At 38.9% G+C, this 221,514-nt stretch overlaps 6 protein-coding genes and 1 long non-coding RNA gene across 13 annotated transcripts; 2 read left to right on the top strand and 5 right to left on the bottom strand.

Moving 5' to 3' along the window:
* Window positions 1-13,523: 13,523 nt before the first annotated feature.
* Window positions 13,524-49,840, bottom strand: LOC148392314 (zinc finger protein 516-like). Of its 3 annotated transcripts, XM_088386615.1 has the most exons (6): window positions 49,580-49,840; window positions 28,718-30,910; window positions 25,119-26,360; window positions 22,142-22,246; window positions 19,635-19,705; window positions 13,524-16,877 (listed from the first exon to the last, which is right to left on the bottom strand). In XM_088386615.1, the coding sequence occupies exons 2-6, from the start codon at window positions 30,432-30,434 to the stop codon at window positions 16,818-16,820; spliced, it is 3,195 nt and encodes a 1,064-aa protein (XP_088242741.1). In that variant the 5' UTR covers window positions 30,435-30,910; window positions 49,580-49,840; the 3' UTR covers window positions 13,524-16,817. The 3 variants fall into 3 exon arrangements, with proteins under 3 accessions (XP_088242741.1, XP_088242739.1, XP_088242740.1); XM_088386613.1 differs by lacking the exon at window positions 19,635-19,705; XM_088386614.1 differs by lacking the exons at window positions 19,635-19,705; window positions 49,580-49,840 and adding an exon at window positions 49,344-49,448.
* An 8,659-nt stretch (window positions 49,841-58,499) lies between these two features.
* LOC148392313 (uncharacterized) lies at window positions 58,500-64,442 on the bottom strand. Its single transcript, XR_015860730.1, has 3 exons — window positions 64,338-64,442; window positions 61,786-61,937; window positions 58,500-59,499 (listed from the first exon to the last, which is right to left on the bottom strand). It is a non-coding gene; the product is annotated as an uncharacterized LOC148392313 (long non-coding RNA).
* znf236 (zinc finger protein 236) lies at window positions 63,520-86,029 on the top strand. Of its 2 annotated transcripts, none has more exons than XM_088386612.1 (32): window positions 63,520-63,678; window positions 65,307-65,440; window positions 66,372-66,536; window positions 66,615-66,793; window positions 66,984-67,114; window positions 67,190-67,362; window positions 68,287-68,409; window positions 70,079-70,246; window positions 70,373-70,553; window positions 70,680-70,952; window positions 71,179-71,382; window positions 71,506-71,638; window positions 71,764-72,024; window positions 72,165-72,409; window positions 73,276-73,377; window positions 73,669-73,811; window positions 74,610-74,713; window positions 74,983-75,134; window positions 75,334-75,510; window positions 75,838-76,138; window positions 76,546-76,649; window positions 77,364-77,795; window positions 78,711-78,850; window positions 79,397-79,628; window positions 79,714-79,899; window positions 80,093-80,245; window positions 80,657-80,814; window positions 80,928-81,059; window positions 81,612-81,806; window positions 82,939-83,068; window positions 84,211-84,384; window positions 85,077-86,029. In XM_088386612.1, exons 1-32 carry the CDS (start codon window positions 63,627-63,629, stop codon window positions 85,196-85,198), a joined length of 5,559 nt encoding a protein of 1,852 aa, XP_088242738.1. In that variant the 5' UTR covers window positions 63,520-63,626; the 3' UTR covers window positions 85,199-86,029. The 2 variants fall into 2 exon arrangements, with proteins under 2 accessions (XP_088242738.1, XP_088242737.1); XM_088386611.1 differs by lacking the exon at window positions 63,520-63,678 and adding an exon at window positions 63,828-63,962.
* Window positions 86,030-91,747: 5,718 nt separating this feature from the next.
* On the bottom strand, window positions 91,748-103,721 carry mbpb (myelin basic protein b). Of its 4 annotated transcripts, XM_088387305.1 has the most exons (7): window positions 103,452-103,721; window positions 96,914-97,018; window positions 96,772-96,798; window positions 96,276-96,305; window positions 94,659-94,736; window positions 94,555-94,570; window positions 91,748-92,914 (listed from the first exon to the last, which is right to left on the bottom strand). In XM_088387305.1, exons 1-6 carry the CDS (start codon window positions 103,569-103,571, stop codon window positions 94,568-94,570), a joined length of 363 nt encoding a protein of 120 aa, XP_088243431.1. In that variant the 5' UTR covers window positions 103,572-103,721; the 3' UTR covers window positions 91,748-92,914; window positions 94,555-94,567. The 4 variants fall into 4 exon arrangements, with proteins under 4 accessions (XP_088243431.1, XP_088243430.1, XP_088243433.1 ...); XM_088387304.1 differs by lacking the exon at window positions 94,555-94,570; XM_088387307.1 differs by lacking the exon at window positions 96,276-96,305.
* LOC148392310 (myelin basic protein-like) lies at window positions 103,589-128,201 on the bottom strand. Its single transcript, XM_088387303.1, has 4 exons — window positions 127,962-128,201; window positions 118,954-119,012; window positions 113,906-114,005; window positions 103,589-103,991 (listed from the first exon to the last, which is right to left on the bottom strand). Exons 2-4 carry the CDS (start codon window positions 118,996-118,998, stop codon window positions 103,693-103,695), a joined length of 444 nt encoding a protein of 147 aa, XP_088243429.1. The 5' UTR covers window positions 118,999-119,012; window positions 127,962-128,201; the 3' UTR covers window positions 103,589-103,692.
* Window positions 128,202-134,324: 6,123 nt separating this feature from the next.
* galr1a (galanin receptor 1a) lies at window positions 134,325-140,646 on the top strand. The gene is made up of 3 exons (XM_088388156.1): window positions 134,325-136,157; window positions 136,225-136,290; window positions 140,069-140,646. Exons 1-3 carry the CDS (start codon window positions 135,501-135,503, stop codon window positions 140,387-140,389), a joined length of 1,044 nt encoding a protein of 347 aa, XP_088244282.1. The 5' UTR covers window positions 134,325-135,500; the 3' UTR covers window positions 140,390-140,646.
* A 3,936-nt stretch (window positions 140,647-144,582) lies between these two features.
* LOC148392308 (DEP domain-containing protein 1B-like) lies at window positions 144,583-152,308 on the bottom strand. Its single transcript, XM_088388149.1, has 11 exons — window positions 152,115-152,308; window positions 151,029-151,294; window positions 150,339-150,480; window positions 149,741-149,868; window positions 149,531-149,661; window positions 149,400-149,447; window positions 148,469-148,609; window positions 148,217-148,383; window positions 147,549-147,725; window positions 147,115-147,297; window positions 144,583-147,018 (listed from the first exon to the last, which is right to left on the bottom strand). The coding sequence occupies exons 1-11, from the start codon at window positions 152,160-152,162 to the stop codon at window positions 146,863-146,865; spliced, it is 1,587 nt and encodes a 528-aa protein (XP_088244275.1). The 5' UTR covers window positions 152,163-152,308; the 3' UTR covers window positions 144,583-146,862.
* Window positions 152,309-221,514: the final 69,206 nt, after the last annotated feature.

Raw genomic sequence — 221,514 nt, 5'->3', positions numbered from 1 at the left:
GGAGGTTTAAAGACAGTGCCTTTTCAATGCCAGGAGGAAGAGGAGAGGTTAATGAAGGGCCGGATGAAGGAGCTCATGGTGGAGTGAAGGGTCGGGAGAGGGGTAGAGAGGAGGGGTGCCTGGCTGACACAACCTCAGTGGAGGGAAGGCAAGCAGGCCGAGAGAGCTTCGAGTTGTAGCTGTGGCAAGGCGACAGTGAATGTGGCTTCGCTCACAAATAAGGTACAATCATATACAAACATGTCACCCTGTTATGAGCTGTAATTGTAGCTTGCTTTTTGGCCAGGAAGTATCATTTTGTTGAAATGGTGAGATGCATCATTTCTCTGCTTCTTGTCAAAACCAGAAGCAGCGGTGTCTCAAACGTCTTGTGATGGAAACACTAACAAAGTAGCTTTTTGTACCCGCTGTGCCATTTTGGAGACACCGTATTGCTGTCGATGTGGGATGATATGTTACAGTTGTTTTTTTGTTGTTTTGTTTTGTTTTGTTTTGTTTTCAGTTTTGATATGTCATCAATTCATCATTTGAAAAAGGTTCTGGTAAATACAAAGAGTTTGTGATGCTGACAAACCAGAGGACACAGGGAACAATTTAACTCTACAGTCCAATAGTATTCGGACATAGTGCTAATAATCGTATTATAAATGAGAGGGTACCCCAAAGGTGTTTGAAAGTCAGGGCTCTTAAGGTACCTCCCAAACAAGTTCATTTCAATACAATAATTTTATTGGTCTCGTTTGTGCACTGGAGCACTTTTTCACGTTTTTCTTTGGAGAAAAAAAAAAAATATATATATATATATATATATATATATATATATATATATATATATATATATGGTTACCCTAGGAAAGTCAAATGGAGAAACTATGTACCTCTGTCAAGGTCACAGGAAATCAGGATAAAAACAGTCACTAAGTGGTGATGTGCTGTGGCAGCAGCCTTGAGCAAAGGGGCACTAAGTATGGGACAGTCCGGGCTGGAGTCCCAGGATTATAAATCCCTTTTCTCACTGTCCAAAACTCATTAACGGCCACACAAAGTGGCTACTGAAACCAGATGGAAAGAGAAATGAGAAAGAAAAGTGTATGTGCGTGCATGTGTTGTATTCGAGGGGGGCGGGTTAGTGGTTATTATAAGGATACTGCGAGTCGAGGGATAACTGGTTCCACACCAGTGCAACGTGAAATTATAAAGCGCTACCTGCTTTAATTTTCCAAATACAAATTAAATCCTCAGTAAACTGACTTTAAATCAATAGTTTCATTTAGGGGGCCGCATGATTTAACAAAAATGAAAACTAGCTGCTCTGGTCAATGGAGCCAGGTCATAAATCACAGAGCTTTGGGAGGCAAAAAGCCGATTTGACTTGTATATGGAGAAGCCGGGGGGGTGCAGAGCGGGGAAATGAACTCATGCTTTATTAGGAGTCATATTGACCAACATCTCCTGCATCAACTCCACTCACTGACATCATGGTGTCACACTGCATTGCATTTCCACGGGAGGTTCACTTGTAAAGTTAGTTACACGCTACCCCACATATAGTTTTATCTTTATTGCCTTATGTGAGGTCAATAAGCATTGTTATGATCCCCCGTTTGCTAGTTTGTTTTTTAGCAGGATTAAATTTTTTCCTATAGAAAACCTTAAAAAAGGCTCATCAATTTACCAAAGAAGAACCCATTGACTTTTAATTAGGGTCCCAAGAGTGGCGTAAATACAGGAATTATACCCCGTTTCCATTTTACCAGTTGTATTCCAGAACAGCCTGGTTCTGCTGTGTGCGGTTGCTTTTCCAATACACTTTTTCCAGGTCGGGCAGTGACAATGGCATTGTTCGTCCATCCTGGTTCTAGAACGCGAGCCAAGAAAGGCTGCGACGACCAACTGTAAAGGATGGTAACTTGGAAAAAATCAACATTGCCAGATAGTAGAAACAAACATCCTGATCGTTATGGGATTATAGAGTGTCAGGAAGATGTTAGAAAGCTCTGATATTTATTGAGTGGAGAAATCTACACGAGGGAGAAAACTGCAGCCCTGCTTGGGCCATCGTCAAAAGAAAGGGGACAGCAGCATGTGGAACTGCACCTGCTCGCCCAAGTGCAACAGATTTGCATTGATTATTTTTTCGACCCATCCAGTAAACCAGACATGTTTCAGGATTGACATTGCACTTGATTGCAATGACTGGGTTCTTCACGGTATCAAGCACTATCCAGATATTTTGGGTGGACTATGTAACAACTACCAAAATCATTAATGGGGAACTGAAGAATTTCTTTTTTCCCATTTTAGACTGGATCTAGGAACTTTCACATTTGCCTTCATTTGCAATGGCAACATTCCAATATGTAAAAGTGAAGATCCCAATTAGGATAGTTTGACCTGAGTGGGTGCAAGTATACCGAGTAAGTCATCCGGCTCATCCCCCTACAACTCCATAGCGGGGACTTTCTAGTTCATAAACGTGGAAATCAACTCAAACTTTTTAAAAGAAGGGGGAAAAGGTAAAGTTGAATAGAATGAGAAAAGAATAAAAAAAACAACAATAGATTGTGAGATTACAGAAAAAAACAAACCCCCATGTCTCACTGGTAAGGTTTTTATTTGTACATCAGTTGTGCATGCCAACATCAAACATTTAATGTCAGCATTCTTCAGAGACTCAGACAAAAGGAAGCGAGATGTGAGCCTCACATTGTCATCAAACAATCAAGGAGTCATCCGCTCCTCCAAGCAGCTCGCAACTCAGCTCAGCTGGCACCACATTACAATAAACATCTCTTGTAACGTTGTGCTTACACCACGCCACGCGTACACAGCCACAATACACACGGAACATAAAAAAATAATACACTCTTTAATAGGTCGGGCTGACAGCTGGAAAAGGAAGTGGAAACAAGCCACATACATGAAGCACACAAGCCGTATGCGACAATTATACTGCCTGATGCTCAACATCAGCCCTGCTTATGAATTGATGCTTCAGTGGACCACATTAAATCCATTATCAAGTTGTTATGTTCTACTTTCATTCATACCTGAAGTGTTCCCATACATCTTGTCAGTGGTTCATTAGCCTTTTGGGCAGGTGAAGCTGCTTGAGTTGGGCACACAGCTGACCCCACATTCTGCCTCTGTGCTTCACTTGAAAACATTCCCTGCCCGGCATCCATCAATCCAACACATGGGATTGCCGGGTAAATAGTTTAAAAGGTTAGGAATCACACTTACAACAGCTTTCTGACTGGAAATAGATTAGCCAGGCATTAGCAGTGTTTCATTAACCTTGCGTTTAGTGACATCCTTGCATGATTAATGGGCTTTATTAACAAAAGGGAGATTGTATTTGGGAAATGGACCTTTAGTGAAATGTCTGCTGCATCCTTAATAGCTTTGTTTATTAATTATTCACGACGGGCCTTCATTTCTGAGGAAGATGGACAAGGACACAAACAGCAGTGATATCCAAGACTAAAATCTGTAGAGTCAAATATAATAGACCCCCGTATACTCATGGTTCATCACCCACGGATTTTATTCATGGATTTTATGGTGTTTTTTTTTAAGGGGGGGATTGACTTTTTGATTGTTTTTGGGAGCCAAACCCATTTTTTTCGTGGAAAATATTTCTTGGTATATGCGCATTCTGTTAATCTAGCAGTTTGCATATCCAAGTTTTCCACTGAATGCTATGTACGCTACACATTGTTATACTATTATGTACTTTCTCAAGACTCACATTTTTGCGACATTCTTGTGACGCGTCTGAGGAAGGCTACAGAAAATAGCCAAAACATGTCAAGTAGGTAAAAAATGTTCCCTGTCTGACTAAAAGAACTATTTAAAATAGTAAATTAAAGAAGACAGTATGAACCGTCACAAATGATCCAAATTGGTATTGTTCGGCCTTGGGTCATGAGTTGTCCCCTGAAAAGAGTTATACATTTCAAAATCAAATACAAGAACTGAGGGTTTGTATAGCCTAATCAACCAAGAAATTTGATTAGATTTCTTGAACAATATGCATTTAAAGGAACTACTAAGGAAAAGAAATTACAACATTGTACACAGACAACAAATAAGTAAAACACAAAACATTTTGAAGACTGCCACTTCAACGGTTTTTCCTCTTCCTCTGTATGTTTATGTCATTGGGAGGTGTCTGTCCATAAAGTTTGTGTGTCTCAAGCCTGAGAGGACGAGTTGCTTGTACCAAAGTCTGCCTTGTCCATCATCTCTCATTCTTCTGGCTCTTTCGGGGGTTGCTGTCCTCAAAGGTGTGAGGCAGTGAGTGAAGCTTGGAGGTGGGGATGAGGAGACGCTGGTGTTGCCCATGTCAGAGCGTCCCGTCCTGCTGTCTGGAAACTGTTTGTGCCACATGGGAGCTCACAGGGCTGACGGCTCTGTCGGATGTCCTGTGAAAAGCAGACCTCACATCTACATGTCATGGGCTGTATAAAATGTCCACTTTATTGGATTGCCCACCTGTGTTGTTTTTTTTTGTGTGTCCTTGACTGGAATCAATTCATTCATTATAACCACCCAAAGCATAAGAAAAAAATGCTGAAAATATAAATATATGAATGTTTATTCTGTTTCATGCTCCCTTTTTTCAATTATTGTTAATACTAGAGTGGGCCATTTTTTTTGCCTCAGCTTGTGTCTATTTCCTCCTCTGTGTCCTGTAGCATGCTGTTGGGGTAGAGGATGAGTGACGCTGTCATAACGTCTGGCAGTCAAACAGACCCACTCCTGACGGGTGGCGGCAAACGCAATGTGACACAGCCGGCAGTATCTGGTTTCTCCTGCACTACATTTCATATAGCTCAAAGGGGCTTAGAGCGGCCATGGGGAGCGTCTCTCTACGTGTGTGCGTGTGTGTGTGTGTGTGTGTGCGTGTGTGTGTGTGTGTGTGTGTGTGTGTGTGTGTGTGCGTGTGCGTGCGTGTGTGTGTGTGTGTGTGTGTGTGTCTGTGTGTGTGTGCAGGCGTCCGAGCGTGCGACTTAGGGGGTAATCGAGCAGATGTCAGCAGAGAGTCTGAAAGGGGATGTGGATACAGAGGAACGAGTGAAACCTGTCACACTGATTTTCAGTGGTCCTGTAGTGCGTATGCGCGCTGGTATGTGTGTTATCAAATGGGAGCATGTTCAAGAATGATGTTCAGTACCAAACCAAATATGATCACAGAGGGAACAGACTGTACAGACGGTTGTTCACACCTGAGAGTTTGTAGAAGTAAAATAAAATAGGTACAAATTATTTACAAATGCGCATTTGTGAAAATGTGGGAATTTGTAGACAGTTTGGTTACATTTAATTTTGTTTGCATGATCTAATTTGGAATTTGTCGCCATTTTATGCATGTAGTTTTATTGACCAGCATTTAAAGTGGCTTTTTTTTGTCAGTCAAAATGTGTAGTCCCCCTTTTTTTTTTTTAAAACCAGACAATGGTCTCTGAACATATGTGAGAATATGTGTGAATATCAACAGCTTCAAAAACATTTTTAGGGTTTATTCAGCATGCTTAAGCATATTTCTTTTAAGTGTAGTATACAAATGGATTTAAAAAATAGACAATATTTTATTCTTTAGAGCCCAAAGATGCCCTGATTAAGCCAGAATTTTTTGTATAACGTCACTAAGCAGAACATCAGACTCCGATTGCACTTAACTGAACTTGTCCTGCAGACAGTGCTCTCGGATGAAATGCTATACATCCTCAGGCTCATATTAGTGTAAAAGCAGCCACATTCTGCCTTGTAGAGCAGCATTAGCAGAAGCATGACATCCGTATGATCCATGCACCTAGCTTCTTCTTCTCCCTCCTCCTCTTTGAATCCTGCAAGCAGAAGATTCCCAGCAGAGCAAACACAGACGCTCTCTGGGTTCCAGGTTAAATACAGACGCCACTGAGTTGCTACAAGGCTCCCAAATATTCACAGCCCTCCTCCTGCCATACATAGTGTGCCATCTTTTGGATGCTGTGAGAACTACCTCACCTTATTTGCTTCTTTCTCTCCTGCAAGATCATAAAATAAGTGAAATGAAGTCAATTGATGGTCTGGGGATGGATATGTCCTTGGTAACGTGAAGTGGAACTTAATAGCAGTATACTCTTGCATCTTTGTCAAGGAATATTGCTCCATTGCTGCCCCCCCCCCAAACCTTTTGAATCAACACAGCCATAAAAACACACGTCTGACGAGAGAAGTGGCTGAATGCGAGAGTCAAGAGCTGCACGTAATTATGGCAGTTAAAACAAATTAGACATAAGTACAACTTTGCATAAAACCAGTTGTGCGCACACTCGAGAGGAAGGCTGGCATGCACATTTTGTTTGGGTACTGCAAAACAGAGCGATAGAGATATTCACCTTCCAAGGGTCACTCTCCTCTTCCTGCCTCATTAAAAACAGCCCCATTAGCAGTGTTCCTTCAGAGCCTGACTGCCGACAGACATGTGAGTGTGCGTGCGTGTGTGTGTCGGTGTGTGTGTGAGTGTGATGCTAAAGACATACAGCGTTTTGGAGGCCTCTGGGCTGCCGAAGAATACATTAAACAGCTAAGAGCCTCTCTCCTCTTCCTGACTGACTCCTGCTGGGACTACTTAGCATTTCTGGGGTGAAAACTTCTTCAGCAAGGTTGTCAAACACCATATACTAATTACACTGGAGCTAAATTGCTCCTTTGTATGGCTATTTAACTTCTTTTGGGTGGCTCTTGAATTTTTTGTCTGTTTGTCTTCGCCTGATGAAGAGCACTCCGAGGGGAAGTGCGGCAAGATTTGTAAAATAGCGAAAGGAACGTTATAAGCTACAAATCATTCCAGATGTGAAAATTCAATTTCTTTTAATGTGTTTGTAGGTCACAGGAGGTAAAGGAAATGGATACAAGCCTCATAAATTTAGAGCTGAAGAAGACTGGTTACTAAAATGAAATTTTAACAAAATATAATTTATCTGTCAGCGTGTTAAAAAAATATTTAGGTCATAGAAGATAGACAGTATTAAAGACTTAACGCTGTAAATAATGGCAAAAGTGCCAAAAGGTGATAATGGAAGGGAGGTGCCCTATAAAATGGCAGAAAGTTATGTTCACCCTAAACTGGTCACCAGCCAATCATTTAACTATGTATGGTTTTGGAATGGGGGAGGGAACCGGACCTGGAAAAACCCACACAGACATAGTGAGTAAATTCAAACGCCACCCTCAAAACAATGCATTTGGTCAAAATGTCAAATTCAGAACGATACACTATTTTCAGGATCATTGTTAAGTAAAGGGAGGAACAAATTTCACAAAAACATAAATTGCATATACTGTACTATTCCATTATTTTGGGGAGGAAATCCTAAAGACACTTGTGGGAATAAACTCTTGAACTAGTACATATGTAGCAGAAGGCACATTGTTTTCTTAAATCGGCCCTATCAATAGTTTATTCTTGGCTTACATCCAGTGCAAATATTTAATTACGTTCAGATTTGAGCATAAATTAATATTTTGAGTGAAAAGGGAAAAAAAAATCACAAATTGCTCTATAAGTGACTAAATAATTCATACAGCATAAAATCTTTAAATATAATGCAATTTTTTTACATCATACATTAGGCAAGCACACTACAATAAACAATGTTATTGTAAGTGATCCATAGTAATGGATAGACATTTGAAAATAAAAACTAAAATGCGAGAATCAATACGGTATAGATTTTCCACTAGAATTTGGACTTCCTTGTTGGAGATTTACATTGGTGAGCACTATGCACTGAGCAATGAATAGTCAGCAAAGGACAGCGTGTGCATGCAGACACGGTCTTGTACAAGTGATGAGATATCAGCCCACTGGTCATCTATTTAACCTGAACTAGGATTCAAATACTGCACTCATCACAGGTGCCAATAACAAGGAGTGCCACAGAAAATTACAAGGGGAATTCAGGTCTGCCGGCTAATAGCATTGGCACGACACTTTGCCAATACACATTTAGCACAGGGGTTGTGCAGCTGGCCCGAAGTACTGGTGGAGACAGACACGTCTCTCTTGAGTCTGTCTCGGCGCGAGATTGGCCTGTCCCTCAGAAGCGAGGGTCCTGCCATTATCCATGATCACCTTAGCGCTTCACAATACCACTAAAATACCGCTACTCCCTTTGCCTACAACATTTGTTGCAATGGCTAGATAAAGCTTGGATTGGGGGCTGTTGCCTGACTGTTTTCCCTGCCGTGTGTTAATTGGTACTACTCAACTGGTTTTTCAATTCTATTTTGGCTCCTTGCCATTTAGTTGCATGTAAGTATTTCCCCCTTGTGTTTTTTGCCAGTGCCTTTTGTTAGTAGTCATCCTTGAGTGTATTATTATTCCGTGTAGTTTTGGGGGAATATTTTTTTGCCTTTTTTGCGGGTGACTTGTTTTTCACTCCTTGCATATTGGCAAGCACATTTTGTTGTACCGGTGTTTTTTCTTTGCACTATTAATAAACCCGGGTACAGATTTTATCTGTGTCTACATTTTCCGCGATTTGCTTTTATGGTTTACCGTAACCAAACAAATTCATGTAAATGTAAGGTTGGTGGCCTCTTTCACATGCATGACAGGGACATGTGACCTCACAACAACTCTTAAAATAACACTAGGCCACGTGTCCTTGACCAAGGTTGGGGATTATTACTAATTATCACAAAGAGCTGGAGTGTCCTCTGGTTGCAACACAATGCTCATTTTGTCTTCCATGCTCTGACCCAAGCATGGAAAGGATAATAGAAATTTTTCAGGTCGTGTTATCCCCAATGATATGCCTCTTCTGAGGAAAGGTTCTGTAGTTACTGGGGGAGAAGATGAGATGAAGTGTTCTGGACAGCATTTTTTTCGAGCGAGAAATTTTGAAGGAAAAAAAAAAAGTAATGTGCTTCCTTCCCCCTTTTTTTTTTTTTTTGATCTTCAGTGACATGTATTTCAATTGATAAACAGGATATGACCGATAGATTAAATTCCCAATTTAAAAGCTTTATGACGCCCCTAAAGCAGTCCCATTTTTTTTTTATATATCTTCCTTGTTCTGTTCTTGAAAGGAGCAGAAAAAAAGTGTGGGGGCAAAGCCCAAGATTTAGGAAACAGCATTAACTTCTCGCTAGCAGCACTGAGAGCTAATGAATGGAAAAGGGGAGACATATGAAATGTCATTAATGTTAATTCTAATCACTTTTTGGCTATTAAGCACAAATTAGTGAAGGCGATGTTAAATGTCATGGTCTGTCCTGGGATTCATATAAAGAGAGGGCGGGGGCCAAGGAATAGGTTCTCATTTACATACTTAAGATCCAACTTAATTCTCACAAGGGCTGATGGGAAATGAAGCTGAGCCGTAACGCAATGACGATGACACGCAGGCTTGTGAAAACACAAACGTTTTCTGGCGGCTGATTCTTCATTGTTCTCGCTCAAGGTTATGTTCTTGAGCTTGTCGTCCAACGTCATTCCCTTGAATAATTCCACTGAGCCTTTTCCTCCCTCTGGCTTTGAGGTTTGTGCTATTTAAGACCAATCATGTCAATGTGAAGGAGAATTAATCCTGCTTAAAATATATTACATGACTAGAGTGTGCGCGAGCATCCTCTTGATTCTGTCTCCGGATATGAGCTTTTGTTTGGCAGATACTACTTGAAGTAAATAGATAGTAAGAGCAGTTCATTGTCAAGCTCACATATACTTGCAGGCACGAACATTTAACCATGGAACGATGTAGTGTTTAAAAAAAGAGACTCAAGCTATAAAAAAAATTAAAAAAAAGGCCTACAAACTATTGCATGTAATTCATTGCGATAGATACATTAACCTCAGTGCTCCAATGAGGCCTTTGCATTCTGGTACATATTGTTCTAATGGCAGCCCCACGGTCTTTGGGAATATCCTGCCTTTTGTGCCATCCTCGTTCTTTCCTCTGTGGCTACACTTGACTGTGGGAGAGTAAATAACATTTGATATGCATAAACAGCCCCTTCCTGTTCATTACTGTCAGAACGTTGGAGTGCAGGCGGCGGAGGTCAGCAAGTGAAGGTCCTCCTCAGGCAGGAGAAATGCCTGTGGTAGCTGTCACTCCTCTGCACCTCCCCACACAGCCCATCCTCCTCTTCCTCCTACCACCCACCACAACAACTCAACCCGCCAGCCCTCCCTCCACGTCTCATATCCTCTCCCCCTCCCTTGCTCCCCTATTAGCACAGGCTCCGGGTCATAACCTTTCTGTGGCATTTTGCGATACCACAACCCTTTGATTAGTGCAATATTTACATATTCCACTGCAGAGAGGGCGTTTTTGTGTCGCGCATACTTGAAGTGTTGTAAATGTGTTTGGCCTTTTGCCTGGGAAATGTAGAGGAGCCCGTACATCTCTCGGTGAGAGCTGCATTGTCAAGGCTGTTGCGCCGATACACACTGTAGTGTTTTCAAATGGATTTGCCCCTCCGGAAGCAATGGCGCTGTAGCAATTGTGCATGTACAAGTGCCATTTGGTCTCTGATGTTACCCTTGTCTGCCGAGGAAAGCTATTCGGTAGGCACCAGAGAGACATAGTGCTCCCTGGTGGCAGATACAGATCAATGTTTGCTCATTCCTCCACTTTATATTGGGAGAGATTTTACAGGAATATTTTAAACGGATAAGGAAACACAATAAACTTCTTGCTTCAAGAGATGTCTAGGTTAAATAGTTTGAATTAGAAATAGATTATGGTGGGAGGAGAAACACATTCCATTTTGGAAACTTCAATTTGTTTCATATTATTTTCCTATTGGAAATACAGTGATCCCTCGTTTATCGCGGGAAATGCGTTCCAGAACCACCCGCGAAAAGCGTAAATCTGAAAAGAATTTGAAATAATCGATTACAGGAGCAAACTGTTGCTATTACAAAAGTTTAATATTATGAACTACGAATACTACATACGTACGTATTATATTAAAAGGGCGACACAGTGATGCACAGTGCAAAGGTTGGATTCCGGGTGCAGCCTTCCTGTGTGGAGTTTGCATGTTCTCCCTTTGCCTGCGTGGGTTTTCTTTGGGTACTACGGTTTCCTTCCACATTCCAAAAACAAGCACGTTAGGCTGATTGAGCACTTCAAATTGCCCGTAGGTGTGAGTGTGGACGGTTGTCCGTCGATGAGATGATTGGCTGGCCACTCCCCTACTGCCTGTAGTCAGCAGGCATGGGCTCCAGCATGCCCACAGCCCTCGTGAGGAGAAGCAGTTCAGAAAATGGATGAATGGATATTATGTTAATATATATGGGCATGATTCACTAAGATCCCGAAAAATTCATTTGATCAGATTGTGTGCGCTTTGTCAGTGGGCATGCTGAGCGTGATCTACTGTTGAAAGATGATGAAACAAATGGTGTAAAAGTGGTGAAGTCATAATTTTGGCACTTTTGGCAGCTCTCAGGGGTTTTAACCGTGAAAACTCTGATCTGGGTGATGGCGCAAGATGAATGAGATGCAAGTGCCACCTATCACTGATTATTTCGGGAAAGCCGAAAACAGCATACAAGTCATGTGTTGTGCTTAATTTTTGTTTCTGGCATTTAAAGACTACTTTAGTGGCTGTCAATATTTGTTCGTATGTTGTAAGTTGCGGTCATTTAATGTGCCTTATTTGTTTGATGCCCGCAGAACTGTACTCTCATTTTTGTCTGACTGGTGTTGGTCGAATTTCAATTGTATACTCTAGGGGACTTTCGATTTTGCCTCTGCATATGTCAGTCCTAACGTCGAAAAATGAAATATAGCTTCAATAGATGTTTGTGGTGATAGCTTTATCAACATTTGAAGCATTGTTTTCTTCATCACATCTACCTGTCACATCCATATCTGACTGACATTTTGCATATTTTCCATGTCACTCACTCTATTTGACTGTGCTGTGACAAAGAAAAGAGATGTCAGCCAACAGGTTTCAGGGAGCTCAGGGCCGTCACAGTGACTGATGAGGTTGGAAAGAGTGACGGGCAGCTGCAGTCTTTTCTCAGCCCGCGGGCCTGCCTGGCATTAGCGTTATGTGCCATGTTCTCAGAGGGAACCCGTCACTCTGCCGTCACTCAAGCTGACAGACAAACGGTGCACATTGACACAGCACATGAAAGAGACTGGCAAAGTAGCAACAAATCCCAACGTGGTCCTTCAAAGTTGAAGGATATGGGTTTCTCATCACTGCTGCATGGCAGAGCCCCTTCAAGCGCATGGCCACACGTGGACATCAAGGTGCCAACAGCCCAGGCGGCCTCACCATCAAAGTCCACATCCATCAGATGTGTCATATGCTATGAAAGGGAACAGCTTGAAGTATAGCTTTGGTCTCATGTGTTTTCACCTCATCTACACTACTCAGGACCGCATTTACTCAATTTTGCACGTAGACTTGACTCGTCCATACATCATAATTTTATGGACTTCTATCAGACTGCTAACTTGTGAGATTTATTTTCTCATGAATATTGTCATACTATTGTCAACGCAAAACCTCTATAAACAAAGGTTTGCGGTGCCACATATTGTCATGGACCACAGAGACCCCCCCCCTTCAAAATAAAAACACAAGATCTGATTAGAGTCTGTAATGGGTTAAGGTGTGCATGAAACTAGTAACATTTTGCACTGATTAGCAGCAAACTAGTTCTCAGTTTCAAAAAGTTTGATGGCCCCTGCAAAGATAGGAATTAAAGTTGTTCTTATCCTGTGTAACTATTCCTAATATTGGGTCATTTTCCATGAACAAGAAAGTAGCGTAATATAACAAACACAGGACGAACAACAACAAAATTGACTCCAAATCTAAAATGAATGTATTAACGGGTGAACACTCACAGGACTGCCACAGTGCAAGCTGCTAATTGCAGAAACTGATGGAAATTGACACACCTCACAATGGGATCAGACAAACACAAATACGTGGCTAGCCATGTTTCACCACACTCCTCTGATTCATTGTCACTTACTCATCTGGGTAGAGGAGCTGGGTATTCATTGGATGGTGAGCTTTTATAAAACTTAGTGCCCTCCACTCCATGTTCTCCCGAGAGGCAATGTTTGATGTGGAGCATCTGTAAAACAGGAACTGTAAGGTGGCAAGACTGACTTTTTAAATGTCATAATAATGGGGTTGACTGCTCACTGGTTTAATCATTACGGTGGCAACAGATGAATCTAGCTGTCTATGAAATCTGTTGATATGCCAAGAAATGTTTGCTAATGTGTGCCCAGATCCTGACAGTGAGTTTTAATGGTACCAGTAGGTCCTGTGAACAGCAAAGCAGTGTACAATACATGCCAAGTCATTTGTGATTTTTAGAGGCGATGCACTGACGGGTTCATGGTAAAGTTCAAATGAGAAAAGGTGAGTATGAATAAAAAATTAATTATGAACCTTGTCTCATCTAAATATGGATGTGTTCCATCTCAAGTGGCTAAGGAACAATTAAATCAAGTGAGGACAACCAGATGAAAGGCTGGCAAAAGTTATCATTTTATGTGTCTTTATTTTGGACATGACATCATATGTTTTTGAAATTTACAAAAGTATAACAGAACTGAGAATGGCTCAGACGAGGTAGAGCTTTCACGTCGCTTTGCTGGCTTGAAAATGACAACACAAACAAACTAACTAAACACAAAATAATGACCTAGAAAATCAAAATTACCAAACACCTGTCCTGCTACTGCCCTCCTGTCCTTTTTGAAGTGATAATAAATACAGTTTTCAACCAAACCACTTGGAATAACAAGGTCTTGATAGGTAGATTAATCATGAGGTTCAATACAAATAAAAAGTTCAGACACAAAAACACAATTTAAAATATGTAATAAAGCCCCAACCAAAGGGGAAAAAAAAACAACCCCGTGGAAGGCCAGACAGGGCGAGCTAATGACAAAAGTCCTACGATTTAGCAGAGTGACTAAAAACAAGCTCTTACATCTTCATGAAAAATAAGCACTGCTGAACCTTGACTTGTCAAACTTTCCATCAGAAAAAAAATAAGTAAAATGGTGTGACACAGAGTCATTACAAAAAAAGATCTGTCATTAAAATCTATGCAAAAAGCCCCCTAAACCCCAATTTACAAGTGTATTAGCTATAATAACATTCTTAAAGTAACCTTGACTAGATTTGAACAGAATGAAAGGTTAAAGCTGTAAACTAGCCTAAGTGCACTAATAATGCCATTTGGTTTCTACTGCTGTATATATAAAGAGTTTGGTAAGAGTGGATTACAGATAAAACAGTTTATATTACAGTCACTCCAGCTTCACACTTTCACTAAGTCACACTTCGGAGTACAAATGTCTAACTGAGGAGTTAATCTTAAAGGGAATTCTGTACAATGTGGGTATTATTTGTACTATTCTACACTACAAGGCTAGAATATTTGTTTTCAAGTATTTTCACTACCCACAGCTTCAAAACACACTTTTTAGGTGTATAGACATATTAAGGTACACAACATAGTATGCATATCTCAGCTGGTATTACATCTATTTTGTTGTTGTTGTAAAAACTACTGAGGTTTTAAGATAGACTAATAGTTTCGTACTCGGTATGCGAACTCGTTTGAATAGTCTGCGTGCAAAAATGTACCTCACAATTACATTCCCTGACAAGTGACAATCTGCTTATATCCAATATGTCAAGGCATGGCTTACTCAATTTGGGGGTTGCTGAAGACAAGCCCAAGTAGAGAATATGAAGAAAAAAACTGTAAAGACCAGCCCCTCCTTCATATTAACATGCAATTTGAAAGGAGGTAGGCACAACACAAGGATGGATGTTAATCATCCTTTTCAGTAGATTGGAAAATAATGCACAAAGACATGCAACCTCATCTGTGCTAAGGCTGCTCTACAATCCAGTAGAGTTCAACATCACTATTTGGTAGCATATGATGGAATGGCCTTCTCGTCATGAGACAAGTTGGACGTATCCTCATGGAAGATACCAAAGCCCCTTTGTGACTAAGAAGGAATATTTTGTAACACTTCACTTTGGCCCACCAATCTACCAGTTGACAAATCATACAAAATAAAACACTGGGCTGAGAATTTCATGTAGTTCCTTTCAGTAATAAAACCCAAATTGATCAATGGTTTTGTCAGGTGCCAAAAAGCAGTGCAAATAACGATTAACACAAAGCAGATGACCAAATTACGATATTGTAACTCAAAACAGATCACGACAGGTATCTTGAAGTGGCCGTGTATTGCAGCGACTACATGCCATAAGATCAAACAAAACATGTTTTCAAGTAGAAACGTTTGGTGGAAAAATAAAGTCTGATGGTGTGATCCACAATTTGCACCTGCTGTCTCAACCATGAATCAGTTGAAGGGGATTTGAATACCGGCCTTCAGCTAAATGTAACTGAAATTAAAATAACACTAACTCCAATTACCATATGCAATTTTCACAGCGCAATCACACTGGCTAGCATTAGCAGATTCATATTTGCCTCCAAACGTGTACCAGCTGCCCTTTACTTTGTGTAATTTCAATCTGAGTCTTCAAGCTGCTCCCACTGCAGGTTTGCAGTGTAAATCAAAGTCAAAGTGTCAGTGTGAGAAAGGCTCAGTAATATAAAGGAGTTATATAGATGGAAAGTGCCAGCACTCAGCCCCTTCCTCTTCAATTGACAATAATTGTATGGCCATAAAAGTGGTACACTCATTTATAATGGCTATTAAAAAGCAACTCTTTTTAATGAGCATTAGAGCAGTCACTCTCTCTGTCTTTCTCCCTCTCTCTCGCTTTCCACCCCCCAGTCTCTCTAATCATCTCCCTCGGAGTGGTCACTCTTAAGAATTCACTAAGGAGTGGAGTGAAGTGACTTTAACCCATTTGCACATGCTGGTTCATACAAGACACTGTAATGGCTTTTAGCCCAGAAGATGTCTTTATGGCTGTGATGATTAGTCGATTAATCAGTTATACAATGCAGATAGCATTTATTGGCCACTATATTGCAAATCATGTAATTACTTCAGTCAATTTTAAGATGGTTTACCACTGTGAGTGCTCAAATATTTTTATTTTTTAGGCCCAAATATTTGAAGGGAGAGCTCATTCATTTGATAATCAGTTATTAAATTCTTTAAAATATAAAGTAATTAAAGAAGTGAATAAAAAAATATTACTTGCAGCAGATTATGGACAATAGCATGCTGCAATAAGTGATGCATCAAGTACGATAAGAAAAGGGAGAAACAAGTTGTCCACTAAAGTCGCGTGCCACGGCAGTTCGTTAAAATATATTTTCATAATCCAATGAGTTCAGTATTGTCCTCAGAAAGTATATATCATTCAACACACTGTGATCCTTATTTTCAACCTTCAATTGCAAGAAGCGGAACAAAATAGGTTTGTGCCTTACTCTGACTTTACCCATTGTATTATTTTTGGGTCATGAAACGCAACCATTCATTCATTACAAAACGTCACTGTTGAACTACAAGAAATATAGAAAGCCCTCGTTAAAGGGGGTTGGTTGAAGCACAAAAACATTTTCCCATTGTCAACCAAAAAATCCAACGCTGATCAAATCTTTCTATTATTCAATGTGATGATGGCATTTTTCAGTTGATGTGAGTCCCTGACTAGCCTGGACTGAAATTCAGAAGTCCATAAGAAGCGCTAAGGCTGATTTTGTGGGGTTGGTGTTTGTCCGAACTCTCTGTGCTCCTCGGGGCTCAGCAATAAGTTTCTGGAATCTGGATAGTTGCTGTTGTCAAAAGGCATGTGGTGGACACTCTGGACATGTGTCTTCAGGTTCCCTTTCTGAGAGGCTCTGTATGGGCAGAGCTGGCAGCAGAAAGGCCTCTCTCCTGAGCAACAAAACACAACATTTGCAAAGGTCATGTGGTGGCAACAAAAGATTGGTCACAAATATGACATCCACCATGTAAACAACAGATGAGAGTGTTAAAATAGAATGGGGAGGAAAACACATGCATAAGCCACATATTGCATACAGAATATGGATACAAATATTAGGACACCTGGCTAATACATCAACAGAAACTAAAAATGTAATACGCCATGGACCAAGCAACCCCAATACTATGAGATCCAGCCAGCCAAATTGTACATGCTGAAGCAAGATTCAAACCCCAACCCTCGGAAATGTAAGGCAGCTGTGCTAACCACTAGACTGCTCGTCCATTCCACTCATTTCTAAGCCCATTAAAAAGTGTCACAAAACTTTTTGTCCATTCAGTGTAGGTTTTATTTCAATACATTACAACATGCCAGCCCAACTCCTTCAGGAGGAGCCACACAAACCTGAACAAATATTTTATCTCCATGTACTTCACTCCATCAAGCCAGCAGCCTGACGAACCCCCTGCCCCCCCAACACATGCCCATCCCATCTTCTAATTAGACTGACCTACAATGGGACAGACATCAGACCTCAGCAAAAAATAGAAAGAATAATAAAAAATAAGCAACTCACACCTGAAGAAAACAAATGAGATTGCCATTTAATTGCACCTAATTATCATTTTGATAAATGGATGAATATCACAGCGGGAAAACAAATGACTCCCCGTGCCCCTCCCCCCTGTATTATCCCCGAAGAAGACACAGGAAAATATAGCAGTTATCATACATCATCAGAAGCACAACAGAGAGAAAGAAAGAGGGGTGTTTGAAGAAGAGAGCGATAACAACAAAATAGGTATAATTAATCATAAAGGAAAATAATAAAACAGCTGGAAAAAGAAGGTGAGGGTTAGACGTGAGAGGAAAGCAAGAACCTGGGCGACATCGTCCTGTGAGGAAACACGGCTGACGGGACCGCTGCACTACATTATACTAAAGGTTATCGTCACCGTAAAGCAGCGTCAACACTGCATCTAATTGGACCCCTCCGCCAGACGCCTGCTCCCATCACTCATATACTGTGCGGTAAATCTCAGTCATGTGGGGCAAGCTTGTGTGTGTGTGTGATGTGTGTGATTAATAAAGTTGAAGGTGCAGCCTGTACAAGGGAATGTCAAAGCCGAGCAGATTTACTTGTTTCTCACTCGGCCTCAATTCTTGTCTCCGTGACTGACTCGGAAAACGAAGAGAAGGCAGTAACGGATGGAAAGCTGCTATTTTTTTGTTTGCTCTGATAGTGACATTGTTTTTTACTTACTTATTGTCTCCACCTTTAACTTTTGGTCATCTCAGTTAGTAACTAAATATGGCAATATATTGTATTGGTATAGTATATTGGAACATGATTCACTGTAATTCTACATCACCAAATATGCGTAATTTGTAATTTGCGTAATTACATTTACGTCTAACATTAGTTATAGCTTTGTCACATTCTCAGGTGAAAGGGTACCGTATACATGCATAGCCATTTTCCTAAATGTATGTATGTATGTATGTATGTATGCATTTATTTATTTAGCAATATTGTTTAATCTATTTATTTATTAATTTATGTACAGTAGTTTACCAGAATGGTCTTGTTTTCAAATGTACGTCCCACAAACCAGAACCGGCCCGTCAAGGGGTCTTATCCACAATGTGGGGATTGATATGCCTGTCAGATAACTTCTAGTTCATTTTAACATTGACTTTTATTTTAACGCAAGTATCGAAAAGCTGTTTGGGTTTGTGTGACACATGAACAACCATTTTTCAAAGTTGAAAAAAGGAGATAAATTCCATTTCAATTGTGCAGAAAAAGGTCACAATGTATCGTTTTGTTTGTTAAGTGATTTTACATGCAAGTGTGAAGTTACAAACAAGATTGCGAAGTTACTTGGTCCACATTTATTAAAAACATTTAGTGGTATGCAAATTGCAAATAGTTGTAGATGCGCTGTTAATTGTCAATGGAGAGAATTGCTTATCACAAACACCGTAGATTCATTGCTGATGTTTTCTGATAAATATTGCCATGATTCCATATTTTGCGCGAGTATTTCAGATTGCTTAAATGATTTTAAACAAGATTCACAAGAAGCTAATAATAAATACTAAATGTAAATATATAATATATATTGGACCAGGCCACCTAAGATTAAATTTGTCTTAATGTATTTACGAAAATAAAATCAGTTTGACAGCCCTGATAATTTATGCTGAAGGTTAGGAGTAAAAATGTTCAAATGTAAAAAATGTTAAGAACGTAAAAGCAATAAATAAATTTATCCAATGGCAAATATTTTGCAATAATATCTCCTGTATAACTTATTGAGGCTTTTTTAACGACTTCCATCCATTTTTTTGATTCGCTTTTGCATGTAATTTCCATCTTAATACAGTAACGCTCATTCATCAAATAAAATGCTCACACTAAAAATTGGGCCAGGTTAGAAATACTTTGGTATAGCAAAACAATTGCTGCATTTGATTTTGACATAAATTGCACAAATGTACAATTTGCGCAAATATGATTCCTCATGACAAAAATCTTTTTTAAGGACACCAGGTAACATTAAATAAGAAAATAGACAATATAGAACAGGACTGGGGGAAGAGGTTGACAACATTACAACGCATGCAGACAGGTGCAACAAAAAGACGACACAATGCAAAGGTGATGGTGGAGCCGAGTGATTAGCCGTTGTGCCACATACTTGTTTGGGAGCTTCAGAAGCGGTGCTGTGAGCGTCAGTACCTCTGTGGAGTCCGTTAAAATCAAACCCAACTGTGGGGTGAGAAGGAAGAGGAGGGTGGGGGAAGGAGGTGGAAGAGGAGGAGGAGGAAGGGGGCATCCGGTTAAAAGCTCTATCAAGACCCACACAAGCATTTGCTTTTCTCCTTGTGCCACCAGTCGCACAATAAAGTGCGGCGTTCGCCACCAGTGCCCATGCTAATGGAGGGGAGCTAGCGGTAATGATGATGGCAGCGATGAAGGTGATGATGATGGCGATGGAACTTGGTTGATCCAAGTCAGTGATTTAATATGACGCATGTTAATAGAGGCCTCGGGGTGGATGGCCTTTTCTATGTGCGTACGTCCATGCTGAGGACAATCGTCGGTGACAACATTAATTACAGTCTTGGCTAGTGTTTGCACAGTCTGTGTACGGGCGTGAGTGTGTTAATTTGCTGTGTGTGTGTGCGTGCTTGTGTGTTTACAATAGGGCTTAGGGGAAGCAGAGCTTTGCATCACTTACCATTTGGCCTCTGTCACTTAGAATCACTGGCGATGCCACATATCATTCACACTCTCCATAAAGAAGCTACTTATCTCACTGTCTGCTGTGATCACTGCATGCTCACATGATGGACGTGACACGACAGGAGCCCGAGACAAGTGAGGTAGGAGGCAGAGGGAACAAAAGAACAAGTGTGGGAATCCAGAGGGAGTAAAAGAAAATATAGAAGTTCAGAGGAAAAGGGATGGGTGGGATGGTTGAAATTGAGACAGACAAAAAAAGATGAGATGGAGAGGATGTCAGCGGGATGAAGAGGAATGGGAAGGAAAAGAAGAGATGGCGAAGTATGGAAAATATAAAACAATATCCACACAAACACATATGAACAAGTGAAAAGAAAAGAAACTAACACTATACATAAAGAAAGTCCAAATAATATGGGAATTAAGTAGTAATATCACAAGTTATCAGGAACAAACTTTAAGGTCGACTTGAGAATTGAAAAATCAGCTCTTAAAATCTGTTCAACCATCTAACCACAAAGTATCCATCTATTTTCGATACTATTTCATTCTTATGGGTTGCATGTCAGGTCACCAGCAGGCCACAAAGAGAAAAACAAACATTCACATTCACATTTAAATCTATGGAAAATTTTGTGTCTTCTGTGAACCCACTATGAATGTTTTTGGAATGTGGATGGAAGAGTACCCAGAGTGTGTAAAGATTTTTTTTCTATTAATTTCTGATTAATATTTTATGGTTCTAACAAATCAACGTGGATTTTTTGTCAGATAGAAATACCTTTGGTTTTATTCTCATAATATGAGGACTTTCATGTAAAATGAACATTTTATCCTCATTACTTTTTTATCTGTATTGTTTGTTGACTATATATCCTGGTCTTAAATGAAAGCACAACTTCATGCATGAATACTTGATTGCGATTTATTGTCAGGCCTCTGACTGGAAAAAAAAATCATGCCACCTGTTGCTTTGGCATAGGTTTGACAGCCTACAAATTTGGCAAAGGTTGCTTGAGAGATTTTGTTGTTCTTAAACACCAGTGGAATGCACATGTTTTTTTTTAACTCTACAATGATATACGTATCATGAAAAAAATAACATGCACATGTGGCTATAGCTTCAGTCAAGTTGTTTAACAAATGGCACGAAAGCACATGCAAATGGACTCATGAGACTGGTGTGAATAAATGATGGTCTGCTTCATTGGAATGCAAAATTGCACTTCTCTAATTGACATGTGATTAATAATGTATACAATTTGTCACAGGTCAGTATCCAGAGAAAACATGTTTCAGTTTAAAAAATAGCGACAGCTGCCCAGCCCAGGGCAAGGAAGGACTCACAGACTGGCTGTCACACTCAACTGAACAAAAAGATCTGGTTTGATTTATATGGGTACATGTAGGAATGGCTGACAATGAAATATTGTTCTGTGTGAATCCTTCCATGCATATATTCTCTATAACTCATGTTGGAGTCTCTGAGTGGATAAATGGCTGAGAAGGCGATGATGTGTGTGCACAGGTGTCATAACTGGTGAATGACTGAAAATGTGCTATAAGATAAATACTTAGATGCTTGGGGAGGGGGGGCTATGTCACAAACTGAAGGACCAAAACTATTGGCTGTTTCTCACATGTTGAATCAACTTCCTTTGCTGTTCCTTTTGTTACTTTTGTTGCCTAACTTCACTATCAGCCTCAAGATGCGACTCTCGTGATTCCCAGATGTGTGTTACAGTGCTGCAGTGTATATTGAAGATTCATACTGAATATGTTGCCACTCTAACTCCTCTAACTAAATAAGGCAACCAAAAGTTGAAGTGTATTGTTCACCAATCTTTCTGTTAAATATGTTTCAACCACAGTGGATCACATTGGACAATGCAGGTAGAACTACACATTTGACTGGAGAGTATATAGTCTTTGTTGTGAATGGTGTGAAGTGTTATTTACCTGTATGGGACCTCATGTGAGTGCGAAGGTGGCTGGGCTGACCAAAACTCTTCCCACACTCATGGCAGAAATGCTGTCCCTGTCGCATGACAGACCTCAGCATCCCTGATGATAGACACATAAACATTTGTGGGACCAGCATGAATGGCTTATATTCAGGTGCGGCTTAGAGTCCAGAAATTCCAGTACACAAATTATTTCACCAATGGTCATTTCTGAGGACAAAAGGACATTGTCATCCTTATAGATTCGTGCGAGAGTTATAATAGGTTTGGATTTTTCATTAGTTAATTTTTATTTTGTTTTGACATTTTTTTTTGTATTCCCTTCTTTTTTTCTTAATTTGTAGTTCTTATTAGCTTTTTGAGCAGGTTTGTTAGATGTTTTTTTTAAATTCTTCATATTAGTTAATTTTTAGAATTAATATATGGAGTATTTGCCACATACAAAATAAAAAATAAATTCACTAAGTATTCTGTATTACAGTAAACTACAATTCTCAAACGACTGTTTCATTCACTTCTCTCAGAACATACTGCAAAACTGCAATAAACAAATAAAAGTTGTTGCAACGTTGCAAGTACCCTATTGTTTCTGTAAAAATTCGTATTTATCTTCTCCGTAAAGATATTTTTGAAGAACTAACAAAAACTCCCCAAATATTGTACAGACGTCAGGCCTGACAAAAAAATGCAATATTTTAGTCGCCAAACATCAGTAAAAAAAATTAGGTGTAGCGCCCCCAAGAGTGGTTTATGAGATTTATTGATTAATATATTTTTTAAATTTTATTTCATGAACAAAATGTCATTTTAATTTTACTTTTAGCTTTTTCATGAATCTCCGTTCGCTATAATAACCTTGGTTCATTCCAAAATCGTGCTGTGTTTGAGGCCAAATAAAGTCATAGAGGTCAGTACTGTGCACACACTGATCATGTGTACGTTCACACAGAAGCATGGCTGCGGCAATGGAGGTAGGCGGCATGAGTAGTGGACAAGTGCAGGCATCATTAGTATGTCTAATGTGTCATTATGAGCGGCTAGCTCCAGGGGCTGGACTGCTGCTGTCACACAGCATCATCTCACAGGCTGACAGCCAGACACACACACCGCATAAATTACAGGCAATTAAAACGCCCCGGCTGTGATGTGCCCGCTCCGCTGCCCGTGTGTCACATGTCAGGTGTGTGTGCCTGTATATGTTTTAACAGTTATATATACAGTATGTGTGCTCCAGCTCAGGACAGCACAAGCCTAAAGTTGATCAACTTTACCCATTTAATAAAAATTGAGGATAACAACTGTCACTTGTTGAATATCAATTGCTTCCAAAGCCATTCCTTATGTAACATGACTGAGATTAGTTATAGATAGAGTTTATGCGTATATTTTCCTGCATCATTCCTCATGTTTTGCTAACTGGATGGTGACCTATGTGCTGAATGACAATCATTATCACTTTTGTTATTCATATTATGAATGCATTGGAAGCTACATGGACACGGCACGGTGAAATAACTGCTAGTCAACACAGTACCCAAGACATGAAACTCACTCTACTTTTGGGGAGCATGCTGGTGAGTCTACAGTCACACAAAGCCTCAGCAGAGTTTTGTGTATTTCTTCATGTTTATATGAAGAAAGCGGGTGGAAACAGGACAAGAAAGTCAGGGCGGGGGAGAGAGGTGACAGAGAGCATCTCTGGCACCCCGACTGCTGGCTGGCCTCTGGTTACTTCACTTCTAGTCTGAGCTGCCAGCCCTTCTCATTGATGCACTAATGAAAGACAAGACAGAGCTGGATGGGAAACACAGGCACCCATACATGCATGCACACACACACAAATTGCAGAGGAAAAGGGAGAAAGACGTAGCTGCTCAAAAAAGGTCACTTTATAGCATGTGACTCAAAGGGCTAAGGCGGATGGTGACGATATGCGCCTGGACGGGTGACAGTGATGTCATGCGTCTGCTCTGGGGCTGTTGTCTTTGACCCCTAGCACCACACAGCCCCACTTGACCTTAGAGACACAACTAAAAATGGGAAAATAATGTTGATGTTCAGTAATGACCATTTCCGAAGCAGCTGGTGGGGTAATTATTCTGTCTCATCTCGCTCGCTTGCTCTCTCTCTTTGCCTCTTATGTTTCCGCATGCCCATGTTTTGCCTCCCCCATTTGCATCTGTGCGAGTCTCTCATCAGGCACAGTCGTGACCTAAACAGTTTGTGACAGCTTTCTGGGAGAAGTGGAGCTGGACACGAGGCATGCCTCACAGACCTGAGCGCACCAGAGGTTCTCTCACGTCTTTCACAGACCAATAGATTATTATTTTTTTAAAGCAAAACAACGGAATACAAATATCGAAAACAAACTTGCTGACCCAAATGCAGCCTGTTATCATCTCACAAACACACAATGAGGTAATTCTAAGAACTAATTTTGCAAAATGTTCAAAATCTTGGTTTTTTTGGGCGATAGTGATGGTGGACTTGGAATTCGTCATTTTTGGTTAAGGCTGTGTGTGGTAACAGTTTTATTGTGCTTACAGTTTAGTTCCTCTGAGGAAACTAAATACGAATATTTACATCTTGTAGAATGGCAGTACTGTCCCATAACAACAATAACGATATTAATTTTTATTCAAAAACTGAAAAAAAATATTATTTACTTTAGATGGAATCATTTTAGAAACAGCTCTTTGTTAGACACACAGTGTACCTATAGTATGTTTCGCCGGTGAGTGTATTTTTTGATACAGAAATACATTTGCACCTCATCAATACAACCACTGCCTAGTCTAAATCAAATCCAAACATATTACGACTCATAGAAAAAGATTATTTTATGGTGCTTAAATTTAATATTAAATATTGAATCTGATATGAGTGTAACATGTAAAATGTAATTTATATACCTCATAGCTTTGTGAGCCTGAATGATCAGAATAAAAAAGAAAACAAATGTAGCTCCTTACCAGTGGGATCCAAAAGTGAATTGGTGGCACCCCAGCGATGGTACAGTGCAGCCAGTTCATGGGGGTTGTAGTTTTTGAGGAAGCTGAGGATGTTGTTTGGCATTTCTGGAATTTCTGATGTTTGTTCCTGCTTCACATTCCCATAAGCCTCTGAGGGCAAGGAGGATGATGAAGTCTGAAGAATACCTCCATATGTCTGCGTCGCTCCATAGTGCCCCACTGTGGAGTTGTGGATGATGCTACTAGGCCTGGTAGCATTAGTCTGTCGCTGGCCATGGGAGTTGGTGAGTGATTGATAAGAAGAGCCTCTAGCTTGGTCGAACTCTGCTTGGGTACCGTACTTGTTAGAAAGCATGAAGCCGAGTCCCTCCTGAGGCATTTTATAACATTCTGCCCTTTTGGTAGCCGTAGCAGAGTTGAGGCTTGGGGCTGAAGAACGGGAAGGTGTGCTGAAGCTCTTCTCCTTAGAGGTGGAGGATGACAGCGAGCTCCTTCGAGAGGAAACATCACTTTTGGGTCTGGAGTGCAGAGGTTGACTCTGAGGGACTCTTGCAGCGTGAAATCCTGAGGTGGATGTGGATGGTCGTGACAATGACGATGAAGAGCGAGGGGATGATCTTGATGCTGCTGTGTCTGCATGAGAAATTGCTTTGCTTTTTTGAAGTACTTTGTTGGACTGGGTTGGGGGTCGTGTGCGATGGACACGCACAGCTGCTGGCAGGGGTGGACATTCTTTACCCTCCAAGACTGGTGGGGGGGCAGTTCGTCTCCTGGAGGACAAGTCTTTTGGCCCCTTGATGTTGTTTTTCAGGGCCCATTTAGGCACCAGATTGGAGCTACTACTGGTCATGCGGTGGGCAACAGTCTGATGCATCCACAGAACCTCGGGATAGAGGGTTGAATGGGAGCAGAAGGAGCATTTATGGTTCGGTAGGATTTTCCTGTCAAGGGTTATGGGGGCTTGGCCCCTTTGACCTTCGGGCCTCATACATAAATCCATAGGAGCCAAAACAGACTCATGGAGAGGAGAGCAAGTTGAAAGATCAGAAAGAGAGGATGGAATATTTTCCAGACCTTGCAGGAGTGCTTTCTTTAATTTGGGGTATCCATTGGGGGTGACTCTAGGTGTGGGGTTGGCTCTGTCTTCAGAGGAAGCTGAATGCTGAACACGGACATGAGCCAGGTATGCATGTGACTCAGTGGTGACAAAATCACACAGGCTGCAGATGTACGGCCTCTCATCTGCAACAAAGCAATGACAAATCAAAGGTTTATGGGGAAAAAAAGCATCAGACTTTATTTTTCCACCATATATTTTAAATATATCATAAAATCGGCAAATATGTCACTAATTAGTCATTACAACAATAACCCAGAATTATACTCACTAAAAACATTCCAATTATATAAATATCAATTGAAATACTATTATGAAACTCATACAGCACTGTAGTAAATGTAGCCTGTTTAAATCATGTAAATATAAATTGAAATACTATTATGAAACTAATAGTACACTGTAGTAAATTTAGCCAGTTTAGGTGTTCTACATTGAGGCAATAGAATGCAGTGATTTAGTTTTTTGTGCAGTTTTTAAGCCTATCCACTTGATGGCGGCAACACCTTATCTTTCTGAGAAATAAAACTCTACCATAGTCGTTGACGACCACCATTTTATCTTAGATTTATATGCAAAAAAAAAAAACTAGACCTAAAACACACACACCTGGTAATAAGGTAGAGTATTGTCTCTCAGCTACATACAGAATCACCTGACACAATACTCAGTGCCAAATTTCCTTAACCAACTCTTTCTTTTGTACACTCGGAACTTGGCATCTGTTTTTCATTTGACTTGTTAAAGGCAATGACCAATACACACTGTGCCAAGATTACGTGGAAAGAAACTATCAGGCCACTTTTTTCCCCCCATACACTTTTACATCAGTAAATGGGAAAAAAAGTACACCCATTAACTCTAATTAAATGTCAACAAGTTGGTCTACTGTGCAACACATGAATCATATATGTACATAACAGACAATAAGATCACCACAAATATCCATTAAATATAAAAGGTCGATTAAAACACAGCCTTGTATAATGACTTGATTTGCTATCACTATCATATTACACAGCATCCTGAAAGGAGCAGTTTTCTTTTTCAAGTCCCACTGTCATATGCATAAATAAGGTTACTAAATTATGTATACACCTTCAATTATGTAATTTCTACACCACTGTGCATGACATTTGTATGGGAATGTTACTTTTTTTGTTCTTGGGTCTACATATGATGATTTTGCAAAACACACTTAACAACTCTTTACACACTGTTGTTATTTTTGCAACCCTCGACAACAATATCTATTTCATCACCATCTCAGAGTGGACACTAAAGAACATTCTACAAAACCACAGCCAAAGTCATTTAAGTAAAAGCTGTTAAAATGGATGTTTCCTGGATGTTGCAAAATAAACTAAATCGGCGGTCACGATTGTAAAACAGTGCATAAAGACAGTTAAAAGAGAGAAAACCGGGCCCATAAAAAAATTATACTCACTCAGGGGGATAAGAGTGGGGGGGTTTCCTGAGACAGGAAGACCTGAAATAGCTCACAGCTCAATCATGCCTGAAGAAATGTTTCTGCTATTTTTGATCATCACTGAGAGCAGGGAAGATTAGGAACAGCCACTACTAACACCTCTTTCCGCTTTTGAGCATTTACAGCAAATGCATCCCAATTCTAATACTCACAATGTTTTGAAAAGTTTAGTGAGACAGCTCGCTCATATGTTGCACACGGACAATGTAACATTCCATCATGATTAGTGCCTGCCCTTGTAGGGACAGATAAACTGTATTTGTTTTGTTTTACAATAGAATTTATGTGCTGTGTTTTGTTTTTTTATGTGACAAAAAATGCATGACCTTTCTCTCACTGTTTAACCATAGAGATCATTTATGGAAACTGATTTTTGCAGGAAACTCTGAGGGCCTTTGTAGTTCTTATATTCGGCCACGTGGTGGCATCTGTCCCCACTTCACGCAAACTAAAGAGTTGAGGGGAAATTTACCTCAGTCCAGTTTATGAACAGACATAGTGGACTCATGAGACTGTAGTGGGTGGTTTAAAATGAGCCACTACGTTTTAATTTCAGTGCATGGTTATTATGCTATGCCAGAAAAATAACTCGGCATCTCAAGAAATGATAATGTCCTTAATGCAGGCATCAATAAATCTAAATGAATGAATAACTGTATTATAATGACATTGTAGATGATAATAGCTCCCAATTTGTGGGAATACATTGTAGATGATAATAGCTCCCAATTTGTGGGAATAGTTTGGGATTCTTTCTGCTATCGATTTGGTGTAAAAAGATACACTGCTCTCGAGCCTTGCTAAAGTTAAAGCCAGAAAAAGACACTGTGAAGTGTTACGAGTTCAGATAAAACACACACGCGCACACACATACACACACTTGAGCATACACACAAAACAAACTGAGGCTACAAAGATATGATAAGGATAAAAATCTTTTTCAGGACATTTTGTGAAGGCAACATTTACATTTTGTAAAGAGTTGTGACTAACCTGGAAACTCTCCTGAGTTAGCAGTGCCCATCTCAGATGCCTGGTCTCTGAAAGTGGAGGATGGTGGAGAATCTCCATACCCCGGGGTTAAAGGTCGGTTTGGGGAGCCTGATTCAGGGTCACTCATGGAGCTCCACTGGTCTTTCCTTCTACTTTTTTCCTTGTCGCTCACTGATGTCCTGCTGCCATCCTTTCTATGGAGTCGCTGGTGGACAATCATCTGGTGACGACTACGGAACATCTTCCCACATTCAAAGCACTCAAGGGATTTAGAGGGACCTTGAGACTGGGATGACCGTCTCCGTTCCTGGCGAGATGATGGCCGGTACTCCGAATCGCTGAGATTCTCTGGTGTCTGGTCTCCAGATGATGCTTGGTTTCCCAAACCAGAGCTGCTGCGGCGCTCTGTGTTGCGCTTTTCTTGAACTTGAAGGGCATAACCGTTGTTTTCTTTTTTGTAAACGACAGTGGCTGTAGCAATGTCTTCTTCTCCAATATTTCCTCCATCACTGGAAACCTTCATATTTTCAACTGGTTCTACAATTTTTCCTTTTGTAGCTAAATGCCATGCTTGGTAACTGCAAACTGGATCAAGCTCTGGGATTCTACGACCCAGTATGGCATCACTCTCAACCTCCGCAGCCTTTACTGCAACAGACTGTAGGCCTAAGCAGTCAAGTAAACGTATCTTTGAGGCTGGTGAATCTTCACCATCATTGGGTCCTGACTGGTTCTGAGGTTGATCTCCATAACTGAGACCATGGACTTTATCATGAGCCCTAAGGCTCTCTTTGCTATGAAACAGATTCCCACATTTAGAGCACATTTGGTAAACCGACTCAACAGAGCAAACAATTTCAGGATCTTGTACTACATTATTGATAGTGGCAGGATGCTCAGCAGAATCAGATTTTGCACGAGACCGTGATCTGGTGTTGTGTGTTTTCATGTGAGATTTAAGAAACCAAGCTTCGCGGAAGCCCCGTCCACATATTTGACAGCAATGGTCTAGGATCCCAGCATGTTTCTTCATGTGTGACTTTAAGAACCAGGCTTGGGTGAACACCTGGCCACAGGTTTCACAGGTAAAGGTCCCATCACACTTAGATTCATCTGGTTCAGCCACAGCTTCTTCCTTAACACTTGTCTGCTCTCCTATGTCTACAGTAATGTGGACCTTCTCAATATGGCTCAGGAGCTGGTCCTCCCGCTGGGCCTCGTAGCCACAAAGACGGCAGCAGTAAGGCAGCTGATCACTTATAGTTTTCTCTCTTTTCACGCTCCTCACTGGCACTTTCCTGCGGCTTTCTTCTGCACTATGACCACTGATCATCCGATTACAGGCTGAGCTGCTCTTGGTTGGACTTGTGCCTCCATCAAGACCCTCTGAAACAGTCATCTCCTCTTCCTCTGCGCCCCCTTCTTCCTCCTCATTGGAATGGTGGCGAGAGAGCGTACCCAGTTTGTGACTGCGTATATGAACTTTGAGGTTGCCCTTCTGAGAGGCCCTGTGGTCACAGTAGGGGCATTTATAAGGGCGTGCGCCAGTATGGCGTCTCATATGCTGTGACAAAGAGCTCAGGAAAGGGAAGCTGCGACCACAAACATTGCAGTCAAAAGTCTCTGGTATTTTGTCATCCTCACCCTCAGTCTCATGTTTGGAATTCACCTTGATGGGAGTCAACTTTTCCCTCTGATTTCTAGCCTGAGTATCCATCGTGCCTACAGTGGGATTTGATCTACCCTGTTTATTGTACCTCTTTTAGGCAAAAAAAAAAAAGGATAAATCTACTGCTATCTGCTGTTGCACATCTAGGGATGTCAAGTGTCAATTAAAATGTTATCACTCTGCAGTCATCCAGAGATGATGTATCAATGAGATCATATCAATTAATTTAACACTGTCTGGGGACAGGAAATAATGCCATCTTCATCTATTACTGTCACTTATTCAGTCAGTCTGAGTTATTCTGTATGTCCTAAATTGCAAAAATAATAATACATTTGAAATAGATATCTCAAAATGTTGTATCTGACGTTTCACTATCTGCGAATGAAAATTGAGTTTTCAACTCTCCAGGTACCAAAAAGTTTTGATATTACGATTATTACAACGCTTCTTTTCTTCATTCATTTCACTGGCATTTCTCCTCCATATTTGTAGACAGATCAGCAATTGTTTACATAATCCACCTGAGAATGAAAAAGAAAGTGGGATATTGAGGTGGAAAGAAGGGAGACAAGAGGGGAATGAGACAAAAAGAGAAATAAAGTTAGTATAATTGTTTTCAGACATTCACTAAGTAGTAGTTTACATCTGATCATTCATTTTCTATAAAACGGGTCTTCATAAGTCACGCATAAGGGGATTTTATCCGCTCCTGACTTTGGGCAAGAAGTGAATACACCCTCGATTGTTTTAATTAACTAAACTAACTCGCTTGTCAAAAAACATAAGAGGCTGGGGTTGTGACAGTAACAATTAATTAAAAACTGAAACAGGAAATATGTTTCAAATTTTTTCGTAATGAGTCAACGAGTCTTTTTTTCATTGAGATAGACATTCAAAATGGTGAAAATTGCTCACACTATCCTGAAAAAAATTTATACTTGACCCACGCATCATTAGAAATACAGTACACAACATTGCTCACTGTGCACTAGAAACTGCGCTGATTAATTATTCACTCATTTTCTACCGAGTATCGCTTTCAATCTAGCCAAGCTGACTGGACAAGAGGCAGAAAGATAACTTGTATTAGTTTCAAGTCAATCACAGGGCGCATACAATATTGACAAATAACAATTTTCCCTATACCCAACAAAATACCTACCAATAGAGGCTTAAATTAACCTAATATGAATGGGTTTTTTTTTTTTTTGAGAGGAAGCTAGAGTACGCAAACCTCACACAGGAAGGAAGAGATTCAAACCCAAAATCTCTTGACTGTGAGGGTGACCTGCTGACCTTGTTTAATGCTCAAACTTTGATACACGTTATGATAACATTAATTGCAAAGTTGTACTTATATATTTTGGTTACTGAGCGTAGACTGAATTCAGCGGTGTGCCCCCTCCCCTTTAAATGTATTTATGTACAACATCCATCTGAATGATTGTGCAATGATTTGTGGAGGGGTTGGGGGCTCTGACGCCACACCAGCTGAGTTGACACTTTACACAATCATGGTGGGGGAAGAGGAGGGTGGATGTTCTGTGTTCACATCAGCAAGATCAGCAATGCCACCATATTCCCTCCCCATAATGGCCTCACAAACCTGCCTCTGCTCACATGACAAGGTTCTTAAGTACACAAAAGGAAGTGGCTCTTAAGACAAATTGCCTTCCATTCTCAAACTGGAACTGAATGCTGTCGCAGTGAGGCTCAAAATGAAAGGGAAAGAATAATGATGATATTTTGAAACAGGGGACAGATTTGAGACCAGATACTGCATATTTACATTAGGCATGGACACTGAGCTTTTGCAGTTATTGTTCAGATTACTTTGTTTTTGAGATAAAAAGGACGTCTGTTTTACTTTATATGTCCATCATATTTACAATAAGAATAACCTTAACTTAGCTTGATAAAGTGTTGCTAGAGTACCCCAATTTAAAAAGACGTACTATACTTTTGAACAAGGTTTCACCAAGTGTCTCTGTCACAATTCAGAAACTTTTGAAAGATGAAAATTGCCTTTTATTAATTTGAGAGATCCTAGAAACTCAAATGGTGGACAATAAGAAATTAGACAAATGCAATTGTTAAAGACCATAATAGAACCAGCGATAGGCTCTAATTATAAGAGGATAACTGATCATTACCACATGAGGATTTTAGCACATGAACATGAATAACTGTACGTCTTTATAACTTGCACTAAAATTAATACCCAGTACCGAAGCCACCTATTTATGGAGACTCTTTCTTTTATTGAAATCATTAGAATGGCTCACGATGCTTCCTGCTTAAGTCCTCAAGGCTTCTACTTACAAACCTACAAAGAAGACTAAATGAGTCAGAGGTAGATTAAAAGTTTGATGTATATATTATACCCATTCATCCATATCCATCCATCCATTATCTGTACCGTGTATCTGTAATTAATGATGTAATACGTATATTATAATTATAATATAAAATATAATATATTAATTAATTAATATAATATAATATTTTATATATATATATATATATATATATATATATATATATATATATATATATATATATATATATATATATATATATATATATATATATATATATATATATAACATTATATATGACATATGTACATATATAATATATATATATATAATCTAAGAGATTCCTTAGCAGCCAAAGAGACTTCTGATTTGAATCTGGGGACAAATAGATACAGTAAAAAAAAAAATCAAGAGTGAACCTTCTGTTTGAATGCTGACAAACACACACCCGCACACAAGCAATTCAACTGTGCAAGGAGCAAAACAGAGGGCCTTTTAAATTTGCCCACACATCTTTTGGAAACCACAGTGTTCCATACAAGGCAGCATTGCAAGTTTAACCGTTTGTACAGAGGGTTACTCACAAACTCATACAGACACTACTTTGCAGAGGACAACATACAGTGAGGGCTTTGCAGAGAAAAAAAAATCTTGCCAGCCTCCGCACAGTTGATCATGAAGTGGAGACACTAGCTGCTCAGAGTGGGACAAAGAAAGTGGCACTATGCCTAAAATGCAGTGACACACATGCATAGTGTGTATTCTCAGACCAATCAATAATCCATTATGAACAAACTGCTCTTCATCCCCCGCCCCATCCCTGCTTTAAACTCCCAGACAAGGGGGTCTGCTGTAGCGAGTATGAGTGAGAGGAATGGAGCTCAGCTGGATGTATGCATACAGCACACACATGCACACACACACACGCAAACACACACACACTGCCCATTCAAAACACACACACACACACACACACAGAAGACTGATGGTTTCCAGGTCAGCTGTAATGAAAAAACGATTTTTTTAAGGGGAAAAAAAATGTTATACTATGCGCCTGAAAAGTTTTGTCTGCAGGTGAAAGCGGAATTTATCTTTACTTTAGAAATGTAATATAAATATAAAAGGAATGGTCTGTATTAATGTCACTGACTGCTATTAAATGTCTTGGAAAAAAAGGTATTTTAATAAAGTCTGTGGATGAGGCATAGAATACATTGTCATGTGAGCAGCTTAATGTTATTTCAAGGTTGGTAGTTCATTTGGTTTCTGCTTTTTATTCATTGTGAGTCAAATTTAGAGTACCAACTATTGGGTAGGTGATGTAAAATAAAGGGATTATTTAAAAAAAAATGATGAAGATATCAAAGTTTAGTTTACTTAACAGTGATGGTATATGTAAAGGAATGCCAATGTAGTTCCACTTGTTGCTTTGCAAGTATCGTGACTGATGTCATTTTTATTTAAATAAAAATTAAATATACCAAATCATAAATTGAATGAGTCTGTTATGTAGTAGTTTGTGCCTCAAAATTGTGATTACTTCTGATTTTCCATAATTTAGTTGTCTTATGCCCCGGACTGTCACAGCAGGTCATGCTCATAAGCAGGAAAAGCACTGGGAGGGGGTGGGGGGGCAGCATTGTTGGGCTCCTCAGTTCCCATACTATCCCTGGTTCTATCAGTAAACCCCCCAAGCATTAAACTAAACCAGGACAATGGGGGGGGGGCTGCCTCTGTCCGTCCCTTCTCAACGCCCACCCCAACCTATTTGCGTGAGAAGGGCCATTAGATAAAGATTCCACTGGGTCTGTGTGTATGCATCTGCAGGAAGTAGCAGGTGTTTAGGTCAATACTGTCATTTTACATTTTGGTGACCGCTCCATGCTAGAGGGATTACTGAATAGTCCACAAGGGAAAAGGATAGTCAGTCTCAGGTCATTTTGTCAGTCATACAAATGTGACATGTAGTTTTCTGTTGGCTAAATGTTATTCACATTTATTGATAATCACCTGCAAATCAAACTAGAGTATCAAAATAAGAGAATCAGAATGCAAAACGTAAATAATTATCTACGCTTATACAATGTCCGTGCACTCTAGTAATCACAACAAAATGCCGTATCTTTAAAGGACATCTTCCACTGTGTTGTTTGATAGTGTACGTGTTAGTGTACTTTATATGTACGTATGTGTGTGTATCAATGTTGAGTATGCATGCTTCCCTCCCCCTCTGTCTCAAACTCTGCCTGTTTTTCTCACACTACTCGTTAACCCCTGGGTTCTCCAGTCTGTAGAACCCCCACCATCATCATGTCCCCCTGCAGCACAGCAGCATTCTTCTTAACCCCCCGCCTCTCTCTCTTTCTCACACACACACACACACACACACACACGCACACACACACACACACACACACACACACACACACAGACACACATTTAAACTTCACTTTATTTCTATAACTAGGTCCACTTGATTGTTTAAGAAAATGACATGTTCTTTACTGTGTATTTCATCATCAACAATATTTACTTATCAGGATAGTATTAGGACAGGAAAGGAGTAAACATGAGCACTGCCTCAAGCTGTATATTCCAAACGTTGTGTGTCGTCCATTTTTCTATTTCAAGATACAGCATACCAAACCGTAGTACCTCGTATATGTAATTGCTGGTTTACACAGTAACTAACTGTACATGTTCTGTTACGTGAAAAAACACAAATTGTGTGTCCAAGAAAGTCTTATAAGGGCATAGTGTATATTGTAGAGTTTTCTAAAAGCAAACTATAAATTGAAACCTGATCAGAAATAAATCAATCACTGGGAAGCTACAAATGCACCTTGCAAAGCTGAACATCAGAACATAAGATTTGTTTTGTATTTTCTTTATCTGAGGACTGTTTTATATCTAATGCAGTTCTTTTTTAGTCTAGTATACCTCACTTGAAATTGTGTGTCTGATACAACAAAACCACAGGGTTGTTTGTGACATTCACCGGTAGAATATACCCACCCACAAATTGTCATTGTGTTTTTTTCAACGTCTTTTTTTATTCATTTGAGTATGTGTCATTTGGTATTGACATAAAACTATACTCTATTATTATATTTAATTACTTTCAATTATGTGTACCACTTTCAAATGTTTAGTCATTACAGGGGATTTAATTGTACACGTGGGTGTAGCCAGTGACAGCCTTCAGGCATGCTAAAGAATTCACTGTTCTCCTTGAATTGTTCAGTCTAACTCAGCATGTGACTAAACCCACCCACAGTGGAAAGCGTTCTCTTGATATGTTACTTACTCTGGGTGATAGTACTTCAAATGTAAGTGTATTGTTTTACCTGATCATGTTTTTTTGGACTAGTCTGTTTCACCAAAACAACCAGTGGGCGGTCTGCAGTTCTTTTGGCATTGCCAAATTTTGTTATTTTTCTGACAAACTCAGAAACAACTCATGTTGACATTACACAAATGCTCCAGTTTAACTGCAGGGACTTTTCAACTTATTTCCGGTGGCTCTGATGTTGAAATGATATTGGGCGCAACTTCCTGTGATGACTTAAACCAATGGGAGAATCTAGGCAGGCAGTAAAGTGCAAAACTGCACATAAGAGAACATTGCCCTAAATGATATTCACACTTTCCAAATGCAAAAGGACCTTGTTAATTTCATGATGAGGACATACTGTAAATTAAAGACTAAAATTTCATGTTCTGTACATTAGCACATACGGTGCAAAACATTCAGAAATGCACCACGACAAGTAAACATGATGATAACAGTATCACTAATGTCTGAAGTGTTTTCATCAAAACATTTGCAAAAGAAATACTGTGGTTAAACACATATGTTTAAAAAAAAAAATCTGCAAACGAATGCTAAAATATCTATGGAAATTGATAGAATACTTCAGTGCTTGATTTCAATCTAAATTGAAATTCCTCTTGATGTTTTTCCTCAATGTCAGAATGTACGCTCCTCTTAGAACTCTTAGCAGAGAAGACTCTGCTGTCCTCCATCCATCTGCAGCCCCAAACAACCTCTGCAAGACCTAAATCAGTCTCTGTGAAGTGTAATTAAACTGGTGACCTCAACACTACCCACCAGTCTTTCACACTGATGTAACCGTTTTATTTTACTCGTCATTGCGCCAAGAAAGCCCGGCCATCAGAGAAGCGAGGATTTTTCTCACGTGTACAATACATAGGCACATCCGTCCTTTACAACATCAGAAAACAGTTTCAATGCCGGGAGCTGCGCAAAGTGTCTTTTAGTGGTAGACTGTTCCCTCCGATATTCCTGTTTTCAAGATAATCAAAATGGAGTGGGGCTATTCTGACCATTCAGTTTGGAAGGAAAAGAAGATAATATCCGAAAACACACTCGGCAGATTCATACCACACAAACACGTCTACACTAACAATGATAGTTTTGCACAGAAATCTATAGAAAATGTGTGGCCTCAAACAGAAAACAACATTGTTTGGTATCTCACCCATTGCTGTCTCGTTCAATCATGTCAAAAATTGTGATGTTAATGTACAATGTATCTTCTGTTGGATAATCATAATCCATCCATCCATTTTCTGTACCACAACTGATGACCTTGAGGCAGAGGCGAGGGAAACCAAATGTTATTGTTTCTTTACTTGCCGGGAGTCATTCGCTCATGAAACTCACATCACTAAAATAATAAAATAAATGACATGGACTAAAAACCAAAAAAAGTAATGGGATGGACCAAGGAGAAAAGAGTAATTCGCAGTGATTGTTTCGATGATTTTGACTTCGAAGATCAAATGTAAGTGGACAGTGGTGAGGGATGCTGTCAAGCTGAAAGAGGAACTCTATTGGGCTTATTTGGAACGTAGGACTCCGGAGGCAGCTGAAGGGTAATGACTGGCCAAGCGGAATGCAACCTTGCCAGTCATTGAGGCAAAAACTCAAACTTAGGAGGAGTTTTAGGAGTCCAAGGTGAGCAACTTCCAAACAGTCTTAAATTCTAATTCTTAAAACTCTGATCCACCATCAATTGTCTCATGAGGGGGAAGCCTCAACAACAACAGTTGGCATGGGGCATTGCTGACCTTATGTTGTGAATTGATAGAAAGGAATGTCTCCACATGAGGAAGCAGACACTTCTCTAGGGTTGAGGTCACTGATAAGGTTAACAAGCTCCTCCATGGCAAGGTCCCAGGGGTGAATTATATGCCCTCAAAGATCCTAAAGGGCCTGGATGTTGTGGGTCTGTGCTGGTTGACACACTTCCACAACATGGACATCAGAGCTAGTGCCTCTGGATGAGCGGACTAGCGTGATGGTTGCCCGGAGGTTGTGTTCTAACGACTGGGGTATCACACTCCTCACCCACCTTCGTAAGGTCTTTTCAGACGTGTTGGGGAGGAGGGTCCATCGAGGAGTTGAATATCATTTTCAGAAGCAGCAGTGTGGTTTTCGATCTGGCAATGGAACAGTGGACCAGCTCTGCACACTCAACAGGGTACTGGAGGTTGCCTGGAGGCTCACTCTACTACTCTACAAGTGCTATGTGGACTTAGACGGCATTCGATCGTGTACCCTGTACTCTTCTGCAGAGTGGTCTGGGAGTAGAGGGTATTGGACTCAATAATTACGGGCCGTTCGATCCCCATGACCGGTTTCAGTTTAGTCTGCATATCGAGTAGTAACTTGGATTTGATTCCTGTGAGGGTAGGACTCTGCCAAGGCTCCCCTTTTTCACAAGGAGTTCAAGTATCTTGGGGTCTTGTTCTTGAGTGAGGGGGTAATGGGCCGTAAGTTCGACAGACGAATCGGTACAGCGTCTGCAGTGACAGGCTCTGTATCAGCCTGTCGTAGAAGGAGCTAAGCCGGAAGGCGACACTCTTGATTTACTGGTCACGCTACATTTTGACCCTCACCTATGATCATGAGCTGCAGGTGATGACTGAAAGAATAAATTGCCGCATACAAGCAACCGAAATGAATTTCGTCTGAGCTCTTCCTTAGAAATAAGGTGAGGCACTCGGTCACCCAGGAGGGAGATGATATGGCTTTGGCATCTTGTTAGGATTACACCGAGACGCCTCCAGAGGTGGTGGTTTGTAGGTGTTCAGGGCATCTCCCACTGGGGGGAGGCCCAGAGGACGATCCAGGACAGGCTCGATAGACTATGTCTCCAGAACAGATGAAAAGAGGAAAGGCAGGAAAGGTAAGATAAGTGTTAAGTTGTGATGTAAATTCACGGCAGGAGATAGAGATAGAGAGCTAGAGGAAGAGCTGATGGAGTGCGATCAAGGGGGACAGATAATGTAGCAACAAGGACAGAGAGGCTGTTCTATCTTGAATATGTAAACCTTTAGAGTAAAATGATTAAATAACTTTTGTCAAGCTGTTTATGTATTTAGCTATTTTAAAAAACAAAAAAAAGGTCACGACATAGTTTCCTCATCCAACACACCAGATTCAACTAATCAAGATTGTTATATGACTTCTTTAGAGCTTGGTGATGAGATGATCATTTGAATCAATTGAGTTGAAAGAGGGAAAGAAACAAACAGAACAGCTCCCTTCGAGGACCATAGGGTTCTCCCACTATACAGCACTTGTTCATTGGCTGCAAAAAAAACCTCTATTCACACTACACATTGCTTCTTCACTCACCACAGTCATGATGACATTGCGCACCATGAAGCACCAGCTTGGAGTTGCGACGTCAGCCATACATCGTTGAATGGGGGAATGCAGGGACCATTGTCTCTGCTGTTGGTCAGTTTAGTGCTGCTGAGTAAGTCTAAAAAAGCTTAACACCACTGAATGTCTGCAAACTATGACCAATGGTCACCAAAATCAATTCTTATCTTAAAATAGGCAATTTCACTTGGTCTTGTCTCGGTGTCGGAAAGGGCGGACTCTGAAATTTTTATTAAGGCTGGGTCGAAACCATGCCAGTACGTACAACTGTGATCAGCGAGAAACCTGAACAGTAAGAAACAGAGAAAGCAGCTGCTGCGCTAGCTTCCCAGTGTTGCCTGGAGTGCCACGCCCCCTTGCACACAGTTGCGGTCTAGGAAGAGTCTCTTGACACAGCGCCATGGAAAAATAATTTAAAAAATGTTGACAAACTTGTCAGTAATTAAGTTTCATTTCCAAAACCACATGGATATAATTTGCCAAGTGAAATGTAAGCAAAAACACTCTGCAGCATGCAAATTCTGTGGTTCACTGTTACTGAAACTGCTGGCTCATATAATGAGAGGAAGACAGATAAAGTAACCGTTAAATTACCCACACTGGCAGTTAAAATCGAAATACACCATTCTAAGACAATGAGCAAACATAAGGTCTTTGTACCAGCAATTTTTGCAACATTCAGAGCTAACAGCGACTTAATATTATAGCCAAGTTAATATGCATAGCATTGTCAGAAGCAAACAAACACAAAAGCAAACAATGAACACGTCAAGTATTAGTCAAGCCCCAAGGCGTTGCTTGGGAGGTTCCCATGCAATGGAAACGTTATCCATTATACCAGTAAATGTGATGAGCTTTAGACACAACCAACCAGACATGTTTCTTGTCTACAGAAAGTTGTTTTAATTTTCTTTCTTCTCTCTCCCTCTCTGTGTGGCTCGCTCAGTCTCTCTCTCCTACTACTACTACTACTTTAATTACTTTACTTTAATTGTTGGAAAATTTCATTTGTGAAAGAAAATTAACAAGACATTGCTACAATATTACCAAGACAAACAAACTCAGCATTGAACTTCAGATCGTTTTGTTGTTAGGAAAGGAAGAAGAAAAATAATATATTTGAATCATTTAGATGTGATTATAGACAAAAATTATGGGGAAATATAAGAAAATATTGATGTAAAAAAGTGATGGTCATAACAAACAGGCCTTGCCTATGGCATTCGCTCCCCAGCGATCATCCTCACATCTGGATACAATGTGGTAACAGCTAGGGCATTGAGGCCAAGGGGATAGCTGAAGGGAGGGTGTGCTGGGGAATTCTTTTTCTTTTTTTTTTCTTAAAGATTTAGGAGCCAGTGGAGAAGGTGGTGATGATGGTGGATGTGGGCTTGTGTGTATTGCAGTGGAGGCGAGGTGGGAGGGGGTTCTACTAAAAGGCTCCCTGTCTTTTGTCTCTTCTTTCCTGTGTAGTTGACTGCAAGGCCTCCAAGCTACAGACAGGCAGACAGCTGGGAGCTGAGGTGAGTAGCAAAAAGCAGCCCCCAAAACACAATCCGGGGGCTAAACTACAAACTACTATCTTGTAGTATGGTAGGAAACAACATCAGATACAACAGCCAGCTGATTATCGTTGTACATGCTTGATTTGATGGAAAAATTAACCTTCAAATATTCTTCATTTCTTCAACTAATTGTACTTTTTGACTACTCAGTTGGTTAAAAGAAAGGGATTTAAGAAATGGTGAGTCAGTGTGCTTTCGGCCAATCAAAACCTACATCTGGTTCATGAAAAAAAATTGAAGCCTCATTTTGTCATCACTACAAAATTGTACATCAAGGGCTGTTACTCTGTTCTTAGACATTAAAGTCTCAAGTGTAAAAAAAACAAATTTACTTATTCAGATTTGTTTAAACTATAAAACAATTCATACCTTGCAACACCAAAACACGAGTGGTCAAAAAACTGATTTAAGAGACCAATGACAAGACACAGGTTAAAAGTCTACCTTGAGTATAAACTATTTTTGGCACGTGTATTGTCTTATTCATACAATTAAACAGTCAATCATCTCTAAATTATTCAATAATTGGCAATATCTGGGTTTTTTTTTGTTTTCCCATACAATGGAATGGCTGGATAAGGTCCAGTTTTTGTTCACATGCTCTTCCATATACAGATGCAATCATGCATTCACACATTCACCAAAAAGCATGGCAAGGTTAGACTGACATCGAGGGCTAACGATTAGTTCTTCTGTGGACTGAATGATTAGCTGCAATAGCCTGGAGACATTTCCAGCTTGTTTCCCTAAGTTAGTCAGACAGGCAAAATCATTGGCCTTCAATCTGCACTGCAGCCACCTTCTTACTTGCCCAAAAAAAAAAGACAGTTAAACAGTTGAAGGATTTGGGGAAGGGAGAGAGTGTGTGTGTGTTTTGTTGATTCAAAGTGATTTTTGTATTTAAATAATGATTACATGTATAGTGGTAGTAGATGTAGTTGTTGTCGAAGTTTGTGAGCATGCAGCACACATATATATGAATAGGTACTGCCAAGACATTCTTTTACTATAATGCAATAATAATATCTCGTCTGGAAAACTTCCCAACAAGGTCTTGAACACATACTGTAAAGCACACTCTGGCTTGTGTCCTCAAATAATATAGTTGGGTTTTCATTTTGTAGTGACTACTTTTAGTCAGGTTGTAGCGAGAAGGGAAGCATGATGCATATTGTTCCCTGAAGTTGTCCAAACTATGGCCCGGGGGCCATTTGCGGCCCCCCCATCCATTTTTCAGTAAAAGGCTAGTTTAAAAAAAGTCTAGAGGTGGGCAGAGCAAGAAAGGAGGGTGTAAAAACATAGATGCCAATACTACTACTAATAAATTGATAGATATCGACTAATAGACTAATAGATAGATATATTGTAGTTTTACAAGATATACAAGGAAAAAAATATTTACAACTAAAATAATTATAAAAATTAAGTGAATAAAAATGATTCAATTTTAGAAACAAGAATGGTTGGAATGGAAGGTCTGATTTATGAACATTGATAATTATCAAGTAACGGTTTTAAAGATGATCCGCTTGCAACAATTTTCTGGTGTTGTGGTTCTGAATGTTGAGATAGGATTTAGTCGCACACAGGCCTGAGACCACACCATAATCTTGAAAATCTAAACTATTTGCCTTATCTGCTAAAACAGAAAATTGTTACGTAGGTGTTTAAAAAAAAATAGAAAATATAAACAACATAAAATAAATTTATTGACCTCAGTGTGTTTAATTAATGAATTGAAAAAAAAATTCTGTATGTGGCCCTCAAATAAAAAATGTTTGGAGACCATGGTTGTGCACCATATTGTCCACAATTGTTGGCCCAATAGTTATTAATTAACAAGCCTGAAAACCACATCGCTTTGAACAATTTTTCTTCTCATGCTATATGTATTCTTACGGTGCTCAACAGTTTCCACATTGAATAGTTGAAACGATTGCCAAATTGTCTTGTGAGTTATAAATTAGCTGGGATAGGCTTCAGCACACCTGCAACCATAGAGAAGATAACCTGCTCAGAAAATTGATACATGGATGGAAGGACAGATGGCTGGATGTTCAAAGACACAACATATTTAGCAGCTGGACGAGCGCATCAGTGTCTATGTGTGCATGTGTGTGTTATTCAAGAGCAATGTCATAATTGTCTCTTTAGACTTTTTCTAAGTTACAGTATTTCTACTTCCTCTGTTGGCCAACATTGTCATCATCTGAACTGTATGCATCTATGAAGTTTATAGTAAACAGTGAAGCATAAAAGCAATGCAAACTCTCTAAAACTGCTATGACAACTTCATAAATATTTAATGCATATTCATCTCATACAAAATGCTATTTATAGAATAAAAACAATATAGGGGAACCCTTGTTTGTTTATCTTCACTATAGACAATTATTGGCTGTTTAAAACATGTGGAGCGTGTTTATCAACTGCAACAAAGCAGCAGATGCTCACAAGAGGGAGGCTCTCTGCTTAAGAATCTGTTCCTCCAACCCCCACTCACCCTTAATGCCCTCCAGGCTGCTGTGTGTTTGGATTAAGTTTAGGTCCCATGTCACATCCCGAAGAAGACCCACTGTCACTTCTTCGAAATATATGGACTCATTTGCCCCCACTTATAAAATATATAATGGCAAAATATGTCATTTATCTGTCTGACCACAGATTCTAAAGATATAAAGTGATTATAACTTTAATGTTGATTCAGTGGCCATAATTTTGAATATAATAAATTTGATAAAGGAAGAATATACTTACTGATTTTACCGAAAACATTGTGTGAGCTAGTTTTAATGGAAATACATGCATACATACTTGCGAACATACTTGCGTTCGGATTTATTTTCTTAAGGTAACCCAATACAGGATTTAAATAATACAATTCTAATGAGTGAATCAGTCCATCTCTCCCTCCCTCCCTCTCTCTCTCTCTCTCTCTCTCTCTCTCTCTCTCTCTCTCTCTCTCATTCAATCCCTGATCACAGCCTCGTGGTTCTCGCCCAGCTAAGCTTATTTCTCTTCTTTAATCCTGCAGCAATCACCACCAACAATGACATGCGCTGGTCATAGATGCAGGCAGAACTATGATCTCTATATTAACTAAAACTAATTAGTACACTTAATTGATCCTTAACATTCAGATGGCTGCGCTGTGGTCACATTTGCTATTTTACTGGATGTTTACGAACGCGTATGCAGACTGGATAATACTCAAAGCTTGATGGCTTAATATGGCATGTAAGATTGATCTCTTTTTCAAATGTCATTTTATACGACCCAGCAAGAAAAGGTATTAGTCTTCACAGAGCTCTAAATCTGATTGCAACACAATGAAAGCTCCTCCTTTGTAGCAGTCCAAACACTGATAAATGGGGTTTATACTTGGCAATTATCAAAAGATTATTAGCCGCTCATTAAGATACAGCTTCTGTTTGATAAGGGTCTCTGCCACTGCAAGTTAAAGACATGGACAGTGCTATGTGACCTTAATCATAGCCATTATCATAGAAGTGGAAATAGTGCGCTGGCCGGGCAAGTTATTCCAGTGCGGTTATTTGTAGAGAGGAGAAGTATTCAAAGAGCAAATATGTCAAATTCACACCCACGCAAAGGTGCAGATGACTGTGGAAAACATCAGCATGTCAAATGAGCATGACTCACATTAAACACCTCGGTCATCAGACACACCGATAAAAGTATCACCATTAAGTAATCTAATAGCAAATTGCTGCTACATATGTTGCATAATTATTTTGCACGGGTTGAAACTAAAATTGGATCAATGGAGTTATCAACAGTAATAGGCCAGATTCATTGATTTTATTCTTGGTAATTAATGCTCTGCTCGCACTCAATAAAAATCAACAATGAGTGGTTTTGTCAAAATCATGCATACATATGCTATTTTTTTGCCCTCAACCATTTAACGGTCACACATTGACTAAAACCACACTTTGAGAATGTGGCCCTATATTGTGATGCTCTGGTTCATTGTTTTGCATGCAATTAATAAGGTTACACAACTGGAATGTAGATAAAGCTGATAGGATAATGGAGCCTTTTAAACAAAGGACAGAAATATAATTGCCAAAACACATTTGGTAATGAATAAAGAACACTGCTATTATTTTTTTTTCCTTGTTTTATTGAGTCATCGCTGTGAACCAATAGTAATTGCATCAAAAACTGGTTCCGTCCCTTTAAAATAAAACAAACAAAAAACAGTATGCAGTAGAAACCTCTCCAGTTGCATTATTATTGTGACTTCTACAACCCTGAACTACAATTAGGTTCGCCCAAATCCATTGATTACAACCTTAGATCTCTAATCTGTTTTGCAATTAGACACTTTCAAAAAAAGCAACATTGTTTTCCATATGCATTGTTCTATCTGTATAGGAAATGCTATTATTCTCTCACATGTAGCTGTTTTTTTTTTACCATCAACCCCTTTGGGAAGTCTCCTGTTATACCTTCTAAAGCCTACATTAATTTCCCCAGATAATTGTTATCATTCAAAGAAACAATGCTGGGAATATGAACAGGCAGTATGATGAAATTGAGCCAACTCATTGGTTCATAACAGTGGATTCCTTGCCCAACTATTTAAGATAATTCCAGACTTTTGGCTGCACTGACTAAACAATAGTAGTTTTATCAACAGTTGAGACCAACACAACACATTCCTCTCTCCCCTCCCTGCCAGCAAGGGCGAAGATTAAAATGTGCTTGTGCCTGAATCCCCACAGTGGCACCTCCCCTGCCACCCAACAACTCCAAACCCTCTGCTATAATAAGCCTCTGATCACTACATTAATGTCTTGGACTCTAATTTAGACATCAAACTGGCTTTACAGTGTACTACCTGAATAACTTTGACTGCATTGATCCTTATGAGAAGAGGGGGATACAGATGTGACCCAAATAAAGAGATTAGCTGTCCACCTGTTACTGCAGTATCCAAAATTTGCCAACTCGGAATGATGTCGTAAAACACTACAGTATACAGTACATATATCACAAGTTGAAAGATAGAAGATGCATAAAAATTTCATTCCATGAGATTAAGCAGTGTTTCCCACGGAGGGCTCTTTTATTATTTAATCCAGAGTCTTAGCGTTTCTAGGCTAACACAGTGAGATTGCCCTTTAAGAATGAAAAACCCCACCAAGCGGCAAAGGATCAATGCCATCACGGCAAAATAGACAGCAGACCTTGTATCAATACTGAGTTGAGAGAGTTGTGCAGTGTATTTTTTCCTAGCGTTGGTGATGATACTGAAGTGTCGCAAAGTGAATTTCAATTGAGAAAATGATCAATGGAGAAAATCAGAAGCAGGGCCACCCAGATAAAGGTTGTAGTTTTTTTGTTTTTTTGTTTTTTTTTATCAAATCCATTGATGTGTCAGTTCGAAACCACCCATCATTTACACATTGGTTTTGTAGATAAGTTAGATGGGAGATGCAAGAATTGTGTAAGATGATATTACACAATATTATTTGATTGTATTCTTCGAGTGCATTTATTCACTATTTTTCGCTTTTTTTCTGAACAACAAATCATGGCACTGTTGGCTGACAGGTTTATATTTCTGGCATCTTCTATTTCACTATATGGCCTAAATAAAAAATATACTATTATGTAAAGTATGTATACAAAATTATATGTTTTATTCCATCACATTTATCATAATCTTAGTTACTCGTCACTTTATAATAAAACATGAAGAAATTCTTTGTTGTTATAACTCCTAAAAAGAGGACTACAAAGCAGAAGAATAGTCCTGCCTTTACTGATGTGGTGGTCATACCTTAAAAAGGAGGTTGTGAAAATGAGACGCTGATAATCAGAGTCTTTAAAATTTGTACGACTACTCGCTTAAAAAAAAAGAGCATTTTAGTTATATTTAACGTACTAAAACGACTGATACTTAACTTACTTAAGACTTGATACTGATACTTTTGATACTTAAGCACATTACTCAGTTATATTCCACAAGATCAAAAAAATATTTTTCAGTTAAAATACCTGTAATTTATCAAGTATCACTTTTAGGTCCTTTATACAAGACTGCATACAAGTCGATGAAGTGGGTAGGGGGGTTGCATGTGATTGGGTATGTGTGAGGAGTAAAATGCAATGGTTACTAGGCACAGGTTGGATTTTTTTTTTAGGCGGGGGAGAGAATTATACTAATATTACGATATACAGCTATTTTGATGTCTTGATAGGGTGAAGATCTTCAAAGGTAAATTACTGTGTCCTTACTGATGAAGGCAGGGGGTAGTAATGAGTAATGAAAACAGCAGTTTGTGCTGCCATTCAGCAAAGAGGCTGCTGCTGTGGAATGTGAGGCTTCATTCATTCACATGGGTTAAACATGCATTTCTACCATCACAAAGCCCTGCCTTGTCCTCATTGTTTCTTGACACATGAGTAAAACGCTTTCTTGCACAATAATATATGTATATTAACTTCTGTATGTAAGAAACTTTCCACAAAATAAATACAGAGACAAAGTGTGTTTTTGTAAGTTTGTGAGTGGGTGGGGTGAGAGTATTAGGGGTAACTTTACAAAAATCAATTGGAAAACTTACAGTCATAACAGAGTTTAAAAGTTAATGATACGCATATGGGATGCGAAGCACATAAGCTACTAACAAAAGCCAAACAGTTACATGGACAAACCGGAATATGACACGAATAGGGCCATTTGACCAATTAATCCTTCTGCCGATTAAATCTGCTGATTATAGCGCTTTTAAAGAATAATCAACATTGTCTTAAATTTGTCCATATATTCTATTAGTCTCTCATAAAACAGTACATGCATACATTTGCCAAAGGTTTAATGCTTTTATTTGTATTTTTTTTGCAATTTTTTGTCGCTAGATTTCTCTGTTTAAAAAACTAACAAATACTGAAGGGCAATGTATTGTAAAATAGTGAAATGTCTTTAATTCATATATTTGTTGGAAATGACCAAAAATAAGTTAATATATTCTGTACATATTCTTACAATTAATAAGCCGATTAATCGGTAATTGGTTGTTTTTTCCATATATCAGACTCACCCCTACTTAAAACATCAAATCAAAAAGAATTCAATACAAAAAGCTACAGTGGTAGTATATATTCATTAGTCATTACTCAATTTGTAACTACACAAGGCTGAAAAAGAGCATGTGTGGTGCTCCTTTCTTTTATTATACAGCGTGATCTTTAACTGGCAGCCCTTGGGCCGGATCCGGACTGTCCAATCCTTCCCTGCCGGATATATATATAATAAATGTCAAATAATGTTTTTCCAAAATGTTATTTTTATTTCATTTTTACTTGCGGCTTAAGCCCCTAACATGACTGTCCATGAAGATAGTTGGTGAATCCCACTCTACTGTCTCTCATTCGCACAATGCTTCACAAGCACTGTTATGGAGACACCTAGGAAAACCTCAATGCAGGAAGACACTGTTGTTGTTTTGTTTTTTTGTTGGCATGTTTTCTCTTTTAACTGAATCGCATGTAAGGATCTAGAATATTTCAATCTAGACCTTCTTCACATTTTCCATAAAGCTTTGGTGACTAACCATGACCGCTGTCATGACTGTCATTGACTCAGTCACCTTGGCTACGATAAATCATAAATTACTGGTGTGTCGTGCGGCTGGTTTTTATGTGATTACACAGTGAGAGCAGCTGGCTGTCGATGGAAGAAAAAAATATCAAATAGCGTGTGAGATGATCCTATCTACAGTCTCCGTCCTCCTTTTCTCTCTTTCTCTTTCTCTTTCTCTTTCCAGTGAAGGAAATAAATAGGCCTACTTCTATCACATCAAGTGCAGATAAAGGAGATCACAAATAAACACAGACATGTAGGAGGTTGTTTGAATTGTTTGGCATACCAGAGCCGATTGTAAATAAATATGCTTAAACCTGAGATAAGTGACAGTATGCAGCTTTGGTTTTGAGTGCGTGAATATGTGTGCGTGCGTGCGTGCGTGGGTGCGTGCGCGCGCAAGTACGTGCGTGTGTCATAAAGACTACTATTCAACAAAAAGTCCAGCAACATGAAAATTGGACACGCCTTGATTCTTGATCATTTCTGCAAGATAAATTGTAAAACATCCAGTGAGCCTGCTTTGGCATGCATGCACGCGCACAAGCACATCCGTGCGCACGCTCTCTCGCGCACTCCCTTACTAACAATGTTTTACATAACTATTGTGATAAGTCTGCCCCCAGGGGAGGATGACTGGATAAAAATTATGTTTAATCGTTAAATATCAGTTATTAAGACATTTGGATTTATTTTTAACTTGACCTAATGTGTCTGCTCTCTGTTAGTCGGTCCCAAAATATAGTAACTTAATCTTACCAATCTTGTACAGACGTCAAACGGATTGTTTGCTCTAGTCCGGAGGGGTTCCAGTTTTCTGCCGTTCAAGCATTCCTCAGAATGACCCTTTATCTGTATTATAGTAAATGCACTTTTCTTTCTCACTCTTGAGGGAAATGACTTGTTAAAAGGAAGCTTGCTCATCCATGCTACTCTAACGGCAGCAAACACACCACATCACAATAACAAATAAATGTCTGCATTCACTTCCTTACCAGTTGAAACACCGTTGAAGCCCCAACACGCACACACAAAAAGACCGGTGCACCGCTCCAAAAAAGCATAGGCTGTCAAGAGTCCGGATCCAGCCAAGGTGAAACAAGGATCGGAGTATTATGTGTCTTCTCTTGAAGGCACTGACAGTCCACTTTGCAGAAATCGAGCAAAAATAATTAATATCTCTTGTGTATTCCCGTCTCCTTATGTTGTGGAAGAGTACAGGTTCCTCTCTCACTCTACTCAGTGTGTCTCTGGTCTCTGTCGTTCCACCGGTGCTGCCTTCACTGACACTGTGGAAAGTTTACTTTCTTTAAGAACAGTAGACTCATGTGCAGCGCAAGTGTTGATGATTATCACGGTTGTTTCTTAGCTGTCCGCAATGAATTGCAAACTTGGTAATTAGACCACAATTAGACCACAATTGGATCACAATATGCTCGACATTACTTTACGCAAGATTTGTGTTTCATCCGTTCTCTCTGTGCTCAGGATCACATCATGGGAGACTTGTACCATGAGTGATATCCATGTTCCTGGCCATCCATGATCTATCTCCGTATGCATACAGCTGTCTAGCCGGTTTTTAGACAGTAAATTTGCAACTACACTTGGCCTTGGGCTGAATCATTTGCCGTGCATGATCCGTTGTTAGTTAAATAGAAAATTTCGGAGTTTGGAGTTTGTCCATGAATGTATCACATGCGGCAGAAAGGAGTCCTGAGCGAGACTTGACGCTATAATGGGGAACACCACAAAGTTTGTCCCCCAAGTAAACAGTGGTGGACAATGACACAATAAAAGCTGTCAAGTAATTAGTTATGTTTATTTATAACATTAAACTTTCATATTAAGGAGAGGGCCACAAACTATTGTACCGCGGGCCGCAATTGGCTCGCGGGCTGTGAGTTTCAGATGGTTGTTCTATGTCTTACATTAGTGGGACGCTTCCTGTTTATTAAAATTTCTTCTATAAACTGCACAATCGATGTTCCAACATCGTTAAAGTCTGCAACTGTCATAGAATGTGGACCCGCACAGTTATGATGAATATGAACTTGAATTTAACAGCTCTATTCATTTCAATTACCGTAATTTCTGGACTATAAGCCGCTACTTTTTGCTCAAGTTTTGAATCCTGCGGCTGGTCGTCCGGTGCGGCGTATCTATGGATTTTTCGTGATTTTTGTGATGACTTAAAGAGTTTTATACACTCGTAAAAAGGCTGTGGACTGCTGTTGTGGAAAACAAAACTTATCTAATAACTAGTCTGTTTTTTACAGTAAGTTCTCCTCTTGTTGCAGGTCTGATATACTTGGTATAACATTTCCAAGGGATCACCTTGGAAATGTTTAGTAAGATAATCTACCAAAAATAACTAAAGTGAGGTGATTAATTAGGTCATGTTTCCCTCGAGCCTCATGAGAAACAGGCAGAAAAGGGGTTAACTTTCTTGGAAGACTGGAATTTCTGGAGAAACAAGGAAGATAACTGTGACAAATGTGGAAACAGATTCATCTCATTGAGAAAAAAAACAACAACATCGCATTCCCACGCATTCAAACAGGTATTGTGTTCTCCAGTGTGTCTGTGCTATGGTCATAGGTAATAACTGCCACTCCACAATGTTAGGGCCATTCTGCACAAAGCCCTATTGACTCAGCATTTATGCAACGAACGTTAGAAAGCAAGAGCTAGAAAAAGGAGAGAGAGAGAGAGAGAGAGAGAGAGAGAGAGAGAGAGAGAGAGAGAGAGAGAGAGAGAGAGAGAGATTTCTAACTGCTGTTAGTGACTTTGGAGACACACGACTTAAACTACCATTCAAAACACTTAAAAATGTCCTTATTTTTAAAATAAAATAGCGATTGTTTCAATGAGGATAACATTAAACCAATCAGGCATACTCTATACATTGTTAATGTAGTAAAGGACTATTCTAGCGGCAAATGTCTGGTTTTTAATGCAATATCTACAAAAGTGTATAAGAGCCCATTTCCAACAACCATCCCTCCAGTGTTCTAATATGGTCCATTGTGTTTGCTAACTATGTTAGAAGGCTAATGGATGATTAGAAAACCCTTGTGCAGTTATGTTACACTAAATTGTCTAGGTGACCCAAAAAAAAAAATATATATATATATATATGTATATACACACACACACACACACACACACACACACACACACACACAGTTATGATGTGCTAACACAAGTACACACCCACACACAAATGTATGGAATGTCCTTCCATTTACACGCATTTTACAATATTGGTCATCATTGTCCTATTGTTAATGATCAACAATGACTCACAGAAGGAAGCAACCACACATCACAGTCAATAGTCACCAGCTCTTTCTCTCTCCTTGCAGTGTGCTTCATGATTTAGATACTGTACTTCCTAACTCCTGAGCTCTCTCACTCTCTCTCTCATGCTTCCCAGTCTGTATGACTGTCAGGCACATTATACACCAAGGTGTCCTCTCTCTGGTTCCTTTGAAATCAATCAGCAAAAAAACTTCTCTGTTGTTAGCACATGCCCTTTTGTCTGCTGGTCACTTGTAGTGTTTTAGGAAACATACACCAGTGACCCCTCACCTTTATAGAAGGAGGATAGAAGTTTGAAAATCGTCCCCAAGCACGTCACTGCAATGGAAGCATATATTTAAAATGTATCCATGCATTTGCTCCTGATAGCGCACCAAGCTGCTTTTGCATGCATTGCAGACACAAGCACATGGTCAGGGCAAATCATTGGAAATCTCCCTGCGCAATCCAGCGTAATAATGTGCGCTGCCGCATTAACCCGCGGTAAAAGGTTTTTGAGTGTCCAGAAAAGTGCTGTGTAAATTATTATTATAATTATTATTATTATTATTATTATTATTATTATTACTATTATTACACATTTGAATCACAAGCTCAGCTCTTTATGCTAGGTGATACGGCGGAATCAGGCTCACATACAATACATCTTTATTAATGACACACACATTTTTAGTCAGTTTGAAAATTTCCAAATGGTTTCACCAAAATCATCCTTTATAAGCTAATGGTAAGATACGCCGCTGTGACAAGCATTTAACGGTGACTGACACCTTCAGCCCCTTGTGTTCAATTAGTTTGTAGTGCATTAGAAATTACAGGCTAATTGTCAGCTGGCATAGGAGTGCAAGACAAGCCCTCATGTTGATACCTCAGGGAGATGATAAGATTGTGGAAACTTGGGGGGGGGGGGGGGGGGGGGGGGTACGTGCACTTTGCTGCTAACGCAGACCATGAGCACATGCATGCAGTATGTTTGCTCTGTATAGTGTTTAGGACAGCCCACATCACGGCATACTGCATTCAATATTTATAGGATATCACATTACCTTTGAACACGAAAAATCATAATACCTCCTTTTGGACTCTGCTGCCTGTGTGTCATTTTAGTGTGGTTGATCTGGACAGAATCAATTTGAAAAAAATAAAATGAGACTTGCATAAAGTGTTAATTCAGTGAAATTCAGTTTTTTGTTGTACTTTTTTTTTAACCTTAAGAATTCCAATATGTCTTCAAATTGTTGCCCTCTTTCTTTATCATGTTGATATCATGATTTTCAAAGCTTCAGATATTTGTCCATTTCTTGGCCCTCATCTTTTTGAAATACTCAGATTCCTCTTATTTTTAGCCTCTTCCCATCTCCAGTCTTTGTCCACCTTTCCTTTTCCATCTTATCACATTCCATTGGGTGGGGAGGGGAAGTGAAGGCGTATCCACCCACACGAGCGATCATCAGTCTATTCATGCTATTTTAGCAGTGCCAAGCTCTCGGATGGGCCACAGCCTCCACCTGCAGAAAAACATCTGATCCGCCAGAAAAGTTATTGCAGCACTGAATCTTCACCAAGTCAGATGCATACATGTTGACAATGCATCACTGTGCAAACATAATCACACCATGTTTATAATAACTAATTCACCAGCAGCAGGGAGGACAAAGGTGAATTGTTTAATTCTGGTATTATTCCAGGGTGTGTACAATGTGTGAAGCAGGGAGGGGTTGATGAAAAGTCTTCGAGGTTTAAAGGGAAGGTGAATGATTGAAATGTCCCAGGTTGTGCTCTGTTGTTAATATAGTTAGGTGGCGTCATCGTGCAATAATAACATCATAATCCCATCTGGAATGAAAAACTGGGGCTGTGTTCTATAGTGATTGAGGCCATTTCCTGTCTGTCCGTGTGTGTGTGCGTGCGTGTCTGTCTGTGTACATGAGGGAGGGGGGGGAGAGAGAGAGTGAGAGAGAGAGAGAGAGTGTATCTATGGCAGTGCATTTTAAATAGCTGTGACTGCAGGAGGCAGATACAGGATCATACTGCAGCGCTGACACTGTCTTCAGTCCTCCTCTTCCTCCTTCACCCTCTCCAACCCCTCCCCTACTCTCTGTCTGCATCTCAGCAGAATTATCACCACAAACACACACAGACAGACAGTGTGACACGCGCATACACACGCATGCACGCACACACATACACTCTATCGAGAGATGTCGTATTAAGTGTGATAATATTCAGCCACAAATCATATTCAATACACAGGATGTGGAAACAACACAGACAATCCTCTTTCATCTTTGAAAAAAAATGCAAACGCAATATGGGTGTCAAGGAGGAGGCAACAACAGCCACTTGAAACACACACTATCACAAGTGGAATTTTCTCATCAAATGGCATTCCATGGGTGTATTATACATTTCCAGTTCAAATAACAATGTGATGTTTATTATTAGAAAAACAGGAAATTAGCTGTAGTTTAACCTTGACAGACGTGATTTGTTTTACTGGTGACAATGACCCTTTCATATACAGCTGTCATAAGGCAAGTAAAAAATACACCCTAGGTGAAGCCTGGTACATCACATACAGGAAAGACTCTGTGTGTCCTCACATTTCAAAGAGAGTGTGTGTATATGATGAAGGGAAAAAAAGCTAGAGTAATTGTTGTGTACATTCATGGGGCACAAATATAGGGTTACACTGAGAGGCCTTGGAAACCTTTGAAATTAAAATATTAAATGTAATTCCATATTGAATGTCATAACTGTATTTAATCTTCTTATGTGAGGCAAGGGCATGCAATGATTCTTTGCGTTGATGGTCCCATATTAGAGGAGCGTGTTTTCCGTCATGAATGATGGTGTCATAATTAACTCTGTGCCCTGTACATGTTGCTTGTCTGACATTGTGTCTGACATTGAATTTGCTGATAGACAACTGCTCAGAGGCATGTGATGAGAATGCTGGGGAAGCTACTGAGGCCATGCACCATATGATATTGATCATCTTTTGTTTGCCTATCTGTGCAGCTCCTTGCCCAAAAGGAAGTAGCTCGTATTATTGTTTAAAGTGAAGTGCTATTACTCAAATTGGTTGAACTGAAGCATAGCATTTCCTCACTGGGTTTGACCACATCATGTGGAGCAAACTGAATGAGATGATCTGTTTCTATCATGACCTTTTGAATGGAGTTTAAATTAAAATTATAATCTGATGCATTGTTTTTATGGCCACTTAAAATATTGCTCCGTAACACTTTTGGGCAGAACAAATTATTCTGACATGCAGAGTGACCAAATATACTGGAAATACAGTAGTAGTAGAAGAAGCCATAGCGACTTCTGTAGCAACAAAACATTGCTCCACCAATTTCTACTTTAAACGTTGCCGCTAACAAGTTCATCAAAATCTTCATCAATCACAACTTTCTGCCTGAGGAGCTCTGAACCGCTTAGTCTAGCTCCATCTTGAATTCTTCTTTCGCTTCTAATTCATATCCTGCCCGAGGGTCATAGCATCACCTCTAATTACATTAAAAATAAATACAAGGCCGATTTCAAGATTAACTCTCATTATTTTACTGTCATACTTAACTCGCTCTTCCTTTCAGAGAACTCCTACTTATTTCTCTCAGCATCAACACTATGGTAAAAAAATTTGAACCATCATATGACTGCTTGTCCACCTGTTCTACTGAACGCGCAGTATAGCTACTTTTGTCTAAATCATCATTTCCTGTTATAGTCCCAACATTAAAAATCCCTTCATTCAGTTTAAGGTTCTGTGTTCTTTTTTTTTTTAAACCTATCAACCCACTTTCTTTCTTTCCTTTGTCTTTGACACACAGTAGCTGAATTTCCACTGACACCTTGTAAGGAATTGGCGCTGTTCTTAACCTGAGGCGCAACTGATCTGGTACAAAATTCTTAGGATGAAATCTCAGAATTGTTTGTCAATACACACACACCTCAAGATAATATATTTCATTCTACTTTCAAATTCTACTACTAGAAATGCCCCCCCCCCCCAGTTCACAGTAAAACAAAAGACAACACATAAATCGTGTGAGTCAATCTTATAATCAGGGTGTGTTGTGTTCATTCTACCGTGTGTTTGACTTTCCTACTCATGCCATAGACAGCTGTTGTTTGCAATGTTCCAAGCGCTCAAACCCACTTTGTAATTAGACTGTCTTAACTGTTAAGAGGTGGGGGGGAACAGCACTACCAGCATAATCAGATTCTACCCACCCCCAACCATTTTTAAACACGCATGCACGCACGCATGCACGCACACACACACACGCACGCACACAATAGCCTCAATCGAGAAGGCATCAAAACAGCTGACATTAAAATGTGCTCTTTTGAAAGTAGACCTAAGCAGTGTGTCTGTGTGGACGTTCATAATTAGTCAGCTGTCAAACATACGTACATATCAGTTCATAAATGAAACCTGTTGCCTCAAGAAAAAAAAAAATGTCAACAACACACAATCAAACCACAATTCATAAAATCAATGTAACTAATTAAGATGGTTTTAGCTATTATGAGGAAATTCAATCTGTCATTTTAATTCAAAGGCAAGGTCTTTGAAGGAAGCAATAATAGATGGTAAGGCTGCATATTTCCCCACATAGAGAGGGGGATGGGTGTTTTTGAACTCCTCCTTCTTCCTCTGTCTTTTTGCACTGTCTTTCCCCACATCTTTGTTCAGTGGCTGCCCAACTAAAATAAGCCACCTCTCTCTGGATGAAAGTATAAAAGAATTTTTTTAAAGTGGCTGGAAAGTAGTCAATGTGCTTTTTTTCACCGGTTCTAATTTGCAGTAGGGCCTACAGCTTTATTTATTTATGTATTTATGTATTTATTTACTTATTTATTTATGGTAATGTGGGTGTGCTTCTGTCAGTAAATTGTTGTTTGTGAAAGGGTGAATAAGTGAACGAAGAAATAGCTTGTTCTTTTTATTTCAAATTAGAAAACCTCAGAATTTGTATTTGATATAGGCCCCTGTTATCCTCATGAGTTTCACACTTTCTATTTTAAATCTGTTTTATAATGCATCTGTTATTGCACCAAACAACTTTTTTACAAGAATTAAGATCATCATGGGCCTTACCTTTTGCACTCTCGTCTATCACTGGAATAATGCAAGTGGCTGTGGTACATCTCTTAATTTAAAACCAATGATGACACACAACAGTATATTTCTTTATCTATATGCAGTGGTCGGGCAGGGACATAGGCAGCCATTCAACACCCCACCTTTGTCCCAGCTCCCTCACAATGCATCCATTCCTCTCACTTTTAAATCACTTAAAAGCATGACAAATGTGCATTGGAAATTCCAGAGCGTCCCCATTGAAAGCATTTGGAAATCTCACACTCTTCTCTCGTTCAAAATTGCATTGTGCTAACTGGACACACATCTTGGTGAAAATTTGTTGTTTAATTTGCGGACACCCTCAATCTGTAGATAAAATATTTACTGTAACAAAGAACCAGTGACAAGGGTGTCTCTGTAGAATGGTGTTATCTGTTTCAGTTGGGGGAGTTGTTGCATTGTGATATGGCTGATGACATTCACTGTGTCTGTTTACTGGTAAGAAAGGAGTTCTGTGGTTGCAAAGTGATTCCAGAACACTGAAGCTGTTAGACTGAAACCCAAAACAAAGGACTCTTGTCCACAACACTAATCAGATAGAAACTTTTCTTCACAGACTGGGAATTACTGTGTATTTCAACCATGTGATAAGCCACCAGGCATGGTTGCACACTGTTTAGTTGTTTTGGAATTTGGTGACAAAGAAGATATTGGTATGTTTTATGCTTAGTATTTAGCTGGAAACATATTTCACTATGCACAGAGTTGACATTTACAGCCTTCAACTTTAAGGTATAGGTCATGACTCCTACAACAATTCTGAATGTTTTGCATTCCACAATAATTCATGATGTGAAGTAATTTATCATGTTTACCACCACATGAAAAGTAGATTTATTTTTTGCGTGGAACTTATTTGGGTCACTCACAGTTTGTTCTCCCCACTTCATTCCCTGTAACATTTACATAACATGTAACTCACATTTTTGTTATAATGTTAAAGTGCAAGTCAGTCATTGGCCAAATGTCGTGATGATGCTCCTTCAACTCAGGGTTCTCAACTTTGGGTTCAATAAGGAAAAGTGCTTTTTTGTACTTGCCACTTGATAACATATAGGTACAAGCAGATTACTCACATTCTTTTGAAATGCTTACCTTCCTTTATACTGTAACAACATTCTTGCGCATTACAGCTTCTTTTGTTCTTGCCCTAATTATAGTATTCTTTGGAGGCTTAACGGAGAGCAAAACATTCACTTTCTCTGCTGCCCTCCTCCAGAACTCACAACCATCTGACTGACGCAACACATTCTCCATAAATTTTAGAAAAATTTGTATTTGTCATGCACACACACACACACGCGCACACACACACACACACACACACGCACACACACACACACACACTGTATTTGCATTGCGTTTGCATCTGCATTTGATGAATAACAGTAGTGGACAGAAAAAACATTTTTATTTACATGTTAATGCTACATTTATTTTCCAAGCAGATGTTTTAAAATAATACATTGGCAGACAATAAATTCCTCTTTTTGTTTATTCAAACTTTCATTACTCACAGCCAGTAGCACTTTAATAGATTCTGACAGTTGGGGAGAAAAATTCAAAGTGTCATCTTTAAAAAGAGACTAAAATACGGATACTCCAAATGGTTCAGGAACAGCTTCAAATTTACTTTGGGTGTTCCGTTTTAGGCGTTTTAGGGTAAAAATGACAGGAATCATACTGCTGTTTCCTTTCACTCAACCTGCAGCCCAACTGAAAGCATACGTAGCTGCCCAACCAGTATAACTTATCTCAGTTGGCACAAATTCAACTTCTTGTGTGAGTAGAAGTGGCTACTGTCACTACATGCAACAAACTAGTAAATTGGCCAGCATAAGTTTGCGGTCCGTTAAACATTCCTGTTGGAAAATTGTAGCTGTTATTTTAATGTTATGTTATGTTATGTTATGTTATGTTATGTTATGTTATGTTATGTTATGTTATGTTATGTTATGTTATGTTATGTTATGTTATGTTATGTTATGTTATAAATAACCACCACCAAACTCTTGTGTTGACTTACCACTAAGTCTTTGCGTATCGCTTAAGGTTTGTTGTTTTTCACCAGCTACCTTGTGCTTTCACATGCCTTCCCTTCCACTAAACTCAAGTATAAGCTTTTTCCTCTTCATTTCATTGTCGCGAAAATGCATAACATCTACTAAAATGCTTTGAAATCAACTAAAAATTCCTCTTTCTAACTTTCCCATTGAGCAAACACCCCAATTTTTACAGCGTGGGAAGACGTGATGGTGTTTTCAATTGAGAGTTGGAATTTAGAGCTTGTGACACTGTACCACGAGAGTTGCGTGTACTCAGCATTTCTCAGCCTTTTAAATGTGGAGCAAAACATGTCGTGTTGACATGATTAGCAGATAGCATTAATTTTCTCTGGCTTGTAAGATCCGTCTGCCTTGCTGAGTTGGCAATCTGGTTTCAGGAAGAGAAATGATGAAAATTACAACTCAGAAGTACAATTTATTTTTTGTATAATGTAAATGCAACATTACTCCTCTGTTTTACCAGAGATTTTTGTCTTCTTACTTTTATGCATTTATGAAACTGAAGGAGACGTGTCCACTCTACCCCCAGTAAACCGTCTGCTTTATTCCTGTGATGAGTGACATGAATATAATGTTTTATTGATGCTAGAGGGTATTACATCTATTTGTGTCACAGTGTCTGTGCGTCACCGTTTACATTGAGGTATTCAAATCCAGGAGTAACTCCATCTGCTCACGCATGTAAACAGGTTATTCGGAATGTTTCAGGAGTAGTAATATTGACTGCATGTAAATGTAGTCTGTGAGGAAACCATGCCCATTTTCTCTTGAGTTTAATGACATCAGAAAGTGAGAGATAATTTAATGTCTGAGGTGGTGAATTTTAAGTTATCTACCTGTCATTTTAAACATAAACAGCTATAGAAATATGCGGCTATAAAAATGAAGTGGGTGTACATTTTCAGAACATTCATTATTTACCCCTGTGCGACATGTCGACACCCCTCTTAAGACTCTGGTCACCCCCTGCCAAAGTATGTAGACTTGAGCTCTTATTTTCTCCCTCGCGACATCTTTAAATTGAAAGCATTACACAGATATTTGATGTTGGCTTCCCTCAGCATTCCTTTCTTCTTATTTACTAATTACTTGCTTTTTATTTGCTTATTTACCGTATTTTTGTCACCCCCCCAGCAACGCACAGAGAAGACATCTGCACAACCTCCACTTCTGCAGACCAAACACACTTGTGTCTTTGTTTGGCCTTATCCCCATTGTCATGTTAATTGCCCGTTTGCTCTGTTTGTGAGTCCCTGCTCACCATCCATCAAAGAGTCTCCCAGTTTTTCATCTCAAACTGCACTTCTCTACCTGTAATTAGTTTTGCGTGGGAAAAATATGGATTTACAAAGGAGAAAAAAAATATTAGAAAGTCACTGTGGCAGTTCTGGGAGTAGCCTTCAACGGTATCTAATTGATCCGAGCAATCGTAGGGATGTGGGTTTATGTGGTAGGTGGAAGATGACTGCATCCTTGTGCATCATACTTGCAGAAGTTGTCGTGCTTTTACAGCCTGCACATACAGGTATGTACTAAAGATGCATATAGTACCAGCAATTGCACAAATATAAGAAAGTGTTGTTTTTCTTGCATCTGTGTCAAAAAAATGAGTGGATGAGGTATCTGGTGCTTGGTTTTGTAGTATGTGCATTAAGGAACTCATAGAAAAATATCGTTGGTGTTGGGCTAAAACCTTGTACCTGCAAAATAGTCACCTTTCAGGAGCCCCCTGAGTACTAATTATACTTCACTAAGTATGTCTTGTGTGTTCTTTCATGACTGCAAATGTGCACAGTCCTTCAAATGTATAAAATGTATTTTTTTTTCACAGTTGTGTGTGTAAACAGTACAGTATAGATGTGAATGCAATGACCTTCAGTAGCATAAAATGAAAAGAGTCCTCATGCCTTTGGTATTTGGATGGGCTTTTCCTTCGCTGAAGATGGACAGTCATGCATTATTGATTATAAAACACTGCTGCATTGCTATTTCATCTGTCAAGCCCACAGCTATTGTGCTTTATGTTATAGCAGCTCACCTTTGCATTAATGTGTGTGACTTGGCTGTAAAGTTTTGTTTGTGTAATGCCTATTATCTATTCTCTCTGCCCGCAGTAACACCTGATGGGGAGCTAATGGTACCTATTATCTATCCGAGTGATTCCCCACCTTTATTGATGAAAGGCATACATTCTAAGGTTGAAAACTCTCACAGCACACCACCAGATAAAAATGTCACAAAAAGTGGATACACGTCAATTATATACGTTCAGCCATCTATTAGAAGACCATTCATTTGTTCTGTCTCCCTCTAAGTGACTGGCATAGGTAGATTAACAAAAATACATACATTGTTATGAATTATTTCTGGGCCATTCAAGTGAAATTTTATAATTTGCCACGGAACACCTTAAGAACTCTTACGGGACACTAATGTGCCCCAGCACACTCGTTGACAATCACTGATCATCAACCCATTAATCCCCATTTCTATCTACCTATCAACTCACCTGAATACAGTTCAGTTCTGTGGTTTGTACATATATTACCGTAATCTAATCTATTTTATGTTATTGATTTTCTGTTGGAAATAGCTTACAGTCCTTTGTGTTCACACACCCCAGCAGCACAGAGAATGTTGCCATGCACGTTACCTTAGTGCTCCTCCCCTGTGGGGCTGGTCACAGGGGGAACTGCCCATGGTGACCGCGGCTGTCACATGCTGTTTTCATGATGCCAAGGAATGATTGGTTTTGTGGAGCTGGAGTGTGGACTCTTGACAACGCAGTGGTAAATCATGCCACACCTGGGAGAGGAAACATTGGCAGAATGTGAAATCTTGGTGAACAAGGTCACTCCAGAGGTCATGATGAGATGCCACCTGTCTCTTTGTCATTGCATTTCACAGAGCGGTTGAGTACTGATTAAAGTGAGAATGTTACGGCTGAATTAGTTCTTTGTTTGAGATGAGCACAACTGTCTGTTTGGCTCTATCATCAATATTGCAATAAACTATCCAAACAAAGAAAGAAAATATTGCAATTGAGTAGCATTGAGGAATTATTGAAATCTATCAGCCACTCATACAGCAGATAGCATCCTGTCAAACATTTTTTTACAGTTTGACCTATGTGTAGTCATGTGTGAAAAAAAGCTGGCAAGAATGAGTCTGCCTGACACTCCGCATGTTTCCAGTGCATGAATTTTGCATGTTGTTTGACAAAGCTTTAATGTAGGCAAACACATTTGTGACAGTTTCATTGATTGATTATTCTTATTCTGAATATGTCAAACGGGAAGAGGCAGGTTAACAGGGAAGGACAATAATTTACAGTTGAGGAAGAGGAAAGGACGACGTCATCAATCTTGTTATTCTACAAAATGTAATCAATTTTTTTTATTTTTTTATTTTCAGAGACGAGATTTGAGGCCTTTGCTGCGTAGCACTGAGGGGACAGGCAAGAACACATTATAAACTGCACATAGCAACTAACTTGTTCACAGAAAACCAAGCCACAAACTTCCCCTTGTTAGCTACAAAAAAGGAAACTGTGTAACTGTCCAAACAGTTGGTTAATATCTCATCAAAACCAAATTTGTATTTAATTTCCCAACAGGGCTGATAGAAAGGTCTTCAATAAGCAAACAAACATGGGAATTTGGCTAAAACACACTATGTCAATGAAATGGAATAACCCAGAGGCTATTATTGTTTTTGCTTGTTACAATTACTCTGAATGCATGTAATATTTGTGAATACCAGATTTTAATCAATTTATTCAAGTTATATTGTATATCTTCTATCTCAAGTCCCCACTCAACAAGCAAGGTAAACAACATCCGCTTTGTCAGTCAATTTGCTTTTGACAGTGGACTAAAGATTACTCAATGGCTCTCTCTGCTGGCGATTGTGGGAAATAAAACACAACGTCAAACGTGACAACAGGAACAATAATCTTCATCTGAGCACCAAATCCGACAAAACCAGTGTCCCTGTTTTGTTTTTATATGGAATATAATATATTTGGGGGTATTTAGTCAGAGGGGGCACAACATTTATTTGAGGAGGGCAAGCCCCCTCTTGCCCCTGCCTAGATCCGGCTCTGGTGATTATTATTTTAATTGATTTTTAGGTTCACTGTAATCTTTGCTTTTTAAAGTCTTTATTTTAATACACCCCCATCCTTCAGATCCATACACCGAAGTCTTGCACCCTGCACCTTGATTAAAACATTACTTTTCTGTAACCTAATCACATTCAGTTACTTTTGTTTGTGCAATTGTTTTGTCTCTTTGTAGTTTCCACGCTCGTTATGTTTGTAGCGTTAGCATTTAGAAGAGGAGCACCCGTAGAAGCATTACAGGAGGTCAAACAGTAGATGTCTCCCTCGTCGCGCAACTGCGCGTCTTCACTGCAACACCGCACTACAGATGACAGAAACGCCATTTTGAAAGGCAAATTGTTCATAGCACACCCGCTCAGAGAACTGGAACTATGCCGCGGGGCCGGCCTCGCAAACTGAGAGTTAAAAGCAACGACGGAACAGGTAACAAGTGCCAAAATGTAGCGAATAAAAAATATAGATGTTAGTCTGTCCAAAGAAGCCGGTGGTTTTTTAATAAACACTTCTAGATCGTATCTAATAACACTTAAATGTAGTGTATATAGTCCCCGGATATAGTATTGCGGGTGGGCTTTGCTTTGTGCAGCGAAGGAGTGATTGAGGCGGAATGATATTAATAGTATCTCGGTGGCTCTTCTCACTGGCTTCCAGACCGAATTGGTGGCCGAAAGGAGAAGTGCTCATCTCTAGACGATCGAATTCTACCTGTGTGTTTTGTATTGCACCAGTGTTTGTTAGCTATTTGCCATTAGCACGTTTGGGCTAACTCGTCGTTGCTGCCACAGCTAGCTTAGACGCTAACTTGCTCGAATGGTGGCTGTAGTTGTTTAGGTGTCGTGAAACAGTCCTACGAGCCCCGGCGAGCCGTAGGTTGTGTGGGAGAAGTTTCACCAAGCATGCATACGTTTCTTTATCCTTTTGTCTTTATTTGAATGATCACATCACAAAAAACGTCAAAGTCTTGCACTGGCGAAATAACTGAAATGGTGACTAATGGTGGCAATCTTCGACCTTTAGGATGTAAAATCTGTGACGAATCTAGATGTGTTTCGTTGCATGGAAATGCAATTTATTAACTATACCTGCTGGATGAACACATGATGCTGCTCTCAGGTGTCAGAAGTTACACCAGCCACATTTCAAAGGATATTTGTTGAGAATCTAAATGCACGTCACGAACGAAGTGCCCATGCTTGTTTTTGTCTGTTGAGCTGGGATTTGGTCTTCCTACAAAACAACCCAGTACAGTTTATTCCACTCCACTGTTTTTGAATGGGCTATACATTATCTGTATCATTAGAAAAGAGCAACAGAATAATAATTCCTACACAAATATAATACCAGTGCATAAACTGCTTTCAGTATTCACTTTCATGCCCATCATGATGCTTTGTAAATTGACAGAATTACAAAAGCATTTGGTGAGACAGAATTTGTTTTCCGTGCGTTTCATCACAAATTTGCTTGCTTTAATGGGTCATGGCACTAAAGTTCACTGACTTGGCTCAACCGATCAAGTACAAATGTCATTTGATCAAATCAACAGAATTTAAGTTTATCTACTTTAACTGATAAGTCATCATTGAGCTCTTTCCTGCGCTGCATACATTTTTTTGCATGTTACATTGAATCCTTCCATAAGAAACGCCTTGAACACAATGAAGTCAAGAAAGGGTCAAATGTTAAATATTCTGTTAGATTGTATACTTCTCACAAAACGTGCACAAATAACTACACAATAGTAATGTTTTAAAGGTTTAAATAAAACCGTTATAACGATGCTAAATATGACTTAATCATTGAAACATATTGTATTACTGGCAGGGACACCACCACTACTCATTTATTGTAGGACCTGGAACAATTTGGTCGTTTGGCCTATCCAGGGAAGTCGACATTTTACTACACAGAGTACTAATGAAAAAAAAAGTTACTCACACGTGAACACAACACAGAGCTATTGCATCGTCGCGTCCAGTTTCTTATAGGTTTAAGGTTGTAAGGATTGAACTGAGCAAAATGTTTTGTTTTGCCCTTTATTTTTGATGCAGATGCTAATGAAAATAAGGCAGAAGGTTTCAATGATGGTGAATTCAAGGATAAGAAGTGCACAATATGTTCACAAATATTTACCACAGAGAGCCAGCTGCAGAGGCATCTTCGTGAGCATGAGGTCAATGACAAGGTAAGAGGTCAAGATCTAACGTACTGTAACACACTATAGAGGTGATCAATACCTGTCGGAATATTAGCATAGTTTTGGGTATAGGTTTTTTAGTTCAGTAAAACGGACCACAATAAATACTCCAGTTTTTGGTTAATTGTAATTATGCACGGGGTAATTGGGCAGTTTTGACTGAACAACTATTTTCACATCATGCTGTATTAAAAGCCATGTATTTGATACTGTGGAAGTCGACCCCAAATCACTTGATCTGCGATATATCAGGTGTAATAATGTACTTCCTGATTATCATTATAAATAATGATTATAATTCATACTCAATTGTGTTAGTATGTCCGCTACTAAGGATGATATACTGAACAGAAATATAAATGCCACAGAAGTCACAAGTTATGAGGGAGCACGCTATTGGCATGCTGAGGTCTCCAAAGAAATTTCAGAGCAATTTGCAGTTCATCCAACTGGCCTCACAACTGCACTGTACCTCCTCCACATCCAGTATCTTTACCTCAAAGGTCATCTGAGACCAGTCCCCAAACCGCTATCCTGTACAAACAATTTAACATAACCAACAAATGTCTGCACCGACTTTTAGATCATCTGAGGGAAGTTCATCTGCATGCTTGCCGTCCCCATCAAGGTCTGAGCCTGACTGCAGTTTGTTGTGTGCAAATCCCCACATTCAGACAGCATGCAGTGTGTCGTGTGGGTGAGGGATTAACTGATATCAATGTGGGTTGAGCGGCCCATGATGGCGGTTGGGTTAAGTTATGGACAGGAATGATCAATATCATTATCAATATCAGATCAGGAATGTTCCTGTATTGAGCAGCTTTAACCTTAAAGCCGCAACAGCATGAGATGGGTGCATTGCCGGGACTAAACTTGTGAAATATTACGCAACATTATGTCTCTCTGCTCTTCTTCCTAGCCTCATCGATGTGACCAGTGTCCACAGACATTTAATGTGGAGTTCAACCTCACACTCCACAAGTCCACACACACAACCTCTGACTTCACCTGTCCTGTATGCAATAAAAAGTTCTCCCGCATTGCCAGTCTCAAATCCCATACTATGCTCCACGAGAGAGAAGAGGTAGGTCCAACAACGCAGCATATTGGTGAATATAAACCCAGTTATAACAAATCTTATCCCCACTTTCTTACGTTTCAGAACCTGATCTGTGCAGAATGTGGGGATGAGTTTGTTCTTCAGAGTCAACTCTCTCTTCACTCAGAAGACCATCGCAAGGAGTTGTCCGGCATTAATGTCTATACATGCAAGAACTGCGGGAAAGAGCTCAAGACATCTGCACACCTTAAGGAGCACATGAAGTGTCACATTAAAATGAGGTTAGGACGCTTCAATAAATAAATAAAAAGTAATGTTAAAAGTCAAAGGACTTTAGCCTTCTTCCAAAATAATAGAAACTGTCAACACTGCTGTTTTATCATAGTAATACATTGTTTGAACAATTGTTAAGTTCATGACAAAAAAATCCACAGGCTCTCCAAATTTTAACGCATTTTTTAATACCTTTAGGCCGCTGTCATCTAGCTCCAGAAATTACAAGAAAAACATTGATCGCAGTGGGTTCACCAACAGTTGCCATCACTGTGGAAAGGCATTCAAAAAGCCCAGCCAGCTTGTCAGACACATACGCATACACACAGGTAAGCGGTACATGCAGAAACATATTCTCCTGTTGCCTGCTACAGCTTAATGTGTCTCACCTCGTCTTTCCTCAGGTGAAAGGCCCTTCAAGTGCACACATTGCAGCAAGGCTTTCAACCAGAAGGTGGTACTGCAAACTCACATGGTGAGACATACTGGGGAAAAGCCTCATCTCTGTATGTTCTGCCCAGCATCTTTCTCCCAAAAGGGGAACCTACATTCCCATGTACAGAGGGTTCATTCAGAGGTAAGAGAGTAGCATCGTAAGTTTGGCATGTTTTCACTGATAAAAGTAATTGGTGAATGTTTAGCAGTTGCAAATGTCGCTTAATCAAGAAGTCTTTACCAACTTGTTCTATATTACAATTCAGAGGGCTATATATCTATTGCATGCATGAAATTTCAGAGAACCTGTATGCATCCGTCCGTCCGTCCGTCCGTCCGTCCGTCCGTCCGTCCGTCCGTCCGTCCGTCCGTCCGTCCGTCCATCCATCCATCCATCCATCCAACAGATAGCAGCTCTGATGAAGTCCAATTTTAAAGGGGAAATGTATAAGTCCAACAGTCTTAGAGCTGTGACGGTCACAAAATTCCAATCTGAGTTTAGTGAATAATGACACTCAGATACAGACTTTTTTGTTTCACATTTATTTTCAGTATAGTACTTATAGCGATTTCATTGTTCTTTTCCTACTCCACATTTTACTCAGGGTCTTTTCATCGCCTAATGATTTTCTGACCTTCCACTTTATACAGCTTCCATATTTGACATCTATTTCCTCACAGCTCTTATCGTTCGTTGATCCAACGTCACAATTGCCACTTCTTTGTCCTTCACAAAGATGATCTCATTGTCATCTGTCAAGGGGGTACTTGGCTGGCCCTCAGTCGTATAGGCTTCTTGCCAGTATATGTATCTTTCACCCAGTTGCCACATCCGCATGTTCTGACTTAAAAGCAGCCTCATACCTCACTGTTTGACATTGAAATTAAAATGGTGCAATCAGTGTGTGGCAATTTAGGAACAAATATCTTATGAATATGGAATTGGTGAGGTGTTTTGTAACTGCATAGCATGTACAATACGTATATAAATCAAATCACCCACAATATGTGACCCACTGTCATAGAGCTGTCATATAATGTATGTATGTAATGTATTCTTTTGTAGGTGAAAGGTGTGCCATTGTTTCCCTGTATGGACTGCAGCTGTGTTTTTAAGAAGCTGGGCAGTTTGAATGCGCACATCGGGAAGATGCACATCTCTGTCATGGATGTACCTTCCAGCACTTTGGTAATAAAGCACAGTTTATAGGCACAGTATCTTGGGCGGTTGTACTTTAAGCCTACTGGTTGTGATTACAAATTAACAAATAATTTCTTGAAAACAGACACCTTTTCTAACGTTTGGTCTGTCATTTTGTTAGATGCCTTTCGTGGCATAAAAACCAATAAAACCATTCCGATTCTTCTCCACTGTTTTGGAATTCAACCTGGTACACACATAGACAATATTGTTGGTCCCTCTCTGTTAATGAAAGAAAAACCCACAGTAGTCAAACAAATCTGACAAAGAAATCAATAAAAAATGTAGGAAAATAACTGAAAATCCGACACTGGTTATTAATTGTGGTTCAACAGAAGTAAAAAGTGTGAGTCCTGGACATAAATGATTGTACCCTTAACCTTATATTTTGTTGCACAAACTTTAGAAGCAATCACTGCACATACATATTTTGTAACTTTCCGTGAGATTCGGCACATTGCACTCGGTTTACCTACTACTTTGGCCCACTCTTCATAAGCAAAGTGCTCCAGCTGTCTCACCTGCAACGTTTCAGCTCCTTCTGCAAACATTCATTAAGATTTAGATTAAACCTAATTGCTAGCACTTAAAGCCCTGCAATATTTCTTCAGACATTTCTTATTGCTCCACTACATTGATCTGTCACTTTGACCTTGCTCAATACACTATGTTTTGTGAAGCCAGAAAAAGCTTTCTACAAAGTCAATAAAATAGCGTCATCTTACCCCATCTAGTACCAGACAAAAAAAAAAAACAACTAAAAATGACATATTATTGCACAGCTTTCTGTCAAATCTCTAATGTGTACTGCCTGCTGCACTGTGGCGCTATCTTCTGAGCAAAAAATCATTTGAAATGTTTTCTCACCAGAGAGCTTGCTGTGTGCTCTTAATTATCAGAGTTTTCTACACCACAAACCCTTGGGACAAATCTCTAATGTAGTTATTTTTCACTATGGTAAAAAAAAAGTCATCACTGTGCGCACTACTTCCCTACTTCCTTTTCCTGCACTTTTTGAAACAAAAGAATGCAAACACTTTATACATAAAATAATCTATACCAATGATATTGCTGTCTGTTGAAAAGCCTATTACCACAAATTGTATTGTGTTGTATCTGGCCAAAAAAGGGCTTGGAATGCCTCTGTTTTCCAAGAGTATTGTTACAAGTGGTATTTTTGTGCTTCTACCTCGAGTACCAAAGGTTTTAATGAAGTAATTTCTCTAGTTCGGCAGTGGGATGTTTTTATGTCAAAAATAGTCAGGTGTAATGGCTTCCATTTCTGCAACACTGACAATTGTGTGCCTGAATGAAATCAAATCCTTTCTTTAAAAAGTGAATGTTTCTCAGGATGCTGTCAGACATATTGATCTAAAAATGTAGTTATTATTGTGTAGATGTAGTCAGCAGTGGTTCCTGTTGTGCACGGAATTATACTAAGAGACATTTTCCCTTCTCCGGTAGCTCAATAAAGAACCAAAAATATAGAATTTGCTGCAATTCAGTTCTATCTCTACCGCTAGAACACTCCGCACCTACAATATTAATTAACAATGATTTTGACTTGCATTGCATATCATAGTGTACTGATTAATCACCTTGCCCTAATTGCCAATTGTCACATCTCTCATTCCCCTTAATCCTGCTTGTCCCTCAGGAGACAGACACTGCGGGTCCTTCAGGGTCGGATGGCGGAGAGGCAGTAACAGATGTCATCCAGCAGCTACTAGAACTCTCTGAGCAAGTCAATGGAGAGACAGCCCAGCCTCAACCCCCAGAGCCAGCTGTTGCCATGGAAAGCGCCATTAACCAAGACATCCTACAGGTGAATCAAGGACATTCACATAATGCACACCCCAGACTTAGTCACGCGCTGATATTAGTGGCATATAATGTATCTGACTATTTTCTAATGTTGTTCTTTGAGCTAATGGAGATTCTGTTTTTATAGCAAGCTCTAGAAAACAGCGGGCTCAGTGTAGCCCCAACTCAGAATGTTGATGCCAATGCCAGGGAGCCTCCGAGCCAGACATCGGAGGGGACTAATGTGGATTTGAAAAAAACATCGCTTCAAGACAAACCTGTGCGAGAAAGAAAAAGAAGCATTCTCAAGAAACCTATCCAAATGCCAGGTATGGAAGCATAATGGTTCAATTTTGGATAAGGGTATTATTTAGCTGAAAAAACACGCCTTTGTTCTTTATACTGCTGAAACAGCTGATTGAAATTCTGACTCAATTGTCCACTTCCATTCCTAGGCTCCATCAGGGAGGAAAATGGCATCCGCTGGCATGGATGCCCTTACTGCTCCAAGGAATTTAAGAAGCCCAGCGACCTTGTCCGCCACATCCGCATTCATACTCACGAGAAACCTTTCAAGTGCAAGCAGTGCTTCCGAGCATTTGCTGTCAAGAGTACACTCACAGCCCATATGAAAACTCACACAGGCATCAAAGCGTTTGAGTGTCAGTTCTGCCGGAAGTGCTTCTCCACTTCTGGCAGCATGAAGGTACACATGCGACTGCATACCGGTAAGTATGTCCACTTTATTGAAGGATTATTGTATAGAACACCATAGGAAACGCATAAGAAAATGATTTTTTTTAAAACGATATTTGTTACAGTTAACCCCCCCTTTTTGTGGGGAAACAACAAATAGCTCAAATCCGCCTGTAATCGGTGCCTATTGAAATGCTTTAAAAATGAAAAATATCAGAATTTTGGTCCAAGTTTTCCAAATTGAATTTTTCTCTTTAGGTGTTCGTCCTTTCTCCTGCCCTCACTGTGACAAGATCTTCCGTACATCAGGACACAGGAAAACACATATAGCATCTCATTTCAAAAGCTTACAGCAGAAGAAACACAGATTTCCACGAAAAACTAACAAAGCCAAGGTGTCTAAGAGTAATTTACCGTTACCTGACATCCCACTGCAGGAGCCCATTCTCATTACGGACTTTGGTAAGAGAATGTCCACAATGTCAAAATAAGACTACTTTACTCCTCCTCCTCATTTATTTCAGCAGGATGTCATTGTATATAATTAAAAATCACATTAAAAATCATGTGTTGGCCGCTCAACAGGCCTCATACCATCTCAGAATCCTCGCCTGGCATTCCAACAGTACCTGGAGGTGGAAGGCAGCGATCGTCCGTACAAGTGCCAGTTCTGCAATAAGGCCTATAAGAAATCAAGTCATCTGAAACAGCACGTTAGGTGAGACAAATCTTCTAATGATTGTTTTGATCATTTCAATAAATGATTGGTTTTGGCTGCTAGCTCAAAACTGTAAAAACAGAAAATAGATCTCCCGGAACTAATGGTCATTTTGTTTACTCAAGATCTCACACAGGTGAAAGGCCATACAAGTGTGTGCAGTGTAGTCGGGGTTTCGCCTCCTCGGGGGTTCTCAAGGCTCACATTAGGACCCACTTAGGACTGAAGGCATACAAATGTGTCATGTGTGATACAACCTTCACCACTAGTGGTAGCCTACGACGTCACATGACGACCCATAGTGACCTACGACCTTACATGTGCCCCTACTGCCAGAAGACCTTCAAGTCATCTCCAAACTGTCGGAAACACATGAAGACACACAGGTTTGAGTGTTTTTTCGCTCATGTATAAAAATGGGCGCTTCAATTGTATTTTTTTCTTTGCAGTGATTAGTTTGATGAAAAATATTTATCAGTCAAAGCTTTTAATGTACTGTTTCCCCTCACCTTTGCCCCCAAACCAGATATGAACTGGCTCAACAATTGCAGCCGAACTCAGCTGATGACCCGCTAGAAGCTGGCACGGTGCCCCACGACATGCAGGTGGAAATGGATGGAAATTCCCTTCAGCAACCACCCGCCACTTCAAGTGAGCAAGAAAACATGCTGGCACTTGGTCAAACAGAGGCTGTCAATGAGGCTGTCAATGGAGGTCAGCCAGTGACATTAGAAGCACAACTGAGAGACCAAGCACTGGTGCAAAGCGAAGGTAACACAAATGGTCACATTCTCACCAAGAGTATTTGCAGTTTGCATCGTCATTGACTTACTGCCAGATGTGTATAATGACTAGGGCTGTTGCGTAGCATTAGCTATGCTCTGCATGGTACCTGAGGAACCGCATGTTTTTGGTTTTACACAGACGAGTGGCTTTTATGTGGTTGCTGGTTTCCTTCAAAAATTTGGAAAAATCATGATTATTGTCTAGTAATGTTGGCTTGCCCATTCCACTAAGCGCAAAATCCTCTTTTTAAAACTCAATACAATGCATAAAGATTCCGATTTCTTTGATATAAGTGACAGTGAATGACTGTTTTTAGTATTTAAGATGAATTTTCTGCCCAAAACATATTGTAGTTAGTAATGTCTCATGTTGCAGCAAGAATCTCAAACTGTCACATTGACAAGTCAACTGTGAGACTACCTTCTTCTTTCAATATTAAGATGACTATACAAGACATATCGGTATATATTTTTTTAATGGTTAACATATACTGAATGGAACGTAACTGACTTGGAAAAAACAAAACCATGATGTGATCTGAACCGTGAATTTTCACCTCTAATATTGATCCATATTTTGTTACTTATTTGATGCCCATTTGAACAAGTGTCGATACAGTAGTACTTTTGTTCTGCAACCAGACACAACTCTTTGAGGCTATTATGTAAGTTTTGCAACATCTTCGTAATATTACAAAAAGGTTCATTTTAATTTTATATTAAATGCTTCCCACATTGTATATATTTTCAAGTCTCGAATATTCCCATTTAATGTTATTCACAGCCCCAGATTTTTACTGAAGACTAGATTCTGACCATCCTATTTATCTGTTTTCCTATATATCTTTACAGACTCCTATGTGACTACCCAACATACTTTACCACAGAACATCACCCAATTCGAGACGCGAACACTCCCTCAGACCACGTTTGACCAGCAAGCTTTAACACAAGGTGCATTCTGACAGATTTTTTTGTCTGTGAATTGAAAATGCTTTTTTGTTTCACTGGATTGAACATTGGCAATCTTTATTAGATTTGATCTTTCACATTTGAAGTATGTAATAGCATTTGAATAGTCATTGACAGTATGCAGAGTGATGACAGCAAAAAACTTTTGTAGAATATTTTACACTTTCTAGCATATATTAACTGTGAAGTCTGTGTTGTCTTAAATGTTGTCAAGCCTTTTGCTGCCATACATATATTTAACTCATAATATTTCGTTCTATGTGGGCTTCCCAGGCTTTACCATGACAGAATCAAGTTACAATCAAAGCCAGTTCTCTACTGTCCAGCAGCTACAGGACTCCAGTACTCTGGAGTCTCAGGCCCTGTCATCCAGCTTTCCTCCTCCGAGTTTACTTCATGTTCCAAATGCTGAAGTGGTGAGTCCCGGCCTCAAAACATGTACAACAGCTCTGGCCTCGATTGAACTTAGTTACTTACAGAGGTTCATGCATTGCATTTATTTTAACTAAGACATGTGGCTCATACGGAACAGTCTGAAGAGAAAATGAAATTTCTGATTACTATGAAAATTTGCTTGATTAATAGCCTCTTCCAATCAGGATTCAACATGAGCGTGTCCGTTAGTTTAGATGGCAGTGGGCATGTCACAACATACTTCATCAGAATGGAAAACACTTGTATATAGAAAAAGGAAAATTATGAAAGGCTGGAATTTTTTGAAAGCATGTCATCACTGTCTGGCAGAATCAGTCCAGTTCAACCTGTAAAAATAACATAAAAACAATTGGCACCATATTTTTTATTTTTGAGGTGATAGTGGGTTTTGCCCACATATGAGCTTAAATCCAGAATATTGTGTCGAACCATTTCATATTTTCACAGGTTGAAGAGAACAAGAGTAGCAATTTGCATATGAATTTTGGGGGCAATGAATCACCATTTTAGACACTAGTTGACAACAGAATGTGATAAACCAAGCAAAGGAACAATACACATTATAACACTTGCCTGCCTCCCTCCTGTGTTGTAGACTAGCTGAAGTGAGCTCCAAAATTAAGTGGGCCAGTTTGTCATAAACCTCATCCCTCATAAGCCATTAAATCACTACAGATTCTTTTAATGGCGCAAATCTTTGGGCTGACATCATTTTTACGACTAGACCTATCCTATAAGTGCCAATGTGAGTCTGAATGTAGTTGTTCTTTTCCATGTAGACAAATGGGCTTCTCCAGCAGAACAGCCAGGAAGACCTACAACTGGATACTGAGCCACACGACTACCAGGAGGACAGTGAAGACAACAGCAAAAGATCATACAGGTTAATTTCAGATTCCGACCAATATGGTATATTTGGGGCTGATGACAAGCTGAAGATTGGGAGCTAAAAAAAAAAAAAAAGCTGATGTCTGTTATATCTACCTGTTTTCAACTGTCTTGCAGACATTTGCCTCTGAAACATACTTAATGTATACAGCTTCTTTGGTAGATGTTTGGAATGTTTGAACAGTAAAGTACATGAAGAAGTTGGGTTTTGTGAACGTTTTCTAGCTGAAGGGACTAAATGGGTCCTCACCCCCAAATCTTTAGGTGCAGTTGGTGTAATAAAGGCTTCAAAAAGTCAAGTCATCTGAAACAGCATTTGCGCTCCCACACTGGAGAAAAGCCTTTCAGATGTCACCTCTGTGGAAGAGCTTTTGTATCCGGCGGGGTTCTTAAATCCCATCTGAACACACACACAGGTACAGAATGTTGAGAAATCTCAAACTCTCTCCCCAAATTACTGTGATTTTTTTAAAAATGAAAATTTATTTAAATTGGATTATTGTAATGTTTTATTTGCATGTAAGTTCAACCTTTTTGGGTCTTCATTACCATGCAAATTCGAAAGGTTCTGTAAGCATATTTTCATTTCGACATGTACTTCCTTCCCATTGACAGGAGTGAAGCCCTTCAAGTGTAATGTTTGTGATGCCTCCTTCACGACTAATGGCAGTCTGAACCGCCACATGATTATCCATGTTAAGTCATTCAAATGCAACACATGTGATGAGAGCTTCAGGACAAGCCTGCTTTGTAAAAAGCATATAAAAAAGGAGCATGCAATAGTGAGTCGAGGTAAGTAATCTGGGTCCACAACATGGTCACTTAACGTTGGACTGAAAAAGACAGACAATTATTAGTTATTGATAACTTGTAACATGATGATTGAATTGAAGTACTATGTATTGTCGTAATTGTTTGGTAAATGTTAATGCTGAGATGTTGGTTACATTACTTAGCTACACTATATGACAAAGACAAAGCTATTTTGCTGTCAATCAAAATTCAGCATACTATTTAAATTCCAATTTTTTCTTATTAGATTATGTCACTCAAAATATTGTACTCAGTATATGTATAAATTTGTGCTGGAACTCAAAGCTTTGCCTTCTGTTGCCTCAGTTATTGGTTTTGAAAGTCAAGATGTTGAAGAGGATGAAGATGAAGAAGAAGGGGATCAAAAAACATCTAAGAGACGGGGAATGGAAATCATCACTTTCACAGAGGAGCAAGCGGCAGAACTGGCCAAGGACCCTGGTGAGGAGGCATCTGTGTCAGAGAGAATCCTTTCCCAGTCTGCTGCCGAGAGGGATCGTATCAGTGAGATCAAGGACAAAGCGGTGGTGTCGGAGACAGAACCCAAGTTTGCAAATTGTTGCACGTTCTGCCCCAAAAGCTTCAAGAAACCCAGTGACCTCGTCAGGTATTGTGAGCCCCATTTTAATACCATGACACTAATACTGATACCAACATGTGACACTGTGCCCCACAACGCATCTCCAACGTATTGTTTTTTAGATTTTGTTTGTTTTGGCAAGTGCGACACACTTATTGCGACTTCATTTCACATTTTGTTTTACATGACTTGTCCAAAAGGGAAACGGGTTGAAGCAATTTTTCTTATCTAGTTCTTTCCCGATTTGCTAAAAAGAAAAGGCTATGCCAGCTTTTTTTTTTTTTTGCATATTCATTAACTTAACTTCTTTATTTTTTTCCCCATTATTAGTTTCCAACTGTTTACCAATGTCAAGCTTAAAGTACATTCCTCTTCACAACTGAAGGGAGAACCCAGAAGCACAATTCTCAATCTTCCACCTATATTGTATTTAGGCACATTCGAATCCACACAGGAGAAAGACCATATAAATGTGATGAATGTGGGAAGAGTTTTACGGTGAAATCTACTCTGGATTGCCATGTGAAGACACACACAGGTTAGTCTTGATGTTGTTGAGTAAATTCTTTGTATTTATTTTTGGGCGTGGAGTCACTGTGTAAGTTAACAACATGGCTGCATACATATTTTTATTCTAATAGCATAATTGTTTCAGTCATTTTTACCTGACAGTACTCTCACACTATCAATAAAAATACAATTGCACTTGCTAAATATTGTTTTCTCAGCCATACAGGTAAGGGCATGGTAATTTTCAAAAGTTGAATCAAGGCAACTGGATTTTTCTTGTTTGTTGAATACATGTATTTATTTATTTTCCAAAAAAACAGCTTAGGTAATTATGCTATGTTCTCGAAACAAGTCAGGTTGAGAACGGTTTCAATGTGAATTCCTCCACATAAAACAATTCTAGATGCGATTTTTGATACAATGTGATTCAAGCACGTAACAATTTTAAAATGAAATGATTTTATGCACTTTGATTTAGGGTTTTTTTAAGTTTATCACAATAAATTCTAAGAAACAACACATAACAACACATCAGCAACATCAAAACAATTTCTATTTGCTGTACATCTCTCATAAGAGGAAGATACGATTCAAGGATGCGACGATGTTATACAGTAATGGTTTCATTTTGTTCGTCAAATTATCAAACCGACCATTTTTTCGACTGGAATTGTTTTTAGTTGGTGCCCTAATACGTTCAGTACTTCTCATTCACTTCTTAGATTTGTTCTGATTTTTGCAGGTCAGAAACTGGTCAACTGCCACATGTGCAACACGTCCTTCTCTACAAAGGGGAGCTTAAAGGTGCACATGCGGCTCCACACTGGCTCCAAGCCTTTCAAATGCCCCTTTTGTGACCTTCGCTTTCGAACTTCTGGGCATCGCAAAACCCACATCCAGTGCCATTTCCGAACTAATGGAGAGAGCCGCAAGTCCAAACGGCCTTCCTCATCTTCTGCTCAGAACAGTCATAGTGAAGACGCAGGGAATACCGGGGCCTCAGTACAAGCCCAGCATACAACAGTATCAGAGGCACTTCAGACTGTTGGCCTGCTACAAACCCCCAACTCTGACATCTACCTCCCAGCAAACCAAGTGCTGACTGGGCAGTTTGACCAGAATCTTTTACAGTCGGGCCTGGTGGGACAGGCAATTCTGCCAGCCTCAATGTCAGGTATGGATCAGTTTTCACACCATATGAACTTTTGGTAGAACCTTTTGTGTTCGTGTAATATTATAGTCATGAATTGAACCGTTGAATTTGATACTCGTAGTTTTAAGAGACATATTTTACCGTTACTTTCTTGATTAATTTGAGTTTAATGTGACTACATCGAGGTTAAACATTATAATTGATAAGTTTGAATCAGGTTTAGACACAACTTAGGTAGGTACAACAGCTGAAGATCTTTTGTTCCATTTCCAAATAATGTGAGCGAGAGATGTACATTCTAATTTTATTTTAATACACCCTTCAAATGACAACTTGGGTAATTCAAGATATGTTAAATGAAGTCTTGTTTGTAAAACTGATATTCTATAAGTTTCATTGATTCTTGATACTTGATCATAACCTGGTACCATCTTTGCTGAACAGCGACAAGCCAAATGCCTGTGTCTTATCAGGATGTGAAAGGAGGTGGTTTATTGCCACAAATTCAACTCTATTCCCTTTCTTCTCCAGCAATCAGCATTTGATTGTTGGATGGATTAGCATTTTATTTTGGATACAATATCCTCTAAAGCAGGGATGGGCAAGTTAAGTGCAGGAGGGGGCAGTTTTTCCATCATTGCTTCTTAGAGGCCACACACTTCCTGACCAGATGACTAAAATTATTGCTATTTTAAATATGGACAAAATGTTTGCATACATGTCAAATATGTGCGCTTATATTTCATTTTTTAATGTTTTTTAATTTAAAAACAAAAAACGACTACCCAGATCTAAAAACAAAGGATTTGAACAAAATAACCACAGACTGTATTTTTTTCCACATTTTCATATTCATAATTCAGATTCCACCAATTTTTCTTGGGAAACATTTATTGACTATTTATCAACTGCATTTGTTTTTGTTTGCGGTGGCAGGAGATGTGAATGTGTCTCTATCAGATGGGCTGACCACATTTGAAGGGATTCACCTCCAGTTGACTCCCACCAACTTGGTGTGCCCTAATGTTCAGATCTCTGGCATTGACACGAGCAACTTAAACAACATCACTCTTCAGGTTAGGCATGTCGCCTAGTAAACCTTTTTTGTTTTGTTTGTTTCTTGCTGCTGCAGCCTTGCTCACAATCCATAACTACTCACCCATGAAACATGAAGGCCACCTTAGATTTATCCATCGATTTTCAACACCGTAGATCCTGTTCAGGGTCGTGAAGGTTGCTGGAGCCTCTCCAAGCTGGTTTATTTTTTAAAATCATCATAATCTGAGACATGAATATGAATCATTGTAAAAAAAATGTCTGTTTGTACGGGGGTATAACTAATTAAAGGCATACTAATTTCATACTAAATTGAGAATACCTATTTGGTTGTGGTGGCTTAATCAACATCGTCAATTATATATTTTAATTTAATCTATTTCCTCATACCATGCACACATGCACACAGTCTTTTACAGGATTTTACTTTAATCCTATATATTACAATTAGGCCACACTCATGTGGTCATGCATAGATTGTTAAAATGTAACAGATGTTAAGCAAACTATGTCTTCAAAAAAGATTTAATTCCTAATGTCATGAACGCCTTGTTTTTTCCGTGCAGATCGACCATGCCCTTCTCCAACAGACTCTACAGCAGGGCGGCCTTCTCTCACAGCCTCTGAGTGTGGACACTGGGCTTGTCCTCCACTCTGGCAGTCAGCTCATGTCTACTAATGACCCATCTGTGTCAGCCAATGTTGTCCTCCACCCCCTGACCAGCCTGGGCTTGCAGCCCTCCACCATCACACCTGCCCAAGTCACAATGGCTGGGCTCTCGGAGCAGGACACTGCGGGTATGTTCCTTACTTGTGGAAATTGTTAACAATACTCGTTGAGCTGAATAATGAGTGGTGAATTTAACTATCACGAATCATCCAGGCTCTCAGGACCTGAACCATGTTATGAGCAGCACTGGGTTGGTGAGTGCAGGCACGGGCAGTCAAGAGATTACACTCACTATCAACGATTCCAGCCTCACACATGCTCTAGCACAAGTACAGGCAACAGCTTCTGGTTCCAACACCTCATCGGGAAACCCTCAAGAGATCACTCTCACCATATCAGGTATTATATAGCATCAGAGCCTGTGTACACTCAATCATGGATATAGTACTATGTACTAGTATAGTACTAGTACTATACACACAGCTACTGCACAATGAAACAATGGTAATTAATGACATGTCTTCATCAAAACTAACAGTTTGTGTTGCATTTCCTTAACCTATAATTTACCATTAATTACATAAATTTGCAGGTCAAGATCTACTCCCCCAGCACAGCAACAATGCAGAGATGAACAGTGGCCTCAGACTGGCATCACCACTCACAGGCCAGCCCACCAATGCCACCCTGACCATCACCAACGACCATCTTCTACCTCAAAATCCCACCGACACTGGAATGGCTGGTAAGACTTTGGAAAGAAAGAATATGCCTATTTATGTTTGTAATTTATATCAACTATATATAGAATTTGCTGTCTGTAATGATGATCAAAATTATAGTACCTTGCCCTCCTCGATACTTTTACCAAACAGTTTCATAAAATATTTCTGGCTAAAATAGATTCATTTTGTTGTTTATTGTATAATTTTAGAAATAAATGTGAAATGCATGCATCTGTTGCAATTTTCTTAACTTGTACTATTAAGTAAACCATTGGACAGTGAATATCATCATTCTCACATTATGATATCAGAAGATGTTATATTTCATTACAAAACTACAATAAAATCCTGCCAGAAAGCCTTACTTGCACCTTATGGCTCATCAGGGACACAAAAATGAAAATCCTAAAATACCGAAATGTTTCCAACAGTCACCAGTCTTCCATCAAACACCTCTCTATCACACATCGCTTCATCTCAAAGCCTAGTATTGTCACCAGGAGGTGTGGCTAGTGATGGTAGCATTACACTAACCCTAGCAGATGACCAGGGTATGCTGGATGGCGTCACTGTAAACCTCAATACACAGGTAAAAAATGTTTTACATGCACCGTTTGTTAATTATTAATGTTCTGTTGTACTTGTCTTCAAGATTTCACATTCTTTATCATTCCAGTTGTTGTAATTTATTTTGATCCTTAGGGTCAGACATTCCCTGCAGTGTTGAATGACTCGAATCTACAACCTGGGCAACCATCCATTACAGGCCATCCAGTCATACTAGTCAGCCATCATTCCCAATCTGTGATGGGAACATCTGACAATGGATATAACGTAAGTATCTAAATCATCCAGGGAGACCAAAGTGGATGATAGATTAGATCAGTGGCTTTTAACCTTGTTGGAGGTACCGAACCCCACTAGTTTCATATGCGCCTTCACCAAACCCCTCGTTAGTGAAAAAATATTTTTTTTAAATTCAAGACATACATGTTTTTTACTAATGCACAAAATGAGCTGTGCATGAACATCACCTTGTTCAAAGAACAAAACCAACACAATGCATGAACTCGCAACAAATTACATACTGGCAAATCAGAAGCTACATGATAAAACTGGTTTGTTCGGACCTCCTCAGTGGGGGCTCTGTCGAACCCCTGAGACCGACTCACCGAACCCCTAGGGTTCGATCGAACCCAGGTTAAGAACCACTGGATTAGATTATGGGAGGCTGCGGCTCATTTAATCTAATACCGTCCACTTCAATACTTAAATACATTAAAAAAAATGCATGCATTACATTATGTTTACCTACAATGATGTATTTCTGTTTTCATGAGGCATAAATAATTCACTGACACTATTTGTTTTGGGTTTATATTCCAGATTGGAAATGATAGCCGTAAGGGTAGGAAGGGACTGCCCTCAGATGCTGATAATCAGTATAAATGTTTCTACTGTAATTTTCTATGCCCAAATGCCAACTCATTACGCCGACACTGTAGACAAGATCATGGTAAAGACCGATGCCATGTCTGCACTATCTGCAACAAAGCCTTTAAGCGAGCGATGCATCTTAAGGTAAGTGTGTAGCAGAGCAGAAGCTCTTACTCCACACCCACCATTACCGTTCCCACGGATCCTTAAAAGCAAAGCAAAGTGTTGTTTTAGGAGATTAGAAGGAAAATTACAGGCTAGCACAATTATGTTAACAGCAAGAATGCCATCTCCAAACTTCTTGCTGATGTTGCTGTGACTACAGTTGCACTTATTCAGAAGTGCAGGATCCACAGGATTGTAGCTAACCTGCCTGGATGTGGCTGCAGAAAAAATAATTATGACAAATTCAAGATACAAATAATAAGAAAAAAGGCGGGAACATCCGCCGAATTCATTAAAGCTTATGATCAAGGTCAAGCTAAATTAGTGTCATATCACTTCTAGAAGAATGTTCTATTCAGACAGGACAAAGCTGAATTTAAAAAAATAAAATAATACAAGGCACATAAACTTTGTTCACAGGCACAAAAATGAAGCATAGAGTGGTAATTTGTGCAGATAGTAGGGATTCTCGCAGACCGTGGCGATGGTGTGACATTGCCATGAAATGAGATTGAAAAGCCTCGCCTCATTTCCTCAAAATACAGTATTTATACCTCCTCTTGAATCGCTCCGCTGGGAAGATAGGATTATAAAAATATGAGCCCCTACACGTTTACTTCTGTAAACGCTACATTTTAAATGGTCGTCTCTTATCCTGTGGCTGCGGGGCACTTTGGAAGATGCATTTGGTTCACACACTAGACAGACTAAGGTCACATTTAACATGTAATGTGAATGCTTACAGCAAATTTCACCAAAAAGTATAAAATGAGCAATAAGACCTGCAATGCTGCTCAATCAATTAATTGATTTTAAAATAAAATAGGTGCAAATGTAAAGTGTGGTTTATTTGTATCAACAAATAGTACATTGGATATAAATAGTTCTTTTTTACACTTATGCCAATTTTTTGTCATTGTGGAGTGAAATAATCATTAAAAATGTTCATAGTAAATTTATCGTACATGTCCAGGCCTGTGTCATGTGTTTTCTTTTAATTTAAATACAATTCAAAAGCAATGTCTGATTTTCATTGGGAAAATGTCTTTACATTTTAATATCTACATACTCTGTCCTGTCATTAAATTTGGATACATTTATCTCCTAATAGGAGCATAAACGAGTGCACCAGCCAGGCCCATCACCCAGCTCCCTCAAACCTAGAGACTTTAGCTGCTCCTCGTGCGGAAAGGCCTTCCCTAAGCGCAGTCAGCTGGAGAGACACAACCGCACACACACAGGTAATTTGGAATAAATGTGTACCGTATACTATTTTCACGTTAACAAGATGGCTTCCACTTCCCTCTCTCTAAGCATAGAGACATTCAGTTCATTATCATTTGAATAGACTCATGAGTATATGTGGATGCCACCATAGTCATTCTTTAAATCCATATGGCCTCTTATCCTCTTATGGAGCGATTGTGCAATATTGTAGCAATAGCGCCAACATCAATCACGCTGCTTTTCCTGTCATCAAGGCTACTGAGACCGCCACCACAGCCTGTAACGTTTTGTAGAAAGCTGTCATTAGCACGGTGCCAACGACATTAGCATTTTGAATTTGCTGCTGTCCTATTTCCACATACTGTGCTCAACACAATTGAGTAAAACCCGTTTCATTCAAATGTTTTTCTTGGTGAACACAAGGATTTTAAGATGATTAAACTCAATAGTGGTACTCATTTTTGAAAAAGTGCAATTGTAAATGATTTTTTAAAGAAATACGGCTTTCTGTACAACGGTTTACCATACAAAACATTTAACATGAGGGCCTGCTCGTGTACAGTAAACGGGCATGACATTGTGTGAAGCTTTTCCATCGCTTTGTTGTCATGGGAAAGCAGCTTTGGCATAGATCTGACATAAATGTGTGAGCGTGTGCAGTTTTGGCTAACCAGCCATGGTGAAGGCTTTGAATCTCTTCAAACAGGTTCAGTAAAGGATATCGGTATTCGCAGGTCATTCACAGTCCAATTGAAATGCACAGCATATTTCAGTCAGGGTTTTGAGCAGATCCACATGCTTTCATGGAAAGCCCCTTTCAAGCCTTTTATTTTGTTATTCTTGATACCCAGCTTAAGGTCCATGTACCGGGGATACTTTTTGTTGTCGCAAGTAAAATAATTCAGGACACCATAGTAGGATATCAAATTATTAATTCTTTTTTTATTAGATATCATATCCTCTGTGTGTGTGCGTGTGTGTGTGTGTGTAGCTAAAGTATACATACTGTAAATATGTTTTTAGAACTCTTTTATTATTATAACATTTTTTTATAACAAGGTACAATACTGTAAATATGTGTGTATACAACTATGTATATAGCAGAGCCTGTGAAAAGCCAACCGCCAAGTCTCACTCTGGTCTCGTTGTCCTACAGGTGAGCGTCCCTTCAAGTGTCTTCAGTGTGATAAAGCCTTTAACCAGAAGAGTTCTTTACAAGTGCATATGGTCAAACACACGGGAAAAAAGCCCTTCAAGTGTGAGATATGCAGTATTCGATTCACTCAGAAGAGCAACATGAGACATCACATGAAGAGAGCCCACGGCTACGGTGAGCATCTCGATACATGTTGTCAAGACCTTTACGTTCCAATTTCAACAATGGTGGAAGTTCCTTACAGAATTGTAATACATGACATTCAATGGAGATCCCACCGAGTCACAAGATTGAAGCACCATAGTTACAGACCTTAGTTGAACATCTTAGTGCTTCACAATATAAAACTTGCTTCTCCTTGTAATCAGTGATTACCGTATTTTCCGCAACATAAGGCGCTGTGGGTTAAAAGCGACAGAGAATGGCGGCGGAGGGACGTACTCTACGTATTACGTACAGTGCTCTGATTGGTTTACCGCCCCGATCTACGTAAAACGTAATGTCCTCTGTTTGGTTCAATGGGTCTACATATTATGCCTACATATTACATCCAACATTTATAGATTTTTGGAATTCAGTCCACACAAAAGCCGCACCTTGATAAAGAAAATCAAAGGCTTTTAAGTGCGTTTTATGGCGCAGAAAATACGAGACATAGCATACCCATACAGGTCCTGCTTGGAACCAAATTTAAAAGTTTGAATTGGGTGCATCATTGGTGTTAAGTCATCAAGACCCCAAACAAACAAAATCTGAACCATGGTTAAATCTGCATTGTGGTTGATTTATCTCTCTCATGTTACATCATTTTTTACATTGTGTTTTCATTCATTCGCTTTTATTATTGCCCTTTTTCATCTTCACAGGTCAAATTCAGGACGTGACCCTGCGCCAAGATGAACCAACTACTCAAGTCACTGTAACTCCTGAACTTGATCTGGAAGTGGTTCCTGAGTCATCTGGAGATTGGCAAAATGATTTCCCATGACTCAACCCAAATCACACAAATCCTAAACAGGTTATAAATACACAGTTGAGAGTTTGACAACAGTTCAGCTAAAGTTTGCCAAACATCTTGCCTTTGAAATTATTTCTTTGAAAAAAAATTGCCTTCCTAACTCTAGACTCTCTATTTTCTGTCATTGTTTTTCATCATGTGAAGTTTTGAACAATGTAATTCCTCCACAACAATGATATCTCAGAGAATTACTTGATTATGGCATTAGAATAAACATAATAGTAAATGTTTTCTGTATTGTAAGTCTTAAATGTTAACTTTGCCAGTATTACAGTGGAAGGGTTAATTAATGGACATCTTTGAGTCTTGTTTTCATAAGCACGGACATCAATTAGGAGATAAGATTGCTCTTTCAAATGAGGAAAAAGGGGGAAGAAACGAGCCTTTTTTTTTTTTTTTTTTTTTATAACTATTTTTTAACCGTCCTGGTCGCTGGGACGAATGCAGCCAACGGTACTGCTGATATGGTTTCCAAAGTAGCATTGCAAGAGCTCATCCGCCACTCAACTGTTTTTTTTTTTATTAATTGCTTTACTTGTATATTTATGTTAACAATACATATGTATATTGTATTTTTTTTTTAATTTCTGTAGCTCCCTTTGTATATGATGAATTGTTTCTGTTTATATATTGTTCTTTTTTAATTTCTGTAACTCCTTTTGTATATAGCGATATTTGTTTATAGTTGATCTTCCGCAGAATGGTCATCCTGTTATATTACTGTGCTTATTATAAAGCAGATGTATTTTTTTTCTGTTGTTTTCTATTATATAAAGATGAACAAAAGTAATTTTTATACTATCTGAATCTGTCCTGTGTTTTCATTCATTTGAAAGACAGTTTGGTTGGTTTGGTAAAAACAAAAACAAAAAAAAAAAGGTGTTTCAGACAATCTTCTTGTATTCCACTGGGCAGCTTGATCTTTTCTCATGCCACATTAAGTTCCATTTGTGGAATTGAGACTTTTTTGGCATCTTCACATGTACCTCAGCGCTGGCATCGAAAAATAACAATGGACAAAAAAAAGTATTCACAGTGGTTGACCTTTTCTACGTTATCTAACCACATTCCTCAAAATTGTGCATAGAACACAATAATACACTGAAGAAAATATTTCTATTTAATTACAGCAAATTGAACAGAACATCATAACTAAATTAAAGACAATATTTAATTTCCACCTTAAGTCAATTTGGATATGATTCCACAAGCTTGACTCAACTATCTTTGGGCAGTTTCAGCAAGTCCTCTTTGCAGCACCTCTCAAATTTCATCAATTGGTTGGCTGAGTGCCCAGCCATTTTCAAAGTTCTTCAGAGAGAGTGGCTGGATGATTTAGGATTAATAGTTGACTTTAAGTCACTCCTCTGATATTTTGACTGTGTCACCTAAGTCAGTGTTTCCCAACCTTTTTTAATTTAACGCCACACCTTTTCATTGGAAAAAATCACGAGGCACACCATCAACAAAAATCTGTTAAGTGTTACACCAGCTTCTATATTAAAATCTGTTATATTAAAACAAAAGAGGTAAGGTTCTATTCCTATATATGTATGGAAGGTCAAATAATTGATTAAAACTAAATACTAAATATTCTTTAAATTGTATTTCTTTTGTAAATGAAAGTGACAATTTTTGAACTTAGGTTTTAGACAGTGTAAGGCAGTGTTTCCCAACCAGTGTGCATTATAAACAGGATCGCCAAACCACAGGTCAGTTAGCGCAAGGCCTGGTCAGCCGCTTGCTAATCGTGCATGAGTGGCAAATCGGAGAATCTTGAGATTTCATGTTGTGGCATCGGCACATACTCAGTTTATGTGTGTGTTGCTGTTAGTGTTGGCTCGTGACTGAACGCTTTGTTCAAAAGAACGATTTTGTTTTCAGTGAACGAGAGTGAACGAATCACTTCCTAAAGTGATTCGTTCTTTTTTCAGTTCATATGACTTCAACCAGTAGGTGCCGGTAATGCACATTGAAGCTGGTGCCACCTCGCCGTACAACAAAACAAAGAAGAAAATGACGTAACTTCCCGTTCACGAATGAGTCGTGAATTGCTTTTCCCGTTCACCAACTGAACGGATCTGTGAGTGAACGAGTCAGCGAGTGAGTGATTTGCATTTCCAGTTCATCGCGAGAACGGATCAGTGAGGGAACAAATCCTGACTTTCCCGTTCGCCAACGAGTCAATGGGTCAACTGCCTTCCTTCCCGTGCATCAACGGATCAGTCAGTGAACGTGTTGCGTCTCCCTCCTGGCGTGAACTATGTAAACCAGAATGTCGATTTACGATTTGCCACGGAAAGAAAGAACCACTCACTGAAACACCACTTCTTTTCTGCAGGTTTTCTCCAACAGCCAACTTTATTGCATGAAGGGATGCGCCGTTATGCAACAACGGGGAGATTATGCTTCTCTTTCGGTAAACTTGATTTTATAACACTTGTAGTAGTTTTTAAATAACGTGTATGCATATATACGCCTAAATGTTGTTATCCAATATATCTACTGCAATTTCACATTGGATTGCTGGTTTGAAATTTACTTTTATTATTATTATTATTTTAATAAATATTTATGTTAAAACTTGTCTGGTGTTTTATTCCTTGTTTTTATATTCGCCAATTAAAACATAAAAATCAGACATTTGTTTTTATATTCGCCCATTAAAACATAAAAATCAGACATTTGGTTAACTGCTTTATATGACAACATGTGTAGGTACACCTCTTGGACACTTCAATAGGTACACACTGCATGAGGTAAAAATGAATAAATAAATACAGTTAATTGCGCAATGAAAGCACACCTAAGCATTTTCTCGTATGTGGGATTGAACCAAGACCTTACCGAGCAAGAGCCCGTGTCACTAACCAGTCGGCTGTTCTGACACAACAGGTTATGATCGAAAGCACTGCTTTGTACTAGTGGTGTGCATCACAGGCCACAAGGGAAAAAGCTTAAGTGAAAGTGAAAAGTGCCACACCCGCCCTCACCCCCACTTTCTGATTGGCTGTTTGAGCTGTGACATCACTTGGACACTCCATTAGGTACACCGCCATTTTCAGGTGTACCTAATAACAGGCCACTTTATTAGAGAAATATGGTCAAAGGTCACAGGTGTCAAGCTCTAGTCCTCGGGGCCGCGTTCCAACATGTTCTCCAAGTGACCCTCGTTAAGCGCACCTGCGTGAAAAGTTTATGGTCACTTTCACGTTCCGCAGGAGCTAAAACTTTTCACGCAGGTGCACTTAACGAGGGAATCACACGGACACTCCATTAGGTACACCGCCATTTTCAAGTGTACCTTTATAACCATTTGCTTGTGAGCTGCTCTATAAAACTATATATATTCCATGCAGTGTAAGTGAGGCTTCCATAGTGTAATGGTTTGAGCTCTGGACTCTCACCCCAGTGACCTGGGTTCAAATCCCAGTGAGACCTTAATTATTTTATCATAGAATAAATTGCAGCACAGTTGCTCGTGTGCTACCCCATATAACCATATATATTCCGTATATATGGTTTTATGGAGCAGCTCACAAGCAAATATTTACAATGGTTATATGGGGCAGCACACGAGCAACTGTGTTGCAATTTTTCTATGATAAAATATTTCAGGCTCACTGGGATTTGATCCCGGGTCGCTGGGATTAGAGTCCAGAGCACTAACCACTACACTATGGAACCCTCACTCACATTGCGTTGAATATATATGGAGTTATGGGGCAGCTCACAAACAAATATATACATGGGGCATCACACGAGCAACTGTGTTGGAAATTTATCTATGATAAAATAATTTATGCCTCACTGGGATTTGAACCGGGGCAGCTGGGGTGAGAGTCCAGAACACTAAACACTACACTATGGAACCCTTCCTCACATGCTATGGAATATATATGGTTTTATGGACCCTAGCTCTAACCCTAAGCCTAAACCTAACCTTAACCCTAGCTCTAACCCTAACCCTAACCCTAGCTCTAACCTTAACACTAATCCTAGCTCTAACCCGAACCCTAACCCTAGCTCTAAACCTAACCCAAGGTCTAACCCTAACCCGAGCTCTAACCCTAACCCTAGCTCTAACCTTAACACTAATCCTAGCTCTAAACCTAATCCTAGCTCTAACCCTAACCCGAGCTCTAACCCTAACCCTGGCTCTAACCCTAACACTAACCCTAGCTCTAACCCTAACCCTATCTCTAACCCTAACCCTAGCTCTAATCCTAACCCTAGCTCTAACTCTAACCCTAACCCTAACCCTAGCTCTAATTCTAACCCTAGCCCTAACCCTAGCTCTAACCCTAACCCTAACCCTAGCTCTATCCCTAGCCCTAGCTCTAACCCTAACCCTAGCTCTAAACCTAACCCTAGCTCTAACTCTAACCCTAGCTCTAACTCTAACCCTAACCCTAGCTCTAACTCTAACCCTAACCCTAGCTCTAACTCTAACCCTAGCTCTAACTCTAACCCTAACCCTAGCTCTAACTCTAACCCTAACCCTAGCTCTAACTCTAACCCTAACCCTAGCTCTAACTCTAACCCTAACCCTAGCTCTAACTCTAACCCTAACCATAGCTCTATCCCTAGCCCTAGCTCTAACCCTAACCCTAGCTCTAAACCTAACCCTAGCTCTAACCCTAACCCTAGCTCTAATCCTAACCCTAGCTCTAATCCTAACCCTAGCTCTAACGCTAACCCTAACCCTAGCTCTAACCCAAACCCTAGCTCTAACTCTAAGCCTAGCTCTAACCCTAACCCTAACCTTAGCCCTAACCCTAACCCTAGGTCTAACCCTAAGCCTAACCCTATTTCTAACCCTAACCCTCGCTCTAACCCTAACACTAACCCTAGCTCTAACCCTAACCTTAGCTCTAACCCTAACCCTAGCTCTAAACCTAACACTAACCCTAGCTCTAACCCTAACCCTAACCCTAGTTCTAACCCTAACCCTAGCTCTAACCCTAACCCTGACCCTAAGGCTAACCCTAGCTCTACCCCTAACCCTAACCCTAACTCTAACCCTAGCTCTAACCCTAACCCTAACCTTAGCTCTGACCCTAACCCTAGGTCTAAACCTAACGCTAGCTCTAACCCTAACCCTCGCTCTAACCCTAACACTAACCCTAGCTCTAACCCTAGCTCTAATCCAACCCTAGCTCTAACTCTAACCTTAGCTCTAACCCTAACCCTAGCTCTAACTCTAACCTTAGCTCTAACCCTAACCCTAGGTCTACCCCTAAGCCTAGCCCTAGCTCTAACCCCAGCCCTAAGCTTTAGGGAGGTGTATGGTTATATGGGGCAGCACACGAGCAACTGTGTTGCATAATTTCTATGATAAAATATTTTAGGCCCCAATGGGATTTGAACTCGGGTCGCTGGGGTGAGAGTCCACTGACCACTACACTATGGAAGCCTCACTTAAATTACCTGGAATATATATGGTTTTATGGATCAGCTCACAAGCTCACATCCAGTACTACTTGTTTGAAAAATAATATTTCAACAAAAATACAGCATTCCTCATTGCCTCTAAAATAGTTTGCTCCGAATCTCTCCTACTACTTCCAGATTGGATTCTACGTGTTCTACCTGCACACTGTGCACAAAACAATACGCTGAATCTAGTTTAAACCAGGATATATGGCACATGTCTTAGATTCACCCACTTGGTACCATCACACTAATATCATTAGCAGTTCTCATTTTTGCTGCATTCAATCAAAGGTAATTCTTGATGTTATTTGGTGTGTTTTTGTGTTTCAGCTACAATTCAGGTGATCAGACAGTGTTTGAATTGGAATTATAGAAGGTTGTGTTAAAACTAATGTGCTGCTGACTATCCTACTGACTGGAAGCTGTTATTAACCTTGGCCATGGACTGAGAGAGAGGTGCCAAAGTAGTACTTTCACATGGTATTCACAATGTATTCACAGAACCGTTGCTGTGTTATATGGAGCAATTTGTCAACCATAAATCAACCTTCCCCTTTTTATACTTGGTTAGAAATGACTGAATACATAACAATGAGAGCCGAGACCGAGAGAGAGAGAGAGAGAGAGAGAGAGAGAGAGAGAGAGAGAGAGAGAGAGAGAGAGAGAGAGAGAGAGAGAGAGAGAGAACCATTGCAGGTTGTCATTAGATCTACTCCTGATTTCAAAAGCAGTGATTTTCTAATACGACCAATGTGGTGTATTGTTGCTGGGTGCTCTTTTATTAGGTGAAAATGGTTTGCTGATTCTTTTCAGAAGAATGAATATAGAAAATAAATGAGTAAGCATGGATGCTTTTTTTTTTCCCTTATTTCTTTCCAGTACTCCTTCAATTCAGTGTTTTTCTATGCTCTTCTCACCATAATACCAGAATACACCTATGAAAGAGCATGGTTTGCACAATGCCAGAAATGAGCCATGTTTTTTTTTTCATATGGTAGGAAAAACATAATCAAATGTTTGTATGCCCAGCTTTAAAACCACATCACTTTGCTTTCAATCAGGTTTACATAAAGCACCACACAGTTTTCAAGGTATATGGCTTCTTTATTTTTATTTTCAGGTAAGTGGCTACTCAATTTATTAAATTGGAGGGTCTTTACATTCATTTAAAAGATGCATTGGAAGTAGATTTACAGACACACATTGTAGATTGATGCCATATTTTATGCACACACACATACACGCACACACCTGCATTTTAATTCATCTGGAATAAAGGTGGTCTGCATTTATATGAGCCATTATTTGGTTTCGGACAGAAGCACCATGGAATCTTTCACTACCACTTAGTTAGTGAGGGAGCACCTTTTTGAAATTGTGGTTTTGTTTGTTTCAGTAATCCATATAAAGGAAACAGCAGTATGTTTGAGCAGGCAAGAAGAGAGGCTGAAGACAGAAATGGAGACGAAGAAGAAGCTGACTTTTAACTACATGTTTAAAAACTAGCAACGTGGATGGAGAGGAAAATTGCAACGTGCTGTTATATTGTATCTGTTATTGGAAAAGACAAATCTATGTGTTGTTTCAGTGCTCATTGCAGAAAATCTTTTAAGTGGTTGAGAATATCAATCAATAACCACAACCATTCAAATGACAAACAAGTAGGTCACATTGAAGACATCACACTTAGCAGACACAGGGAGGTGGAATTAAATTATCAGGACCAAAATGGTTTGACTATAATGTAAGTGTAGTTAATTGCATCACAAGTTCCTGGAGAGTGTAAGGACATGACAGATATGGTGACGAGACAAAGAGAGGGTGCGGCCTGGTCCTTAAACACACTTAAAGCAGCAACTACAGGCAAGTTAAGATTTTGAACGAGGCCTTTCCTCTCACAATGCAGGTCTGCATTTCTCAGCAACAATTTTTGTTTTAGTGGAATCGAACTCAAGCACATATACAGCTGTGGCAGGTGTCGGGGTCATGAGAGTGGCTTCAGGGTCACGTTCACAAAAAGACATAGGCAGGCAACAGATTGTGTCAGCCAGTGTGGGGGGGAGGGAACAGGGCAGACCATCAGGATTGATACATTATTATGTGTTATCAGTGGTTATCAAAGGTAAGTTTTGAAGGTTATGAAGTTTTGTTTTCCTCCTCTCCTTGCCCGCGTGACTCATTCCTTTTCTTGGCTTCTTCTAAGGGGATGTTGGAACTTCAGCGTCTGGCTGGAGAAGAGCTGCGGCTCCCCTGCACAACAGACAAGAGTGATGAGTGATATGAAAGGTTTGTGAAAAAGGTCCTGGACAAGCCAATCTAAAAACTAACAGTTTCCTCCTTTTAATTGGCCAAACAATCAAACAGCACGTCCACAGGAAGATCACTCACTATTTGATTTGTTCAGTGCATGAGAAGAGATGAGAGTTGTGACTTGACAAATTGTTCTGAGCATCTAACAGTTCCTCACCGAGAAGACAATTGCTGTGCTTGACCAGCTTTCCTACTGGCTTGATCTGGTTCTATGTGATCTCCCAAACCTCCCTGCCCAGGCTCAAGGAGGCCAGTTGGCTCCGAATAACAGTGTGTCAGACTCAGAGAGGAATGTTTTGAAAGGGAAAACTTGTAGTATATTTTGTGATGCCCATCTTTGAACTTTTCTGATAACCTCCTGACTAAAAAGAAAAACTGTAGTAGGCCACTGCTGTCAAGTGTAATCAGAATTTACTAGCATGTGTGTGCCCATGATTCTTTTCCATTAGTTTCAAATGACTTTTTTAACACAGTCGTACTGTTCCTCCTACTCCATACTACTACTACCATTCAAGATGGATGAATGGAAAAAAAAGGTTGAGTTCTTAAGAAATAAAGATAATCCATGATTTGAGTGGCAAGGAAGTCCTCATCAATTAAGGCCCTGTCGTACTTCATTATTAACTCATTCTTTCTTCAGAAAAGAAAACAAGTCTTCAGTCAAGCTGGAATATAAATAGAAAGGGGGAATACACTCAAACATATTTAAAAGGTAATTACTGTCATAGCCCTGCTATGATTTCTCCAACTCGTCTACGCAAAAGATATCGATAGTGTGACGTGAGTGAGTCAGTGCTAATTAGACATATTATATAAGTTTGTCATTGGTGTTTACACTGATGTATCTTAATTACAACAATTTAGCATCTGCAGATGAGGGTGCAACCCTCAGGTAAATTGAATTCCACTTTTAGCATGTGCTAAACCAACAAAGTTATAGTGAGAGCGGCCGGTTAATTCACACATAGACCCCCTCACACACGTACACACAAATTTATCCATTTAATAAAAAATGATAATATATATATATATTTTTATCTCATTCATCCTCATTAGGGTCGAGGTGATGTGCAGCACAACCCAGCCGACTTACATTGAGACAACCTGGAGTGGTCACAAGCCACTTGCTAGACCAATAACCAGCTGCATTCATATTCATACCTTGGAACGATTTAGTTTTTGATTAACCAAACAAGCATTTCTTGATAAGTAGTTTTGTGAAGTAACAACTTTCTAAACATATTGAGATTACAATGTGTACACAATGTTTTATTCTCGTTGTAATGGGATTAGCAGCTAAGAGTTGTTACACATAAAGCAAAGGTGTAAAATGCTTCTCCAAAACAACATGATGATAAAACATAATCATGTAATATTAATGCCCATACTTGTGGGCCCTGCCATGAGAAGTGAGTGGCATCTTCAGCGGGATTAGATAAGCACTTGCACAAAGCTCAGATAATACAGTATATTGTGCATGATGTTCAATCGTGGCTCTCAAAACTGCAGTGGATTTGATGAGATTAATATTTTTTTCCTGAGCTTTTCAGCCTTGAACGCAAGTAAATAAAATTACTCACACTTTTGTTGTTATCACTGAGGTAGAAACAAAAGATAGAAATACAATTTTGGACTTTGAGAAAGAGGAGATGTTTTTGGAAATTAAGATTTTCTTTTATCATACCATTTTGAAGATTCTAGTCAGGGAGCCTTTGCCATCTCCTCCACTGGACCTCTTGGCTTTAGCAGACTTCTGGTCACCCTAGAACAAGGATAATAAAAGGATTCTGTATGAGAGATCTGGATGAAGAAGTTTTGTTAGCTTTCATTCAACTGAATTTCTGCACAGCGGCTGATGGGAATATACTGTCAAATTCCGAACAGTAGAGCAGGTGAGAAAACAACATTCATGGGATATCAGTCAAGCTTGTTTCTGGTACTAAAGAGAGGTTAAAGTTAAAAGATGACATTGTGAACAATGTGATGTGTTAAACAATGAAACAGTCAGACATCCATCCATTTTACTGGGCGAGAGGCAAGTTACACCCTGTGCAGTCAAGGCCTTCAAGAAAACTCTGCTGGCTCAGCACTGTCCTACATTTACCACTTTGATGGATTTGTATTAACTTTTTTTCACGCAGTCTTTATTTCATAGCATATTTCTTGGCTGCGCAGTTTCAAGTACTTTGTTGGGTAATTATTTTCTATCCAATCAGATTGCTCAGGGCCTTCCTACTTCCGGTGCTGGCTCATCCCACACAGACATCGTATTTTATAACATGTGGTAGTATTAAAAGATGGTCTTTCTCCGAAATACACCACACGCCACATACAGCACATAAAACACATACAACTATTCTCACCCACATTCACAGCTATGGGCAATTTGGAGTCTTCGATTAATCAAGAAAAAGTGTATCAAATGGTATTTTCATTCTATTTCGTGGAATTACTGCTAAAATCTTTGACGTAGCTTCTTGTGGTAATAGATACGTTGACCGCTCTCTGACACTGACAGCATGACAGAAAAAGAAAGAAAAACAATACTAATCAGCTCACAAGGAGTCTGTTCAATGTTGTCTTGACACATGTTTTGTGTTCACCAAAGTGAACTAAGCACAATTGAATCAGTACAGTGCTGTATAAGAAGCAAAACAAACACCCTCCCTAATAAAATTCTTCATCTCATTAAAGGATTTCCAATTGTAATTGCACAAAGCCACATTATCAGCATCCACACCAATGTTATGGATGTAAATGCTGAGAATCAAGTTTATCCAAAAGACTGGACATGTTATAATGTCATGACTTTGCAAATGCCATAGGATGTAGTGATGTAGCATTATAAAGTCATTTTGATGTCAGTGACCATGACAGGGCAAAATTTAGCAGAGGTTGCTGTCATGACCTTTGATAGTGCATTATAGCCTCAGATTATTTGGCATGTTTATTAGGCACGACAGCTCACTCATCACTTCTCTCGTTAGCATCCCATTAACATTTAATTGCAATCCTTTAGTACCGCATCCATCGTAAGGAATATTCCTTCTCAACTATGTACGATTTACATGAAGCGCACACCATACACACACGCACATACATGCATTCGTTAAGGTGCAGATGGTCAAGATATTTTTCTTAATGGACAGGCAGTCAGTGAGGCAGAATGGCTGAAGTGGTAGATGTAGACTAAAGGAAAACAAATTTACATCAGGCGTGAAAACTTGATAGGGTAACCTTGGCTGACCCCAGTGGTGAAATGAGTCATGACTGTGATTTTTGGCATTGTCAAAGCACCTACCAGGCCTATCTTGGTTGCTAGTCCTCTCCACTGGACATGCCCAGAGACAAGAGACATTGACAGGATAGGAAGTAAAAGGGAGAAGGAACTGTTAGAAAATGCCAGTCTGTCTGAAGGGAAGGAAAATGTCACAGGGTCATGCGTGGTGACAAGGGTGGATGTGAAAAGACAACAGGAGAAGGCTTAGGGAAAAGGAGAGAAAAGTGGTGGCTGACATTAAAACAGACGCACAATAACGGACAAAAAAGGAAAGCCCCCTCCAACAGTACTATCTGGCTCACTCTATCTAAAATACTTTAAGATTTAATTGCTGCATCAAAAAAGTCTATTTTGCTTTTCCTGAAGCCTAATGTCCATTTTTGAAACTTTCAAATTTGACATAGGTACTATAAACCCGAATAAGTTCTGCCAATGCTGTTTTCGTTTTTACATCATAATCGATATTATCCACTTGGTGTAAATGCAGTCATCAGTGTGTCATATTGCGAAAACTCACCCTTGACTTTGGGGGGGCAGGAGAAACCTGAGAGAGATTTCATGGGAGAAAGCGAAGAGTTTGGTCAGTTAGAGCGCATTAAGGAGACAAAAGGCTCCTCAGATTAGTTCATGTGAGGCCATTAGAGCGGCACTTCACTCACAATGGTGCGGAAGAAGTGGACAACGGCGTTCTCTGGCCCCCGCTTACGAGGGGATGTGGCAGACGCTTTCTGGGGGCCGGGAGAGAGGGCACCACGGAAAGAACCCTGAGAAGAGACAAAAATATTGGACAAACAATGACAAAGTGCTCACATCTTTCTTATTAATCATTAGTCACAAAGGACTTGAGCTGCAGCCGTTTGATTCAATATATATATTGATACAATATATTCATTTCCCACTTTACCAGGTACAGGTGGTACAAAATAAATGCGTAACTATGTTCAGTTTTGACAAATGTGTTTGGATTTTACTTGATTTTTCATCTGATGCTACTCCAATTTTAAATTTGGAAACAACTTCACCTATGCAAAACCACTTGGCTTTGATTCCCCATCTTAGATATGAGAACAACACAGTGAATCCACTCCAATAAACGGACGCATTTTGTGAAACCTACTTTTGTTCTGCTGCTGATTATCAAAAATTGGTAACTGACAGAATCACTTTTTTTTCTGATGAAGGTAGAGAGTCTACTCTGTCAATTGGCAGATTCAGTGGCTACACAATCATTGAATACAATATCCTGTGGGTTTTGAAAATGTCTAAATGCTCTAAAATGGCTGGTATTTAAAGAATATTGAGATCAAAGTAAAAAAAAAGCACTATATTAGTAATCCTTTTACAAAACTGCATGTCACACTAATAATAAGCTATGTCGAGAAATGAGTTGTGGTCACACTTCTCTTGTTTTACTTATCTGGTCAATCAATCATAAATGAAACGACAACATCATGGAAATCCCTTAAGTACATAGAAATTCCTTAACCTTCATGTCCTGGGTCGCCATAGAAACAAACGTATGTTGGTTAACGTGATGCTTAATTCAAAAAATTCACTCTGTAACCACATGTAAACCACATATGTAAACATATGTGTCAAAATCAAGGTCTGGGGCCAGATCTGGCTTACAACATCATTTTATGTGGCCCATGAAAGCAAACGTTAATTTCAAATTGTCTTCATTTTAAACAATGTTGAGATAGAATACATTGCAAGCATTTCGGTTACCAATCCCTCCTTTAAAATAAATGTAAAAAAATGCAATTATTTACTGGCTTCTCATTTCAAAACTATTATGATACTAACCATAAGGCCATCATACATTTATATGGGTTGACAGTCACAATGGCCCTCCGAAGGACACTATAGCTACAATGTGGTCCACGACAAAATGAGTTGACCTCCTTGACCTAGAAAAATCACAATAGCCTATTTCAAAATCAGCCAAGATGTTTTTCCTTTTTTCCCCACACTGTTGTTGTCACTAAAGTACATAGTACAGTTTTAGACAGGCTCTATTAAAAATTTCAAGTCATGCAGGTATGTAACGGACTCAATTCAACAGGAATTCGGCTATTTTCTATTTCCTTTCAGAATTTGCCTCACTCTGGGCTCCTTATTGAGGTCAAATTGAATAGTCTTTAATTTGATGTACTTCATTAAAAAAAAAAAAAATCCAATTCCAATGTGCCAGTACACCAATGTCGCCTGGGGTGCAAGGGTGCTTGATCGCTACCTGCAGCTCTAGTTATTACGATTACTGTCAAAGTTCGATAATTACAACAACGTAATGAAGGATCTTTGTAAGAAATTAACAGTAGAAATGATCATTTTGTATAACATCATTATTGGAGCAGACACAGGAGGGAAAATAAACACATTTCCACCCAGGCATTATGTTTGTGAGCCATTTTTTTCTCTGACCTCATTAATGTAACGATAATGCTTGTAATCAGATGTGGTGTGTGGAACAAAGAGGAGGGAGGTCAGACCACAAATTTGGAGATTATGATGGTTTATAAAAGGCTTTTGATGTGCATTTTCATTGTCTATTTGTTTTGAATAGTGCATCTACCTTCTTGTTGAAGCCCTGACAGTGACCTCTTTATGATGTTCTCTTATTACTTGAACCTGATTTATCTCAAATCTATCAGTCTGAATGTTGCATGTGAGAGGAACTTGTTGAGATCAAAGGAGGAATAGAAACACACTAAGAATATCTCAGACTTTGATGTATGACTCTTTCCATTTCATGTAGCTTTCTTAAAAGAATAGCTTGTAGAATTCTGGAAATGTATAGAACTCATTCATTTTCAACTCAAATCATTTTGATAGCATGCCAACAATCTTGTGGGCCCATAATATGAAGTTGAAACTTCCTCCCACCTCAATGAGTAGATACTGAAGTTCTATATTAATCCATACCATAGCAAATGCAGCAAGAACCAGAGCCAGGTACATCAATGTTTCCTCTTCCCAAGAATGTCAGTAAAAGCCCAATTGACCTCTGTGTTGAGTGTTTTATCCATCTTGATCTACTCAACTGCAAATGGTCAACACGTTCAGCTTTTACAATCTCAAATCCTTACATTGTGTGGCTCTCACCAAGCCCGATTGTGTCGAAAAATAGAAAAAGAGCTTATACAGCATCAACCTTGAGATCAAAATCTTGCAGATGTGCAAATTGTTGTGTTAGTGTTTTAATGTTGCATAATGCAAAACCTGATTCAAATGATCCGGCTAGTTATCCAGCAGCCGTGGCTCCTTAGGTAGTTTGCCACCACCAGAGTGTGGATGTTTGAGTGCATGAATCTGTAAATCATCTCTGAGTGTCTAGCCCGATGACCGCTGGGATAGGCTCCAGCACGCCTGTGACCCCCGTGGGGACAACAGTATAGAAAATGGATGGATGGGGAAAAAGAATCATTATATGAATCTAATTCATTATTATTATTAGACAATTTACATAAACAATTTTTTTTATAGTCACAAGGATGGCCCTCTGAGGGAAACCACAACTAACATGTGGCTCATGATAACAATTAGCTTGACACTTCTGCCTTAATTAAAGGCTGGTTCATTTTATAAATTTGCTAAAATACAAGATCATCTCCCAAGTCCAAACTATGAAAATACCTTCTTCATTTGACTTTGTGGTCTGTCACACTGTGCAAACAGTGGCAGGACTTCAGCGGAACTAGAATGGCTGCTGCATTAAATACTCATAATTCAAGTTGAATTACATCAGTTTTTTTTTTTTTTTTAATGTAAGCCTGAATTATCTTACAATCAAAGAGAATTGCTGATGTGTTCTATTGTTAACTAAACTATCCAAAACGTGTTTGGATTGACAGCTGTGATACCCATATCACATAATATCCATATCCAAAATTAATATTTTCTACTTTGTATCTTTTTGAAATAAAGTTAGACTAATGATTAACTAGTCTGTGTGAGGTGCATCACGCAATGTATTCTAAAAAATTCTATAATCTATTTAGCATGCAGGTTAAAGATCAAATACTAGTATATTGTTGCATAGAAGAAAGGGCAGGCTAATGATCACAAGTTCTCCTCTGAGTTTGGAAGCCACCACAAGGTCACATATATCACTTCATAATACATGATACTGAATTCATCACCGAGAGGCAATGAATAACATTTCACAAAACTCATTCATGGGTAACACAATACCGTTCTTATCTATTCTATTCTTTCACTTCAGGCGCACCGTTTGAAGCATAACACATTTGAAAGAGACTGTCAATCATTCTTCTACTTGCTCAAATGATTTTATGCTCCAAGCAGCTTATCTGTCCAATCTAAGTTTGACCTATTTACATGTGATGGACATTTCAAATGACACGTAACTAGCTAACGAACTATACAGGTTATGCATCGTTTGAACTTTCAACTTCACAAAATGAGCGATTGCAAATTGTCAACACCAGAGCAATTTTTTGTTCAGTTGTTAGGACATGAAGTAAAAAGTTAGAATGTTCTTATAAAAACAGAAGAAGCACAACATTGAAGAAATTTGGGCAGCAAAGCAAAACAAAAACACAAAAGGTGTTAAAGATTTTTAATTAAGCAATAATACAAAAAGCTGAGAACGGGATCAGGCTAGGAACAGTTCACTGGTCACAGCAAAGAGTTCACAGCAAACAAATACAGTACAAGTATCCAATGTAAAGTTGACACTTGGAGGTCAAAGACATGAACCTGAGGCAAGCGACTGATGTGAAGGGAGAGTATGCTCCTGCTCCCTCCTCCATCCAAGACACATGGGTTAAAATACATTTTGTCGTTTTCATGTGAATGTCAGCTCTTTTGCTCGAACCACTAATATTCATGTGGAAAAATGGCTCTTCCACTGGACACATTTTGGCATTAAAATGAAACCTTTTCCTGCAGCTGACAAGAGGCCATATTTTCTTAGCTTAGGATGCGCGCAACGTGGCTATATAGAGCAAGCGGAAGTTGCAAACCCGTTGAAATAAAAGATAATTTGGACGTATTTTCATACCTGCAAAATTTGTCATTAAACACACGGATATTTAAAACTCAAGCAAACACCTAGACAGTCATATATTATGTATACAGGTGTTAAGTCTGATTTAATGTATTTGTGCAGTAGTTATACCTGTATAAAAATATCTTTATGCTGAATTGTTGTGAATGAAAAGCGTCTACAGCAGAAAGGGCTGGTTCCTTTTGGCTTGAGGCAACAAAGGTGGGCCAATTGCATCTTAGATACTTCAGACATGAACATTAAATATATGAAGGCAAACCCTTGGCGTGTACATAAACATAGTACTGTTTTATATTTCTATATACATATATATTTTAACGTAAATGCTTTAAATTATTACAAGCAACTTACACAGAAAAAAATGATCGAATATTGCTGCAGAAATAATTTTACCTAATAAAAAAGTCCACCATTTGTTTTGTTAACGTGTTCCTTGGCAAGCTTATGATTTTATCAATAGAGGAAAAAAAAAGTTTGATCAACAGAAATGAATAAAATAACTTAATGCAAAACAGTTTGTGGCACAATTTCTCCCTGATAAAGTGTTTAATCAAAAAGTGATAGCGAACAATGCCAAATTACAGGGAGCCAACATCTGCGTCCTCTTTCTGGCAAAACTACAAGAGGCTTGCTTTGGATTCAGCTTCAGTGTATCACAGTTGCGGTTTCATAACCACTAAGCCAAACATACTTTTGCTTTTTGCCCAATGATATGCCCCAAAACAATACAACTGAGCTTAGTTAATAGGATTCTGACAACACAAGACTGAAATTATGTCCAACAATACAGTTAGATACAGACGTATGTGGATAACGTTTTTTTTTTTCTCTCACTATTTATGCCTTTCCATTCTCTGTTTACCGTTTTCAGTACGTACAATATTTCATGGTTATGACCAGCAAAGAAATGAGAGGGCAAATCAACCACGCATGAAAAATAAGTGAGTGGCTGTTTTTCATTCAATTAGTTTGTAATTATGGAAAAAGAGACCCCTAATGGGACAGCCCGAATGGAAAATGATAGGATTTTACGAAATCAAACAACCACCTGAGGACAATTTACCAAATTTTTTTTTTTTTTTTTTTTTGACGTGGGAGGAGGGCGATCTCCTAACTGAGATTCAAATCCCAAACATCAGAACTGTTGGGCAAAAGTTAATGAGAATGATAAATGATAAACTAACCTGAACCCCCTTATCTGATGTGCTGCTGTGAAATGAATCACACAAGTCCCAAATTGGAGGTGAACTGCATAAAATGACTGTAATTCATAAATAGTAAATAGCAAATTTCTTGAATAAAGAAAAAAAAATATGAACATTTAAAATTCAATTATGTTTTGACTGGTTTAGTTTCATTGTGGTGGTGCACAAAGGCAAATCATTCAAACGCTGCCATTATCCATTTACTTCTGAATCTAACCGTTTTAGAATAGCACAATTACTGTTTGATTAAAAAAAAAAAACATTTCACCAAATTTTGTGTGTTTTTTTTTTAAATTCCATCCTGAACTCAAAGAAAAGTAAATTCTGTCGACTTAATTTGGTGATGCTGCTAGTAGAGGCTCCAGCACGCCTGCGACCCTTGTGAGGAAAAGCGGTGTGGTGGATGAATGAATGAATGAATAAATTTGGTGATTTGCTTGTACTGGACTGCAACATTACTATTAGTTCTCACTTCCGCTTTAAATGTTACCAAGGGTCAAAGATAAAATATACAATATTGCAGATTTCTAATAATATTGGCAAAAAGTTTAATCTTTCACGTCCTTTTTGGGGCATCCTAAATAATACGTTTGCGCTTGAATTTAAATCACAAAAAGTTTAAATAAACAAAAGTATTTCAATTATATTACCTGTACAACAGTAATACAAATGATAATTTTAGTACCATTCAAACAGAAGCACTAGAACATATAGATATCTTTAAATGATTCAAAATCACAACCTTTGAGATGATAAAAAAGCAAAAGCATTACAATCCCAGCCAAAGTTATTTTCACGAAAATTGACAACCCAAAGACAACAATTGACTGTGAAATTGAACGGAAACACTCAAGCCTGTCCGGAGGATTATCTTTGTACCGATTTGTTAAAGCGCCAGAAAAATTGTAGTTCTGGAAGAGAATCGATTGAATAAACTGAAACACATCCATCCCACCTCACCTTGCTCTTCTTCTTTTTGTCTGCTCCAAAGAATTTTCCAAGCTGATCCAGAACGGTGGGGTTCTTCTTCCTGCGGCCTAACCCAAAGGTGGCCTGTGCAGCGCTGCTTGCGGATGCCATACTTGGGAGAGTCGTAATTAGTGGTTAAGTTGTCAAAAGTGTGGGTTTACGTCTCTCTTTGGAACGAGAGCGCAACGAGAAGATGGAAGTGAGATGGAAGAGGGAGGGAGGAAATGCTAGCTTAGTCTAGGTCCTGCTCGGGGCTCTCCGACCCACACTCTGAAGCCGCTCCGCTGTGCTCCTGGATAGTCTGCAGCTCGTCCGATTCAGAGGGTCGCTCTTTGAAGGTGTTGTCCTCTCGGCCCGGGGCATCTCGGGAGAAGAGGCGGGCCAGATGGGGGCGCGGTGTCGCAGCGTCAGGGTCAGCTGTGCTGGCCGAGGTCCAGGCTGAGCGGGGGCCCTCAGCGCCTGTGGAGTCAGTCACCGCCGGCTTCTCCGAGATGCAGCCATTGTTCTTGTTTGTATCTGTCTCACCCGTTCCTACAAAGAAACAACAAGGGTCACTTATGGGCTGAGGCCTGCATGGCACACAGCACACTGCAAGAACACAATGGGCCCTTTTGACGACACTGCGCCCTTCCTGCTGCTGGGTTAAGAGGTCCAAAAACATCAGCATCTGAACCAGAATGAACCTTGACATCTGCTTGAATATTCATCCCGTTTTTCCAGCCTTCTCTTTATCATACAGTGCAGTGGAAATAGTACCGTATTTTCCGCACTATAAGTTGCACTTAAAAACTTACTCAAAAAAAAACACAGTTCGCCTTATAATGCAGAGTACCTTATATATGGATCAATTGATGAATTTGTTGTTCCATCCTGGTTGTACACAGCGCTCTGCCCAAATATTTCAGTACGTTTTAGTACGACTAGTCAATTACAAGGTCGCATCGCTTTCAGCATTACGGCAACCGTGGTCAGGGGCATCACCGAAGTAAGCTACTACTGGTCGATCGCATGACATTTAAAAACAACAACATATTTTCTATAGGCTAGAATGGCTTGAATGACATATATGTTAGCCTATCGGGAGGCAGTCACAGTGATTTTACTTTAATTTTACTCAATAATTCTAACGCAGAGCGCTGCGGGACATCTAGTGCATTGCTGCCGACAAAACAATATACACACTGTACTGTGGAGGAATGGTGTTGCACTACATGAGACAATATGCAATATGACTGAAACAATGGCCCATTGTCAGAGCTACGTAGTTATTACAAAGGGACAAAGGGTCTCGTGTCACTAAAATAACTCCTATAAGTATGGATTTCAACATGGTGACACCTACCAGATTTGAGACTTAAAGGCTACAGGGCTGCTGACACAAGCTGCTCCATTTTAGCTCGCTACTCACACTAGGATTATGTGATTAGGATTCATTAAATTCTTAACTTTAATCTTCCAGCATGTAGTTAGTTTATCAATGTTTTTCTTTTCATGTGTGTTCTCAGAGTTAATAGAAGTTCATGCAGATTATTTCAAATTATTTTTTATCCCATGCATTTTGGGAAAAATTGCAAGCGTGCCCAAAACACACAGTGATGTACCATATTTTCCAGACTATAAGTCGCTCCAGAGTACAACTTGCACCAGCCATAAATTGCATAAATAAGAAAAAAAAAGACATATATAAGTCATGCTGGAGTATAGAAATTTATTTTTATCAAATCTAACACCAAGAACAGACATGTCATCTTGAATGGCAATTTAAAATAAAAATAGAACAGGGGCAACAACAGGCTGAATTATTTTACGGGTATGAAACTATGAAAAAAACTGCGATTTATAGTCCCAAAAATACAGTAATTACACCGGGCGGGAACTGCATTGCAAGATTATGTTAACCTCATCGATGACAGATTGCAGACTGATAATATTACCAATATTGTAGTAATATTACAGAATATCCTCATCTGTCAGATGGCACACATCACCACACCCAAGATTGTAAGAAAGTGGTTTTATAATAAAGTATAGTAACCCCCTTTTTAATTGTTCCCTTGATCTCAGTGACAGTGTTTAATACAACATGAAAGATAATGACCTGGAAACATGGGTTGTATACATAAAAACGGCGCAAATTATTTGCTCGCAGTGACTGGTACAAGCCTGTAACCCAGCGACATCACCATTATTCATCTTTTGATGTAAAAACTCTGTCAAAAATGTTTACAGTCTCCAGCAAAAATGAAGGACTTGCTGCCATAGTTTTCATATTTTATGAGGAGCATGTCCATGCCAAACAATGGCATCAACAAAGTTTGATTACATTTTTGTGCTTCACAGTGTGTACACTGTACAAAGTTTCACAAGATACCGTATTGTCAACAAATGTACTCAACAGTACAAGACGAAGGAAAGGTAAGGACTAAGGACATCATTCTTTGAAGATTTGACTTCAATATAAACTGTATAATAAAGTGTATGTATATTATCCCCTCCCCATCTACAACAACTCTTGAGAAAGTGGTAGAAGAAAAAAACAACTGGTGAGACTTTTGCCAGAATAATGTGAAAAGATCTAATACATTTTACCTAAACTGCTATAGAATATAAAATATTTGGTCTAGGGCAATACAATTTTGCATAATATCCTAAATCTATTTGAATATTTCACAAAAAATCCATCAGGAAAATCCATCACTCAAACTGACCCTTGGTCCAGTTGGCACAGAATGACCTTTCATGAAAGTGGCCAAAATTATGAGCCAAATAATTCAAGACAAACTCAACAACTCTCCACCTGATGAATAGCTATCACTGTAAGGATACTACAACTGCAGAAGCAGCACTTCATGCAAAACAGGCCAAGGGCTAATTATCCACTCGTCTGGTGGGAGCAGGTGTATTTTGAAAGAGTGCTCCTTCCAGTAATATTGGAAAGATTCATGAGCTGAAATTTGCATGTAATGACAAAGTTATACACCTCTTGGACAGACCACAAATGTCCATAGAAAATACCCTTGTACAAAATATACCTTAAAAATTGTGTAAATTGAACTTAGATGTATGACATTTATTTTAATTTTACAGGGACATTAGTTAATTAGTTACTTACTGTAACTTTGCATGCCGATTTTTCAAATCATTATTGTTTAGTCTTTTGGTGCATGCTAAAAATGTGTTAATTACTATAACTTTGCATGCGGATTTTTCAAATCATTATTGTTTAGTCTTTAGGTGCATGCTAAAAATTATAAGCATAATATTGCTTTTAGTAAGACTCTGCAATTGTATTTACACTGAGAGTTAGGTCAAATTACAAAATGCTTTCATACATCTTATAATGAGACTGAACTTAACATCCTCTTAGTCTTGGTTAACACTTCTTGTATCAGTTCAACTGGAAGGTTTGGTGAACAAAAAGTGAAAAATCCAGATCTTAATGCTTTAATATGCAGAGAGTAGGCCCTAAATCTCACCAGTTTTCCTCCTCTTCTCGGTATGAAGAGGATGTGAAGCCGAGCATCGTGGGATGGTGGAACGGAAAACATTCCAGATAACAAAAAAAAAAGGAATTACAGTATGTGGCTTGAGGCCAAAACTCCTACCCAGCAGTGAAAACCCCTCTGTTGCTACATTCATGCTGGATGTGAAGCACCCACAATGCAAGAAAAGACACTTCACTGTTTCTAAAAGCCCAGGCAGCATTTAAGAGTTCAGATGTTCAGCGATAAGACAGATAATGTAACAACAAGAACATTCTGCTATCTCAGCAAAGCTCCTCTAACGATCTGACCTCCCATTTGGAAAATGATTTCAAATGACAGATGTGGCTCCCAAAAATGCACTTGCTATTCATACAGGCAACATGACTGGGCAATTCATAATATCCCCAAGTCTCGACGAGATGTTAATTTACTGTACTAATTTAAAACCTTCATAAATACCCAATCTTTGGTAATGTGCTGCTATAAAATTAAGGTGATGAATTCTTGTGGTTACACCAAAGCACTTCACTTGACAAAATATGACATTATCATAACTGCATTTTTTAACGATTCAGTCATGTACGTGTTTAATCAGTGCAATGGGGAAGTGTCAGTTTTGGTATTTTCGCTACCCACCATTCCCTCATCTTGGACTCAAGTCAAAAACATGCACTACACACACATACATACACACAGAATTTGGATGAGTGTCCTGCCAGCTGGTCAAGGCCAGATGACAAGTTCAAGAGGCCACAAGAACAAGGGTGCACTTAGCCTGATAACAACACAAAATGCATAGAAACATGGTGTGTTTCAATGTAATCTAGAAAGAGGAAAATGAATGCATCTGCATAATCAAGGATGCATCTGGGGCAAAAAAAAAAACTGCAGCCAATTTCCATGAACTAAAGCTCATCCTTTTGCAAGTGAAAGCGAAGAATCTGACAGAGAAGCAAAGAGATCAGAGGCGAGAGAGAGAGCTGAGAGCAATGTGTGAATGTGAACAATGGTGTGAAAGCAAAGACCACTGTTTCAGTGATGGATGTTTCCCTTTAACAATCAGAGCCTTTGAGAGGGAAGGCGGGGCTTCATGATGGCAGTGATGGGGCAAGTGTCAACCTGTGTCTGACACTGCCATAGAGACGAAATACTGAACCGCAACACTTAACAGGACACAAATGCACGCACACTTCGACACGTCAACACACCAATACATTTGAGATGTGATCATTTTATGCAGCTATTGCACAGCACTTGACCGCATATCACAGATGAGTCATTTCCTGTCTACCGCTACAAATAAAATCACATTTTATATCCTTAATATTCTGACTTCTCACTGGCTTGCCCTGTTCGTTTGCTGTCTCTTAAATTTTCTCCAGCCAATTTGGCAGCCCGAGTACATCAGGTACATTCACTAACGCTCCCACAGTCGCCACAGTTGTTAGATTGGACACCTTAGATTGGACGAAGGTACTAGGACACAGAGTGAACTGTCAACAATTTATTTCGAAACAAACGAATAGCCGTAATCTTGCCAAAACAAGATTAAACTAGTACTGTACTGCAACTGTCAGCCTACACTTTCTCTGCCAATTACACTTTGTTGCTTTTTAGGGTCTCCCATAAAATGATGGATTTCAGAACTTATGAACAATGCAACTGCAGTAATGCAAGCGTAACACTTTGACAATCATTACATTAAACCAATACGCAATGTTAAACCAAGAACCATTTTACGTCTATATAAGGGTAGCCATCGGATGTTGGCAAACAACTCAATGATCAGCCATGCAACACAATTAAAATAGCTCTTCTCCACAAAATCAGAACCTGATCACTTTTCATCACAGTTTGCGGTTTGAATCACAACTTCACTTCACATTATTACTAAGCCCAATCCCAATGAGGTGAGGCTGTCAATTTAAACAAATAAAAAGTGAACACAATGATTTGCAAAGCTTTCTCAACCTATATTAAATCAAATACAAAAACAAGAAATTGATGTTCAAACTGATAAACATTGTTTTATGTTCACCTGTTTGGAAGATTCGACTGGTGAGTGTCATAACTGGGTATAAAAAGAACATACCCGAAAGGCTCAATTGCAAAGAAGCGATGAGGTTCGCTGAATAACCATGTGAGCAATTAGGATGACAATTTGCACTTGCAAGGCATTTAGGGATTTCATCATCTCGAGTCCATAATTACGTACATCAAAACGTTTAGAGAATATGGAGAAATGTCTTCATGTATAAGTGGCAAGGCAGAAAACCAACATTAAATGCCTGTGACTTTCAATCCCTCGAGTGGTACTGCATTAAAAACCAGCAGCCGAGTGTAAAGGATATTACCACATGGGCTTAGGAAAACTTAAAAAAAAAAACATTTTACACTTCACTACATCTTCAGATGCAATTTAAAACTCGACCAAGCAAAGCCAAACGCCACCTGCTTCTCTGGGCTCAAAATTCAGTATGCTGTGGTTCTATGAGGTCTGACCATGGCATAGATAACTTGTGCAACTGTGAAGGCAACATGAATGCTAAAAGGTACATAAAGGTTTTGGAGCAAAATATTCTGCATCATCCAGCAACATCTTTTTCAGGGACATCCCTGTTTATTTCAGCAAGACAATGCCAAGCCAAATACAACATGTGTTTATAACAGCATGGCTTCAAAGTCTGAGTACTAAACTGGCCTGCCAGCAGTCCAGATCTGCATCTCATTAAAAATGTGTGGTGCATTATCAAGGGCAAAATACGCCAACAAAGACAGTGGACTATTGAGCAATTTAAGCGGTGTATGATGTGAAAACGGGACAGGACTCCACCTACTGTACCGTACAAAGCTTTAACAAGTGGTGTCCTAGTTCCCAAACACTTATTGAGTGTTACAATACAAATGCAGCCAGTATTGAATGCAAACTCAATGAGGCCTTTGGTTTTTGGTGAATGTAAGGGTGTGTGGAAAAAAGAAATCCTGATGATAATTTGACTTCTGTAGTTGTATGTCAAATGTTTCCACATACTCGTCGATAGTTCACAGCACTTAGATCTGAGGTGTCTAACATTTTCCATCTGTCGATAATCATCTTTTATAAAGTGCACTTTATAAACTGTACTTTGATGCATGCAATGAAACATTGCTCATAAAAACCTTGGGCTTCTTGAAAAATGTACAATTTCTCGTGCAACACTTCCTGAAGAAAGTGTCATCTAAAAACTAGCTGCAAAACAACCCCCTCCACCCCCACCCCACATGTTCTTGCAATAGAACAAAACATTTGATGGTTCAGTCATTATGCTTTCAAATACTTTAGCAATTTCAGAGTGCCATCCTTCAGAGTTAAACTCTACAGTCGTTTTACTTACCAGAGTCTTTTTGTTGCATTTTACCCGAGGAAAAGTAGCGGTCTCACAATTATGCACCCCAGGATATAGTGTGTTTATCCCGTAAATCACAGATTTTAGCGTTTCTGTATAAATTCTCGTCCATTCAACCAAAAGACCATTTGTGAGCTCAGAAGTCACTGTTGCTGGATGAGTGAGCCTTGCTCACAATCGTTGATCTACTTGATCTCTAAGATGTTGATAAGGTTAACGTCAGCAGCCACATGTACTTTTTGGACCTTGATCCGTACATAGGGTGAGAGTCATGGCAGAAAAGATTGATTTAAGGGATCTCTTCTAACAGAAAGCAGTATGTTCCCATTCTGCAGCTTTTCTTTTCCTAGCCATATTGACCTGCTAAAATTGGCAAGGCATATAACACATTTAAAATGGATTGCTTATCTAAAATGGATTTTCATACTGTAAACTTTTAAAACATTCAGTCTATTATAGGCCCATATCTATGTTTTGCAATGTTTTACTGATTATTCTTAAATACAAGAAAATTGTATCAGCTACTTGTTAAATAATAGCACATGCAACATATAGTCTTTGAGTAGAAGTCAAAGGTGAGAGATAAGGGAAATAGTACACCATTTCAGATAGTTTAGAGTGAATGGGGCCAAACAAGACATGCGCACTACTCTGCACATGAACAATAGGTCTACAGCTGATTGCTTTATTACTTTGTATCAGACCGTTCAAGAAAGACCATTGTACTTTTCTCCTCAATGCTGCTGGGTTTCTGTTTTCCAATGCATTAACCTCTATTCAGGTCACCTCAGCTCTCCATGCCATATTGGAGAAATGGTAACACGGCATGGGTCAGCAGTCGACAGACAGACAGAGGGGGGTCTCCTTTGCGTAGTGATGCCGCCTTTAGACTGGTCCAGGTAATGGAGCCATTATGGGCTTTTAACAGCCATGCAGCTGATGGTGGTGTTTGCCTTTTAGTGGTAAAGCAGCATAAACAGGAAGTACAGCAAAGAGGCACCCCCAACACTGAACATCATGGGGCAAGTCATGGCGCCTGCTGCTGTCTGCTGTGCTAAAATAGGAACCAATAAAGTTGAACTAACGTACCTGTCATAAAGTACTGTACTGCACAATGGCCAATTTGCAAAAAAATAGTCATCGTTTTGTTTCTAAATACATACCACGTTTGAAGATTATAGCTGAAAACATTTGAAAACACAGAACTACGTATGTAGAACAAATTTGTGAAACTGTTTTTCACCATTTCTGAGTTCCTGATTTTGAGTGCGTGATTAAAACAGCTGTCCAGATAGATGGATGACATGACATGAGTCAACCTTCCCTAACTATGTATATAAGACCTTCATTTATCTTACAATAATGAAAAAAATCTGATAAAATTATTTGATAAAGTGAGGATGATGTGTTTAGTTTGTTGATGATAGTTAAACTATTAGTGGCTTTAGGTTATCTACATATACACACTGCTAACTCATAAATGACTTGCATTCTGCTGCAGACTGAGAGGAGTAAGAGGATTTTTAGATAGGCTAGTGCAGTTAGTGTCAGAAGTCGAAATAGTAGTAGTATTTAATCGATAGTTGACAGTTGAGCTGTGAGTGGTTTTAGCACAGATACGGCCCACCACATCATTTTATGTGGGCCGCGATGACAAATCGTGCATCAAATTTGTGTGTCATTACTAGAATTGCAAATTGTCTGCACTTTTAATGATATCTTTTTTTTTTTTATATTTGACCAGTTTTTACTCGTCTGATTTGAAAACAAGTTATTTGTCAGTTTGTTTTGTAGCTTTTACTGTATTATGAGGTGCTCATACATTTATTTGGGTTGACAGTCATAATGGCCCTCCGAAAGAAGCTCTGACTACAATGCGGCCCGCGAAAAAAATTAGTTTGATACCCCTGTTTTAGCACATTTAGCAGACATGCCCACACAATATTTGCTGCAACATTAGAAGCAAATGGGGCATTTCTCAGCCAATATAAAAGAGGTTAGGCATCAAAGAGCAAGACAGTATTTCTCTGAAGCAGCAGTAAAACCACCATGTTATAGTTTCAAGACCAACACTACATACCAAAATTTACATTCCAACATCTGCTTTCCCCCTCGTCATAAACCTTTTCAACATTTGGCTCACAAGTTGACTGCGAAACTTTCTTTTTCATACATTTATCAACTTCCTGTACTGACCAAAAATGTACATTTTGATTTCTGATTCTTGTCTTCATTTTCCATTTGATGTGTATATAATCTTAACATTAGAAAAAATAGCAAACTAGAATTCTAGAATCACTGCAGTGAAGTCAGTATTCAAACATTACATCTGTAGAAGAAAGACACAGTAGTGTGAGTGACAATAGGAAAAAAAAATATTGGCCAAAGGTCAAAGATTGAGTCATTAAACCCCTGACACGTTAACACGTCTAGTTGCATCTGCAGAATGCGACCACACTGCAGATGACAAATAGCAAAATGCAGGGATGACTGAATCCAAGGTAATTGGGACTGATTTGCAGCATTATGGTACTGGACACGACTATGGATTAAGTCTGCCCCATCTCGGTCAATGCTCTAACTAAACTAACACAAGTGGACTCTTGAGAGTCGGATCAATCAGAGAAGGTCTAAGACGCTGCCTCTGCAATTAAAGGCTATAACAAGTAACATGCTGTCAAAATGTGAACACCAAATATCCACCAAAGTAAATCACAATATTGACCTGTCTTTAAAATTACAGTTTGCATCACCACTCTGAGCTGCACTCACTGAGTTTGTTTGCTTTATAATCAATCAATGCCTTATTAATATGACACACACACACCAAACCTACCTCAAATGTTCCCATATTCATTCTCTTTCAAAATGCATTGGAACATTGAAGCAAATATCTGTGTCCATCAAATTTGGGTTTGACATCCAAAGTTGAATATTAGGCAGTGACTCCGCTGTTTCATTTCAGCTTTTACTTCCAGGTACTACATCTGGATCTGAACCACAATTAGCAGAAATAGCACCTTTGAGTTGAAACCAATAATTTTTCATTTGAGCAAAAGTATGACAATATGTGACTGGCAGATTTTCCTTGGCCAGTACTGTTACATCAATCAGAACCATTGCCTAACTGGCTATTGAGTCCAACCATTTGGGATGACCTGAAGGGAAATAAAAATATAAAAACAATACTTGTGCTCGGTTATAGACATAAACAGGTAGACCATAGAAAACGGCAGCAGCTGTTGACCAAAACATTGTGAGAGTTGTAAAGATCCCTGCCCCCCAATAAAACTTTCTAGCGCTTCCCTTTACTTGTTTTGAATATACTATAGATAATATCAAGTCTGATGCAAGTAATAGAGTGAAAACAGTCGAAGAAGAATCATGTATGAAGTAACCCTGTGAAGTGGCTGTAACTTTACGCAACTTCCTCCCTTGCCCACACATACTAACCTTATCTGACGATGACACTGACAACTCCAACGTATGTTATAAAATGCAAATATTTTTTCATATGCTGGCCTGGTGCCAGTACATATCCAAATGCCAACTCAAACATTGATTAACCTCTTACCGAAAACTTCATCTTGTGTTTCTTCTTGTGGCTCTTCTGCTAATGTGGTTGCTGTTGCTGCTGGTGGTCTTCTCTCATCATTGGTCTCAGGTGATAAGGCCTTTGGCGTACAAAAACAGGTTTGCAAGGTGAGTTACCATGGAAACAGCAGTGCTGGATCAATGGTGAGAAACAAAGTCACACCCTAATTGACTTGGTATTTTTAAACAGCTATGCTTTGTATATATCATTGTACAGTAGTGCTCCATGTTATCCTATATATACATTTAGTGGAGATAGAAATGATTGAGAAATTGTTTGATTCATAATTATTCACACAGATTTATTAATTTCTGGGAAGATGGCTGATTGAAGCTGATTAAGCATTTACATATTTCTTTTGCATTTTGACGAATTTAAATGAGCATCCAAATACACATGATCAAATGGGGGGGGAGTCATACGGTATACTGTACATGAGGCCACTTTCTCTGAATATCTGTTAGGTTAATATCTGTTAGTTTTGCACGCAAGAGCAATTGCTTCATTTACGTCTGTCAATGCGGTGTATGACCAGTTGCAGGTCTTCATTATGGCCAATGTCATGCTTTCAATTGGAATCAACAGAGTAAGTGCAAAAGAATGCACTGAAATGTATAGGCACTGAGGGATGGTTGTCTTTGTCAAAAGCTTTTAGCATCATATCACACCAAAAATCGCATACAGCTAGGTGCTATCACATGACCCTGACTCTGGCACGTGTCAAGCAGAGCAGAAAGATTATTCTAGCCATTTTTTCTATTATATTCTAAGAGCCTTGCATTATGCTTGTGACCTCCAACCTTAGACATTATGCAAATTTGTACCTGGATCTGAAAAAAGACATAAGTGTACTAATTATGCTTGATCGTTGATAATTTGTATAAGTACCATATTCTTTATAATGGAGACCATAGGCAGTAACGAGTGCTCAAGGTTCATTTATGGTCTATGTCAAATACGCATACAGATACATATGTATAATGCTCCCAAGTCAGAATTGGGTAAATTCAACTTTTTTTCACAAATCTATATTATTATTGGTGGGTCTCCACCTGTCGTGTATGCTACGTTTAAGAATAACTGACCAATTTAAGTCTTGAAAATGACTCACCATTTTCTGTACAAGCACTGTCAGTGTGTTTAGTGAATGCGCTGAAACCACAACCCGGGATGGATGGCTGGATGGATGGCTAGATGGATGGCGTGATGGATGGATAGATGGATGGATGGATGGATGGATGGATGGATGGATGGATGGATGGATGGATGGATGGATGGATGGATGGATGGATGGATGGATGGATGGATGGATGGATGGATGGATGGATGGATGGATGGATGGATGGATGGATGGATGGATGGATGTTATGTAACATAATAATACATATATAAATATGCACACTGGAGCCAAGCTACAGTCATATTTGTACAATATGTGGGAAGTTTATTACTGACAACGCTAACACAATTAACCATTCATATTCAAACTAGGCGGCACACTGGTTAGCACGTCCGCATCTGGTTCGATTTCAGCTCCAGCCATCCTGTGTGGAGTTCTCCCCATGCCTGCGTGAGTTTCTTCCGGGTACTCCGGTTTCCTCCCATATTCCAAAACCATGCATGGCAATTGAGCACACCAAATTGCCCATGGGTGTGATTGTGAACAGTTGTTTGTCTATGTGTGCCCTGCAATTGGCTGGCAACCAGTTCAGGGTGTCTCCCGCCTACAGCCAGAAGTCAAATGGGATAGGCTCCAGCACGGCTGCGACCCTTGTGAGGATGAAGTGGTTCAGAGAATGGATGGATGGACACTCACTCATTAAAGTGCCTCTGATTAACCCCAAGTAAAGTTAGATTTTTTTAAATAGGCTTTTCTTGACATCTTTGTAGTCACGTAAACTGTGGTCCTCAAAGAGCTTTCACAGCGTCAAATTGGTCTCATATTCCCTGTTCACTTTCACTGCTGACTGTGCGTAAAATCTGCACATACAGTATGTTTTGCTTCATAAAAGCTGCAAGGACTGGTTAATGACTATGCATGGGCGGAACGTGATCCGTAGGACCTAATTTTCTCACATGTGCTTTAAATCATTATGTTCATCCATTAGATCTGCAAATCAGGGGAAAAAAAATACCAAACAATATCCGGTGCTCATTTGAGAAACAAAATGGTTAAATGCACTTTGCATTTTGTGATTTTCTGACTCAGACAAATTCATATATTCAAAAAGCATTTGCATGGGATATGACACACTACGGTCGGACCCGAATAAAGAAAGAGTACAATTGCGTGCATTAAAAACTACGATGGAGCATAATGTGATCTAATCTTGATTTGAACATCAGTGTAGTTAGAGCAGATTGATTCAGGGGAAACCCCAAGAACTCTGACCAAGAAAAAGCTACAGTGTTAACAGTACAGTTATTTTTGAGACACCAATCTGACAACACAGCCCACTGAGAGACAGGGACAAGCTAAGTGGGTTGGTCACGAAGCCCAAATTGGAAACAATAGCGGTGTGTCAAGCTGGGCCTGAGGCTCCCTCATCTGGAGAGTTCATTTGGCATTTTTAGTCAGTTTTCTCATTTTGTTTTAATTTTATGTTTCCAACTAATATTTAATATTTGGATTATATTTTACAATTAACATTTACAAGTTAAACAGTTTAAACAGCATATTATATATATATATATATATATATATATATATATATATATATATATATATATATATATATATATATATATATATATATATATAATATGCTGTTTAAACTGTTTAACTTGTAAATGTTAATTGTAAAATATAATCCAAATATTAAATATATATATATATATATATATATATATAAATGCTGTTTAACTTGTAAATGTATAATATTAGTTATTAAATATATACACGCACACTGAAATGCAGACTGCTTTATCACCATGCCAAAGAATTATTTTTGTAAAATGTGGCTGTCAATCTGACACTGTGGCCTTGTCTTCTTACAGAATGACCACCTGAGAAACTGGTAACGAGTGAAATACACTGCTTTTACCGCAGTACATATTTCTGCTTAGCATTACAAGCAGTCTGAATGCAGAGTGGCCCCCAAAGCACCACATCCTCAAGTACATGCTGATGCTGAGACCGCAGAAAACAAAATGCTTTTTACAGCAACTCAGCAGGAACTATCTTAAAGTGATGTGTCACAATAAGGCACGTGTGCAATGCACCATGCCACCTCTGGAGAAATAGAGTTTGGGAGCATCTATTCTTTAATACATTCCACTGGTGCCAATCATTCAGAGAGCTAGAAACTAACAACAGAACAAAGCCACGTTTAAGGTGTGATGAGAGTGATATCACACCCTTCCCAATTGAAAGGGGTTTACAGATAAGACCTGACTAGCACAAAAACACAACCTGTGCCATTCTGTCATGTTCTGGTTGTGTCTAATAGTTGCTATGACTACCAGCTGTTTTGCAAGACAGCTATAAACTTTGATGTTACTATAGTGAAATCAAAAGGCAACAAATGAGAAAATTAGATATACACTGACGACGTATAGCCACTTGCACAATATACTAAGTTCCAATTCAAGAACTATAGCAAACATTCCACTTTTACAAAGAAAATCAAGTTCAGTTTACAGTAATGCTGTAAGAGAGATGCTTAAAAATATAATCACTATATGCTGTAGTTTGCTCTATTTGACATAAAGCCTTCCCTTGAAGGTTTGCACTTGATAGAATCTGCATTTAACAGATTTTCATCCATCCATCCATCCATCCATCCATCCATCCATCCATCCATCCATCCATCCATCCATCCATCCATCCATCCATCCATCCATCCATCCATGCATCCATCCATGCATCCATCCATCCATCCATCCATCCATCCATCCATCCATCCATCCATCCATCCATCCATCCATCCATCCATCCATCCATCCATCCATCGGCTCTCAGGTAGGTCGAGTTTATCTTAGGCGACTTTGAGAAATTGCCGGGCTCTAATAATGACAGGCAATTTAAAGGTTTCAATTAACCTACCTTACATGTTTTTGGAATGTACATGGAGAAAACCCACACAGGCACGAGAATAACATGCAATGTTCAGACAGGGACCCACATTGTCTCTTGCCTGTCATTAATAAAACAGAAGGATTTTGCTAAGCCGTTTCTGTCAAACACCAGAGGCACACAAGAGCACCTTCACTGGTAAAGCAAAAATGTCTACTGTAAGGTGTTTAATGCAAAAAATATAGTATTTAATCAGGCTGGCGACAAATACTCTTCATACGTATATTCTTCATCAACTTGCCACAAAACATTAACAACTTTTGTATGCAAACCCTTTGTTTACACCCACAGTTCACAGCATCAACTGATCCATACTGGGCCCTTAATGTATAATTAGTATTCCAACAGTTCTTGCTGACCACCCACAGACACAAGTCTTGTGAAAGAATATAAACCATCACAAACTGTAACTGCTTACCGATACACAATTAACCCACACTTCTGATTTTGCAAAACACTAACTGAAATCAAGAAGGAAAAAAAAAAAAAAAAAAATCACCTTCCAAATTGAGAAATTCTATGGTAAATAGACGCTACACAGAAAAAATGCTTGAGAGAAACCTTGAAAAAAAATCAGGTTCGAAGCTAATGAATACTACAAAGAATGTAATATTTTCTGTTGTACTGTTATCTTACGTTTTTGTGCTTCGTTACGGTGAATAACATTGTGAAAGTGCTACATAAAGATGTATTGTATGGTATATTTAAAATACGATGGTCTAATAAATATGATTACCTTTATCAAAAATGACTCAAGTGCAAACATATCAAATGTCAAAAGTAAAGATACATTTTATACACTATGCTGTGTTATTTGAAGGGATTTGAACATCTGACTCCAGTAACTCAGTGAGAATAAAGGAGCGTGATTGCTTGTCCACAATCAGTCCAAACTCCAACTAATAAAAGCTAATGTTCACACTGACCTACAGGCAACTTGGGGGATTCATACCTTGGTGTCTGTTGGTGACTCTCGCTTTCCATGACGTTGCCCCATGATGCTGACAGAGGCTGCACAAAGGGGGAAAAAAAATGAAAGACCAGTAAAAAACAGGGATTTATAAAAGGTGTGTTGGACTAGTTTTATATAAGCAAGACGAGTAATTACTAAAGTATAAATAAAAATACATAAATAAAAATATGGATGAATGACACGATTATAATGCATTTCATTTATGGCAGAGAATAACCAGCAGAAATTATGTCTATTTCCATTCCAATTCATGTGATCATTTATTATAAGGCTGCACTGTCAATACATTTGTTGTTCAGGCCCGTGTGCTTTAAAGGCAACATGATTCACAAGAAATCATTTGCTTTGAATAAAGCAACAGTTTTTTTTTTTCTTGTGTCATGACGTTGATGTGTGTCACAAGTTCAACTGGGGAAATTTAAATGAGCGTGTAGCTCTGTCCGTCCAGACGTGAACGAGTTATTGGAAATGTATTAGAAACCGGAATTTTGACCTTAACCTAAATATTGAGGAATGTAAACGTGACCGGGACTGAGAGGCAAATAACAACAGAGCCAGCTTTCTTAACCGGCTAGGAGTATCTTGCGAAACCGTTTGACTTTTTTTCCCCCTATTTTTTTATTTTTATTTTAAATCAAGTCCTCCCTTCTCTGTCCAGATAATGGGTGTCCATCCTGGACGGACGGACCGTTCCGTCTCTGGACGGAATGCTCATGACTGATAAACAGTATTTATAATGCCACATCCACCTGCGTATGAAATAGATAGGTGCGTCAAAATGCATCAAGCGGGTTGCATTGCGCTTTCTTGAGTGAGGGAGCTTGAGGTACACACACAGACTGACAGTGGCACTTCCTCACAGTTTTTTTCCATCAATTACATTATTTTTTTAATGTCTCTGGACAATGCTTTTGAATACTATTTAAGGCCTCAATTTGCACAAAATCAATTGAATTACTTAATTTAACTCTGTAAGTAACTGCTAATTATGCAAGAGGAGAACATTACAATTGCCTAAGCCTGTGCTCAGTTTAGAACCATACTCAAACTTACTGCAAACCACAATATCTTGGCCAGGCATAGAAAGATGTCACATAGACAACAGTAAACACACGGCCAGTTTCACTATACAACGTTACACAATCAGAGCTGTGATCCTGCAAGGACTTGCAAGAAAAGACTGTTGCATAATATAGCGGAAAAAAGCAGAAAAGGATGTTGAGGGGGGAGGTAAAAGCCTACAATTACAATTCAGCAGCATTACTTCTCAAAAGACAAAACAGGCAAATGCAATCCGCTGGCAAACATGCAGCAAGGATTTAGTATATTAACAGTCTAACCTTTTATAGTATACTCTGCATTATTGCAGTTCAACTTTCACTAACATATCCACCTTATTCCTGCGCCCCATTATCCTTTGCGTGAACTATGGATGGTATGGTGAAAGCAGCGTTTTGTTTTTATCGAAACTGCTGGTGCAAGTTCACTTTCTATAACCGTTACAGACTTAATGTGAGAACGCCAGCTTATGAGAGAAAACATTTCAATGTCGCTTCCTGCCAACAGGGTGGGGTCAGACGATAACATAAAAGAGACCAGCAACAAGGTACAACTGTGGAAAAGCTCTGCAGTGTACCAGTATCTGCACATTAATAAAGTTGGTTACATTTTGCTAAAGCTTTCCACTATAGGCATGTATATGATTGTATATTAACTTTGGCACAATTATCTCCTATGAAATATGAATATGAAATATGAGTTGTTCTGGTGGCTATTTTTCTAACCTGGGGAGTAAGACGCTTGGTTCACGAAAACAGGCTGCAAGGTGCTACGTGGAAACATCTTATAATGTATTTGATGCACCAATCAGAATGGCCATATGTCAACGCAGCGACAATTGCTCTGATAAACTGGGCATGTGTTTAGTCTGCAGGGGCGATGTGACGTTACAAAGTGAGGACCCGGTTATTTTCTTCGATCAGGCGGGGCTGGTGCATAGAAAGGACGAATGATCAGTAATGGCCCAAGATGAGTGAATGGAGGAAAAGACCACTTAGGGGTTTTTGGTAATGAATTAGCATTTCATTATAGCCAAAATCTCAAAAGAGATGATTTAGAATTAACAGGAAATGTACTATCATGAAATACTTACATGCCTAGTACATGTACTCATCTTCTGTCCCTGTCATTGACTTGGCAGCACTTGTGCACAACAGTCATCGCTTAAGTGGTATATTGTGACTCTCGAACATGTCCAAGATGTAGTTGTAGGCTGATATTTTCTGGGAAAAGTAAATTGGGTTTTCTCAAATGAAGACCTTGACAACTGTAATCTCTCTATTTGATAAACATTTCCCATTAAGAACAGCAACTAAGAAGAGTCATGGCATAAAGAAACCATGCATGAACACTGGGGATCGAGAAGGACAAATTTATCCAATCTGAACCAAGTCAAATTTATTTCACTCTTAACAGTATGTGACGGTGCAATGCATGATATCACTAGTGCTAGAAGTGCAGCTATGGTTGAAGATGAAGACAATCTGCATGTGGCTACATACACACTGTAAATTGACTTTATATATACGTAGTACGTATAGCCCATAATGTCATGAGAAGCTCATAAACTCATTGGTAGTCCCCAAGACAACACTGACAGGAGAGACAGAAGGAGATTTATGAAAATCATGGTCCGTCCCCTCCCTGTAAAGTGACAAAAATCTCAAACAAAAGAGAAGACAGCTGATCATCACAACTGATTATGGTGTCATTGTTGCATGCCAGAAAGCAATGTGAGTTAATAAATGAGGATGACTATAAATGCAACCAAGAGAAGAGAACAACAAGTACATGTCAGAACAGTGATCAGTCAGCTGTAAATATCTGGTGAGGAGTACAGCTCCTCCACTAAGAAAAGCCTGAGGGTTCCCACTGTTGCTTTGAAACATCAGGGCCACTGCCTGCTGTCCTCCTCTCTTTGTTAACAAGGGCAAAACACATTGCAATGTCAACTACGAACCTGTTCTATTATTAACAATAACTGTTATTCCTCTTATTTTTATGTCCGTTTAGTATTCAGCTGGTACCATGCCACACTAAGGCCTCTATGCATGAAAGAGGAATAAGGGCAGAATAAATTATATTGGTCAATGGCTTTACCACTGTTGGTAAGCATGAACGTGATATAAGGGTAAACTGTGGTATTACTTTAATCTTTAAATAGCCGCAAGCACAAAGATTGAGTAGCTTATTGTGTGGTGTGAATGTGGCAGACTTCCTGGTGTATTTTAGGCTACATTCTCACCCCTGGTTATAATGCTTCATTCAGGTTTTCGGTGAAATCCGATTGTTTTTGTGTAAGCATTCACATTCCACATTAAATCAGTATTTGTGGAGGTAAATGTATTCTAGCGAGTAGGCGCCACGGGCTTATGGTTTTCTTATATCCACAGAGAAGCAATTTGGGAAGAGGTTGGTTGAATCCAGGAAATGTCTTAGAACCGTAGCTTCCGTTTGGGGGATAAGAGTATAAAATGATAAAGTTGAAAATCAAGCAAAATTATGTTGAAAAGTTTTTTTGTCCATTACACTGGAGTTCCTCGTCAAACATCAATAGCACCCTGCATGAATGATAAGCATAAACTTCACCCCAACTACTTCCCGCGACAATCAACTAATTGGTGTTTATTAGAAGCAAACACTGATATAACACATAATTAAGCATATTTATCTTAGACACACACTTACACACTGTTACTAGTGGAGGCACAAAACCACTGAAGAATGGCTTGTTCACAAACATTTTGATAAATATTTTTTTCCAGACAGTATTTTCCAGTCTTCGTGGCCAAATCTGACATATGTACATCCGGGTTATCGCCCATCGAGGTGTACAATTCTCATGGATTATTGGAAGATGTGCAGGTGTGAACTGATGTACACCGACGGACGGTTGCCTCCGCATAGTCTGCAAAATCCATTAATCCTCGATAACCTTGTAGGGCATTAACCCACTTATACCATAGTCATTTGCCAACTATAATAATTAATTAAACAATTCCCACGTGAACTGAACATAGCGCATATTTGCTTCGTGAACTTTTTTTGGGTATGCACTCATTTTGGGTTCAATGAATGGTTTTGAATGGAAGTTTACTTTCGTTCAAGGATGCCAGGTTCTCTCTTCTCAGACCTTAAAATAAAACCTCGATAAACACACTGTAAACAAGGCGGGAGACGAAGGATTTGGCAATGCTGGTCACAAACTGTCAATTTTTATCCATAGTTGAGCAGCCCTAGTACACATAATCAGCCTATGTATATGTGTGATGGTTGATGGAAGCTCTGAAGCTGGCAATGCTGCACTCTGTCGGTCTTTGTTGACGGACAGTGACTTAAAAGTGTTTGTATTTGTCTGTTTTGGGGCCAAAAAGCGTTTTGATTGCCTATCTTGTTGTTTACACTAAAGGCGACAATGCATACTGATATAATTTTCATAGCCAGTCAGAATACAGTATTCACCAAGAACATATGATATTACCGTGTGCTCTCACACAAGCATTGTAGTTGTGCTTCAAGTGCCTTGAAAAAACATGGATCCAAAATTATTTAGATCATTCTTTGGAAATTTAGAAAATAGATCCATTGTAACAGTCTTGGAAACATAAAATTCCCCATACAATAGTTTTCATTTTCTATACTTTTCCGGACCTGGTAATGTATGAATTCTAAATCCATACTTTCCTATACTTTCCATACTTGCACAGGAACCCTGTGAATTTAATTTATATTCTCATTCAACTGTATACCCATTAAAATCCAGCCTAATAGTACACAACATAAAGCAAAATGCTAATTTAACATTAGATCAAATTTACTCACTTTTAAATGCATCTGTTCTGTCCATGCCTTGTCAAAAGAATGTATCGCAGGAAAGATGTTGGAAAATAACAGTCTTCAGATTAAAATGAAAGCAGTTGTGAGGCTGATAGCTACCACATGTCACTTTATGAGCACAAGTGTGCATAAATTGTTGTTGATTCAGGCATTTACTTGTTTTTTCATTATGCATGGGCCACTTCCATTCCTCAGGAGTTTTTTTTTTTTGTGATATAAGTATGAAATGGAGAAGACCGTAAACCACGTGGGATTTAATGTCTTAAAAGCCAAATTACAAACTCGTCACATGGATCTGGAGTGAAAATACTGAACTATAGCAAGAATGCAAGCTGAGCTCTTGTTGCAGAGAACAGGATATGTGGTCAGTCTAGTCCTTATTCTGAATGACAGCACCTTGCCATTATGGTCAAAAAAGAACAACAGTATTGCAGCTTTGGTGCTCTTCATAATGCAGGTAATGTGACTCAACCTGTTGACCGAGAAGCGGCACAAATGAGGAGGAAGAGAGAACGGAAGTTGACTCATTTCAGTATACTGAATCACCTTCAACAAATTTGTTCAGTGCATTCACATACACTTACAATTTAGCGAACTTGCATAAAAGTAATCCAAATGTATTATATTTTGTGCCAACTGTGCTAAAGATAATCCTAAGAAATTCAGAGGAATGCATTCCTGCGGCTTTCCCAGCCAAATAGTCACAGGCAACAGAGCCTTGGCCTTAAACTATGTGAAGCATAAATTGCGGTTTCTGGCATCCTTTCCTCTATGCCAGTAATCTAATCCAATTACTCAAAATTTGTCTGTAGAAATGAATATAGAATACAATAGAATGAAAATTAAAAATTAGCTTGAAGATATGAATATCTAAAATTGCTGTGAATGTGTTCATCTGGTTTCATGCAGCCTGGAATTTGATGGTTTCAAAACACAAAATCCCTCATCAACTAAAAAGGTGAGGATTACATCATGCACATATGGTTGGTTGTATGAAAGCCAAATTTCAGATCAACATTCCCTGGTGACAGGAAATTTGGAACCACAGCCAAACAGACATTATTTTTGGAACATGCACAATGAATAAATGTAAATGATCAAAATTGACCAAAAGCAATATATTTTAGTATCTTCTAATTCTGAAAATTCATCCATAGAAGATTTTTGGCTGCAAAGTACCCAAAAGTGCATTTTCGGATTCGGTCCAAAAGTCTTTGGTCACAAACGCATCACGGATGAAAAAGGATGCTGTGATGATGCAACCGTGCGCTAATGAATTCAAGTGAGTAGGTGGTGACTGAGAGGGCTTCTAGGGAACCGAGGACTACATCTCCACTGCTCATCAAACCATGTGCATCACTCGGAAGAACCGGAGAGCTTGCATTTAGGCTACATTCACCCTGCAGAGCATGATGACCTTTTGGGATTTTTTTGTACATCATGTCCTTTTATGTATTGGTTCACATTAGAAAAGCAAATATGACTGCCAATGTGAACAGAATGAGTCTATGAAATGGCAAGCCAAACAATTTCGTTACAATAATATGTCGTATGTGCCCCCACTAGTTCAAACACAGCTTTCTGAATAATATTGAATTTGTGAAATATGGATTAAACAGGTAAAGTCCTACTGTTTTCATCAATCTCAGGGGGCGGGCATTTTGCCACTTAGTGTCGACTGAAAATGACATCAGAGTTGCCAGATCTCAAGTCACAACTAATCACGGCATGTGACATCACGATTGGTCGTAACCTGTTACCTGGGAACTGTGATACCATTTTCAGTCACAGTAAGTGGCAAAATGGCCGTGTCCTGAGATGGATAAAAACAGGTTGATTTTGCCTGTTTAATTCATATTCCACAAAAGAAACATTAATCTGAACACTGTGTTTTGTCTAGTTGGGCTGCTCATAACATATTATTTTTGGGTTGACTTACTCTTTAAAGGTGCTCACCAGTATTTGATTTAAAGACCTATAAGAAAAAGAAGGTTGCTTCCTGATCCCTGGCCAAGACAACAGTACATTTATGCCAAAGTTCACAAGAGATCACAAGACTGACTCACATACAGGAAAATGTGAAGCATTTAAATGTAACCTCTTAATGCAGCGTGCCAGGTAGGCCTCTTTGTATTTATGTTTCATTCAACCTCAGGGAGTATGTAACAGAAGTTACCAGCTATCGTCAACTTTGAACATGCTGTGATCATTTGTTTAAATTCTGGCAAGATTTGACAAACTCTGCGCTTTTATAAATAGCATATCACTTTTTTTGGGTTCCTATTTATGTATCAAAATTGTCTATGCACTGTATCTTTAACTGTTCAGATTGAGTATTATCATTTTTGTGAAAACTAAATTTAGACTGGTGACGTATTATGGCAGATTAGCGTGGCGTTAGAATTTGCTTATAGATATTTCAGATATCAATGAGATATCTCATTGGAATTACAACGTAAGCTAAACAGACAACACTAATAGGTATTTATCTTACATAGACAAAACACTGCACACTGGAGGACTTGGAAACACAGATTCAGGAGATTCTCAAGGAGATCCCTGACAACGTCCCTCAGAAGGTTGTTTATTTCATTCTTGGCCGTTTATGGAACAGGTTGATCCCACTGGTGCTTGTGTTGAAATATAAAGATTTTGTACTTTAATTTTCCCACAGATATCATTTGTTTCAATAAATGTGTAATAGGATAAACATGGATGCAATTACAAACTTTTAATAGCTGGTTACTTTTCATCCACCCTGTATATCCATATTGGGACAAAACAAGTGTGTTTTTTCATATTTCACTCATGACTGTGAGAAATCACACCTTACAGAAATTCTTTCACATGTACTTGAGATGCAACACCAACTTTGTTTTTGAGTCATGTATTATCGATGGTACAGAAAATGGATGTGTGGATGGAAAATATAAATTGCATTCATGGTGTACTATTTTAAATGCAGTATTAAGAACTGCTATTTCCATTTCCAAAATAAATTCAAGATATATTTAACTTTTATCTTGTATTTAAACAAAATAAAAGATGCATAAATGACAATGTTAGTAGTAAATATTTGTATTGGACTCTGTGTTTTATCACACAAATGGATTTCACATAAATAAAAAAATTGGGATTGCCCTGTGATAACGTCATTGATGTTAGGTGTTCCTTCCTTATGGCCACAGACATAACAAGCCGAGATTAATATTTTCTAGTTTAGCTGGTTTGGATATTACATCACATGCTGTGACTGACTTTTACAGTACCACGTATTCAATGTGCGACGAGCACGCCCATGTGTCATCGTGTTAGTTTGACCAGCACTAAGTTTTTTTATTTATCAATTACTGGTATGTATTAACTGATTCAAAATTGTAGAAGTGATGATGATGATAGAACTTTATTCATTGTAGAAAATTGTAGAAGTGAGCATCTGAAAATGTAAACACTAGCAAAGATGTCCAGTGCTGCTTACTATTTATCTGTGTATATCAATTATAAACAGTCAAATCAAATTATGGGAACCTTTGACATTCACCAGTAATCAATACTCCAAATGTAGCTCTTTGTTTTAAAAAGGTTGATGAACATTTATACTGCACTCTTAATTGTCAATATAAACTCGGCTTCTACAAAAACATACGTCAATAAAAAGATTGAATAAACTAATGTAATGCCTGAAATTAAGTGTATGACTTTTTCTTAGGGTAACGTCATAAGTCGTGTTTTATTATGTATTTATTTTATTTATTTTAGTGTTAAATCATAAGATTTATGAACAGTGGTTTCACGAGGGGGCATGTCAGTTGGGAGTGTGATGACCGTAGTAAGTAAAATTCGTTGCAAAAAGTACACATTTGAGAGATGAAGAAATATCTTAAAACGCCATTCATAAAACATGATTTGCTGTGAAACACGACTGTACCGATCGTAGTAAATACGCGTGTTTGTCGTCCACAAAGGCAGTCGCGCAGTGGTTTTGCAGTCAAAGCGTGTCAAACACAATCATATATAGAAAATCATATCATCGTTCACTTTACTATATCACAGTTGTTATTGTGGCTATAGCAGCACTGGCGTGCACGTACCCTTCTCTCCGGTTACACTGTCAACAGCATCCACAGCTGAGCCTCGCTGTCAGTAGCAGTCCTGTCAGAGGTCGTCAACATGGAATATGTCAGCCCTTTATCTCTTTTTCTAGACGCTGCTCTCATCAAAACGTGTTTTCACACAAGGAGAAAAATAAAACAACGGCGCGTGTCGGCGCTTCCTGATTTCGCTACGCTGGTAGGTATGATGATGATGTTTGCAAGGGGTGGGGCGGAATGCGGCTCCGGGAAAGCTAAAACACGTCCGTGCATGTTTTATTGCGTGAAAATAGGTTGCTTGCGTGTAAATGGCTGGGAGGGGTTAAATATTTACTCCAACAATTGAAGGACTCGTGCATGCATGAAATCACAGTCTGCTATAGAGGCTCCCTAAATTATCTCCATATAAAACATTACCCGAAAGTTGGCATTTCTTGGAAATGCTGTGATTTAAATATCATGACATTGATGTCTGTAGTTTAAATGAATAAAGTGATTTTTGGAACCCGCATGTCTCTCCTTCATTGTACGTTGATGGGTATATGTTGTCTATATAGCAAAACTAGACTCTTAATTGTGGTGCATTGGCTCAAGCTCTCCGACCAGCCCACTTCCGACTTGCTTGTCAAAGACGCGCCCCGTGATCCTTGCGGGTGTGTACCTGAGAAGCAGGTGTGTTGCAACCAGACGAGAGCGCCGCCGTCAGTGCAATCCTTCTCTTATCAGCTACAGCAGGGGATAACACTTGCAACTTTGTTTACTTGCTGTATTTAAGGAGATGGTTAAATTTCACTTTCTTACTGATGACTTTTATTTTGAAAATATTCCTTCCTTCACTCTTTTCTTTGGCAAACTAGACTTGGGTTTTTATATCAACCTCTGACAATATGATATAGGAAAGACAATAGAGAGTAAAAAACAATCAACCAATATCTTTATTTACTAATTAGCTGAAGTCTCTGAGATTTAGAAACTGAGGGAGTGGGAGGTGGGGTGGTGTAAATGAGGAAGCGTTGAAGAAATTAGGAAAAGCAAGATACAGTGATCCCTCGCTACTTCGCGTTTCGTTTATCGCGGCTACACTACACCGCGGATTTTTTTCTCCAGATTAAAAAAACATTTAAAAGTCAAAATAAAACTTCTAAATCGAGGAAACGTGTCTAATCTTTCAGACAATGAAGTATTTTTTAAAGACAATTTTTTTAATTAATTTGTTCATTTTTTATTACTTTGGAAGTCCCACTAATGTTGGGAAAGTTTTATCTTGGTAAAAAAAAATAATCGCTACAAGAAAATAGTATTTTAATCGTGGTGTGTAGATTTTTATATCCACTGCATCACATTTGCAATATTGTTATGCAATTTGCATCACCTATAAAGATTTGGGTGTTTAGGAACCACAGCAATTTAGTTACCAAGTGTCAGGTCACATAACATTACAGGGCATAAAAGTCACGCCGATGGTGCCTGAGTGTGTTACCTTTTTTTAATACAAAAGTAGAATCCCTATGCCAAAAATTCCTACTTATATAAAATTAAACATTTTCGCCATTATCATGCCAACAAAATATTCAAAATGTACTACTTTTTTTGTTGACAATCCCTGGGTTAGAGTTTGATGCTAATAATGTCAAGGGTTCAAACCCCATACAGGCCACATATTTAATATAAGGGTCCTAATGTGAAACAAATAAAGCTTTTCAACGGAAGCACTTAGTTGGTGCCTGAAATAGATTAATTCCATTTCAATTGGAAACATTAACTAAGTTTATGATAGTTTCAGGTTACATTTAGGCTCACAAAGCCAATTAGTTTCTTAATGTGAGGTTCCACTATATTGTTCTTTATTTCAATGTCAAATAAAATGATGCGGCAATGTACTCAAGTGAAATGGCACTGCATCGAGTTAAAGTATAGAGAGTCCAAGTGATCTTGACTCAAAGATCCTATGAAACTATAGTATTAATGGGACTTTGTTATAGGAAAAAAAGATTGGCAATACGATTCAACAATTTTCTGGAGAGCTCAGCTTCTTTCAAAGAAAATGACTCAACATTGTCAGTCATAAAATGATACCTCATTAGCTTAGAGCCTGGACAGATTTCAAAAGAGATACATGAACTTGTTGCCTTGGCAATAGCCAGACCTTAGTCAAGGTAATGGATTATCCATCACACATCACAGCAAGTGAGGGAGAAAGAGCAGTTGGTTTTATCATCAATATATCATCAGTATACATTTTTGTCTGGAGAAATTGTGCTCACTGATCAGCAAGATAGACGCTGTTGTCTTTTAAAATAGGAATCATTGTCATTCTTATTAGGAACAAGGGTTCTTCAACTATATTAATGGACAGATGGGGAATAAAAAAGTTTGGGGAAAAACAGACATCCTGTTTTCATGCTTAAATGTAAACTGGATGCTTTACCTGATTACTAGCTAAAAAAAATATCCATGTTTTTCTCCTATCTGTACTTGTCACAGATATAATTAGACTGATTGAAAGTGCTCATACATATTAAAAGACATGTATTTCTGTTATCTAGAAAATAGGTGCCATTCTAGTTATGTATATTTTTCAGAGTCCTTGTTTCACCCCAAATACATGAATACTTTCAGTCAATTTGTTCAAGGAAGCATCTCATTTGCATAACATTTGACTGACGTCAAACTCAAGGCCTATGGGCCATATCTCGCACTCCTCTTCATTTTCTGCTGAATACCCAGAAACGCATTGAGTCATTACAACCCCCAGCAGTGGCACCGGATGCATTTATTTCCAACCTTAAAGGGTGTTGAGGAGCTGGAGAAAACACAGAACACCTCTGCTGCATGCAGCTCACGCAGACAAACATAAAATGCAACAGTTACCTGATAATCAAAAGCCCCAAAACAGATGTATCTGTGCTTGCTCTTGGGTTTTGTAGCAAAATCGATGGACACCTGTACTTTGATACGTTCAATGGCAGAAGTCCACATATTACTGAGATCAATCGGCCACCTTGGGGACGACAAATGCAATGGCCTTGTTTTCTTTTATCCATTCTCTGGATGTGAAACTGTACGTGCTATTCTTGGGGTAGGGAAAACCATATCATACAAAAAGCTTGTTTCCCCAGACAATACAGTCCATCAGTCTGTTTAGAGAACTAGGAAAAAGTTTGAAGAGCCTATAGATGTTAACGAGGCAAGAGTTACAGTAGGTTGTTCAAGTCTACCTTCAAATAAAGACTTTACACATGCACGTCTAGCATGCTGACTAGTAGGCTGCAGTCCACAGAAGTCTTCGGTGTAAACCAGATTTTTCTGCCCCTGAATATCATGGCTGGAAGATGGCAGGAAATTTCTTAGAAGTAGACTGGATGACACTTCCAATAGCTCGCAGGGCAATAGATCTGGTACACTGCTCTTGTAAAAAAAAAAAAAAAAAAAAACTGTGGCAATACGTAATGTTAAGATGACTAAGGGTTCCAGGGCTCACTCTTAATATCAAACAATACTGTGTGGAAAAAAACAAGCATTGAGCTATGATGGTGAAAACAATGTATATGTATATTATAGAATGTTTTTGTAGGATCAGATATCAAATGTTTTAGAGTGGTGGCACTTTAAGACTTAAACCTATGCTAAACAAAATTTCTGATTATGCTCTGTAATTCCGCCTTCCAGTTGATAAAGTAGAGAAGCATGTAGTCTCAGTGGCAACAATGAGTCAATGAATGGGGTTGATCTAAACAGGGGTAGAAGCAAGGAGCAAAATTGATTGATAATTTTTTTTTTTCAGTTTGGCTCTAAAGTTCATGTGTCATAATGAACATAAAAACAGACCGCTGTTTTTTTTTTTTTTTTTTTTGAGGGGTGGGTTCAGAACACTTGATGGGATCTTTTACGTTCATCTAGCATTCTATGTACTGCACAGTTCATCTCGGGACATTTTACAAGCAGTCACCTTATCTCTACACATTTCGTAAATGACCTGGAAAGCTTATGGGTATTAAATACTTTTTTGTTTCCTCTTTTTCACTTTCATCGCATGGAAAATGGATAAGGTTGATAACATCTACAAGGCAAAAACAAATGTGGCTACCATGTTATAGTTTGGAAATGGGATAGTTTAAGGATAGATAACTATCCTTAGTGACCCTGCATGTAGGATAAACTGCATAGAAAATGGGTAGATGAATGGATGGATAGTTTTCATAACAATACTAAAACACCTTAAAGAGCTCTTTTTCAAAACAACATAAAAGCCCAATATGAAAATTGCTCTTGTGTCTGTAAGTGTTCAGACTATTTGGTGAAAGGGATCAAATTATTGTTGATAATTTTTTTTGTGTCACCGCCTGCTGTAGTGATTAATTTTCCTGGGAAGGCAGTATGAAAAGCATGTCTTCACTTGTCATGCTCAGTGACAAGGTTGCTTGTCTACAGCAGGGATCTCAAACTCAATTTAAATGGGCTATTGTCTGATTATTATATTGATGTTTTCTTTCAAAATAATTCGAGCATAGTTTGGAGCCACTTGCTATATGATCGCTCTTCTTCATGGGCTATCAGCTTTTCAGCTAACAACATAGATTGTAATGAATCAGACATGTAGAAGACAAAAAACAAGCTTGAAATAATTTAAACATGACAAAATAATACTACTTAAATACAAAACGTACTAGAAGAGCCAAAGTTCTGGAAATAATGACCAAAAGGTGTATCAATGTGACCAAAAGTGTGGCTATTGTTTCCAAATAGTTCTCTATAAGCACAGTTGTTCCAGCGGAAACTCAGCTCTTCACCATGAACTCCTGTGATCATGTGGCTGATTTCGGGACACGCACTGCACACATCAACTTTGCAGCTCCTTGTAATGTATTTAGCACCCTTCAATCTCCTACATCAGGGGTGTCAAACTCATTTTCACAGGCCGCATTGTAGTCATAGCTTCTTTCGGAGGGCCGTTATGACTGTCAACCCAAATAAACGTATGAGCACCTCATATTTTATACAGTAAAAGCTACAAAACAAACTGACAAATAACTCGTTTTCAAATCAGATGAGTAAAAACTGGTCAAATATTTAAAAAGGAACATATTAAAAGTGAAGACAATTTGCAATTCCAGTAATGACATGAATTTGATGCACAATTTGTCTTTGCGGGCCACATAAAATGAAACCGTATCTGGCCCCCGGGCCTTGAGTTTGACACCTGTGTCCTACATGGACTGCACTTTCCGTTTAATACTATCAAAGACTTTGCACCCCTCCAGTGCCAAATATAAAGGGAACGAGCCGAGCCGCTGGCATAGGTCATGAAGCTAGTCGGCTGTGTAGCAGCCCACAACAGTGCAACCTGCCCATTTCTAACTTCACATATGTGAAGTTTTTGCAGACATGTGTCTGCAAAAATACCAAAACAAAGCAAACCCTGCCCATGCGGGCAGTTAGACTTGTGCTGAGCCTTATGTTTCTTGGCAGATTTGGGAACAAAGAGATTCTGCTGGAAGAGCTGGATATAGTGGCCAGGCACAGGGACATCTGGGCCTGTATTATGCCATCCAACCATGGGTGAGTGAAAGAAGATTAATGGAAGGGTGAAGTCTGAAATATATAAATCGGGTACCATTCTAAACGGAAGCTTACAGTTAGAAACGACAAAGGATATCTACATAAAAGTGGAGAGAGACTGACTGTTTTTAATTATACAAAACAAGTGTTTGTAAAATGTACATTTCTCCGGCATCATTTCTGTTTGGTAGTTGGCCTTTCAAGTATAATTTGGTGACCAATTAGAATTTTAATGTAATCATGTTCCACCAGATGGATGTCTGTTGCGTGACTTGCACTCTCCATTCTCCCTGTTCTTTACTACATCATTCCTGCTTGTCGGAACACACAGTAAAGGAGTTGTATCAAGGTTCAACCCAAACTGAAAAATACGGAATCATTGCAACTTCTTTTTTCAGCTGCTGTGCAATTGCTGTTGGTTGAACACAAAGGATATGGTGCTGTTTTCTTTCTGAACACACAAGAGTCTAATGAAACCCTGCCTTGTACAAAGGGTGAAAATTGAAGAGTACAAAACTAAATTTCTGTCATGGCAACCAGTGTCTGCGGTGAAACTATCCTAACCCTGACTTATTATTCCTCCAAAACAACTTTAAATAAACATAATTTAAAGAGTACAATTATGAGACACAAATTTTCATGAATCCCCAGGACCTCCTTCCAGTGGGACATGCCCGGAACACCTCACCAGGGAGACGTCCGGGTGGCTTCCTAATAAAATGTCGGAGCCACTTCATCTGGACCCCAGATAGGTAAGGTAGGTAGGAAGGCAGGTAGGTAGGTAGGTAGGTAGGTAGGTAGGTAGGTAGGTAGGTAGGTAGGTAGGTAGGTAGGTAGGTAGGTAGGTAGGTAGGTAGGTAGGTAGGTAGGTAGTATGGTTTGGTGAATATAGGTACAGGTTGGTATTTGTGTTGTATTAAGTTCTGTACACCAGCACTGTCTGTGATCTGTCTCCTATACAGTGTGAACAATAGATTATTAATGTTTTAAACTGTAAATTAAATATGTCGAAATCTTTCCAAGACTAGTCAAAACAAAGATTACTTTATTACTCGTCACCTCTCTGTTGGTCACAATTTTCCAATAATTTTGAGAGATTTTCTTTCCTACTTTGGTTGATGAATATGAGTAAATGAAAATGGTTCTCATTATGCATTTAGTTCAAGACACATGTACAGCACATTACAAGCACATCAATAAACATCTTGTTACATTTATACCTATCAAATCACTGGCTATTAATATTATTATTCCAAAAGCAGACTTTTGGATACAAATTTATGATAGATTAGACTGTGCATGTGATGAGGCGGAAATTGATGTTTCTTTGAGATAACTTAATTGACTAATCTTCCAATGATCATGCACAAACTCTAATGTGGGTTTGCTGATTGACGATCTAACCGTAAAAGACAATCAAACCGTAATCCAATCACTTGAGAATTCTTCACAGAGATTTAAAGGCAGACAGTACCATATTTTGAAACGTTACATGACATGAACATTTGAAGGACTAACATAACAACAATAATAAATAATAATAAAAACACGAAAGCATGAAAAATATGCTAATTGATGACGCGTGTGTTCAGACCAGCAGACCAGCGCCTGATATAATGCGAGGATGGGAAAATTGCAGGCGCATTGAAGAAAACCCTGGCGTGGTTGCGCGCGTTTGGTGCGCACGCATCAGGTGTGCACTTGGAGACTCACATTCAGATGGCTTATTAATGCTCCAAGAATATCTTGTATGTTTTAATATAATACATTTTGTGATGCAACTTGAAGAAAACACCGTGGGATTTCTTAAAGCTCGATTGGCTCGACTCCCGAGTGTGTTCATGCGGGAGCTCCCGTGACGCACGTAGGCTACTGGACAGCTGACATCTTTTCGAACAGAATACGAGGCACAAAGAAGCAGAAGCGCAGAAAGAGCTCTGATCGATTTGTCTGGCAACCTTCCAAGTTCAGAAGTAAATCATGAATCTCACAGAGTCGGCGTGGCTCACGGAAGAGCCGTGGAACCCTAACCGGACGCAGGAAGAGAAACTTTTATTCGGGATCGGAACGGAGAATCTCATTACGCTGGTGGTTTTTTGTCTCATCTTCGTGCTCGGTGTGCTGGGTAATTCCATGGTTATCACCGTCTTGGCAAGGAGCAAGCCAGGAAAACCACGCAGCACAACGAACATCTTCATCCTCAACCTGAGCATCGCGGACCTATCCTACCTGCTTTTTTGCATCCCCTTCCAATCTACCATCTACACGATGCCCACTTGGGTCCTGGGTGCGTTCATTTGCAAATTCATCCATTATTTCTTCACAGTGTCCATGCTGGTCAGCATCTTCACCCTCTCGGCCATGTCTGTGGACAGATACGTGGCAATTGTACACTCCAGAAAGTCTTCCACCATCAGGGTGGCCAAACATGCTCTCATCGGCGTGGTCATCATTTGGATACTCTCTCTGGCCATGGCAGCGCCGATCATGTATCATCAGAACATCCACTCGGTAGAAAATCTAACATTTTGCTGGGAAGTGTGGCCAAACCACAACCAGAAAAAGGTATACGTGGTTTGTACCTTTTTTTTCGGCTACGTTTTTCCACTTCTGCTGATCTCTTTTTGCTATTCAAAGGTAAGTGATTTGATACTGACCATTGGCTCACACGCACAATTATCTGACTTTATGTCGTTGCTTACAGGTTTTAAGACATCTGCACAAAAAGCTGAAGAACACATCCAAAAAGTCTGAGGCAGCAAAGAAAAAGGTATGTTTTAAGAGACATTTAGGTTTCCTTCATATGAGATGGCACAATCAATATTTTATAATATGCTTGTTATATTTAGAATGATGTCATTGCTCCCTCAAGGATACTGCAATTAAATAGCTCAGAAAGGGCACGTCCCATCTATGTTCATGCAAAGTACATATCTATGGTTGCTGGGAGTTCAGCAGCAGAGGAATGCTTTTATTGAGTTATTGTTACCCTTACTTTCGGTCTTTTTATTTCATCAACATGGCTATGGTGTCAGTTATATACATTTCAAGCCAGACAGCAGTTGCCACAATAATCACAAGTTGAAGAAAAGCACCTCTTCACCTTTGAACTCAAATCTCGCTGCAATGTGTTTGTGGCTATCACGGAATATACTATGCAAAATTACCTGGCAAAATTTTGTGTGTGTGTGTGTGGGGGGGGGGGGGGGGGCATACTAGTGAGGTCATCATTAGTGGCATTGTCACACCCCATCTCATGTGCCAGCTGTGTCCAAGTGCCTGTCCATATCCTGTGTGCTTGTGTCCTTTGGTCAGTCCTACGACACAACCTGATAACGACTTTGCGATAATCACTGAGGTGTGTGTGTGTTTGGCACATTCTAAAAGGGACAAATTCTACCACGTGCAACACTTGTTTTTTTTATAAATCTATGCAAGTGGTAACATTTTTCAATTTAGAACTACACCATTCCTAGAAAATCACAATGTCCCACGACTGATGAGCTAGTTTTGAAATGATCCAGGCTAGGAAAGATATCCTTTGGGGCGATCTGGTGCTCACTGGCAGTTGATAACCCCTGACTTACATGCATATTCCAAATCTAGGCATCAAATATCTACCAACTGCCATTAAGGTTGTGGTAGTAATCGCTGTAAGAAATAGTTGTTAAACTCCAAGGATCCCCCTCGAGTTGTGACCTGTGAAATATTTTTAATCCAAAATGGTACTATATGCTGTAATACAAAAATGTAGTTCATTTACAAGTGACAATTTCATGGTTAAAAAATCATTAAATGTGATCAGTTAGTTTTGTTGTTTTAATTATGTTTGAATGTGCTTATGATTACACTCAGATATCAGTTTTAAAAATGCATTTGTTGACTTTGTCTGAACAGATGGATGGCGCAAGGTTACTCCCACTGTTGTTGCAAAATACTGTTTGCTTTGTGAATTCATGGATCTTAAAAAGGCACTGTGGAATAGCTGCTGCTCTCAAAAGCCAAAACGAACAGAAAAGAAACCCTTTCTTCGTCTTCCCTGTAATGTGACAATTATTCCCATCTTCTCTAATTATAAATCATTTCCAGATAAACACATTGAAAAATCCCAGAGTTTTGGCTGTCAAGATTTATTAGAGCCACTTCTTAAAGTCAAAGTCTGCTTTATTGTCAATTTCTTCACATGCCAAGACACACAAAGAGATCGAAATTACGTTCCCACTATCCCACGGTGACAAGACGTAGTTCACAATGTACATACAAGTAAACAACACAAGAAAAATAAAACAAGAAGGCACAATCAATGAATAAATAAGAGTGATGAATAAATAATAAATAAACAAATAACACAATAAATAAGTACAGGACGCTACACAGAAGGGGGAAGAGAGTTCAGGATCCTAACAGCCTGGAGAATGAAGCTGTTGGTGAGTCTGGCAGTGCGGGAGCGCTGGCTCCTGTACCTCTTCCCAGAGGGCAGAAGATCAAACAAAGAGTGAGCGGGGTGACTCACAATTGTGTCCACCTTGCGGGTGAGATGGGAGGCGTAAATGCCCTTCAGGGAGGGGAGTGAAGCACCAATAATCTTGCCTGCCGTGTTCACTATGCGCTAATGGGTCCAGCTTGATTTTACTTGGCAAGCAACAATGTTTTCGAACGGATTTTTGGCATCCAGAGTTGCACAGATGATTATGCAACATTATAAAATTGAATGTGTCCACTTTGTTAAGCCTTCTATAAGCAGAACAGAGGCAGTGAATGCTTCAGACACGACAGTTCATCCAAAAAGGCACCTGTGCTTACTGTTCATTACATATACCTGCCCATACTATAACCCCAGCTTCACCATTGGTCATTGGATCGACGACGTAGACGTTCACTAACAGATGCCTTAAGACATAGGTGTCAAACTCAAGGCCCGGGGACCAGATACGGCCCGCCACATCATTTGATGTGGACCCCGAAGACAAATTGTGCATCGACTTCACGTCAATACAAATTTTCTTCACTTTTAAAGAAATAGATATTGCTAGAAATTTTTGTGACCATTTATGTTTTAAATATATTTGAACAGTTGTAGTCTCCAGTTTCAAACCTAGTCATTCATCAGTTTGTTGTGTAGCCTATACTGTATATAATAAAAGGTCTTGACAGTCATCATGGCCCTCTGAAGAAAACTATGACTACGATGCGGCCCGCGACAAAAATTTGTTTGACACCCCTGTCTTAAGATAGCATACATCCAGTCTGCCATCTCTGTACAGTAAAAAAATTGGATTCATCCACGAATAGAAGACCTCTCCAACGTGCAGCCTGCATTCAAATGTGAGGATCTGCCTACTCAATTAAATTGCAAGGATAAAGTGCAGTCAGGTCAAGCACCAATTTGGGAAAACCAAGTCTGCAGATGAGGTTCCCCAAGATGGTTTCTTGTATTTTGTGCAAAAATTATTTTGTTTTGCGAACCAGTTGTTGCAGCAGCTGTTTAGCTGGCTTTATATGAATACGTTAAAATGTTTAACAGATCATCGAGATAAATTGAAAAGTGACCTTAACCTTATTGGATGAACTTGACCAGAGTTAGTCTCTCACCTCACACCAGTGACCCCTGACCATGTTCTACTCATATTTTCTTCCTTGTTCATTTTTTGTGGACATACGTACTTGCCTGGTCTGCCAATAATTTTCCCCACTTTGTGTGCATTGTTGCATACTGTGAATTCTTGTTTACTTTAATTTCCGTTTTTGATGTGATTTGGCTGCAACTCTGAGCCTCGCAAACAAAAGCAGAGGAAAAGTGCCACATTTTTCCAGGCTCTTTAATCGCATTGTGTTTGCCACATTTAGCTCTGGAATTATGCTAGTGGCTGGTTCACATGGGAATGCAATGCATGAGTGTTATTATGACATGTTTATTTAATTTTTGACACATTCCAGCTGCCTGAATGTCAGTCTTGCATAAAAGTGATTGCTTTTATTATACGTTCAATTGTCATTACAATTTGCTTTGAAACGGCACACCTACAAATATGTTTGTCTGATGGGCAAAGCATGATGTCAGGTTATTCTTGCTGACATTGATGGATTTCTGCCCACTTTTAATTTTTCACCTTTGAGTGATTTGAATCCTTGATTCAAACCTTCTATGATAAAAGGTGACTGTAAAGCCATACATGTAACCTTTCTCTTGTACACCTTTGACCGACACTTTTAAATTTGATCAAACCTGAGATGAGTTTCATGAACTTCAAATTACATTTTCTGCTGACAGTGCCATCCCAATTACAGAATAGGGTTCTCATTCTCAACACCTCAGTATTCACGAGCCACAGTTAAATACTAATAGAAAGTGAGTCATTATGCAAGTGATCCTCTGGCGTTTCTCGTAATGAAATACACACCAATTTGATGAAGAGACTGCTGAGAGACAAAGTGAAGCCGGAAGTTCAATTTATCATGCAAATTCACTTCACTGTTACTTTTGACGTGGAGAGCACTATGCACTAACACCATTCTGTGTTCTTTCCTTCTCATGTGGTGGATCTCAGACAGCGCAGACAGTGCTGGTTGTGGTGGTGGTGTTCTGTCTGTCTTGGCTTCCTCATCATGTGATTCACCTCTGGGTAGAGTTTGGGAGATTCCCGCTGAACCCGGCTTCCTTTTTGCTGCGGATCGCTGCTCACTGCTTGGCGTACAGCAACTCATCTGTCAACCCAGTCATCTATGCCTTCCTGTCGGAAAACTTCAGGAAAGCTTATAAGCAGGTGTTCAAATGCCAGCTTGGCACAGAAGATGTGTTGTTTAATGAGATCAAGGAGACCCGCAGTAGGGCAGATGCGCCACCTTCAACAAACTGCACCAATGTTTGACTTTGTGCACAGAAGTGTACAAATAATTCATGGTAACTGTCAAATGAAAACTGAATTTAAGGACGCATTGACAGGCCAAAATTGTAGATATTTCGTGGATGTTGCCACGACCGTTCCACATAAGCGCTGAAAGGTTTAAATTATTTGTACAATCTTTGCATATGATACATAATGCTTTTAAATGTAATCTGTTCTTGTTTAATCTTTCACATTTTGGGAAATAAAATCCAAGTTTGCACCCTTACAAATCAAAATAATTTTATGTTAGCGAGCCTTTTGAATGTTCTTCCTCTATGAAGAACTGTGCTGGGTATTACGCTATGAAACAATGAAAACTCCAATGTTACTGTTACAACCAAAGTTTCATCCAGAAGTACTTGGACAATTATTTTTCTTCATGGAAATGCTTTTCCAGGTCTTTTACTGGAGCCACCATCACTTGCTGCTTGTTTGTGCGTCTTGGTACTCATCTTCAATAAGTGAATATTACGCTCTATTTGATTTTTGGCAAATTTTCCAGGGAAGAATATTCAGCTTTTTCCTCGTTAAATATTTCTTGTGCAGTTGAAACGAATGAAGGCAGAGCTGTGGCCTTGTGGTTAGGACAGCTGCCTCAAGGTTCACGATTTGCATTTTTGCTATCTGGCTAACGTTGGGTACTGATTAATGCAAAGTTTGATACACAACTCTGAAATAACTCTCAAGTTCCCTTTATGTACGATGTTATTATGAGTTATTCATTTACAGGCGGCCATGGATCAGTGGTTGAGAAGTCGTCCAGCAAACGGGGGGTCGGCCGTTCGATTCTCGCTCTGTCCAAGTCCTGTCCTGTATTGGAGAAGAAACTTAACCCACCTTGCGTGCAGTGCCACTCACACTGGTGTAATGAATGCTTGGTGGTGGTCAGCGGGCACTGGTTGCCAGGCAGTTTACCACCACCAGTGTGAATGGGTGAATGAGTGTATGAGTAATGCATCTACTGTGAGCGCTTTGAGTATTGGCTTCCATAAAAAAAATTATGGATATAAATCCAAGGTCTTATTATAATTATTATTTAGTCATATTCATCCATCTAATTCTCATGATTTCTCAAAATATTCATCAAGAATGATTTCATATGAAGGGTGGCGTGTCACAGTGAATCACTGTTAGCACGTCGCCTCACAATTCAGAGTTGGTGGGTTCGATTCTGGCTCCGGTATTCAGTTTGCGTGTTCTCCCGATGCCTGCATGGGTTTCTTCCAGGTACTCCGGTTTCCTCCCACATTCCAAAGACATGCATGGTAGGCTGATTGACCACTCCAAATTGTCTGTCAGTGTGATTGTGAATGGTTGTTTGTCTATTTGTGCCCTGTGATTGGTTGGCAACCCGTTCAGGGTGTACCCCGCCGACTGCCCAAAGTCAGCTGGGATAGGATCTAGCAAGCAAGCGACCCTCGAGGATAAGGGGTTCAGATAATGGATGGGTGGATTTAACAAGTCTGGATGAGGATAAATGTTAATATACAATAAATACTTCTATTATCATACTCTAATGACGTTGACTAACCAATAATGACGATTTCTCTTACCACATAAGTGATGCTCTGCTACTACTGCTCATTATGATACCAGTATTCTGTAAAATTAATGATTATTTTCTTGATAAACCACATGTGTTATTACAATTGTTTTAATTTCATGAAAACAAAATGTTTGAATGTTGATTTCATTTGAAAAAAAATGTGTAGTGTGCTGGAACAGAACATTTTTTATGATTTGCTGTTGTAGCATGCATACTCCAACAGCATGTGCACTGGTATGTGAAATACTGTATTGCTTAACTTTGTGTGTGCTATTTCCTTGTGAATCTTGTGAGATCTTACAGCAGGTTGGAGTGTCTTGGAGTGTCTAGTTATCTGTGTAGAAAATTCTTGTTTCTTAAATAGGGTCTATTGTACATATTAAAAACTGATCATTTTTTAATCACCCCAACTATTCCCCCCCACACACACAAAAATGACTGTGCTGTAGTAGAGTGTAGCTCCAGTGGTCCAAATCTGATGTTTTTGTGACATTCAAAATTAATTGTGTATGTATTGAACTTTGTGGTAGTTCCACAAATACATATTTTATTATTGCAGTTTTATTCTGTGGTTTTTATGTTTAAAAATCTCTTGTGTACACTGTGAATTTTTAAATTTTTTATGCTCATTCCATTTAACTTCATTGCCTTAAAAGGAGCTTTGTCTTCATTCCCAGTGAAAGCATGAACTGATGATTTAGACTTCCTTTGCTCCCACAATGAGTTGAAGAAAAATAACAAAGAAGGTTCCCATCAGTGGGGTCCCATCAACAGTCTGTTTTCTTGATCACAGACAAGTGGAAGGCATTTGCGGACATTGTAATATAAGGACTTGACCTGATTTCAACAATTATTGTGCAAGGCCTATTTGATTTAAGATTGTGAACATTTCTGGAAGGAAAAGTGTTCTTTAATAAATTGTAGTTAAAAAAAAAACACAATCATAGTAGGCTCTGTGTCTATGGCAAGTGGTTGATTGTTATTCGAGAAGTATACGACACAGACATTGGCCACAGAAATTAAAAAGGGATAGTGTTTAAACTCCCCTCCAAATGCATTGGAAAAATAGACTCAAAATATTTGGGTGCGATCACAAGATTATTTCAACACGAGCTCAACATTTGATCGTTTGGGTGTTTTCACCTGGATACACAACTTTGACAGATCATCACATTTATAGGAGAACAAAATATTGGAACTGAATTGAAAGAGTAAAGTGAAGAACAATTGCAAATGCTTTGCATGGGAAAGCCGCATTGTTTTGCACTGAACGGGTGCTGGTAGACATATTTACATACTCACAATAACCATTCAAAAAGAAATGAAATATATGCACATCATCTGATATAGAAACTATAAAAAGGGGCAATCAAATGTTAGCAGAAAACACATTTGAAGACCTCTTCTGAAATCGTGCAGTTTTGGCTCAACAACATAAACATTGCCCATAGCAGCTTCAGATAATTTTCAAAAATATTATAAAACAATGGCTTGGGCATCCTTTTTTGTTATCTTTTTTAGTGACAGTTGACCATTCATAGCTATGTTTCACTTCAAACTAAAATGTAGTTTGCAAACACCCAATGATACTTGCTAGGATTGCAAGCAAGGACAATCTGGCTCTGTACTTTTGGAAAGTGAAAGAGAGGTATGTGACGTTTGTTCACCAATATACCCTACTTACTGTACATGGACCGCTGGGATAGGCTCGAGCACGTCCGCAACCCTTGGAGGATGAAGCAGTTCGAACAACTAATGGTTGTTAAAGCCAATGAACCGCACGGTGCTGCTTACATCACTTTGCAGTTCAGGGGCTGCATCGCTAAACTTTTTCAATATCTCCCCTTCCACCCTAAATCAGTGTATTCATTTTCCTCTAGGAATTGACATGCAGGGAACTCTGTTTTTTTTTTTTTTTGTCCCTACAAAAAGCCAACATTCACAAATTTCTTGAAATATTGTTTTCTGTCAATCATTTTTAGTGACTCAAAGACCTACGGAAATAAGCACCCCATGCAGCAATCTTATCGGGAATTGCTTTGTAACATTCAACTCATGAATGACAACAGAACATGTAACAATGTTTGAAACAAGAAAAGTTAACTGCTTAGCTTTCTTCACATCATGTACTGTTTCTTTCAAAATGCGTCTGATATAGTAATAATCCACTTCTGTATGTCAGTACGAAATAGCACACAGAGGAAATCTTTTTCTCTTTTGATTTGCTTTAAGGTCAATGGGATTGTGCAATACATGGGAAGCGCAAACCTTTCAAAAGACACAGCTGCAAGTCTATTCTCAGAAGCCTATTATTATAAAGAAACAGCGTGGACCCTTACTGCAGTAGAGTTCAATTTAGTCGACAGAGCCTCACTCGAACACATAACACCCTGTGTAATAAGCAAATAGCAACCGCCTCAGTCGCCTCAATAGATGAATGACGCAATTGCCTTTTTTCCCCAAAAACAAAACAAAAATAAAACTTGCTCTGACAATCAATGCTACATGTCTTGACTGAATGCAGCTCAAGAAACTCAACATTTTACAGGGTGCTAGAAGGATATGAAAACTACACATACATTCAGCTCGGAACACCAATCAATTTGAAAATGTAAATTATCTTAAAATATAAAAGGAAAAAAGATTTTTATTGAAAAATTTTGAGGATTCAACTTACTTGGAGCTAAAGACCGCAAATGAAAAAAAATTCCCATAATGCCACAGGGTATTGACTTGTGCATGAGTGAGTAAAATAAAAAAAATAGTTTCAAAAAGTTGGCCTACATTGACTTTCTGTTTAAAAATTAAGTAAAATTGTTTACTTTTATGGTTATATTGTTGCTGCAGTGCATGATTAACATCCAGCATTTTCTTTCCATCATGCAATGGGCTATTTGCTTCCGCATTTGCATATCCCGCAGCATTACATGAACAGGGTTGCGGCTCCTCGGATTTTCTCAGAATTCAGAAACTATTATTCTTAATTACACTGAAACACTTCATTGTGTAAGCTATCATTTCGTTATCCTACATATTGTAAACACATATCTGAATTTTACATACTGAATCGTTTCTTTTTATACATTGTTAGATAGACATTAGATATTGTATTGGAATGTACTAAGTATGCTTTCTTCCTTTTTTTTCAAACTCTAGGTACTGGTAGACGTCTATAAAATGTGACATTCTGTCATTTTTATCGCCCCTTGTACAACTGACAGTTAAAAGGGTCTGCGGTTGACATTTTGGTGCCAAATATCACAACTTATCTTTCTGGATCTTGAGGAGTTCATATATAAAAGGCTGACCTCTACAGTCTTATACCATTTGGATGAAATCCCTACAAAATATGTTATGTTCAAAAACATATTCTTGATATAATTGAATTATTGTACATACAATCTAAACACGGTACACATACACAGCGAGAGACATTACAACTGTATTTGTTTTGATCTTGCAGTGCAATTTATTTTATTTTTAAAGAAATCTGGTCGTAATCATGCTCTGATCATACAGCGGAAAATAATGCCCCCAATCTCAAATTTGGGATATCAGAGAACTAATAACATGTAAGATTTGTAGAATGAATCTACATCAAATACACATTGAATGTTTCACTTTCCAGCAAAGCCAAAGTTCAAGTATAACAGTTGTTTCCAGTATTATTTCAATGATTTGAGGGTATTAACCAAGAATAATAGCATTTATAAAAATAAAACATCTCTTCAAACTTTAAGTGACCATGACTAACTACACAGCAGTGTTAAAAATACTTTACAGAAACATTGAAATATGTATGTACCAATCAAGAAAGTCTGCACAGTATGTCCCGTATGTATTTATGTATGTGTATAAAAAAAGAAAAACACAATTGAGAGTGCGCATTAAATAAGATTTTAAGTTTGTTTTAGGGGAAAGGGTGAACATTTGTGATATTCAACTGTAATTTCTGGAATGTATGAATGTCATTATTTCTACTAACATTTATCATCTGAAACATACTTTCACAGCAAACGCTAGCAGCTAAAAAAATAAGTTTGCAATACAAATTAAACAGACAAAATTATATCAGCCAATGTCAGTGAAACAAATTCGTACAGTATAGTTTGCTAACTGAATGTAACTGTAATTTAACATTTTGATTTTGACATTCAATGGTGTTTAGATCCAGTAATACTGATATTTTTGAAATGCTTATAACTCATTTGAGTACAATTTTAATTTACATTACAGTTCATCTTAACAGGTACTCAACTATTTGAATTCAGTGAACAAACAGCAGTGGTTCTTTTAGTGCTATTAAATTGTAAACGTATAATATTTTGTCACTATTATTTGCTATTTTCAGGGTGGTTAGTAGTTTCATCAGTCTTTATTTTGTTTAATTTGGATCCTCTCTAAACCACTACAGTTAAACTGTATTCTGTTTAGTTATTACAACCGAACTATATTTCAAGTACAAGCAAAAAGAAAAAAAAGTTTGAAGGTCAAATCGATTCCTCCTTGGGCAGTTTTGCCCCTCTACACCTAGTAGCTGCTCCTCAAGCTAGCACAAAGTATTTGAATCTTTTGCACCAGCACTTGCCGATTTGTTGATCCGACTGGCTCATAATGAATTCAATTGACACAACATAATGAACAAATTGTTTTTGGAAAATGTAACTTTTTTTCAAACTTTTGTCAACCTTTCTTTGAAGGTTTATGAAACTAACTTTTGTTTAACAAGCATTTTGTGGTGTCAAGAATGTGACATACACTTCACATCATGCTTAACAAAACCAGGGCCAGTGGTGGTCGTTTATGTTAAGTTTGTTTGCTAATCAGTTGTGTTTGCGGTATAGATGGGAGTTTGTAGTGATGACGTGAGTAGGGAGGACTGTGTGTTCCATTATTGAAGATTAACAGTTTATGCCCTAAAACTCCAGCTCCTCTGAAAAGGGTTTGATGGTTTCTTGAGATTGAAAAACATGAGGGGAGGTTTGAAGCGAGAGTTTTTCTCAACAGCTCTACTTTCCTCTGCGGGGAATCGATTGCGATAGATTTCGGGATAAGACTTTTGGAACTGAAATGAAAGCAGGTGTATTAGTTAAATACGTAGAAGGATGTCGCGTGATCTAAACTGGCATATTTGATGATTTTCATTCACATGAAGACATACCTGTTTTAGTCTTCTCTTTTTGTCCTTGGCGGGAAGATCTTTGTCAGAGATCAGGCCTTCCAGTAATTCCTGCAGGGGAGTCTGGGTACCAATCAACTTTGGCTGATCTGAATCCACCCTGGCAATCTGTTTATAAAATGCTGGAGATGTGCTGAAGTCTGTATCAGAACCTGCATATTTGATCTGGTGGGAAAAAAACAAAAGCGGATAGAAATCATGCCTGTGTATGTTATGAACTTACGCGCTTATGAACAAAGGCAAATGTTTGCCTTTGATGCTCAAATCTTGTATGCAAAATCATATATTTATCCCCTTAATTAAAATAACACCATGATCATGGGTATGTGCAAACACTAAAAGAAGACATATTTTGTTCGGGTTTGAGTAATCACGTTACCAAAACAGTCTCACGGTGTCTCAGTGTGAAAGCAGACCTGAACTCTTCGGAAGTGGGAAAGATGCTCCTCAACTTGGCGGCGCAGCTTGTCAGGGACTTGGAAGATGGTGTCGTGGTGCTCCATCATGAAAGTAACCAATTTGGAGGCAAGCAGCTCATCCAAGTCCATCTCATCCGGGGAGCCCAAAACGCATTGCGAGAACATTTGTACCATCTAGGCAGGGGCGAGCACAGGAAATGAATTAGCTGCACTAGTGCTTGCATTACATCTATGAGGGATCTCAACATCAAATGTAACATCATTAAAATAAATCAAATTGAGCCAGCAACTGATAGCCAGTCAGCTGGAAAGTGAAAGGAAATGTGACAGATGATTGCAGTCAAGGTCCAACAAGTAGCTGAAGTTCCTAACAGAAATAACACTGATGAAACAAGACGATTGTCAGATGAGCGGGGCGGCAAAAATGTTTGCAGAAATGAGATGATCGTCCCTTGTTGGCGTCATTTCCTGAAGGCTGCATCTAGGGATATTACGCAATTGCTTCGTGTCACGAACCAAGAATTATAATTTCAGTGTTTCACCATTCAAATTTTCGGTTTCAATCTTGGTGCATCTCTATTATACACACATAATAATAATTGATTACGCATATATACATTGATTAGTCAAACACATGAAATAAATAACAGCTAACAAATCCATACCAGTGTGCGGGTGGCAATAGTGTCATTGAGTAGTGGCAGATGAGGGTTCTGGGATACCCGTGCCATGAGTCTCAGCAATAGCTGAAGATGCCGTCGATTGGGTGGCGGAAGCAAAAGAGTGCTGAGTTGAAGAGCCTCGGTGGCCATGTGTTGCTCCTTTAGCAGACCTGGGCAGGTAAGAAAGATAAAATGTATCTAAGTTTTCAGTTGTGGAGGTACACACAAAAACAACTCAGGATTTAAAAAGCTCACTGAGAATGTTGACAAACACTTCATAAAGATGGAAAGTCAATAGTGGTTCTTTGAGTCGCTGATAGTAGTCGGCTACTGTTTTCAGGACATCCCTCTCAAATCCTGGGTAAACTGGTTGTTTGGCATCATTGCCATTCGGCCCTGTGACAGAAAAAGACAATCATTTTTTAAATTCTCAACACACTGAATTGACTGGTGTAAAATATAGTATATAAAAGCACTGGGTAGGATTAAAAACATCAACTGTTGACATTATAAACCAATAGGCCAGAAGTGGCAGGATAACAAAAAAACAGAGCACTAATTTTCAAATTGTGGTATACTGATGGTAGGCAGGGTTCTCTCTGGTGGTATGTGAAATAGTAACTGAATATTGTTTCAAGGCGGCAGTTGCGTTGAGCAGAGTGGTCATGAGTTCCGTAATCTTGTATCTGGGAGGTCATGAAGGTCACAGAGTGTGATTTGGGATTAGTCGAGGGAGTCGTAGGTGAATAGAAAGAAAGCAGAAGGTAGAGTGTATATTTTTAATGAACACTTAAGCCAACTCTTCTTGGACATGGTGTAAACGTTTGAGAGGCTCTGTTGTGAAGGAAGGGTACATGGGCTGTGGAGAAACATTCAATTTTGGTAAGGATTGGGACTGCGGTACAGACAGATGTTTGAGTACACAAGTAATCGTTATCAATCAGGTTCGTCCACACCAAACTCATTCAACCATGCTTTCAGGGACGTCACATTTTGCATTGGTGCGTAAATGTTGTGAAATTGAAGGGTCTCAGTCTCTCAGCGCAGGAAAGTAAAATGCAGAAATGTCTGTCTCATAATAGTCGATTTCCTATACATCACTCACACAAATGTACTTGAGTTGTCAATTTAGTAACCTACTTTTTTTTTTTTTTAACAGTAAAACATCGCATACGAGAATACTTACAGTTGGCCAAACATTTCATTGCTGACACCACCCAGTAGGGCATGTCGTCTGCGAAGAGAAAATAAGATAGCAGTTAAATATTTTACCAGAAACAGACTATGTGTAAGTATCGGTAAGTATTGTGCCATTACCATCATTGTTCTCCAACACAACTATGCCCGACTTATTGATGTTGAAGACGTTGTGAACTATATATTTGCCTTTCACGTGTGCTGGATTTAATACACCATCCAACGTCGTTAAACCCAGCACTCGCTGCAAACTGGAAGTTGAATAATATTTAGACTACATCAAGAAATATAACAGCACGGAACACCTACATTGGAGAGATTTGTACATACTGTGAAGCCGTCATTGATTTCCAGGTGTTGTCCACTTGCTTCGGAGTAATATCTTTTCTGCGAATGAGTTTGCATTCATGCACATCACCGATAGCTACGCTGTGCCTTTTGTTCCAAAAATCAGAAGTCTGTCAAGCAGGACAAATATGTAAACACTTTTTTCAAGTTCAAACATATTGCTACATTCACTTAATGTAGTTAATACAGATTATTCAACATTGCTCTGCAAAAAAAATGAGTAAATGAAGTGTTCCATGAATAAATGAAGGAATAAATAAATCCCATATTTAATTATTTTTTATTTATTTATGGGACACAACCACAGCTGGAACAAAATGCTATAGATAACAAATATGACATAACATTATAAAAAAATAATAATAATTTAATAACAATTTAAAACATTATTTTATGTTTAGTTGAGTTATCTTTGATATTTCCGCTTGAAGATCTGAAGTGTGGAAACTACAAAATAAAGAATTCGAGAGGAGGGAAAAATCTTGTTTTTACACCACTGTATATTGATCTTTGACCTATGATGTCCCATACACATCCAGAAATAACTTTAATTGAGTGTGCACAACTGTTACTGTCTCACCATAATGGACTTCACAGGGGCCGCGTTCTCCTGCTGTGGTAATTCCTCATAGTCGTCCCAGCGGATGAGTCTTGGCAAGTCAGTTCTGTTTCGAGACAAAGATCTCGATGGCAAAGACTTAAGGGGAGATAAAGCGGGGAATCTAAATCAAAGGGAGACATCAGTGAGCTCAGTGACGTGGTATCACGCACAAAAAATTGTGTAGTTTAATCATCCATCACAAAGTTTCCATCAATTGAACAGCCTCAATGCACGTGATCGAGAAATAATTTATACACTTCACCAAACAATGACACATTTTTTCCGTCTAATGATCATAATGGTCCATGATTGACAATAAAATTACGATATTCACACTGTAGCTAGGGCATCACTAGCAAAAGTTTGAATAAATATTGTAAGAAAAAGATAAGGGAAAAAGTCAAACATTTGAAAGAAAGGAGACTATTTTCTTTCCACTTTGTATGAATTTTCGTCATACCAGTGAGCTTAGAAATAATTGAACTTTTTTTGATGCAATATGCACACAAAATTGTAATGGAGCTATGCACAGACGTTGCACCCATGACTCGATGCCTTGCTTAAGGCTAATTCAGGGTCCTTAAGAAGCCAACCACTGTCTCTCTACTTCAGTAACCAGTCCATCCTCGCACATTGCCTTAGTCGTGAGAGATATACATATATATTTACCTGTACAAATGACCATTATCTTCAAAATCCTCAGTACCATGGCGTCCCTTAATATCTTCGATGACATGGGCCTTGAGGAACTTCCTGAGCAGCTGTAAAGTCTGGTAGCGAGTCACCTCTGGCCCAAAGTTGCAGTTGTGCCGGAGAAGCTGATGGAGATAATCCACAGCCTCGGATCCTGAGAAAGTGCAATCATAGTAGCGGAAATGTATCCAGTGTCTTCTTAACGGCATGCCTCCACGGAAGAGTTGAATAGTTTCATTCCACTGTAAAACAGGAAGTACCACACAAATGAGGAATTTCTCTATTTTAAAAATACAAATAAGTCAAACAATGACCATAACGACACCAATAAACTTTAAGGACAGCCAGCGCAGGAAAGTTGAAGCTAGATCTGCAAAGGTGGACCAAGACTGGGATGTCACTCTGTTAAAATCTGATTGGGAAAAAAATCTAACAGCCACATAAATGTAAGGAAGCAGGGTTACAACAATAAATACTACAGAGTGATGTACACTGTATGGGGTGACAAATGCCTTTCAGAAGACATTTGGAGAAATCAACACATTTTGCAGCCTTTCCCTTATTTATGCAACTTGATGCAAACGTGCCTCAACTTGAGAAGAAAATAGTGGCAAAATTGTATCTAACAACGTTTAAGTTGGTTTCAGATTAATTTAGTTTTGGCAAACCAGTGCATTCCAAACTCTTTAAATTGGCTATAAACAGAAATAATAGGTCCTTTGATTACTAATGCAAGTAAACACATTACAATAATTTCGTTACCCAATTATTTTCCATGTAATGTTGAGTGTATATTATTGCGTGAGGCGATCTAAATCCCTCATAAGCAGAAGTGCTTCATCCCGTTTCCCATATTAGCAAGTCGTGTTAGCAGTGCATGAAATGAAATTGTATGGTGACAATGTAAAAAGCCAAAATAAACCAACCAACCTATGAATTACATTTAAATAGGGAGTGCATTACTTCGTTGTTTAATATCCACATTTAAAACAATTACATCGGACTCGAAAGTTAATAACACTTAAACACACTATCTTCTTTGGCTTTCATAACATTACTCACCAGCTTCGTCGCCCTGTACGGCCCTGGCCCGATAACTCTTCCCTCCATCCCACGAAACAGATATAAACTTTATGAGTCCAAAAACATTAGAATAAATTACTTTTAGACGATTAACATGACTGATAAGACTCCGAAGTCCGGACGAGGACAGAAACGTTGTTGCCAAGTTGCCAACTTTGAATCTCTTACGTCACACAAAATGAAGAACGTGATTGGATGTGTACAAGAGCATGTGACCAACAGAAGCGCTGTCGATGTTACCGTGACGACAAACGAACAGAAGTACAGTGATCCCTCGCTACTTCGCGGTTCGTTTATCGCGGCTTCACTACATCGCGGATTTTTTTTTTCCAAAGATAAAAAAACATTTAAGAATCAAAATAAAACGTCTAAATTGAGGAATCGTGTGTCTAACGATTAGGACAATGTCCTATTGCTCCAAATTTTCGTTTACATTCCTTTACAAGTCCGTTTTCGCGTTAGCACGATCGCGAATTAGCATCTTTCCGCTAACTCGTTAGCCTGCCCAGTACTTCTTGTTGGTAGTGTTCCTTTGATTTTTTTGAGCAGTGTATATGAATTTGCTGTTTCCAAAAAGAGGAGGTGACACAATGGTCATTGGTATTATTTCAGTTCAATGAAACATTGTTCTGCTTCTTATATTTTATGTATGCCTGACCAAAACCAGAAGCATGTGATTGTTTTGTTTTCAAACACAACAGTACCCTATCCCTTACAGTACAGAACTGGAAAACAAAACCAGATGTTAACTTCCTTTGGTGCAACATGCTGACATCTAAATATTTCCACTCAATTCACAGGCACAAACATCCAATCTCTACTAGTGAGTACTTCCCGCAGTCTTGTCTTGGATAGTGACTGCATGTGGGCTGGAGGTGAAGTGCAACATCTGGTCAGATTTCACCTTTGCAGAAAAACACACTCACCATTTTGTTCTGCACAAGTTTGAATTGTGTGTGTACATGCTCCATCCATGGTTGGAGCTTTGGTTGTGATGGTCCTGTGATCAGATTCAATCAGGTTTGTTCAAGCTACTGATTGGGGGTGGGGTGGGGGGGAACATGTTTCTATTTTGGGATTTTTTTCAAAACCTAATGCTTTTCATTAGATTCTGGCACACAATTTAGTCAACAGACACCAGGGAGGTCGCTTTTGTCAAATTCTGGCTAAGGTGCATTTCTATGTTTTGTTTTGTGTACGTTATGTTAAACAGTATATAAAAGAAACCTTGACATAACACTGTTCAAGGGGTTTTTGAAGAATGCACTCATTTGAGCTGCCCTTGATATCAGTGTTTCTTTTCATCACTTTATGACCCATACAACACATTGTTGAGAGAAAAGGTGACCTCTGCTGTTGAAGTAGACACTCTCAAAGGATTTTAAACATAGGTTAACAATTTTTCTTCTAGACATACACCAGTTTTTATGTTGTGCTGCGAAATATAGTGCAAGGATGGGAAAGCTATAATCGATGAAGGGGACATCATTTTTCATCAGCACCACTGTAGAGCTATAGGTACATAGAATCACAGACTTCCTAACATTAGATTGACATATTGTTCTATTGCTTCCTGGTGTCTACTGTATACATGTTATTGTCATTCATTTGTATTTAAATTGACTTTTCACTGTCTTCGTTGTTGTATCATTGTTATCCTATTTGTAAAGTGGTTTGTTACAGCCGCATCTGTTGTAAAATGCTCTATATAAGTAATATATTTCATAATATTTGCTTCTTCCTTATCATTTTTAACCCATGCACATCATTTTATTTATGTTGTGTTTGAAAGAAGGGCCAAAGAGAAAGACAGAGAAAGAGACAGAAACAGCGAGAGAGATAGAAAGCATTATAGAGGTATTTAGATACTAGAGGTATTAGTTTATCAAAAACTGATAAGAGGTTGGACAGACGGACGGGCAGGCAGATGGATGGATCGATGGATAGATGGATGGACGGACGGATGGACGGATGGATGAATCATGAGTCACCAGCACTGTCCACGATTCACAATTTTGAAACTTACATGCATTACAGCTATTTTTTTTTATTGTGAAGAGGCACCCACTAGATGGCAGCATTGTGACTGAAATTAAATTACATTGTTCTACAACTGAGCTGAAAAACTTACTGCTATAGGAATTACATTTGGGTAGGTTTCAAAAGAAATCTTTGAAAACATAAAACATTCACATTTCAGTGTCTCATTAATGTACATATTGCATGCATGCTCTGCACTACATTATTAATCCATAACCTAAAACTGTTTTAAAAAATATTAAGTTATGTGAAAAAAAATATACCCATACCTTTTTGTGACAAATAACCAATTAAAAAGAATACACTGGAATGGCAGCATAATAGCCGACTGCACCTCACAGTTCAGAGGTCATGGCATAAAATTGGGGCTCTGGCCTTCCTGTTTGGAGTTTGCATTTTCTCCCAGTGCCTGTGTGGGATCTTCTCTTGGTACTGCGTCCACATTTGAAAAACATGCATAACGGGTAATTAAAGTCAGATGACACCCTGGACTGGTAACCAGTTACATGTAGTGAAAGACAACCATTACCATCACTGAGTTGGAGCTGAACCCATGCTGCCTTCTTGCAAGTCTTATGTCTCACGACACCACGTACACTTATAAAATACACTTAACCTACAAATATAATTGTAGTCTATTCTTATTTGGGTCTTGTCAGACAGTTAGTATTTAGAGTTTGTTTCGATGTTATATATAAAACACAATTACTTAGCCATGGGAAAATTGACGTAAAATAAATATAGCAGTTGTTTTTTTTAAAGCAGAGCTAGCCAAAGTCCTTTAAAGAAAGTAGTCTTTAATCCTTAAGGAGTGCTCATTTAGTTATTTCTTGTTGACTTGCTTTTGAAGAGGGGCTTTGTTTTTTTTAGATTAAAATTCAATGAGAAACAAAACCAATGGAGTGTAATAAGAAAAGCAAAATGGCCTTGCAAAGTACGCCAGAAGGTATGGAATGTCATTTGTGTTTCATTATTTATGGTGGAACCATATATTTTTTTCCAACACCCTTTTTCCAACTCATGTCCTTTTGCTCTATGTGCATGGAATTATGCACTGCCTGTAGTGGAGTTGTCAGGCTTCACTGCTCACTAAATCGGCAATCCTCCCCCAGCTGGGCATTGCACTCAACCACATCATGCCAAGGCCTATTTTGATGACCTCATCTTCGTTGTCACTCTTATTCTGAATGGACCCCTGCGGGTAAAAGGGTGTCATGGACTGCTGCACTTCCCTATCTGGTTGTCCATTGGCCAAGACAGCAGTATCCCCTTTGCAGTGTTGCAGTGCAACAGATTATACTTGATGACTCAATTTTAATCACATTTTGCTTCATTCTCTTTAATCTGTACAAACAATTCCAAATTTGGCAGTGAAAACTTCCACAAGTATATGAGCATTTCAGCAGTCATTGTAATGCAACAGGCACACTCCAACGGACACACACAAGCACACACCCACACACACATGCAATTCCGAATCTATTCACTCTGAAGGGTGACATACTGTATAAATGCTCCATAGTAGTATCATACAATTAGATTTGTATTTCAAGTCATAATGTAACTTGATTGTCATTGTACCAAGAAGATACACTCCTTAAGAGTAAAAAGTATTTATTAGTTAAAATATGATTTATTGCATGATTTAGAAGATTGGTGGCTAAAACATTATTTGGTGCACTTAATTGGGTCAGCAGGCTCCTTCAAACAAGATTCAAGCAATGTATTGAAAAAAGAAATTGGCAAAAATTTTATTTTAAATTAATAATTGAATAATCAGCAATGCATTTGTTCTACAAATCCATATTAACAACCAATATAGCAACATTTTAAAGAAAAATAAATAGACTTTTGGATCATACAGGATTAGAACAAATTACGGAGGACTAGAGAGGCCATTGTGGAGTAAAAATGTTTTGACTGGCATATACGCTCGAATGCACTCGTAAAAACGTTCAAATTTCCTTCATTTGCAGTGGTGTTTGTAGTTCTTGTATTGGCCCTGATTAAATGTCGTGCAGGTGCACCTAACATTGTGGCCAGTGAGTGCACCAAAATGGGTTCCTGCCGTCATAGTCAGCTGGGTCTCTTCACTGGTCCTTTAAGCTTTTGACCTTGCTCTCTGACTCTAGACACATGCTGAGTTGAAACACAGTTTTCTCGGACATGGAAGCAAGCCAAAATAAATAACCTGCCCTCAGAGTGTCAGCGGAACCACAAGAAATCTAAAACCACGTCTCGGCCCAACGGCACTCACTCACAGGCTATCAGTGAAAGACTTGCTGAAATTTTAATTGTCTGAATGCATCATGTGGTTTGGAAAGAAAATCAAATCAGGATGGCTCATCCTTCCTCTTTGACACCAATCCAAAGGAGAGCAGCATTTTTGATTAGGGTTTCATTTATTCAGTTTAGGTGGCTCTGATTTCAAGGTTGGGTTACACTATCTTGGGGGACAAATAAATGACATTGTATAGGCAGGTAATTCAAGAGTCTGCATGCTTCGATCCTGACAGATAAGAAGGAGATAAGAGACAGGTGTCTGGTGGAAATGAGGCTTCCATCTCAAAAGTCAATCAAGGAAACTCTGTGAAAAACATTTTAGAGAAAATGAGGGCAGACATCCACTCCTTTAGTTAGACTAGTGTTTTATAAAAGTATTAATGAATCTTACTACATCGTATCTGAGCACAGAGAAAATGAACTTTAGTGACCAAAATTGGTGCACCTCTCTCCATGGGTGGGAGTGGGGGAAGTGTATGTCAATGTTATTATAGTCAACAGTTAACCAAATAACTAAACTTTAAAAAGTATGAACAAAAAATGTAGTGCTTATAAGAAAAATGATAATTAATTGAAACTACATATTATGTTTATGAAATTAACTCCAACATGCAGTGGTGGGAAATTAATAATTTCTATAATATTAATATAAAAAATATTATATTTTTCAAGTATTGTAGAAAAAGAAAATCGCTGCACTGGATTTCCAAATCCCTAATAAAATAATAAATAATAATAAATAACGATAATAAAAGATAATAAAAGACAAAAAGTGAAACAGTGATATCGTACGCAGAGTCAACAGTTCTGTGCACCGATGGAAAATATTGACATTGGACCTCTCGATGGAGAAGATAATCGAAGTGTCCATCTATTGTGAATAAAAAAAGTAATGAGTATATATCAAGGAATAAAACAAAATATGGCTTCATAAAACGTGTTTAATGTGGCTGTGTGATGGCGTCTTTTGAAGGTATTACTGACTGTCCATGCTATTAATAATTGGATAATAGGTATTCATTCAAATGGCTCTATGTCATGGCATAAAGGCAATGTCTATAGTCAATAAAAAATGCATAAGGAGTAATGGGGCTTTATGAATTACTCAGCAGCTGCCTCTCAAATGTAAGAGTAATGGAAAGCAACAGTACAATACAATGCATGGCAGCTTTAAATATCTTAACACACAAAGTGGATACATTTTGATGCTTTGGCATAAGGGGACCTATTCAATGTGTTGGCTTAAACAAAAATTAACAACACTACAGTATCACAGCTAAATTCCTTTCGGTGCATTTCTAATGTCAAATATAAGATGTGAGGCTAAAACAGCTTTTAGTTTGACTGTATTTTCTGCGTGAAATTATTTTTTTGGGTGGTGGGGGGGGTCACTTTGTATACTCGCTATACCGCGTCTGGCCAGTAGATGTCAGCTTTGTATCATAAAATGCTTTAGGTACAGCTACCCTACCATCCATGAGTCTGTTTCTACATGGTGACTAGACAAAATAAAATAATAATAATAATAATAATAATAATAATAATAATAATAATAATAATAATAATAATAATAATAATAATAATAATAATAATTTATCGTATTCACATATATGGACAATTTATACAGCATATTTTTAGAATGTAAGAGGGAGCCTGAGTACCAGGTCAGACTTGAAACACTCAACACTCAGTGGTGGCTCATTATTGTGGTACCCCTCAGAAGTGTAGGGGTGCTTTTGGGTGGAATATACTATACCCCGCTAACTGCCCAAAGTCAGCTGGGATAGGGTCTAGCAAGCTCGTGACCCTCGTGAAGATAAACGATTCGAATGATGAATGGATGGATACTTTGAAAACATTATTAGAGGTATCTCATGGTACCTAATGGAAGCTCACTGATGTGTGAATAATGACATATTTTTAGTGTGAATTCATTTAGAGCGTTAAAACAAAGAGCATGAAGTTGTTTTCTTTCCAGTTCTAGTTGAGATAATTGCAACATTTTCTTGGTGCACTTATCTTAGAAAACCTTCTGACAAACATGTTTTATTTTGCCAAGGGATAATGCGTTTCCAGAACATTCAACTCTCAGAAACACAAATCCCACATCCCCAAAAGTTATTCTCTTGACTATAAAGTGGTGCTGTGAATACATCAACTTCAGATAGACAAAGAGAAGTGGCGGCTTAAAGATGAGAACTAATTTACTTTTGTTTTCAGTCACTCTATGAAAATAGTAGAAAATGTTTTTGAGAGCTTGACACTAATTGGAAACTCTGACAGGCAGGCATTTTCCAACAGCATCGGATGAATTGGTTCCTAGTAGGAAAGTTAGCTTTTATGGAATTTGAATGTAAAACATTTTCAAAGATGTGACACGGTCTAATCACAGTTTTGCCAGTTACACTGATTTTTGTTGTTGCTCTTGTCCTTTCTCAGCTATTTCCCAACTGTTCATTTGAATAAATATATGTTCAATACCGAATACTTTCAATTTCTTATGTGTAATTTCTTCTGCAAATTAAGGCTAGTGTCATGCCATCATCAAGTAATTCGTTGGCACTCAACTGTGCCTTCAGGCTGTGCTTTTCTTAAAGCCATACATTGCAAAGGGGTGAATTGGGATGTACACAATTAGCTTCCTCTCCACAACCCCACCATCTTCTCCGCAGTTGAAATTATTTTTACTTTTGCCACTCATTTGTTATTGTTTTGTTAACCGACATAATATTGTGACTACACATGAACACTGATATAGTGAGAACTTGAAGAAGTCAAGCCATGACAAATGTAAATTAATAGATGGCTTTAAATCCTCTCCATACAATAAATGGGCAAGGCCTGTTTTTTTGTCTTCCAAACAAGCCCATGGATCTACTTATCTGAACAACTTGTTTTGTTTGGACGCAGGAAATAAACATTGACTGATCCTGAAACTTATTATCAGTATCCGTCCATTTCTTGACTGCTTTGTTACAATTGAACACAACTCATCTATAATTGGTGTTTCTCATTATTCCTTTCACTCTGAGCTTTCTTTCTTTGCCAGCTATTGCCAGGCCTCCAAAGGGGAGATGTTAGCTGCGCCACACTCCGTGGACAGCCATTGAGCCCCGGAGCAAACGAGCAGACATATATATCACTTGACTCTGTGTCAGGACGATTACTGGATAAAGATCACAATATGACACTTTTCCTTTTCAGTGCTGGCTCAGTGAACAGAGGAAAAGCTCATGCAGCTCAGCATGCTCCTGTCCAGGATATTGATCACAGATCTCAGTCCTAAGACCTCTCAAGTGTGTTAGAGGAAAAAAAAAAAATCCATGTGCCTTTTTTCATTTTTAAAATGTCACAGCGATGCTCAGAAATAGTTTAGTCTAGTGGGTGCACACTTTCACAATTATTGGGTATACCTCCTTTTTGATTGCATGTTGTGTCAGTTGGTGTTGTACAATATTGACAATGTATGACCATCCGAACATCCTGTGCAATCATGCTTTTGCAGATCATCAGCACATTTTCCAGAAGACCTCTTTGCTTTTTATTACATTAATGTTACTTGTAAGACCCATTATACACATCACCCCTAAAATTGTTATGGTCGCTCAAATAAAACACAAACATTGCACATACCAACAGAATGTGTTTTTAAAACCCTAAAGGCATTAACAGAGCTCCGGACATTGATGTTACGCATCCCACAATGCACCAGGCCAAACGGAAGCAAAGTGGTTTCAAAGATAAAAGTCAAGAGATAATGCCGATGTAATGCCGATTCGGCCGGGGCTTTCTCTCGATCTGCCATCATTGTTGAAAAAAGTATTGCTGGCGCTTAATTGATTCGTAATATTCAATATCCTGCCCAGCTTGCGAATGTATCTCATTAGGTCTTTTCCATCAAAGTGAGATGTGAATTCACTTGGACAGAATGTTGACGGACAAACGCTAGATTTATCGTAGGCTCCATTGTTAGTCATTGGCGTACTGGCTACATTACTGCCAATGTGACTGTGTAAAACGGAATAGTCACATGACGGATGTCCTGAGCTCTATTGAAATTTTAGAGAATACTTAGAGTAGAATACTTACTGTTATTCTCTGTTCATGGAAATTGAAACTGGTATTACTGATGCGACCTATTACTTTTGGTTGAATGGTCAGCATATCATGACAGTTTTATTTATAGGCTTAAAATGAAAATTAGTGTCCCCTGAATTACAGTACCACACACTGCATTTAGAACCAAAAGCCATAGGATACCCGACTCTGATAATGTCATATTATTGTAGATAATGATTTCTAGTTCTTTTTATGTTTGTCTTATCGATTGTCTTATAATGGGGAAAACAAACATTTACTTTTTCTTTCCCTTTTCTTTGAGGGCTAAAGGGCAGTAAAGCAATAATCCTCAATCATCGCTATTATTTTATGGAATGGCCAGAAATAAGTCAATAAATGAATCCCAATAATATTAATATATCCCATATTGAGCCACAAGATACAGTAGGCCACATTTCATTTGAGCAACAGCTGAGGCCTCCAGCCGGGCCAGCTTTCAACCAGCCTTGTCCCCGCTGGGATATTATGAGAATCATAAATAATACGTGCTAATGAGATATGAATTGATTACGTGCAGAGGGGAGCTGGACGGTCTCAATCCATCACCCTAAATGGTGTTTAACAATAGATTACCAGCCAATAATTCCTCCAATATGAGATTAAATAAAATAGCGGGGCAATTTTCAGCAGTCTACCACTGCCCCACTTTCCTTCTATTTTCTAGAGGGTGGAAATAAATCTGCTCAATTACTGTACCGGCAATTCGTTTTTCACCGCAAAGGACATTATTATTTCATTTAGAGCTTGTTCATGCATCATAGATTATTTCATTTCACTCAGTCAATACAGAGGAGTGCAGTATTTTATTTGATCCGCCTGGGTTTACGGGGAAGTGGGCTTTATATACTTGGAAGAGGGGCTTTCTGTAAATGAAGAGAAGCGTACAATCTCCTTTGTGTATTTACAAAAACTCATTCTGGTGCTCATATTCTGCAAAATGTATACTATATTTATACATTTAGTCCATGCTGTCCTCAGGCACCGAGGAGACAATGAGAAAAATGGTCCTTCTTCAAACCTGTGATCAATTGAAACTGCATTAGTTGTGCCCATAAGATGATTTGGAACATCACTTCAATCCCAAAGAACACTGAAAATTGGATAACACACATGCACACCGGGCTCTAACTTAGCAGCAAATCATGTTAAGGTTTTCAGTGAAGCCCAAGTTGTGATTGGTTATTTCTCCTTTAACTGCATCATGTTGTACCTCTGAGGGTTCACGTGTGATGATCAATGTTAATGTTTCTTCTTATCGCTTTTCTTTGGCTCAATAAAACAATGACCAGTAAACCAACATTTCACAATATGGGAGTAAATTACAATCAAATGGACCAGAATGGTTTGTTTGGTATCTTGATACAAGATTACCAGTTGCGCTAGTTTGATGTGCCAGGCGACTCATGTTGTGTTTGTGACAAAAGTAAGTATTTCCAAGGGAGGAGCTGCACTGGAACAGCACTTAATCATGACATAAAATAATTATTTGTGTACAAGCACACTTTGATACACCATGTGCACTCCCTTCATACATACTGTAGCAACTTTCACAAGTAAGCCACGCACTGGTGAGCTCTGTTGATTAGACATTAATCATTCAGACTCAAATCTGAAAATTGTGATTCACTTTTCCATTTAACTCACAACAAATTCTGGCTCGTGTTGACCTTTGATCTCTTCTTCTATCCAAATGGAACTCCCAAAATTGGTGCCAATTACACACCTTTTGGCTGTTCCAGAAGAAATATTTCCATTGAATCAGTAGCTAAGAGTCGTGATTACGGGATAACATCTAACCATTGTTTAATGGCAACAAGCCAGGGAACTGTATTTGCACTCTGATTTGTAAATGAGGCCAAACTGGTCTTTAGAGGTGTTGAGAAGTTTTACCATACTGAGCATTGGCACTAACATCAATACCAAACCTGCACTGGCACAAACTCAGAGTGAAAAGAGTAAGTGATAGTGATGTCTGTTACGCAACAAACGGCGCTTAAAAGTGAATGACAGGCGCTGGCTCCTTATTAGGATCCGCTCCCCTGTGGTGCAAACTTCACTTTGAGAAAGGTACGCACGCATGCTTTTCAAATTTATTGACAATACAAAAGCAGAGTGAAAAGTCTGCGAGGAAAAAACAAGTTCTTATGGAGCTGGCTCCACAACCAAACGTACTGTCAGATACAGGAACTTGGATGAAAAAAGGACAAAAATTTCAACCTGACTGTATTATTGAAGGTGCCAGTGTGCAAGTGCATTGCATTGAGAAAACCTTCACCAAAACAAGGCAGATCATTTCCATACAGACAGAAAAGAACCGGATCAGTTCCTCATAGGTGGGTTGTTTTTGAACAAAAAAAGGGAACACTGTATTTATTAGTGGTAGGAACGTAATAACTTTCTGCCATAAATGTTCTTCACTTAACCACAATCCAGCTTTGAGTGTGCTTGTGTGGAGTAGAGCAGCAGTCTGTGAAGGAAAAACTCAATCAAACCCACCAGAATGTGTCATGTGTTATCATCTGAGCAAAACTTCTTCCAACGTGTCCAAACATAATATGGATTGGACATTAAACAATGTTGAATATGGAGAAATTTACATCGCTTTTGTCATCATGTTGATGTTGAAAAGTAGTAAAATATGTATAACGGAAAAACAAGTGTTTTTTTTTTTTTAGTTTGACTGTCTGAACATAAAGCAAAATGCAACTGTTTGCAGAGTTTTTTTGTGTGAATGTTACTCAATTTATCTTTGAAACAGATTTTGCTGACTCAATAAACGTATTGCACCCGTGGCTTGGATTACTTTGTTCATGTTAGATTTCTGATGAGCTGGTAAAACCGACCTGCTCAGATTCAGACCACCACAGTGTATCTTCCACAGCATCAATGATTATTACATATCTCATCAGTAAATCCTTCTCATGTTTACTTCCTCTCTTTACACCCTGGCTTGGAAGTGTCCCCCCTCATCGCTTTCAATCCTGTCCTCCCAATCCTCATTCAATCCTCTTCCACCCGTCTCTCTCTGCTTTTCGTTGAATGGCCTCTTGTGGGGAAGGAGTTGAGTGGGCTTGTCTGGGGTCTGAAGTTGGGCTTGGATTGGGGAAGAGGTGGCTGTCACAGTGTTTGATTAATGACCCGTCTGTGGCATGTCCAGCTACATTAGGACTCCATGTATCTACCAGCGTCCACATGGGGCGAGGGGGCTTTGTTCTGGGAGGAAATGGTGTCAGTGGCCCACAGCCGTTTGCCTATAAAAAGATAAAGATTTACTGTCATCAAAGGGCAGATTAAAGCCAACAATAGTGACATTGATTTTTTTTTTCCCCCCCAAACCAAAAAATTCGCATTTTGGAAGGGCCATTCCAGGAATAGAGAGCGATATGATCATCTTATTTGGAAAGGATAATATGGAATCGTCTCCTAGAATGAACTTTGAAAGAAGTAAATTGTAAATATTGATTTCTGAAATAAAGTGTCAATCTCGGTTGGGCCAAGATTATTCTCATCATGTGGCTCAACCTCCAGCACCAATAAATTCAAAACTGCTGACAAAGTGGAGTGTATAGGATTTCTGTTAGGAGCAGTCGGCAGCGCCTTACCGCTTGGCCGGCCTGAGCCCCTGCCGGTAATGGCTGTTCAATTTTATCAGATAACAAAGGAGATCTCATCAGAGGCGAAAAATGAAATGAACTGTGACTCTGAATCAGGATCCCTGCTCTTATCCCAGTAAAAATCATCTGTGTGGGGCCCAGGGCTTTCCATTATTTCAGGTCACTTCATTACGGCCCTGCACACAGGACCCAATTGCTACAAACAAAGCAGGCCCTTCCTGTCTCACCCAGGGGTCGAATGTGAGGGGCAGTTTGATAGGCTCTTGACGTGTCCAGGGTTATCCCATTACCACTTAAGAGGGTTGCTGAAAGGCAGCAAATCTCACCCACTTGTTTGTTATCCTTTCTCACCCTTATGTATCATGAGAGGTTTTATTGCTCACCTTTTGTCTCATGCCAGAAAATAATTAATTTTTTCCAATTGTGGTTCGGACTAGATTTTGTTGTCGGAGTGACCTTTGTCTCATTTTCCATATACTAGATGTCAATGATGGTGAAGGTCAGGTGAAAAGAGAACAAATACAGCTGAAGGACACACCATACAAAGTTGTTTAGCTGCTGAAATACTTGTTTTACAGGATTTTAAAAAATGTATAGCGATGTGAAATTATTTTAAATAACTTTTTTTTGCCAGAAAATATCTAAGTTTCCCCCTGTATGTCTATACGTACCTTTATTCTTGCACTAGTGAATAAAAAAGGTTGTTATTGCCAAGGAATTTGTAGCATTGTGAGTAATTACAGTTTTTGTTCCAGCCTCAGAAGGCTCACTATTGATCTCCAGGAAGAGGGTGATCGATACACATGGGGGTAGGAGGATTTGATAGCTACACAGAAGAAAAATGATGTAGATCAGGCAGAGAGATTTGTAATAAAGGACTTAAAAGAAGGAAACAGATAGTACCTTCTTATTCTTCGATGTTCTCTGCATAGAACTTTGCTCAATATCTTTCCAATTGAAAACAACATAGTCATCTTATCATGGTATGTGATGGCACCTTTAAGCGCTGCGGAATGTTTTCCTTCACAATCCAATTATGATTTCACAAGGTTCCTTTCTCTCAAGGGGTTTTTATCTTTCCATCACCATCATTTCACAAGAGCTTGGAGAAAGTGCTTAACCAGTTGAAATTTATCTGATATCCTCTGAGCTCCAAACCACTGGATTGACCCATGCAGTCTTGGGTTGGCAACAGTTTGAGAACCTCAGTGACAAGATCATCATCCTGGTCATGTGTGACTTTGGATGAAAACAGTCTCAGTTACTTTTACACTTATGATCTTGGATTTTTGTTTAGTATTTGTGTTTTGGATTTACTTTAGTAAAATTAGGTCACTTTCCATTTGACTATTTTTGGGTATCATGCCATTATCCATATGCCATATAGATCGTTTTTAATTGGAATGTTGCTCATGAATACCATGACAAAAAGACTTCCCGAAGAGGTAGGCTTTCAGCTTTTGAAAGTTTGATGAGTTGAAAGGTTTTCTATGGCCTGTGATGCTCGAGTGCAATGACAAGGAAGACAAAATTACACCTTAATTCATTCCAAGTTAAAGCAAAAGAGGGAAAAAAAGAGTCTAAAAACAAAGTTTGCCCCTTTGGTTAAATTTCAGAGCAGAGGGCAATTTGCAAAGATTGAAATGTGGAATTAGAGTGGAATTGATGCATTTCAATTTGAACAAAAGGGGACACCATGCACCTTCAGGCATTATTTAAGTAATGTCTTTTGGCATGTTTGAGGCATTGGAAAGAAGGGCTCAGAAATGAGGGATTTACCCAGATGACATTGCTGTGGTCGGGTGTTATCGCTCTTTGTACTCACTCCACTGAGTGAAAAAACAAGCAGGCATACAAGAAGATTCACATCATACATCCTTTGCACTTGAGCAATGTGGATATTCACTTTAAACAACATCTAAATCAAGGTGTTCTCAACGGACCTCGTCCACTTCTTATCGAAACACAGGCACTGCCAGATAGCTTGATTTGCTTAAGGAAAGGAGGAGATATTAACAGCACTTGACTACGGCAGCGGCCCCTTCTGTTGTTCGTATTAAACTCATCCACCACTTCATTATACCTTCACTCTCTGGAGAGTCTCGCCGTACAGTCCCTCTTTATCTCCTCTTTTCTCCTGCGTTTCCCCTCCTTCTCTTGCTCTGGCTTTCTCTCTCAACCTCATGATACCAGCAGACAAGACCATCATCAACATGCGCGGTGCGCCCGTGTCATGCAGATAGCCTCTGTGTTAGTAATGGAGGGAACAGCGATCGATATGGAGAAGGAGATGGCTGCATCTAAGCGGTCTCTGTTTGGCTAGGCCTAATCATGGTGACTAATGTTGTTGTCATATTAGAAGGGATAATTTAATGCTGACACTTTACCCGTGATGAATGTGGCATCACTGACGTCGGCTTAAGTCAGGCTTGACAAACTTTTTGAAATTTTAATGTCACACTTGTTTTTGTGAACAGCCTAGGTGAACACAGACTGGATTATATATTGGATTGTCAACCAGTGGTCCACGGCTTTCTAGTGGGCCGTGGCGGTAATGTAGGTGGTCCTCGAAAGTACCGTATTTTCCGGACTATAAGGCGCACCGGACTATAAGGCACACCTTCAATGAATGGCCCATCTCAAAACATTGTCCTTATATAAGGCGCACCGGACTATAAGGCGCACCATTAATGCATTGTGTCAGATTTTTTATCCAAATCAAATCATTCTCCATTTCATCTTTTTTATTTCAACTTCAGACACAACAAATTACTTTATAATCACAAAATAATGATCCATAGTCTTTTTGATTCATGATTCATAGTCTTCAGAGGGCCACTTATGATTGATTTCATGACACAATGCTTCGGACCAATTTAAATTTAGGAATTTGGTCCATATATAAGGCGCTCCGGACTATAAGGCGCACTGTCGGCTTTTGAGAAAATTTTACGTTTCTAGATGCGCCTTATAGTCCGGAAAATACGGTAATAATGAAAAATGAAATGCAAAATAAAATTGATTTATTGTTTGGACTTGATTTATTTTCCAGCTAATTTTGTGAACAATCAACCGACCTTTTCTGTGTCTTCCTGGGGGTGTTTTCACCAAGTGTAGCAAATTTTAACACGTTCCCCCCTCCCCAAGCAAAGTTACAAGGGGTGTTTAGTCAGTTGCTGTCGACTAACATTACATTTGCCAGGTCCCAGGTCAAAACCATTCACAGCTCAGAACCTGGTCATAGCACATACAACATATTATTGTATTTTTTTTCTGCTGCGATGAGTTCCATCACTCAGACTGTAGTTGTATGAGGATGCCATCTCCCATGTCTCAAAACTCATCCATTTCTCCATTTATGGTACCTGCAGATTGAGATTGTTTGATACTCACCAGTCTGCAGGTCACACTGGGGACCTTGTGTACAGCAAGTAAATTTATTTTGATTCCTAACACCCTTATCTGAGATGTTCAGGAACAGAGTATATTTTTATGATTTATCACTTCAAAGCCGTAAAGTCTTTTGTTGACACATGACGACACTTTGTATCTTGGGCAGCATCTGTGTGACTGACTAGCCCTGCTGTTGCACTTACTTCATTCACAAAAATGACATTTTGATTTTGTTGACAGAAGCTGTTTGTAGATAAAATAGGTAAGATAAAAACTCCAATTATGATTTTTTTTATGAATTCCATCTGTTGGAGGCAGAGACAGTTGCCGAAGATGTGATGAATTGATGAGCCACAAAAGGTTAACTTGACCTTTTTGTAGACATGCAATTGTTTTATTCCATGGTGACATACTCCTTCTTTTGGATGGAGATTAAATTAAATAAAGGGGCGAGGGACGCTTAAATCTTCTCCGTCATATGGTTTACCATTTTATTCAATATGTGACATCTCATTAAGTCGTCTGGTTTTGAAATCATAAATTGATTCACAAAACTGACCCCTGTTCTTATTTTGATTCGTGTATTTATGTATTGTTTTGATTCTGCTGAAAATGCAGAGACTATTATCGCTAAACCTGCAATGGACCAACACAGCCATTTGACCTTGGCAGGTCTATTTGCACTAGAGAGACTAAATATTTACCTGTCATTGTTGATGATACTCCAGGCCTCAATGCCCTTAACGGTTTTGATGGAGAAGCAGGGCTTTGCAGCAGCGGGGAGGTGGAATTACAAATTTAAGAGCAGTGAATTGGACTATATCTTTAGGACGATGTGGTCTTAATTCTGCACCTTACAACACAACTACCTTAATCTGTAAAAGGATGGAGCAAGATTGAGAGGAGTTGCGGGGAATTGTAATGAAAACACGATACTACAAACTGCTGGTGTCTTGATCTTGAAAATACATAGCACTAGCATTGGAAAACATTTTTATCACTTGTACTTTGTGACCAGTTAGTGTCTATGATATTCAAGACTACGCTTTAATGTTTTGAGGCTTTTTGTGTACATTCTAAAAATATGTAAACTAAAAATAATAACTAACAAATAACTTTCATAGCTTCTTGCCCTGCGTAAAAAAATGCTTTCTCTCTTGGTAAATTGTGAATTGACTGTGGCTCATCACATTTTTCAATTAATTTTCATTGGCCAGACCTTATTGCCTGATTATCTCCAGACCTGTTCAATCAAGAAATAACCTAAATAGAACCTGTCTGACAAAATTGAGTTGGCCAAAAGATCTCAAAACGCTGCACCAAAATGCCACAATCCTAAGAAACTCAAGAACAGATGAGAAATAAAGTAATTGATGTCTATCCATCTGGGAAGGGATACAAAGTCATTCCACCCGCTCTGCTGGCATTTGAGCCTCCCTTTTTCGTTGTTGCACATGGTCGTCGTGCCTTGTTCGTGACAGGCTGGCCGCCCCGCTTCCCACGCTTGTCTTACTCAGAGGCACGCGCTATCATGTATTTAAACGCCGTTCTCCCGTCACATACGAATCCGCGAAGTAGCGCATTCGTAAAAGGTGAAGTGCGAAGTGGTGAGGGATCACTTTACAAAAGAAGGAATGGAGGATGCAGTAGTCAATACAAGTGTGGTCTATTATAATTTCACAATCACTCTGTACGCACGCACGCACACACACAAAGCAGAAGTATTATTTTTGATCGTCCATCGTTGACATAATTTTGCCCCAAAAGGTTCACCAAAAATTGTAAACATGAGATTCAGGAGGAATTGTGAGATCTAATACCTGACTTTTGGATCCATTAATTTAATAATTGATCCAATAAGTTTATATTTAATGCCTGCTTTGGAGTCCAACAGATGGCCACCTGGTGAAAGCAATGGCCTCAAGGTGCAAGATAGTGTTTCTCTACTTCTTCATCCGAACTGTGCGTGCTCTGAAGTCGGCCGCTTTGAGTCTTGTCGCCATGTACCGTGGGGATTGCTGATCCCCATTTCAGATAGGCGCCCTCAATCGCTTATCATTTACAGCTGTCCACCAGTAAACAATAAAACAAAACAAACAAAAGAAGAAAAAAAATGTTAGAAACAAATGAAAAGGGGGAGCTAAGAACACAAAGTCCTTTAATCCCTCTGAGGTTTGACACTCTCAGCTCCACTCTTGGCCTCCTTATTATGATAGCCATCAAAATCATAACTGTTTACACTGCTGTCACTTTGTTATCCTTTCACCAGAAGTTTTCAATTCCGAGATTGATTTGCTCCATCCACTTATCTTTCCCAACAAAGAAAGAGAAGAAAGCCTTTTTTCATTAAACTTTGGATTGTTCCTCAAGCTAAGTCTTTTTAAAGAAGGGCACTGAGGTAAAAATGTGATGTCTAAACTGCCCTCCATGGTTGCTATCGCTTCATGTAAAAATCTTCACCGAACACACTGTCCTTTTGCAGACAGAATGGAGTATTCAACATTAAATCCAGATAACATTATTCAATAGTAATGTTTTTCAACTCCTCTCTAATGGCCTAAATCATTTCTTTATTATAAATATTAGGTATCTGTAATAGGGAACACTAATTCCTTTGACTCGATGCGGGATTCCCACCTTCAAATAAGCATGCTAATCTAATTAGAAAGGTGGTAGAGCTGAACGACTACATTTTCTCGTACTTAGCGTTGGAGGACCGTGGCTTTGTGGAGCAGATGTGCTGTGAAATTCATTTCCTCTGGTGTAAACGGAGATGCTCCTCTCAATGTCTCTGTTATGAAATTTCCATTTCACAGATGATAACCTATTATCACTTTATTCAAGGCAAATGTGTTAATAGCCACAAGGAAATCTGAATTATTCATATTTGCTCATTTTTATTCTGCAGCGCAGCTCTGGCAGGGCCGCCCTGCTCTTTTCATGCACTGAGAAAGGGCTAATGTAAACATGACCGGAATCCTTGTAAATTGGCTTGTAGAGAAGGCTGTTAGCATAGTGCCTGGGGACTGATGCTAGACGGGATAACAGCTGATATCTGTAAAGTACAGGCTGTGCATGTCTGCTATTAAAAAAAGGGCACTGGATGTGTGTCAGATTGGGCAAGACTGAAAATGTGTTCATGTGAACTTGTTTGTCAACAATGATCCTGTTAGCAGCTGCTAATGGAAGCTAATTGGACCAGGATGCAGTTTGTTATACCACTAGGATTTTTTTTATATTTACATTGCATACACAAATCACCAATACTTCAGTGTTATTTAAAAAAAAAACATATCTCCACAAAAATTTTTGCTAACCCATTAAGAGTCTTTGAATGGCTACAATGCATTTCAACTTGTTGGTTTTGACGGGCAGTAGGAGGTCAGGGGTTATTTTGCATCTCGCCGGTGTCGGTCGAAATCCTTGTATGTTCAAAATGATTATTTTTGAGGAAACCCAAAAAATGGCAAATTTGTACATAAGAAAACCATTTTCAACACTTTAGGTTTGTCAATTATTTGTAGAAATAACATCCACACATTAGTACAGATTTTAACAAAATATGAAATTCAACAAAATGTGACTTATGTGTTTCAGCCTGATGCCAATGATAAAATAAACTAAGGTTAAATATCGATTTGTATTGTACGTCATTGATTTGCATCACTTAAGCAATAATAATCTCTGATGAATAATATCTTTATGAAGACAATAGATATTTCTTTGTGATTTCATGATTGCAAATTAATTATCTTTCAACCACGCTTATGACAAAATGTCATCATTTCATGAGGTGCACTTTTTGGAATTGTACATGGAGGATAATATAATGTACAGCAAAGACAATTTCTAATGCTACAATAAACAAAAATAATTTAACCTTTTAAAAGACATGAAATAAAAAAGTGCCAAAACGTGCTCAAAATATCACAGAAAACAAAATGTAGCATTTTGAAAAATGACCACTATGTCATGTCTCTAATCAAATTTAGAATGCAATCATAATTTAACAACAGTTGTGAGGTAATGTTTGAATCCAGTATTCACATATTCAGTGATCACTAGGTGGCACTATAGCACACACGTTGCATAATGTGAATATGCCCATTTGAAAGATAGACATTGCAAACATATATGAAGTGACCTGGTTGTGATATTTTCACTTGACTTTACCAAAAATAATGTTAAACTTAGTTTTGTTTCATAGTCACTAAATTTATTTACAAGGATTTGCACTGAACAAGTTTGAAGAAAAGACTCAATCATACTGTTATGATAAGAGACGGACACAATCTTCTTGAGGAGTCCTCTATTATACTCCTTGCTTAAAACAATCCATAGCAATCTAAATCCTTATCAATATCAATTTACTCATATCAATAAAGATCAGGCTCCCTCTGGATCGGTCCTCACACTGGCATCTGTCTGACATTGCAGGTCTAACATCACACCCAGACGACTCCCCCACCACACACACACACACACACACACACACACACACACACACACACACACACACACACACACACACACACACACACACACACACCCACCCACACACACATACACACACACTTGACTTTGGCGTCAATCAGACTGACTGTCTTTGTGAGTGTATTGACAGTTATCAAAAAAATGCCCTTGATGTAATTTCATGCCTGTCGACACACGCAGACCATATGCTAAGGATTATGGGATGCCTGTGTACCACATAAGTGTAAGAAACTGCAGAGCCACATGCCACCAGGGCTTTGGTCACTTTATAGGACCATTTAATGGCCTTGAGTGTTAGTGGCACAGTGGCCAAATACAGCCAAGTGTCCACTGGGGGCTGCCGGTGTTGTCAGCTGTAGACCAGCCAGGGATCTCCCTCCCCTCCCACCCGTGACACTTACCGCATTGTCACAGCATATGCTGATCCTCAATGACCGAGGCTTTAATGTCGCACAACGATAATTTACATTCTCACAAATGCACAGTGGAACAGAGTGAAGCTTTTTATGACTCTTTGCATCTTTGAAAGTGTCATTGCAGCAAGAAATGGAACTCCACAAAACTGACAGTGCCGAAAGGGCTCAGTTATGTGCCATTAGTCTTTGTGTATGGAGTAGCGACCAGTGCAGCCAGGTTGTGGCGTGTTCTTATAAATGCAAATTGATAACTATTCAAATATTATTTAACCTATTATTTATTACCTTATCTGGAGTCTTGTTGGAGATGGTCAGAGAGAAGAACCTATTGGATTATTGAAGAAAAAAAAAAAGCAGCAAATAGTTGTTAGTTCCTGTGGAAAACTTGACTTTCCGGAAATATGTTGCACTAAATCCTAAAACCTTTGAGGCACAACTGATGTTTATTTCCCTTTTAAAACCAGTTTAAATTCGACAAATGGTGCATGGAGGAATTTGAGCATACCCACAGGCTGTATTGCTACCGAAAGACAGACTTTGGAAGACTTGTGTGTGTTTTACAAGACAAACAAATGGCTTCAACAACGCTTGATTTTTGTATCTTTGCATCCTTTTGTTACCCGGAATTCAATCAGTGCTCCTCCCTCCTTGTCTCTCTTTTTTGCTTTGTTTTTCTGCTGCAGGCAGTATCGCTGAAACGCCGCTGCTGTTTTATAAGCATGTGCACATCCTGATCTCTCATAATATTAGTTAAAATCAATGCGCTGCTTTTTTAATTATTGCTCATGGTACAAAGCGGGGAAGGCTCATTTAAGGGGGGATCGATATGGGAGAGCGATTGGTAGATGGAGGAGCTGTACATCAGGCTCCTTGATGTGAAAATCATTGGGGCCTGTGCAGGCTGTGTCTCGCGCTGATCATCCTGGTTAGCCCCCCAGCTGGCTGCAGGGCCTGGGTAATGGGTGAACCCTCCGTGAACCAGCATCCTTAGCCTCCACAACACCCCACAGAGCTGCACACACTCTCCCACTAGCCCAGAGACACTGCACAGGGCGACGATAACACATCATAAACTCTATAGCAAAGAGAATTAATACAAAAAAGTGAAGTAGCAAAAGTGCTTTTCTTACACACCTTCATCGTCTCTTCATTGATTATTTGTGCCTGGGATTATTGTCTTTTTATTTGGACTTGTTTTCTCGCTTGGGCTTCTCCTTCCCCCCCCCCATCCCTCGATGCGCAAGTGCATTGTTCCTCCTAGTGCACTTCTATTATCTCTGTTATCTGTCCCTTGACCACAGCAACGTCTGACTGGAGGCTTGCGTTACTCTGCTCTGTGGGTTTTAAAGAGGTTAATAACTTGGGCCTGTGGGCATTATTTCAGCATGACCAGAGAAATGTAGCATTCCCATTTCTTTTGCTTTAGATCTACCTTTGACCCCTGAGTCGTCCGTCCCTTCCGCACTCCCTGCCCTGATGACAAACACAAGTTTGCATCCTCTCACTTTCTCCTCATCTTTACAGTTGTCTTCAGTTTCTGCTGGCTCTCTTGTCCTTCAGCATGCAGTTTGGTCCCTCTGCTGGTAAACTGATACAAATTACGCCAATCTGGGAAAGTGTGAACGGCAGCGTTTCACAGACTTTTGCTCTTATTTGTCACTATTTCAGCTACCATCGTGGCCCTGTTGTATAGACATAGTTGTAAGTGTGCAGTGTAATTGCTTTTTCATCAAACTGTCGCACTGTATTTATCATATAGCCGTCTGCCTACCTGGCTAGTTGTCTGTCTGCCTACTCTCTCTCTCTCTCTCTCTCTCTCTCTCTCTCTCTCTCTCTAGCAAAATACTTTTGTGCAAACAATGTGGCGTTCAAATGTCACAAAAACTATTCCCGTATTTTCTGGAGTATCAGTCACAGTTATTTTCATAGTTAGGCCGGGGGTGCGACTTATACTCAGGAGCAATTTATGTGTGAAATTATTAACGCATTATCATATCATTTCACAGGTTATTTTCACACTAAACCTCAAGGGGGTGATGGCCGGCCTGTGGAATAATTGGAACTGCAACTGACGATGAGTCTAACGTAAGCCATGTAGAAGAAGAAGTGCTGCATCGTCTACCTCTGGAGTTAGCGGAGTGACACAGAGGATGAAGATTTCATTGAATTTAGTGATTTGGAGTGACACGGATGGTTTGGTAAACTTATTGGCATGTTATTTATGCATTAGTTATCTCAATAACTCTTAATATGTTACATCAGGCACATTCTCAGTTCGTTGTTTATGTGTCAAGTAACGTTGGCATACCGTACAATTATTCAACCTGTTGTTGCCTCTGTTCTATTTTTATTTTAAATTGCCTTCCAAGATGACATGTCTGTTCTTGGTGTTGGATTTTATCGAATAAATGTTCCCCCAAAATGCAACTTATACTCCAGTGCGACTTATATATGTATTTTTCTTCTTTATAATGCATTTTATGGCTGGTGCGACTTGCACTCCGGCGCGACTTATAGTCCGGAAAACACGGTAATACTATAACTCTAATACAGGGTCCGGCAAAATGATCTGACCCATTTGTAGGCTTAATAAAATGCTAATAATTTAAAGAAACAAAAAAGTTTATTTTTTATATTCGAAAAGTACAATAATACCATTTGATTTTGTTTTGTTTTGTTTCATTTCATTTTCGGGATGTTTTCATTTTTGGGAAACAATGTAATTCCAGTTCTATATGTGCAGTTTCCAAAAGGCCCTGTGCAACCACTGAACCCCAATGGCATCATTTTGACAAGTTACCAGTATGTAATATGTCCAATTAGGATTTAATAATGGTTAGATGGAATGACCCTTCCATCTCTACTGCGTTCGAAAACACTAATGTAATGGTTGTTTTTCATTTGGCTGATAACGGTCATACATCATCTGCATTGTTCTTATGCTAACATACACATAAAGCACTGGCACTTATTCACTCACATTGATGGGAGACATATCAATCATCTGTCCATAAGAGAGGTTCATTTACTAATTAAAATCTTGAAAACAGACAGAAATTGACAAAGCACTAAATTCCTAATCACAAGTTTTGACCAGGGACTGACGATACAACCTATGGTAAGACATTAATCAGAGCCATGCAAATAGCTTTTATGAACCGGCGTTTTTGTCTAATCACCCTGGTCATTTATTTAGCCCCCAATTCACTTCTCTGAGCAAAATACTCAATCATTTAGATTGTCTTGTGAAGCTTACGCATCCTTTTCCCATGTGATGATGCTGTATATTACATATACGTATGCTTACAGTAAATTTCCCGGCTTGTCAGTGCGGATGTCTGTCAAATTAGAGTGGTCCATGTGCTTTATTCTAATGAAAGAGGCGGCGATTGCAACACTTTTTCATTCTGTGAAAATCTTTTCTTTAGACAGATTTAAGATGAAATAAGGCATTTGGTTATTTATGGTGCAAATGTCAAGGGCATCTGAAAAAATATGATCCGCTTCCATCTCCACTGTAGTAACATCACGCGTCGACAATTGTCATCCTCCAGTCATCAATAGCGGGGGAGAAGTTACAGAAACTCAAGAAACTATATTTTCCATTTGATTCATGTAAGCTAAATTTCCACTTGGTTGGTGTCGTTGTAAAGAAGGATTAAAATACTGAGTTACACACAGACTATTGTATTTTGTACAGCATTCTATCTTGAGAGTGAAGCTGGATTTAATACAAAATGTAATGCACTGTCATTTTTTTTTTCCGTTTGATAAAACTGCTTGTTTTTGTCATTGTTTCGTCAGGTTTGCTCAGAAGAAAAATAGCACCATTATGTATTATACTTTCTAAAAACATGCATCATTTTTTATGTTGAGAATTAACCATTTTGTGCATCATGATAATTTAAGGGGCATTGTGCTGCTCCTTCTGGTGTTATGGTGCATTGGCCACCATCAGTCAGCATTACACAAAATAAGAAAATACAAAGAGAAGACAATATCTTCTGAGCTCAGTACTAATGATAGTTGCTATCCACAGTGGATAAAGAGTCCATGAGTATTTATATTGCGGGTCGTCATGTGTCACTGCACCAGTTGTGTTCAAATATCCATTGCTGTTATTGCCATTTTACATTGTGTGTAGGTATTAAATTAGTGAACCTTTAAGTCAGGTATATAGTTTTGTTGAATATGAGTACAGGCTTGCTTTTGAGTTTCAGTTTTTGTGTTGCTGTAAACTTCAAATGTTAGTGGCAATGAACACATTAAGGTAACAAACATACTATTTTTGTAAGATTTGTTCTCCATTTGCTAAAGTGAAGCATGTTTTAAAGTTCACAGCAACCACCTGACTCAAATTTATGGCTCCATGGCCAAGAAAAATATTCCCCTTCACAAGAATTAAATATTTATTCTCATATGGTGATGTGATGTAGATGCTTCTAGGTGTCATATATTTTTAGTTATATTTGCAAGTGGTTGTTTGAACTTTTTTCTTTCATCACTAATTTTGTTCATTTTCAAGCTCATCCATGTGTGCAAAAGAGAGTCTTGCGTTTGTTTTCTGTACATTCTGCTCTCTTCATTCAATGAAATTTGATTTTTAAAAAAGTTAGAAGAATCACAAGAACGACGTATGATTGCGTTCAGGTTTGAGAGAAGTAATTTGTGTGTGCAACAGCAGCTACACAATGAAGAAGCATTGAAATAGTTCCTTTGATTGGACTCTGAAAAAAAAATCCCACAAGATTACAATTTTTCTAAGAAACACGACTTGTACGATTACGACTTTAATCTCGTAGTTTTTGCTTTTTCACCATTTAAGTGTGGCCCTAAAAGTGTTGCATACAACATAAATTGTACATTTTGGAAAATCCATACTACAATACAAATCATATTAGTTCAAAACATTTTGTATTAGGGGATAATATTTTAACGTGCATTTCTTAGCAACCCCCCCAGAAATTGTGTACTTCTTTGTACGACATTCTTCTGAATTTAAATGCGAACCGACTCCCATATGTATTTGTCCGCTAAATTGTTTTTGACCCTGCACAAAAGACTGAGAAAACTGAGATCCATGGCTGCTTTCATCCAAACTGAGACAGGTTTGTCTTTGATGGGAGAATGTAAATGTGTCATTTATACCTGTCTTGTCTTTTATCATGATAAAGCAGTTCATACTCTGGGAAAAAGGGGAAAAAGAAATGTAAGTAGGAGCTTCATTCATCGCCTGTCCTGTTTCATTCACATGCTTGTGAGTCTCCATCATGCTCCTCTCAGTAGCCGTCAAGAGGCCGGCTTGCATTGAAACAAATTTCTCATATTCTGCTTTTTGATTTCATTCTTCCCCCTTGTCGTCTCTCCTATTAGCTTATTCATTCTTCACATGTGACTGCTGGCCTGTTAAGGTCATATTAAACCAAAGCAATCCACTTTAAATGGTTATCTACGACGTGCATTAAAAAGCTCTTTGCTGCCCTTTAAATATTGTGATTGGGTTAGAGGGAGGGGAGGGGGGTTGCTGTTTCGGAGCGCTGATCGCTCTCCCCGGAGCCTGCTTCAGAATATAAATTGAGTAATATTATAAAGGCGGCACTCCAGAAGGAGTGGGTAATGAATAGGATTCATGATCTGAGAAGGAATAGGAGGTCATGCAACGAAGTGAAATACACTAATAACTCCAATCCAAACCCACTCAGATGATGATACATTAACTGAGAGAACCTTGTGTTTCTGTTTTTTTCTTCTTCTTTTTTTGTCACACACTAGAAGTACCACATCTATGATGCAGTCATTCCAAAAGTCTGGGTAGAAGTGCTAATAATTATTATCAACCAGGGCCAAGTACTGATTTTGACTTTGAGGTCGCCCACAAACAGTAGGGGGTCAGGTCAGATCACAGCAAATCTTATAATCTCCTCGCCAGTAATGAATACATAAAAAACAAGATTTGTATTATATGACGCATGCAATATCAAATGTATCAAGAAGTGTACCGGGCAGATCAGTAAAACAGATTACTCCCGCCGGAGGCCTAAATACAAGATTTTAGATGTAATCCCCTGCGATTATGATTTATTGTTCTCTGCAAGGAATTACATTTATCATCTTACATACTAAGATGTGTTTCTCTGAGTTGGCCCATGCATAGTTTTGCGTGTCATCCCTTCACATTAAGACAAATCTGGTTGAATTTATTGATGGCCCTGTGCATCTCTGACTCACCACGCTGAGCAGAAGCTCTAGGAAAACTGATTTCATGTTATTCAACTCAACTGTGCCAAACTCGTATTAATAGTAAGCTCCTTTGTCATAACGTATCAAAACAGGCCATTACTTTTATGACTGGCTGCCATTCCAGGAGTCTGAGAAACACTGCGAGAAAAAACAGAGTTGAAAAAAAACAACAACCGTGTTCTAAGTTTTTCAGAACAATTCAAACTTGTTGGTATGCACCAACAATATCAATTAAGTCTATCTATTTATTTTCTGCTTAGTAGATTTCATTTCTTTCCAAACATATCCCAGACTAAACTGTCACCTGGTGAAAACACATTGGGGTATGTGAAAAGTCTTGTTTAGAAACTTTGGGCTGAGGAAAGTAATGCCACCCCATCTAAATGTGTCCTGCCAAAACATTTACTGCTAAATCATACTTTAAATCATGTTTTAATAGAGCTGGGTACACTTTTTCTGTCATTGGACTGCGATGGAGTGTGAGAGTGGTGGAATGAGGCTGGCCTTTTGCAATCAGACGCAGGGAAAATGGTTAATTCCACTTGTGATGACACCGGCACAGCAAGCACAACAGTTTTCAAGTGCTGACACTGACCAGTAATGACTCAACGAATGGATGGGGAATAGAGAAAGTGTGTATGTGTGCGTCGAGGGGGGCGGACGAAAAAGGATGAAGGAGTCAAGAAAAGGAGACAGTGTGAAAGTATGAGGGTGAGGAAATGGAGGACTAAGAGAGACACAGCTGCTTCTGCACAATCGCTTTTCAGCATCTACAGTCTCAAACCAAAATACCATTTATACATGTGTCAAGGGAGTGAGCGGAATCGGCCGCAGTGTGATGGCATTGGGTGGCTTGAGAAGAAAATGCTCAGGTTCCTTCAGAAACAAGACACATCCAGCACAACCATTGATTCCTCTGGCTCTTTTGTGGAGATGCCTTCTTGTCCATCCTCCTTTTATTTTGTGTGAAGATTAAATTGCACACAAGCTCTATATATCTGCTTGTCGTAGGTTGCCGACCTCCGTGTGGCTTACATAATAGATACATCCTCTGTTTGTCTTGTGTTGAAACGCAGGCCCGCCACAGTCCAGTGACTTCCCATTGTGGCACCGTCTGAGGCAATTAAGTAAAATGGTGGCTCATTCCTCAATGTATACTTTCAATATCAACAAAACTGGGATAACCTATTTCGTCAAAAATGATCACTTTTGCAAACCAGTATTTAATGGACAGCTTAGGTATAATATTCACTCCACTGAGAAAGCAGCGGAGGTTTCAATTATTTTATGAATTATCTGGTTGTTACCATCATTATACAACAGTGCCATTAAAAGAGGCAGATAATGTTATTGCAATTATCCCCCTTGTATTTAGAAGTGTTATATTAATCAAGCGGCAAGTAAAGAAGCCACATCCTGAGAACTCGTTTACCTGCCAGCTCAGTTGATTCCAAGCATCTGATTAAAGCCAAACTGTGGCAGGGAGTTTTACTTTCTGGACCTGAATTTGATCTCTCTGCTGGTATGCATACTTACACTGAACAATATGTCCTGTATGCATGTATCAAATATTGTTGCACATTGAAACTATAATGTCAAACAAAGCTAGGCTGTTTGATTGAACTTATATTATACAGTAAGACTACAGAAACTGTCCACCAAGAGGGGACAGCTTTATATGAAACATTTTTCCACTGCATACTGGAAGCAGGGCAACCAAGGTGAAGGACACATTGAAGTGAATATTCCATCATCCAAGTACTCATACATTGATTCTTCTGTGTCTTTGTCTTGCTTGGTTTCTCAAACCAACTTCCTCCAGTGAGGACCCATCCACTGACAGCTTGGTGCCGTCCAACCCCTCCACCACCACTACTCCTCCCCCCCCCCCCCCGTCTCACTCTCTCATTCTCTCATTGACTTCCCAGTCGGATAACACATGCCTGTCTGTTTGGAGCCTGGCTGTCTCAGTGATGCTCAGAGGAATGCACCTCTTCAATAGCAGATCAATTAGTCTATTAAGATAACTGGGGACATAGGTCCTCTTCCATACTCTTCCTCAAAAAGCTCCAGATTTTCAGGGACCTCTCTCTGAAAAGTATTCAATTAGTTACTCATAGTAATCAGAACAGTATTATAATATCAATATCTTGAATTCACTGCATGGCATGTAAGAACTCAAAGATAAATGTATAGATACACATAGAAGGGATCAAGACATTATCAGAATTTTCGGCCTGTTAATGCATTCAGTTTCAATTTGACATGACTAACTGAGAACATTTTCAGTATTGTCATTCAATGGTGTAGAATTGCATAGTATCATACTACAATAGAATTATTATTATCATTATGTAGCTTATTGTAAGTTGCCTCATGTAATAGCTTTCATTAAAATGCAGTGTTCTTCAAAACCAACCTCAATGATAACATACTGTATTGTCAAAGTCCTCATTAAAGCAAATTTCCTTGGGGATACAGCTCTTGGATCTTGTATTGGGCAAAATAATTGATATTAAAAGTTATAGTTTAAGGGTATCAGCGTCTCATGAAAACATTGCATTCCCCCCCCCCCCCCCCCCCCCAAGTGGTATCTATGCCTCTAATTGTGTATTAATGTTATGCGACACTGACAGATGGCCTGCCCCATATCATTTTGTATGCAAGTGATTCATCTTGATCCAAAGCAGGTGGCTCAAATATAATTTCGATGATTCCTTAGATTACTCCCAAGCAATGGTAATTCTGCATGATCCCTGTAAGGTTTTTACATAAACATACACTACCGTTCAAAGGTTTGGGGTCACCCAGACCATTAAGTGTTTTCCATGAAAACTAACATAACTGCACAAGGATTTTCAAAGGTTTTCAAGGGTTTTCTAATCATCCATTAGCCTTTGAACACAATTAACAAAAACAATCAGTCAATTTTTGCCTATGTGAAGCCCTTTGAGACTGCTTGTGATTTAGGGCTATACAAATAAACTTGACTTGACTTGACTTGGCAATGGAGCGTTAGATTACTGGATGGCTGTTTGCTGAAAATGGGATTTTATACGTACACCTATGTCAGGGGTAGGCAACCCGCGGCTCGAGAGCCGCATGCGGCTCTTTAGCACGCCCCGAGCGGCTCCCTAGAGTTTTTGCAAAGATGCGTGAAAATTGAAAAATTTGTCTTTTTTTTTTTGGTTGTTGATGTTTTTTTTAAATATGTTTTTTGGATGGTAATCGCGACACAACCATACTTGTGCTGTAAAAATGTATGTCGTTGTAAATATATTAAAAATACCGAATTTAAGAATGACGCTAAATAGCAAAATTGCGTCATAGCCTACGACACAGCACAGGTGAGTTGTAAACAAACAGGTGTGTGAGTGATTGGCCATGGATTCAAAAGGCAAAAAGAGAAAGATTGCTGATGACAACAAACGGTTTAAGAAAGAATGGACTGAACTATTTTCTTTCATCGCCAATGCTGAAGCATTGCCTGCATGTTTGATTTGCAATGAGAAGTTGTCAAATAACAAGAAGAGGAATTTGGAGCGACATTTTCAGCTAAAGCACGCTAAATTTGATCACCCAGTTGCAACTGCGAGGAAAGGTGCAATTTGAGGACCGAAAAAACGGTTCTTTGAAGATTTTGGGTCGCCGAACCCTGACCTATGTAGATATTGCATTAAAAAACAGACGTTTGCAGCTAGACTAGTCATTTGCCACATTAACAATGTATTCCTGATTAGTTTAATAATTTCTTCATTGAAAAAAAGAGATATTTGAAGATAAGGACATTTTTAGGTGACCCCAAACTTTTAGTGTATCTAAGTCGTATCTGCTGTACATTTGAAAACAGAGAACATGTTTGCAAAGGGGACCAAATAGGTAACTTTAATGTATTTCTGATGTCAGCATGATGACTGCCATGTGATCTCTCTGCTATGTAAATATGTGCACTGCAGCGGATGATGAGCAACCTTTTCTGTTAGTTTTGTCACGGTGCCAACAAACTGTTGATACAAGAACAGGGCTGCGGCATAAAAGATGTAAGCACGCTGTGAGCTAAGGTCTATACAATGACCTCGGCAAATAAAGGGTAAGATGACGACGGCACATCATTTCATCAGCGCCACATCAGGCAGGGTTTCTCACCTCTGCTCACTGAAGTACATCCAACAAATGGGTCTTCTTTCTTGAGTCACTTGTACAACGGGTCACAGAAAGCATCCAAGCCCAGAGGTCAGGGGCCAATGTGCTGATGGCTTATAGGGTTTCACCATGCCTGATGCTGCTGACAGGCTCTATTGTTTGGGAGGATGAGCTCGTATCCCGTTATATAATTATTGTATTAAGGCCAGGGTGCCCCTGACTTACCGGCTCTTGTCCCTGGATCAATGTGGAGATAATTTCAGAAATGAATAGTTTGTATCGATCAGCCCTCAATGATGGACAGATCATCGTAGATCATTGTTGCATGGTCATTTATGTCCTCTGTCATACACATCTGCTATATTGGCTGAAGCTATATTATAACAGACGAAAAGAGAAGTGCGTCAACGTTTAAACACATCTGAGCATTGTGGCAGATTTGGTTTAGACAAACATCCAGACCTTCGAATCTTGCATTTGTAACTTTGTTTTGTAATCTTGGGATCATGTGGCTCAAATAAACCGAGAGTTGTTGGGGATTGGTCAGAGAATGATGATTAAAGAATGCCAATTGTCACAAGGTGCATTATGTGGTGGTCAAACCAGTAGGATTTTGGTTTCAATAAGTGAACCCCCTGTTGTGTCATGTTTCTACTTTTGCTTCTTGTCTTTTAAACTGTGAATGACAAGATGTATCCATCAGAGGGCTAGGGCTCAATCTCAATAGCAGCTAACGGAGGCTCATTCAGACAAAAGTAATTTACTCAATATTGGTCAGTTTGACCCCTGACCGCAATCACTTGACACGGTTTCCATAGAAACCACTGGAAAAAGGAAACGTATCAGACATATCTTCTGCATATCCAAAACTTCCACTCTTATGCACGCACACACGCACACGCACACACACGCACACACTTGTCAACACAGCTATTTGTCATAACTGCCAGGGCAATAATTTTCTCCCTTGACTGACAGTTTAATTACAGGCAATTATATGAGTGTTGATGCAGTAATTAGACATACAGCCATACAATGTAAATACCGCAAGGATCAACGAAAACAAATGACTATCATACATCATTTCAATCAACCAGCAAGATGAATTAATTAACACGCTGTCATTTTTATGCTCTGCGTAGCTTAATATGATGAGGCATGCTCAGAGGAGGATTATTATTTCAGTGATTGTAAACCAAGAGCAGTGATGCCAGTAATGCGTTACTCCGGTATGATGACTTTTTGGGGGGTAACCAAGAACCTAATGCCTTATTATTTCTTGACCAGCATTCTGAGCAGAGTTACTTATCTAAGTCATTCTTAATGACTATAAATAAATTCTTCTGTGAAAGTTCATTAATAAGGTTGCTTCAAAAGCAGTACTATTCAAGAATACACCTTGAAAAAATGCTAAATGGTACGTTCCACTTGGTGGGACTGAAACCAACTAGGAGGCAAATCATTCATAATAGTTGGACAGTCTGGGAGTACACATGGCTGCCAGAAGAGAAAGGAGAGACAAGAGGGGCAAACAAAGCTAAGATTAGGCAGCCAAGTGGTATTCATCATGATGTAAGATTATGGATGAATATACTTTAATTTAAGAATAATTTACTGAATTAATAATTTTTAATACCTTCTGAAAAATACACAACTCAAAGTGAATTACATAGTTAAAATCATATTGCTCCAGATATAGTCACCAATGAGGAAGCCCTCTCAAACAAACCGTCTGTACCAGAAGCAGGCAACAGACACGGAGCCATGGGGCGAGACCATGGCTCCTGTCAATCACGACTCCCTGGGCAGAGAAAGTAATTCCCCAGAGGAAACACTGAATGAGCGTAAAATAAGCCTTAAAAATATTTAACAATGAAATCAAATAAAATACAAATCACTTACAACTTAAATGACAAACCTCAAACCATATAAAAAAATAAAAACATAAAAAACAATGACGTATAATAAAACATTGATATTGCAATAAAAAATCGTTGACCTTTCAAATAAAACTTTGACACTTATTTCTAATATTGTTGTGTTATATTGTAGAGCCCAAAGTTTGTTCCTCATTTACATTGTTCGAAGCTACAGGCAACAGTTTTCTACTGGCTAAGCCAACTCAATATGGCAGCCAAACTCACTCTTCATTTAAACAAACAAAAGCAGCACATAATGATCAGCACTGCCATTATGGCCGATTGATTTGATCTGGTCCAGGACCCTGTGAATTTATTTTCTTTTATGCCTGTATAGATGTGTGTCACAGCCTCAATATGCATCACAAGAGTGTGTGTGTGCGTGTGTGTGTGTGTGTGTGTGCGTGCGTGCGTGTGTGTGTGTGTGTATGTGTGAACACGTGCACATGTTTGTCCCTATCCAAACAAATGGAGGCGGTTAGGCCTAAAGAGCCTGGAGCATTGCCCGTCCTTTAATTGCCATTTACATACTGGCGGAATCATTAATTTCTAATTCCCCTATTATTTGTCACCTCCATGTCCCTCCTCCTCCTTTTTATCTGACACTTGTGTCAATGTCAGGGTGTGTCAGTGTCATTGGGCTTACACTCTCTGCTCTGCCTCCCTTGTTGTTGTCTTTTCCATTACCACTCCTGACTTAAAGCACTATTTTGTGAACTACATCCGTAGGTACTCTTGAACAATGAAAACCAATGAAACAAAAGAGCTGACCCACCATAGCATTAGCCTTTAAAAAGCTATTGCTCAATTTGAAGCTAGACATCCGAGCTACAGGTTTATCTACTTTGATGATGTTGAAAAAAAAAAGATGATTGTAGTTTGAAAAAGTTGTCTGTAATTGTCAGAGGAGTAGCAATAACATCAAAACAGCATTTCCGATGACATCACACCTTCTCATCCAAATCTGCAAAATTAGAAATTGATACGTCATGCCCAATCAAATGAGTGAACAAATTACCATTCATTCGTGCACAGTACTGGTAAATAATAAAATTGAGCATGAGTCTCTGAAGGCTTTTTAGACAAAACAAAGGTAGATGAGGAATTTGCATGTAGGCTCTTCAGGACTTACATCAGAAGCCTAGTAAATACAGGTTGATATTTACCACAAGAGATGAGAAAGGCCTTTGAGCAATTTTTTTATGTTCATTATTTTTTTATTTTTATTATGAGCACTAAACTGGCTTTTGTATTTTGTGTCTAATTTGGTCATGTATCATGTAATGATCACCGAATTTCACATCATTTTATCATGAAACGGAGTGTGATGATGAGAGATTTGACAAAACACAATATACATCACAATATCTTCAAAATTAAAAATTCTAATAACAATTGATCAGCCTTAAAAACATGAAATTGTTTTTATTATCAATATTTTACGCAATATATTTCAGCTTTTGACATTTTTGTGATATCACAATATCTTCAAAATGTAATAATAATAATCCATCCATCCATTTTCCGAACCGCTTAGTCCCCACGGGGGTCGCGGGCGTGCTGGAGCCTATCCCAGCCGTCATCGGGCAGTAGGCGGGGGACACCCTGAACTGGTTGCCAGCCAATCGCAGGGCACACAGAGACAGACAACCAATCGCACTCACACCTAGGGACAATTTGGAGTCTTCAATCGGCCTACCAAGCATGTTTTTGGAATGTGGGAGGAAACCGGAGTGCCCGGAGAAAACCCACGCGGGCCCGGGGAGAACATGCAAACTCCACACAGGGAGGGCCGGAGGTGGAATCGAACCCGTACCCTCCTAACTGTGAGGCGGACGTGGTAACCAGTGCGCCATAATAATAATAATAATAATAATAATGATAATAATTTAACAGCCTTACAAACTTATAAATGTTTGAATCATCAATATATTATGCAATACATTTCAGCTTTTTACATTTTTGTCTCCACAAGTACTATACTGTCAAAACGCTGCATGCTATTCTTACTTTTAAACTACAAATCTATAGATACAATAGAAAGTTTTGTTTGTTTGTTTGTTTTCCACAATTTAATCACAATTAACGTGTTTTGTGCATGTTGAAGTCATGCCAACAGCAAAATTAATATCTGATGCTGGGAAATCAATCTTGTTTCATGCTACCAATCTGAAAACACTGTCCAAATTTTGTCTCAAAGTATTCATTTATACAGACGACATAACAGACTCTCATTAAATCTTACTCTTCCTTGAGGTATGCATGTCAAAAACGGGTGAGCTACCATTCATGAGAGAAAAGCGAGACGAAGACCACTGGGCCATTTTTGCTCCTCAGTGGACAGACTATTAACTTTTTGATTGTCAGCTCGGCTGACACTGCTTGTTCATCAGCGAACCCTGTCGATTGATTCCACAGGATGGCGAAACAACCCATAATTCAAAGGCCATAGTACAGTATGACCACTATGTCTCAGCATCCTAGAAAAAAAAGTCAGCATCTCACTGACAGTGATTTTCTTGCTGGCAAAAATAAATGAGTTGGAACACTGCAGTAAGGGATAAAGATTGCTGACAGTCCTTCTTAAGTTTGTTTTGGCAATTTTTTTTACTTTATTTCTAAATCTATCAGCTGTTGATAGGAAATAAAACTTCATCTATAAACAGGATGATTTTAGCAACTACTTTAGAAAAATGGTGACGCCTCACCTACAGTGGGGATATTTAAGAGATAGAAACTTTCCGAACCTTACTTCAACCCTCACTTTAATTACTTGTTAGTCTTTTTATTGTGGAAGGAAAATATGGCTGTCGAGCTTTATGGTGGGGCAGAAAAAAAAGGGCTGACCTGTTTTATCTGCCCTTGCACACACGCACCAGCGTAATGATGACAAAACGGGATGTTAACTAATGATTAGTAGAAATGGTTGCAGTTAATTAGTTGGCCCTTCGTTTATCGTTCCATTTGCACATTTTGGGGAGCAATCGTTATTAATTAGAGCCATCATGCCGAAAGGGTTGAGGTGGAACCCTACAGCCAAGTTAATCAGGCTGCAATGAAAGCTCCATTATCCTGCTCCGTCCTGTTGGCCTGTGATCTATTAGCATTATCTAAAAGCTCCAACGGGATCAGCGACAAGCTTGGAAAAAAAAAAAAAATCAAAGGGACGTAAAAAGGCTGGCTTTGATTGGCCCAGTTCTGGGGTCACTGATTATATGGGAGAATCTCACATATTGTGCGGCTTGTTGTGTCATTGCATAAATCCAGGCTATGGTATTGAGTGCACTTAAAGTGGTGTTTAGTATGCTCAGTAAGTGTGACCGTGGCTGTGATACAGCCGAGCTGGAGTGGCAGAGTTTAGTTTGGATAGGTTTTAGAGTGTATGTAAAGTGATGTTTTAAGGGCATCGATCTGACCGATGTGCTGTATGCTACAGTATTTGATTTACAAGTACTTATTTAAGGTGACATTATTTCATGGCAACTTAATTCAAAGGGTGACAGTATTAGAAATCAAACCCTAAAAATGTATTTAAAAAAAAGAACATCAACTAAACTTTAATTTAATTTTTTCTTTTTCTGAATACTCCAGTTTCCTCCCAGTTTCCCAAAACATGCATGTAGGCTGTAAATTCAGTGAAAACTGTAAATTGTCACATGTGAATGTGAGTGTAAACGTGCCCTGCAACTGAATGCTGACTAATCAACTGAGGTAGTCGGGGGTTCACCTTCCGACACTACTAAGAAGAAGTAGTACAGAAGATGGATGGGTAGATTATATCTCACACAACACTAAAAGACTAGAACAGGACAGTACATGACTAAGTCAGTAAAGCTTTTTAAAGTTTTCTTAAAAATCTAAATTAACATCTCAAATACATCCTAAAGCCTCCAAAACAAATTCACAAAATTAATTACTAAAATAACTATCCGACCTATCCGACTGCTCACATTGGTCTTCTCACATATAGTGTTCCATTTGCACAATTTAGTTGAGTTTTTTTAGGGAAGGTAACACCGTTTGAAATGTAATAATTTAATTTAAAAAGTTTGATGTAGGCGGCTCGGTGTTGCACTGCTCAGCACGTCCGCCTCACAGTTAGGAGGGTGCGGGTTCGATTCCACCTCCGGCACTCCCTGTGTGGAGTTTGCATGTTCTCGTCGTGTCCGTGTGGGTTTTCTCCAGGCACTCCGGTTTCCTCCCACATCCCAAAAACATCCTTGGTAGGCTGACTGAGCACTCCAAATTGCCCTTAGGTGTGAGTGCGAGTGTGGATGGTTGTTTGTCTCTGTGTGCCCTGCGATTGGCTGGCAACCGGTTCAGGGTGTCCCCCACCTACCGCTCGATGACAGCTGGGATAGGATCCAGCACCCCCGTGAGGACAAAGTGGTTCAGAAAATGGATGAATGGATGGAAGTTTGATGTATTGACTTTTGGATATTTTAAACTGAAACATCAGCCGATTGGAGACGGGGTTCCCCGAGTAGCAATGAAAGAGTTGTGGAGATGTGTTGTGAACGAATAATGACACTGTTTAACTGTAATTGGAAGGTTTTTTTTTTTTTAAACTAAATTTTCTATTGGGATTGTCACACAAAATTTTCTCCAAAAAAAGCATTTTTTTTGTTCCTCATACACACGCAGAAACAAAAAATCCTCTCGAACTCACCATCAGATTGAGTCTCCAGTATAGCCAGACTTAGCATTCTGACAGCCTGTCATTTATGGGAAATCTTGTCTTGTACTAAAATTATACACAAGACGTGGTAGCATAAGCAGGGTGTTGATTTGTTTGAAGAAAAAAGGCAGGACTAATGAGATACAGGCATGAGAAAAATGGAAATAAACAGGACGTATAATTTTACCCTGGTTAAATAAAGACTAACACAGGAAAAAAAAAGTAAAAACAATTGATAAGCCTATCAGCTTTGAAGAAACAATTCGATATACAGTGAATGTATGTGTTTGTATGATTAAAGGTAATGTGAGCAAATGTGTTATTTCAAAAGTGTGTATCAAACCATTAGCGCCTCACACAAGCAGAAGCCAAGAAGTAGCTCGGTTTCAAAAAGGTCGATGACCCTTGCTATAGAGCATGTTTCTTTGAAGAGCGTTGTATTTTCCTTTTTTAAAATGCAAATTAACGCTGAAAGAAACCGATATGGTTGAGACAAGGTTACAGAAAAAAGAGAGGATGGCTGGTGTCCTAAGAAATCAATAGAATAAACTTGAAAATGATTTAGATAGAGCAGATATGAACAATGAAATAAACAAATGAGCTTAAAGGAAATCAATCATATAATTTAAAGAGTAAAAGGCCTGAACCAAGGTGATCTCCCTCTTGGTTTGGACAAATGGAGGATTTTTAATTTCATCATTGATATAATGCCAGACTGGGAGATTTTGCAGATGGCTGCAACTCGGAGGAGGGGAGAAAAATCAATTGAGTCTAGTTCTGTGGTCTTAAGAGATGTTAGATATTTACAGCATGGAGGTATGTGGAGCTTTGTATAAATTTACATTTTAAGGGATAAAGGACCTCTGTATTTTATCTTGTTATTGATAATAGAAACTGTCGACTTTTATCCTGTCCCATCTCTGGAAAGCCTTGCGTCTGGTGAATGTGTTGGTGTACGTGATGGAGACAGGGGATGAGCGGGCGTTCACTTGTGAGGAAGGAGAGAAGACGAGAGACAGAGCAGTGGTCTGAGGCAATTTCAAGCCTTTATTTTCTTGATACACAAAAGCTGCGCTTTGTGTGCTTTTTATCCTGCTTCCACGTCAAGGCAATTGAGGTGGCATAATTGCATCAGAGGTCCAGAAATATAGGCTTGCAATTTAGAAGGAAGGTGAGAACAAGAAGACCAGAATGAGAAAAGAGCATGTGTGTGTGTGTGTGTGGGTGGGTGTGTGGGTGTGTGTGTTCACGCCTGTGTGAGGATTGCAGGAAAGGCAACTCAGACAGGTTCATTTATGGCCGAAACAGGGACAGAGAGGTTAAGACATTGTGACAAGAGACAAAGTAAGTGTATATGTAAATGCGAGAGGTTGTTATCACTCCTAAAGTACGATGCAGCTTTTCCACTCTTTGGAGACCGAGATTATATTTAGGCCACGTAAAAGCCAATTGTCCAACTGTGACCCACTGCTATGCAAATAGTTTAGGTAATTCCTAAAACACTGCACTGGTGGCCAAACGGTCAGAGCAAATAACAACAAAGTGTTTACATCATTTGAATGATTTAGGACTGCTTGCTGCAATCACTTTAATAGACTCTTGTGTGCTGGCACAGACTTTTTGCTCACAGCTTTTCCCATTTCTTTCTGCTGCACTTCCACCTACCATGATGGAAAGAAAACTGAATGTGGATTTGGACTTCGTGACCTCACCTTCTATCATTTTATGATGATGATAAAAACAATTTTATTATGCAACTGGTATCCGGTTCAATTCATTTGATTATGCTTTACCATATTCCAATATACATCACCTTCAAACAGCGACATACTTCTACACTACAATTTTGCAGTTCACAATAAATATTTATCAATAGAAAAACTTTGAACATAATACATCATACGCACCAGAGATGCTGATGTATCTGCTGCAGACTTCTTTTCTTTGCTTCTGGTTGTCTATGTAAGCTAACTATCCCACTCATTTGTGCTCTTCTGGAAGTGACAAAAAATAATTTAAAGAAAGAAAGAAAGAAAGAAAGAAAGAAAGAAAGAAAGAAAGAAAGAAAGAAAGAAAATACAATTTCAACAAACCACAACCGCAGTAATAAACAATTACCACTCTGTGTCAATAAAGAATATTATACCATTCATTTCTTTCATTACACTATGCAGAATTCAGATACAGCTCTTGAATCTCATCCAACTTTTGCAGTCCTTTATAATGTTTTTGTGGTGTGTCATGACATTAACTTTTGCATGATATCACCACCACATATTCTTAATACGCGAGTCATTCTTATTTTTCTTTTTTTCTTTTTTACTTTAACTAACAACCGCATACATCTGTGTCGGTTTTTGATAAAGTGGCAGACAAGAGACGATGACAGCATAAACTAAAGACAAACTGAAAGAAATACACATTCAACACAATCATAGGGGAAGTCAGCCATCAGAATTATTGGATTAAATCAGCATGACTATATAGACTAATCATTAAAAAATGGGACAGAAGACAGGCTATGTACTGATTGGTTGGTGATGAGAGGAAGTGGGTTAGGCTGACACAACCAGACAAAAGCAATTGGGGGCAAATACTAATGGATTCACACACACACACAAAAAAAGACAAAGCAAGAATTCTAAAACTTGTACCAAAACTAACCAAAGAACCTTATACAAATGTTAATTGTAAATAAACAAAAAATCAGAAATCATGTTAATTGCGGTGGTCATTTGGGTTGCTCCCTGTTGTGGTTTTCCTTTTCCATCCCTGTTGAACTGTTGTTAAGGGAGGTTATTTATCCAGCCACCTCATGTCTGCTTTAATTTTTAATTACCATCTTCTGCTCACCTTTGTTGTAGTCATGGCATGCTTGCGTTAGAATGTGTACAGCATTCAAGCAGACTGCAGGGCAGTGGGGTGCAGTGGGGGGCAGGCTTGTTCCTCTCAACAGAGTGGCTGCATTATGCGGACAGACACGCGTGTGGGTTGAACTCTGGTACCAACACGTGCCCTCTACATGGGATCGCAACCTGTACGACAACAGACCGGCGCAAATTAAGAAGGAAGAACAAAGCAAAGGCGTATTAAACTGTATAAACACTGTCGTGTCTCTGTTTTCTCTGTAGTTTTGTATTTCAGTGCCTGGGCGGATGCCGGCGGGTGGGGACTTCTGCAGCACACTTGTCATAATTGACGATTAGCTAGTTTTAGGGGAAACTGTGGTAGCTGCCGAGTGTCTAACTTTGCACTTGCTCACCTTCATTTGAAAATTTGAAACTTGTTGCATCATCTTATTTTGGCAAATAGTTATCATTGTCAACGAACTGTGTCTCGTTTTCAGCCGTCGCAATTAACAGTGTTCTAGATTTTGTATTGTTTTTTTGTTTGGGTTTCTCTTCCGTGGTGCCTATTTAGCAGGTTTGTAATGGTTGTTAAAATATGCAGTAGTGTAGAACTGAACTGCATTCATATTTGCCGCTTTTGTTCTCACAAAATAACACCTTTCAGTTTGATGCAGTGCAGCGCTACCCCACGTAATTGAACATGCGGATGAGCACATCTTGCTAAGCATGTATAATTGATATGAATTGATCTTTGCGTGCACTGCAGCAGCAGCCGCTGACAAATGTGTGTGTGTTTGCATAACAAATATACACACACGGGAAAGTTTGGAAGCGAGAGACATTGCAGTAAACTGCCGGTAGTGCCTGCTAGTTTGATGGAGATGATAGTTGATGGGTCAGCATGTTTTAGAGCGGCTGCTAAAGCTCCACTAATTGTCATAAGAAGTTCAAATTGATTGGCCTGCTGCATTAGTGCATTCAAGATTGATTAATGTTTTGCTCGAAAATGAATGTGTGTAGTGGATGGGTTGGTGTGTCACTTCGTTTATTGCATTCATTAATGCAAGCCTCAGGACAAGAGTGATGCCACTGTCCAGGAGTGTGTGTGTTTGTGTGTGTGTGTGTGTGTGTGTGTATGAGTGCATGTAAATGTGTGTAGATACGTAACTGTGTTGCTAAAAGACATTTAAGAGGGGACATGATTTTTTTTCTAGCCACTAAAGTCATAATATAGATATTGTTGTGAGCTACCTACATTTGTCAGAAAAATATGTGTGCAGACATTCGCTTTTGGACTGAATGTTAGGTCATACTACGTAATTTAGCACTCGCCACCCCATATTTGTACAGCCATGACTTTGGCGCTTGACTGAATAATGATTCATCCTTTTCTTATCTTGAAAGCGATGGCTGTAATAATCAGTAGTACTATCATTTATTTATTGGGCGATGCATCCCCTGCATTTGTCACATGCACACATATGTACACTAATTGATGTAATGCAGTTCAGTGTTGAAGTCATTGGGTGGATGAATCAGTGCAAAAATGAAAAACATTGCGAATGATAAATACTAAGTATAAATATAGACCAGTAGTGGGCTCAAGAGCCACATTTTTTTTTTTTAATCGACAGATGGACCAGGTCACTTGTGCAATAGATTAAAAAATAAGTAAAAAGTGTGTGCCATCATGAAGTTTATTTTAATAACATTATTTCACATGTTTATCTGTATTTTTCATAATTTAATAATAGTGAACAAAAATGTTGAATGTATGTGCATGAACATTTTTAACCTCAGTTCGGCTTTTGGACAAAGTACTTAAATCCTTCTGCTTATTTTAAATAACCTCTTGCAATAATATAAAGTTTAGGCTATGTTTGAAGTATTGCTCTTCTCCTTTCAGAAGACTGTAAAAGTGCTTTTGAGCAAGGTACTGACAACTTTCTTTGCACATATGTGTAAGTGTGTGATCTGATTATTTTTACGGAGTGCAACAAAAAGTATGCAGCAGCTTGTGAATTCAATTTCCCCTTGAGCGAATAAAAACAATACAAAAAAATATACAATACATATGATTAACAGTACTATCTCACTTTTGTCTTGCACTTCAATCATTATTTATTGCCCAACTATTATATCTTCTTATTTTTTTCCGTTTATTTCGAATGTATAAAACGTAAGACAGGGCATACTGTTTATAAATGTAGTTTCACTACACAAATAAACCACAGAAGCTATAAACTTTTTGTGTTTTAAAATAGATGAAATGCATCCTCTTCTAGAGCCTAAAAACCTAAAACTTAGAGGATTGTATGGTTAGGTGATCAATTAATGTGGTGTGTGTGTGGATTTACTTTTTGTCTCACTTGGACCACCAGCAATGAGCCCAGTGATGGAGATTAAGTGCTTTAATATAGTATAAACACAAGGGTCACTTAACGGGAGATGGACGCAATTGTCAATGAATGTCAGGTTAGTTTTAATTCAAGTCATTATTAAATTTTGCATAATTTATTTCTCAGTTAAGATTAAGAAGAAAACAATTCGGATGTGCTTCTGTGTTTAAATGTCGCATCAAATTCAAGCCCAAACGAAATAATAACTAAGAGTTAACTTGCTGGTAAGGTGATTTTAGTTCATGCAAATAATTTCAAACACAAGCCAGGTTGTTTTTTCAAAGTTAGTTTAAATCTGTGATGACAGTGTTGTGTGCACTTACTGACAAACTGTACAATTTTTACATTGATAAGAATGTTCAGAGAGGTTTCTCATGCTGTGCTCACGAAGCTGAATTAGGGAGTCAGAAATATTACAAACCAATATTGGTCCATTTGATGTCGAGCAGTTACAACCTGCTCCAACAATTATAATTGTAATTGCAAGTTTTATTGACTAATAGTGTCAATTAATCGACATGCATTACAATCATTGTTAGAGCCAAAACATTGATATCACTGATTTTGTCAGCATTTCGTGCAGGTGAAACTTCGTTGCGTGACAGATTTTAACATTATTTAAATTTCTTGGCACTGAGCTGACAAATGGGCTCTCACTGGCACTCTGACAACAATTGCATTGAGTATAAGGCAGGTTGGAAACACTTGACAGTAGCATGGTGACAAATTGCAACAAAAAGAACCCAATAAATAAAAACAGTCTCGTAACTGATGTTTGTTTGTGTGGCCCTATCAATTAGACATCAGAATGATGGGCCCCTCTGAGGTGCTCCGCCTATTGCATCTGCATCTAAGACTGTAAGGGAAGCTCAGCTTGACTATCATGAAGCTCAGAGTGGGTTGTTCCAATGGCTGAAATTGGACAGTTGTTGGATAAAAGCTGGGCCGTATTTGCCATCTATAGACCAAGTTTAAACACCCCTGCTGTACTGCAAGATGTGTGGTGTGGCAGGCTTCTATAATTTTCTGCTTCAAAGTACTTTTTTCCTATGCACTGAATACTGTGCGTATTATGCCATTGTCTGGAACATAGCATGTCCTAATAAACTAAATAAAACTAAACTAATCATGTCAGATAATAATTGTCGACTACGTCATTTTCGTAATTTTCCCATCAATATATAAATAAACACATTTATGATGTAGGCCGGAAAAAGAAAATAACTTCCCCTCTGTGAATGACCAGCAGCCACCACTGATCTGCAGTGTAACGCCATAATAACTCCCTCTTGCCTTTGAGCAGGGAACCTATTTGTATGCATCTGTGTTTCCTCTCTACACAGAAGCATGGTCGGACGCTCTATTAATCTTTCTATATGAACAGTTACAGGCGGTGATGAAATTGGGCCCAATGAGGCGAGCCTCTAGTGGCCGGGATAGGCCCCATTCATCTTGATTTGATTCGCATGCTGACACAGGAGCACTCTGATGACAGAGGTTAAGTCAGTGAGTGGCCGTCGCCTTCTTGTTTGCTCTTTCAGCTCGCCACCTTTAACAACCCGCTGCCCTGTAGCACTGAGAGGTGGGACAAGCTGAGGGTGTCTGATGTCAATTTTATGGGGGCACAAACTGGAACATCCGATAACTCCTACATGGCTGATTTCACCCCCTGTCACCAGCCCGCACATCTCCAACATATATATAAATACAGCAGTGACAGATCTCCTTGATGGTGTGTGACTAGGACAGATCGCACAGAAACGGCAATAGAATCAACTGCCTGACAAGGGGCACCTTCTCCCATCCACCAATTTCACATGTCATTTTGGGATTATTTCATTACTCGCCATGATCCATGACTGAAACTCATTTTGGCCCTGACTGCTTTGAGAAAGTGTGTGACATGCAGCTGAGATGAACTGTGGGAAGGTAGCACGAAGCAGAAAAAGAAGTGGGGAAAGAACCTCTTTCAATTGAACAATTTGAATAATTACATCTAAACTTCTGGTCATATTCAAAGGAGAACTTTTGGCAGTCACGATATACTCTTTGCACAAAGATGCTTGCCATGCACGGCCATTTAAAAGTCACATGTTGCAAGACTATGACTATTATAACTCAACTGAGAGCCCAGTACACCAGTACTTCTAAGACATTACTGAAAGGTGAAAAAAATCATATTGCATTTGAACTGGACATTATTTGCCTGTTCAGTGTAACTTGAAATTTAGGTTAGTAAGATTTGTATTGGAATTTTGGCTATATTTTGGCTGCATATGTTTATGCCTGCTTTGTGGAGGTTTAAGTTAATTTGTATTTATTGCACAGAATGATGAACATTTGTATAGCTAGAGAATGATGTGTCGTGGTTTCTTCCAGGTCGCAAACGTTTGCCAGACATGTTCAAACTTTCCTTGCAGCAAGAAAAGTACAGATGAACGTTTGGTGAATATTAGCGACCAATAATAATGTGACCATTAACAGTCACTACCTTTACAATCACTCATCCCTCAGTCAAATTGGAGCTTGAGGGAAAGGTTTAGATTTTAACTAAAAAAAAAACTTTACTGGTATATTTTTGTGTTTTGGGGAATTGTTTATGTTCTTGCATTGTTCTCTAAAGACTCACTTTATGGTGAAGACAGATCATAGTTTTTCCATAGAAAGTAAAACATATTTATGAAAAATGTACGGTATATTCCGCTTCCCTAAGGACATAAGGTGCATAAAAAGCATTCCCTTAAAATTTGCTGTGTTCACCTCTTGAAATGAAACATTGTGCAGAGGGTTGTGCTTTTTTTTTTTTATCTGTAATTTATTTCAACGTGATTAAAAGTATAGCTGAAGCCAGGACGTGTAAGCAAATTGTCTTAGGGCATGCTTGATCGGCCCTAGACCATCCATTCAGCCACTCCAATGATGTCAGAAAGATCAGTTCCAAAATCCTGAGGGTATGTGTAACACTTCACTTTTACAGGTTCATCTCAAGTTACTGAAGAATTCCAGGCAGAGGATCCCAGACAGGAAGTATTGGTACATTAGCCCCATTAGATTAATTAAAAATGTTTGATTTCTAAACTGGACCATGAAATAGAGACATGACTCACAGCCATCCTGCCAGCCAATCTTTGAATAAAAACATTTAATGATTCAGCATTTAGAGTGGGAACATGATCCCTTTATTCTCAGTGCATACAACTTAATGACACTGTACATAAAATAAAAAAGTAGCTGCTCATAACCTGGAGCATGAATGATGGGACGACACCATGAACATGCATACCAAAATTGACTGACAATTCCATGATTTGCATTATGATTTGCAAATCACCCATGATGCACAGATTATTTCCGTTTTCGTTCAAGCACAACCATTCCATGGGTCATGGTTTAAATGTACATCAATGGGGTAATTATGCTGATAAAATTATCGCCATACAAAACCCCAAAATAAGAATTGCTTGTTGTGTATTATACTGCTTTTGTATGTTTTTGAACAGAACACACTCCTCCCAAGAGATTACCAACATTGGCACTGCAGTTACCTTGTTTTCTGTCACACACGCGCACACAAACACACAAACACACACTTATGCACACACTGGCATTGTTACCTTCTAGTTAGAATGGGGCCATTGTAAATGATGTAGACATGGAGAGCATTACTGCCCTTTCAGCCTCACTTACGCTAAATTAGAACAGGAAAAAACATCCTCCTCTCTTCAAAAAAAAAAAATAATCGCTTCTTTTTAAAATCAGATTGAACAGTCAATACTGTGCTATGACATTTTCATTTCAGAGTATATTTTTCATTCATTCCTAAATGTTGTGTGATTATGCTGGTGGAGATTTATGCAAGGGCATGTTGTATCTGCAAGGCAATTATTTGTGTGTTGGTGAAATTCATCAGTGTTTCGTGATGTGACATCTGGGCCAGGAAAGGAGTGAATGCTGGCCCTTTGAGGTTTTGCTGTTCTGACTGCACTGGGCCAGATGGGGATAATGGAATGTCATTCTGTCAGCTCCTCGGCTGATTAGGGAGTGTTTGTTATTTATTGATTGTCTTTCATGGCAAATTATCTATGCACAGGTCAGCACTAGCGTTTTATTCTCAGAGCTCTGATTCCCGTCCACACACAAAATCAATGAGTACAAATAAAATGGAATTTAAAAAAAAATACAAGGGGAATTAGCAAACATCCCAGCATGGCTGCTGTCATGCATATGTTAGTGGTGATCCCATGGTGCCTGACACCATGTCTTTGGTTTCCATCAAAGTACGCTCTCACCAAGTATGTAATTATAACAACAGTCATGGCTCATTCTTTTTGTTTTCAACATCCAGTTGTTGTGAAAGATTTCATCTCACAAACTCATCCTGTCAAAGATTAATTACAACAGTTAGACTTGGATCAACTGGTAATGTATCATATTATTTTGTCCTGGTGTCCCTATAAGCTCACAAAGGACCCCATTAGAATCCAGTTTATTTATTTATTTTAAATGCCTTCGCCTCAGTGAATGGCCTCATGTAATTGCACTTCATCTGGGATCCTCTAGTTCTTATTTGGTTCATTTCTCATTGACATTGTACAGTGACTATTTCTGGTACTCAAGTCAACAATTGTCACACCCCTGGCCTGCATTCAAACATAATTTTCTTTTTTTCTTCTGTCTTGCATTGTTGCTGATGTTTGTGGGCTTGACGTAGATTCGGTCCTTTTTATTAGATAGCATCAGTCTTTTGTCAGGCCACTAGAATTGCACAGTGGAGGCTGTCTGCACCGCCGCAATGGATTTCACTTCAGCTCCTGAGGCCGATTACCCGGAGGGTTTTTTGTTTAACCTGGCGGCCATGTGATAGGCCCACTTGGCGTCGTCATCCCAAACATAAAAGACGTCGGTGCCGGACCCTCTTCTCCGACCAAACGGCTGTCCAAGCTGCATTGACTTTCTGTCAGAGCTTCCTTGCGAATTGTTTGTGAGTTTGATTAAAAAATAAAAAGCAAAGAGAAAATGCAATTACTCAAGTTGGAGGAAACTGAATGCAGACCTCATAGAGATAATCACAGACTAATGTGACATTCCTCCATCACCACAGCAACCAGAGAACAGCCGACAAGCAGCACAAAACTAGTGCTGGGAGGGGGTGGCGGCGTTGTGGTGATGCAGACACAGATTCTCTGTGAAGTGGTTTTGCATGTCCTTCGCTGTTGCAGAAGTGTAATGGCTTGTAGTGAACAAATGGATCTTTATGAAGCATCACAGTTACATCTGTTTCATTTTGCATCTATTAAGTTGGAGCTACAATGTTGTGAGCCACATCTGGATACTAAGAAGTATTTCCACTTCATGACTGGAGATGCAATTAAATGAGAATCATAGATTTCTCTTGTCAGCATGCATATGAACTTAACAGTAAAAGTAAGTACGGCAATTAAAGGGGAAAAAGAAAGAAACACGTGTTTCTTACTCATACCCATACTCTCTTAATCCGGTGACTGTGTGTGGTATATCTGTGCATGGTGGATCTCTTAATTTCTGCCGAGTAAACAGTTTCCAGATGTAAGTTTTCTGAGGGCTCCACCCCATCCAGATGCCCATGCTGCCAGCTAGACCTGCCTCAAATTGAACACGTTTAAGCAATCATTTATTTCCTATCTTCCTGAAGGGCAACTTTTATTAATAAACCCTTTTCATCTCTCCATGTTTGATTGAAGTGAATGGTGCTGGGGCTTGGATAGAAACGGATAATGGTTTATCCCTGCAGAGGGAGGGGTCACTGAGGGGGGTGTTGTTTTATAATGTGTGCCATAGTGGAAGGAAACTGACGATAAGAAAGAAACAGGACATCCTCTGTTGTAAGTGGTTCCAGGTTATCCAGCCCACATACTTGAGCATATTGCCCACAGCCACAAACTCAAGGAACTCCTATGACCACTGCCTCCTATCATAGATAGATAGATCAAGATAGATGGATCACAGAATCTTCTGTAAAATTCGTCAAAGTAGACGTTTGACACATTTTTTTGTATTGCTGCTTAATGGATTATGAAATTAGCCATATGATAGTCAACAATTGCACATGTGAAGATTTGAGCATTTTAATAGTTTCATGCTGTATAAACAACCGGTTGGCCATACATACAGTTCGTGTTCTGATCAACAATTCCAAATCCGCCATTATTGTCCTACAACTTGACAACCATACATCAATTTCCATTTTGAATTGCTGAAACGGTACGTTCAAAGAGGGTATGATAATATTTTCAATAAAAATATGATAAAATGTAGCCCTGAAATCGGTGCAAACTGATGTTAGCTCATTGTAAGAACTTTCTCAAGCCATTGGAATATTTGATGCAACTGCTGTTGACTTAACTTGCAGTGCCTTTTATATAGCTGGTGAAAGCTTTGCTGACCAAAATTCTGCCACTGTAAATCAAACTGATTACATTTCAATTTCCTTTTGAGGGGTTATTAATAAATAATTAAAATGATATGTGTATGACTTACAAAGATCATAATTACTCTGCTCCAGGGAAAGAGGCTTTACACAGATTACATCCATCATGTTTTGTTTTTCCCCTTGCAGGCCACAGCATGGCAGAGGGGGACAATGATTAAGATGTGCTTAGTGGATTATAAGATGCTGTTCCTTAGGCAAGTCATAAAGAATAAAAAACAATCTTTGACCTTTCTGCTAAAGCCTCCTACAGTTTTGAAATCTCTGGATTCATAAGAGGGTCAATGGATCTTGACTCACATTTAGCATTACATTAATTGTGGAGGACTATATATCGCATGTAAGATGATATGTGATTCAATACAGTTGCTATTGTACCCTTTAAATTCATATAGTCAAACCCAAAACAATTTGTTAAGTAAAACATTTGAAAACAGATGGGATTCTGCAACACAATGCAAATATTGCAGACAAGCCAGATTTAAGAAGTACTGTGAAATGGTAAGTTGACAAGAGGAAAGCACATCAGCAGTTACCAGTCAAACAGAAAATGGGAAGTGTCAAGCAGTACACCAAATCAAGACAGATCCCGCAGTGAAATGTGTTTGGGCATTATACCAATTTCAGTTTACCCGTCTTGCTTCTTTTTCTGCTCCCTGCGCCAAGAGGGGAGGAATTAGCCATTATGATGGCTTCAGTTTGCCATCTCCACTCACGGGCAGGGAGGTCTGGCCCTGTTTTCGTCACCTGTCTCAGCTTCTGGGATTTAACACGGGTTGGTGTCTGGCAGCAAACAAGGCGAAGCGGAGGACTTGAGCAAGGGGTAGAAAAAAACAAACAAACAAAAAAGAAATTCAACATGCGCATGAACAAAATAATTAGATGTGTAGGCATGGTGAGATTGCTTTGCTCTCTGGGACACGTTTTGACAAGCAGCATTTTACTTGGTATATATTTATATATGTGAGCACAGGCAGCTGCCTGAATGGGTGTGAAACTTCAGTATGCTTGTTTTAGTGGGCCAGAATTAATGTTCCAAGATTTGGAATTTACCCCCGACACTACCTCTACTATTCAGCATGTAAAGGTCACTTGATCAATTCTGCAAAACCGAGACTATAGAAGGATCATGTTGGGTCATTTTACAGTTTAGTGGTGAAATATTAAATATTGGTAACCTAAGATTGCACTCATTAGTGAGTGCTTTCATATAAAGGCATTTAATTATTTGAACCTGAGCCCTGCTCCGATACTTTTGAGTGTGCTGACTTAAAAGCACTCTGAAGAAACCACAAGCTCTTAGCCAATTGGATCCACTTACCAAACACACACCTCGCTTTGTTAATGGGCATGAGAGAATACTATTTGCACTTTAGTAAATAATATACCTCTAATAATAGGGCACTGGAAACAAGGTAAATGTTAATGATGATGATGAACTGTATCTTTTGTCGCTGTTTTTCTTTAACACAGAATAAAGGAAACATGCTTTGAAAGGTTTATACAAAGTTATACATTTAGCCGGTTCCATTAGTTGGACTCACTTTTTGCACTGTCACTATGAAAGATTTATTTGCAATTTCAGTGAGAAGCCAGACAAGTTAATGATAAAACCATAAAATTACATACCTAAATTGAATTTGACTCCATATTGCCTCCGGACTCTCATTTAGCTATTTCCCTCTCTTCATTATTAGCCATGATTGGACATAAAGACAATATGTGAGGAGTCATGCCGTTGTGTAGATGAGTGCTCTTCCTGTAAATGACCAGCAGCGGGCTGCTAAAAGAGTGTGAGTGCTTCGGTGCAAAGGGAGGACAGTAGGACAGTCGGACGACTAAAAGCACTTTAATGACATGGCTGGACTCGTGTTTCCTAATGATGCACACAAGATTAATTAGGCTCTGCGTATGGGTCATAATTATACGAGCACTGATCCTCTCCACCGGCAATGGTCAAGCACTTTCCAATCATGCCTTGAGTTTCAGATAATCTATCCGTGCATTAACATATTCCTTTCATTATATGTGTTATATATATCGTGGTTATCTATTCATGTTTGTCATATAAAGAGAAAATGCGATATAAGATCCTGTATGGCATTACATTAACATCACTCACTATGATGACTCAATACATTGCAATTCTTTAGTTCTCTGGTACTCAGATTTCATTAGGTTTGTTTCCGCTCAATGTCAGTAAAGGTATAATTGAGTGCATAAAAGAGTTCCAAAATAACCACAAAATGTGCGCATAGTACTCTAGCTTGTAATGAGGAAAATAGTATCTCTGTCATTACCATGGCATATGTGCTTAATACTTAGAAGTTGTTATTTGAGAGGACCAACCCCTCACAAAATAATAACAAATGCAAACGGGCATACCTTACATGGTTGTTTTTTTTTTGCATTTTCATTAAATTTGCTTAAAAATTTGGAAACACTTGAATGGAAACCCCTTTACTTACTTAAGTCAAGTCTTTTTGTTGTGAATATCTGTTCTTGACTGCAGAACAAACTTAGTGCACATACTAAACACATTCATTTTTTAAACTATGTCAGCAAATTACATTCAATTATTTTTCCCAAACCTGCAGTCAGGAAAATGTCAAGTGATATGCACATGAAAGCAGCAGAAAATCGTGTTAATTTAAGATTTTCTACCATGCTGGTCTAAGTAACCTAGAAATGGCCTTGTGACTTACAATAACAAATGCAACTTTTACAATTATAGCAGATGGATTTGGATTGTCATATAAAAACAGTGCTCTAAGTGGGCCGGTACGCAGCGGTGCGGAGTACCACTATATTTTAGTTTTAGCCTCAAGTGTACTGGGACTTTTTACTTCAAATTAGCCCCGTACCATTTAGACATTATAAAGAAGCTCCAAACATACCCATGGTGGCTATTGCATTGCTTTACTTCCTTTATTTTCTTCTTTTTCAAAGATGTGGATATTGGCTACTTTTTTTTATAATTCACTCTTCATGACTAAAAGAAGAGGATGTGCCTTTAATTGCATTTTGAGGTCTTTTTTTCATTCATGATCTATGCATAAAATAAGATGGTATTCTTATATCAACATTTAAGTTGTATGTTCATGAAATCTAAACAGCTATATTTGACATTTTTAGTTGAAAGTTTTATTTATTTATTTATTTATTTATACATTCATTTGAAATGAAAATGAAATCTTAGCCATATTTGACATTTTTAGTTGAATGTGTGTTTATTTATTTATTTATTTATATTTATTTATTTGTTTGTTTGCTTGCTTTTGCCGATCATCTAATTCACTAACTGTGGAATAAGGGGAGTACCGACACATTTTGTTTCCCACTTAAAACGCAGCATGAGAGATTATTATTTCCTATGAATTAAGTTCATCAGATCCAACGTACATTTTCTTAAAGTATTCGTATTATAAAGTATTATTTGTATTAGTCATAATGCTGATGCAGGGTGTTTTTGCTGAAGAAGTCATCTTTAAATTTAAGTAGGGACTTAAGAGGATGTACTGAAGACAGGAGGCAATTTTCTCTGAGGTAAGTAGAGACAGTACTTGATTTAATATACCTCTATGAGATGCTCCCAACTAGAATCCTGTGATAACAGAACTGGGGCTGGTGAAGAAGCGAGTGATTAGTGTGTGTGTGGAATGGGATGACGGTTTAACCGGGATGTCTTAATACCTTGACATAAACATACACACAGATTAATGAAGCCTTGGGAGATTGTGCGGAAAGGGATAAGATTGCTTATCGATCCATATCAAAATTTTCATGCTAATCCCTGCCAGGAGACAGCGTGTCTTGTATCAGAGTTAATAATCTGATTTCTAGGCTGTCCAGGACAATTCCAGCCAACGTGAGGCCCTAATCACAGCGCCGTCTTCCCATTTGGAAGCGGCTGCCTTGGTCCTGCAGAACGCCCCCTCTCTTATACGCCCCACCATTCCACTCGCTTGGCCCTCTGGCTCCTGCCACCAATTCGGACAGTGATGGAGCATATGATAGAAACATGTTGACAAATTAAATTTTTTAAATTTCAGAGGAGATTTGCAGCTGTGAGATTGGTTGGGGATGGCGGTTATTTCGGAGGTGCTGATAGAGGCATTGCTGACCTTAGTCCACGAGTATATTCGGAGGATTTTCTGTGCATTTCCACCTTCTGGTCTTTGATTTCCAGAGCAGTTGTTGGTCGCAAACCGCAATTACAAAGTCCTTCCAAGATCTAATTAACTTTGATGAGTTCGTTTTTTATGAGAATAAATTTTTGTCCCAAAACAATCGAGAAAATTTGCCACAATTCAATTATAAAACTATTTCTAAACTATTTTCACAGTCTGGGAGGACATGTGCTTTGGAGTAGGAGGAGAGTTTTGAGTCCCACTACATACAAAGTAAAATTGTTGGGGAGATGCTAGTAAGCTTGCTGGCTACTGTCAAGGTGGCCTTGAGCAAGGCATCATCCTCACCACCCGAACTCAAGCTACGCAGGAGAGGAGCATAGGTCTGCATAGCAGACGAATAACGGACTCGCTAGATTTAGAAAGCAGAGAAAGAAGACCACAAAATTATTTTTGGATGTGATTAATTGTAATCTAAACTTAGTGTCAATAACCCTGGAAACAAGAACAGTTTGGACTCAAAAAGCTAATTATCATAATAATTATGAACACTGTCGCCATTCACATGCAGAGAAGTATCTGAAAAGATCATATACACGCAATCATTCCTGCTTGATTAGTATTTCAGTTAGTTCGCACTGGTCATAATGGTCTCCTGCTGCAACACTGCACATGAGGAGAGATGGGGTGGAGCACCCTGAGGGGCGGTCACTGATAGCTAATATCCTTGTCTCACATTTTTCTCTATTAAATCTTAATCAAGGACTTGTCGAGTGTCACTTGACATTTGCATTTTCCCGAGCCGAGCCGTGATGCACAGTGTTGGTTGGACAGCTTGCTTTCATTAGGTGTTTTATTTGAGCACCAGCACTCCTCCTACCAGAGACATGGTGCATGTTGGGAAATCATATAAACATTTCTACTGTTCTTCTAACCTTAACAAACACATGGAGAAACCTCTCAGATAGGGAACCTGCAGCACATGAAATTGTGAACACTATTAAGTCCAGCATGACAAAGATGTGAAAAGAACCAGTCAACACTGTTTGAACTTTTCTCAATAATCAATTTCCTTGTCTTGATGTTAACAAAAAAAAAAGTCAATAAGTAACGCGAGCTTTGTGATTGGCTTTGATTTCTACCTACAGGCCAAATCAGACATGATTGTCTATTGAGGGTTATCTTCTTTTCTGTATGACATTGATGGCAGCTAACATTACAAGGACTGTCCACATTGATCTGACAGTCAAAGGTATTGCTGAATTATGTCAATCACTTATGTACTGGAAAGAAAAATGCTTACAACCTCACCCTTCCTCCAAAAAAAGAAGACAAGAATACAGTAAAAATCAGACCACCCGGGGCTTCACGTACAAAGGGGTTTCATATTAAAATATGACATATGACCAAATCTTGTGACAGGAATCTATACGTATGCATGAATCCAAGCACATTCCTTTCGTACATCTCAATCATCGCAGAAATGTTGGGGCACCAGACCCCCTCCTTTATGCCCCTACATGAATATGCATATTAGTTTAAAAAGGTTTTCCTGTTCAGAATTATCACACTGCATGACCAGATAATCGGCTAATAAACTCATGAGAACTTCACAAAATGTGAGCTGGCTAGGCTGGTAAATGAAGGTGTGTCACGAAAACCTGTTAAAATTGCATTGGTGATTGTGAAGGCTTAAACATGCTAAACACGGTGCGATGCAGTAGCAGCAGCCAAAAAATTTAGCTCAGTGGTCAGCGTTCTCTCCCATACCGGGGACATGGGAGTGGTTAGAGGCTGACATTTTTCAGGAATCCCCCAGGAATCAGTCGACTTTACCTTTAATCATGGGATTGTGTTGGTACAGGATAATAATGGGAGCAGAAAGTATCCAGTTGTAATATGAAAATATCTGGGCAAGGCCATGAGGAAGAAGGTGAGACAAAATTGTTTTTTGTTTGTATTAGTAAATGTAGCTCACCAACTAACTAACTATGATCCTGGATGGGACAAGATTTATGTGGGAATGGGATCGGACGGGAGTGAAAATCCACTGCCATGTCACATTCTAGTGGCGGTGTGGGGTTCGATCCCTAAGTTGTATGGGCGCAGCAAGAGTAAACCCCACTCAAAAAAAAAAAGTGATGGTGGCATGCCCCTGGCCAATAATGTTAATCACCGGACCTTAATTCACAAATTTAACATCAGAAACTCATTTTGACCTGTTATTGCAGCAGGGCTGTCCCCTACTGCAAAATCAAAACAAAAAAACCATCGCTGGCTGAGTTTAGTGTGGAAGGACTTTGTAGACCTTTTACTTCGTGGACAGGTTCATACAAGTGAATAACTTTTGCATCTTCAGAATAGTGGCTTGGGTGGGATTGATATGCTACTGCAACAAATCCAATGTGGCCTGTGGATCATTAGGAACCACTACCATGACAATGTGTTTCTGCAATTTAGGCCAAAAAAAATGGATTAAAAATTCTAAACCCATTAGAGAGTATATATTACTGTGATTTTGTGCCCTTTCTCACAGCCAACAAAGGATAAGCGTTCAAGGCTTTCAGATTCTGTAATAAGATTCATGACCATTTCAGCGTCAGTGTCTGACTTGACAAATGAAATGTTTCACAACAGGTCTGGAGTTGTGAGTGTCAGGTGGAAAACTTGACACTCCCATTCCGGGTTTCTGCTATTCAGTTTCACATGGATGCTGCCTCTGTTACGCCTCTACCTCCAAAGACGGGAAATTGAAAGGTTTTTTTTGCCCCCCCCCCATTCCATGTTGCTACCTTTCACGCAGAGCAATGAGTGACATGTAAAAGAGCTTTGACAAATATTGATGCAAAAGGGAAAATGTGTGATAATCATCCACAAAGAGTAAGCTCACATAAAATGTGATCAAATAATTTACATGACAGTGATATTGACCTCGTTATTAGTTGTGCAAGAATATTGGTTATACCAAATAGTGCTAAAGTAGTTCCAAATGGCTACTCTTGTAGTATGAACAACGCTACATTTCAATTGTGATGGTTCAGAAACATCAAAGTTTAAATCAATAAATCAATTTGTAGCTTTTATAATGTGAAAGTGTTTTTTTTTTGCATGAAAGCATTTCCTCCAGATGTTTATTTATTATTCTGTAAATGTTGGGCTCCATGAGTGTGTGTCTGCATATCTGTGAGTGTGCGATGTATTTGTGTTTAAATAGCTTCCCTGCAGTGTCTGTCAGTATGAATATAATTTGACAGTAATGTTGCCAATAAACAAACAAAACCCAGTCTCACTCATAATCTGTATCTGTTTGGGAAAGCATAATGATGTGTTAGCATGGCCTGGTTTTTCTATTGTGCTACGGCCTTGTCATGGTGGCTCAGGGGAAGACTTATCCATATGAGAGGCTTAGCGAAGCCTGTTCAGATCCGCCAGGATTAGGCCCAGGCTAATACACTGGGTCAACAACATGGTTCTCCTAATGAAACAGGTGTACAGTACTTATAAATGTCTCTCCACATAGAGGAGGCTCAAACAAAAGCTGATATCATCCCTCTCGGCTTAGACTGACTCGTATGATATCCCATAGTAGTAAATTCAGTGGCTGTATCAACCTTGGTGCAGACATCCAAGGGGTGTTCTGGGCTGTGCGCTGCAAAAGGGGATGAGGCATAAAACAGGAAGAGAGGCATTTAGCTTTTGTCTATTTCAAAGTGGGCTGTGCATTAGCACCCCATTACAGGCACAACCGGGAAGAGGTGTAGTGTCTGCGATCAAGCCAAAATGAATTTCATTCAAAACAAATTGTCTTCCACCCATGTCAGGATTTTGACTTCTTAATGTGATGTCAATGGTAGTTCTCACATGACAACTAATGAGGTTTTATGTTGTCAGTTTTGCAGCATAAAAGCTTCTTTTTTTTTCATTTTCATATGCTGATGTTGGAAATCGAAAATAAGACACTTCTGGTCTTTAAGGTCAAATTGACCAGTTCACATAGAAGTGAACCAAATGTGGCAACACAATGCGATCCTGGCTTGTTTGTTTCATTTGAACTTTGTGACAACACAGAGTTCAAATGCAAATCTCTTGTCCTCCAGCCATAAAGCTTGACAAACACATCTTTCCAAATCTTCTGTGGCATTCATTTAAAAAAAGAAAAGAAAAAAAAAAGAGATTCAATACCAGTGAGTCGTATCACCCACTTTTCATTGCCTTACCCTTTTTGTTCTTTAACACCTCCCCCTTAACCTCCACCACCCTCATCTTCACTCTTCTCTCGACGTGTCAAAACATTTGCAAATCCTATTTTCCTTTAATAAAGTATTGTTGTGTCCTGTGGACACATGTTTGGATAACATGTCATACTCTGTCCTTGTTGAGAATGGCGCTCCGCTGATGTTTTTAGGCAGTAAGAAAATTGCCTTATTGAAACACGTTGCATGGAGTGAATATAATGCCATGCTGAGGGCCAGCATTATGCACATGACATATGCAGGACCTTGCAGTGGAAAAACTATGAATATAAAGTAATCACTGAAGGCACCTACATGTTCTCAGCCATGATAGGTTTGCGTTTCTCTCTAACCTTTGTCAAAAATGATGATTTCATGATTTCACACAAAGCAAGCTGTCTACTCTTGAGCACACGCGCACAAGCACATTCACACAAAGGTTTAAAAATCTCCATTATGAGATATAAGTTTAAACCTGTCTAATTGTGGTTATTTTAAATTTCCTAAAATTATATCGTGTGCATGTGCTGCAGATAATGTTGCTATATCCCACTCAGTCCAAACACTTTGAGTTTAATGGGCCAGGCAGTGTGTGTGTTTATACGTGTGTTTCGGCGTGCATGTGTGGAAGAGAGCGAATGTTCTGGGGAGCTGTGTAAACAGAAAGCACTAAGCTACCCCAAGAGTCCACTTTCTCTGTGAAGTTAAGAGTGAGTGCACATGTTTATTACAATTTCAAACAAAATGCAAATGCCATTAAACAAATGGGCTTGTGGTAAATTACCCAGGAATTTAATATTCTCCAAGTCTATGATATAGGACATGTTACGAGACAGTGGGCTGAAGTATCTGTCATGAGCTGAGCTTTTCATCCAGCCTGCTCTCTGGAGGATATTTGTAATTAGCATCATTTGCCTAATACTTCAGGTTAATTAGAATATTTAATTGAATAGCTCTAATCTTCGGAGATGACTATATTATAATCAAATTAGCACCGCCACTAGGCTGGCTATTGAACGTGGCAGACTGCCTGGCTCCTGCTCTCTTATCTGCTCCATCTCCATAGAGCATTCTCACATACTTAATGGTCCATTTGAACCATGCTATCAACATTTGATTATTCCTGAACAACAAAGCCAGCCACAACCAGTAGGCATAAAAGAAAGGATGATAAAGAAAAGCGCTATGGCTCCCATATGGCAGGTTGGGGAGCGCTCGCTCTGTGTGAAGCAGCAGCCGAGCCAGGCGGCAGGGCCTGCGAGGCCATCAGGGAAGGGAGTCGAGTCAACTCTTACTTCCCTCCATCCGCCCCTCATCTACTCTGCCAAGTGTTTTCCAAGACAAGCAGATGAGGAGACATATGCTTGAGAGGCTTCTGGAGAACTATTGAGAGACTTTTAGTAGTTAAACCAGATGAAAGGCGGTCTGGAAGGCTGCGCTATTCACGCTACTGCGTACAGTAACTGTGCATTTCAGGCGGAGATTGTGTTTGAATTCCAGACTACGGAACCAGAAATGACTTTTTTAATGGATTCAAAGCAAACTGCATTAAGAGCCGTTAAAGGCTTGGTGCAAGTGATGATTGTAAATCAGTCATCCACAATTTTCATCAAACTCCAAGTAGCAGGCTGGCACACAGCAATCTCTCTCACTTAGCGAAAAGCAAACTAATGAAAAGCTAAATATTACAGTGTGTTCAATTGCAACAAACAGATGGCGGCTAAATTAAAAGAAATCACGTATACATTGTCTTCCCTTTATTGCTTTGCTTTAATTGAGACAATTATAACTCCTACCTTTCCACTCTATAATGAAGTGAATTAATTCATTTTGGGTAGAACGTGCTGAAATTGTACTTGCCAGTATTTTGTATTGGGTGTCTAAGGTGATCATTTTTGACAGTGCCATATGTTCCATCTGCAATATTTCTTATTGGTTGAGTTTTATTACATAATTTTATTTGTCCCTGTGCTGATTTCTTTATATATCTGCAAATGAACTCTTGTTGCAAATAGGTAGCCATATGCCACGAGGATACAGAGAAGAGGATAAAACATATTCCTTAGGCCTTCTGCTAATTTGTTTTTTGTCTTGCTGTATTACATCTGAATCTGCATATTGGCTATATAAAATTATAATGAATAGATGTATCATTAATTCAACCCCACCTTCAGTTGAGGCACTGAACAATCGCCACAAGGAGGAATGAAAATAAAATTGTGGAGCAAGCTTTTTCACACACCGGTGGATTCAAGTGACAAAAAACGAACGTCACACCTTTTTACAGGGCATACGTTTTCATTCATTTCCCACTCATACGTATCCAAGTTTATTTTGTTGTTTGTTTATTTTTGTTGAAATTTACTCTCCTATTGTACAGCTTGCATGTATTCATCAGACATAACATGCACAGTCTACTGAGTTCCAGCATTGTTATTTTTTTTTATTTGTCATCTATAGGGATACAATTACTTTAGTACTATTTATGAAAGAACTTATTAGGTAATTTTGGTCATATATAAAAAAAAAAAACTTTATGAAAATGCCTTGATCAGCTCTTAAATTTAACTTTCATGAGCTGTTTCTGTTTTCATTGTTACAGTAGTCCAAACAAATGTACCTTTAGTGATACAATACTTTTAAAATGAAAATTAACCTGAAAAAACAAGGGCAGTTTCTTAATTTTTTTTCGTGGCTGTAAATAACAAAAACTACAATGGAAAAAACATTTTTGGTAAAGAAAAAAAAAAACATTCTTTTACAAAAATAAAAACTGAAACTACATTTTACATTTACAAAACTAAAACTGACTATACTATACTTTAGCGAAAACATCCTTTTTTTTGTCTTAACACATGATCCTTTGGGGTTCATTTTAAATGTATCTATTTTGATAGTCGACAGAAAAAGGACGTTAGAACAGTTATCTCGGAGTTATCCTGTTTTTGTGTGTCATCAAGAAGCAGCCAATTAAAAAAGCCCCAAAAGTTGATGTCACTACTAAAATGTAACTAAAACTTTATAATTTTGAAAAGAATAAAACTAATGACAAATAATTAAAACTGACTACATTTAAAAAAACAAATCTCAAGACTGAATAAAAACTAACAGAAACAAAAAATGAGAAACTATAACAACCTGAGTGTACTATATGTCGATAGACACATGCATACACATACACACATGCTATTTATAAGATTTTGTCTACGATCATACGTAATGCTGTTAAAAAAACATAATCTAATACAATACAACACTATACCAAACCTCTAAAACCAGTTACATATGTTAAATGACTAAACTGCTGTCATGTATGACAGCACGCGAGGCTTCAGCAAGTCTCCCTGAGCATCTGAATGATTAATTAACCATTTAGTCATTAATTGAACATAATCTTTTTTTATGACAGAAGCAGTCTAACCCTTTCCATTGTATTCCACAAGGGAACTTAATTCTAAGTTTGAACAAATTTAAGGTGGAAGAGCTTGTGTTTGATCTTAGTGGTCCTTCAGAATGATGAGGTCGGCAAGTGCTTGTTTCTCCAGCTTTGGCATGCATATCACTCATCACAAATTCTGTTTGATTTTGAAAGGGATTGTCCTCATGAAAATCTGGTTAAGGCAAAGGTTAAAATTGTGTGCAAGGTACTCATTCTGATCCCCGAAGTGGTAGGATGAGGGAAATATCCCTGTCAAAATGTGCTGAAGAGCATAACTGCTACACTTGTGTAAATATTTTCTTAGTTGCACATTTATTTATTTATTTATTTATTTATTTATTTCTTTATTTATTTATTTATTTATTTATTTACTTACTTACTTACTTACTTACTTACTTACTTACTTACTTACATACGTATTTATTTATTTATTTATTTGTTTATTTCCTCACGGTTGCATTGGCTTATAGAATGAATTGGCAAAACTACCCAGCATGGTAAAGGACAGTGTATCTCTCCATTAAAGTTAACTCTGTCATTCATTTATAATGACTATGAGACGTGTATGTAATCTGAAGTTTGATCACCTAAATTGCACTGTATGTCTCACAAGAAGGTTGTGTAAAAAGGTGGCTGATGGCTTGACTGTATACTCTTTCTAACCATTTTTCCTGTTGACATTATAAACTCTTTCATTCTCACACCTTTTATATTCTTCCCTCTGGGTGGAAATGACTAAAACATACACATGAGCTTAGTGTGCTTCCTTAATTATTCTGCATAATTACAGTGTTGGTTGCAGAGTGGTGATCTGTCCCACAAAAATGCCATATTCTCGCATACATTTCAATTTTACAATAGCTGTGGGTGATTAAAGTTGATTAAAGTGAGCGCCAATATTTAACTACCAACAGTTTTATGTGGAAATATGGTATTTTAAGTTGAGGGGTTGAGATCAAAAACCCTTTAAGCCAAGAAAACCTTGATGCCACATGTTTTTACATTAAAACATTAAATTGTGTGGCAACTTCGAAGCTACAGGAGTGCCGTTAGGGTTAGTGCGTATATATATGTATATATATATATATATATATATATATATATATATATATATATATATATATATATATATATATATATATATATATATATATATATATATATATATATATATATATATATATATAAATAAATAAAAATCACTACTCCACTTTGTGATGTCCGAAGGAGTCAGACCCCAGTGTATGGTCAGAGACTCTCTGATGCTGGGTTTGATGGAGTATGTCAGTCCAATCAGCCCGGCTTCCAGAGTCTGATTGTGTCTGCCAGCCACAGAGGCGGCCTCGATATTAGCTTTACAGCCAACTGACAGCCAGCATAGAGCGCAGCGATACGACACACAACAAAAAAGCCGACACACTGAGGGAATGTGCTTTGTCTGGGCCAGTGTAAAAGATAGAGGACTTAAAAATAGGTGAAAGTGGTTTTCAAGAGCTGAATGTAAGATGGAGTGAAATAAAAAAAACACACAATTTCCCTCTTTGTCCATTCTCTGTACTTCAATATGCTCCGTTACGGTTTCAATTTACTACCACAATAAAAGACATTATACAGTTTCATGCATATCATAAACTGTGTGGGGGTTAATGTGTTGCAACACCATTATCAGTCCATATAACTTAAACATAAGTTTTTGTTTTTTTGTTTTTTGGGTGGAAGCATCTCTCTTGTGGTAGGTGGAGATTCGGAGGCTTGGAAAAGTTCTGGGGGAAATTTTCTCCAAGGTTTATGAGCCATAGCTGATGAGTAGATGACCCAAGTTAATTATTATTGAATTTGTTTTCCCTGCTTCACTGATACTTACCTATACTCCGTGCTCTCATTAAAGCAAAGGATGTGGCTTTTATTGGGAGAAAAGCTTTATTTATGTACATGGAAACATATAAACAGCTACTATATTGTATTATACATTTATATTTAAAAAATAGAACTTTTCTCTGTGATTAAACATGTCATGACCTTTGAAAACCACACTTCAAGATGCAATTAATTAAACATTTTTTTTATATACTGTAAAGTTGAATATGAAACAATACCATAATTTACTCCTTGGAAGCACATGTTTTTTTATGACTATATATTCGTCAAGTGTTTTCCAATTGAATAAAACCACCGGTCAAAAACAAAAAGAGATCCAGCTACTGTAGCGTCAAAATGTCCTTTTATCGCAAATCTTTCAAAACATAATTTAATCCTTTGTATACCCTTATTTAAATTAAAATGGTTTAAATGCTTCTAATTTATCAACTTTACAGAAATAATAACAGAGATATATTTTTAATTTTGGGCAACCGTGGTGTCAGACTGGATTGTGGTTACACATGGTTCTTATACACTTTATGTACTCATTAACGCAAGTTGGACTGAACGTTTTTTTTTGTTTTCAATGAACATAAACAAAAGAAATCAACACAAGAATTATAAAAATTAAGAGCCAAACTCATGTACAGTTTTAAGTAATGTTAGTCAAGGTCTATCTTTTAAAAAAAAACTGTCATGATCTTGGAAATCACTTAATGGTAATGTTTTATCTAAGGACTATTCAATGTTGGAGGTCTCACACATGCGGATGAATGGATTTGAGGGATGAATACATTTATTGTAAGTCTCAAAATGCGGACTTAGACGTGGTTATCACAAACTGCAATAAAATGTGCCTCAGACTTAAGGGGGCACTTGAATTGCATGGTGGCACACAATTATTATTACCCCGCGCTCCATATTTATAAACATCCAATATTCTTGGCTAAACTTCCAGACAGTAGTCTTTGGGAATAAGTTACATTATTACATGCCACCTTTGCAAAACCGAATCTTCAAAATCCCGTATAATATTAAAGACCAATAGAGAAAACATGAATTAGTTGACAGATTGGACAGGACTTCATATACCCACCCGTGCTATTGCATACGTATTAGCCACAACAATTGCAGTGCAGTATTCTGTCTTTAAAAAAAAAAAAAAAAAAAAAACTCGGTTTAACACTCTTCTCGCCACCTGCTTCCGTGTCTCCTCCAAACATCTTGTCCCATGTTCTTCTCACATCTAAACATCATTCCTCTACATTCCGCCTTTGCTCTGAGACAATATGTGGGTTCGTTTGTCATGGGTTATCAGGAGGATGATGTATTGTCTAGCCTGCAGAGAAACATGTGTTGTGCTTTAATCTCAAGTGCATAGGCCAGTATTCATGGCCAGCAGCTGGAGAAAATCACAGGAGACGAAGAGTCCATCGTAGAAAGAGGAGACATACAGCCTGCCTGCCTGGCAGATGCTGGTCCTTGTTATCAGCCCTACCGATGCCTTATTTATGTGGCACTTACAACCATACAGCAGCCAACATACACACACACACACCTCTCATTTCCCCACACAGACACATTTTCATATGACTAGATACGTGGTTTCTTTTTCATGGTCAAAGGTTACCTTCGTAATACTTCATAAAATTTTATGTTGTTGCAAAACCTTTGCACTATAACTGAGGTTAAAGTGTACCTCCAGAGCTCCTACATTGAGATTTTGATGGGTAAAGAGGGCAATATTTCAACATTGGATAAATATCTGATGCACACACTGGACAGTCCCTTGCACCCACCACTTGCTATTTAGCAATATGGCTGGCAGGCTGTGTTTAATTATTTTTTTCTAATCATGAGGTGACCTTAATAAGCCACCGTAGAGGAGGAAAGGAAAAATAAAAAGCAAGTTGAAAGCAGCGCGTCAGCCCCGCCAGCTTCCTCATTTGACATTGAGAGTCAGATATAATTATTTATTTACCTTCCGTCAGTACTGAGTCTGACATTGGAAAATTGCCAGAGTGAATCTCAATTGTGGGTGTGATTCTTGGCCCTTTGTCTCGTTCATGAGCAACAATTTATTCAACAGATTAAACCATATCAATCTAAATAGTTTTGACTGATACAAAAAAGGGAAAGCCCACTACTTCTGAGATTTACAATTTTATTAGATTTCCACACAATCTGACAATGGACAATCTGCCCACAAATGACATTTGGGGACACTGACTAGTATTTGTTTATGAACTTTTAATGATGAATTTATGCCAAGTGAGATATAATATCATCTGATTGGATTGCAGCAATCAAGCAATACAATAATAAGCCTGAAGTGTAATTTGTAAAAGTGCATTACAGACCAGGTGTTTAACAAAACTAATATTCATGATCACAGTACATCATAAAAAGAAAGTAGATGCACAACATAATGAACACAATCACCACAATGTATTGTATTGACAGCTAATAGTTCATGTCTATCGAAAAGTCATCATTTACAAAAGGATAACAATCTCCATTTTGATTTTTAATTTGCAGTGGCATCCAATAGTAATGCATCACACTCAGGGAAGTTCATAATAATTTTCCCTTTTTTTGACATTTTTGATACAATGCCTTCGTTGGATCTCATTATATACAAATTTGTAAATAATAAAGTAAATGAACTGCAATCATACCGGTTAGTTACAGGTAATCTGTATTTTGTTGTTCAGGGAAGCTTTAACAGTATTATCCACACTCTCTTGTGGCTTCTTGTCTCTGAAGGAGAAAAACATCTGCTCTCATTTCAGCTTGACCCATGCATAGTTTGTTTTACACCCTTGTTTTATGCTGGTGCTATCTTATTGACAAGCACCTACTGTGATATTTATGTCACATATTTAATATGGACATGGGAATGATTATCAAATCCATAGATGCCAAGAGAGTCCAATCGTCCTTAAATAATGGATGAGCAAAGATGCGACTCAATTTGCGAGCCGGCACAGAAAGACAGGGCAAGCACCGCCATCGACCTCCTCAACTACCCCATCACTTTCTCTCTCTCTCCGGAACGTCATTATCCTGGTCGATTTTTTTTGGTCCTCGCTTGACATTATTCAATGTAATCATCCTTCAATAAAAAAAGAAAAAAACCCTGCTTGTAATAAAAGGAACAACCCAGGTCAATACACGGAATATGGAGAAGGATGACCCTGTGCTTGGAGACAGCGTATAAATGGGCCGCTTCATCAAAGCAGATAGCCAACTGGTGCTTTAACAAGAGTTCAACCGTGGCTAGAATTATCATTACTGTTACTTTTTGTATCACCGCTGTTCGTTCTGTGTGAATATGAGAAAGAATAATCGCTGCATTAATGAATCAATAGGCTAATGAACCAGCCGTTGTGTTAGTTTATTGAAATACCCGAACGTAAATTGAAGACTTCTGTAAGCATTTCTGTGATTGCATGGGTGATTGCTCACCTACACCACCAATAGATGACAAAATATCATTAACATTCTTTATATACATACTTGGATCTAAAACACGTGAATAAAGTTCCAGTCATATTTTAGTAGGATGCTCGTTCATGTAGTTTCATGACAAGGGAGAATAAAAACACATTGTCGCCTCTTCAGCGACATACAAACTAATCTAAAGGCGCTATGTGTGGACTAAGGATGGTGCGAGGGTCAAATTAGCTGTCAGGGTAATTTTGTAAGGACGACATGCAGAGCTGCTGATTATCCCTGAGCTGGCATCATTTTTGTTTATCAAAAAATGTTAATTGCCTGTTTTTACGAGTGGGAAGATTAAAAGTTAATAGAAGAGACTAAATAAACACAATGCAATTGCACAAGGCTGTAGAAGATGGTAATTAATTTGTGGCCACCCCTGAGCTAATTAGCTAATATAAAGCAGGAAAAAAGAAGTTAATGAGGCTTAATGTAACTGATACTCTGAAAAGTTTAGACTAATGGATTTATGAATGCATGAGAAATCAACTGCAGGCTCGTGCCAACTTTCACGTTGTGCAGCCCCGCTCTGTGATGGGAATCGTTGTTGGGGTTCTTCAACTTGATCACCTTGAATGTGCAAGTTTAAGAGTACTATAGTCTTGTTGTTGTTGTTGTTGTTTTTTTTTTTATGTCATAGCTCTGTTTGATTCAGAAGTACTGCCTCCATGCCGAGTCAGAGATGGTGGACCATAGGAGGGCTCTTATCCTTCCAGCAGTGAGTTGTTGTTGTTTTTAATCTTTAGGGTGTAGCTGGTTTGAGACAACATAGGGAGTCTATAAATTGAGGGGTCCAATGAGGTCATTCTACCTCAGATATAAGGAGCATGAAACATAACATACTGCTAGTCACATGTGGTCGGTACTTATGGTGAAGATGGTCCAGTGGGGCTTTAAGAGACACCTTATTATTGCACTTATTACTGTGACAATGCAGATGAAATTGCTCACACTCAATCGGATCACAATGACATTTACTGTTGACACTATGGCCACAGGTTCATGGGCAATTTGAATAAAATTATAGGGTCCAGTGGGAGCCGGCGTGGCTAGGTAATCAGGTAATTGCAGCTTTCATAAATGTAATTTATCAGGAGGGCAAAGACCAGCAATGATAGTTGGCTATAATGCATACTCTCTGCCTCCTAAGATTGACCTGCAAAGCTTTCACCTGGTGACATATGACTTTATGAGCTCTAGGGACGGATAAGCAGTGCTAAGGCAGAAATACCTCTTCCAAAATTACTGTCACATCTTATAAATCAACACCAGTGTTTTTTTTTTTTTTTTTAATAATCTCTTTCTTGTTCACGGTATACAGATGATTGATCACTTTTGCAATTAATGACTATAAATTTACTTGTAGGATACAGGGTATTTTGCATGAATACAGCCGGTTTGATTCGCCAGTTCCTCTCATTCCTTTTAACATTGGAGGCATGTCGGAAGAAGAAACTGATTTTCTGGAGTCCAAGCAGGAGGTCAAAGTGCGCAAGGTACTCGAAACTGAGTTGAAGCTGAATACAGCAGCACATGGCAATGTTGGATGGAGAAGCAACTTCCTCATAATATATGATCTATTTTCATAATCATATTGCAGATGTCCTTGAATTTGTTGTCCACCCTGTCTTGTCCTTTAACGTGCCCACTGATGTTGTCAGCGACATTATGACCAGCATTATGTCTTTATTGAAAGAAGGCTGAAATAATGACTAGTCCCCGCCAAGTTGAGTTCACAAGTGACTGCTCTGATTTTAGTGTGTCAAATACATTATAAAACGTTTCCAATAAATTCTGCAAAGTGCTCAAGTTATAGTCATTGCTGTTTGGTGCGATAAATGAACATTTCTCTACATAATTTTAAAATGTCCTATTTTTTGAGCAGTTACTTCCAAGTTAGAATAGTCACCAAAGTAACTCATATGACATAAGAAATTACATCACCATTCTGCCCAGTTATGATGTAACTGCCTATAATTAACTTTGGAAAGCTTAAAATAGCATAATAGCCATTGAAGAACTATCAAGAAGTCAATTTCAAGCAAAATAACATGCATCATATGGACAAAATGAAACGAATGGCTCAGTGGGCAAATAAATTGAAGAATTTCTATCCCCAGTAACAGTCAGTGGTGGACAGTGAGAGCATCGCAAAGGCTTTTATTATATGTCACTTTCTGATTTCATAGAGGCTCCCTACACAAGACTGAAACATGATAGGTCAAACACAGGTCTAAATGCCTTTTCCAGTTTTCTTATTTTTCCATTTCAACATATCCGCCTGGTGTCCACGCTCTCTCGCTTCTGTAATGGAACACTATTCCAGAAGCATTTCTCTGTCAGACGGTGTCAAGAGGTCATCACTGATGTCACTGTCAAAGTAACCAGTGGCAAATAGGTCCTGACATGCACTCTCCAATGAGAGAATGAGAGTGGACAGCTCTTCTGGCTCGGCCAACTGATAAGCTGTAGAAGCGAATATGTGAGGTTTGAAGTATTGTGGTCACTGCTGGTGCCTTACAAAGTGTTGGATTAAGGTTTTAAGAACTACACTCTGGACTACATTCTAAGTGTGTCTGTTTTTGGGAGAAAAATGGTTTTGAATCTTTTACCATTCAAGTCGTTTTGAATCTTTTACAATTCAAGTCGTCCATTGTGCACATGCATTTTCACGCCATATAACCAACCCCTGGTCACTCTTTTAACCCCTCCTCATGTAAGGAGTGCAGTGCTTGAGCGAGACAAATTCCTCTTGTTTAAAGTCAGTTGCATGTCATGTAATGTGGTGCTTGCAATGCATGTCGACTCCTAATTTCTACGCCTATTTGTTTGGTACAACCTCACAGCATGACAGCGTCATGCTTGTCTGTCTCTTGTCAGGGCAGAATTTAAATAAGGATTGGCATGAGATAGAAGAGAAGAAACATTAAAACATAAAACCTTACCTCTCATATCAGTTTGACCTTTTACTGAGAACCCCAATTATTGTTCCTCCACAAGCCCCCCATCCATGTCTCTACTTGACTTCCTCTCCCTCTTTCTTCCGCTACGCACCAGTAAGTCTGACAAAGGATGACTGAATGAGCAGGAGACTGGCGTTTTCTGATAGAGTTACACCCCACAAATGGAGTCAATCAAGGACTGGGTGGGGAAAAAAAATTCAT

The sequence above is a fragment of the Syngnathus floridae genome, chromosome 10 (genome assembly GCF_059516105.1).
Source record: "Syngnathus floridae isolate MCC-2025c chromosome 10, RoL_Sflo_1.0, whole genome shotgun sequence".
Lineage (NCBI taxonomy): Eukaryota > Metazoa > Chordata > Actinopteri > Syngnathiformes > Syngnathidae > Syngnathus > Syngnathus floridae.
The sequence above is the reverse complement of the archived record's forward strand: the minus strand, read 5'-3'. Positions and strand labels throughout refer to the sequence as shown.

Coding starts and splice junctions, on each gene's coding strand:
- LOC148392308 (XM_088388149.1), bottom strand. CDS start 152,162: ATGGAGGGAAGAGTTATCGGGCCAGGGCCGTACAGGGCGACGAAGCTG. Junction 149,869..150,338: donor CCCCTGTGAAGTCCATTATG/GTGAGACAGTAA, acceptor CCTGCTTGACAG/ACTTCTGATTTTTGGAACAA. Junction 147,019..147,114: donor AAAAGAGAAGACTAAAACAG/GTATGTCTTCAT, acceptor CTTTCATTTCAG/TTCCAAAAGTCTTATCCCGA.
- LOC148392310 (XM_088387303.1), bottom strand. CDS start 118,998: ATGGGGCAACGTCATGGAAAGCGAGAGTCACCAACAGACACCAAG. Junction 114,006..118,953: donor AGTCACCAACAGACACCAAG/GTATGAATCCCC, acceptor TGTACGCCAAAG/GCCTTATCACCTGAGACCAA. Junction 103,992..113,905: donor AACACAAGATGAAGTTTTCG/GTAAGAGGTTAA, acceptor GTTTCTTTGTAG/GAACGGGTGAGACAGATACA.
- mbpb (XM_088387304.1), bottom strand. CDS start 103,571: ATGGCATCCGCAAGCAGCGCTGCACAGGCCACCTTTGGGTTAGGCCGC. Junction 96,306..96,771: donor CTGCCCCCCCAAAGTCAAGG/GTGAGTTTTCGC, acceptor GGGCATGTCCAG/TGGAGAGGACTAGCAACCAA. Junction 92,915..94,658: donor TGACTAGAATCTTCAAAATG/GTATGATAAAAG, acceptor TCTGTTGTGCAG/GGGAGCCGCAGCTCTTCTCC.
- galr1a (XM_088388156.1), top strand. CDS start 135,501: ATGAATCTCACAGAGTCGGCGTGGCTCACGGAAGAGCCGTGGAACCCT. Junction 136,158..136,224: donor TCTCTTTTTGCTATTCAAAG/GTAAGTGATTTG, acceptor CGTTGCTTACAG/GTTTTAAGACATCTGCACAA. Junction 136,291..140,068: donor CTGAGGCAGCAAAGAAAAAG/GTATGTTTTAAG, acceptor GGTGGATCTCAG/ACAGCGCAGACAGTGCTGGT.
- LOC148392314 (XM_088386613.1), bottom strand. CDS start 30,434: ATGGATACTCAGGCTAGAAATCAGAGGGAAAAGTTGACTCCCATCAAG. Junction 26,361..28,717: donor TAACTCAGGAGAGTTTCCAG/GTTAGTCACAAC, acceptor GCTTTGTTGCAG/ATGAGAGGCCGTACATCTGC. Junction 22,247..25,118: donor TTCACTTTTGGATCCCACTG/GTAAGGAGCTAC, acceptor GTCTATCATCAG/GGATGCTGAGGTCTGTCATG.
- znf236 (XM_088386611.1), top strand. CDS start 63,863: ATGATATTAATAGTATCTCGGTGGCTCTTCTCACTGGCTTCCAGACCG. Junction 73,812..74,609: donor ATGTTCCAAATGCTGAAGTG/GTGAGTCCCGGC, acceptor TTTTCCATGTAG/ACAAATGGGCTTCTCCAGCA. Junction 75,511..75,837: donor GCATGCAATAGTGAGTCGAG/GTAAGTAATCTG, acceptor CTGTTGCCTCAG/TTATTGGTTTTGAAAGTCAA.